The sequence below is a fragment of the Prionailurus bengalensis genome, chromosome D1 (genome assembly GCF_016509475.1).
Source record: "Prionailurus bengalensis isolate Pbe53 chromosome D1, Fcat_Pben_1.1_paternal_pri, whole genome shotgun sequence".
NCBI classification, from domain to species: Eukaryota; Metazoa; Chordata; class Mammalia; order Carnivora; family Felidae; genus Prionailurus; species Prionailurus bengalensis.
In genome coordinates, this window is record NC_057346.1 from 46,643,621 (window position 1) to 46,931,978 (window position 288,358).

The 288,358-nt window shown below is 38.1% G+C and overlaps 3 protein-coding genes and 3 long non-coding RNA genes across 48 annotated transcripts in view; 4 read left to right on the forward strand and 2 right to left on the reverse strand.

The window, feature by feature from the left end:
* Window positions 1-3,327: 3,327 nt before the first annotated feature.
* LOC122483252 lies at window positions 3,328-48,335 on the reverse strand. The gene is made up of 4 exons (XR_006297365.1): window positions 48,169-48,335; window positions 16,462-16,562; window positions 11,700-11,793; window positions 3,328-3,837 (listed from the first exon to the last, which is right to left on the reverse strand). It is a non-coding gene; the product is annotated as an uncharacterized LOC122483252 (long non-coding RNA).
* Window positions 48,336-48,385: 50 nt separating this feature from the next.
* PICALM (phosphatidylinositol binding clathrin assembly protein) lies at window positions 48,386-148,553 on the forward strand. 24 transcript variants are annotated; one of them, XM_043579999.1, is made up of 23 exons: window positions 48,431-48,888; window positions 81,575-81,717; window positions 85,259-85,334; window positions 88,404-88,506; window positions 95,059-95,152; window positions 98,307-98,418; window positions 99,686-99,792; window positions 101,755-101,796; window positions 104,428-104,513; window positions 106,573-106,696; window positions 106,961-107,097; window positions 109,465-109,568; window positions 115,090-115,239; window positions 118,707-118,787; window positions 123,097-123,204; window positions 125,538-125,669; window positions 125,764-125,794; window positions 125,968-126,067; window positions 129,619-129,642; window positions 131,053-131,112; window positions 132,623-132,727; window positions 145,817-145,919; window positions 147,185-147,231. In XM_043579999.1, exons 1-22 carry the CDS (start codon window positions 48,759-48,761, stop codon window positions 145,907-145,909), a joined length of 2,142 nt encoding a protein of 713 aa, XP_043435934.1. In that variant the 5' UTR covers window positions 48,431-48,758; the 3' UTR covers window positions 145,910-145,919; window positions 147,185-147,231. The 24 variants fall into 24 exon arrangements, with proteins under 24 accessions (XP_043435959.1, XP_043435956.1, XP_043435957.1 ...); XM_043580000.1 differs by having other exon boundaries at window positions 125,553-125,669; XM_043580001.1 differs by having other exon boundaries at window positions 115,111-115,239.
* On the forward strand, window positions 67,864-70,451 carry LOC122483253. Its single transcript, XR_006297366.1, has 2 exons — window positions 67,864-70,071; window positions 70,301-70,451. It is a non-coding gene; the product is annotated as an uncharacterized LOC122483253 (long non-coding RNA).
* A 23,228-nt stretch (window positions 148,554-171,781) lies between the features above and the next one.
* CCDC83 (coiled-coil domain containing 83) lies at window positions 171,782-239,690 on the reverse strand. Of its 13 annotated transcripts, none has more exons than XM_043580031.1 (13): window positions 239,660-239,690; window positions 226,178-226,265; window positions 218,206-218,272; window positions 212,437-212,559; window positions 205,992-206,076; window positions 200,729-200,891; window positions 196,602-196,769; window positions 188,808-188,899; window positions 185,639-185,707; window positions 180,083-180,204; window positions 175,761-175,837; window positions 175,035-175,237; window positions 171,782-172,004 (listed from the first exon to the last, which is right to left on the reverse strand). In XM_043580031.1, exons 4-13 carry the CDS (start codon window positions 212,529-212,531, stop codon window positions 171,843-171,845), a joined length of 1,236 nt encoding a protein of 411 aa, XP_043435966.1. In that variant the 5' UTR covers window positions 212,532-212,559; window positions 218,206-218,272; window positions 226,178-226,265; window positions 239,660-239,690; the 3' UTR covers window positions 171,782-171,842. The 13 variants fall into 13 exon arrangements, with proteins under 13 accessions (XP_043435966.1, XP_043435963.1, XP_043435970.1 ...); XM_043580028.1 differs by having other exon boundaries at window positions 218,197-218,272; XM_043580035.1 differs by lacking the exon at window positions 218,206-218,272.
* On the forward strand, window positions 218,738-239,102 carry LOC122483256. Of its 2 annotated transcripts, XR_006297368.1 has the most exons (7): window positions 218,738-218,916; window positions 221,201-221,261; window positions 224,134-224,268; window positions 232,466-232,561; window positions 233,858-233,917; window positions 236,795-236,851; window positions 238,068-239,102. It is a non-coding gene; the product is annotated as an uncharacterized LOC122483256 (long non-coding RNA). The 2 variants fall into 2 exon arrangements; XR_006297367.1 differs by lacking the exon at window positions 233,858-233,917.
* Window positions 239,691-255,757: 16,067 nt separating the features above from the next.
* SYTL2 (synaptotagmin like 2) overlaps window positions 255,758-288,358 on the forward strand; it is a 118,173-nt gene continuing 85,572 nt past the window's right edge. For 3 of the 7 annotated variants that reach the window (XM_043580041.1, XM_043580043.1, XM_043580044.1), the window contains exon 1: window positions 255,789-255,914. The gene's annotated coding sequence lies outside the window, so the exon portion shown is untranslated. Of the gene's footprint in view, window positions 255,915-288,358 lie in introns of all 7 variants that reach the window. The other 4 variants (XM_043580040.1, XM_043580045.1, XM_043580046.1 and 1 more) reach the window with 3 other exon arrangements.

Here is a 288,358-nt window from a genome sequence, read left to right on the forward strand (position 1 = left end):
AGGGTCATAGAGGTGGGTGCTAGTCACAAAGAACAGTAAAAGGATGACAAGAGTTCATCCCCATCCTGCCTCTGTTCCCAATTAAAGTCTGAATGCCTTCATAATCTTTTTTTTTTTTTCCCTTGCCATTTGCAACTACATGGATGGAACTGGAGGGTATTATGCTAAGTGAAATTAGTCAGAGAAAGACAAAAATCATATGAATGCCTTCATAATCTTGAGACAACTTTAATTCATTCACCTTTCACATTACAGAGACTCTTAGTTTTGGGTGGTTTAAAGATGTAGAAGAGCTGCAGAAGAGCTGGCCTTTTCTAGGGTTTCCACATAACCATGTTTAGAGGGCATCAAATGGCTATATGAAACTCAGTCCTTGCAGGGGTCAGGTGATGTTTCAACAGCATTAGGGTGCCCTGCATGTAGCCTTGTGGGAAGATTGACAACCTGCCCCTAACAGATGTAAGCACACAGGCAGCATCTTCTCAATCTTTGAATGCCTTGCCCTTCAGAGCAGAGTTTGGCATTTCAGAATTACTAGGTTTTGTCATGGCAGTTTCCCTGATGAAAAGGGAAAGTGCGCTTTCCCTTTTTGGGAGAATTTTCTGGGTCTCAGTTTCCTCGCCTGTAAAAAAAAAATCATAATAATATCACCTACATCAAAGGTTTTTATGAGATCACGTATGTGATAACACCCTGTAAACGGACTAACACTACATGAACCACCACTTGCTTCCATCCCTACCATCTCCATACTCAGTAAGTCCACTTTATTTTTGGGGGCCTCACTTTCTTTATCTTAAAAACCAGAAGGGTGAATTCAATGCTTCTGAGTTTCCTTCCAATTCTACCACTCTGGCCCTGTGCCTTATTAGGAAAGGAGTTTTTCATTATTAGGTGAGCAGTCCTACATTTATGATTGAGGGTAAAGGGCAGGAACAAAGAAGTCAGATATGGAAAAACAACAAAAAAGAGAAAATTAGAAGGGAGCCTTGGCCCCATACAGGGAGTAATACTAAGTGTCCTCCTCATTTGGTGGCCAGGATAGAATGTCTGTTTCCTTAAAAAGCAAAAGGTCATGTTCACTGGCATAGTCTTGCTTTGCTCTACATGTGGAATGCTGAGGTTGGGAATCTCATCAATCTTTCTTTTCCTTACTTATCAGAGTCAATCAATACTTGGAAATGTTAATGAGATTGTCTATCTAGCAATTTTTTAACAAGGGGCTCACTGCCCAATTAATTTAATGTGGAATATACACATTGCTATGTCATGCTTTTTTTTTTTTTCCCCCTGCTGGTAGTGATGTCTTCCACAAAGCAGACTATGTCCCATAACACCAGGGTCCTGCACAGATTTTTCCCTTCTTTGTCTCATTTTCCACTTTCACAAAGGAGTATGTAAGTCCATTGACCAGTAGATGAAAGGGTGTCTTTCCCTCTGAGGAAAGTGACCTTGTTTTTAATAAGCCAGTGTGGGATGGGAGTGGGCATAGGGCTGGGCTGGCAAATGAGGGGCAGGTGAGGCAAGTGGGGAGATTACAGAAACCTGTTTCTCTCCTTCCTCCACACTCCCGGCTTGAGGTGTTTAAGGAGGGGCAATGAAGATCCAAACCCATGACCTATCCTGTGGCTCTAAAGGTTGTCTTCTACATAGGCAGATGGATTTTGGTAGGGCTTTCTGCTCTACTAGACATCTGTGGTGTCCATGAAATGATTCTAGGCCTCTAACAACAGGCAAATTGGAAGCCCTATGAATTCTTTTGTGACCTATATATCATAGGCCCACAGAGATAAAATAACTTACAAAAGAATATATGGTAGATCAGAGTTTCCCACAACTATATAAGAACCTAAGAAACACTTTTCAAGATATTTGGATATTCAACACATGTTATCAAAAACCAGAAATATCCCAACTAAGTATCTTTTGCTAACCTTAATTATCTCTGAATTAACAATTTATCGTCCTATGCATATACCCCAAGATTCCCCATCCCTGTGCTTTTATTCAAACTATTTTCTCTACTTTAAAGATCATTCCCTTAGCAATAAGCACAACTGGTCCAAATCCTATGTGGTTCAAGTCCCATTTCAAGTACTGATTTCTTTATAAAGACTTCTCTTTTTCATTTGGTTCTTGTTATAGTTATTTTTTTATGACTTTATGTTTTGCCCCTCCCCCCATTAGGGTATCCATTCCTTAAGGCCTCAAAGGCCTTCATATTTCCTCATGTTAAAGATGATTCCTGGTTCAGGTCTGTTAACAAAGAAGTCATTAAAAGAAAAAAAATCTGTTGATCATTTGTTTAACCAGAACACAATATCCAATATCTACACATCTACAAATGGAATGCTTACACTATTTAGAAGTCTGACCACGATAAAATTGTTAACAAAGAATTCAATTCAAAATAAACAACAAACTTCTAGAAGATTTCCTGAGTTCAACACATTCCAACTAAGTTTTGCACCTTCTGCATATTTATTCAAACATCTGAATAATAAGCCTGAGGCATGGCAAGGTCTTCAGTCATCAAGAAAGATCCAATTATATTCAGAGTGTTCCAAAGGAGGAGCACAGACTAATATTTTGAAAAGGCTTTCAACAAGACTGATTGAACTAAAATGTTTTCCTGAATAAATATTACTTATAGAAAAAAATGCATGCCCCATCTCCATCCTGGTTTATGAACTCTTTGCCGTAATTCCTTATCTCCCCACATCATTAAGAAGGAGGGAGATGTGAAATGTGCTACAGACTGAATGTTTGTATCTTCCTCAAATTGATATACTGAAAACCTAATCCCCAACGTGATACTATTAGGAAGCAGGGCATAATTTGGGAAATGATTAGGTAATGAGGGCAGAGCCCTCATGAATGGGATTAGTGCCCTTATAAGAAAAGGCCAAGAACCAGTTAGCCCTTTTACTGCCATCTGAAAACCAGGAAGTTGGTTCTCACCACACACCAGATCTGCCAGAGCCTTGGTTTTGGACTTCTCAACCTCCAAAACTATGAGAAATGAATTTCTGTTAGCAGCCTGATTGGACTAAGAATGTTTTGTACCTGCTATGACCGTGATGCTTTATAGACACAATCTCAATCTAATCAGCAACCCTATAAGGCAGGTATTATACACAGTTTTCTTACAATGACAAAACGAGGCTGAGAAGGGGTTAAGTATCTCCTCCAAGGTCACAAGAGCTAAAAGTAGACCTACATCCAAACCTAGGTCCAATTGGTTTCAAAGCTTATGCTTATGCACTGTACAATGCTGCCTTCTGGTAGTATTTTCATAGCAATACAAATAAATAAGAAAAATTAGTTCACATAAAAAAATTTTTTTAATGGAAACTCAGTGTGGTGTCATAAAACAAAACATTGGGCCAGGTGATAGAACACTGTATGACTTCAGCCAAGACACTCCATCTCAAAATCATAAAAGCAGACTGTAAATGCCTCAAAACGCATCTTGAAAATCACTTACCGCTTCTCAGTCTTCTCCCTTTGCAGAAGAGGAATTTGAGGCCTAGTCACAAACTTGCCTACAGTCACACAAGAGTACAATTTAGGTTTATCAAAGCAATCTAGGAGTCCTTCCACACTGTGTTTTGTCTCTCCTCCCTAGGCCTTGGTTTCCTCATTTTTAAAGCAAACCTCCAAGACTGTGTTCTCTTAGTTTAGGGTGTTATAGACTGACTGGGTGGCTTAAACAACGAACATTTATTTCTCACTGTCCTGGAGACTAGAAGTCCAAGATCAAGGCCCGATCTACTGTCCGGTGAGGGAACTCTTCCTGTTTGCAAATGACTGTTTTCTTCTTGTATCCTCACACAGCTGAAAGAGAGAGAGAGAGAGATCATCTCTCTTTTTACTTTGCTTCTTGTTTTTTTTTTTTTTCTTTTTTTAATTTGAATATAGTTGACACATAATGTTACATTAGTTTCAGGTATACAACATAGTGATTTAACAAGTTTATACATTATGCTATGCTCACTGCAAGTGTAGCTACCATCTGTCACCATACAAAGGAATTATAATACCATTGACTACATTCCCTATGCTGTACCTTTTATTGCCATGAGTTGCTCATTCCATAACTGGAAGCCTGTATCTCCCACTCCTTTTCATCCATTTTGATCATTCCCCCACCCTGCTCCCCTATGATGACCATCAGTTTGTTCTTGTGTTTCTTCTTGTAAGGGTACTAATCTCATTCACAAGGGCTCCATGCTCAAGATTTAATTCACTCCCAGTTACTGCCCCACCTCACAAAGATCAAGGATTTCACATATGAATTTTACAGGGACACAAACATTCAGTCCATAACATGTGGGTCTACTTAGACTGTGCTATACAAATGTAGAGGATTTTATTATGATTTCATAGTGCATACCTATAAAGCAAGAAGTCTCAAAGGTACTATGAAAGACCAGACAGCCTCTGGCCTATGGGTGGGTGGGGCAGAGAAAGAAGAGAGAGAAGAGGAGGGAAAAAGGGGTCCTAGAGAGAAACCTGTCCTTAGGTCTGCCTTAGATCCCAATAATATGCATGAGTGAGTTTCTGTTGTTTATAACAAAAACAAACAAAAAAAACACAACTAACTAGAAAATAGAGAAAAATCTTTATCTAAATTAACTCTTTCCAGAGCATCAAAAGATACTCTGGTATAGTGTATACAGGTAGAAACACCCAAATGGTAGCATTCTGAAAAAAGTTACATAATTCACCAAAAAAAGAGCATTTAATCCTGGGCCTCTCCTCAGACCTTCAATCTCACTCTTCCACCAAAATAACTATTATTAATGTAACAAGGCAAAAATGGCCAGCATGTGAGGTTTGGCTCAGTAAAGCAATGATGCAACAGCCTTCCTTCCTCCTTACTGCATTTGGCTCATGTGTTTCCCGCAGGTACATTTTTTGGCCTAGATCATCAGGGGAGTGTTTTGCTTAGCAACTGATAGGCTTTCATTGAAATACCTCTCCACTTAGAGGGAAAAGACTTGCCTATGTCACCTTAGAAGTTAATATATTAGCAGCTAAAGGGTATGAACAATGTTTCCCAAAATATTTTCCTTGGGACCCTATCCCTGTGAGATGCCATGTGACAAAAGTTTCCAAGATCAAGTAGTTTGAGAAATGCTGACTTCTGTTATCACTTCTTAAAGAGTCATTAATGTACACGAACGTGTTAAAAGTCTTCTTTGCGGCTCTTCCTCTATACCAGATTTCTCAATTCAAAGTGCCTCAGGGCTTGGCTTTGGGTCTTAGAATCCCTACATTCTCCCTAGGTGATCTCTCCAGTTCCATGACTTTAAATACCATCTCTATGCCAGTGATTTCCCAATTTATATCACAAACCTTTCTCCTAAGCTCCAGACTCATAGATATGTAAGATATGTCTACTTGATAGTGCTTCTTATATGTGTAATTGGTATCTTGAACTTAATGTGGATAAAACGATCTCTTGATTTCCTTCACCCCTGTAAGCCTTTGCTTCCCTAGTCTCTCCCTGCTCTGTCAATAATACCACCATGTAGTTAACTGCCCAAGCCCCAAAACTAGAAGTCATCACTGTCTTCTCTCTGGTCTCCAATTTCCCACATTAACCCATCAGGAAGTGCTGTTGTCTCCACTCCTGAAAAACATGCTGAAGCCATCCACATCTATCTGCTCTGCCAACCCCATCATCGTCTCCCAGGTGAACTACTGTGAGAGGCTCCTAATTGGTCTCCACTTGTAATCTTGGCCTTTAAATTCCATTCGCTATGCAACAGCCAAGGAGATTTCTTTTTCAAATTGTATTATGACAGTGTGCTAAGGCTTAAGACCCTTCATCTTGCTTTCCATAGCACCAATGATCAAATCTTCCTTCTTACCATGGCCTGTAAGATCATACCTTCTCACATGCATACAGTTTCCCATACAGTTTCTCAGTTCCAGCCACAGAGGCTCTTTTTCTTCCTCCAATATGCCGAACTTTCTCTTGCCTTGAGTCTTGTGGACTCATTGTTCCCTCTGCCTGCTGGGTTTCCCCACTTCCAGCTCTTCCCTATAATATCACCCCCTAATGTCTTCAGAGTCCTTACCATTATTTGAAAATCTTATTTGCTTGCCTGTTCATTCACTTTTCTTGGTGAACCCTACCTAGAAGGTGAATTCTATGAAGGCAGGGCCAGGATTTTATACGTTCTGCTCATTCTTCATTAGTATTTTCTCAGTGCCTGGATCAGTGCCTGGCACATAATAGGTGCTCATGAAGAATTGGCTGACTGTGACATGTAGAAAAATGAACCTGGACCACTTTCTTACACCAAACACAAAAATAACCTCAAAATGGATGAAAGACCTCAATGTAAGACAGGAAGCCATCAAAATCCTTGAGGAGAAAGCAGGCAAAAACCTCTTTGACCTTGGCCGCAGCAACTTCTTACTCAACATGTCTCCAGAGGCAAGAGAAACAAAAACAAAAATGAATACTGGGACCTCATCAAAATAAAAAGCTTCTGCACAGAAAAAAAAAAAAAAAACCCAAAAAACAAAAACAAAAACGAAAACAAAAAACAATCCACAAAACTAAAAGGCAACCAACAGAATGGGAGAAGATATTTGCAAACGACATATCAGATAAAGGGTTAGTATCCAAAATCTATAAAGAAGTTATCAAACTCAACACCCAAAAAACAAATAAACTAGTGAAGAAATGGGCACAAGACATGAATAGACACTTCTCCAAACAAGATATCCACTCTGGATATCTGGATATCCAGCCACTCTGGAAAACAGTATGGAGGTTCCTCAAAAAATTAAAAATAGAACTACCCTATGGCCCAGCAATTGCACTACTAGGTATTTATCCAACGGATACAGGTATTCTATTTCGAAGGGGCACATGCACCCCCATGTTCATAGCAGCACTATCAACAATAGCCAAAGTATGGAAAGAGCCCAAATGTCCATTGATGGATGAATGGATAAAAAAGATGTGCTATATCTATACAATGGAGTATTACTCAGCAATAAAAAAGAATGAAATCTTGCCATTTGCAACTATGTGGATGGAACTGGAGGGTATTATGCTAAGTGAAATTAGTCAGTCAGAGAAAGACAAATATCATGTGACTTCACTTATATGAGGACTTTAAGATATAAAACAGATGAACATAAGGGAAGGGAAGCAAAAATAATATAAAAACAGGGAGGGGGGCAAAAACATAAAAGACTTAAATATGGAGAACAAACAGAGGATACTAGAGGAATTGTGGGAGGCAGGGTGGGCTAAATGGGTAAGGGGCATTAAGGAATCTACTCCTGAAATCATTGTTGCACTATATGCTAACTAACTTGAATGTAAATTTAAAAAATAAAAAAAGACACACACACACACACACACACACAAAGAATTGGCTGACTGCATGAAATGATTTGAGAAATTATGTATTGGAGAAAACTGAAACTTAGTTTAACCCAACATTCTTCAAATTTATTTGAGCTCAGAATGCTATCTGCTATTGTCAAGAATATTCATTATTCCAGGAACTATTTCCTAGAATGTACATTTCCTAGAATGTACTTTTTTTAAAATGCTTATTTAATATCAATATTGAGAAGAGTTAATGTTTGAGCCCCTGTGAATCTTCAACATTAAAACTTGAAAATCTCTTGTAAGCAGGCATTTTGGCAGGTCTTTGGGAGTCCAGGATATTTTATTAGGAGAATGATAGTTTAAAATTTTTTTTATACATTTATTTATTTTTGAGAGACAGAGAGAGATAGAGCACAAGTGGGGGAGGGGCAAAGAGAGAAGGAGACACAGAATCCGAAGCAGGCTCCAGGCTCTGAGCTGTCAGCACTGAGCCCGATGCGGGGCTCGAACCCACAAACTGTGAGATCATGACCTGAGCTGAAGTCGGATGCTCAACCGACTGAGCCACCCAGGCACCCCAGGAGAATCATAGTTTTAAAAGTAAGTTACTGGGTATTTTTTTCTTTGAGATACGGGTTAAGAAAACCAAGCAAGCAGCTCAAGATTATAGGGTTCAGGGATAGATGAAGTGTTGAAGGTAGGAGAGAAGGAGTCCAGACAGGATACAGCAAAATAAGGGATGTGGTTGACTAAGGGGTAAGTGAGATTGAGGCCCAGTAAAACTTTCCTACTTCTAATAGAATTTTTAGAAACAGAAACCTGCAGTTGGAAACTTGGCTATTTTTATATGGTGTATGTTTTATGTAATTATTTGTTTTCTGCTTCCCTCATGTTTAGTAAAGCTGTTCTTGAAAATACCAGCCTGTCTTAGTTATGCCAAGGGAAAACATTTTTGTCCACATTGAAAATTTTAAAGGGGAACCACACAGCTTTGGGTGAGGCATGACCAGGTGATGTGGTGACATAGAGAATCTGGAAAACAGAAACCCAAAGTAAAGATGAAAGTCAAGCACAGAGTCAGGGGAAGTAGTGTGGCCCTTTCTAACCTAGAAACACTCTTTGAAGAGTCTGATTTGGTTGAGCTCTCATTTGTTTAAACTTTGGAGGATATGTGCTGAGTCCTAATTAAACAAGGCTAATTTTTTTTACAAAGCCACACACATGCAATATTAAGCTATAGAAGAAATTGTATAGTTGCATAAAAAGCCTTAGATGGAATTAGATGAGGAGAACTTGAGAAGTCCTCAGTGATTTGGGATGTATGCAAAGAATATATGAGAAGTTCTGTGCATATAGCAGAGTGCTCTCAGTTTGGACTTCAGTATTTCTCAGTCTCACTAAGATTGAGAGCTGGAGTTTGTCTTTGGGGCAGGCTCTTGGAGAGCTCAATGGGGGAACATTTTTTAGTCATAAAGATGAATGAAACCCAGGGGAATAGCCTATATATAAAGGCTTAAGATTGGAGGAGTTGGGTACTGTGCTGAGTAAGATAAATGGCTGGTTCTATAGCAGAGAGATTGCAATCCTGAAGGGATACTTACAGTATTTGTGGTTGTTCTTTATTAGGTAGGACCTGGTCTTAGGGACTGTATTAGTTAGGGTTCTCCAGAGAAACAGAACAAATAATGTTCATGTTGGGGGGGGGGGTAGGGGGAGGAGGGATGTACATTCTGTAGAGCCAGTGTCCCAGTTTGAGTCTCACACTGGAAGCTGCTGTAGAACTAGGAAGAGCTGATGTCCCAGTTTGCAGGTTGTCAGGTAGGAGAATTCTTTCTTATTTGGTGAAGGGTTAGCCTTGTGTTCTAGTCAGGCTCTCAATGATTGGGTGAGGCCCACTCACATTATGGGGAGCAATACGCTTTATCTACTGATTTAAATGTTTATATCATCCAAAAATACCCCCACAGAAACACTCAGAATGTTTAATCAAATATATGAGTACCCTGTGGCCCAGTCAAGTTGACACATAAAATTAACCATCACAGGGAGTAAGAGTGCACAATCAGATTTCCATCCAGTATGGTGAACTGGCCACAGAAATATGGTAGCAGTTTGGACAGAAGGATAGAGAGAATCAGACTCTGTACCAGGCATAGTCAATAGCTTCTATGACAATGACACTTAAGATGTAGCTTAAGTTTTTATTTTCTACGCTGTATTTCCCATGTGTTATCTTTAAACCTTAGTGTTATGGGATGAATTGTGTCCTAAAACAGATATGTAGGAGTCCTAACGTCTAGTACCTCAGTGTGTCACCTTATTTGGAGATAGGATCTTTATAGAGGCAACCAAGTTACAATGGTAACATCGTTACATCGTTAGGGTGAGCCCAAATCCAACATGATTGGTGTCCTTATAAGAGAGGCAATTTGGACACAGAGACATGCATAAAAAGAAGACAATGCTAAGAGACACAGGAAGAACACAGCCATCTATAAGTCAAGGATCTGCAACAGATCCTCCTCTCACTGCTCTCAGAAGGAATGACCCTGTCAACACCTTGATTTCAGATTTTTAGTTTCCAGAACTTTGAGACAATAAACTCTTGGTGGTTAAGCCACTCAGGTTGTGGTCCTTTGTTATGCCAGCCCTAGGAAACCAACACACTTAAAAAAGTCTACTGCAGATAATATCTTGTGTTAACAATACTTGGAAGAATGGAGACAGGAGTTGATGTACATGTAAAGAATAAAGCTCCAGGGATGGGGCAGCAGCATGGAGAAGTTATGAGATGGCACAGGCAATTAGGGAAGAAGCCTGGAGTGGCGAGCAGTGAGCAGAGTCTCAAATGAGGTGTTTAGGATGATATACTTTGCATATGAAATAATATGGTAAGTAAGGGTAGCTATCGTTATAACTGTTCACAATAGCATCACCAAAAAAATCTACTGACTATCTACTGGAAAAACTACTAATATGACTAGTTCATACTGATCATTCCTGTGTTTGATCAGCTGAGAAGCTTTAATGGAGTTTATATTAACTTTAAAATGTTAAAAGTTAAAAGGTTTGAATTAGCATTGACAGTGTTGAAAAGTAAAGGGTATATATTAACTGTGACAACGTTAAAAATTAAAGGGATAATCTTTGATGACATCTGCAATGACTGAGGCACAGACATCTTGAGAGAGGACATATGGGAGCTGCAGTGATGACAGCATCATGCACTGCAAATGTGTCTCCTTGTCTGAACTACCAGACAACCATTCGGCACATTGTTTCCTGCAGTATACCTTCTACTGAAATGTTGCCTTGATATAGATCAGGAGCACCATAAGTCAAATTAGTGGAAAAAGGAAGGATGAATGAAGGAAGTTAGGGAAGGCAGGAAGGCAGGAAGGCAGGAAGGCAGGAAGGGAGGAAGGGAGGAAGGAAGAGAGGTGAGAAATATAGGACTTTTTCCTATCCCACAGCCTAGTTCCTACCCATTTGAAACAATCAGATTTGGTTTCAGATAATGCTAGGTATTTGTCTAAAGCATATCTTTGAGATATTTGACAAACGTTGTGATTAAGTTTTAATGTGGGATAAAAAATGTAATTTAATAGTAATCTGCAAAAACTAATGCTTCTTCAGTGTACTCATTTCATGGTTTACTTCTAAAATCTTTGAAGCAGCATCTAATTTCAGAAAATAATGAAGATTCTTTGTTGATCTAGAACTAGGTAGAAGGGAAAGAAATCCAATGACAGTATCTTGACATTTTTAATACAGAGTAATACTAATATTCTAACAGCTATTCCTTTATTCTAAGGATTTCCATTTTAAAGGTTTGCTGTTATTAATTTTCCTTGGCTAGATCCTTATTAATTACAATTTTTTAGGACCACATGCATTACTTGAATTCTATTAAATACCTTATGATTTCCCACATATCTTAGTTTGGAATCTGTCTCTTTTAATAGACAGAAATTACCTTCTCCCAGAAGAGTGATACAGTAACAATGTCCAAACAGTCTAAATGAATGTCATTGTCCTTCTTCCTTATTGATGAATAACTGCTAATGCTTTTAGTCCCAAGTATAGCTAAGAAAGAAATTGATAATGCATAACTGAGTATAGCTTTCCTGGGGCATGGAAGGAAGGGGCAGTGGTGTGGATTGAGTGTCCTTTTACTTTAAAGATTTGTTAATATATGTGCAGGAAAAACAGTTGATATATTTTCTTAAGGAAATGTTTGAAAGATTTTTCCTGGCCTCGGATGGCCCATACATACGATATACTGTCTTTTTGTCTCTAAATATTCTGCAAAAGCCTCCGATATCCACTTTACCTGTGAAGTCATGGAGCAGAAGGTCTAAACCAGTTCTGATATAATGTTTCTTCCAGGAAAATCCCAGGACTTTTGGAGGTGCTTGTTTCTGGTTCTATTTCAAAATATGAAGTATTGGGTAGACTTTATACAAGTGGACATGATTACGCAGCCCTGTTCCACATCATTAGAGAGAGTAAATGCCTCCGCCAAAATTCTGCCAACACTGTTTCTAGCCAGACATCCATTAGTAAACATTGTAGTCTTAAAATATTGGTCCACTTCTGTGGCTTGTCTGCATAATGGAAACTAGGTCCAGATTTTTGAAAGTATCAACATGAATAAGCATAGAAATGCTACTCTCCAAGAGTTGTAGTTAGAAATCTGAGGCATCCAGAGTAGAATTTTGGTAAAGACCTGTTTAATTTCTTATTTTTTAATTTAAAATATTTTCTTTTTTTATAAAATGTTTTAATGTTTATTTATTTTTGAGAGGGAGAGAGACAGGGGAGGGGCAGAAAGAGGGAGAACACAGAATCCAAAGCAGGCTCCAGGCTCTGAGCTGTCAGCACTGAGACCGGCATGGGGCTTGAACCCATGAACCACGACATCATGACCTGAGTAGAAGTAGGATGCTTAACTGACTGAGCCACCCTGGTGCCCCTATATTTAAAATATTCTTAATTGAAAATAGAAAATTATTTCTTGTTTTGTGATAATGCCAGTTAAGGAGGGAATTCCTTAGCTCTAACTTCGTCTTACTCAATATTGCCGCTTTACTCTCTTTATAGAGATCAGCATAATTTGAAATACCTTTCTTCATCCTAAGTAGTTGATCATTCCAAAGTAGGTATTCCTAACAAATTTAGAAGCCTTAGTTGAAACGTACATTATAAATATAGTATTTAACACATTCTTTACAAAAATTTTTTAAAGTTTTTTTTTTTGAGAGAATGCAAGTGGGGGAGGGGCAGAGAGAGGGAGACAGAGGATCTGAAGCAGGTTCTGCACTGACAGCAGCAAGCCTGATGTGGGGCTTGAACTCATGAACCATGAGATCATGACCTGAGCAAAGTTGGACACTCAACCAACTGAGCCACCCAGGTGCCCCTAACACATTCTTAAAAATGACCATCCTTTCAGTTAGCATACACATCACGGTTTTAAAAACATGTCACCCTATGTTCTCTCTTTTGATCCTTGGTGACCCTGTGAGGTGGAAAGGGAATGCAATGTCTGCCTTGTACAAGTGAGAAAACAAGCTCAGAGAAATAAAGAACTCAGCCAAGATGACACACAGTCCTCAGGCTGCTTTCAAGGTTAGCCTGAAGGTCTGTGATAGCATTTTCCTAGTATTCCTTGTTGAAGAAGGAAAAACTGCCAGTTAGGTGGAAGGGTTACAAATTACAAACTCTGTAACCTGCATGCAAGTCCTTTGGTTTCATCTGGTTCTAGGTTCCCCATGGTTGCTAGAACCCAGTAGTGATCACTTCCTTTATAACATGTGTATAATGAAAGGTGTTTAACCTTAAAAGATTTACTTACCACCTGCAAGTAGTAAGAAATCACAGTCTTATCAGAAAGCCAATGTGATAAGTTTTGAGGCTATTTCATAAATCTTAACATGGTTACAAAATAAACTACATTGATTTCTCAAATGAGGAACAATAAATACACAGGGATGGTAAATTGCAAAGGTCACCTTAGAAGCAATGACATACTTGGTAGGCATTTGTAAATAATTAAGATCTTGAACTTTCTGAGTCTCCTTCCCTGGAAGAAACCTGTGAACCTCCACATGTTCTTTTTTACAATCATTACAACACCCCCACTGAGAGCTGCCTAGACAGGAATTATCATTCCCTATTACCTATGGAAAAGCCAAGGGTACAGAGATCAGTGGACTGATTAGGTCACATAGTGAATCATCAGGAGAGAATAACCCCAGGGCTTATTTCTTGATGATTTAAATGACTGCTTGAGATAATCAAAGGGAAATATTTGGAGAATGAGGACATTTACGACATGCTTATCAAATATGCAGGTGACAAGGACTCAGTGTTATTCCTCACTCTGCTTCTAACTAGTTATGAAATTTGGACAAGTTACTTAACCAGACCAGGCCTCAGTATCATACTAGAGAAAGGAAAACAGTTGCACTAGATTAGGAGTTTTCAACTTCATTCTTCTTAAAGGAAAGTCTTAATGATTTAAACATTCATTCAAAGTACATTGTAATGTTATAAAATTAACTGATAAAAACTGAGGAGCATACAATCCTACTTCCTGCTTGGTTTTTCCCACTTCCTACAGGATTCCTTGGATACAGTCTAAAAACCACAGTATTAGGCAATCTGAAAGCTACTTTCTGTTCTAAAATTCAATGTGGGGCGCCTGGGTGGCTCAGTTGGTTAAGTGTCTGACTTCAACTCAGGTCATGATCTCGCATTTGTGGGTTTGAGACCCACGTCTGGCTCTGTGTTGACAGCTCTGAGCCTGGAGCCTGCTTTGGATTCTATGTCTCCCTTTCTCTCTGCCTGTCCCCTCACCTCAAAAATAAATAAACATTAAAAAAAAATTAAAAAGTAAATAAAATTCAATGTTTTTATGATTGGAAGCAAATGGCTTTCTAATTTGCTACCTGCTCCCATCCTTTACATCATCTTGTGATATAGAAAAACCCAGACTTGAAGTCAGAGGACCTGGGTGTGGATCCCTGCTCCACTCACCAATTATCTATGTCACTTGAATCAAGTTGCTTCACCTCTCTAAGCCTCTGTTTCCTCATCGACGAAGTAAAAATAGTAACCTTTTATAAGTAACAGTGTTTTGTAAATAGTAAAAGATTAAATAAATGTATAGTGCTGTTACTATTTTTTTTAGCTATTTTATTCTTTTTAATGTTTATTTATTTGCTTTTGAGTGACAGAGAGAGAGAGCGCGCGCGCGCGCACACACACACACACACACACACACACACACACACGCGAGCACAAATGGGGGAGGGGCAGAGAAAGAAGAAGACACAGAATCTGAAGCAGGCTCCAGGCTCTGAGCTGTCAGCACAGAGCCCAAGGCAGGGCTCAAAGCCACAAACTGCGGGATCATGACCTGAGCCTAGACTGGAACCTTACCAACTGAGCCACCCAGGCGCCCCTAGTGTTGTTACTATTATCATCTGTGCACAATATCCTTCCATGGGGACATGGTTTTATCTTTAGAATGATGCAGAGTACCAACATGGGTTGAGCTGCTCTTTAGCAAGCTTGCCTGAGAGCAGGGGTGGTGTCTATCATATTTGGGCTTCATCTTCTCTGTGAGCCGAAAGCCAAGTCAATAAAGAGGGTGTGAGACATCAACATAGCAAATGATTCAACCAAGGAGGCACCATCTTTAAGTCTAAAGGAAAGAACTGTCCCCATAATCTGACCTTGATTAACAGTGATCTTGGCTATATTCTCCCTCTGCACAAAGCCATAACCCGTTAATAATTGCTGTCATTCAGTGAGTGCTTACTACGTGCTAAACACTGTTTTCGACACAAATTATCTCCCTTAATCTTCACAAGAACCCTCTGTAAAGATGTTATCCCTATTTTATAGTGAGAGATAACCTACAAAATAGGAGATTCCTATAGGATTCCTATAGGAATAATATCCTATTTTGTAGCTTAGAAAGGCTAATTTACTCAGGTTCATATAAATGGCAAGTGGCAGAGCCTGAACTGTGAATTCAAAACTCTGAACTGCTCACCTCTGCATCTCCCAGTTGGAAGAAAAGTTTTTTCTCACTCTGCACAGGGCCAAAAGCCTCTATTCCTCTTTATCTTTGCAGTGCCTTAGTCAGTACCATCTCTTCATTTTTATTATTGTTTTCATTCCTCCATTCAAAAGTGCTCCATTCATCTTCATAAAACTCAAAGGTGAAAAGCACCGATTAGTCATTGATGTCTCCCCTTGTCTCCTGCTTGTCCTTTCTAGTATGTTTTCTGCCTGGGAGTTAGGGAATGGAGCCACATCCCTTTCCTTGGGGAGTTGATCCCATAACTAATTCATTTCTGTCAGGAAGATTTTCCTCTTAAGCTCATCCTCTTCAATTCTGCATTCTACCCAATTCTTTCTCTCTGTGGGTTGCACACTTCAGCTCTTCAGATCACATTGTCTAAGCCTGCCCAGGTTCTCAGCAGTGATTTTGCTGAACTGCCTCTTTCCATCACACTATGGTCAGAGTATCTTTCTTATTAGCACCTGGAAGATGCTTTCCCCAGTGGACGGTGGGAGAGGTGAGCTTCAAGGGATGTTGGGAAAGAAAGGGAGGAGGAAGAGGCGTGAGCATGAAACTTGAAACCTGCTTAGTCAGCAAACCTTGGATTCAGTTCAGCTTGGACATTTAGGTGCCCCCTCCGCTGGCAGCAGAGGCATTTACTGTCCAGTGAGGCATGATTCTGTTAGGATGCTGTGCCAGGCTCTAAACTTGGGCTAGGAATCACAGAAATAAATGGAGTGCATCATCAGAAGAAGACTGAGAGGTACAGTGGACAGCATGTTAACTTTGGGATTTGAAAAATCTAGTTTAAGTTATTGCTCTACTTTTTACATAGCTATGGGGAAATAATACCCACCTAAATTGTTTCTATAAAGACTATAGACAATGACCTGGTACACAGTAGGCATTCAATCAATGAGAACTCTTATTTTTCAAAGCCCTAATTCTAAACAACTTGTCATAGCCACATCCTCATAACTTTGTGTCTTGTTTGGAGTGTGTAGGCAATTATCCTTACCTCTTATTCTTCCATTTTTACTGTGCTGCAAATCAGTTTAGAGCATCCTCATATTCAGGTTTCAACTCCAGCATCAGCAATTCCACACAGTTCACCACTGCCTAAAAAGCAGAACTCAGGTATTAGCTGTCAGATTCAAAACAACATAAAGTTTGCTTTTCAATTTTCACATTGATGTGAACCTTACCATTGACATGTGAAATAGATTTGGATACTAATCTATTTGCCATCTTTGTTAGGAGCTTTGCATGTATTTTGACAATTTCTCACTTATATTAAGGAACCATTCCACGTGCATGGGTATTGGCAGTAGTATCTTTTTTTAAATGTTTATTTATTTTTGAGGGGGAGGAGGGGCAGAGAGAGAGGGGGGGAGGGTACAGAGGATCTGAAGCAGGTTCTGTGCTGACAGCAGAGATCCCAATGTGGGGCTCAAACTCACGAACCATGAGATCATGACCTGGACCCAAGTTGAACCCTTAACTGATTGAACTACCCAGGTGTCCCTTGGCAATAGTATCTTAATATGCAAACAGAATATTTCACTAAACACTCTTTTCAAATGAATGCACATGACCGTTCTCAGCCAAAGGAAACAACTTCTTAGGCAACTGAAATCTACTCATTTAACAAATATTTATTGAGAATCTGCAATGTATAAATGACCTTGTAGGTGCTGGGATACATTGGTTGACATGGCAGATGTGGGTCATTGAAATAATTCCTCTCTCATAGATCTTACATTCCAGTGAGAAACACACAATAAATAAGAAAACATAAATAAAGAAAATTAATGTGAGAAAATGATGACTGCAATGAAGAAAGCAAAACAAAGTGATATAATAGTGATTAAAGAGGCTATTTTGTTTATTTATACATTTTTACCTTAATTTACAAAGCAAAGTAATAGATGCACATAGTGAAAAAAAAAAAAACAAATTATCTCCCCCCAAATCTAATGAATAGGGAGAAGAAAGGTGGGAAGGCTTTTCTGAGGAGCTAATAACTGAGCTGAGACATGAATTAGGAGGAGACAGCTAATAAGAAGGCCTGTGAAGAGCATATCAGGAAAAGGAATCCAAGTGCAAAGGAGCTTTGTCCATGGAAAAGAGGAAATGACAATGTAGTTGGGGTAAATTGAACAAAGGGGTGAGAGATAGGAGATGAGATTGTAGATGTAGGCAGAGGCCAGACCATATAGGATTTTATGGGGTGTGGCAAGACCATTGATTATGTTCAAGTTACAGTGGGAGGCTATGGACAAAGTTGGATTAAGCCAGGAAGAGATATGGACTGATTTGTTTAAAAAAAAAAGTTTTTTTTAACATTTATTTATTTTTGAGAGAGGGAGAGAGAGACAGAGTGTGAGCGGATGAGGGGCAGAGAGGGAGACACAGAATCTGAAGCAGACGCTAGGCTCCAGGCTCTGAGCTGTCAGTACCGAGTCCAACGCGGGGCTCAAACTCACAAACCGGGAGATCATGATGTGAGACAAAGTTGGAAGCTTAACCGACTGAGCCACCCAGGCACCCCTGGACTGATTTGTTTTTCTAAAAGATGATTCCATCTTCTGGCTAGAGGACGGAGTATAGAGGGAACAGCAGTGAAAATGAGAGGCTTTTATAGTAGTTCAGATGAGTGATGACTGTGGCTTAGAGCAGGATAATAGTAGTAATGATGGGGAAATTCAAGATTTCCTTCAGAATAATTTGTTTAGAATTTCCAGAATTTGTTGATAAATTGGATTTGGGGAGTGAGGTAAAGCAGAAACTAGAATAAGTCCTAGGTTTGGACTTGAAATTTTGGGCATATGATGGTGCCATTTACTGAGATAGGAAAGATTGGAGGTTGAACGTGTTTTGGGGAATTGGTTTTGATTTGGGAAAGTTAAGTATGGTAGACTTATGAGATAGTCAAATGGAAATGTCTAAAAGGACAACTTCTTTGGCTATTACCAGATGCTTCCATTGTCCTCTCTCACAACACACAGCCATCTTGTTGGCTAGGTTAGAGATCTTTAAGAAAGAGGCCAGACACCCATACCAGTCCCAGATACCTCTGTCATCAACTTGCAATTTTCCCTAGGAGTTAATGCAGCGGCTTAGGGGACCATCAGGGGGTATTCCTTGGACACCTATACTACATTCTAATATGTGTCTGAATAGCTGTGGTTGGTAAAGGAAGTAGTTTCCCAGAACAGAGTTATATTTGGCCAAAAAAAACATTTCCAACTACATTTTCCACTTGGCATACAGATAGAATAGGGCATGGCATGAAAAAATAATACAATCTGGTTTGAAAATGTTTCTTATGCATTGACACACTAAAGAGAAAAGGGTTTACTTTTCTTCTCCCTCAGATTCTGGTTGGAATTTATAGTTTATAGTTCTTAAATTTATAGTTCTTAAAATTGGAAAGATCTCAAAGAACAATGGAGTTAGCTCCTGATCTCAGGCATGCAAGGTATCAAGGCAGTCAATTCCTAGAAGAATCACTACTACTTACTTTATTATTATCACTACTAAATTCAGTGGTGATTTACTAATCATTACTTTAAAAAAGTTTTTTTTAATGTTTGTTTATTTTTGAGACAGAGACAGACAGATCATGCACACAGGAGGGGCAGGAAGAGAGGGAGACACAGAATTTGAAGCAGGCTCCAGGCTCCTAGCTGTCAGCACAGAGCCCAACTCGGGGCTCAAACCCACAAACTGCAAGATCGTGACCTGAGCCAAAGTCAGACGCCCAACAGACTGAGCCACCCAGGCGCCCCTACTTTTTTTTTTAATTTAGGTTCCAGTTGGTTAAAATAGTGTAGTAATAATTTCAGGAATAGAATTTAGTGATTCGTCACTTACATAGAACACCCAGTGCTCATCCCAACAAGTGCCCTCCTTAGTGCCCATTTGCCCATTTATCCCATCCCCCCACCCAACACCCCACAAGCAACCATCAATTTGTTCTCTGTATTTAAGAGTCTCGTATGGTTTGTCTCCCTCTCTGTTTTTATCTTATTTATACTTCCCTTCCCCTATGTTCATCTGTTTTGTTTCTTAAATTCCACATATGAATGAAATCATATGATATTTGTCTTTCTCTGACATATTTCGCTTAACATAATACACTCTAGTTCCATCCACGTTGTTGCAAATGGTAAGATTTCATTCTTTTTGATAGTCAATCATTACTCTATTTTTGTAAGAGAGCTTACTGCCTTTGAGAAATAGGCCTTTTCTTCAACAACTTTATACATTTAGGTCTTCAAAACCTATTTTCAGCTAAGAAATTAAGTGTAAATAAAATAAATTCAATATGGACAAAACATAAAAATAATTCATAATCACTAGGATGCTTCCTTATATGCAAAATGTTCTTTGAAACTAAAAAACCATCCTTCCAGGCACCTCCCCACACTCCCACCCACCCTTCCTGGCTTTTGCCCTAGTGGCTAAACATCTCCACTGGGATATCATTTTGCTCTTCTAACACAAAGTTCTTAATTTCTGACTTGTCCCATCTATATAAGAAGGATAGGGCTTAATATGGTTTGATGTTGCTTTATAGCAGGCCCTCTGAGCTTATCAGATTCTTTTACAATGGCCATCTCATTATACAGACTCATTCCCATAAATGTCTTCTTACTGGTTGATGGGTCTGTTACTTTTTTGAAAGCTCCTCTGAGCTAAGTTCATTACTACACTGAGTTCTCCCTTAAACTATAGCTGCCCCCCTCCCAAGTCTATTTTCAAGGTCATCTCCCCTAACTTAAAGCAGAAATACTGTGACACATTGAGACAAAGAAACCAAGGAAGTAGAATTTTTGAAAGCCTAGGAAGTAGCCACATCTTATAACAAAACTGAAAGGTAATCACCATTGTCTACATTCAGACCACTACCACAAACCAAAAATGGGAGGGGCATTAATTTCAATAACAGTTTGCTGACAGAGTCTACCATTTCTTGTCATGCTATTTGTCCCATTTCTACATCAAAGGCCCAAAGGTTTTGTTTGCTGGGCCTTTCAAGGTAACATTAGAGCTGTATTCTGTACAAAAACTAGTTCACCTCAGCTTGTGTTCTCTGAAAAAGTTAGCTCAACTCAGGTCAACTATTTCTTGCACTTGTACAAGATAACCTGATTCTTAAGTAGGCTTGCTTATGGAGAGAGACTTTGGAGAATCTTCCTTCTCAGCAGCACTAATGTAAAATAAAGGTTGGAGGTATAGACTGTACATAACTTTTGCCTTAGGTCCTTCAGTCAGGATTAAGAGTTGCACCCACAAGAAAAGAATGGTCTCCTTATAGTTTAACTTGCCAACTTCAGAGAAATAATATACCAGATTCCCTTACATACCATGACCTATTTACTTCTTCCTCTACTTCCTCAACCAAAAGGAACTCTACACTTCCTAACAAAATAACATCTATCTTAACACTAATATAGAAATCAACTATATTTTTTAATTTATTTTATGACCATTTACTCCCTTTGGTCTTCCCCTGGGACATGATTCTTTTTAACAATTTTACATTTCAACTGGAGAATGTAATTTTATTTTTTTTAATTATTTTTATTTTTATGTTTGTTTATTTATTTATTTACTTTAGTTTGAGAGAGAGAGAGAGAGAGAGGACGGGGGGAGAGGGGCAGAGGGAGAGGAGAGAATCTTAAGCAGGCTCCATTGCTCAGTGTGGAGCCCGCTGCATGGCTCAATCCCATGACCCTAGGATCATGACCTGAGCCAAAACCAAGTTGGACGCTCAACAGACTGAGCCACCCAGACACCGAGAATATAATTTTTAATAATTGGAAACAATTTATAACAATTTTAAACAATTCCTAACAATTTTACGTTTCAACTAGAGAACTTAAGGTGGATTTAACTTTTTAACTTAGTGTGCATATTCAATAATCTCTTGAAAAGCTTAAGGACACTTACTGGAATTCTGTTTTCTTTTTCCCTCTCCTCCTTTTTTGTCTTTTCTAAGATGCAAGATTTGGCAATGTGCAGACAAAAATACATACTGATTTGGCATAGGTTTGGGAGCCAGATAGACCTGGCTTTGTGAATTTGGTCTAATTATTCAATTTTTCTTTTGATCTAGTTATTCAGCATTTCAAAATTTGATCAGAGAAATGGATATCTTATGGAATGCCATGAAGATCAAAAGAGATGTGGATCAGCCCAGTGCCTGATGGATTGATTATACAAGTAAGGTTTGATTGATTATAAAGTTTGTATGTTCCAAGTTCCTATGGGGTCTTGGAGTTGGATACTAGTTCACAGAAATGACTGTTTCTCAATTTTCCATGATAATAAGAATTTCTTATGGTATTGGTTAAAAATATAATTTCCCCGGTCTCATTCCAGACTCAATGAATCAGAAACTCCAAGTCTTGGGAGTCAAGGAATTGTATTTTTTACAAACATTCCTTGTGATTCATATTATCAGAAAAGTTATAGGAACACTGATACAGACTTTCAGTGTCATGTTCTATAATTACAAGCAAAATTTGACATAAAATAACATTATTTTAATAATTTGATTTTTTAATGTGTGGAGCTTATGTTCTTAGTTAAATTACACAGTTTAATATTTTAACTGAAATTTACATCAAATATTTAAATTTCTAGTCCATGTGTCTTTTTCTCTGTAGTTTCCACAAAACAGTCAAACTTCATTCTCATTAGTGAACAAAGATGATACTGCTTTTGGTTTTAACTAATTTTAAGCACTTTGGTAATGTACAGCAGTACATAAATATTTATAATACTATTAAGTGTTAATAATAATAATAATAATAATAATAATGGTCTACACCCACAAGACTTGACTTGTGAATTAGCCAACTAGCTGCATTTTAATATGCTTTTAGAAAATCTAAGCTTCATAGAGGCAAAGCTTGAAATATTATGCATAAAAACAGCATATTCTTTCTCGCTTGAACTCAGATTATTTTTATTCTTTCTTTCTTTTTTTAGATGGGCCTCTAGCTAAATGCACATTTTAGGTTATGTTTTGCAACGTATTTTTAAGTATTTGGCATCCAGATACACATTTAATATTTCATTCAAAGATGATATTGTGGATGGTGATTATTACCTCGCTGTGTTGTATGTGGCAGGGACCCAGAGGAGTGAGAAAATGAGGAGGAAAGGGTGGGAGAAAGGTTGGATAAATCAATGTAACAGCAGCAGTTCTTTCCAAATGAATGACTATTCAACAAGGAATATTTACTGAGCTCCTACTAGGAGCCAGCTACCATCCTAATTCCTGAACACAGCTACTAACTGCTCTGTTGGCTCCTTGTTCTCAGTTTTGCCTCTGAGCCCTGTGATCAGCTAGAGACATGGAAATTGTTGGTGACCAGTTGACACTTTCTTAACAAGAAAAGACTCAGGCTGTTCTTGGTTACCCTAGGCCACAGCTACCACACAGTGGTTGACACTCTATTTCAGAATTGCCTGTAAGTCTTCTATTTTAGGTCTATGCCTACCTAATATGAATACAAAACAAAAAAATGCTCATGGTTTGTCTTGCTCTCATCCACTGCTTAGTTTGAGATGACACTAACTAGAATCTAGATTATGCCATCATGTATTTGTTTATAAGTTGCTTTCACATGATTCTTTAGTTGTTTCCTATTAAATTTATCTTTTTTCTTTAGCTAGTGCCTTCCTACAATTGTTTTCCTATAACATAGTTCTTATGATAAAACTATATATGTGGAAGATCCTCAGATATTGTTCGCAATGAGTAAATACAGACAAACATTATTTCATTAGCTGTACTAGAGGAGCTTGCTGGTGACCATTTATCTTCATTTAATGTACAGTAAGTGATAATGATGAAAATTAATTTTTTTAATGTTTATTTTTGAGAGAGAGAGACAGAGTACAGGTGGGCAAGGGGCAGAGAAAGAGGGAGACACAGAATCTGAAGCAGGCTCCAGGCTCTGTGCTGTTAGCACTCTGTTAGCACAGAGCCTGACACAGGGCTCGAACCCACAAACCATGAGATCAGGACCTGAGTTGGAGTCAGACACTTAACCAACTGAGCCACTCAGGCACCCCAAAAATTTCTATAATTTAAGAAGATCTGACATGCAGTGTTTTTGGAAAGTCTGAAACGATTAGCCATATGAAAGTCTAAACATGGTCACTAACAATGATCAATTATACTCTCAATAATTTGGATTAGGACATTATTTTCCTCATTCCAGGAAAATTAGAAAATACAGAAAGTATACGTAAGAGCTTGAAGTAAACAATTTCAGTTACATTTATTTTTATTTTATATCTTTTATATCAAGTACATCTATGCTATATAACTGTCATGAACTTGTTTATATTGTCTTTGGAATTATTCTTTCTTTTCCATTGTTCACATTTTGATATGTAGTCTTCCAAACTTGCTTTTTATGCATCTATTTTTTCCATAAAAATATGTGTATACTTACTTTTATTGTAATAAGCATTATATACCTTTTTATAAAGATGCTCATTTTTGATTGGATGGCTGATGAGGGCAAGGGGTGGAAATGGGGGCAACATCCACAGATAGACAACACTTAATTAGAAACTTGGAATTATTCTCCAGTTTCATAAATAAGATGTCTTTGCTTTCTGCTCTGATTTAAATCTATTTCAGGGGATAGATCATATCATTTACATCAGTGTTGGTCAGACTTTAGAATACTTCATAATTATCTGAAAGCTTTTTTAAAAAATGTGTACCCTCTCCTCCCCCCCCCCCCCAGCCTCACCCTCAGAGATTCTGATTTAACATGTAACCAGGCATTTGTCAGTTTTAACCAGCATTTAATGCAACTTCTCATTTTCATCTTAATTTCCCTTTAGAGGAATCTCCCTTTGGAAGATTAGTCTGAAGAAGTGTCACCTGGGCTTGGTGACACTCCATCATTTGGTGACTCTACTTCAGAAATTTCAGTCTATAGCAGTAAAACAACACCAAAGTTAGAACTGGAAATCATTACAGTGTCAGCATGATGACTACATTGCTCCTGTGGTGTTATTTTTTTTGTGGTTCCTCTAAAGCTTCCTCGGTTCCAATCTCTGGTCAATTATGTGAATCCCTGATATCCTTTCAGTCAGTTCCTTCTTTGTCTAAGGTAGCAAGAATTTGTTTTTGTTGCTTGCAATGGGGAACTAAACCAATAAAGAAAATCTATACTACTGGGGTCTAGGAACTCACATTTTTAGCAAATTCTCCAGGTAATTCTGATGGAGGTAGGTCCTCAAACTACACTTTGAGAAACATTGTTCTATTTTTTTAGTATTCCACATAGCTCTTCATATCATGGTATTCATGTAGAACGTAGCCAATAAATGCATCCTAGATGAACAAATGGATAAATGGATGGATAGATGATGGATTCTTTGTAAAGATGCCTGTCCTCAGATCTACTAGTGCTAAACTTTGGACAAATAAATGTAGGTTGATTGGTGTTGTTCCCTGAAGTTTTCTTGTTAGGTATATGTGCTGATTTTACTTTGATGTAGTTGAAAACCACAAAGCAGTTTAGAGAAGACAATGAGCAGGAATGCAGAAAAAATTCAACCTAAAATCTTACTAGTAATGAAGAAATGAGATTTTATAAAGTATGCCCATAGTTTTTTTGTTTGTTTTTTTTCTTTCTGGATGGTGGCATAGATCTTTGAAATCTTGTGTATTTTTTCATTATTTTAAATACTAAATAAAAATAATAAGCACATGAAGACAGGAAGACAGCTAATTGAAATCTCTTTTTCTTGCTTAAATAGGTTGAAAAGTATGTCAGTAGGTAATGGAATTTTTCATGAATTTGACCTTGATGGCAACTTCCTCAAAGTTGGAGCAAAGGCCATGCTATGTATGCTTAGTTTGTAGGACTTTTCCATTCATGATTTCCTCAGTCTTCTAGGAAGTCCTTACTAGTATTAGTGAAAGATTTTTGTAAGCATTTTCTTTCATACAAGGATAGAACCCTCTTATTACTCTTAGGTCCTCAAGAAATGTGAATAAGTACTTGTGCACCCCAAAGACCTAGGCTTAGTTTACATTAATATATCTTTGGATCAATTTGGCTATAGTTCCTCACTACTAATTTCTCATGGGTTTTGTTTTGTTTTGTTTTGTTTTGTTTTGTTTTGAGAGACAGTGTAAGTTGGTGGTAAAAACACTGGCCTAAGAACTTGGACACAGAGTTTCGAATCCTGGTGCTGCAATAATCTGACTGCAATTATGGATTTATTTGTCTGACTTCTCCCACTACTTGGACAGAGATCATGTTTTATTTGTCTTCCTATCAATACCACCTGGCACATGGTTAGTGCTTAGCTAATGTTTACTTAATGAAGCTTGAATGAATTCCTAAACTTGGGCAGCTCACAGCCTTTTTGGATTTCAGACCCATCATTTATAAAATAGGTTGGTTGTTCTCTAACATGATTTCCAGATCAGACTTTCTGTGATTCTATGATCTGTGTACACTGAAGCCAACCTCCATACACAGTCTCACTTGTCTGGGGGCATTGAGAAATGGCATTGCATTACTTACTTTGTTATAAGTGGCTTCTTAATCTCTGAGTCACTCTTACTGAAAATGGTTTCAAAGAGACTGCAGTGTTGCTGTATATTTAGTGGAGAACAAACTGGAGAAGTGCCCATTCAATATTTACTTTTATAGTTTCGGCAGAGTGCTCTGATCCATGAAGACTGTTGAGATATTTCACACAGCGTCCATCTCAACTAGTTTGGTACTTACATGATTAGACTGACATGGCTACATTTCAACAAATTTGTTGGTCAGCTAACAAGAGTTCAAATGTCACATCTATCCATCCATAACATACTACAGCTTTTCTCTACTCCTTTACAGTAGAGTGAATTTTGCTTGAAGAATCATAGAAACATCAGGGCTGGAATCATAACATCAATATTATAGAAAGTCAGAGTAGGAGGATCTAAGGTTTGTTGTAAGGGACCTTAGGAGCTGGTTGAGTGGGGTATAGTGTGTATCTTTGTGGGGGAGGTCTAATTAGGCAGGACTCTGAATTCTCTTCATCCCAGCTTCAACCATCTCAACTAAGAGCAACCCTACTTTTGTTCATTATGCTGATCTTCCGAATAAAAATGTTCTGCTGCTAAATAAAATTCTGACCTGTCAGTCTAGTCCAACTCATCATTTTTAGATAAAGGGGCTCAGGTGGATAAAGGATTTGCTCTTGAGAGAGGCCACTAGAAGATGTAGACCGGCTCTTAATTTTCAAAACAGATTTCAGGAAAAGAAATATCATAAGTAGAAGGTACAGGTGGCAAAATCTGAAGGAAGAGAATGCTTAATTTTTGTAGTTTACAAAGCACTAATACATACATGTCATTTGATTTTCACAACACACTTGTGAGGCAAGTATTACAGGTATTATTAACCCTAATTTACAGATGAGGAAACTGACACTGGGGAAGGTCAAGTGGCATGCACAGGGCCATAAGTGTGAGAGCCTGGCCTAGAGCTCAAGTCTTCTGATCTTGAACTCAATACTTTTTGTATTACACCACACTGCAGACTGAAGAAAGACACATGACAAATAAATGTGTCAACATATCTTAGAGACAAGAATCAGTAGTGGGTAGAGGACTCACACATTCTGGTGCCTGAGGATATGATTTGGCAATTGTGTGCATTTCCCTAAAGTCATCCTATGCTGTCTTTGCTCATAGTCTGAATCATGCACATTGTTCCCATTGGCGGAACATTTGAGCATACTTTTCCATGTGCTATTTTAGCAACATCAATTTGCTAATTATGAAGACAAAATTATCTTATTAGATCATAAGGAAACCTGCCTTTTGGTTTTGTCAAGCTTTTGTTACTGCTGGCTAAAAATCTTTTGGTATTCCTTGTAAGAATTTACTTAGCCAAATGTTTAATGTGCACCCAGGTAAGTTTTCTTTTGTGTTAAAGCCCAATTTTATCTTCAATTTCTTTTTCTTCCCATCTTCTATTCTTTATCTCACAATAATTATTCACTATTGAGAATGCATACCTTTTCAAGGGTAAAAAGAAAACTTTAAAAGAAATGAATTTAAGCCTTATAATATAGGACTCGATATATAACCATACGTTGAAACATTTGAGAGATTAGATTATAAAAATGAAGGAAGATTTGAAAGAAAAACTAGTCTTTCTGGGAAAACAGCTGTGCAGTACTTTTCAATGTGACATATAAAGCAGGTTGAAGTTTGAGGTTAAAAGTCACATTTGGCTAGTTTACATTTCTTGGTACTCTAGGAAAAGGTTCTAGAGCCCTAAAGGTATATAATTAATGAACTGTGTAAAGTGCAGGAGAATCATTTAAATCAATTTCATAGAACAAAATCCAGTGTATTTAATTAGGCCAGCTTGGAAAATATAAGCATGTTATTTGAGAAATTGCTACTACATTCATATGCTAGGATAAATTAATAAGTTCCGTCTTCTTATAGAATTGTTTAGGTGTCTGGCTTCTATGGGCCAGATGGAAATGGGATAATATTTGGTATCAGGAGTAGAAAAAGATGATCATGGAGATAAAGTCACATCCTTCTTTTTACTTTGCCCATGATAAAACAACATATGAGGACTTTAATACAGCCTCTTTGTTGGGATTAGGTAGAGAGGTGAAAAAGACAGAAAGCTGCAAATAACAGTGGCTTAAATGAGATATAAATTCATTTCTCTCTTACATAAGTGAAGTCTGGAAGTAAACAGTCCAGGGTTGGTAGGGCATATTTATAATCATCAAGGACACAGACTCTCTTTTACCCTGTTGCTCTGCTACCCTCAGTATGTAGCTTGTACCTAGTGGCCCAAAATTATTGCTGGAGTTTCAGTCATCACATTTTTTTTTTCAGCCCAACTGAAGAAAATAGACATGAAGAAGGCTACATGATCTCCCTTTGAACTCCTCTTATCTCCCAATCTGGACTAAAGCATAAATAAATAGCTGATGCTTCTGGTCTAGTAGAAGAGAGACAAACTTGAAGGAATTCATTTTTTTCCCTTACAATTTGCTAGGCAATGTATTTTAAGATGTTACTCAGTACTAGATGTGGTTGCTCCTTGTGGAACACCAAAAGAACTGAAACTCAGGATAAAAATCCATAGCATCATCATTGTATCCCTAAATATACAAACCTAAGTTTAAATGTTATTGAAAATGGTGGGTGGGCCAAACAACCATATTCCAGACTGGTATGAACCCTGTGTGGCCCATGAGAATTTTCTGGAAAACAATAAAAAGCCCCATGCAGTTCAAATCTAAATAAGGAAAACATCTTCAAATATTCTGTAACTTATTTTCTAGCAAGGATCAGGGAAGTAATAGTGCCATCCAGATAAATCTGAATAAACTGAGTCCTCATTTCAAAAAGATTCATGGAAGAATCAAAGTCAAGCTCCATATGCCATGGTTAAAAATGTCAAAACAAGATCTAAGGGTACAGAGATGACTAAACTTTAAAAAAATATTAATCATGTAAAATTTTGTTATATGAAGTAGAGGGAGCACTGTAGTTGTCTCAATGAATCTATTTTACGCTGTCAATTAACAAAATATGATGTTAACTTCCTTAGCCTGTTTTTGGCCCCAGATTAATCATTACTGGTTTGACAAGCATTTATTGAGTGTCTACAGTGTTCCAGGCATTGTGCTAAGAGCTAAATAAAACAACCTGTGTCCTCAAAGAGCTCAAAGTTTGGTGGTGGCAAGTTATTTATAATTTCCATTCCTACCGATAACATTACCACTGTATGATCTTAGAATTTAGAATTTGCGATTAAGAGACATGGTTTGGTCCACTAAGAACAAACTGAAAAGAGCTTAGGTTTAGTACTCAGAAAACATCCATTTGAAGTTTAGCACCGTTGCTTATTATTTGTGTCCTTGAACAGATTACTGAACCTTTCTTAATTTCTTCCTTGAAAACTGAAAATAATGTTTATCTCTGAGGACTGTTCTGAGGATTAAATGATACAATGTAAATGTTGTGCTTGGCCACAAAAGGCATCCAAAAGCTGGTTGTTGTTGTTGTTGTTGTTTTTAAATTAATTATTGTACTTTTTCCAAGAGTGAATTGGTTCTACACAATGATTTGGAGGGTGCGCATAGTTGATATATGTCTTTGTCTAGCTTACATATGCTAGCCTACATATGCTAGCCTATGTAGCACACATTTAAGAGTAATATGAGTAATTTTATATTGCAAAATATCTTTTATATTTACTTTACATTTAAAAAAATTATTTATTTATTTTGTGAGAGCAAAAGAGAAAGAGCATGAGTTGGGGAGGGGGAGAGAGGGAGACAGAGAATCCAAAGCAGGCTCCATGCTGTCAAGCCCGATGCAGGGCTCTATCTCATGAACTGTGAGATCATGACCTGAGCTTAAATCAAGCTTAAATCAAGAGTTGGATGCTCAATCAACTGAGCTACCCAGGCGCCCCATTTTACATTTTTTGATGGAAAATATATTCACTACATTTTCTCTCACATATATTTACTCACTTTAGTCAGTGAGATGAGTATTTTTTAAACATTGCAACTCTCCTTCAAAGTAGTATCATTATTATCATCCCTATTTTACAGATGACGAAATTGAAGTATAGAAAGGTTAACTAACTTGTCCAAGGTTAGACAACTAAGTAGCAAAGTTGGGATGTGAACCCAATCACTATGTCTCCAGAGTCTGTGTTCTCACTATTATACCGTATCACTACAAATAGCTTAATTCTTTAACCCATGAACCCTACTGGGACTAGAAAGAACTTTCTGACCTTCAGTGATTGACTTTTGGCACAGTGATACAATCAACCCTGCCACCCAAGCAAGGTGGCCCCGCTTTAGGCTCTGTGTTTTAGAAGGCCCCACATATCACAAACACAAAAAATAAATCTGTTTAATGGGTACCTCTGGCACTTGTGATTTGGTGCTCAGCATTGGCACATGTGTCCTTAAACATCCACTTTCATGCTTAACAGCATTCAGCCCCCTGGGAAACGCTTCTTTACCTCTCTTGTCCTATTTCTTGAGTGAAAAGACAACTGTGTCTAAATGCTGTGAGGTCTTGTGGATTGTACTGCCACCAAATTTGGAGATGAACACCAGTGATGTGGGTGGGTTTGAATAAGAGGAGTACCTAGAGAGGAGAAAGGACTAACTTTTCATTTCCTTCCTCTCAGCATGAGTGCAAAAGATTTTTGCACAGTGCAGTATCATTTTCCATTTCACCCAGTATCTATTTTGAAAAAAAGTTTTTAAGTTTATTTATTTATTTTGAGAGAGAGAGAGCAGCAGCAGGGGAGTGAGAGAGAGAGAGAATCCCAAGCAGGCTCTGCAGTGCCAGTGCTGAGCCCAATGTGGGGCTCAAACCCACAAACCGTGAGATGATGACCTGAGCCAAAATCAAGAGTTGGATGCTTAACCACTACACCACCCAGGCGCCCCTCTTGCTTTTCTTTACATTTTGTATTTCCAGAAGTACCCATGAATTAGTATATTATTTGTAATAATTAAACATGACTGCTGAGGAACATTTGCAATATAAAACAATTCATATTACTCTTGAATGTGTGAATATGTAAGCTAGACATAACATGCATGAAGCATGATATCAATTCTTCCCACTGACTACCAGATGGTCAATGCAAGAATAAAGAATAGTTTTCTTTTTAATAATATATTTAAATAGATGCAGGTAAATTTTAAGTTTTCTCTATGATTTTGATTTAAAATTTTGATATTAAAAAATTATAATTTATTTTTTCCTTTTCAATTTTGAGATATAACTTTGAATTCTTTAGAGAAGTCATTTTTTAAACATGTAAAATAATTATAATTTTATTCCAGTTTGAGAAATAACTGACATAATATTGTGTAAGTTTAAGATATACAATGTAATGATTTGATGTATGTATATACAGTGAAATGATTATCACAATAAGTTTAACATCCATACCTCACACTGTTACAAATTTATTTTTCTTGTGGTGAGAACTTTTAAGATCTACTCTCTTAGCAACTTTCAAATATACAATACAGTACTATTAACTATAGTCACCATGCTCTACATTATATCCCCAGAACTTATATATCTTATAACTGGAAATCTGTACTTTAGACCATCTTCACCCAAAAATAATTGTAATTTTTCAGTCTTTATATTTACTTTTTTTGATGGAAAATATACTCACAATTTGAATACTTTGAATGTAATTACATTTGGTTTTTAATCTTTTAGAGCATTAAGAATGAGATCACGTTGAGGCCAAAATAGAAATGGAAAATATAAAAGTGAAATTCTGGAAAGAAAAAAAAAATCTATCAAAGTAGAAGGATAGGACATACTTCTCCAAAAGTTTAAGAGCTTGATATATAACTTTTAAATATGTAGGCACATGATACCGGGCTCTGTGTATGGTCTGGTTCTACCTCCACAATGTTAGCAGTGGGACTTTCAGGCAGAGTTTATACACAGTTACCCAAGCAAGGTCTTTTTGGCCTAACTGGTATTTTACCCTGTCTAAAATAACACAATTAGATCCGTAGCCTCACAAATAGACTCAAAATTAAGAAACTGGGAAAACAAATTAATACCAAGAATTGAACACATTTTAAAAATATAACTAACTTGCAGAAGACTGCATGATGGACTCAGATGTTTTAAATTTTTTTTAATGTTTATTTATTTGTTTTTGAGAGACAGACAGAGAGAGAGAGAGAGAAAGAGCATGAGCAGGGGAGGAGCAGAGAGAGAAGGAGACACAGAATCCAAAGCAGGGTCCAGGCTCTGAGCTGTCAGCACAGAGCCACAGAACCTGACGCAGGGCTCGAAACCATGAGCGGTGAGATCATGACCTGACCAAAGTTGGATGCTCAACCGACTGAGCCACCCAGGTGCCCCAATGGATTCAGATGTTTTAAGAACTACATGATTTCTGTGAAGAAAATAGTCCAAATGGAAAATGTACTATGTTCTAAAATAATGAATGATTTTTGAGAAAAAATGATTTTCAAGGAGGAAAAACGTGTTAAGTAGGTTTTTCTTGAAGAAGTGTGTCTATTAATTTGGTCAATCAATAAATGTGCAGTGATATGCACATAATGTGCTCCAACGTGGTTAGACAACATTGAAGGGAGGGTGTTTACAATCTAAATGATGTATACTGGAACAATTAGAGAACAGATTATAAAAACTGTGAACTGTGAGATACAGGCAACTATTATGGAGCATCAAAGTAGAGAAGGATTGATGTGATCTTGAATCATTTGGCAGGGAGAGCTTCTTCGAGTGGCACTGGAGTGAGGCCCATAATGTAATACCTGGAATGTGTCTGCCTCATGACCCTGAGAATGAGGATCTTCTTTTTTTGTTTGTTTGTTTATTTATTTATTATTTTAGAGAAGGGGCAGGGGCAGAGAGAGAGGGAGACAGAGGATTCGAAGTAGGCTCCACACTGACAGCAGACAGCTCCACGTGGGGCTTGAACTCACAAATCTTGAGATCATGACCTGAGCCAAAGTTGGATGCTTAACTGATGGACACACCCAGGCACCACGAGAGTGAGGGTCTTCTTAAATTTTGTGCCCCTGGTGCCTCCCTAGTCCTGGTGACCTTATACTAGTCCTGGTCCTGACAAAGAACATTCATTTCTTTTTCCTGAAGTCACTAGGGAGAATGAGTAAGGAAGCAAAGACAGGCCAGAGGTGCTACTCTAGTAGATGTCTCTGCACACAGAGGCTAAGGGAAGAGATCCTCCCCCCAGGAAAGATCATAGAAGTAAAGTCTCCTGCAAGACCATACAGCCAGTGGAGGCTGGATCCCAGGACTCCTGATTCCTGTTCATAAAAAAGATGATACGATGCAGCTTTGAGTAATCAAACCCGTCCACTAGAGCACTCAATTAACCAGGTCTTTTATTACCACTATTATCATCTTTTATTTTTTATTTATTTTTCATATTTATTTTTGAGAGAGAAAGAGAGAGAAAGAGGGAGAGAGAGAAGGGGGGCGGGGAACAGTGCCAGCAGGAGAGAGGCAGAGATAAGGAGACACAGAATCTGAAGCAAACTCCAGGTTCTGAGCTGTCAGTGTAGAGCCCGAGGTGGGGCTCCAACCCATGAACCAAGAGGTCTGATCTGAGCTGAAGTTGGATGCTTAACCAACTGAGCCACCTAGGTGCCCCATTATTATTACCATCTTATCATTAGTTTGCCTTCATGACTCTTTTAGGTAAGACTTAAGTAAATTATATATTCAAACTATATATAAACTCTTATAGTGTGTAGTAGGATGAATGGTGACCCCCGCCACCCCCCCCCCCCTCAAGGAGATATGTCCATATCCTGGAACCCGTGAATATGACCTTATTTGGAAAAAAGCTCTTTGCAGATGTATTTGTATTAAAGATCTGGACATGAGATCATCCTCAACTATCTGAGTAGGTTCTAAACCCAGGATAAGTGTCCTTGTTAGAGACACATAAAGGAGAGACACATGGAAAAGAGAAGGTCACCTGAAAATGGAGGCAGAGAATGGAGTTATGCAGTCACAAGCCAAGGAACACCTGGAGCCACCGGAAGCTGAAAGACATAGGGAGGATTCTCCCTTCAGAGCCTTTGGAGGGAGTACAGCCCTGCCAACACTTTGATTTCAGACTTCTGGCCTCCAGAACTGTGAGAGAATAAACTCTTGTTTTAAGCCACCAGATTTGTGCTAATCTGTTAGAGCAGCCCTAGGAAAACTAACACATAGGGCATATATATTTTTTAAAAGTCCAATATAGTTATGTATTATCCCAAATTTTAGAGGCTTTAAAACAACATCTCATGCAGTTTCTGTGGGTCAGGAATTTGGGAACAGATTAGCTGAGTAGTTCTGGCTCAGGGTCTCTCCTGAGGTTGCAGTCAAGATGTTGGTCAGGGCTTCTGAAGGTCTGGCTGTGGTGCCACAGGATCTGCGTCCAAGATGGCCCACTCACAAGGCTGGCAAGTTAATGCAGGCTGCTGGCAAAAGGCCTAAGTTCTTTGCCATGTGGACCTCTCCGTTGGACTGTTTGAGTGCTCTCATAACATGGTGTCTGACTTCTGCCAGTGTGAGAGAGCCAAGAGAGAGTAGCCTGAGAAGTCACACACCATCATTTCCCCAATATTGTACTGGTTACACAGGTCATTCCTATTCATTGTGAGAGGGGACTACACAATGGCACAAAAACCAGAAGATGAGGATGAGTGAAGTTCATCTGGGAGGCTAGCTAGCACAGGCAACAAATTTTTCAGGGTATACAGGGAGTCAAAATATTTGCTATACAGTCACCTGAACTACTGTATTGGAGCCATAACCCTAAGTATATAAAATGCTCTTTGCAGTTATGAACTTGAATTATTACAAGTTATTCAAATATTCAGTTCACCTTCATATTTTAGTTTGAAATACATGAATTTTGCTGTTTTTGTGGGTAAATATCCAACAGCAGCGATTTTATGTTTCCAATCTACTACTTATAAAGGTCGAACTATGAAGTAAAATACTTTAGATCAATTTTATTTTTAATTTTTTAAAATGTTTATTAGTCTTTGAGAGACAGAGCGTGAGCAGGGGAGGGGCAAAGAGGGAGGGAAACACAGAATCTGAAGAAGGCTTCAGGTCCTGAGCTGTCAGCACAGAGCCCAATGCGGGGCCTGAACCCACGAACCACGAGATCATGGCATGAGCTGAAGTTGGGTGCCCTACCGACTGAGTCACACAAGTGCCCCTACCTTAGATCAATTTTTAAGAAATTATAAATATAAAGGCACTTTTCTTTTACATCATTAGTTAATCATAAGTTCAATAAACAAGAATAAACTATTCTTCAGGCACTCTGATAAATTTGAAATGCTTCAATAGCTTTGACGTTCCCATAAAGTTTTTGAGAACCAAAGGATCTATGAGGGCAATGCATCAGTGTGATTTTATGGAAGTAATTTAACATCCTTGGGAACAATTTTCCTCATCCATACATGAAAGAATTTGATTAGATGATATCTAAGCAGACTTAATGTGCAAAAAATAATTTTTTAAGTGTTTGTTTATTTTTGAGAGAGAGAGAAACAGAGGGTGAATGGGGGAGGGGCAGAGAGAGAGGGAGACAAAGAATCCGAAGCAGGCTCCAGGCTCTGAGCTGTCAGCACAGAGCCCCACGCAGGGCTCAAACCCATGGACTGCAAGATCATGACGCGAGCTGAAGTCAGACGCTTAACACACTGAGCCACCCAGGCGCCCCTGTGCAAATATTTTTAACACGTCTTTATATGTTATCTGTGAGCTGTGAGCAGTTTCTTTCTGAAACTCACGGTAATAATTGCATATTTAATTGAGTTGTGGAAAAATATCTTTAACCAGATATATTTATTCACTGGCATATCATATTTATAGTTAAACTCAAGGTCCATAATGTTGTTGAATAGTCCAGAGAGTCTTTCTTCTCCTTTGTTCTCTAGAAAGCATAGACTGCCCTTCAGTAAATCAATTTTCTTAATTTGACTTCTATATTTGACAACATTTTTTGGGTTCACATTTTTCTTGTGCCAAGTACTGCATTTTTCATTTCCCACAGAATCAGGACAAACTGTACATCCCCTGCTGTGTCCAGGGCAGATCTGGCTAAATGTCAACTATGTTAATTGGTATAGAGAAAACAGCAGCCCTATTTTTATCTGATTAAAAATCCCCACAAACATTCTCCTCTAAAGTAAAGCTATGTCAGTACAAAGTGATTTAATTATAATATAAAGTTTGGCAGATGTGTCCCTCCTGCCTTCATTTTGCTGTAGCATGCAGAAATGCAACCGTTTCCTGGAATCTTTCAGTATCTAAAATTTTAATCCTACTTTTGGAGATTTAGAATTTGGTACTCAGAAACTTTCTCTGGACTGCCTACTGGAATAAAATATCTTTCCTTTAAAATGATATTTTTTAAACAGAAGAAGATTTATAGACCAATCTATAGAACCTTATTTAAAAGGTAGTTTGAAATATTTTAATTTTGAAAAGTCTCCATGTTAACAATTGTCCCAGGATGAGCAGATTATGTAATATAATTGCTTTAGTTAATTGGGGTGTGGGAGGTGTGGGTGGAAAAGAATAAAAGGTAATGAACTTTGATAAATTTATATGAGTAATAACAAGGTACCTGTGAAAATTTAGTTTTATCAGAGAGTGACTATATCTTCAGTGCTCCTTTAAAATTATATGCTGCCTCTTTGGGGCACGTGGGTGGCTCAGTCAGTTAAGCATCTGACTTCGGCTCAGGTCATGATCTCACAGTTCGTGAGTTCAAGCCCCACATTGGGCTCTGTGCTGACAGCTCAGAACCTGGAGCCTGCTTCAGATTCTGTGTCTCCCTCTCTCTCTCTATCCGCCCCCCCCCCCCAAGCTCTGTCTCTCTCTCTCTCTCTCTCTCTCTCTCTCTCTCTCTCAAAAATAAAGCAGAAACATTTAAAAAATAAAAAAATAAATAAAATTGTATGCTGCCTCTTTAATGTTGGAATTCCCCAGGATTCTGTTTCACTCCTGGGAGCTAACTCCCAATTTAACTTCATATACTCCAAGATTTGCCAACTACTTGTACACTCATATCATTTGGATCTGTATCTCTAGCTTACTGAAGCCATATTATATTCTTTGGTACACTAGACAGCTCCATTTTGGTGTCTCATGGGCACCCAAAATCAGTATGTCCAGTCTTCTGATTTCTTGTCCCTTATCACCACTCCAACATAAGAACAAGTAGAAAGCTATGCAAACTGAAAGTCAACTCTTCTTAGTTGTCAAAGAAGTGAGGTCACAGGGCAAATCACTGTTCTTCCCTATACTGGAGAAATAGGTGAACACTGAGAATCACAGCTTAAAATGGCAGAATGTACAAGCAGAAACCACCACCAGAACTGTCCCAGGGTGGGGAAACCTAAACTGTGATTGACAAATTGCTGGAGGCTCAGTGCAGACAAGGTATGGGGGATGTTCTCACACTTTTGTTAGCTCTACCTATGGGAACTCTACCAAGCCCTCTCAGTAAATACCAGAGAAAATTCCCCTAGTGTTTCCAGCAGGAGGAGGGGAAAGGAACCATTTCAATATATGCCAGAGTATTCTGTTCTTTTTTTTTCAACGTTTATTTATTTTTGGGACAGAGAGAGACAGAGCATGAACGGGGGAGGGGCAGAGAGAGAGGGAGACACAGAATCGGAAATAGGCTCCAGGCTCTGAGCCATCAGCCCTGAGCCTGACGCGGGGCTCGAACTCCCGGACCGCGAGATAGTGACCTGGCTGAAGTTGGACGCTTAACCGACTGCGCCACCCAGGCGCCCCCAGAGTATTCTGTTCTTAACATGGCCTACCCTCAATAGAAACTATTTTGCCTGAGTCTATTCTGCTGAAGTTTTATCAGAGGCTAAAGTATCTGGTGAGAGAAAAATAGACAACTCCAGACCCCTCTGTCTACCCTGTCCTGCCTAAGCAAGAAAAAAAACTAAGAAGCAACCTACTGAATGGGAAATGATATTTGTGAATGATAAATCTGAGAAGGGATTAAAATCTAATAGATAAAGAACTTATACAACTCAATTCGAAAAACAAAAAACCAAAAAGACAAACAAGCTGGTTAAAAGATGGGCAGAGGACCTGAGTACTGAGTAGACACTTTTCCAAAGAAGACCAACAGACACATGAAAAGATGCTTGGCATCACTAATCATCATGAAAATGCAAATCAAAACCACAAGATATCACCTTGCACCAGTTAGAATGGCTAGTATCAAAAAGACAAGAATAACACGTGTTAGTGAGGATGTAGAGAAAAAGGAATACTCATACACTGTTGGTGGGAATGTAAACTGGTGCAGCCACTGGGAAAAACAGTATGGAGGTTCCTCAAAAAATTAAAAATATAAATACCACATGATCCAGTAATTTCACTACTAGGTATTTACCCAAAGAAAATGAAAACATTAACTTGAAAACATAAATGCACTCCTTTGTTTATTGCAGCATCATTTACAATAGCCAAAATGTGGAAGCAACTCAAGTGTACATCAATAGATGAATAAAGAAGATGTGGTACACATATATATATATGTGTATATATACATATACATATATATACATATATACATACGTAAAAATAATACATACCTATGTATATATGCATATATACACATATATACGTATATATACATACATAAATATATACATATTTATATACATATTTATGTAAATATATATACATACATATGTGGTATGTATACATACCACATATACGTATATGTATATATACCACATATGTATGTATATATATGTATATATATATATTTACACATTTACACATCTATATCTATATACATATATATGTACACAATAGAATATTACTCAGGCATAAAAAAGAATGAGATTGTGCCATTTGTGATGACATAGATAGACCTAGAAGGTATATTGCCAAGTGAAATAAGTCAGAGAAAGACAAATGCTGTATGATTTGACTTATATGTGGAATCTAAAAAATAAAACAAATGAACAAATAAACAAAAGAAGAAAGAGACCCATATATACAGAGAATAAACTGGTGGTTGCCTGAGGGCAGGAGTGTGGGGGGATGTGCAAAATGGATGAAGGGGAATCAGAAGTATTGGATTTCCAATAATGGAATGTGTAAGTCATGGGGATAAAAGGTACTGCATAGGGAATACAGTGAATGGTGATGTAATAATACTATATGGTGACAAATAGTAGCTGTATTTGTGGTGAGCATAGCATGATATATAGAGTTGTAGCATCACTATGTTGTACACATAGTACATAGTAACTAATGTAAAATTATGTATCAACTACACTTCAATAAAAAACAAAAACAAAAACTGAGAAGCACTGGTAAAATTCACAGTCCACGGCCACAGGCTCACCCAAAGACTGAGACCTAAACATAGCACTATTGAAACCTTATAGATGATAAAAATCTGGATTTGTTAAAGTTGCTGGTAAGGGGAAGAATCACAGTAACCTAGTCTCAATAATGTCTCAAAAGGGAGTAGTTAGGGAAAGATACAGGAATTTGAGAGGGGACTGCTATTAATCATAGGGTGCCTTTATAGTAGATATTATTAGCTTCGGCAGGGACTGATTAGAATTTGTAAACTGAGTGAATTACTAGAACATTTGAGTCTGCTCAGAGTTACAGTTAAATCAGTTTGTGGTCTTGTAACATAGGAGTCTACACAAATTGGTGTTAAAACAGGAGCTAGAATTGTTTGTGTGGCATATCAATAACATAGTTGATTTAGTTTTTGCTTCATTTCTCAGTCCCCATTCTCTTAGTCATTCTTTAGCCTAAGTTAGAAGAAAGGCCCTTATTTTTCAGAGAACGTGATCAGATCTGCACTGCTATTTAATAATTTGTAGTTATGTATTGAGTTTTTCATGGTAGTCATATTAGCCTCTGTAAATATCACGCCTTCTTGTTCTTTTTGTTGGATGATCATTTGTAAATCATCAAATGTAGCAGTAGCTGTGCAGCAGCATTTAAGACTCTGAAGATCATACATCTGGTAACTGCAATGCAGACAGACACTAAGACAAAAATGATTAGAGTTTGCAAAGCATTTCAAAGCTATATTCCTAGATTTTAAAAATTGGACAAGTACAGAACTGTTATATCCCTATATTGTTACACCTGAAACTAATATAACACTGCACATTAACTATACTCAAAATAAATTTAAAAAAATTGGACATGTGACATAATCTTCCTTATACAATCAAGTTTCTTTTTTCCTTTAATTTGGGTAGGTTTTGTTCAACCTTACCAGTGAATGAAGAATTAATCCTGTATCTGGTAGTTTTCAAGGATACAGGTCTTGGGAATAATATGTATTTACTAAAAAAAAAAAAAAGGTATCCATAATAATTTAGGACCTTAATCCAAAAGAGGGGGAATAGCCAAGAGGATAAAGATGAAAAGCCAAGGGGATATGCATATGAAGAACATGGCAATCAGTGGGGTCTAGTTCCAGAGGTCTTGGTGGGAAACACCCTACTTCAGGCAGTCATCAGCTTGTTCCAAGGATCTAAGGCTAGCTGTCCATTTTCATGCGTTATCTACCTCTAGATATTATTTAAGAGTCCTCAATATGCCCCTCATGATCTGGTCATATCTCTGAGATAACCTCCTAATTCTCTTTTCCCTTCTTCACTCTTTCTTTGGCTACACTGGCTGTGTTGTTCTGCAAACAAGTTAATCTTGTTCTTCTCTGAGAGCCATTGTACTTATTGTTCCTTTTCTGCAAAATGATTCTCCCCAATATTTGCATTTCTGACTCCCACAATCCACTTAAGTCACATGCCACCTCCTTAGAAAGGCTTTCCCTTCATCTAATCTAAAGTTCTCTGTCATTCTTGATTCCTTTATCCTGCTTAATTTTTCTTCATATTTATCTGTTAGTTACATGCCCCTCTTGAATGTACGCACCATTCAAGAAGCCAAAGACTTTTCTCTTTGGTTCACTGATGTGTTTTCATGACTTAGCATGCTATCTGGTATATATAGGTGTTCAACAACTACCTGCTGATCTTATGAGTAAATAAAAAGCTCACACGTAATATGTTTCAGTCATATAAAACTATTTGCTGCTTCTTTTGCATATGCGGTTTTCCTCTGTCTACAATAACTTCTTCCTGATTCCCTCACAATTCATTTTTTAAAAGTTATTTAAAGTAACCTCTACACCCAACGTGGGGCTCGAACTCATGACCCTGAGAGCAAGAGTTGAATGCTCCTCCGACTAAGCCACTCAGGTGTCCCATGGTTCCCTCACAATTCCTAATTATCCTTCAAGACTCAGCATATGTGTCACTGCCCCTGAGAAACCTTGCTGATCCCTCCAGGAAGAACTAGGTGTCCTTTTTCTCTATTCTTATAGCACTCTATGCATATCTCTATCACATTACTTAATACATTCGTTAATATTTTGTCTGATTGATCTCTGTATCCTAGAAATCTAGCAGAATGCTTTGCCCATAGTGAATTCTGAATAAAGGTTTGTTGTATGATTTTATTTATTGAGTGACAACTGTGTGTCAAACATTGTATTAGTTTTTTATGTACATTATTTTAATCCTGGTAAGAAATCCACAACACGTGTACTATTATCCTTGTTTTATATATGAGGAAACTGAATAACTTGTTGAGTTTTGAACCTAAGTGTGTCTACTGCATTACTCCAGTACTTCCCCCATTGAGTCAAATGAATTAATTAAATCTCCTTCATGTTATTGATACATATCAGCCAAAATTCGATAGCCTAATTTTAACATTAACATTAGGGGCGCCTGGGTGGCTCAGTCAGCTAAGTGATCTTGATTTCGGCTCAAGTCATGATCTTGCAGTTTGTGAGTTTGAGCAACACGATGTGCTCCATGCTGACAGTGCGGAGCCTGCTTGGGATTCTCTCTCTCCTTCTCTCTGCCCTTCCCCCACTCTCTTTCTCTTTCTCTCTAAATAAGTATATAACATTAACATTAAAACTCTATTCTTATTTTAACTCAGTGTTGCATGTTCTAGTATATTTGTATTTGATTTAGCCTCTTTAGATTACAGAAAATGGGCCTCAGATATCTTAACAGCTCAGGTATCATATTTTTATTCTGTTTCATAATTAGTTATTGGTGATGATTCATGGTCAAGGGGTGGTAAATCTTCCTTTCAAAGGGAAGAATGGTACTTAAAAACTAATCTACATGTCATTTTTCAACAGGCATATAGGATCCAAATACACTGTAAGATATACTGAAATTATAAAATTAATATACTCAAAAGAAAAAAAAGTGTGGTAGGAATGAGTTAAAGAAAGTAAGAGGGGGACCTGGGTGGCTCAATTGGTTGTTTCCGACTCTGGCCTAGGTTATGATCTCGCCCTTCCTGAGTTCGAGCCCTGCATCAGGCTGTGCTGAGAGCTTAGAGCCTGGAGCTTGTTTCAGATTCTGTGTCTCCCTCTCTCTCTCTGCCCCTCCCCCATTATCTTTCTCTCTCTCTCGAAAATAAATAAACATTAAAAAAAAAGTAAGAGAGCCTTATATATATGAGAGAACCTGGAGGTCACCCTGATATTACTGTCATTTCAGCATGCAAGGTGAAGCAGTGTGTACTAAAGGCCATATGAAACTTATGAAATTTTTAGAAATACATGAAATAGTATAATGAGAAACTTAAGCAGTGACAGCTCAAACTCTAAAGTCAGACAGACCTGAGATCTACTCCTAGTTTCCCCATCTAATAGCTAAGCAAATTTAAGCAAGTTACTTAATTTTTCCATTGTCTCAATCTCTTCATCAGTGAAATGGAGAGAAAAGTATATTAGGCAGGGTAGCTAATTACTGTAAAACACAGCATCATAATTTCACAGCCATAATTTAATAAAACAAGTAAAATCCAACACAGGTGCTCCTCACCATACTGTTCTCCTGGAGGACATTTCTGCAAGGATTAATTTGGGGGCCCCAGGCTTTTCATGTTTTGTGGTTTTGGCATCCTCTGAAAAATTTTTTTAAGTTTATTTATTTATTTTTAAAGAGAGAGAGAGAGAGTACAAGCAAGGGATGGGCAGAGAGAGAGGAGAAAGAGACAATCCCAAACAGGCTCCATGCTGTCAGTGCAGAGCCCGACATGGGGCTTGATCTCACAAACTGTGAGATCATGACTTGAGGTGAAATCAAGAGCTGGACACTTAACCAACTGAAACATGCAGGTGCCCCTCCTGTAAATTCTTTGAAGTTTTCATTTCCTGATAAACACAGAAAGAAAGAGAACATGGAGCATGTGTAGGATGTGCTAGAGATTTTGTGGACCAAACCTTAAATGGCTTTCATCTTTTCTGTTCACATTCTACTGGACAGAAATCAGTCACATGACCCCAAGTAATTACAAAGGAGTCTGGGAAATACAATGTGTGTGCTCAGGAGAAAAGGAAACAGACTTTGGTGAAGACACCTGCCACTTAAGGTCATGAAGTTGTTTTAGGGTTCAACTGGATAATGTGCTTAGCACATGGTAAGTAACCAACAAAGTTACATTACCATTATTATCACAAGTATGTATTGTGAGAGCCTGAATAAGGGTCACACAGTTGGAAGTGGAGTACTTGCATGGAAGTTTTAGCAAGAGAACTCACATACACTCAAAGACAATTCCTTACCTTTTAAAGATTATGATCTTTAATTCATTTGGCAGCATCAGGAAGTATAAACATAGAAAGGTGAGGAAGAAAGGGGTTGCCAAGCTGTTCATATTGGCTTAATTTACAGAATATCAAAAGATTATAGTTTATATTATAAATCTAAATTATAGACTCTAATGTCCAAGAAGAGTGGGAATAGAGTAAAGTGGTAGACTCTTTGCCTTTGAGAATGAGCTTAAGTGAAGTAATAAGAGGTAAAAATTCTGGTTAATTAATCCTCTCTCTCTCGGGGCGCCTGGGTGGCTCAGTCAGTTAAGCGTCAGACTTCGGCTCAGGTCATGATCTCGCGGTCCGTGAGTTCGAGCCCCGCATCGGGCTCTGTGCTGACTGCTCAGAGCCTGGAGCCTGTTTCAAATTCTATGTCTCCCTCTCTCCCTGACCCTCCCCCATTCATGCTCTGTCTCTCTCTGTCTCAAAAATAAATAAACATTAAAAAAAAATTAATCCTCTCTTCCAAATTCTTTTTCATTCTTACTGTCTTAATTTGAAGTTTAGACATCCTTAAGATTCAAGTTTTCTTCACTTGCTTTATTTTCTCCTCTATTGCCACTGAAAATATGTAAGACTCTAGGAACAGAGACCATGTTGGTCTCATACATTATTATGTTTTAATACCTAGCAATACCTAACATAGAGTATGCAGGCAAGAAGAATTTGTTGAATAAATTTAATCTTTATGGGCAGTTGCTTCAAGTCTTGGTGAACAGGTCTAGATAAAGAAACTGAAAAATGAGGGGCGCCTGGGTGGCGCAGTCGGTTAAGCGTCCGACTTCAGCCAGGTCACGATCTCGCGGTCCGTGAGTTCGAGCCCCGCGTCCGGCTCTGGGCTGATGGCTCAGAGCCTGGAGCCTGCTTCCGATTCTGTGTCTCCCTCTCTCTCTCTGCCCCTCCCCCGTTCATGCTCTGTCTCTCTCTGTCCCAAAAATAAATAAACGTTGAAAAAAAAAGAAACTGAAAAATGAGTTTTTAAATCTTGCTTCTGCTACTTCATTATCTGAGGGATTCTGGAATTCTTAATTTTTTTTTTTTAAGCAATAGAGAAAAATTATATAAGCACTTAACTTCTAAAACTTGTTCCCCCCCTCCCGTTATTAAACAGTACAATCCTTTTTAGTGTTATAGTAATGAGAAATGAAAAATTTATAAGTGTTACAAACACATAGAAGGCATACTTCTTAACTTGAGAACCTAGGAAATATCATGTACTATTCAAATTTTTCCTTACTTCTGTTTTTGTTTTTGTTCATTTGTAATTAAAGCACATAGGCCTTCAAGTTGATGATCAAAGTTAAGAGCTTATTAGTTCCCAAAGGACTGATGAACTCACTGTTACAACAGTATTCAGCACCTAGAACAGTGCCTGACCCATAGTGGGTGTTCAATACGTTTATTTTCGTAAATGAATTAATAAGTTACTGAAATAAGGATGGTCCTCCAGGTGGATACTTATGGAATGGACATGCTGTAAGTGTGAAAAAGTAGGCAGGTTTTATCAAATGAGAAGTTTGGAGTGGTGTTTCCAAATGGGTGACTTCAAAGTGTTTTCATTCATTCGTTCATTCAACCAGCATTCTACTGTGTGTCTATTTTGCAACAGCCATAACATAAGCAAGAAGATATCTCTGTGCCTCATGCTAGCACAATAAAACAATTACAAAAATAATTAGTATGAGACTGTATAAGATAACTACACGAGTAACAGCAGGAAACCACTGACTACTTAAAAGGGTGCGAAGGAGCATGGCATACCCAGGTACAGCCAGTCATGTGATACTGGCTGGAGTGCATGTGAGAAATGGGGAAGGATGAGGTTCAACAAACTATAGTTAGGTAGGGGCTAGATCATGATGGGCTTTATATGCCAACTTGAGAATCCTAGATTTTATCCTCTAGAGTAGTGCTTGGGGGTGCTATTAAAGGGTTTTAATGCAAAGAAAAGATGAATACATTTTAGGTTTGGAAAGATCTGGATTGGAGAGTTGAGGTATGAGAGACAGAAATCAGCTAAGAAGTTATTAGAACAGTCTACATGGGGAAGTGGTAATAAATCATAAAGGCTAGAACTAAGGCAATAGAAGTGATGTTGGAGAACAAATGGGTTTGAAGGATACAACTAGATTAGGCTAGATAAGAGAAATAAGAGAAGCAGAGCTAAGAATGAGTCATAGTTTTCTGACCTGGATTTCTAGGCAGGTGGTAAGACCATTCCTGAAAATAAACAAAGAAGAAGATCCATATGGATTACGGATGTGGAATGGGCAAGGGCAAGAGAAGTCATTTTTGGCCATAGTAAGTTTGAAGCATCTGTGGTACTTCAAATAAAGATATTTCTTGACCAGACCAAGGAAAGTAGAACACACAGAAAACTTATAAGTTATAAGAAAACATATAAGACAGGGCAGGCAGGTCGGTAATTCCTAACCTCAGAATACTTTCCCATCATCTTCTAAATTTCTTTATATCTTTCAGTTCACCATTGTACATAAACTTCTATAATGATGACTATTTACTTACAAATTTGTAAAAATGTGTCCTTGAAAAAAAAATAACAGTGTTATTTCTAACAGAAGCTAGTTTATTAGTAAGGTGAACATGATCACAATTTGAATAAAGGTGGTTTGTAACAACCTCTTTGGTAAAAGTAACAGTGAAATATTATCCTATAATGTCATTCACAGTAGTGCAAAACATACAAATTTCCTGTTGTGTACTTAGGAATAATTTCTGAACTTTTCTTAAGGTTGAAATATTTAGCTATTGACACTTAAATGCCATGCCTCATGTTTACTTACTTCAGCAGGGGGTTCACTAGTACAGAGCCTCAGGTCAACTGGTAATTCACTGGGTGGAACCATAGAAGAGTAGCAAGGATGGCAGACATGTCTTGAGAATGGGGTAACTGTACTACACAATGGGCATGGGGCAACAAACTGGGCACCAAACCGCAGAAGGACTGCAGATGCACTGAAGGAAATTTGGGGCTGGCTTGACAAAGATGAAGCCTGCTGGTTTAAGACTATATGTTCTTGGCAAAGCATGGTGCTGCAGATTTTCACCAGCCATAGTGGAAAAAAAGGGGGGAAAGGGAATGGGACGAGACCACAAAACCTGTGATATGATACATAAAATGTTAACTATTTGCTTTGCATCTTCTGAGAGTCACCAGATTGAAGCACAAATTTTGGATTTGGCTGGCAGATGGTGTACACAGACTTTTGGAGTATGGTAGCATTTCATTTGAACTAGCAAGATTATGTAGGACTATCACAGTAACTTAACATTCACAGATTTAAAAATTTATCCCTAAACCTGAGTTAAATGTGGGGCTCTTTGTTTTGTTTTGTTGAGAGCGAGCGAGCACAGGAGCACAGGGAAGGGGCAGAGAAAGATGCGAGCGAATCTTAAGCAGACTCTACTACCAGCAGAGTGCCCACCAGGGGTCCATCTCACAACCCTGAGATCAAGACCCGAGCCAAAATCAAGAGTCAGAGACTTAACTAACTGAGCCATCCAGGTGCCCACCCCCCGCCAATTACATTTTTAAGGCTTTCTTAAAGATACAGATCTCAAAGAACAGATTCACAGGATACAGTAATTCCTCTAAAATGTTCACAGGTCAGTGTCCAGGTCTCCTTTCCCTGAAAATCTGATTTACCAAAGAGAAAAAAGGCCAAAGGGAAGAAAGACTAAACCAGGGGAAATGGCAGGTAATGATGTCTCAATTCCTTCAATGGGACTTCTCCATTTACCAGCCCTCTCACTTCCTTCTATGGTCTGGACCTTTAATCACCACAGGAGTCAGCCTTGTAGGGTCAAGCTAATCTCTGTTGACATCATCCTACTACTTCCCTTTTCAAATTCCAGTGAAGCTATGTGTTTCCTGTCCTATTTGACACCCTACGAAAAGAACACGGGCTGGTTAGTATCTAAATTTAGTCCGGCAGCAACGCGTCTGACTTTTAACAGGAGAGAGATAAACAAAAACAGGTGACATCTGCAAGCCTTTCAAGAAAATGAGAAAAAAATCCCAACCCTTCTAGGGTAAGCAAGAAGGGAGAGCTTCAACAGTTCCACAGTAGGGAGAGGCCTGCCTGCAGGCTCCGAAAATGGGCCAACTGAAGCGTTTTCCTTTTCCTTAAAACCAGGAGGACGGCTTTGGGGTAGTTCCTCAACTCAATTCTGACTCAGCTAGTTAAGTCCGGGCAGAGGGAGTCTTGACAGCCCCTTCCCCACGCAGAGCGGTGAAGGCAGCCGCACCTCCTCTTTGTCAAGATGTTGGTTTCAACCACAGGCACCAAGAGACCCTTGGGGTGGTAGAGGGGAGAGGCGGACGCCACTCCCTGGCGCGCCCCCGGAGCGCCAGACTTGCGATCCCTTTCCCGCCCTTCCCCCGCCCCACCTACCCTCTGTGACCCCCGCGTCCCGCCTCGGGCGACCTGTTGGCAAGAAGCGTCACGTGACGCGGCCGGCAGCGCACTGCCCCCAGGCGGGCCTCCTGTTGCGCCCGCCGGGCGGGTTCCATCACGTAACGCGCGGGCGCCGCCCCGCTCTTCCCTCGCGTAGCGAGGGAGGGCGGGCGTCGAATAGGAAAGGGAAGGGAAAAGGGGCGGGAGAAGAAGAAGGAGGGGCGGCGCCCAAGTCACGTGACCCGGGACAGCCCGGAAAGCTCCGAGGAGGAGCCTGGCGCCGCCATTTTCCTGCAGCTGCCTGTCCCTCTTGCCCAGCCCGGCTCCAGCTGACCAGGGAAGGGGTGGGCTGAGCTGAGGCGGGGGCAGGGGAGTGCCCGACCCTGTGCCTGACCCCGCGGGTGACACGAGCCGGTTCTTTCCGGGCTAGGTGGCAGCGCGCGGCCCTCAGCCCCGCCCCAGGCCGGCAGGCGGAGAAGGAGCCGGTGGGGGTAGGGGGTGCGGTGGGGGGTGGGGGTCCTCCGGCGCTTGGGGGTCCCAGTCCCCGCCGGCTGCCGAGCGGGAAGGGTGGCGGAGGAGCCGCAGAGATGTCCGGCCAGAGCTTGACGGACCGAATCACCGCCGCCCAGCACAGTGTCACCGGCTCCGCCGTATCCAAGACAGTATGCAAGGCCACGACCCACGAGATCATGGGGCCCAAGAAAAAGCACCTGGACTGTGAGTGAAGCCGACCGCGGCCCATGTCCCCGCGACCGGCGTTCTTCTCTTCTCTTTTCTTACCCCCTTCAGCCGTCTTTTCCTTCCTTTGCGTTTTGTCTGGCACGTCGGGTCCTGTGCTGGTCCGAGGTGTGTTTTCGCTTCCATCACACCTGCCTTCACGGCTTCCGTTCCCTGTCTAAAAATCCCTGATAAGCCACTCCCCCCCACCCCCATCCCGGGTTCCTAGGGGACCCTCGCTTCCAACCCGGTGCGCCACGATAGACCAACTTGCCTCTCCACCTAGCTTCTTACCTCCCTGCCGCCTGTGTCTGCTGCAGCCTCCTGCTCTTTCATCCCCCCGTCCCGTGCTGCCTAGTCGCCCTCTCCTGAGCGTCTCTCCGCTTGCTCCCGGTCTCACCGCCCCATTGTTTCCCCATTAGCCTTTGAGTTCCGTAAACGCCCGGTTCCGTGGACCTACATCCCTATTTCTCTGCAATCCTGAAGGCTACCTCCGTTGAAGTGATTTCCACTTCCTTTGCTCCACTAGGTTCTTCTGTCCCTTTCCTTCTCGGGTTTCTCTTCCAGCTTTCCTCTCCCGTTTTGATTACGTTTCTTTGCTTCTGTAGCTTCAGTTAGGTTCCTTCGTCTCATTTTATATTAGATATATCATACTCAATACCCGACTTTTATCCCAAATTACTTTCTTCGTGAGAGTGAAAATAAAGGGATTCCGTTTGGTGTAGGGAACGCTCTGTGGGAAGTTGGGGTTTTTAATTGGCTTTGGTGGAATTTAATCATTCTATTTTCATGCTTCTTGGATAAGTTGTGATTGTCAGGCCCCCATCCTCCGTGTTTCTCTAATGGGGATTTGGAAAAGAATTGGGTGATACTGGTATCATTTCCTGGAGCTGTTAACCCTGGCGATTTGTATTTAGAAGGTTGAGTGTAAAGTGTACGTTATTGGAGTAAAACATAGATTAATAACTAAAACTACAATTTACATACATGTCTTTAAAATGCTAAAAAGGTGATTGATAATACTTGAGTTTCAATTTACTTTTAATTTATTCTGGTTATTTGGGGAGACTAGCTTCTCTTATACGGCATAATATTACTCCATTCACTAACTTACAATTACCAGAGCTAACTCCTCCCAACTTTTTACAAACCTGGAAGTCACGTATAATACCTCATTTTTCTTTCCTTTACCTCGAGGTACAGATAGCTCAGTGGATTACTCAAGCTTTGACTCAATGGAGTGACCGAAAACTTTTCAGGAAAATACACGGAAATAGGCACAGTAATAAGTTCCTTTTTAAAATGGTAACTGGACACATTAGCTTGACTGGCTTTTATTCTACATGAAAGTTACTTTGCTTTACTGTTTGAAGCAAGAGTGAGCATGTCCTGAAAGGGAATTCACTGACAGGAGTCCTGTTTGGATTTCTCATTTGGACTTTGGCCCTAAGGTCTGCAATTTTTAAAAAGAAATGTACAAAATGTGAATTCTTCCAAGATACTTTGCTCATGAAGTGCTATTAGAACAAGTTATTTCTACAAACCCATTATTCATTGTGACTTGTTCCTTCACTGTGGAAAAGTAAAAGAAAAAAAAAATACTGCTTGGTTCTTTAATGTGCTGATTGAACAGGCTGCTTTTTAACAATCAGTCCTTGCCTGTTTAGAAAATGCAGAATATATTTAAATGGTGACACTTATAAATGGAAAGTTGTTTAAAATGTATAGTGGACCCTTACGCGATTTTTTTGATTATGCGATATTTGGAGTGGACAGTTTTGCTGTTTACTTCCCTTCAAGTGACTAATTGGCTTGCTGTCCCAGTCTTAATGGTTTGTCCTAACATTGTGTTAATTCTTGTTAATTGTTTTTTATTTTTCTTTTTGGTGATGGGTAGGTGAAGAAACTACTTGTTACTGTATGAACTATTTTTCTCTTTCCTCGCTTCAAAATGATAAATTATAACAAAAAGATGTATAGCTTTTAAAAGTCTTTATGAAGGTTTTTGCCTATTTCAAATGTAGGATTAGTTATTTTAACATGTTACCAAGAAGGGCAGAAAATAGGCTAAATGGGTTTAGGAGGGTGATACTTGTTTGTGGTTTTATTAGTGCTGTTCTTTTTCTCTTGTGATAGCTACTGCAGATGCTAACTGGGATTAGGTTTGGAGGATAAACTCTCATTTGTAGTTCTCTACTACTGCTGTGTTTATAATAAGCTCCCACTTTAGAACTTGAATATATGTGGTATTGTGTGATTTTTATTTTTTTTTTTAATCCACATAAATAAGGAGCCACTACTCTAGTTCTGTTCTGCGGGCTTTTGAAATACTATTTTCCCTATATTGTTTTAAATGCGCTTGTAACCAGTTTTCAGCAATGACATAGATTTATATTAAGTAAAGTTTGGCCAATGAATGGTTTTTCTAAACACCTTCCTTCTCCACACACTTTAACATTTTCCAGAATATTAAAAAGGCTTTCACAGACATTTCTGTGGCTTGACACCATGAACTTCAGGCTTTAATGTAGAGATAATTTTTCTTCTTCCAGGAATTTTTCTTTCTAGTGAGTGCTTAGTTCTGTTGCACCTTTTAATATCTTGAAGGACTATTGCCTACTTAGTCCAACTCAGTGAAAGCAATTTCATCTTTTAAATATTAGTATTTAACAAAAATATGCTTAGGACTGTTTTTTTCCTATAGGCCTTTAGACTGTGGAGGTGGTTTCTGTGTACTTCTCCAAGGTCTTTCCATATTAGGAAGTAATTATTATAATCTACGAATTACGGCTTAATTCATACTACATTATATACTTGTTTAAGAAAGATCTTTTGCTTTGCTTATAGGTGGCTGTAGATAATGGTATTAACTAGGGTCCTTAGTGTGAAGAGTTGTCCAGCTTGAAATAATATGTAAAAATAAACATGATTTGCATTTAGTTTCCGGTCTCTAATGGTCATAATCAAGGCACAAGAATAGCAAACCTTAAATTGGAAGGTGTTCCAATTTGCCAGGCACTTATTAACCATTATCTAATTTAATCCTCTTTCATGGCTATGGGAGAGGCAAGCCACATGCTTAGAAAGTAGTTTCTACCTCCATTAAAACATCCATAATGATTGAAGTGTAAATAAAACACAATATTTAAATTTATAAATTCTTAATTTAAAAAACATTCTTATCTAACTTCACAACCGTTGGCCTTTGTTTTTTGATGTGAATACTTAATTTTCTTTTTTCTATACTTGTTTAATTTATTGTCTTTGGGCATTTACATTGCAACATGTTGCATTGAAACATAATATTTATGTTAATGGCTATAATGGCTTCACTTTTTCATCCATATTTTTTCCCAGTTAAAATTTCCAGGGACACTTCATTCCAACCATCATCTGCCTTAGATTCTTTTTGTTTGTTTGTTTTATTTATTTTGAGAGAGAAGGGGAGGGGCAGAGAGAGAGAGAGAAGGAAAGAGAGAATCCCAAGCAGGCTCCATGCTGTCAGCACAGAGCCCGACATGGCGCTTGATCCCACAAACTGAACTGTGAGATCATAACCTGAGCCGAAACCAAGAGTCAGACACTTAACCCACCAAGCCACCCAGGCATCTCTGCCTTAGATTCTTGACAACAAATTGAGGTCTTGTTCTTAGTAAGCATCCATTATAAGTGTGTCTCTATAGTAGATATAGTGTGGGTATTTGTGTGTTGTGTGCTGGATCCATATCCTGCCTAAATTTAGTTGTGGAAACAACTTTAAGAGGAAGAATTTGTGAATGTATTGAATATGTAGAAGGTGGAATTTGTATTTGGATTAGTGGTTTGTATAACTATTGAAAATGTATGTAAAATATCAAAAAGTACCTGAAATAATTACCTTTTTAAGCAAATGTATTGATTTTCAGTGTCTTGATTAATGGCATGGATTGGGTGCTTAGTTTGCATATTGTTAAGACGGTATCTGGTAACTGGGATCTGATTTACAAGAAGATGCATGTGAGGAAGATACTAAGTGGGTAATCTGCCCCACTATGTATCTTGTTTAGAAATAAAGTAACTGAGGATGGATCTTGTTTTAAAGAGGTAGTTATTTTGTAGTTGACCTATGGGCTTACTATTCTTTCCCTTAAGAATTAATCATATGATTTATATTTTCACTTTTCATTATTTGACCTATTCTGTTCCTTACTATTTAGTCTTTAATACTTCTGAAAAAAGAAAATGGTAATGGAGTCAAATATGTCACATGGCCTGAGATTATGTAGAACTACACAGATGTAATTTTCCCTCCTTGTTACACGTAGTTATGTTTCTAAATTGTGTATGTTTTAAAAGGGAAACTCAGAAGAGAATTTGGTATATAACCATTTTGCTAGCTGCCTTATGCATAATTAGCAAATTTATTCTCAAATACCTTTGAAAAGTAATTAGGCAGCACTAGTGGACTTGTTATTTTTAAAAATACCTAATATTAGACTCTAGGCATGTATTTTTTTATCCTTATAACAAGGTTTTTTATGTTTACTGTGTTTTTTATCAATTTGAATAGTTTTTAAAGGTGTTTTTGAGTTTAATGTAGAGCGGCAGGTGAGAAGTAAAACTTGGTAAGAGGTGACTAGGCTTTCTTTTTCCTCATTTGATTTGTGAAGCATTTATATAAAATATTTAATTAGCTATTTTAAAAGTACATTAATAGTTAAAATAATCTATTTTAATTAATTACTAGAATTGCTTTAATTTAAATAAAATTATTTTGACCCTGTCATTTAGAATATTTAATGTAAAAGTTTACCATGATGCATAGACAAGTATTTTCTTTATATCCAAAATGCTTATGTTCGTGATTTCCCTTTTAAAAATCAAAGAAGTAAGAAAAATAAACTTAAAGGCTTCTTGGCAAGAGGCTAGAGTCTTACCAAGAAGAAATAGGGTTAGATTTTCAAAGTACATACAGCCTTAGTATTTGCTCTTCCTGTTCTTTTAGTGGCTGAAGTGGCATTTCCGTTACTTTGTGTTCTGTCTCAGTATGTTCCCCGTTAAACTGCTTTATACATTTCTCTAGAGAATTGCAATTTTTGGGTTTGACCTTTTAGAATTTTGTATGTTCATTGTGTGTATGGCTCTTTTAATGGAGAAACGTTTCCGGGTAGTCAGATTTTACTAACGATACTCCTTTATAAGGGAATGCTGATGAACCTAAACCTTTGTATTAAAATTTATGTTCAGACTTGTAATTTGCCAGGTTATCAGAAGTATAGTATTAAGAATTTTTCAAGTTATACTAGAATGTAGTGGCAGTACAGCAAATCATATTCTTTATGCGTTGATTCAATTTATATTTAATACTTATTTGTCTTTATTTTGTGCTGGGCACTCACTGCACTAAACACTTACGTTTATTAACTTTATTCCTTTTAACAACTTTGTGAGAGAGGTTTTATTATTATCCCCATTTTACTGAAGAAGAAACGAAGGCACCGAGAAGTTCAGTAATTTGCTCAAGGTCACAGCCAGGAAGAGGAAAACTGGGATTTGCACCCAGGTAGTCTAGCATCAGGTTTGTGTTTTCATGTCAGTGTGACTTTTTACATAATGCTTTACTGTTCCAGGGAATGAATAAACAATATTCATTTATTCATGGCAGTGGCTCTTAAAGTGTATTCCTGGCACTTCTGGGAGTTTCCAAGACCCTTTCAGCTTATTTGTGAGGTCAAAACTATGTTCATATATTAGGACATTATTTGTCTTTTTAATTTTTGTACTTTCATGAGTGTACAATAGAGTTTTCCAGGGTCTATGTGATGCATGATAGTGCAGCAGATTGAATGTAGTAGCAGATACGACAGTCCAACAACTTTCTATTAAACCAGATAGTAAAAAGTTTTGCAAAAAGGTAAAACAATACCAATGTTGTAAATTTTGGTTTGGGGAAATATAGCTATTTTTCTTGAAAACTGTTAGCATTGGATGAGATTTATTATTTTAAAAAGAATATTTTAAAAATTCTTAATTTTAATTCTTAATACAGTAAATATCAATTGAGAAAACCCACACAGACAAAATCTCATTGAGGTCTGTCCTCAGTTTCTAAGATTGTAAAGGTTCTGAGATTAGAAAATGTAACCCTAAAGAAGAAGGTATATTAGAGGGGAAAAAAGGCTACTTAGAAAGTAGATATATGAGGTCCTTTAAACTCTGAATAATTTGGTAGGTGACAGTGACCCATCATTTGGAGGACTTTGAGAAGAGACGTGGCATAATCCTTTAGGTCATACTGTTAAGTAGATTGGAAGGAAAGTGAAATGTGACTTGGAAAGGAGACTGCTGGGGGCAAAAAAGAATCTAACAGTAATAATACCTAATTATTTTCCTGAAAGGCCTTAATAAAGTTCATCATTGATTGGGACTCCTGGTCCATTTTTTCCTCATTGTTTTTTTACATCTAAGCTATCCCTTTCAGCCAAGCACTTTATTACTATTTTTTTTAATTTTTTTGATGTTTGTTTATTTTTGAGAGAGTGTGTGCAAGCAGGAGAGGGACAGAGAGAGAGCAGGAGCCACAGAATCCCAAGCAGGCTCCAGGCTCTGAGCTGTCAGCACAGAGCCCGACGACGGGCTTGAACCCACAGACCCTGAGATCATGACCTGAGCTGACGTTGGACACTTATCCGACTGAGGCGCCCCTCAGCCAAGCACGTTAGTCACCAATTATGCCAAAAGTTCTAACTCCCAAACTATTAGCAGTTATTCTTTGGACATACCATTCTTTGGACGTAAAACATCTTCTTTGTCAAAACAGATACCTTCTTCCTTTTAAATCTTCTCAAAACTAACTTGCTTTCCTTAACACAGTTAAAGTAGCCTCTTTACTAAAGACGTTATTGAATAATACCTTGTTAAACTGTGGTTAGTATCATGCTTTTATATATATTTTGGGTTCACATGTGTTTGTAGAACAGGAACTATACTTTTCTGTATTGTTTTATATCTCTTCTCAAAGTACCTAATCAGTGACCCTGTGGGTGCTCAGTAAATTTCAGGTGATTACACATAATCTGCCTTCCCAGCTCAGACTATTCCATGAACAACTTAGGGACACAGTCACTATAGAGATCTATTCCAGTAAACATTGAATAATTTTATGGTGATTTTCTTAGTTGCAATGAATGGTAATTACCCGGTTTCAAAATTAAATATTGAAGTCATTTGGTAGCATCAATAAAAAAACATAACAAAATTGCTCTCTGTTTCATGGAACCTATGAGACATTAAGAGGGTTAGTTTTGTTAAAATAGTAGGTGATGTTTTTAAAATATTTTCATAGCCAAAAAAATTGGGGTTTGCAGTTGCTCAGTTTGAAAACTATACTGAGGCATATTTTTGAGGATATGTTCTTGAAAGTAGAAATTAACTTTAAGAATTAAACAGGGGACCAGAAATAAATTTGAAATGTTTGTCAATAGAGTTGTTTCCTTACACAATTCCAGGAGGTGCTGATCACATTGTAGTCTCTGTGCAGGGGGTCTCCAGAGTACTACCTGTATGGCAAACTTATTTTAGATGTAAGGAAGGATAAAGTACACTTAATGTCGAAATGCAAAGGAAAACAAGTGACTGTTTTAGAATGAAGCTTTATGAGATATAAGGCAAGCATTGGAGAGTAGTAGTGATGGTCATGATAGTAGGACCACTGAATCTAGGCCATAAGTTGATTCTAGGGACTAATGGGGATTACTGAAAGTTTTCTCTGAACATTTAGAATTCCAGCAGTAATTTTCAAAATGGTACTGATATTTGTAGTCATAAACTTACTACCTGAAAGCATTCTAGGGGCTCTAATTTTACTTAAGGGACACTTCTTCCAAGTAGTGGTTGAAGCAGCATTGCTTTAGAAATGTTTTCTTTCACTAAAGATTGCAGGTATACTTTAGAAGTGATTTCATATTTTTACTTAGTGTACATGTGACCTCTTCATGTGACTATAAGCTCTTTATAAGAGGGGTGTGTGTGTGTGTGATATTAGAAATTTTATGTGCTGTGATATAGCCAGTTGTCTTGTGGATGCTTAATACGAATGTACCATATTTTAAATACATCTAATGTTTGAAAATCTTACTGTAATTCAAGTATATACCAAAAACTAAGTAGAAGGATGGTTTTCCCCCCATCACACCGTTAACACAGGATTGGCACACAGGATTGGCAGGATTTTTGATGTACTTGAAACACTTTGCAGAAATTTGATTCATGCAGGGTATGGAATAATTAGGAATATTATTTAATCCAAATCTAATGTGAAAAAGGAGATTATGAGGCAAGGTGAGTTCTTCAATTTTGAAATTGAGAGGTAATTCACACAACATAAAATTCACCATTTTAAAGTATACAATTCAGTGTGGTTTTTGTCTACTTACAATGTTGTGTGTAACCATCACCACTGTCTAATTCCAGAATGTTTTCTGTCACCCCCAAAAGAAGTCATATATCTGTTAGCATATCACTTCCAGTTTCCCCTCCTTCATTCTCTGGCAATCATTAAGCTACTTTCTGTCTATGGATTTTCCTATTCTGGACATTTCATGTAAATGGAATCACACATAACGTGGCCTTTTATGTCTGACATCTTTTACTTAGCTTAATGTTTTCATGGTTTATTTATGTTGTAGCATATAAGAGTGCTTCATTCTATCCATAACTTAATAATATTCCCTTGTGCCACAAAATGCGGTGTATCCATTGATGGACATTTGGGTCAGTTCCCTCTTGAAACCCATTAAGAAGAATACTGCTATGAACATACCTTGTACAGGAATGTTCATAGTAGTTCTCTTGGGTATATCCCTAGGAGAAGAATTGCTGGTCATGTGGTAGTTTTTTTAACTTTTTGAGACACGACCAGTCTTTTCCACGGCTGCTGCACCATTTTACATTCCCAGCAGCAATGTATGAATGGTATCTTGTGATTTTGGTTTACATTTCTCTAATGACTAATGATGTCGAGCATCTTTCATGTGCTTATTGACCTTTGTATGTCTTTGAAAAAAGTGTCCATTCAGATCCTTTGCCCATTTTTAAATTTGACCCTTAATATATTTCAGTACTAGACGAGTTCTTTACATTTTCCTGATGCTTGATCCTCATATGATTTGCAAATATTTTTTTCCCCATCCTATGGCTTGTCTTTCTGCTGTTCTTGATAGTGTCCTTTGATGTGATGCAGAAATATTTTTAATTTTGAAGTTGCAATTTTTTTCTTTGATTGTGCTTTTGATATAATAGCTAAGAAACCATTGGCTAATCCAGCGTTATTCAGATTTATGCCTAACCTACTACTAAAGAGCTTTATAGTTTTTAGCTCACTCTTTTAGGTTTGATCAGATTTTAATTTTTGTATGTAGTGTGAGGTGGCAAGGTGGTAGTAAGGAAAATTAAGGGTATTTTTTTCCCTTCTTCTGAAGTTGTCATGGGATATAACTCTACTGTGCTCCTGTATAATATAAATATAGAGATTTATGAGGGAGAAAAAAGATCTCCTTGATGGCAGTTTCTAGTACTGAGTTACATAGTTTGTTGACTGATAAATAGAAATATTTGAACCAAACATCCTTTCAACTGGATGGACTGCTTACTCTAATCCAATGCACATTTTTTTTTTTTTTTTTTAGGGTCCCAGTGTAGTCTTTTATTTTTTTTAAAGTTTATTTATTTTGAGGGGGTGGGCAGAGAGAAAAGGAGAGAGAGAATCCCAAGCAGGCTCTGCACTGTCAGTGCAAAGCCCCATGTGGGGCTGGAACTCATGAATTGTGAGATCACGAGCTGAGCAGAGATCAAGAATCTGACACTTAACTGACTGAGCTATCCAGGCACCCCCAATGTAGTCTTTTAAATGTGTGAAGAGATAATACTTAGTTGTCTGAGTATCGATAGGTGGTTACTTTTGTCCACACACAGTAGTGTGTATATTGCCATAGTATCTTGTACTTCTCCATAAACACTATGTAGTGGAGTATTTTAAAAGGAACACGAGATCTAATGGTGAAAATGTGTAAACAAATAATTGTAATACATTGAGATAATTGCACTATGTAGTAATTCTTTATAGCTTCTATAATTATAATTTCTTAAATGAAGAGCCCTTGTGTAGTCTTTATTGTGCTACAAATAGCATGTAACAAATATGCAGTAAAAAGATGCCGAGTGAATAAAGAAGGAATGAAATTGTCATTGAGGGTTTCTGATGTGTATTCAAACAGCATTTTTTTTTTTTTTTTAATAAAGAGGATAGTTGCTGTAGAAGTTGTCTTTGAGTAGTGGTTGTTGCAACTTCTTCCATTTCTGTGATCAAGTAAATTATTGGTTGAAAATGTGAGAAATTATGGAAGTTGGGAAATAAGTTCCCAGAATTAGATGTAAAATTAGAGCAGTTTAATAAAGTAAAGTATTATTCACTTCAGGACCTACCTATTATTGGTATATTTAACTTCAAACAGATGGGTTTAAACTTGTCATATCTTGGGTTTACTACTTCTCCTTTCCTTTTCTTCCTGTTATCATCATCATCATCATCATCATCATCATTATTTCCTTTTCTTTGGTTGTTAAAAGTAAATTCCAAGGCAGTCCTTTATTTTACATTCTGTGTTATCCATGATAATCCGCATCTTATTGCAGAATGTTGTAAGGCCTTGTTTGCGAAATAAGCATTGTGTGCTTTGTTATAAAACATTGGCAAAACATTTAAAGTGCAAATAGATACCCAGAAATGAAGCATATGACTTTAGTAGGCTGTATTGAATGAGTCAAGCATTGACCTTGATTGGTTTCTTCCTACTACCCACTTCCGTTATGCCCTTTCTCTTCTGGTTTTATGACTCTGGTGAATTGCCTGTGAAAATCCAAATTAATTTTCGTTTGAAAGTGACATGTAGGTAAATCTTAATTTATTTGTGAACTTAATGATTCAGAATTAATCATTTTTTTTTTAATTTTTTTTTTCAACGTTTATTTTTGGGACAGAGAGAGACAGAGCATGAACGGGGGAGGGGCAGAGAGAGAGGGAGACACAGAATCGGAAATAGGCTCCAGGCTCTGAGCCGTCAGCCCAGAGCCTGACGTGGGGCTCGAACTCCCGGACCGCGGGATCGTGACCTGGCTGAAGTCGGACGCTTAACCGACTGCGCCACCCAGGCGCCCCCAGAGTTAATCATTTTGTGTGACTTTTTTCTGGGAGAATATCTGAGAACAAAAAATTTTAAGAGCAAATATATATAATTTTTTAAAAATTTTGCATTATTGGATTAAAATTCCTTAGGGAACTATTAAAATCTTTTGCTTGCTGTAAGAGCAAGAATATGGGGCAAAAGTCCTGAGATGGAGTTCTGTTTAACATGTAGCAAGCAGTACCAACAGAAACACTAGTCTGAAGCAGTAAGTGGGGTACTGAGGGAAAGTGATCAAGATCTAGAAAAGAATGTAAAGATGAAACTTGATCATCCTTACTTTAAAAGGAACACGAAATCTAATGGTGAAAATGTGTAAACAAATAATTGTAATACATTGAGATAATTGCATAATACTTTTTACATAAAGCTTCAAAGTAGGGGCTGGAGTAATTAATTTTGAAGGTTAGTGACAGCTTCATAGAGGAGCCTAATGGGTTTTAAGGACGAATAGCGATTTGCCAGATGGACAAAGTTTTGTCTAAGTAATTTAGCATGTGCAGTGACAACAGAGGTGAGAAAGAGCATTATGATGTGTTTGGGGAAATTTTTGAGTAGTTCTTTGTGGTGGAATGCGAAGTTTTCATAAGAGTAAGAGGGAGATGAGGCTGGAGAGGGAACCATTAAAGGTCTTATTGGGGCAGGAGTTACTTTGATAGATCTGGTCTTCTGTAGCCCTTTTCTCCAAATCCTCCTTTTAGAGTTCCCCTTCTTCCTGCTTATTAGCTGCTCTCCTAGCTTTAGATGCCAGTGCTATGGAACTGGGGAAGTGTTCTTTCCTTTCCTAGGTAATTTGTGGTAGGGTTATTGAAAGGGATAGGGAAGGAAGGAATGTACAATCCTGTTGCCATTTGTGCAGGGGGTTAGATGACTTTGGCATATGAAATTGGACTTCTGAATATTGCTATACGTGGTGGTTTGGGTTGCTAGATAAAATCAGGTACACCAATCTTCATGGCTTTTGAATTTTTTTGAGTTCCAAATTATGAATGAAGTTAAACACAAACAATCATCATATGATGATGACCACTATGAATAGAAAAGGTTTGATAAACCAGTTAGTCACAAGATTCTTGGAGGCATGTTTGATTTATGTGGTTTAATTGCTGACATCTGTTTATCTGCAAATGATATATTAATTTTCAGTCATTCATAGGTTTTCTAAAGCTGGATCTGTACCAAACAAGACTTTATTAGCTAGTTTTGTAGAAATTAATATGGTCATTAGCATTTGCATCGTGAGTGTCTACTGTGTATCTGAGTTACTGTGTTTGAGATTATTGAGAAATCCAAAAGTGAAATTGCTGATCACATCCTCAGTCTAGTAGGGAAGGTGATATATACAGATAGCTGTATTAACAGGTAATGTGAGATAAAATTCATGTCAATGTTGTTGAAAATCATAGGAGAGAAAGATACTGCTTTTGATAAGGGAGAGAACTGGACCCTAAATGAGAAGTAGTCAGGAACAGTAGGTATTTGAGATGGGGAAAACAACATGAGCAAACATTTGAAGGTAGAAAGGCTGGAAGTGTGTTTGGGGAACAAAGGAGTCTGTTTAATTGTAGAGGGTGAATGGGGTGCTGTGGAGCCAGAAAGAGATTGGTTTGGGAGTAAGGAGAAATACAGTTGGAGCATTTGAGGAGTATGGTTTTTATCATAAAAAAAAAAAATTGTGAGTATGTGGAGTATGGTTTTTAATCATAAAACCTTTAGATATATCTCATCTCCAGGTAGCTTCTGGTTACTATAGAGCTGATTTTCAAAATTGTATTATATCTTTATTTTCTGTCACTAGTGCTAAAATACAGAAGACAAGGAGTTTGGCTGATCTTGAAGTTGGAAATGGGATTTTGCTGCTTTATGCTTTTTATGTTACTTTAATTATTACAGACTGCATTAATAGTGGCAGTATCTAAGGTTTCTGGATTTCTGAGTCCATAGATTGCTCAAGAATTAATGAAAAAGTCTTCCAAACAGAAATGATACATACCTAATTTTGATCTGGACATAGAGATTTTATAAAAGTTTAAGGTGACTTTTCAGTCTTTGGTGTTTCACAAAATCTGATCAAATCAATTTAATTAGGACATAACTTGCATTATAGGCATAATAGCTAATAAGATTTAAAGAATCCTTTCTGTCTTGCACCATAACACAATCCTTACATAAATTGAGACTCTACTAGGAAAAGGAAATAGAGAATAAATTTTACCATTAAAATTCAGTGAACAACCTTGAAGGGAAGTCAGGCGATTTGAAGAACTTCTTAGCTCACAGAGGACTTTTAGGGAATGGGATATTGTTAGGAGAAAATCTTTCTTTGAGAAATATAATTTCATAAATACGTAAGATTACATTTGGAAACAGCACTTCCTTTGCTTCTTAAATTATTAATGTGCTTCAAGAGGAATAATCCCTGAACTGAAATATGGGAGGAGGTGGGGGGTCTGCCCCAGCTCCATTTGACCTTAGGAAAATCCCTTACTTACTTTTCTTATTTTCTAAATTGTCTCCCTGCTCAGCTGTTCTGTGATGTTATATATTTGTGTCCCTCTAGCTTTTGGGTTCTTGGCTTAGTGCTTTGAAAACTAAGACTATGGACAGTTTCTATATGAGCTTTTGCTTCAATCTCCATTGGAGTGCCCCGCCTACCATCATATCATCATTATTTGAAAAACAGTTTGAACTCGTATATCTTACTGTCATTGGGATGAAGGGGCAGCACTGTTTTTTGTGACTTCGTTTTAGGAGGAAATTGCCAACAAAAATGAGAATTTTCTTCTAGCGTTCTTTAAAATGGGAATAATATAAAGGATACTTGATAATAAGAGACTGCCTACTAGCCTTTCAATCTGTGTCTCGTGCTTGCTTTTCCACATTTTTTCACTTCAGTCAGTCAGGTTGACTATAGGATGTTTATCTTTTTTTCAGATTTGCCCCTTTGGGCAAGCATGCTTGGGTTGGATGTCCTGGTTTGGTGAAGGATGACTGGACACTTCTATTTCCCACTACACCCTGCCAAATGAGGCATACTTGGGTAGCATTTGTAATCAAATTGTTCCCCTGTCCTTCTGTAGAGGCCCGTTTTTTCGTTTTCTTTCTTAACTCTCTGTGCATGTTTATCTCCTGAAAACAGGGACTCAGCTTTATTTATCCTGGTATCCCTAGTACCCAGAATGTAATGCCTGGTGTAATTGTGTAATAGTACCTTAGTAAATATTAAATAAATCTTTCATGGAGATAATGGACTTAGTGTCCTGAGCTAATGTACTATTAACAGTTTTTTGTTTTTTAAATGTGAAATACTTCTTGGATAGAATTCATCTTTATATTGAAAATATCCAGATATGTATGGTCTTGGTCTTGAGCTAGTTGGATCATTTGATCAGGTCATAGTGTTTGTTCCAGGATTATGAATTGATACCTAAAAAAGGTTAGGGTGGTGATGCCTTAACTATTGCCCTAGACTGAATGATCTACACTGGGTAATTATCTTCATTTGGTGGCTGTTGATCATAATAGATCAGTTATGGGTATATAATGGAGCATCACTAATCCATCACCATGTGCTCTTACATATAGTAACACCATCTTAAAATTATTTGGTTACATGATGAGTTTGTGAATTATTTTTCAAACTGTATTTTTATTCCTTAACTTTAGAACCATTGGATTCTTCTAAGCATTATTGTTTCAAAGATTCTTAATTTATTTGCTTGTTGAAAGGACTTTGTTTCTGATGTATGTGTATACTGTATACATATTGTGGATGAGGGTTGGCTATGTCTACTTATTAATACAAAAATTCTAGAATAGGCCAACGTTGCATTGGTTTTTCTGACTAGCTGCTTCCTCATTTTTGGTCTCAACCTTTTCACTTCCATTACTTGTATATGTAGTTAGTTTTGAGTTGACTTTCAAATACAGTGTGGTGCTTTCTCTTTGGCCATTTTTTTTTTTTTAACTTTTTGTGACTTGAAATTAAATAAGCAATTTACTGGTGTAGTTTAGAATACTCTTTAGTTGTATTCAATTCATAATTATATCTAGGAAACTTGTTTTAATAGTTGCTGATACCTTTTCTAACTGCCAAGTTTGTCTGCAGATAGCATCTTTGGAAAGAGGGGCAGGATTTTGGAAAATTGTAGCATTTATATTAGGTGAGTAGCAAACAAAACCGATTTCACTAATTTCAGTTATTAGCTTTATTTCAGGGGAGCTGTCATGGGGGAATTGGTCTGGTTTCAATTTTATAAGGCCAGTGTGAAGATTTGTTGGTAAATACAAAATTAAGTATGTTGCTCTGCAATTTTTTTTTAACTGCATATTCATGAGGGTTATAAGATAGCTGCATTTAATCTTTTGGTATGAAACTGGAGGAAAGATCTGGTGTGTTCTTTATATGATCACTTTGTCTTGTATTTTCAGATGTGGAAGATGTAACCACATCATCCTTAGGCCAATTTATACTTTGAGAAGTAAAACCAGCTGTTAAATGATGGGAAATTATGGTTTAGCGTGCAGTATTCCCCCCTTTTTCTTTTCTCAACATTAGCTTTTGTAACCTTATTTCACAACTACTTACTTGTGTATTAGTTACCAGGTTTGGAATTTGTGTTAGGTATCCAGTACAAACTTTCAGACTTGGTACATTATGAACACTTACCTATTTTTGTTCATATTCTTGGAAAATATTGTTTTGAATTGGTGACCTAGAGTGGACCAAGGCATTATTTTTAGGTAATTTCTCTAGCACATCCCAGAATCATCCCACAACACACCTGAGTGGCAATAAAGATCAATCATAAAAAAATTAGTTACAGAGTTGTAACTGACAGCTAAGTTAGAAAGCTATTTAGGGAGCAGCTCAGGAGGCTGAGACATTCCTTGATAAACTGCTGGAAGGTGCTGTGCAGGGTGAAAAGCATTTCTTCTTAACAGGAGATGGAAACCTTTTAAGCTGCTTCCTATTTTGGGGCTTGTAGACTTAACCCAGAATTGCTTTTTTCTTTGAGCTTCTCCATCAGAGTTATGTTTCTTAACTTAGTGACTAACCTGTAGCTTTTTTTTTTTTTTTAAATATAGTTTTTCTCTTTTGCTATTTCTTAGAGTTGGTAATGATTACATCTCCGGGCCAGAGGACTTGGAAAACTGCGTTATGTGTTCTTCATGTTAAATCATGTTAGTCCTCCTCACCTGAAATCTGGTGAATTGACTTTGTTTTATAACATTCTCAGCTTTTTAAAGGTTGTTTGTAAATTAAAGCTTACAGTTTCTGAGGCACTTGGAGATGGAGATGTCCCAAACTCTTGAAACCTGTTCCTTGTGAACTTGGTTTGAATGATATGATGCCTTCCTTATATCTTGTCATCTTCAGTTGAAAAGAATGAAGCCAGAATGAAGATGATGACAATGAGCAGAAAATACTGTACCAAACAAGAAGTGGTTACTGTCTGTACTGTGAATTAGATTTATGAGAGATAAAAAGAGAGATGTATGAATTTTAGAAGAGAAGGTGATGACAAGACTACTTGGATTGAAGAGAGAGAATTGAGAGAAAATATGTGTGTATCTTTATCCCTCTAGTGGAAAGATTACTGTTTTAAAGAATCTAGTTCCAACACAGCCACTGTATTGTGTTACTTAGATAGGCAAGTATTTAAATCTTTACCATGGAGATAACAGCATCCCTTGCATCATCACAAGGCTATTGTAATAGAAAACTAAGGATATGAAGAAACTTTGTAAAGCATAGAAAGATCTGCATGTGTAAAGATTTTGCCATGTATGCATGTAACTATGGTTACATTTTCCAGTTGAGGAAGTTTAGTTTTATAAACCTTCTAAAGAAGGTTGTGCAGAAGTCATTGATTTGGAAGTAGTTTCACAATACTGTATTGGAAAAATGATGAGGGAAAACTCATCAGTAAAATAGGATACTAAGTAAAACTAACAATATTTGTAATATTTAAAGCTTATTAAATACTCTAAATATGTTCCTATACTTTTGTGAAGGGCAATTTTATTCCTATTAATACAGAGAAATTGAAAGTGAGTGGCTAATTAACTTGCCTGAAGTCATAATGATAATGATCTGGAATTTGATTCTACATCCTTTGCTCATTCTGATGGCACTTCATCCTGTTACAGTATAGTTCTAGCACATGGAAATGGATGGCACCATGTAAAGAAATGGGAGAGCCTAGAACAGAGCTTTAGAGATAGTGAGATGAGCACCTTCATCATCACTGTTTGAAGCAGAGATTGGAAATGAGTAGTACTTAGGATAGATTATCAAATGAATGTAAGTCAGAAAAGAGCTCTAATAGGAAGAAACAAACTTTAAAAGAATAGAAAGAACTAAAAATAGACACCCCTTTTTTCCATCTGTCAATCTGATTCATTCTGGAAGGTATCTAATATAGCAGTGAAACAAAGAGGTAGTTAATGTTCTCCAATATTTGTCAAGTTTAGAAAGAGATCATACTTAAAAAGCATTAGTATTCAAAGTGGTAGCCTTTTAGTTGGGTAGAAGAAGGCTTATTTGAGGGGCTTTTGTCATCATAGCAAAAGGGAAATTGGTGAAAGGTTGATATTATAGGAAAGGGAGAAAGGTGGTTAAATTTTTCTTTGCTACTTTAGACCATTTAAGATTTATATTGCCTTTTCATAACCAAGAGAAAGAGAAATTATCTCAGAAATTTAAGGGACTATTTAGATGTCTGTCTACAGATGGAATATAGATTTTGAAAATATATGTGATATTGTCTATCTACCTAAATATAGATAGCTACTTGTATGAAAGAATCAACTGAGACTATTCTTAGCCTTTTATTATTAGTATTGTTATCATTGGTACATAGGAGCAGAAGAACTAAATAAAAAACCACTGTGTTATGTACAATATATGTTGTGTTAAATTTTTTGTTTCTAAATTTTCTAGCAGCAGAAGTCTGTTTATGGGAATGTGTTGTATTGAGAAATACTTAAAGCCTATATTTAGGGGAAATAAATCCATAATTAACTGTGCAGTGTGCAGAATAAGTTGTGATCTTGTCAACTTATTTTTTAATGTTTATTTTTGAGAGAGAGCATGCGCACACGCACACACACACTTGCGAGCGTGTGGGGGAGGGGCAGAGAGAGAGAGAGAGAGAGGGAGGGAGGGAGAGAATCCCAAGCAGGCTCCATGCTGTCAGTGGAGGCATTCTCTCTCTCTGTCTCTCTCTCTGCCCCTCCCCCACTCTCACTGGTGCGCTTTCTCTGTGTCTCTAAATGAACAAAGTTAAAAAAAAAATTCTTTTTAGATCACCAAACACTTTATGGCTGAACGTGGACTTTTACATTTATTTATTTTTGAGAGAGACAGAGACAGAGTGTGAGCGGGGGAGGGGCAGAGAGTGAGAGAGAGGGAGACACATGCATCCGAAGCAGGCTCCAGGCTCTGAGCTGTCAGCACAGAGCCCAACACAGGGCTCAAGACCACAAACCGTGAGATCATGACCTGAGCCAAAGTCAGATGCTCAACTGACTGAGCCACCCAGGTGCCCCTGAACTTGAACTTTTAGATTCAAACTGGTGGGAGTTTTTTTCCTTTAATCAGCATTATTGAGGCATAATTTATATGGAATTTTTATGTTAAAAAAAGTAACATCTTCAATTTTGATTTTGCTAGCTTATAAAACAAATTTTTATCTCAAAAGGTATGACTTTTAAGAAGGGGATTTGTCAGAGGATGAATTGTCTTGAAGGGGATTTGTCAGAGGATGAATTGTCTTTTATGCTGAGAAATAGGCAAACATGGGCCATAATGGAATTTTAGAAGAACAGTTGTATAGTTACGAAACATGTGAGGGTGGAGATATTTTTTGTTGAAACACTCCTAGTGATTATTCCTTTTTGTAGAAACTTAAAGGCTTAAGTTTAAGGCTTATTAGGAAAAATACTTCTACTTCATTTTATGGAGATTTATAATATTAGTAACTCATATTTTTCACTTACAGAGCATTATTTTGAAACTTAAAGCTGTGTAGATAGCTTATTATTTGGTGCTTAACTATTTTCTGGCTGTATATGTCATTACTGTTTACAGCGGCTTGAAAAAAGATTTTTTAGAAAAGGCCTTCATTTGTTAATGGTTTAGAAGGGTCTTTTGATACCTGCTTGCCACAAATGCGGAATTTAATGAACTGTAGTAAAAGGCTGGTGTAATTTTGACACAAGGTCACTTTGATTTAATGGTGAAGTGTGTGAATAAATAAACGAGATTCCCAGTCCCTACTTAATCTACATGAAACTGGAGGCTTTGTAGAATCAACAAGAGAAGGTTTCTGTTCAATGAGACTTTGGTTTGGCAAGGGTGGTTTGGCAAGGGTGGAGCAGACATGTGTGATACAGAATGAATAGGATACCTTCATACTTCCCCACTCTCTGGGAGATGTAATTGATCATGGTAGTCAGTTCCATAGAGGCAACTGGTGACACATGAGCATTGTTACTGTGATTTTCAAATCTGTTTATCCAAAGACTCCTGATTATCATGTATAATTAGCAACCTACCCAAACACGTATCCTATACTCCTTAAGTGCTAAGAAATCCTTAGCCATGTATTACCATCTGACATATATTTGTTCATTTGTTTATTGATTGTGTCTCCCCACTAGTGTATAAGCTTCCTGAGGGCAGCAACTTTGTCGACTATTGCAAATTTCTAGCTCCTAAGACTATTTGGCATATGATGAATATTGTAGAATATATGGAATTTCTACTTGCTCATACTAAGGTTTGCAAAGCTGTGGGAAGATGGAATATATTGTTCCATCTATTGTTCTAATTGCATCCAGGACATGAACATGTTGTGTTTTCTGGATGAGGTGCACAGTCCCAGAGAGTCTAACTGCAATTTATTATTCACTATGACTAGGCATAATTTAAATTGTTTAGAAAAGCCATGAAAATCTTTGGGCTTCCTACCTAACTTACTTACTTTTAAGACATAGGCTGGGCTGTTATAGTATAATCTAGGTATGACTTTTTGCCTGTTATTTTCCACCCCTCCCCCCCGCAACCAGTATTATGAATGGAGAAATAGACTTTTGTTTCACCTATAAATCTATAAATATTTATACCATCATGTCACACATTGTGGAAGACACTGGAAAACAAAATATTCCTGCATTTATTTTAACAGAGTAAAGGATGAATATTGATTGCTTAAAACAAAAAAGGGACACTCAGGTTATAGTTGAGATGATACTTTTTTTATGCATCAAATATTTTCAGATATAGAGGTGAAATTTTCTAGTATCTCCAATTCCCCAGACAACCTTAGACTGGTTTTCAGAGAAGAAATTTGAGAATGCTTTGCATAGAGGTTTTTGCTCAAGTTAGGAGATAATTTTCTCAGGGTGAAACAAATAGAACCAGAGATTGAAGTTAGGAAAATGCCCATGGGTTGAGGGTGAGAGGACAAAACAAATAGAATCGAAGCTTGTTTGTGTTTTAAGAAGGCTGGAGAAGGACAATATAGCACTTCAGAAAGAAAATACAAATACCCTAGGAGTACATGGTGGTAGTGTATTAATTCCTTAGCTACATGTAGACTTTTATTAGGTCACTTATAACTAGGGTGACATATAATTTATATTCCAAACTGGGTCACTTTTGAGAGTGAAAGGATGTGCTATTTGAATGGGACACTGAGACAATAGGTGTAAAACAGAACTGTTTCAGGAAAACCAGGACACTTGATCACCTCCTACTAATAACATACTTTTCTCCATACTTAGTCCCAGTTCCTTGGACCACAGATAATTTTTTTTCCTACATAGTACTCTGATCTGCATTTGAGGAACTTGTCAAGCTTTGATTCCTTTTTCTTGGTCTTGTTGGAATGAAGGAATTCTGTTCATTTTTTCCTGCTCCCCTGGACTGTTCTTCTGGTTTACAGCCTTGATGGAGGTAAGTGCAGTACTCGCAATGAGTTGTTACTTGACCTTTTATTTTGCTTAGGAAATCATTTTTTGTGTTTCTGATCCAGTATTAGATTATTTTTAAGAATCCTGGTTATGTCTTCTTAAGTGGGCTGATGAAGTGTTAAGTTCTTAAAATGTAATGCAAAAAGACAGAATTTGTAATTTTTGTATTTACTCTTAAATTACTTGATACTTACATGTTTCCTTTCCTGCAGGTAGGATGATGATTCTGAAACTTCAGATCTTCAAAGAAGGGAAGGAAAACACCTTTGTTTATATTGTGGAAGTGGTGTTTTTATATGTTGGATCACTGTAATGCTTTCATTTTGTTTTCCTATAAATAAATATTTTTTATTCTTATATCAAGCCACGTGTTTTATTCTGTTAGGTAACTTTATCATCTTACATTTTTCTGGTAAATTAAAAATTAACAGAAGTAATAGTTGCCTTTGGAGGTAGTACTTACTCACATATGATTTTCCTCACCCCTAAGATCCTTATTTGGAATCTGGGATGGGACTAGGTTGTCAAGGTTTGGAAATCACCACTTTGGAGTACTAGAATGGAATCCTAAACAGTCTCAAAATTGAGATAAACCTGAACCCACCTGTGTTCTTCCTAGAGTGTTACTGTTTCTCTGTACAGTCTGCCATCTAGTGGTAGGAATGCAGAATACACCAGAACACCCAGGAGAAGCTGTAGGTTTTCAGATTTTTTTTTAATATTAAGAATGCTTATATAGGAGCTAAAACATTTTGATAATGGGGGAAAAAAGAATGACCTTTTTCGCTGGAAAATATAAATCATTGGTAGTGAATTCTGAGAGTATTCAAAGAGTATGTGTTTTTCTATAGAGCATTTTTATGACTTAAACTTTCTTCAGCTCTCATAAGATTTATGTATTTATAAAAGATTTGTGGGTGAAGAGGCAAATGCATAAATAAAGATAGATGATTTTAAGAGACATAGGTTGGACTGATTTGAAAAAGACACTTGTATATTGATTACAATTTTAGAGCTGTTACGTAATGATTCCATTATCTAAAACACTTTATTTTGCACTTTTAAAATTAAAGTATAGACAGTTCAGCAAACTTGGCTTGTTTTCACTGTCACTTAAGAGGCTAAGTTTCAGCCAGATACTAATGTAGAGTATCTTAGGGTTGACTTTGTTTACCTAGCTTCATCTGAATTCTTAGGTATTCCCTTCTTAGTTGTATTTCTTTCCTCTCCTACAGATATAGAGGAGGTCAGTCTTTTGTTTTTTGTTGTTTTTTAAAGTGTTCTGAAAACACAACACTTGACATGTGATATATCCCACATATGCTGCAGACTTAGAAATACTTTCTAAATATGTCAAATTTTTTATTCCTCTATTTACAAAAATTGGATTTTTTTGGGTGGCTTCCATAAGCACCTGAAATTAGCACTGATAGAGGTCTTTTAGAGTTAATGCGTCTTTAAAAAAACTTTGTTTAAAATAAATAGGGATAGCCAGATAATGAATTTGTAATGGCATGGTTGTAGTAATTTTTCTGTTGAATAGTTTTAAGGGAAGAAAACCTCGTTTTACATGGTGATTAAAAAAATCAGTTAAAAGGAAAGAAACACTTACCATGGAATAAACAGGTTAAATGTAACATGTACTATCACCAAATTGTAGAGTTATCTTTATTTTTCTTAGTTTTCATATTTGTGAATCTTTTGTTAATTTTGCAGAGAACACAATGACAGAAATAGCATATCTAGTTGTGCTCACAGATTAGTTTTTCCTGCAGCTGCTGTATGTTTTTGTTTTGTTTTGGTTTTTAGTAAAGTGGGCCTTTGCCTTCCTTACTTGGTGGGTTTTGGAGATAACTTAAGGGCCTTCTACCATGGTCAGAGCTTGAACTTTTGTTCCATATTGGCCTACTTAATGGAACAGTGGCTACCAGATTTCAGCTGTCTTGCCATGCAACTCTTGTGCGTGTATCACCTCTTCCTCACATGCTTGAGGAAGTAAATGAACACGTGTGGCTGTCCTTTCTGCCATTGATCATGGTATGTCCCAGAGGGTCTGGAATGTCCTTGTGCATTGATTTAGCTCCTTTAGCTTCATAGTACTTGTTATCAAAGCCATTTGGATATCTTTATTTACTTTTAATACTCTGAAACTCACCCTTCCCTCCTCTTTTCAAATTAACTCAGTCCTTGTTACTTGTACTAAACATTCTGTAGTACGTGAGTCTTTCCCCAGTTTTCACCTTCACATCCAATTAATAAGTTGGTACAGGATTGGTATTTGATGTGTGACATGAGAGGTGCTTATTGAGATTTGTAAAATTAAATAATAGTGATATAGTTCTTTACATATTGATTTTGATTACTGTTCATATATAACTTAGTTGCTGAATAAGTTTGAAAGTGTTCAGTTGTTTTTGCATCAACCTATTTAGGCATATCAGTATATATCAGAAAATATTATATACTTACAATTTTAAAAATGAAATCTTACTGTGTATTGTTCTTTAACATGGCTTTGATTTAATGAACTATCAGCATTTTTCCCTTGTCAGCTTTTTTTGCCCTGTGTTTGTTGGCCTCATAGTATTTCATTGTCAGACCACTGTCATGTAATGAACTATTGCCTCCATTATTGAACATGTCCTCTTACATTGTAACTTAGTTCCTTTAACTTCATAGCACTTTTATCAAAGCCATTCGGATATCTTTATTCCTTATTAATACTTTGAAATGCACCCTTCTCTCCTCTTTTCAAATTAACTCAATCTTTGCTACTTGTACTGAATTCTATAGTATGTAAGTCTTTCCCCAGTTTTTTATCTTCACATCAAATTAATAAGTTGGTTAGATTTTTTTTTTCTTAAGGCATAAGTTAATCTATGAAGACCCTATTTCTGAATTAGTTCTAATGGGAATTATGCAAAAGTGTAGCATTGTGTTTCACACAGAGTACCCGCAAACTATAAAGATAAAATGGTAAGTTACATCTTAATTTGTTATCCCTTACACAAAAAATTGAGTGGAATAAGGTATAAAACCATGCATTCCAATTCTCAGACATTTGACATTTATGACAAGGGCAGATGTGCCTCTGTATAATTCTTTGGGCTTAAGTCTGATTTCAACTAGCATGTTTTAGAAATACTTTCAACTTCTTGCTAAATGAGAATAATGTTGCTGGTATTTTTAAAAAGCACAGGTTCAGAAATTTGTCTGCTACTGTTTCTTGGCTATTTTTGTTACTGTTTCTTGGTGAATATTTGTTCCTACCTATTTGTACTCCTACCCAGGAAAGATGTCGAAGATCTGATCAATGAAGCAACATTTGATGATTTACTGAATTTGCCTTCCAGATTCAGTGTATCTCCAATTTTCCAGATGACTGAAGAAATTGGTCATGTTATTGAAATTGATTCTGAAGGCAGTTGCAAAAAGTATCATAAGCCCACAGCGAACATCCTATCCAACAGTAAAAAGCTCAAAGTCTTTCCTCTAAAATCAAGAAAGAACAAGACAAGAATGTCCACTCTTTGCCACTTCTATTCAACATAGTACTGGAAATCCTACCCAGAGCAACTAGGCAGGAAAAAGAAATTAAAGGCAATCCACTTTGGAAAGGAAAAAGTTAAACTGTCACTGTTTGCAGATAACATGATATTATATAGAAAACCCTCAAGACTTCATCAAAAAAACTGTTAGAACTAATAAACAAATTCAGTAAAGTGTTAGGATAAAAAATACACAAAATTTTGTTGCATTTCTGTGTACTAATAATGAACTAGGGAAATAAAACAATCCCATTTACAATTGAATCAAAAAAGAAGAAAAATACCTAGGAATAAACTTAAAGGAAGTGAAAGGCCTGTATTGAAAACTACAGGGCTTAATGAAAGGAATTGAGGAAAACACATATGTGAAGATACTCTGCGTTCATGGATTGGAAGAATTAATATTGTTAAAATATCCCTAGTACCCAAAGCAATCTACAGATTCAGTGCAATTCCTATCAAAATTCCAATGCCATTTTTTCAAAGAAATAGAATAATTCTTAAATTTGTATGAAACTACACAAAAACAACCACCACACACAAATAGTCAAAGCAGTCTTGAGAAAGAAGAACAAAGCTGCAGGCATCACACACCCTCCCTGATTTTAAACTATATTACAAAGCTATAGTAGTTAAAGCAGTATGGTATTGGGGTGCATGGGTGGCTCTATCAGTTAAGGGTCTAACTCTTGATTTCGGCTCAGGTCATGATCTCACAGTTTGTGGGATCGAGCCCTGCGTTGGGCTCTATGCTAACAGTGCAGAGCCTGCTTGGGATTCTCTCTCTCCCTCTCTCTGCCCCTTCCCCACTCTCTTTCTCTCAAAATAAATAAACATTTAAAAAATAAAAATGTTTGAAACAGTTAAAACAGTATGGTATTGTCATAAAAGTAGGCATATAGATCGATGGAACAGAATAGAGAGCCTACAAACAAATGCATGCATATATGATCAATTAACTTATGACAAAGGAGCCAAGAATATACATTAGGGAAAGAATAGTTTCTTCATCAAATGGTGCTGGGAAACCTGGACTGCTACATGCAAAAGAAAGAAACTTGACCACTGTCTTAACCATACACAAATTAAATAAAAAGTGGATTAAAGACCTGAATGTAAGACCTGGAATCACAAAACTCCTAGAAGAAAAGAGGTGGTAAACTCCCTGACATAGGTTTTGGGGATGACTTTTTGAATCTGACACACAAAGCAGAAGCGACAAAAGCAAAAATAGGTGGGACTGCGTAATACTAAAAAGCTTTTGCACTACAAAGGAAACAGTCAACAAAACCAAAAGGCAATGTACTGAATGGGAGAAGATATTTGCAAGTCATATCTGATAAGGGGCTAATAGGTAAATAACACATACAAGTCAAAACCAAAAACCAAACAATTCAATTAAAAAGTGACTGAAGATCTGAATAGACATTTTTTTCAAAGAAAACATACAGATAGCCAACAGGAATGTAAAGAGATGCTAAACATCATTAATCATCAGGGAAATAGAAATCAAAACCACAGTGAGTTATTACCTCACTCCTGGGAAAGTGGCCTTTATCAAAAAGATAAATACCAAGTGTTGGCAAGGATGTAGAGAAGAGGGAGTTCTTGTGCACAGTTAGTGGGACTGTAAATTGGTGTACCTACTGTGGAAAACATGGAGGTTCATCAAATTGAAAATAGAACTATATGATCCAGCATTTCCACTTTGGTGTATTTATCTGAAGAAAATGGAAACACTAACTTGAAAAGATACATGTACCCTCATGTTCATTGCAGTATTATGTATGATAGCCAAGATATGGAAACATCCTAAGTGTCCATTGATGGATGAATGTATAAGGAAATTGTGGTATATGCACAGTGGAATATTATTCAGCCATGAAAAGAATGATATCTTGCCATTTGTAGCATCATGGATGGACCTCCAAGGCATTATGCTAAGTGAAATAAATCAGACAGAAAGACACATACTATGTTCTCTCTCTTATTTGAGGAATCTAATAAAAGTTCATAGATACAGGAAACAGATTGGTGGTTGCAAGAGGTGGGGAATGAGGGTGGGAGAAATGGGTGAAGGGGGGTTAACAGGAAAATGTAATTGATATAAAACACATAGAAATTTTGGATTGTTTAAACTACAGATGTTTATTAATGTATGTGACATAGGTATATTATATGTTATATAGTAGTACTTAATTACCAGTATTTGTTGAGCATTTCCTTTGTAGTTCCAGTAGCATTAACTAATCCTCAGAATTTACGAGGTAGATACACATACACACCAAAAAAACCAGTAGGTTTCAGAGTGATCATTTTGAAAGAGATAGTAGCATTTGGCTGAGTGATTATGATACATTGTAGGTTTTTTTGTTTGTTTTTTACTATTATTTTTGGCCAAGTTTTTTTATTAAAAAATCTACTTGGGTATCAGCATAGTTTTGATATAGCTTAGTGAATGCCTGTACAGTTGGGAACTTGAGACTCTATACATTCTGCTGATGGTGTTTTCCTGAGTTGTGAAAGTGAACCCTAAGTGGCTTAAGTTTCTAAAGTTAGTGAACTTTGCCTTGGGAGATGTGTATAGGCTAGTGGCCTGCACTAGGAATATGGCTGTAACATTAATGAAGCCATTTGGTAATTGGTTACTACTAAGTTTTTGATATTTTGCTGAACATTTTCCCCTGAATACAAAAATACTGTTCTGCATTTCACTACTTTTTTACTATTTTTGTTTTAAATTGATTAGAAGTTTAGTACTTGCACTAGATTGGCTATTTGGATATTCACTTGGTATATATGTTTCTAAACACCTTATCTTTTACAAAATTTAATTTTGATCCTAAATTTGTTACTGCTTTGTAGTGAGCTCGTGTGACCTAACCTTTGGGCAAGTCTTGCCTGTGTTGATACAATTAATGTCTACCTGCCACAGACATTGGAAGGGCATATTAAATAGTAAAAGGGAGAGTATTTTGTTTGTATAGTAGGAATTGGTTTTTTCCACTGTCTCTGGAAAAATGCTCTTCATTTCCTTAGTAGGCCTATTTTCTTCTTGACCTTAAATACTAGAAATCCTCTTGAAAATTCTCTTTTGTACCTAAAGCATAGATCCTGTATCCCATGTAGTAATTTTTTTGAGTGTGAGGTTTACGAATTATTTATAATGTAAAATTCAAGAAGGTATTTAGTTTTTATATTCTTAAGGGAAAAAACTAAAAGAAAATATAAGATGTGTTTCTATTTTGGAACCCTTTCGATTGGTAAGGGAAATTTAATACCAAGTTTGTGGTTTTTAAGAACTGAAGTCTTCTGAATTGAGAATAGGGAAAGCAGTAGCTGTGGGAAAACATTTTTTTCCTGAGTTGTTAGAGCTCAGACTTGGAAGCATTTTCAGGTTATTGTTGTAGTAGAAACATTGTGCGGAGGAAAAATTACTGCCTGGAGAACTGCTTAAAATACTATGGGGGAAGTATAGTCTGTAGAGTTGGTGTAATGATTCAGTATTTTTTCTCAGCAGTATTTATATAACTTTAGTTTTGCATTTGCTCTACTCTGGGTTCCTAATCTCTACATGAATGCTTATTTCTTTTTCCCATTTAATGCGAAGTGCTATATTTTAGTTTCTGGAGTTATCCTTCAGTTTTTATGTGGTCATTTCTAAAGTGTAGAAATTTCTAAAGTATTGTTTTCATAAGCAAATAATAACCTTTATTTGTTAGATACTCTTAAATTTGAAATTTGAAAATTTCCACATGTAATGGGCTCAGGTTCTTTATTCTTTTGGGAATAGCAGATTGTGCAGATAGTCTGAAATTGTTGGTTTTAGTCTATGTAAAAAATACCATTTTGGATGCCTTTAAAAAAAAGTCATGCTAAGGCTGTGTATGCTTGTAATAATACGCTTATTAAAATGAATCAAAAAGTATGAGTGACCACTATACATGAGGCACTATTCTGGACCTTAGGGGATACAGCAGAGAACAAAACAGAGCCCTGCCCACATGGAACTTAGATTTTTTTTTTTAAGAGCTCTAAGATTTTATTTATTTATTTTAATGTTTATATTTTTTTGAGAAAGAGAGAGAGAATGGAGGAGAGGCAGAGAGAGGAAGAGAGGCAGAGAGAGGAAGAGAGAGAATCCCAAGCTGACAGCGCAGAGCCCAATGTGGGGCTTGTGAACTCACGAACTGTGAGATCATGACCTGGGCTGAGATCAAGAGTCAGACGCTTAGCTGACTGAGCCACCCAGGCGCCCCTGGAACTTAGATTTTGATTGAGAGAGAAAAACATTAAATACAGTAAGATGAATTAGGTGGTAAGTGTTCTGGAGACAAAACAAGAGTTAAGGGGGTGGATAGTGATGGTTTGGAGGTAGAAGAGTGCCCTGAGGCTTTGTAATTTTGTATAGTTATTCAGAAGAGTTATCTGATAAGGTGACATTTGAGCAAAGATCTATAGGAATAAAATGTGGGAGCAAGAAGTATAGATATCTGGGAGAAGCATATTCTAGGTAGAAAGAACAGCAGGTCCTGAGCACCTGTGGTAAGAGTATTTGGCCTTTGGGACGCACTGCAAAGGAGACGTCAGTGTAACTGAAGCAAAGTGATACAGAGGAGAGAGCTGGTCACAGAGGGATTACATAGCACTGGTAAAATGTATAAATTCTAATATATGTAAAATCCTCTAGTTGTTGAAACTAAAATCTACTTTTTGCTTCATTTAAGATCAGACTCTAAAAAAAAAAAAAAAAGTTTATTTTGAGGGAGGGAGAGGGGCAGAGAGAGAGAGAGAATCCCAAGCAGGCTTTGCAGTGTCATTGTGGTACCCAATATGGGGCTCAAATTCATGAATTGTGAGATCACGACCTGAGCTAAAGTCGGACACTCAACTGAATAAGTCACCCAGGTGCCCCAGATCAGGCTCTTTCTGACTAATGTAGCATTTTACTTACCTCTGTGATGAAGAGTATGGAAATTGCTAACAAAAATGTTTGGAGCCTCCTTTTAAGGTCTTTCAAACTAGTTAGAAGAAAATCATTTGTAAGTAGATAATTATAGTATGGAATAATTCTGTAGTGTAGGATTATGTGTCAGCTTTAGTGACTGGCGAATACTTTAGAATGTGAAAGGGAACACTTGACTCATTTCGAAGAATGAGTAAGAATGAAAAGATTCAGGTGTGAAACAGCAAGGTACATCAGAGAAAACTGGAGAGTGGTTCTGTTTTGGAAGCCAAAAGTCAAGAAGGGAGGATATTGACAAGGACAGAATGTGTGCCGTCCTGTATGTAGTAGGGACCTCACTGAGGTTAGGCAGTGACAGTGTTGTGTTGTAGATCATTCTTTGGTCAGTTTAGAGACTGTTTAGGGGTGTGAGGTGAGTGAGACCCCAAATCAGAAGTGAAGCAGCCAGTCAGTCCAACATTTCTCAGTGGGGACAATTTTGGGTGGAGCAGTTTTATTTATTTAAAAAAAATTTCTTTTTAAGTAGGCTCTGTGCCCAACTTGGGGCCTGGGCTCATGACACTGAGATCAAGAGTCATGTGCTCTATCTATTGAGCCAGCCAGGTACCCCGATGGGTAGAGTAGTTTTAAATTATGAAGTGCTGATTGTGCATTGCAGGATGGTTAGTTTCAGTTTCCCACATCATTGGTATTAAATGCCAGTAAAAACTCTGTGTGTTAATCCCCCTCCCCAATTTCTGAATACTTTCAGGAGAGGTGGTACCTCCTGGTTAGGAAATAAATAGGACTTGAATTCTGGCTTTGACAATGACATGTAATGGAGAGGAACAAGTACAATGGCTGGAGATTTAGGAGACTTAGTTATTGATGGGCTGTACGGAGTGTATATAAACACACAGGAGCACTTTTGGGGTAGTATTGTGACAAATTTCAAAACAAGTTCAGTTTTGAAAGCTAAAAAAGATTCTGAGGTGTATAAAATGATACCATCATGGGGAAGTAAACATGTTTAAGAATTGAATAGCTTATCAAGATAGTTTCTGGAAGGATATAGAAAAATATAGATATATCTGGGGTGCCTGGGTGGTTCAGTTGGTTAAGTGGCCAACTTTAGTTCAGATCATGATCTTACTGTTCGTGGGTTTGAGCCCCACATCGGGCTCTGTGCTGACAGCTCAGAGCCTGGAGCCTGCTTCAGATTCTGTGTCTCCCTCTCTCTGCCCCTCCCACTCATGTTCTGTCTCTCTCTCTCTCAAAAATAAAACATTAAAAAAGAAAAAATACAGATATATCAAGATAAATGGAGGAAAAAAATTAAGATAACTCCTTATAATTGGGTTCAGACCTTGATCAATGAGCTTCAAGTTCTAAAGGATTCAAAAGGACCAAGACAGATATATATGCCTTGCCCTCATTATTTTTTGACAGGCAGAGAAAGCTTAACTTTGGGAATAAGGTGTACGTGATATATTTAGTGCTGTAGGACAGGTATGAAGTACTGTTCAAGAACATTCAGAGAAGGCAGAGATCAAATTGTGTTTTTTTACTATCAGAAACTGAACCATACACACCAAATTGTGAAAGTACTATTTAATTTTTGTTGCAAGTATGAATTGTGAAAGCCTTGTGTCATTCTTCTGTTCCATGGGCGCTCTGTTTGACTGTTTTGTGCTTTGTTCTTTAAGCTTTGTTGGCTAGGGTGACTGCTTATCTAAAATTCATTTGTTATCAAATGTTACTTTGTATAATAATTGGACCTATAAGAAGAAATGTTTTTCAAAGATTGTAAGCAGATAGAATGGTCATAGTTACATTACTGTTTCTTGCTAGTGATCAAGGCCAAGTTAGGTCACTTGAATTTTTATTTAATCATTATGGGCTGAAGATTAAAAATGGACAAACTACTTATGAGTCATGAATAACTTTAGTTTCTTTCCCTTTACCACAGTTATAGCTGAGATATTTATACATTTTTTATATGTTACTTTACAAGTGAAACAACTCATTTCTTCCTTTCTGTTCTCTAAATTGGATCGTATTTTATATTTTCTTCACTGAATTTGCCAATAATATCCCTTAAGTTGATTGGAGGTAAAACTCTGAGGTTATTAAGAGCTGCCTTCCCCCACCACCCCCCCCCCCGCCCCCAGTTTCAGGGCTGAAACAATTGTATATTAAACCATTTTATAGTTATGCTCTCCCACTTGAAATATAAAATTGGAACTTAGATTGTTTTAGCTGTTTTCAGAGTAATAGCAAATAGAATTCTTGGATCATTTCTTCTTGGACATGTATGCAACAAGAAACTTCACTTCATTTCCAGTTTTGTTAGAGTTAGCTAGTTGATATCAGCTGATAACTGAGCTAATGGTAAAACTGAAGGGTGAGAAGAATGAAAATTTTATATAAACCGAGATCCTACCCACTCACAGACCACATATCTGCTCTATCTTCCTTATAGTACAAAGACAGCATTCTAGGGAGAATATTAATAAAGGTCATTTGACCTTCAGTTTGTTCATGCTTCTGTATGTCTGTTTGTTTGTTTGTGTTTTTTGAATGGTAGGGATGAATAATACTAACATTGTAGTTCTGAGGTTTTATGAGTAATAAGAGAACTGAAAGTTCTACAGGGCCTTAAAATAGTTCTTTTTGAGATCAATAAAATAGTTGAGGGTGAATTACTCTGAGGAAATTTGATTTACTTAATGGTATTGATCCTTTATATGATCCTAATCAATATCCTTCTAATCAATATTTTTCTTCCTAATCCTTTGTAATTAATATTATCCTTCCTAATTCTTCTCAGGTGGATTATAGTGGTCTCAATTATTCTCCTAAGAGATTTTTAATATCTTCTCCAAACTATCTATTGTTGCTCCACTGTTAGATTTTTCCCGTTAGTGTGCACATCCGACATTAATAATAAATTAAAGCTGCAGAGTAAGTCTTTTTTTTTTTTTTAATTGCAGACTTAATTCAGTGCACAAATGAGATGAATGTGAACATCCCACAGTTGGCAGACAGTTTATTTGAAAGAACTACTAATAGTAGTTGGGTCGTGGTCTTCAAATCTCTCATTACAACTCATCATTTGATGGTGTATGGAAATGAGGTAAGCCAAATTTTTGATTAACAAGCATACTGGTGTGATGACTGATTATTCAGCTTGCTTCTCTCATGGAAACTTCAGGAATGGCTTTAGCAACCAATTGTAGCTTCTACAATTTGAGGAAGAATAATGGGTCAAAGCCCAGAGCATTTTGAATAATGGGATCAAGAAATAGGGATTAATGTCTAGAGGTAGATTCCGTAAGCAGCACTAGGTTTTGCAGGCCTTGTGCATAGACTGTATGTTTGTCTATATCTATTTGCTTTATTATGGCCAGATTTCTCCCTGATTTTATATAGTTGTCTTTGGAACCACTTTGTCTAGTTCAAAGCTGTTACATTGAGCACTAAGATGGCATTTGCTGAGAGGGACTGATTAAAGAGTGCCCTTTTTTATTTATAAATATAATTTATTGTCAGATTGGCTTCCATTCAACCCCCAGTGCTCATCCCAAGTGCCCTCCTTAGGTGCCCATCACCCATTTTCCCCTCTCCCCCATCCACCCTCAGTTTGTTCCTCTGTGTTTAAGAGTCTAAAGAGTGCCTTCTTAAGCAGAGAGGTGTCTGAAGCCTTCACTGAGGTCTTCATTGCACTAAAGGGTAACAAAAAGATGCATAAGCTTTTGTATTTTAATGTTTGGAGAGAATCATCTTGTTTTCCATGATAGGCTAGTGGCTTATTATTTTATTGTGTTACAAGAATACTTGAATGCAACTAGATAAATCTATGCTTAGTGTGCACCTTAGAAAAATGCAGCGCACCAATTGTTGAGAGATGGGGAGAGACTTCAGGTGTTGGTATTAGACTTTTGAGCATAATGACTTTCTGACATCCATCACGTTACTCATTTGGGGCTTTCAGTGCTAAGGCTTTTCTGTCATCTTGGGAAGATATCAATAGAGAATCATTAAATTAGTTTAGAATTAAAGCCAGAGTTTACCTTCAACTTCATCATTGCAACAGATCTTACTATATGCACATTTTGGTGTTCTCTTCTGGTCCTTGTTTTTAATAGCTATAACCATAATTTAGATAAACTATTATATTTAGCTTTTTTATATCATGTCATACCATAAGCATTTCCATGTTCTGTGGGGTTTTTTTGTATTTATTATCTTTAGTGACAATTTAATGGATCATATATTCCATAATTTTCTTAACTTTCCCTTTCCTAGAAATTTAGCTTTCTGATTATTCACTGTTACAGCAGCATCACATTGGATGACTTTATTTTTAGTGTTTAAGTTTTAAAAGTTATTCCCAGAAGTTACCTGAAATATGATGTCTCAGTCAACAGACATGACTCAGTTTTCTGATTTATTGTAACCAGTGTATGGAGTCAATAGGAATGTTTATATATACTAACTTTAGCGTAACTTGAAGCATTTTTTATCTTAACTACAATAACAGTTTTCTGCTTTTATTGGGATTGTGTTTACTTAAGATCATGATTATTTACTGTGAAGAATTTCAGGCTTATATAGCATTTTTCACCTTTTTTAAAGAAAATGTAGTTTATCCTTTAAAAAGAAAAAGCCACGAGTATAACCAATTAGAATGCCAGATAAAGAGGAAGACTATTAGTCGTGGCTTTCCGGGACTATGAATAAGGTGATAATACTAGACACAAAACTTTGATAAAAGTAAGGAAACAGAAAGTTGACAGCCATTCCTTACAGTTGACTGATAAGAGGAGAAAAATAGTATTTCATTGTGGTTTTTAGATAAACTCATGTTTATTTCCCTTAAGCAGCTAAGACAAATTCGATACTCTTCTTATTGGCAGGTTTAGTAGTCTGTGAGAGAATATGCATAGGATTTTACTCTGTTGTGGTGATGAGAATACCATAGGGCAAGGAGGAGAGTGATCTGTCCTGCCCCTGCTAGGGAACATTTGTTGCAAATGATGGGGTTGCTATTGGCATCTGTAGGTAGAGAGGCCAGGAATGCTTTTAAACATTACAATGCACAGGATGGGTTTCCCACAACAATGAATTATCACAGCTTATGGAAATCATGGGGTCTAATACTGTCTTAGGATATTTTAACACCTTTTTGAAACCAGTTGTTTTAGGATAAGTGATGAAACATCAGTATTTGATTTATAAATTGTTTTTCAAAATCCTGGCTTGGTAGTTTGGGGTGAACGCAGATGAAACAAGATTGAGTTAGAGGAGTGCTGGTGTATATCCTAATTGATAGTAACCCTCTGCATGTATTAAAAAAAAAAATGAAATCTTAAGGGGAAGTGAAATTGAAAGGAATTAGCTCTATTTTAGAGGTTGTATGTAAAGGGAAGTTAAGGTTGTGTTCTGTGGTAAGAACTTTGGAGAGAATTTTGACAGTATTTTGAGAAGATGAACTTTTGCATACATGCTGACCCAAAAATTCAAGCCTAAGTTTATATCATGAGAAACTTTTGTATGTTTGCACATGGAGACCAAGTACAAAGATGTCCATGAAACATGGTTAATAATAGTGAAATTGGAAAGAACTGGATAAGAAATGGATACATAATGATATACTGGCCTTTTTTTTTTTTTTTTTTAATTTTTTTTTTCAACGTTTATTTATTTTTGGGACAGAGAGAGACAGAGCATGAACAGGGGAGGGGCAGAGAGAGAGGGAGACACAGAATCGGAAACAGGCTCCAGGCTCTGAGCCATCAGCCCAGAGCCCGACGCGGGGCTCGAACTCACGGACCGCGAGATCGTGACCTGGCTGAAGTCGGACGCTTAACCGACTGCGCCACCCAGGCGCCCTTATACTGGCCTTTGAAATGCTAGAACGTCATTTAAAATGAATTAACTGGTTCTACGTATATTAATTAAATACTTTTTCTTGGGAAAAAGTTGTTAAAAAGCACTTTGGAAAAGAATACAGTATGATTTTTCTGTAAATTTAAAATAGAAAAAATTATGTACAGTTTATAGGATATATATATAGAAAAATTATAAAAATGTGTGTGGGAATGATACAAACCTACTTTAGAATATTATTGCCTTTGAAGAGGGAAGGAAATGAGATTGAAGGTGTGTGTCTTCAATAGAGTTTTTAATGTTTTGTTTCTTTAAGAAAATCTGAAGTAAATATGGCAGTGTGTTTAATCTGGACAGTGGGTAAGGGAGGATATCTGTAATACTGTTTTCTTGTATGATTATAATTTTGTTTTTAAAAAGGTCATAAAAATTTGGGGCACTAGGTAGCTGTATAAAGTAAAGATTCCACTTGAGTGTGACTAGCTGTAGCCCTAATATGCTGCAGTAAAGCCAAAATTACTGGTTCTAGGTTAAAAGTTCCTACTTCCTTTTAGACGCTGATACTGAAGCCATGGGTATTAGGCTTTAATCAATTCCTGTATGCTAGTGAAAAATATGGATTATGTTTCTAGGTTTAGTAACTAGTTAACCGGACTGAGGATGAGAAATTTAAGCTAGATAAGCTTAATGGAATGTATTAAACACAACCACCGCCCACATTCTCAAATTAGACTTTGTTAGATGGCATTATCTTAATTTGACATAATTGTTTGTTTGTTTTCCAGCGTTTTATTCAGTATTTGGCTTCAAGAAACACATTGTTTAACTTAAGCAATTTTTTGGATAAAAGTGGATTGCAAGGTAAAGACAACTTACTCATTATAGAAAATCAACCCTGTATGATGATTACTGTAGAGTTGAACTCTGTCTTTTAGAACATGTGTTGTGGAGGAACTTCATATTTTAGTAAAAGGTGTAGGGAAGAAAAAACTGTGTTTTAATGTGAAGATTAAGATTGATTTCAGTGTTTGACACTTAGAACTCTAGGAAATAAAATAGGGTAGAGCTTTCAGAGCATGGACTCTGGAATTAAACTGCCTTGTTTCAGTACCATCTCTACCACTTACCAGCTGCATGAACTTGAGCAAGTTACTTCACCTCTCTGCATCTGTAAAGTCAGGAATAATGATAGCACCTACCCTGTAGGGTTGTCATGAGGCTTAACCTAGTTAATAATTATAAAGTGCTTACAGTAGTGTCTGGCACACAGGAATCACCATCCATGTAAGTATGAGCTTTCATTGTTACTGTTACCATTTTATGCTTTATTCCAAGAAATTTAGTTGCGAATATCATACATTTTAGTAGCAAAAGTAAGTATGGTGTATTGTTCAGATGAATTGCTCATTGATACTCAGACCTGTTATTTATTTTGCTTTTAATTCAGTAACTTAAGATTGCTACATTGGTACTCCATGCACATTCTGTCTTACTGGGATCTGTCATACTTAGTTCCTGAACTAGGCCTTTAACATTGTACAATGCCAGCTCTAGGAATTACATCACAAAGAACATACTAACTGATTTGGGAATATTCAATAGTAGGGCTTAATCTGGGAAATGTTTTTGGCGAAGGGAGATTTTTCTGCTGGGCTTTGAAAGCTAGATGAGAACATGGGTTGGCTTAAGCAAAAGTACACATGAAAGAGCATGGGATATTTAAGATTTATAGAGCAAATCAATATGAATAGAATGTATGGATGATATATTGGAGAAAAGGTAGTGGCAGATAGCCCTCTAGAGCTGTTTGGGGCCAAAATCAGACACAGAAAATTTTGATAGAGTTGGGATTTTATAATGCAGTGAGAAACCATCATGTTTTTGAGTAGAGGGAGAAGGGGAGAAGGACTGTGTGAAAGTGCCATACCTAAGTACAAGTTTGATTACAGTGATAAAGTCTTGAAGACATTGAGACTGTTCTCGTCATTTTTTTGGTCATCTAGTAGAACGTTTTCGTCATCTAGTAGAAAGTTAATGACCTGAATTGTGGCTTTTGTGGAGGTAACATCAGTGGAATTTAGTGGCTAACATTGTTTGGGTTGGGAGCTGTCCGCGTCAATACTTCTTCACTTTTGGAAGATGAAAGTATTAATTAGAATGAATCAAATACCCTATCTTCCAGAGATTTGGGAAGGCCAGTAATCTGTATATAGAACTGTTATAAGATTGATTTTATTTTGACAAAGATGTAGTGCTCCAAGTAGTTAAAAAAAAATTAATTAAGCAGTGGAATCACTTTTTCAAATAAAACCTTAAATAGCAACCAGAAATATATAACAGATAAAACTGGAGCTGATCTGTTTTCCGGGATGTGGAAGAAACGCTACTTGCTTATCTTTTTATTTCTGTTTATTTCAACTTTAAGAGTCTGTGGAAAATAATTTGCAAACCACTACTCTAAAACAGAGTATATGCATATATGCAAATAGAGTTTTTGGTGTCTTATTAGCTACTGATTTTCCACTTAAGATGGAAATTAAGCATTTCTGGTAATATTTTAGGATTTTTATTCCTTTTATATAGAGAACATTTTTTAGGACTTTTGCTTGAAGCTCATTCTGAAGAGGTTATAAAGATAAAACTGAAACAGTAATTAAAAGTATGTAATTCAGTGGTTTTGACAGTTTTGGTTCCTCATATAATTTGCTGGGTGGAGTCTGGTATATTTCATTATATTTTATAATATAGATACTGGGTATATATATAAATACAAATAAGCTTCTAGTCTAGTGCATTAGACATTATGTACATCAAATAGCTAGGAACTGTACATGAAGTAAGAATAATGTGGAAACACAGAGTTCAGGGAAAGTGTCAGAGACTGAAGGATGGTAGGTATTTCTCCCAGCAGGAGGATGGAATAAAGTTGATGAGAGGGAACAATATAAACTAAAGAGCTGAGGAATGTGAGTATGTAACACCTTATAAAATACAGTAGTACTTATGAGCATACATGAGGGTGATAATGTTTTTTTCTATTTTGTTCATTTTTCTCCAGTAGCACTTAGTAGGGCTCAAGAAATATGTGCTGAATAAATGAATTGGTAATGATGTTAAACTCAGTTATTTGACATTTTTGTTGTTATTGTTTTGGTATTGTCTTTTTAAAGTAGTAGAGATCATCAAATAAAGTGAAATTTGTTGGTGAAGATGAGCTAAAATAAGATGGACCTGGTTCGTAATTAGCAGCAAAAATTTGTAGACTTACCTAAGCCAGGCAGTAACTAAAATAAAAGTTGTTATTTTAATAGCATTGATTAGGTTTTATGTTGCTGAAGTTTTCAAATCTCATGATTATGATGAAAGAAAATCTTCAAGTTTTACTGAAAACATCATATAGTTCTTTCTTATTATGCCTTAAACTTAGGTATTGCCATTTCTCTCATCATACTATATAGTAATTTTTGTACTTTTTATAAGGTTGGCACACATAAGTTTGGGTTTTCCAAATAATATATAACTGAAGATTTCTTAAGTATGAAAATTATAAAATTGCTTACTGATTTGAAGAGAGGGGCTTATGGTTCCATAGGATGTTCAGTTTGAGTTATGAAGTTATCAAGAAGTATTTAAGAGAACATGGTTTTCCAATTCCTATAGGAATGTTGATCAGAAGTATAATAAAAATATTATTTTAGTGAAATTTTAAAGGGGAAGGTTTTTCAAAGCCACCTATGACATACCTGACTTAAAACATGTGAAGTGTTAGAGTTTTTAATGTGATGCTATTCATTATTAGTCACTTAATTTACATCACTAGATTGAGTTGGGATAGCAAGATATTATGGCCTTTGGATGAAATGAGTTGGTTTCTAAGCAAAGTGGGATTTTAATAATTTGTGAAAATATTTTCTATTTTTTTTCTTACAGGATATGACATGTCTACATTTATTAGGCGGTATAGTAGATATCTTAATGAAAAAGCAGTTTCATACAGACAAGTTGCATTTGATTTCACAAAAGTGAAAAGAGGGTGAGTTAAGCTTTCCCTTTTTTTGATACCTAATGGATTCAAGTATTTTAAAATGTGAACCATAGATATTAATAGATTATGAATTATGATTTCAGGCCAGTTTAAAATAAGAATTTTATTTTTTATTTGAAGCATATCATATGCTTTGTGCTAGGATTTTTAAAAGCTCTTTCAAATTTTGTAATAGCTTTATTGAGATACAATTCACAAAACATAGAATTCACCCTTTTAAAGTGTATAATTAAGTGGGTTTTCATATATTTACAAAGTTGTGTGCTGCATAAGTATCCCAGAATATTTTATCATTCCTATGAGAAACCTCATACCCATTAGCAATCACTTCCCATTTCCCCCTTTCTCCAGACCCTGACGACTACAAATCTACTTTCTGATTCTATGGATTTGCTTATTCTGGATATTTTAGATAAATGAAGTCATATGTTATATGGCCTTTTGAGTTTGGCTTTTCTCACCTAGCAAAATATATTCAAGTTGTACCATCCTTGTTCTAATGTGGATCACTACCTGTTATAGCCTGGTATACAGATTTTTCTTAGGATATATGAGAAGACCTTGGATAAAGCCACTAAAGACATTCTTGAGGGGCACTGGTAACCCTTGTAGGTCTGAAAGACTGCTCTAAGGGGAATCTGGCTTCTGCAGAAATATTTTTGTGAATGCCTTTCTGAATTTCCCTGCTTCCATCTAAACAATTAATGTTTTCTTTAAATTGTTCTTTTAAGGGGCCACCTGGGTGGCTCAGTTGGTTGAGTATGCAACTCCTGATTTCACTGGAGGTCATGATCCCAGGGGGGGGGCCATTGGATTGAGCCCCATATCAGGCTCCATGCCAAGCACCTGTCCCCCACTTGCACATGCTCTCTCTCTCTAAAAGAATGAATGAATGAATGAATGAATGAATGAGTAGGTCTCTTGAAATGTTAAATTACTAGACTGCAATGGAAAATTTAATACAAAAATAGAAGTAACCCCTTAGTTAATTTAACATTTTAAAAATTGAACCTAAATGTTCTGTGTCACTATTACAAATTAATCAGGAGGTGATTAGTTTGGAACTTACCAAAACTAAATTCCACAGATTTTGTTTCATATATTTAAATACTCTGTCATTTGTGAGATGATAATAGAGGAGTTCATCTTAGAAGTCTGGTTCTTAATTCCAGTATTCTGTCCAGTGAACCATTTTCCAGTTGGGCTTATATTAACACTTCAGTGTAAAGTGTGTTCAGTAAAGCTAATCTTTGAAGGACTAGTTTTGTGATTGAGGGGAGTTGTTGCATTTCCTTCTTTCTTTTTTTTTTTTAAGTTTATTTTGAAAGAGAGAGCAGGGGAGGAGCAGAGAGAGAGGGAGAGAGAAAATCCCAAGCAGGCTCTGTGCTGTCAGCATGGAGCCCAGCATGGGGCTTGAACCCTTGAACTTTGAGATCACAACCTGAGCCAAATCAAGAGTGGGACACTTAGCCAACTGAGCCACTAGGTGCCCCTGCATTTCTGTATTTAACAGAGCTGAGAACACCCCTTGATAATGCACAATATATTTAATATTGACTTAGAGGAGATTACTCTTAGAGCATAGGGAAAGTGAATCAAGGAGCCATAACTGAGTGAACCAAGAAGCACAAAATTGATATACATACACAGATACGTGTATGTGTGTATATGTGTGTGTGTGTGTGTGTGTGTGTGTGTGTGTATACACACATATATATCATTGTATTAAAGAAACAATATAGGACATAGGATGTAAGTTGAGAATGTGGCAGCACTTAAAATTTATTATATCATGGCTAGAACCTCAGTGAACTGTTTCAGTTTTGGAGAGGAGTTTTGTAGTAAATAGTAAAGTTGTATTTATTAGGGTAATAATTTTTTATGTTTACAAAACTAATACACTTTAAAAACTGAGGCAGCGTAGCAACCTATGTTGTAACTTGTAGGAAATTTGTAAGAAATGTTAACATTTTAGTATATGTAACCTGCTTTCTGTGTGTAAATAGAAATAAATATATGTAGGAAGACCCATAGAAAATCACATGACAATTGAATTACATTATTTGAAGACTGCTTTCCTTCTCTCTTGTGTATTTTAGATATTTTCAGTCTGTACTCAGATCTCATTCTTTTGGATGGCTATGGGATTCTCTTCTAGATGTACATTTGATTTACTCTCAGTTTTTATCTTATAAAAGCAGTACATCTTTCTGACCATCCTTTTATATATTTGTATATATATTTTTTAAATTTATTTTGAGAGAAAGAATGCATGCATATGGTGGAGAGGCAGAGAGAGTGTGGGAGAGAGAGAATCCCAAGCAGGCTTCACACTGTCAGCATGGACCCCAGTGCGGGGCTTAAATGCACGAACTTTGAGATCATGACCTGAGCCAAAATCAAGAGTTGGATGCTGAACTGACTGAGCCACCCAGGCTCCCCAGAGGAAACCTTATTTCTGCTGTTAGATTTTACATAGCACTGTCACTTCCACAAGGTCAACATAGCATTACTCACATTTGTATCTTCAGGACTTTGCACAGTCTAAACTACTATATTAGGTGATTAACAGTTTTTGAAAAAAGAACTAATTCAGTTTGTAAATAGTTTATTAAATGGCTTTATGAAAAATGAATCCAATAAGTTGCCTATGGATTTATCTTTCCAGTTGATTGTTAAACATCAGTCCCTATATTTTCTTTTTGTTTAACATTCCATTTTTTCATAGTATTAAGTTGAATTATCTTGAAATCTAAATTGGTTTGGTTCAAAGTATCAAGATATTGTTATGTAACAAGCAAAACATGGAATAATCCAGTTATTTTCTGTAAATAAGGACATGGATAGTCAGCCTTTAATCTATTGCTTTTATATTTGAGAAGCAAGTGTCTGAATTGAATTAAAATGTATGTAAGAAGTCATAAAACTCGTGTTCTTCATGGAATATGAATTGTAATGTATTTGGTGCAAATCATGTTGAAGCATTTGGGTTTGTGAATTGAGTTTTGAAGTCTGATAAAAGTATTTGGTAACTGTTAAGATTTATCTTAATTGAGAAATTTGAAGTTCTTTGGAAAGAAATGTTGTGGAGGCTAGTGACAGAGGGGAATCAAAATTGTCCCCATGGCTTCTGGTGTAAGTCACTGGGGCACCTTTCACTGGGAAGATTTTGGATTGGGGTAGGGTTGGGCATAATGGCAAAAAATTAAAGATTTAGTTTTGGAATTACCAGTTTTGTCATGCCTGTGATTTATACAAGGTGAGATATCAAGTAGACAATTGGACATACTAACTTGGAACTTAAAAGTTTTGGTTTAGGAGTATAAGTACATTATTGGCATCTTGGTGGTTTCTGTCTTGAAAATAACAGATCACCTTGGGGGTAAGTACAGAATGAGAAGAGAGAGCCCAGGAATACTTGAGATATATATACAATATTTATTTTAGAGGATGAACAGAGGATGAGGAGCCAAGAAAAGAAACTGAAAAAGTGATAGTGAAGAAAATACTGTGAGAAGTCTAGTCAGATAAGGTTAGACAAGTACCCATTGGAGAAGCAACATAGAATTTCTACATGACCTAAACTAGAGCTGTTTAACTGGAGTGGTAGGAGAGGGGCTGATATTGAGATGAACTGAATAATGAATGAAAAGTGAGCATGGAACTCTTTTTGAGAAGTGTATTTGACTTTGTGAGATAAACGGTAGGTGAATGGGCATATGGGTTTAGTGGAGTGTGTATGTTTAAAGAATGGTGATAATAGAGACTTTGCCGGCATGTTCATGGGAATGGTCTAGTTTAAAAGAAGAGGTTAATGAGCTGCACTGTCCAATATGGTAGCTATTTGCCAATGTGGCTAGTTAAATTTAAATTGATTAAAGTGAAATAAAATACAAAATTCGTTTCTTCAATTGGATCAGCCATATTTTGGATACTCAATAGCTGCATGTGGGCTAGTGGCTACCGTATTGAATGGTGCATATATTGAATATTTACACCATTGCAGATAGTTGGACAGTGCTGTGTTAGAGAAAAAGAAGACAGCCAAAGGACTGTGACAGAGTGGGATCCAGAGGACCTCTGTGAATGGTATTTATATTTCATAGAAAGAGAGATTTCCTCCATTGAATTGGACCAGACCAGATAGATGTAGTTTTGTTGGCAAGTTGACTAGACAACCTCTTTTTGTCATCTTCTGTTTTTGAATGAAATATTTGGGAGTTATGAGCTGAGAGTTTGTGTGTGGGTGTGGGGAGGCAGGGAAGAAAGGGTGGGAGAATCAGATTTCAAAGTACTTGGAGGAATTTACTAAGAAGGCTAAGAGGATTGCTGGCAGTGCCGAGTGCCCATTTGAGGTTGATGATAATGAAATTTAGAGTTTTACCAGTTTGCTCTGTTGTTTGGTTTTCTTTACCAGCACTTAGCTGCTGGTATTATGGATTTACCAAGTGACTGCAAGGGAAGAAGAGAGGTATAAGAGAGTTGAGTGTGTTTGGAAGGTAATTATCACAATAATGATCTGTGGAATTCTAAGCTAGATGAAGGAAGTAAAAATGTGAAGGATAGTGGTAGAAGTTGAAACATTCAAGTTTATGATGAAGTCAAATAGTTTTGCCTTGGTGGTACTTGACCAAGGCAGCTGGGAGGTTATTGTCATAGGATAAGATGTATAAATTTTATCTTTTTTCATATTGGTGGTGGGGTAGGGGTAATGTGGTTTCTGGGGACAGTGAGGTCATGATCTGACCATAGGAATAGGATCTTTAGTCAAGGAACTTTGAGATTAAAATTTTGCATTGGTTGTCCATGTAGATGTTGAAATCAACCAAGAAAAATTGAGCCAGTATTCAGGTCTTCTGTGGTAAAGAGGAAATGACCAGCAGGTCAAAAATAACTTCAGCAAGGAGAGGAGGGAGACTAAAAGGAGACTGATCAAATTAGAGTGAGGTGTATGAGAACGAAAAAATGGTTGTGAAGAGGAAGTGGTGTCCTTATGCCAAACTGCGCTAGCTGGTACCAACCAGTGGAGTATAGTACTTGGAGGGGAAACAGGCATCCATGGGTTAACACTTCTTATTGGAGAGAATTGTTGGACTAAGGCTGATAATGGTTGCCTACCTAAGGCAGTCCAGTGTTTGTTCTTTAAACGTGACTTTGTCTTGGCAAAGCACTATTGTTGATTTTCATAGCTTAATTGTTTTTCTGGTATCTGGGGTTATGATTGAAGGGGTAGTGGCTCAGAGTAGAGTGGCTATTTATAAGTAAGTAGGTCATTTGTAAATTAGGGAAAGCCTACACACTTTTAAGAAGTGATGGTTACTCTCACAAAGGGTTATTAACAGCACTCTTTTAGAGTCTATTACATCTGGATTTACATAATGACCCTGCCACCCAGTAGTTCTCTGACTTTAGACAGTCATATAATCTCACTGATCATAGAACTTGATCATCTACAAAATGGGAGAAGTCTATCTATATGATTTTTGTAAGGATTTGAAAAACATACATCAAGCCCTTAGTATGGAGCCTGATGGTCACTGTGTACTTTAGCCCCAGGTACCTCTTATCTAGTGTTTTTGGTACCACTGTTGTAAAATTCTTTATATTGGTACTGTTAGTATTTCTTGTATCTATTTTTAGAAATACCTAAAGCAAAATTTATTTATTATTATTTTTTAAATTTTAAAAAATGTTTTATTTTATTTTTGAGAGAGAGAGAGAGAGAGAAAGAGAGAGTGGGCAGGGGAGGGGCAGAAAGAGAGGGAGACACAGAATCTGAAGCAGGTTCCATGCTCTGAGCTGTTAGCACAGAGCCGGAGACAGGGGCTAGAACCCACGAGCCGTGAGATCATGACCTGAGTCGAAGTCAGGTGATCAACCGACTGAGCTACACAGGCGCCCCAAAGCAATAATATTTAAAGAAATCTATATTGGGACTTTTAACAGAATACTTTATTAAAAAACATTCCTCTTAAGTATCACATATTTTAATGGCTGGATTAAAAATGATTTGGTAAAATTGGACTTTATTTTGTAATAAAACAATTTTAGTTATAATATTCTGACTTACAAGTCTTGCTGTTTGAGTCATGAATAAAATACCTTAAATAAAGCAGTGCTTACCAAGACTTGAGTTTAGTTGCTGGCTCATCATGTCCTGTTTAGTGATTTGAGGCAAATGATTTCTTTTTTTCCAATTAAAAAAATTGTAGAACTGCCCTTTACATATGAGTAGTGTGAGGATCAGATGGTTTCCTCATGTGAAAAATATGCAATAAACCTGACTCTAATGTATGCTTTTATGTCTCATATTTTTACACCTTTTTTTTTTTTTTTTAAGCTTCTCGATGTTGGACATAACAGTGTTTCCTGTTTTTGTTTTTCCTGTATGTCTTTTGCTGGAGGTTTCAGGTTCAATAATGACTTAAAAACATGTGTTGCTTCATAGCAACTTGTTCTTTCTTTAAATAGGGAACCAGATGAGAGCTTAAAATATAGATTTAATAACAAATTCAGTTTGTTCTTTTTTTTCTAAAATAGGGCTGATGGTGTGATGAGAACAATGAACACAGAAAAACTGCTTAAAACTGTACCAATTATTCAAAATCAGATGGATGCCCTTCTTGATTTTAATGTAAGTTGAATACACAAATGATTTTATAAAAATTTAAGATTTAAAAATATGTATTATTAAATTGGTCAGAGTGTTTATTCTCAAGTTTCCATCGACTCTAGTTTTTTCATACTAATATCCTGTTTGGCTAAGGATTTTCTATAAATGTGGTCCCAAATCAGATTACTTGGTATTTATATGATTTTTAAAGATTTACTCTAATTTCTTTGGTAGTGTTTCTCTAGCTCTAGAATTATAGGGTATACCAAGCTAAAGAAAGTGAGGGAGAGATGAAGTGATTGATCTGAAAATGTATTTTGATAAAGGTTTTTAGATTTTAAAAATGTGTAAAGATTTTCTTTATGAATAAACCACTTAATATTTCACTTTTGTCTACATCGTAGAAATCAGAGTATGACAGTTAACAAATACAGTGAAGTTCAAATACACTTACAACAGCTTGTTATATATATAGTTGTTGTCAAAAGAGCAATGTGTTCCTTGGAATTTTTGTTTCAATGATCATTTTTTAAACTAGGTTGCCAGCTTTGTCGTTTGTTAATATGTTATTGTTAATATGTTAACATGTAACTTGTTAACATATTATTAATATGTTAAGTGTTAGCATTTTCAAGTTTGTTCTTTTTGGAGGCATCTATCTTTAGATATTTTATTTTAGAGCTTATAAGTGCAAGTTAGTGAATGAAACTGACAATTTCATGATGAAATAGATTTTTTTCTTTTATTTCTGCTATTAATTGGTAGTCTTTAACTTCCTGAGGGCAGGGACCAGGTCTGCTTTTTCTCTACTGTGTCTCCATTGTCAAGGCATATGTGGCACATAGAGTGTATGTTCAGGAAACATTCAATGAATGAATTCTGTAGATGCTTCTATCTAGGACAGATTGTATCAAACTATGGCCTGCTGCCTGATTTTGTATGGCTTGTGAGCTAAGAATGATTTATATATATTTTTTTATGGTTGGAACAATAAAAAAATATTTTTGACAGGTGAAAATTACTTGGAATTTCAATTCAGTTTCTACAACAGTATTGTTAGACTACAGCAGGGCTCACTGGTATTGTCTATGGATGCTTTTTTGATGTAATAACCAGATTTGAGTTGTTGTGATGGAGACTATCAGGCCTGCAGAGTCTAAAGTACTCAGATTCAGGCCCTTTACAAAAAACAGTTGTGGATCCCTAGTGTGGAGGACGTAGGGGATTAATGTAACTATTATGCTTCATTTTGGTTTTTATTAGAGGATTCAACCATGAAAGTTTTTTCACTTAGTATTTTGTGAATGCTTTATAAAATTATGTGTTTTCATGGTCTGTGTTGTCCTTCACTGTATGTAACAATCTTCCTATTGACAGAGATTTAGAGTTTTTCTGATTTTTTTCAATACAGAAAATGAATGGGAAAAAAACATGAGGGATACACTAAATACTGTGTGTGTTAATGTGTGTATCTACATACTTATAAACCTGATTCCGTAAGTTTAATGCCTAGAAAAAGAATTTGGTGGATCAAAGGACATAAACTTAAAATGTTTTTTTTTTTTTTTTAATTTACATCCAAATTAGTTAGCAGATAGTGCAACAATGATTTCAGGAGTAGATTCCTTAATGCCCCTTACCATTTAGACCATCCCCCCTCCCACAACCCCTTCAGTAACCCTCAGTTTGTTCTCCATATTTATGAGTCTCTTCTGTTTTGTCCCCCTCCCTGTTTTTACATTATTTTTGTTTCCCTTCCCTTATGTTCATCTTTTTTTGTCTTCAAGTCCTCATATGAGTGAAGTCAGATGATTTTTATCTTTCTCTGACTAATTTCACTTAGAATAATACCTTCCAGTTCCATCCAGGTAGTTGCAAATGGCAAGATTTCATTCTTTTTGATTGCCAGTAATACTCCATTGTATATATATACCACATCTTCTTTATCCATTCATCCATCGATGGACATTTGGGCTCTTTCCATACTTTGGCTATTGTCGATAGTGCTGCTGTAAACATAGGGGTGCATGTGTCCCTTTGAAACAGCACACCTGTATCCCGTGGATAAATGCCTAGTAGTGCAATTGCTGGGTCATAGGGGAGTTCTACTTTTAGTTTTTTGAGGAACCTCCATGCTGTTTTCCAGAGTGGTTGCACCAGCTTGTATTCCCATAAACATTAAAATTTTTAATAAATATTGCTAACTTACATTACAGAAGGCTTAAACCTAGTCACTTGTCAACAGGTACCTCTTTTTCTTCATCCTTGTTAGCACTGAATAATAGCTTGGTTTTGATTATTTTGGTATCTACCAATCTGGTGCTCAAGAAAGGATAGTTTAGTGATTTAATTGATTATTATATTTTAATTTACTTGATGATTGAAGGTCTTCTCACATGTTACTAACTGTATATTGTGAATTGTCTGTCATTTGCTTTATTATTAGGATTCTCTACAGTGGAAGTCAGCCTTATTAGATATTTTGCATGTATTGACCAGTGTGTTGTTTACCATTTAACTTTGTGCTTATGTTTTTCTATACCTAAAAATGAATTTTCATGTAGTAGTTATTTGTGTAATCTAAAAAAGAACTTAAAGTTCATTGGTTTATCTTCTTGATTTCATTTCTTGGGATAAAACTAAAGGTTTTCCTGTATTCTTGATAGATAAATAGGTGCTGGCTTTTTGTTACAGCATATTTAGTAATAATACTATTGATTCTTTATGTGTAAGGTACTGTGCTAAGCTCCTTACGATCAGTGTATCATTTAATTCTCCCAGTTAACCATATGAAATAGAAATATCATAACCATTTTGAAGGTAAGTTTGTTTATAATAGTGGAAAAGGGTATATTTAAAAAAAAAATACATTTCTTGTACCTAGCTTAGCTTTGTGCCTTGGTGATTGCCTAGGAATTTTGAAAGAGGGGATTTTTTTCTTTATGACTTACTTCTGAATTACATTGAATGTTACAGAATTCTTGTTTGTGGCTTTTACATAAATCTGAGCTCTTAGACACATTTATGCACTATTTGGATATAACTCTGAAAGAAATAAATGTATTTTTCTCTAATACACCTAAATATTTGAATTTACTGTATTTTAATTTGAAGGAAGTCACTGTCATTTAAAAGATTAAGATTAGTTCATCTTTTTTTTCTAATTTTTCCCTAGGTTAATAGCAATGAACTTACAAATGGGGTAATAAATGCTGCCTTCATGCTCCTGTTCAAAGATGCCATTAGACTGTTTGCAGCATACAATGAAGGAATTATTAATCTGTTGGGTAAATATTGTTGTAGCTTAATACATTTTATTTTTTTTATCTTGTGTCATATGGATAAATATTGTTGTCTGAGTTGTTACTTAGAGCTGCCTAACCACTCCTTGGGCTATTCATTGATTGTAACAATTTATTTGGAGAAAAGATTTTTATTTCTAGTTACGCGTGCTAAGAGATTAAATACTTATTTTTACAACTAGAATGTTCAGCTGGATGAACTTGTTTTGTAGATATATCTTTATGTTTTTTTTATGTCAGTTTTATTATTTTTAGAGATATATAGATCCCTTTAAAATTAAGTTAAAGTTATTTTCTCTCCTAGAAGAATCTTACTTCCTCACAATTTACTTGTTCACAATTTTGTAATTATAAAATTGATAGATTTTTTCTAGGCCTAATTTTAAAATTGATAATTATTTTAAATGGATTAAAAATTTATTTTTTAGGATGCCTTTTACTTTTGAGGCATTTTAGGAATGTGTGTATTCCTAGTTATTTAATTTTGCCTAGAAATGATCTTTTTTTCCTGTGGGATTTGGATGGAGTAGATGAGTAATAGTCTGTAAAGAATGCCTAAGTATCGGTCTCAGATGTCCAGTGTGTTCACTCCAATGTGCTTGTTTTCCCTCCCCTCCTCACTTAAAAAAATTATTTAAATTTGCTGTTTATAGGCTTATTCACAAACTTATTTAGGGATGCTTTACTCTGTGAAGATAGGGAAATTGGGATTATTTTTTTTCACAAAAAAAATGGAAGGTTTCTACATAATTTTGGGAGTCAGTCACCCTACAATTACTTATAAATTAAGCTCTTTATTGCTGTTCATATAATAAGTTTAAATAAGCTTTCCAGGTGTCATTTGGACATGGTAAAGTTGCCATCTTTATTAATATGTTAATATATTATTAGTAAGAATATTTGGAAGAAGAATATTTGGAAGTAGTATATGTTAATACATTATTAGTAAGAATATTTGAAAGTATGAATATGTGGAATGGAAAAAAGTATAATGTGTTAATAAAAATTATAGAAATATTATAGAACAAACTAGTAATATGAGTGAAGTCAAATGATTTTTCTGTTTTCAATATAGCATCTCTGTATTAATTCAATTTAAATATCTCAGCTAATTTAACACTGACATTTTTCCTGTAGGGTGAGTTTGTTCTCTGAGACACCTATATGATCTCTTTGGAGCTATTACTTGTTTTCACTTTTGAATTTTCTCTTTTGATGTGAATAAAAGTATTTTTACATTTACCTTTGGCAGAAAAATATTTTGATATGAAAAAGAACCAATGCAAAGAAGGTCTGGACATCTATAAGAAGTTCCTGACTAGGATGACAAGAATCTCAGAGTTTCTCAAAGTTGCAGAGGTAAACTGTCCTTAAGTTAACTAGGTCTCTTAACTTGCTTTTTTTGTCTTTAAGTATAGGTTTTAGAGAAATAAGTCATTATCCAAATGAAAGTCACATCTTAAATATAATAAATAAAGTGTATATTCAGTCATATCCATATACTATATTGAATTCTTTGTTATGAATGTGACATGGTATTGACTAAGATATATCTTACATACTTAATTCAATATTGAATATTGAAACGTAATCCATTTTTAAATTGTTTATTTCTCGCTAAAATAAGGAAGGTGGCACACAGTGGTGCAATAGAATTTTGTGTTTGGCATTAGCCATATATTTTAGCATATTTATCTTATTATATGGTAGAGAATTTTCAGTGTGAGTACAAGTCTTTTTCTTCCACTGAGATTTGCAGCTAGAATCACATGGTCCACAATGTTTCATTACCCCACAGAAGTGAATTTAGTGTATTTATTGTTTGTCATTGATTATGAACACCATGAATGTAGGTTGTAGAACAGTCTAATTTTATAAATCTGTTTAAATAATTTTCTGAAATGGTCATAGAAGGCACTATCTTGCTTGCACAGAGGCAACTCTCAAAGTGTTTTTGTTTTCCCTTCCTGTACCTTAGGATAATTCTGGAAGATGACTATCATTTATCAATTATATCAAAGTAGTTAATCTGGAACTTGCAAGTTGGTGATTTTAGCTCTATTACCATAGTGATATTTCATTCTCTAGCAGATGAAATAAAACAGCATCATAAGACCTTTTGAAAAAAAGAGCTTTATGTTAGCTATCTTATGAAATCTACTGAAGTTTATATTGGATTTAAAGTATCCCTCAAGAGATCAATGTATTTTTTCCATTTCTTTAGGGTTAGTCATATACTAAAACAAGAAAAAGGTAGTGTTTACACTGTGTTTTCAGTAAATTCTTTAAATGTTTTAGTTTGCTGACTTTTCCCTTTGGCCTCTTATGTTCTTTGCATTTGATAGTTATAGTTACTGACTTAAGTTTTAAGCCTTTATTTACCTTCAGTTATTCTGGTCTGAGATGAAATAGACCATTTACTCTGTGTGATCTGAGGAATAAAATATTCTTTCATGAAGCTGTCTTTGTCTTTGGGTTGCAATTCATTATGAGACCTTAGTCCTTTGAGTAAAGGTACAAGTAACCTTTTCAAATGTGTTTGGAGGGGACTCATGTATCAGTTAGTGATAAGCTATTAAGATCTTAGTATGGATTATTGTGTCAAATTTTCTGATACCATTCTGGGAGTTGCCCTCGAACTGTGGAAAGGAAGAGAGGATGATTAGAAAATGAAACATAACCACAGGAAGGGAAAAAAAGTTTTTTAATTTGGTCACAAGAAAAGTATGAATGGTTTTTATCATTTTTGCTGGAAATTGCCTAATGCCCGAACATTAAGAAAGTGTATTAGAATTGGTTTGTGTAGATAGTTATATCCTGGTTGGAAGATCACTTGGCATTTGCATGAACATGGGTTTTAAAAACTGTTATCTGTGGTGATTGCCAGGAAAAGCATACTTTATGTAGAAAGACAAAGTCCTTATCCTCAAATTTGTTCCTTAACTTCTTTTTTATGCCCCAGGAAACTTGTTCATGGTCAGCTTTTCTCTTTCTTGCTGTAGTCTTTTTGTCATATGACACATAAAAGTGATGGAATTTTTTAGATTGTGACAAGGTAGCTTAAGTATTAGGTGCTCAGAAGATGTGGATACTCTTATTGGATTTCCAACTCAGGTTCTTCTCCTTTCACAACTTTTAGAACCATGTAAATAACATCTAAGCCCATGGAAATAGTGAATGATCCCTCTGGAGATTAAATAGTCTTCTGATTTTAAAGAAGTCAATCTAGAATATTGTTCGTGGTACTAGCCATAATGTCATTTTCTAAATTTTTATTTTTTATTATAATTTTCTTAAGTACAATGCTGCTTCTTTTTACAGCAAGTTGGAATTGACAGAGGTGATATACCAGACCTTTCACAGGTAAGTGTATGGTTATAATATCATTTCACTGTCTGCTATATGTATTGCTAGGTGTGAATGGTACAAAGATGAATAATATGCAGTTACTACTGTCAAGGGATTGGTGTGATTTTTCTTGGCAGATTCGAACATATATTGCTGACTTCTAACATTATGATCTCCTCATTTCTTATGTTGGTGGAGCTAGCCATTACTATACCATTCCTTTAGTTTATTTCCTTTAATGTGTACAGTTCAAATGCCTTTTTTTTTTTTTTTTTAACTTTTAAAAAATGTTTATTTTTGAGAGAGAGACAGAGCGGGAGAGGGGCAAAGAGAGGGGGAGACACAGAATCTGAAGCAGGCTCCAGGCTACAAGCTGTCAGCACAGAGCCAGACGCGGGGCTTGAACCACAAGCCATAACATCATGACCTGAGCCAAAGTCGGATGCTTAACTGACTGAGCCACCCAGGCACCCAATCAAATGGCCAGTTTTAATTAAGGATTCTTTAGCATAGTACTTAATATCTAGACTTTGAGGGGCGCCTGGGTGGCGCAGTCGGTTAAGCGTCCGACTTCAGCCAGGTCACGATCTCGCGGTCCGTGAGTTCGAGCCCCGCGTCAGGCTCTGGGCTGATGGCTCGGAACCTGGAGCCTGTTTCCGATTCTGTGTCTCCCTCTCTCTCTGCCCCTCCCCGTTCATGCTCTGTCTCTCTCTGTCCCAAAAATAAATAAACGTTGAGAAAAAAAAATTAAAAAAAAAAAAATATCTAGACTTTCAAGTCATATATACCAAAGACCCTTTGTTGGCTCCTGCTGTGAATCATACAAGTGATCTTGGGCCAGTTATTTAATTTTCACTGTCTCAGGTTGTTTATTTGTAAAATGAAGATAATACTAGTGTCTTTGGGAGTCTTAGCAGACATTTTGTTGGGATTGGGAAGTGGTATACATGTGTTCTCAGTTCAACATAGAAGTTAATATTATAATCTAATATTTTTGGCTTTAATTGGTTTTCTACTGTATCTTTCTTATACTAACGTTTTGCATGTAGAGGGAAAACACTGAATGAAGGAAATTGTTGAAGTCATAATTGGTAGAGAGATTTAGATGCCTACAATGCAGTAACTCTTTATCTCAAATCCTAAAGAATATTTGGGGCAAGTAAATGCTCCTGATGCATTTGTTTCACTTAAAGATAGGGAACAATTCCTTTTCAACTGACTGAAAAGGTTTCCTTTTGAAAGTAACTAGCTTTTCATATTAAGTTGAGATTTGATATATAGTCTTTAAAGGCCAGTCTTTCTTTTTAAAACAAAATTGAGTGAAGTATCCATTTTGTGAAGCTTGATAACTAAACATTTGTGTTACCAGCATACCATTCAGTATTTAAATCATTTCTATCACTGCAATTCTCGTGACCCCTTCTGGTCCTTCCCTAGTCCCCAACACAAATTACTGATGTGATTTCTAATAGCATAATTTTATTAGATCTTAAATGTGATATAAATGGAATCACACAATTATTTATTCTTATATCTGGCTTCTTTTGCTCATCATAGTGTTTTGAGCTTTGTCCTTATTATTGAATGTATTACTCATATTCATTCTTCTTTATTGCTGAATAGTATTCCGTTGTGTGACTTTTACCACAGTTTTGTTTGTCCATTTTCCAAATGATGGACTTCTGGATTATTTGTAATTTTTTACTGTTGTAAATTAAGCTACTTAAAACATTCTTCAACAAATCTTTTCTTGTAGAGATAGGTTTTTATGTCCCTTGGATAAATAATTAGGAATGGAATTGGGTAGTTAAGCTAGATGTATACTTAACTTCATAAAAAAAAAAAATCAGATCATTTTTTAAGATGGATGAACTTTGACCAGCATCATATGAGAGTTCCAGTTGTTTCATATCTTCACCAACATATGATGTTGCTAATCTTTTTAATGTTAGCCATTCTAGTGGTTAAGAAATTTTATCTCATCGTGATTTTAATTTGCATTTTATTGATGCTGGTCTGTAGTTTAATTTATCAATAACTATTCAAAAATAATCTTTGCACACTTTGATTTACTCAAGTACTTACTAAAATACCAGAAACATTCCCAACGATATGTCTAGCTTTTAAGAGTATGTTTTTATTTAAAATTCAAATAAGTTAATATATTTAATGAAAGTACTTGCAAGAACTCTTTAATGTTTCGTGTTTACATAGTCTCAATTTTTTTTTTTCAACGTTTATTTATTTTTGGGACAGAGAGAGACAGAGCATGAACGGGGGAGGGGCAGAGAGAGAGGGAGACACAGAGTCGGAAACAGGCTCCAGGCTCTGAGCCATCAGCCCAGAGCCCGACGCGGGGCTCGAACTCACAGACCGCGAGATCGTGACCTGGCTGAAGTCGGACGCTTAACCGACTGTGCCACCCAGGCGCCCCAGTCTCAATTTTTTTTTGATTAGGTTTATTAATACCCCTTACTAGGTCATGCTTATGTAATAAAAATAAGAGCATAATAAAAACAAAACTCCACTGTTAATTCATGAGGAATATACCTGTTTATTTTTTTTCCTCTCATGTTAGGTGATACTTAATTTATTTTGACCAATGGTCTCTTTATCCTGAAAATCTTAATATTTGTACAATTTTAGGCCCCCAGCAGTCTACTTGATGCTTTGGAACAACATTTAGCTTCGTTGGAAGGAAAGAAAATCAAAGATTCTACAGCTGCAAGCAGGTATATTACTGTTCCTAGGGCAAAGAGCAGGTTTTTATGTTTCTGAGAGAGTTGATGAATCTACCTTTTAAATGTCAAGGCATTTAACTTTGCCTTATCTTGATTTTATCATATATTAGAATGAACTTAATGATATCTACCTGGTAGGGCTGCTACCAAGGATTAGATGGGTTAATACATGTAAATTCTTGGAATAGTTCCTGATCTTCAATAGAAGTCAGCATCTCTCTGTCTCTCTCTCTCTTTTTAAATGTTTATTTATTTATTTTGAGAGAGAGAGAGCAAGAGAGCATGCAAGGGAGGTGCAGAGAGAGGGAGACAGAATCCCAAGCAGACTTCACGTTGTCAGCGCAGACACAGGGCTCAATCTCAAAAGTCATGAGATCATGACCTGAGCTGAAACCAAGAGTCAGATTCTTAACTAATTGAGCTACCCAGTTGCCCCTTGATGTCAGCATCTCTTAAGATGATAACACAGAGTACTTGGTTTATAGCTGTATTCACAGTGTCAGTATTTCTCTTAAAAGTGATAATTCATTTATTCATGTGGTGTCTTGTACTTATAAGATGCCTGTCTACAAATTTGATTAACCTTCACTGTGGCCCAGTGAAGTGTGCGGTAGTAATTCTGGGACTCAAACCTAGGATATCTGATAGCAAATATCATTATCTTTCTCTGATGCCAATTCATGGGGTTGATATTTGACATATTTTAATCAGTCTGTTGGGCTTTGAGTGGATTTCCAAGACTAAAACCAGTTAACCTAGCAAACTGAAAATAGCACGGTTCATCTCATATTGACTTTGTAACATGAGTTTTATGTTGGGTAGTGTGACTTGAGTAATTCTCATGTTTCTTTATGAAGATTTCCTTTTAATGACATGAAAAAAATTCTGTAAAATGTAATGAGAACCTTTTCTTTAGATTTTTTTGTTTCAGAACTTTATTTGTGGTAGCAGAATTTAAGTAATTTTTAAAGGAAAATGTTACTGGATTTTAGTACTTTTTCACTCCAAATTTGTTCTTTCAATTTTCTAGTAGGTTTTTAGAAGCATAAGCCAAATTACGTGGCACTTATATAAGAAATGAATAAAAAATATGGCCAAGTAGTTGAGGTACATTGATTTAACTTCATACTTTTGTTATCATAAAATTTGCTGGGTTTCTTGCATTTCTATCACAACTATATTACTCTTCCCTTGTCTTCTGAGTTGTATTTTATAAAAATTGATTTTACATAAGTTATTAGTAGTTCTGCCACTTGTATGCTTGGAATATAAATTAATGATGATTGGTGTGTGATAAAAGGAAAATGAGTGAAGGTCATGAGTAGTAGTTCTTCAGGTTAGAACTCTTCCTAGATGTGTTCATATTGCCTAGAATTGACATTCGGAAATATATGTTGTTGGGGTTTATGGTATGCTATAAGGGGAAGGAGGTGGCTTGCTATGGTGATGCATTGTGCGTGTGTACTATGTTTGGAAAGGAACTTCTAGCTTGGCAAGAGGGTAGCAGATAGAAAGGAGGTGCCAGATGGACTGACGAAATTGATCTGTCTTTGAAGGAACCTGTGGTCCTCCGGGAATGACATCTTTGGGTGGTATTATAATGGAAACCTCTCTAGACACACATTATTTATTACTGGTACTAATGTTTTAGTGTTCCTGTAGTTGTACTGCCAAAACCTACGCTGTAAATTAGTGGAGTAATTTCCTGCGAGAAATTCAATATATTTTACCCATCAGGGTTTTCCTGGGAGTATGTGAACTTTTTTCTAATTGCATTAGTTCCCTTCCTTGGGGCTTGGAAGAAGCAGTGTCCCATACCTTTATTGTGAACTCTTTCCAAAGTCTAACAATTTAAAAAGCAGGGAATATTTGTATAAATTAGCTAATTGCTAATAATCCTGTGGGTCACTAGGTAGAATATTTTATCTGAAGTACTGATTTTTACTCCAAAAGGTAAATTCATAATTGTAATACCAATCCATGGCAGTGTTGCCAGACCATTTTATAACCAGGTTGCAGAAAGCCAAATTACCTTTGTCCAATTTCCTAGGGCAACAACACTTTCCAACGCAGTCTCTTCCCTGGCAAGCACTGGCCTGTCTCTAACCAAAGTGGATGAAAGGGAAAAGCAGGCAGCATTAGAGGAAGAACAGGCTCGTTTAAAAGCTTTAAAGGTAGGTGTTTGCATTCTCTTTATTTGGAAAAACAGGTACAGGTGTTCATAAAGGAATTGGAACCTCTAAATAGACTAACTTAATGATAGTTATCCAAATGGGGTGAAACTCAATAATCTGATTTTTCATCCTGCCATTGACTGACTGATGAAACCAAGAACACCTTTTTGCTATCAGAACACAATTAGATAATGCTTTTTTTCCCAGTGGCCATAAAACAAATCCGGGTTTTGGATTCCTTATGCTAGTTCCCTTTCTTAACAGGAACAGCGCCTAAAAGAACTTGCAAAGAAACCTCATACCTCTTTAACAACTGCAGCCTCTCCTGTGTCCACCTCTGCAGGGGGTATAATGACTGCACCAGCCATTGACATATTTTCTACCCCTAGTTCTTCTAACAGGTAGGTGGAGAAGGTAAAGATTACCTTTGAATACTTAGATCTAAAGGCTTCTAATAGAAAGAGCTTTTCACATTTAGTTTAATTTATGATTTTATATTCAGAAGTTCACACAGTGGTGTTAATAAGTGGTGATAATGGTATAATTAAATATAAAATGTTAAGAGTATATACCTTGCATATTTAGGAAATGGAAAATGGCTAAGTTACAAATTTATACTAATTGGAATGTAGTGGGTAATCTATGGGGCAGATGTTTCATTTTTATATATGGATATGTACATAATAGGGGTATGGTAATATATTTCACAGTATCCTTTCATTGGATATTAAATGTCTTTCATGTCTATTTATTGCCTTATGTTAAACTCCGTACTCTGGAACACTGTAAGAGTTTAGTTGTCAGATTTCTGTGGTATTGAGGCCTACCAGGCCAACATCAATAATCTTGTTGCAGTGTCAATAATTGAAGCTATTTAATAATGGAAATAATAATATTTCCAGGAAAATTCAAATAATTGGTTTATTTTAAATTTGTCCTATCTTTTACCTCAGAGTGGTTTAAAGTAGAAGTTTGGAAGTCAGATTCTGGTTTGAATCCTGGCTGTTATTTCTTAATCTTTTTTTTTTTTTTTTTTTTTTTTTTTTTTTTTTAAAACCTGTTTCCACGTAAGGTATTGTATGGTATAGGTCAGTGGTTCTCATTCTTTAGTAAGCAGCAGAATCACCTGGAGAGATTCTAAAGCCACAGCTTTCTGAACCTCACCCCCAGAGTTTCTGATACAGTAGATATAAAGTGAGGCCCAAGATTTTCTGTTTCCAACAGATTGCCATGTGGCTAGCATAAGATTTAGCACAGTCTTATACTAAAGCACACAATCTTAAACAATATCTTTGATTTTGTTGTTGTTGCTGTTTATTTTATTATTAACTCATCCTTAGAAGGTCTTCCCTCCCACCTGAGACCTGTCATCATTCAATGTAACTTACTTAGTTGCTGCCTGTTCCCTAAAGTCTTAATAGATGTTTGTTGAATTTAGTGTTTTTCTTTCACCTTTATAATTATTGTTTTCTCATTTGTTTTGTTTGTTGTTTGGCATACTGCCTTTTTAAATCCCCATTAAAATAACTTTGAACCCATGAAGCGTCCCCACTTGAGGACCTTAGAAAGAACTCTGTCTTAGGGGAAATAAATGGAAAAGAAGCTGAATGTTTAAGAATGAAAAAAATTATTAGGTAAAGAACTAATTTGGCTATTTTTTACTTCACTTAATACACTCTTAGTTTTTACCTTTTTAATTCTAATTGAAGGCAGATCTTAACAGCCTATAACAGAATGCATATTGCCTTATTCTGTTTTTCTCCCCCAAAGCACTAAATGCATTTATATTTTTATTATCTGTAAAACTGTTTTTTACATCGAAGAGACATTTTGTTTTTGAGTAAGTATAAGTTAAAAATGATGTATGTTGTTTTGTCCACAATGCTTCAATTCATGGAAACTCTGTGATCTTTTTTTTAATGTTTATTTTTGAGAGAGCACAAGTTGGGGAGGGGCAGAGAGCGAGGGAGACAGAGAATCCCAAGCAGGCTCTGTGCCATCAGTGCAGAGCCTGACCTGGGCTCGAACCCATAAACCATGAGATTGTGACCTGAGCCAAATTCAGGAGTTGGCTTCTTAACTGACTGAGCCACCCAGGCACTCCTCTGGTATCTTTTTTTAGTTGTTATTCCTTAATCACATAAAAGTCATACATATCATGTAAATAATGCCCCCTGTAGTTGTGTAATGGGGTGGCTCTGTTATAAGTTTATATCATATATGCATGTATAATTTTTTCCTGTATTATTGATATGTTTGGATATTGAAGCAGGGCAAGTGAGATTAACAGGTAATTTGCTTTGTTAGAGGGGTTAGTATTACAAATGTAATGGAAGTTCTTTGAAGATTAAAAGTAAGAAAACAAATTTCCTTAAAAAAATTAAAATTGCCATAATGTTTCATATTTCAGAATCATGTTGTTTAGGTACATTTCCGTAAGGAAATCAGTATTTTCCCAGGAGAGTCACTGATACATTCCAAAAGGGGTATAGTATAATTATTTGAATCCTATATAAATTTAAGATATGGTACTTGAATATTTTTTCCAGACTTCCGTAGAAATATGCTACTATAAATATAGATATGCTGTTGTATATATTAAAGGTATGCAACTCTTACCTTGCTGAAACTGTTCCTCTTCTTGAGGTTTACATTACTGGGGCCTTTTCTTACTTTTAATGTTTTTATTTACTGGGACAGGAGAAGGGAGTGGCCGATACAGCAAGGTTTACCTAATAAATAAATAATCTTTTCAAAATATTTTCTAGCACATCAAAGCTACCAAATGATCTGCTTGATTTACAACAGCCAACTTTTCACCCATCTGTACTTCCTATGCCATCTACTTCTCAGGTAGCAAGTACATGGGGAGGTAAGCATTAATGAATTCTACTTTATTTGTTATGTAAGCCTTTCCCATCTGCATTCTGTAGTGTTTCACTCATTTGTGTACTTTCTGGTTACATTTGATACGTGTGAACTTTAAAAATATTTAAAATGGCAGTGAGGTAATTTTGTTCCTTGAAGACATTCATGTATTTGTAAATGTAATTTTAGAATCTCTGTTCAATTAAATTATGAAATGAGGTTTTAATGAAGGTGAAAAGGAAGGACCCAATGTATATTGAAGTATGAAATCATTCTTTCAATGTTGAATATCTATTCCATAATCAGAAAATGCATAAGGGTTATTGTGCTTTTGGTATAGAAAATAAAATGACTAATGGGGGAAGAAAACTCATGCTATGTAAATATATGATAGATTCTAATAAAACGGGTACAGTGTTACTACTCAATAAACTGTGTTCTGACTGGGAATGTTATGACAAACTTTATGCTACTTGTATTTACAGCTTTTAATTTAGATCATTAAGATTTTGGTATTCAAAGAATTTTCCCATAATAGCAATAGGAATGTTTGCTGCCCTGGAGTAGTTCTTTGATCTTAAGGTGACTGTATCATGATCATTGACCTGGCATCTTTGAAGGATTGAGCCTAGTCCCTGTCAGTTTTTAAGCAGGTTTGCTTAGACATATAATATGTTTTCAAGTGATTCCATTTGCTTGGTTTTGGTGCTTTTGTTTGCATATATGTATTATTTTACAGACACTCAAAAATTATTTGGGACAGAAAGGGGAGATATTCTGAGAGGATGCTGTCTGCAGAACTATAGAGAATGGCAAGCTACCTTAAAATTTTCATTGCTCATGTAAAATCTGAATTGATCAGTTTACCTCTTATAGCAAGATAAATTAATTGTTGTGAGTTTTTATGTTAACATGAACTAGACTTTTCATCTATATTTTGATGATTGGAGTCTTAAAAACTTTTTTGTTTCATTATTTTTTATAGTTAATTCTTAAGGCTCTATTTAGTTTAATAGAACATAATCTCTGTGAAGGCAGGGCTTTTTAAATATTTTGTTCAGTGCTGTATTATCAATGCCTAGATGCTTTGATTTTTAATGTTTTTTGAATGAGTGGATGTTTTCTTTCTTTTCTGGACAGCTTATTTCTGGTTCCGGATATGGCAGGAAACAGGAATAGTGAAACACTAGAACACTAGATTTCTACACTAATTTTGTGAGCCATGACTTGATTAAAAAACTAACTTAGAAGATTAGTTTAATTTAGCTAAATCTTATGATTAAGAAGTAATTTCTAAAAATGGTAAGCTAGTTTAAAGTCAATAAATACTTTAGAACTATTTATCTGAAAGTAATTCCTTAATATCCCAATGATAAGTCCTAATTTTAGGATTTTTAATCGGTAAAATTACACACATATTTTCTGCTTACTGTGAATTGTTTTAGAAAAGTTTAATAGAATTGACATGGCCATTTAAACAATTTTAACTTGCTTCACCCTCCCCCGCTTTTATAAAAAACAATGTAGTTGTTTTTTCCGAAGTTAAGGCTGAACGTTGTTTTTCAAAATAGGTGAGAAATTTTACAGTAGGCTTATTGAGAACTGATAGGACATTTCAAAGAAACTGAACTGTGAAGTTGTTTTGTTTGGATAGTTAATTCTAATAATGAAAAGTTAAAGTTTCTGCTTGGGATTATTGAACTCTTATATGAAGGTGGGTAGACGATTATTGTGGGAGAATAATTTCAAGTAATTTCAGCCTCTAAGAATTGTTTTATGTCCTGCCAGAAGAAATTATTTCATAGCAGTTTTGAAAACAGTATGTTGGAATACATGTAGTCAAGTTTTAGTTTTCTGTTTTAGGTTATTTTACTCTTTGTATTATTTCCATAAAAATTTCCTTCATATTTTAACATTAGGCTTTCTGTGTACAAATGAGACTGTTAAAAGTATTAAAAATACAAATCAAGTACAGTGGGAACAGAGGCTGTAGCAATTGACTGTTATTTTTCCAAATATTACATGTGAGGAAAGGACAGTGATTTTTACTATGAGCCTCTCAATTTAAGAATTATATCTTGTCTTGACTTTCATATAAAGATACTTGGTTTCTGAGCTGGTGATAATTTTAGAGTTTTGATTTCTGCATAATTGGATAGCTGAAGAGTGTTTTAAGTGAAGACTTTCAATACTTTTTAATTCAGTGTATTTTTTATATCGAGGACATTCGGATTAAGATTTTTTACTGTATTTTTAAAATTAAAGTTAGACTAAGATAAATAAATCTTAAACTGTATATAAAATGTTTTGATCATAACAGTAGAGTGTTAAAGATTTTTTTTTTTGAAATTAACCATTTACCTAAACATTTGAAATAATGTGACATTTTACATCATGCTGCTTTTATACCATGTGGCAAAACAAAGATAGGATCTTATTCTATGTTTCTCTTGCTTTCATTTGCTAAAAATGGTTTTAAACAACAAATTTGGTATTTTTAAAACAGAATTGGTATTAACTTAGTTCTTATCCCAAGCACCACAGATAAGTTAGGAATGTAGAGTTACAGGGAAGTTCGGTTTGCATGTTTATATAAAAGGCATTTAAGATTCCACCTAAAAATGAACATGAGAGAACACAAGCTCTTCTGTTCCCCTCATTGCATTTATTAATGAGCCTTTGATTTTTCAAGAAATGGTTTGGAGTCTCAAAAAGCACTTGGTGTTGAATACTAATAGGTGAGAATATTTAAGTTTATATCACCTTTAAAATTTAGTGTCACAACATATCTAAAAATATACAATATTGTCAGTTCAATGCACTGATGTATATTTTAAGCAAGATTTCAAAGTTTAATTCAGGCAAAAAAGAATTATCCTTTCTGAAGTTTAATTTGCTTTACTCACAGCTGGCACAAAACACACACTATATGAAAAACTCATTTGTCTTTGTGTAAGTGTAGGTATCCAGTATTTAGGACCTCAACACTATTTTGATCCTCAACTTTTTGGATTAGTTTTGAATGTTGTAACAAAATTAAACCATCAAATGAATAATGATAAAAACTATTCTTAAAAGTTTAGGGGATTTATAGTAGTTGCCAGTCTGGTAAATAAAGTTTAAGTTGGGATAGCTGAAACATTATTATTTTTTTTATCTTAATGAACTTGTTTTTATTATTAAAAAAAATTTTTTTTGATGTTTATTTATTCTTGAGACAGACAGAGCATGAACAGGGGAGGGGCAGAGAGAGAGGGAGACACAGAATCTGACACAGGCTCCAGCCTTTCAGCTGTCAGCATAGAGCCCAACGTGAGGCTTGAACCCAAGAACTGTGAGATCATGACCTGAGCTGAAGTCGGATGCTTAACCGACTGAGCCACCCAGGCGCCCTGTTTTTATTATTGATAGTATAGTGTTCACTAACAGATTAACATCATCTAGATTACCTCGTGTTTTGTCAAGTAGATTAAGAACTGTTTTTTTCTTATTGTCTGATTGACGTAAATACGGCATTCTTACATGGTTCTGTATATTCTTCTCTAGGATGTTTCATATAGTAGAAGATGATTGATAATAAGTACTTAGGTAAAACTTAAGCATTCATTAGAGTAGCAGATAAGTAACAACTTTTCCCAAACATGTCTTTTCTCATAAACCAATAGATTGGTAATAGAAAAATGTGTTTTTTTGAAAGACTTCTCTCATAGCCAAAGGCATGGAAAACTAGAGAGATGTTTTGAGTCTAACAATGTATGATATACTTCAAAAACTCCATACCACTATTCAGTATTTTAAAATAGTACTTTCAGCAAATTGATCAACTGTAAACATAATGCATCTCCTTTCTTACTCAGGAAGGAGTTAGATTGGTTATCATTACATTTTTATTTTGGTATAGAAAACCCATTTCTTGTATCTGTTTTCTACTTCTTAATTCTCAGTTACTTTTTTGGATTCTTCTATCCATTGTTCCATTTATTCAGGAGTGGAGGGGTGGGAAAGATGTTAAATATGATCATATGAGTTTGAACACTACATCAATGAATTTTGATACATTTGTAGGACTTTATTTTGGGGTGTGAATTGATGTTCTGTAAAAATAATTAATTCCTAGAAAATAATTATACAAAAAATACAAAAAAATAATACAAAAATTAAAGTTTCATAAAAAGATTCTGTATAAGCCACTGATCTCAATATTTTCTTGGTATTCTTTTTTAACCAGTTGTAGGATTTGAATTTATTGACTTTAGGGAAAGTATGCTTATAGTGAATGAGCTGGTCCTTAAGCCCTTTGCTGTCTTACTCTGTCAGTCTTAGGGTAAAATATAGTGCTTACTACATTGTTAAGTGAGGATCACAAACTAGACAAGGATAGGCAAGAACAGGCTGCTGGTTAAAAGTACAGGAAGTACAGGTTAAAAGTATTTCTGCTGCTTTTTATTTTTTCTCTCCTCGTTTACTTAAGGTAGGATGAGTAGCTTTCAATCATGAATGATTATCTTGAATGAGGTATAGGTAAAGTAATCATCTGATTCTAAAAATAACTTTACGGTAGGATTTGGTAATAATATATATTTTGTACTATTCTAATGGAACAATACTTTTGTTATTTTTTAGCAAATCATTTATTTATTTATTTTTTAAGTTTATTTATTTTGAGAGAGAGTGCAGATGGGGGAGGTGTGGAGAGAGGGAGACAGTGAATCCCAAGGAGACTCTGCACTGTCAGTGCAGAGCTCCACGCAGGCCTCCATCCTAGAAACCGTGAGATCATGACCTGAGCCAAAATCAAGAGTCAGACGTTTAACAACCGACTGAGCCACCCAGGCGTCCCTTCAGCAAATTGTTTAAAGGTTTAATGATTTGGCTTTAGAATCCTTAACTGGACCTTCAGAGCAGTTCCCAGTTTACTAAATGGCCACCACTCATGCCTCTGTTCTTCATTTTTCTAAAATTCCTTTCCTTTTTCTAAATCATTAGACCTTTTCATCTGTATTTTTTAATTTCTTACCTCTGAACCTATACACGAGTTACCTTCACCTGTTAGAAATACCCCTTGACCCCTGATTCTCTTTGTTTTTGAAATTTTACTCAATACCACACACATATTGATTGTTTATGTCTGTTATTTGAGTAAACATAGCTGTGCCATGAAAACCAATGCATTCCCACCTAGGGCAGGGAACATGGTCCAGGGTGGGTGGCTCTTTTATAGATGCATTTTGTTTCTTTCTCTTTTTTTAACTACCTGACTATTTGCTTCCTGATGTTGGAAAGCAGATCTATCCTTAGTATGCTACCAATGTTAATTGGATACATAAATGTTTTCTTCTGAGGATTCATTTTAAAATAATTAAATGTAATTCTTCCATCTTGATGTTGATGATTAGGTATTTTGCACTGAGATTAATAAACAATAATATAGCTACTACTTTTCACTTTGCATCTTTTGACTAATTGCAATACTAATTAATTTACTTCCTTTCTTCATTTTGCTGTAATGCACTTGGACTGCACAGATCCTTTCTCTGCTACTGTAGATGCTGTTGATGATGCCATTCCAAGCTTAAATCCTTTCCTCACAAAAAGTAGTGGTGATGTTCACCTTCCCATTTCTTCAGATGTATCCACTTTTACTACTAGGACACCTACTCATGAAATGTTTGTTGGTAAAGTACAATTTAACCTTTCTTTCCAATTAATGTTTATACTGCCTAAGTATTTTTTACGTATTCATCAATTATTTTTAAGGCACTGCAATAATTTTGGATTTTAATATCAAATTTTAAAATAAAATAAATAGCATTAATGTAGTGAGATTTTTAAATTAACACTAGTATCCCTAATTTTATTTAATCCAAGTTTTTAGGAAAGAAAATTTCCTTTGAAGTTGTGCTTTTTTTAGTGTTTTGTTATCTATCATATTAGTGTGATGCTCAAGCTGTCTAACATCATTTGCCACATTTTATTAATTCGAAGAGTTGGTTATAGGGTAACATCTCTTAAAAGTTACCAACATGTTTATGCATGCTTCTGTTTTTCCCCTTCTGTGTTTGAGAGAGAGGGTAGTTAATCACTCTTAGTAGCTATCTCTTTTTTTTTTTCTTAATACTGTGAATAGTACTATTTTAGATTGTCTCAAATAAATACATACTGTATGTCTCATTCTTTTGTGTTTTTTTAAGTTTATTTATTTAGAGAGAGAGCACATGGGTGCACATGAGCAGGAGAGGGGCAGAGAGAGAGAGAGAGAGAGAGAATCACAAGACAGCTCCGCACTGTCATCGCCATACAGGGCCCCAGCTCACAAACCCTGATATCATGACCTGAGCTGAAATCTAGAGTCAGTTTAATCGAGTCAGCCACCCAGGCGCCCTGTCCCATTCTTAAGGGTTTCACTTCATTGTTAGCTTGGAAATAAGTGACAAGTAGAAAATAAAAAACAACTTGACTAAATTGCATTTAATTGTGGTATAAAAATCCATAAAATGGTAGAATTTCATTCTAGAGTTAATACAGGAAAATGTAAGTTTTTGAATATACACTAACCTGAAATTAATGTTTTTGAACCTCCAAAAAGATGATAAACGCTCCTTAAAAGTTGGTGAAATTGCTTTTATTCAATTCAGAGAAACAGCTTAAAGTGATGTAAATTTAAATCTTTGTTTAAATCAGCATGCAGAAAGTTATCTGTGTACCCTAAAGAGATCATGTGGCCATATTCTGAACATTCTGTTCTATATAGCTAATGGGGCAGAAGGGAGGTGACGAGAAAACAATAGTTGGAGATTTGAGAGAGTTCCAAGGCAGGTGCCCTAGTTATATATAACTAGTCTTATAGCTCCAAATTATAATAATTAATTACAGTAATTCCTGTATGTCATTGTAATTCATTACAAATTAAATAAAAAGTGGTTGAAACGCAATTTCACATTCTGTTACTCTTCACAAAATTTGTGAAATATAGTACCTTATTTGCCTGGTAATAAAGGGTTACTAGAGTTATCCTTTGAATCAGGTTTTCTAGTAAGTTTGTATTTTCTTTATGCTTACTGAATGTGAACTAGTATATATTTAGTAAATACGGTTTCTTGTGTCTTTTTAAGTCAGTTGCTTTAATTTGGGGTATGAAAGGTATCTTTGCTTTGGGGCTATCATTTCCATCGTTTAAGTCAGAGCAGTGCATATGTTTCAGGCTGTCAATCTTCTATTCACCAAAGAGGGGTAGAATGGAGGTCAGTAAACTTAAGTGCTAAAGGCCATTGCTATTTCACATTGAAATAGAAGAGTAAAAATATATAAAAGCTATCCAAGGAAAGTCTGTAACAAAAGGAATATACTAGAAATGTCATTTTCCAAATGTTTCTTAAGTTGGAGCCCATGGGTTTGGGCAAGAGGAAGACCAGAAAACACAGAAAGTAAAGTTTGATGGCCATGTGCGCCAAGGTGAGTTGGTGCATTTGAAGATAAAATGATAGAATTGGTGGTAAACCACCACTTCTTACAAAGACCTCGAGAGAATGTTTGGTCAAGTTTCAACTCTCATATTGGTAAGATAATTACTGTCATTTTCTGGATGGATCGCCTGAGTCTCCAGAAAAGTTAATACACTAAGACAACCCAGCTAGTAGGAGCAAAAGCTCGAAGCAGGAGACCTTTAGCTTTGCTCTACATTGCCCTTTCCCTTATGGATGTGCGGACTAAAGTATCAAGTATACTTTAAAAAACAAACAAACAAATCTGCCAAGATTTTTTCATAAGCAAAAAATAAGTACTTACCTTTTTGTAAAAATGACTACAGAATGGCAAAATAAAAACCACACATGTGGTTTAGACTGTTAGGCATTAGTATAGAACAAGGATCAGCACACTTTTTCTTAAAGGGTCAGATTGTAAATATTTTCGGCTCATGAACCACATAGTCTCTGTTGTAGCTACCAGCTTTGGCTTTATAGCATGAAAGTAGCCATAGACAGTACGTAAACATGTTGTTTGGTTGTGTTCCAATAAATTTTTATTTACAAAGACCTGCACCTATAGTTTGCTGATTAATGCCTATCCTAAGAAGAGGCTTTTTAATAAGAAGGCTTTTAATCCATATTAAAAGTTCCTGAGAAGTACATTTGTATAATAAAAATTCTAAGTTTTCTTAGAGTATTAAGAGCATGAAAGGACCACCCAAAATATGTCATTCCCAGAGATATATTGTCTAATTAGCCACTAGCTACATGTCATTTAAGCTCTAATTAATTGAAAATAAATGTTAAAGTTAAAATTTTACTTCCTTAGCTGTATTAGCCACATTTCTGTTGTTCAGTGGCACATGTGACTGGTGGCTCCCATATTGGACAGAGCAGATTTATAAAACATTTCTGTTATTAGAAAGTTCTGTAGGATAGTACTGCTCTAGAACAGTGGTCAGTAAACTTTTTGTGTAAAGGGGCAGATAGTAAATAATTTCAGGCTTTACAAGATACATAAAATCACTGTTGTATATTCTTCTTTTGTTTTCTTTCATTTTTAAAAACAACCCTTTAAAAATGTAAAAACCATTTTTAGCTCACACAGCCATATAAAAATAGGCCACTGGCTGTAATTTGCCAGCTTCTGCTTTATAGGATTAAGAATGACCCAGAAAAATCACAGAATAGCTACCTAGACACCCTCTAACCCTTCCAGAGGAGGATATTAATCTGGTGATGTGATGCTCACTGTACTATCTAGTCCTTATTAAAGCAATTATAAGTCCAGAAGAGTGGATTGTCCATGTCTGTGACCTTGTTCAGGCCTACTTACTCATCATTAAAAGAAGACAGCAGAAGACATGTTAATATTGACAAAAGCCAACTGCTTCTTATTTCTCTAAGGAAATGCAGTGTTGGTTATTTCAAAATTTTGTTGTGGATATATTTTAAATATAACACTCAATGGAGACAGGCGCTTTTTTTTTTTTTTTAAAGTAGGTTGTAATTTAAAGAACACTAAGAGCTTGGACTCTCCTGTTTTTGTTTTTGTTTTGTTTTGTTTGTTTTTAATTACTCCATTCTACTCTTAACTGTTCCTCCTCATTTCTCTGTCTGTCTCTTTTTTTTTTTTTTTTTTCCTGTTCTTTTTTCCCCCATGTATGCCTTGTCAGATTCTTTTTGTGGCACTCAGGCTTATCCTGATTCTACCCTTATGTGCCACGAGTCTTCTGCTGTAGCTGGTTTATTTGGAGGTAGGTAATGGTATCTCTTAAGATCATCTGTTTATGCAGGAGGGAGTTTCTTTTGTTATTTGCCTTAAAATGAGGTTTGTTTTTTTAATTTTGTAAGAAAAAAATACTTTTGAATAACAGCTTTTTTGCCTAATTTTGTTTTCCTTGATTAAACACAGGATTGTTTTGTGAATGGATACTTTGTCATCTTCCTACTTTAGCCCATACTCAAAAGGTTCACATTTTCAGAGGAATTTATAACATTTTAATATTACAAGCTTATGGAATTTAAAGCCCTTTGTATAGATGTTAGTGATAGAACAAACACTAAGTAATTTCGACTCGATCAGTTGTGGCACAGGTGTAGGGAGGTTCTGTTGGAAACAAGTGTGCTTTTCTAGCACTATGCAAGACAGTAGAAATGGGAAACAGTTTCCAGAGAGGCATGGCCAACTTGATACTCATTTCTGTCTTTGCAGACATATTCTAGGCCAGTGCAGTAGTGATGAAACCTCAAAATCCAGCTGATTTTTTTTTTTTTTTGGCATTGATTACCTTAGGTCAGTTGGTATTAAAAAGTATGTTTAACACAACTAAACAACTGGCAGAGTTGGACATGATTAAAGGATTTAAAAATGGAATTTATGAGGCGCCTGGGTGGCTCAGTCGGTTTAGCATCTAACTCTTGATCTCGGCTCAGGTCTTGATCTAAGGGTCCTGAGTTTGAACCCTGCGTTTGGCTCCATGCTGGGTGTAGAGCCTACCTAAAAAAATTAAATAAATAAAAATGAAATTTATGAGGACATTTGATGGAAAGTATGTGTTTAGAATCCAGTGAATTTACGTTTGAGTTCCTTTTTGAATTCCAGTTTACTTCCTTACCTGTATGATTTGAAACAAGTATTTAACATTTCTAAGCCAATGAAAAATAGGATAATAATGGGTGATAGGATTGTCATGAAGTTTACATATATGACAATATAACATCTGGCACTATGCCTGGTACATAGAGTTATCATTGAAACTATTAAAACCATCTTGTGTATGCAGCTCCCTTAATATTTGTAATGGACTTTTTACCCAAATTATTATTTAATTATCAGATACAGTCTTAACACTTCTTTCATTGCTTTCAGGTTTTAAAATTACCATGGGTTCTTCACTTTTTAAGCCCAGCATTTGCTATGAAAAGCTCAAGAAGGTCATACAATTTTAATAGTCCTGATGAATAAATATTATAGCTGTAATAATAAAATTTTCTAACTAGTTTATATAATATGAAATATTTGGGATAAACTGAAAACACCTAAAAGATTTTGGAATCAGACAATTTGGGGTTTAAGTCTTGGTTTTGCCACTTATTAAATCATTGATCTTGAGTAAATTGTTTAATCTCCTTGTTTCCTCATCCGTAAAAATGAGAATAATAATAACTATTTATGGGGTTGTTGTGAGATTTAAATAATAATACTGTTTATAAAGCTTTTGGATAGTGTTTAATAGGGTTTAATAAATAGAAGTTACTTTCACAAAAAGTATGAGGTCTAACTTATTTTGGAACTACCACCAAAATCTGTTAACAAAACAGTAAATTTTTCTGGAAGGTGTTTGGAATGCCTTTTTGTCCCCAAAGCTTGTTCATCCTGTACTTTCAGTTAATTTATTATTGTTCTTCTGAGATTTGCCATGTAGGGCAGTGGTTTCTAAATGTTAAACTATGAATTAGTGCCGGTCAGTGGCAGAGTTTTTCACTGGGCCTTGGTGAAATGAAAGAGTAGGCAGTTCAATATCATGATTGTTTCATACAGTTAACCTTAACTCAGAGAGCCTGTTTATCTTTTTTTTGTCCCTAAATTTTCCTTTTGAAATGGTGATCCTAGTTTTTTTTATCTTTAAGTAACTTTTAAAAATTACATCCTAACAGTCTCCCCAAAAGTGACTTGGGATAAAAGGCCATTAAGTTGATAATGTTCATTGAAATGATAATGCAGAACTCTTACCTTCAACATGTTTTATATACATTCCTTACTTAAAAGATTATTACTGTGAAATATGTTGCTGTCTTCCCTGGTAGCCTGTCAGCTATTACAATTTATTAAAAATAGTCATTTTACTTTTCGCTTATGTATACCTAGAGACTTTAAATTTGAAGTACTAGCTCTGGATTACTTAATATCCTTTCAAACCTTTTCTACTTTTAGGTAATAATAGTATTGTAATTACACAGATTGATGCCCTTAGGGACCTCAGGAAATGGTTCCTCTCTTTACACATAGTAATGAATGGATTAATATAAAGGATAGGCTTATCTCTGATAATCACAAATCTACAAAGCTAAGACAAAATAACAGGAAAAAATAGGAATTTGATATGCTATCCTAGTTATAAATTATTATTCCATGTATTTTCTAAAGTTTGGAAATAAAGCCAAGATACTGTTTCCACAGTGATTTAAAGAACAATATGTATACTTCTCACAGATGGGCACATAAGTAAATATGGTAAATTTTTGTCTTTCTTGAGTAGATAAAATCAGTTCTTAGTTGTAAGGAGTTATGAGAAGAAGCAGTGAGCCCATGGTAAAGTTCTTAAACAGCTTGTACGCTTTAAAATGCTGTTAAATTGGTAAGTCTAGAAATCTGGGAACCTTTTGATTAATGGCCAGATTTATATACTAAATTATTTTGTATTTTGATTGTATTTGTGTTCTCATTATATGACCAGTGTCTTTAAGAGTAGTTTAAATGTTAAGTAATTATGGAATAAGTACATTTTTAAAAATTTGTGCCCTATGGAATACTTATGCTAGCAATAAAATGCTACTTTTAAAGTAGTAGTATTGATGTGTATCAGCTCTGTGAGTCATTGATAAGTCATTGTTCTAGCTTATTTGTCTTTGAGGACTTTCTTGGACTTTTTACCAAGTCTTATCCTACTTTTTACAGTTTTCTTAAAAATCAGTCTTTTTAGTACAATATCATTGTACTTTATATCCTGATGTTATACATTTTAAGAATTCAAAGTGAGATTCTGACAGACGGAAAGTCCTTTAGCAGAAAGTTGAGGGAGGGAAGAGAGGCCGTGTTGAGGACTAAATAGGTTAACCTTTCCCTAATGATATATTTGATAATATTCTAATACTAATTTATATATATATATATACACACACATATATATGTGTGTGTATATATATGTACCTATATGTGTGTGGTGGTGTATATATATATACACCCCCCACACACACATTTTGACTTTATAGAATTTAGAATTGAAGAGAACTTAGGAGCCATTTATGATAGCCTTCCACAAAGTAAAAGAATTCCTTCTTTGTAATCCTTGCTAGATGCTAGACTGTTTTCTGCTTGGAATATACTCCCCAAATCATGTGGCAGCCCAACTATTTTTAGATGATTTTAATTCTTCTTTTCAAACCCTAGAAATTCAGAACCTCACCTCACAAAAATACAACCTTTCACAATTTTTTGAAAATCTTCATTTGTTACCTGAGGATAGCTGGTTTCAGAGATATGAGCTGGGTGTTATCTTAGTACCACCAGCATCAGTGTAACAGACAGGAAAGAAGGTTTCCTTTTTATGTTCTGGTATTTCAGATTTGCATTAGGTAAATTAGCATGTTTAATTGTATAGTTGGCCACTTCACTCTTGAAGTAGCAACTTGAAGTTAGAAGGTGGTCAGGAGTTGAACATGGTCTCTTTTATTGTTTTTGATACTCAGAAAGCACCTGGACACAAGAGGGATGTAAGGATTAGTGAGTTGTAACTTTCAGAATCTTTTTACCTCTCAAATGAACTTAAACTGTATTACATTTGATTAACCATTGAAGGAAGGAAGGTGAGTAGGTAGAGGGAGGGGAAGACTCCTGGGTATACTAAGTAGATTCATATATTTTTTAAGCACCATAGAAGGCTTAGCTCATTACCAAATGATCACTTAACGTTGTGGGGTTTTTTTTGTTTTTTTTGCTTCATGCAAAATCCTGGAATTTTAGATGTGTTTAGTTTTTTAAAGATCATCAGCATACAAAATTAAGGTAAAAAGATAAGCAAAGGTTTTTTTGTAATGAAACAAAATAGTGGTTCAACTTCAGTTGTTCTTTTGTTAGTTTTCTTTGTCAGTAGGATGATTTTGTTACGGAAAATGTCATCACCACAAAAAAATGTAATGTTAAGAAACATTTTGCTTGAAGGGTTGGCCTTGTTTTTCGTTGATGGAATTTATTGCTTTTTCCATTCAATTGTCATCATTATTAAGAACTATAAATGTAGATTTAGTGAAGAATTGAACTTTTTCCATTTTGGTTTTTCTTAGGATTCACTCCATCTCCAGTTGCACAGCCACATCCTTCAGCTGGCCTTAATGTTGACTTTGAATCTGTGTTTGGAAATAAATCTACCAACGTTATTGTAGATTCTGGGGGTAAGAAACATTTGTTTTTTAAGTAATTTATTTACTTAGAGAGTGCGCGTGTCAGTGGGAGAGGGGCAAAGAGAGAGGGAGAGAATCCCAAGCAGGCTCCTCATTGTCAGCATGGATCCTGATGCAAGGCTTGAACTCATGAACCATGAGATCATGACGGGAACTGAAATCAGGAGTCTGATGCTTATCTGACTGAGCCACGCAGACACCCCAGAAAAAATTGTTTTACTAACATAACTATAATGTTCTCATATAGACTCTGTGTAAGGACAGATAATAATACTGCTCTGAACAGGTGTAAATAGATTAAATTGGGGTAGCCAATGAAGTTGTTTCTCTTTTTCAACCACTAGTTGAGAACTTCAAGAGATTTTTAACTGTTACCCTTTTCTTAGTGGCAGTTTGACATTGGGAAGATTTTCTCTCCCAGACCTAAATGAATCTTGCTCAGATTAGACTGTTAAGTTGCTAGTGACTATATGTAGAGTGTTGTGCTTTGTAATCATTACAATTTTTACCTTTACTGAAATGAAATTGGCTTTTTTGATAACAAGGAAAAGAAAACCTGTGGTACCTTGACGGGTTGAGATAGTCCATGTATAAACAGCTAGAATGGATCAGATCTGTGGGGGCTTTTTGTTATTTTAAGGATGATTCTTTTTATAGTATGCTTGTTCATTTGTCTTAAAAGAACTTCTGTAAATTTGTAGAGCCAGGTTTCCATTTGTTTTCATATATTATCTTGTTAATTTGAAGTTTGTAAAGATTAATAAGAGTTTCCATAAAAATGACTATTCTTACTACACGATGACCTTTGATTTTGGTTAGTAATTAAGTTCATACCATTTAAAGAAACATTGAGGTGTTTTTAATTTTATATATAATTAGTTGTATGTATAAATAGGAAGCAGGCTTATAAAGAATATGTATGAACTAAGATTTTTTTCTACGTACTAGTAGTTTTATAATTATATTTTTTGATGCATTTTGATGCATTTTCCTTTTGAGTTTGTCTTTCTGAGATGAAGGATAAAGGAAGTAGAGATCAACTGTTCATAGTTTGTAAACCACCATTTTTGGTGACTTTCTTTTTCAAATTCTCTGTTATTTCTAGGTCATGCTGTGTGTGTGTGTGTGTGTGTGTGTGTGTGTGTGTGTGTGTTTGCTTTATTTTGAGAGAGAGAGAGAACGAGAACCAGCAAGCATGGGAGGGGCAGAGAGAGAGGGAGAGAGAATCCGAAGCAGGCTCTGTGCTGATAGAGCAGAGAATCTCACTACAGGGCTTGAACTCCTGAATTATGAAATCATAACCTGAGCTGAAATCAAGTCTGATGCTTAATGGACTGAGCCACCCGGGCGCCCCCTAGATCCTGCTATTATTGTGTTCTTTAGTGGGTTTGTTTGGATTTGCTTTACCTTCCCTTCTCGCTTTGGTAGAGAACCTTAAGGAATTTTATTTTATTTACATTTCTAAGCAATGTTCTTGTTCACTAGATGTTTTCATCCAATTGGGGCATTAGCGGTTTCTTCAGTATAATTTAGGTTAGCTGGTTTTAGATAGAAGAAAGGTGATGATCAAGCAGTTCATTTTCACTTGCTTGTAACATACTGGTTTACAGATACCTTACATTCTCCACGCTGAAGAATGTAAAGAGGTCTAGGAGATATTTCTTAGAAGAAAAACTTTTCAAAGTTACAGGGATGTATTTTTATCTATATTTCTTCAGGTGTATGTGAGTCTTCAGAAAATTTTCCCAGCGAGGGGGAGAATTACATTCTATTCCCTCCTCTTTCACAACTTTGGAATAAAAATTGTTTACCTGAATCCTTCTTTCTTCATCTCTCTTTTTTTATTATTATTTATTATGTTTATTATTTGCATTTGAGAGAGAGAGAGAGAACAAGCAGAGGAGGAGCAGAGAGAGAGAGACACACACACAGAACCCGAAGCAGACTTCAGGCTCTGAGCTGTCAGCACAGAGCCTGATGTGGAGCTTGAACCCACGAACTGTGAGATCATGACCTGAGCTGAATTCGGATACTTAACTGACTGAGCCACCCAGGCGCCTCTTTCTTCATCCTTATAACCTTAATACAATTTTGTCATGAAGTAAGACATGATTTCTATCAAAGCAAATTTGCCTTTTCAGTCAGTTCATGAATCAGAAATGATGCATTTCTCCCTTTTTCATTTAAGGACATTTATTAATGTCCAGTGTTCTGGTGGACTTTTCCAACAAACAAACGAGTAGAAAAGGCAAAGATCTCCTTTAGAAAGCTGTAGCACCATAAAGTCCCTTACATATCCTATTTCGTCTGTTTGTAACTTTAAGGCTTTGATGAACTAGGTGGACTTCTCAAACCAACAGTGGCTTCTCAGAACCAGAGTCTTCCTGTTGCCAAACTTCCACCTAACAAATTAGTATCTGATGACTTGGATTCATCCTTAGCAAACCTTGTGGGCAGTAAGTATTCTTTGGATTCTTTTAATCTACTTTAAAATAAGCTGTATTAAAAATGAGTCTGGTTTTTAAATGCTTTCTTTTTCTCCTGTCATAGATCTTGGCATTGGAAATGGAACCACTAAGAAGTGAGTGTTTATTTGTGTTATTTTCTCATGTACCATTTAAAAGTTGATTTGGCTTTCATCTCCAAAGTATGTGTAGAGATGCCAAACCTACATCTTTTTGTTCAATCTCAATGTATAGGAAAGAACGTTTATAATTACAGACATTTAATGTTCTCACTTATGTTTATTTAAAGTGATGTAAATTGGAGTCAGCCAGGTGAAAAGAAGCTAACTGGAGGATCTAATTGGCAACCAAAGGTTGCACCAACAACTGCTTGGAATGCTGCAACAATGGTGAGTTGAAAAAGCTCACAGTAACGAGAATAATTTTGGTGAATGTGTGACATGAAAATGTTTTTAAAGTGATAACTATAAGTGGAAAGATTGTTTATTCAGTTTTAGAAATATAAGAAACTTGTTTTTGTTTTGTTTTTAAAGGAATCTGTTTGACTATCTTTTCCAAGTACATTTTAGTAGCTAACATATATTTAAAGGTTCCTCTGTTGCAGGCATCATTCAATAAATAATATGTGGCTTTGTTTTGTATAATCCTCAAATTAACCTTACGTGGTAGTAACTATTACTGTCCCCAGTGTTCAGATGAGGAAATGGAGACACGGTGTTGTTACATAATATGCCTAGGCTCCTAGAGTTCTTAAGTGATTGGGTGAATTTTTAGAACCCAGGCAGTCTAACCTCAGAGCAGTTAATGATTAATGCTTTTAAACATTACCCTCTACTGCTGGTCTCAAATCTATTATTTATTTATCTAGAATATAAAATCTTTAGTATTTTTTTGATCTCACCATTGGTAAAGAAGCTATACATTGCTTGGTTTTTTTTAATATTGTCAAATAGTTCACACAGTTGGTTTTCCTTATTTGCTGTAATTATATTCTTAAAATCCCCTGAACACTGACCATTGCTAGGTTCACACGCACATACATACCTATTTCCTCTAGTAATGGTTTAGCAATCATTGATTTTGTGTTGTGTTACTTTAACAACATGAGTGCAGAAAATAAGGAGAATCAACACATACACAACCCTTAAAAATATTATAATTTTAAATCCTAATCAAACTCATTCTAGTAGATGCTATTTTTTTTTAATTTATTTTACAAAAAAGAAAATGCAGTTCATAAGTGTTAAGTGACTTACTTACTTGAGGCTGCTGCACTGACAAGTGCCAGACTTGAGACTCGAGCCGTAGCCAGAGCCAGAGCTGCTTGCAGTACCCTGCCCTGTTCCCCACCCTCGGAGGCAGAACCTTACCTTGGTCACTTTAGGTGGGAACAAAGGCGTTGGGCAACAGATTTTTCACTACTCTATGCATGTCTGTCAGTGACCTCAAAAACACCACAAATGTTGCTTTGGGGATCACAAATAAATGTTAGCAAGTAGGCAGGTTTGTAAATACAGAATCCGTGAAAAATGAGGATTAATTGTATATGCTAAGTAGTTACCATCTAGTACTGAAGAAGTCCTACTAATTTTTTTGAGAGAGAAAGGAGGGCACAAGTGAGCAAGAGGCGGGGGGAAGGAGCAGGGCTCACCCAAGGCAGGGGCTCATGTGTTTTTTGGTTTTTGGTTGTTTTTTATCCCGAAGCAGTGGCTCAAATTCACCCAAGGCCGGGCTTGAGGTCATGAACTGTGAGATCATGACCTGAGCCGAATACAGATGATTAACGACTGAACCACCCAGGCACCCCACATATTTTTAATCACTATAAAGTATGGTTGTACCAGAGTTAGCTTTGTGGCTGGCCCCCCATCCTTGGTCAGCTGCTGTTTTCATCAGTGCGATAAGTTTTCCTGCATCAGAGAAAACCAATTTTTTCTCATAGAAAATTTTTCTCATAGAAAAATTTAAAACATGCTTTCTTATAACTGTGAATAGAAGCATTTTGATTACACATTGTAGCCTTCCTGATGTTGTTAGTGACCACCATTACCCCTGTTACAGCCACTTGTTACTAAATCCCTTCTAGAGCACTGCCCTGTTTCTCCTGGGGTTGATCATATGTTAAAATTACTAGGGCTGAGCTAAAAATAGTGTGCTGATAAAATTTGTGACATTATCCAAAAAGTTTTGTTAGCTCTAGTCTTTTTTTTTTTTTATAATTTTTTTTAACATTTATTCATTTTTAAAAGGCAGACAGAGCACAAATGGGGGAGGGGCAGAGAGAGAGAGGGAGACACAGAAACAGAAGCAGGCTCCAGGCTCTGAGCTATCAGCACAGAGCCTGATGCGGGGCTCGAACTCATGGACCGCGAGATCATGACCTGAGCCGAAGTCGGCCACTTAACCAACTGAGCCACCCAGGCGCCCCAGCTCTAGTCTTCTTAATTGGAAAATTAATTGGAAAATAACAATGAAATTTAGCTACCTTTTTTAAGGCAACAATTTTTCAGTTTTTTATTGAGAGGGTTCACTGCCATTACTACTAATAAATCTTTGCATTTAAGTAGCTTGTTAAGTTTTTACACATACATATACACTCACTATCTTCAATCTGTTAATAGTACATTCTTGGGGAAGTTTGCCCAATGGAATTGATACCATTCCAATTATAAGAATAAAGTTGTTCAATTTTTTTTTAAGTACAAAGTACTTTAAGTACAAAGCTTTTGTAAAGCAGATTTTAGCTGAAATCCATTCCATCCAATCCATCTTCTTAATTGGAAAATAACGAGGAAATTTAACTACCTTTTTAAGGCAACAGTTTTTCATTGATAAGGTTCACTGCCATTACTACTAATATATCCTTGCAGTTAAGTAGCTTGTTAGGTTTTTACACATACGTATACACTCACTATCTTGAATCTGTTAACAGTACATTCTTGGGAAGTTTGAATAGGTATCATCCCAATTATAGGAATAAAGTTATGCAGTTTTTTTTGTTTTTTTTTATTAAGTACAAAGCCTCTAGAAAGCAGATTTTAGTTTAAAGCCATTCCTTCTGACTCTGAATCCAGTGTTTATCCACACTATGACATACCTCACTGACCAGGGGATGACAAGAGGTTAGTTTAGTGGATTTTGTAGCCTCAGGTGTGAATTGCACATTGATAATACATGAGACCTGATATAAATCCAAATGCTGATAGGAAAATACAATGAATATTTTGTTATAAAATTAGTATTAGACTATATGAAATATTAGAAGTTTGTAGACAGCACTTGACTTAAGATTGACTACCAGAATGGAATAGGCATTTAGCCATTTGGAATTTGTATGTAAGTTGATGGTATTTATGGTATTGTGTCAATGTGTGTCATCTCTTAAGAATTTTGTTAAAATGTTAAAATTTGTATGTATGTATTTCATAGAGTTTCCTTTTAATGACTAACATATAGGGCTGGTGATGTGATTCACAACTTAGATAAACTGCTGCTTATGACATGTCTTTACATTTCTAACCTTTTTATTAATCCATAAACACTGTCAAGGTTTTTGAACATTTTTTAATTTAAAAATTCATTAGTATTTTATTAATAGATATGGGTTTAATTACTTTTAACTACTGCTTGCTTTTTTTCTATGGTAGACATGCAACCCTGTTCATGGGATGCAATGAATTTTGCATTTATGTTTTATGATACTTGTAATAGTAAACTATTAGGTATGTAAGGGGATTATGCTGGAGACTAAATTTTCCTAGTAACCTTGATAGTGTTTTAGTTTAGGTGTTCTTCCATTAGATTTTGGAAATACAAGAGATTTTAGGTAGTTAGTGAATGTACATGTGAACTAAAATGCTCTGTGTATTTTCTGTTGTGTAAGTACTTGTTCTAATCCAGTGTTATTGCATTATGTAATTGTTCTTCCTGGGAAAAACAGAATGGCATGCATTTTCCACAATACGTAAGTGACCAAAAACTAGCCTTTTTGCAATAAATTGGCATGCTATTAACCACTGCTGTAGCCGAATCTCATAACCTTCTAGCTATTACTTGTTTTCACATTCAGATTTTCAATGTGCCAAAAATTCTTTCTAGCATCTACTGATTTCATGGATGTGTTGCAGAATTGATTCTGATGGTGGCATGGGAAATACAGATTTTTTTTTCTTGCTTAATATTCTGCCATTTGCTGCCAGATGGCTGGGTGTCTGTGTGTGTATCTGTGCTGCCACTATGCACTTGATGATTTCTGAATGAAGGGAAATGTTGATTGTGGTAATGTTGACAATAACAATTGCATGAAATCTTACAGGCTTCTGCTGTACTTGGCAGTTTGTCTACTGCTCTTGCAGCTCTCGGTTTTTAAGTAGGGAGAGACCAATAAGTCCTACATGCTTACTCAAATACTCAACTTTTAACTGTTCACTTTAGTTATGCTTCATTTAACTTCTCCATGCATATGTTCAAATTGCCATAAAATTTCAGTTATTTTTTATGTTTCAGCAGTGTTATTGGTCTTTCTCCTGTATTCAGTTTCAGTTTTCATTATAAGATACACACAGGGAATGTTGTTAAGACAGCAAATATATCTAAAATGATTTCTGTGCTCAGATTGTATATTTACAGAGCATGAGTTAAAGTAGGAGGAGAAAGGGAACTTAAACATCCTAGGGCTAGGTGGCTTTTTTAAGCATTAAAGCGTAAACAGATTTAAAAATGTATTGCTCCTCCAAATTGGTGCTTTGCAGAAGATAGTTTAAGTAATTTATAGAGTAGATTAGAAGGAATGCTAATGTACGTACTCCATGTTAAGAACTGTGTGCGTCATAGAAATAGTCCTATTCAGTAGTGTTTTGAAATCTTGGGGCTCTTTGAAAAGAGTAAATGAGGTCTTTAGAAACTAATTTTTTGGAAGATCAGGTTATTATTTGATTGGGGATCTTTAAAAATTATTTTTTCTTGCTCAAAAAATGAAGTACCTAAGAAAACATTCAGTAATACAACTTTTTCTAGGTAAACATTTTTTATGCTACTGATAGTGATGGACTTTAACTTTTAGAATTTTGAATATTTTTTAAAATCTGAAGATTTTTAAAGCTGTAAAAAGCTCATAGAAATTTTAGATCACTGTTGTATCTACGTTTACATGGTATTTTTTTCTTTCTAATAATTCTGCTTTTCTGCTAATTTCAAGATACTCTTTTTCATTGAGCATTAATTGACACAAGTTATTAATGATCACAAGTGTCACATTTAATCACAGCTGTCTTAGCAATTCTTTTTAGTGGAACCACAAGCTATTAATTCCATGTACTCAGTTGACACACATAAGTTATATACATCCTTGTTTATTTTTTCTCCACCATGTCAGGCACCCCCTGTAATGGCCTATCCTGCTACTACACCAACAGGCATGATAGGATATGGAATCGTAAGTATCTTTCTAGACACATTTTGAAAATAGATTAATTCATGTTTAACATGCCTTTATACAAACTTAACTAAAAAAAGCACTTAGTGCCACACATACTCTTAGTGCTTAACACAGAATCTTACAGCATTGGTTTCATAAATATTTCTAGAATAGTCATTATACAGCTGATATTGTTTATGCATTTTCCCAGTATTACTTAGCTTATTTTTTCCCTCATAACTTTGCTAAGCATTTTCTACTTCATTACAAACTCATGTAAACATTAATTTTAACTCCAACCGTTTATGTGACCTTACATTGATACCATTGAAGTCTTATAAAAACCTTAATACTGTAGGGGAAGGGCAGGAATTACATTTGTTGAATTGTATCGGGGCAAATTCAGTCCAGTAAAGGCCAGAGAAACTTTCCTTTGACAGTGATTGCTACCATACAGAAATAGTCCTTTAAACCTTTAAGCTGCCTGCAATCCACATTGTACAGTGCCTTTACTCTCCTAGCTTTCTTAATATATACACTCACTTAGATAAGAAATGGAGGTAGTGGCTTCAACCCCACCCCCACCCCACCCCCGTACATGTTTGAGGTACTGTTACCAGTAGGAGACAGCACCACCTTCCTTGATATTGTTACTGCGGCCTCTGTGCTACTTCTTTATTTACATCTTCTGGAAGTAGCTTGTTTCCCACATATGAAGAAGTTTCACAGCTCTTGGATGGGTGGTTACTATAGAAGAAAGGAGTGTGCACAAAATCTCGCAGGTTAAAGTGAAGCTCTTGCTATAAATAGGAATTTAGTTCAAAGGTTAAATAGAACTTATGGAAAGATAAGACTTCAGAGTATGGCATTTTAACCAAAATAACATAGTGGTCTGTGTATGTTCTGTTTGGTCACTTACTTATGCTGATTTTATACCATGGAGTGGTAATTTTTAAAGAAAGAGATGGTTGGTTGTGATTCTGTTTTCAGTTATAGAATGAACTAAACTCTTCATGTGTTATTTAAACCTCTTCTTGGTTTAAACCTCTTCTTGGTTCTCCCTAACAGTAGCAGAAATAAAGTTAAAGAGCCATAAAGAGTATACCTCTTCAAAGAAACAACTATATTCACTTGTGATTACTTGCATAATGATGTAAGAACTTGATCTAATATACAAAGGCAGTTTACTTTGAAATAGCTTCACTATTTTACAGTTTTTTAAGTTTTCCTGTGTCTAAAACTGACAAATTTGGAAATTTTGGATTGGTTTGAATTGCTTTGTCATACTGTAGTAAGATTTATGTTTTTCTTAAATTTAAGCTTTTTTTTTTAAAAACAAACTTTAGAAGTGAGTGCATTAAAGGCTTAAAAAAAAGCTCTTAAGAATTTGTAGCTGTATTTACAAGAATTTTTCCTTTGAGTTAAAGCAAAAGTACTAGTATTTTTCATTATTGACATCCTTCTTGTGTACTACTTAAGGAAGATGTCCGTCGACATCATTTAACTTAATATTTTTCTATTTTTTTAGCCTCCTCAAATGGGAAGTGTACCTGTAATGACACAACCAACCTTAATATATAGCCAGCCTGTCATGAGACCACCAAACCCCTTTGGTCCTGTATCAGGAGCACAGGTATTAATGTGCCATATGTAACTTTTAATGTGCTTGATGTAGAAAGAATATAATACTAAGAATTCCTCTTATACAACTTGAGAAACAAGCTATTAGTGTTTTTTCCCCATTGATGGTGGATGTTGTCTTGTTTGCCTCTTTATCATCTAAGAGCTTTTAAGAATATTATTTGGAAGGAAAGCACAAGCAGATTACAAACATTAAGGATGAAAAATTCTTGATAACTTGTAGTTGGTCAATCCAGAGGGTGGTTTTTCTGAGATTAAGGAACCTACTTTCTGTTCATGATTCTGGCTTGCTCTCCTTTGTGATCCCTAGAAACTGAGCTCTAGTGCCTTGGTTTGAATGGTGCTACACGAAAGATGTTGCCCTTGAGATGTTTGTACCACAAGACAAGTCTACAAAAAAATGTGAATGTTATTTTTTTTATTAGATAACTTCCTGCCACTGAGGATTGTATTTAAACACAAACTGGTGGGGGTGGGGGGTGGGGTGGGGAGGAAGGCAAACAAAGAAACAAACAAACAAAAACTTGAAATGCCATGCTGACCTAATTTCTTTGAAGGAGAGACTTTTCAGATGTTTCATAGACCCTCTCCCAGGTCCTGAAATTTCACCCCAAATACTCTGTTTTTCATCCCATTTTTGTTAGCATTAGAGGAATCTGGATTTTTTGTTTTGTTTTGTTTTTTGAAAGTTTCTCCTCATTATGGGTAGGAGAGATATGAAATTTGTTAGTCCCTTCTTTCTGGCATACCAGTGGATGAGACACTCAGGAAGTGATAGAATTTTTTTTCTATCACAAGGGGATCGATCCTTTTGTTTTTCAGCCCTTTTGAAGAATTTAACTCATTTCATAAATTAGCATCTTAGGGAGCACCAGTAACTTCGGATGGGTAGTGAATTTCGTTCTGATTAAAAGGTAAAATCCATGTTCTTTGCAATTCATATATTTACCCTCTTGCCTCTTTTTTCCATGTTAAAGTGATCTTCCTGTTTGTTTATCAGAGTATTTACCATGAAGGTTGCTGGGAGTAAGGGTACTTGATGCATCCATAACTTTTTTATAAGTCACTTATTTCGTATGTATTTGTTTTTATAAGATGGATTATGGATATGTATACCTTTCTTTCCCGTCTTTTACCAGTAGTAGGCCTAAGTACTGACTTAACTTGCTAAAGAAAGAAATATATTAGATTTTGATAATCTTTTAAAATGTTGATGATTTCCCTAACTATTGGTGTAGATGCTTTCTTGAGATTATGTCTTCCTCATGTCATTTTGTTTTTCTGTTTTTTCTTTTTCAGTTTTTTTCTTTGTTATCTATACTTTTAACTTCAGATATGTATCATTTATTTAATTAAAAAAAAATTTTAATGTTTATTTACTTTTGAGAGAGCGAGCACGCAGGGAGGAAGGACAGAGAGAGAGGGGCAGACATAGAATCTGAAGCAGGTTCCGAGCTGTCAGCACAGAGCCCGACGCAGGGCTTGAACTCATGAACTGTGAGATCATGACCCGAGCCGAAGTTGTTGGATGCTTAACCAACTGAGCTGCCCAGGGGCCCCAGTATCATTTATTTTTAAAAATTACTTTTATTTTTTTGCTGATTGGACTAAGTGATTAGCACCTGAAATGTACTTAAGAGAAAAAGCTATAGTCCAGAGCTATACATTTACCAGGAACTACTGACTACAGTAATTTTTTCCCTGATGTGTGACTAAACCCTGTATCCCCAGTCTGGGTCTTATCTTGCAGGCTCCTGTCTCGGAAACATAATACATCATAACCTTAAGCTTGGATAACGCCAGACTGTTTGCAGGCACTTACTGTTTCACCCTCTTCTCAACATAATACCTAAGGTGGATGGGCCGACCATCCTATTTTTCCGATAGAGAAAGCTGAGACTTGGAAATGTTCTTCAGCCAAGTAAATGGTGAAATGCAACTATCCCCAGGAATCCCTCATTTCTGGTGCAGTGCTCATTTGTATCAGTCTGCCTCTGTACTAATGGGACTGAGTCCATGTGGTTACTGTACTAGCATGTAGCACTGAACCACTCTGCCAATCTTTTGAGTTTCCTGCTGGATTATAAACTACATTTACACATTTCAGGATATAACTACTATAAATGTCAAGAACATCTATAGTTGTAGGGAATGCTTTCAACCTTACTGAAACATTTTGTATGAATTTTGCTTTTTTAAAAAAATATATGGTTAAAAAAATCATAGTAAAAATCTACCTTTATAAAAAGTGCTGACTCCCTAGCATCTGCTCTTAATCCAGGTTTTGTATACTGTTGCCTTCTAAAATCCACATAACACCAAAATATGCAAACATGAAACATCAAAAAACATGCTAGAATTTTCATGTCATGAAGAGAGACAGTGGCAGAACTACCTTTTCCTAATCAAATTATGTCGAAAGAGAAAAGAAATGAGAACATTAGAGCAATAATGCTCTATTATTGCTGATAATAATTAAATGATTTCTTCCAGTTAAGAAATCAAATTTGATGTGAGTACTTAACTTTGAATATTATAGATTAAAGAAAGCACATAAAGGAAGCAAATGGATAACCAGGAAAAAAAATCAGGTGGCAATGAAGTGACTCAAAAAAGCTTCAGTCAGTTTGAATCAGTTGAACCGCAGAATCCTAAATCTTTTAATGTTACTTTTAATCCCTTTTCTCCCTTTGTTCTCCAGGTGTCTCATCACAAAGCCCTACTAATTGTTCCTCTGCTGTCATTAGATCCACCCTTCTTGTCTTCTGCAGGGACCCTTAATCTCAGGTTTCTTTTGCAGTAGTTTCCCTGTGTATCTTGCCTTGTAATTTAATCTATTTTATAAATACTCCAGTAATCTGATATGGCAGTATTTTTAGCGTCTTATCTCCATATTTAAAAATATGGAAGTGAATCTAAATATAACAACATGTGAACATCCCTTAGCTTTCCTTCTGGCTTAACAGCTGCCTCACAAAAGTCTCCATATTTGTAACAGTAATAGTCAGTAAACAGAATATTCAGGTTCTTCAATTCCCATGCCTTTATAGTTCTCCGTAAGTATCCAGTTTTCTGCTGCTACTTATTATCTTTGCCACAAGGCCTTTGTCTGTCATAAAGTAGATTTATTCTTTATTTATTCTTTAAGTTTTTATTTTAATTCTAGTTAGTTAACACATAGTGTTGTATTAGTTTCAGGTATATAGTGTAGTGACTCAACAATTCCATACATGTCCCAGTGTTCATTCTTCACTAATTCTGTAGTCATCTCTCATGCCCTTTCAGTACTCCTGAGATCTAAAGTTCTTTTCCTTATCCTGTATTATTTTTCTTTATAGAACTTACCACTATCTAACATCTGTTCATCTGTCCCATCTGTCTGTCCATCATCCATCCGTCCGTCCGTCCATCCATCCATCCATCCATCCAGTGTAACAAGAGACTCCTGTAGTAGATTGTAAGCCTCCTAGAGGCAGGCTTCTATGTGGCTTGTTTACTTCTGTGTCCCTGGTTCTTAGAATAGTACCTGACTCGTAATAGTTTTGAACATTGTCAAACAAGTGAATCTGGTTGAAAAACTTTCCTTTTCTATTGTGTAACTTACTTGTTCCTCATTGACCTCTCTTTTTACTTACTTATGACCACTGTAATAATTTAGAGCAATGTTTAAGATTGGTTTAATTTGTTAGCTAATGGTTATTGTAACCTAAAATATTTGACAACTGTCACCTAAGGAATGAAGATACTTTTAATTTCGTGATTGATTTTTTTTAAGTTTATTTATTTATTATTTCTGAGAGAGTGAGCGAGAGCACGCTCAAGCAAGCACACAAGTAGGGAAGGGGCAGAGAGAGAGGGAGACAATCTGAAACAGGCTCCAGACTCTGCACTGTCAGCATAGAGCCCGACACAGTGCTCAAACTCATGAGCCACGAGCCGCTGTGGCTCCCCTATGATTGACTATTTTTAATAATTAAAACAATTAAACTATTTATGTCTGAAGTAGGTGAGTTTTTTTCATGTTTTAGTTTTTAATTGTTCTTAGGTAGTCCCTTGAATTAATTTTGTCCATTCAAATGCTAGCTGTAACCAGATAGTTACATTTTTAAATTTTTTTAACGTTTATTCATTTTCGAGAGATGGAGCACGAGTGGGGGAGGGGCAAAGAGAGAGAGAGAGAGAGAGAGAGAGAGAGAGAGAGAGAGAGAGAGAGAATCTGAAGCAGGCTCCAGACTCTGAGCTGTCAGCACAGAGCCTGACGTGGGGCTCGAACTCAAACAGATTGTGATGTGAGCCGAAGTTGGACCCTTAAATGACTGTGCCATCCAGGTGCCCCCCCAGAATAATTTTTCTTAATGAATTACCTTTCAGTTCTCTCATTATTTCCTCTGCCCCTTTTTCCAGTTGGATTCCTACTTACTTGAAGACCAACACCATCTTTGTACGTGGTAAATGAAATGGTAATTTAAATGTAAAATGAAATCCCATTAAAATAGAACCTTTTAATCAAATCCCAGTACTACACCTAGTGCCAAAAATCTTTCCCTGCTCCTTGAAGTGCCTTTTTGAGTCCTGTTACTCACCCAGTACGTTACTTGTATCTTCTGGTCTTGTGATTATTCTAAATAAAGTTAATATTTTTGAGAGTATCTCAGCCCTCCTAGATATGTTCATCTTATTACATTTAGTGAGCCATTCCAAACAATGTGTTCTGTGTCCTACATTATATCTAGGTTATAAGTACTGCATTAGTGCCTGTTAGCTAATACTTTCCGGATGGCTGTTAGCTCAGACTAGACTATTCTGTTCTTTAGTATATTGTCTTTAATAGACTACACTGTAGTATTCACTATAGTAGTGAAATTATGACTTTCTATACACTTACCCTGTTCTCATCTCATTTTTTTGTGCAGGCTTATTCTGTATTTTTTAGATAGTTTTCTGTAACTGTTAGTTGTTTAAAAAGATGGGGATTATGTTCTGTTTCACGCCCAACACTGTAGCTTAAAAAAATACATATGTGTTCTACATTAGTGCATCTTCCTAGATGTTTGACTACATGGAAAATACCAGCTCCCTGTGGTTAGTGATTTTTTTTTTTTCTCTTCTGTGCTTCCTCTCAGTTTTATTCACTATTTAATGGCTTGTTACAAGTGTGCCTTTTTGTTAACTAGAGTAGAATGGGACTCTTACACCTTCTCTTAATGGTGTTTTATGTAAATCTTACTGATACTTACTGGTGTATACATGGAAATGTCCATTGCTGACCAGTAGTTTGTTAAACTTATCCTGCATTGCAATATGCAGCTATTCTATTAGAAGCATGGAGACAGTTAATGTAGTTAGTTTCAGTTTTCTTTTGAAAGTCATTATGATGTGAAATAACACTCTTTTATTGAATATCAGGCAGTTTAGATGTTGTTGAAGATCCTAAGGGCGGGGGGTGGGGGGGGGAGGTGGGCGTGAATGTTGTGTTAGTTATGTTCTTATCACTTCCTTGTATGAGAAACTCACTCTGATTCCATACCAATCTATTTTCCCAAAAGCAATATGAAAAACAGAATGTTACACTTGGGTATTTAATTTTTAAAATAGCTTTTAAGAGTTTTATTGGTTTTGATTGGTATTGTTATATTTTTGTTTGTTTTTTAAATGGAGGCTTGCCAGTTTTGTTTATGGAGGATATGGCTAAAGATGCAAAATGGATGCTGTGTTTTGTTTGTAATGGCCAGTTTGGCCAATTTTAAATAAGTCTGACATCAGTTAAGTGTCTGAAAGGAAACAAAGGCTTGTTGTGAGTGCCTTTTAGCCTTCTAAATAGGAACACTGTTAGATATAGGAATAATTCAAGTTTTACAAAAAGTTGCCTTTTTAATGACTTTCTTGTGTGTCAGAATTAGTGACTCTTTTTGTTATTGGGGCTTAGTTTCTTTCTCTTTTTTTCTTTCTTTTTTTTTTTTTTTTTAAACTTTCCTGGTGCATTAATTGTGGGTGTTGGCAGTGCCTCTTCTGTCAACTGATCTGTCCAGCTGGATTTCTGTGAAAAAGGCCTTTTGCCTTGTCAGCAGTGTGTTATGCTCATTTATTCTTGCCTGGTAGACTGTAAGGAAATTTATTTTGGGAATTGGGATTTAGCACCATAGGTGAGAGTGGTTCTGTAGTCCCCAGGGTACACGTGAATCAGTCAAAAATTTGAGGAGTCCCATCTGCTGACAATTGAAGATATTAAGACAACCTGTAGAGTAAGACCTTCTTACTGGGTTTTTGCTGAGGACTTTCTTTGTAAAAAGGAGAGCTCTAATTTCTTGTCTTGAAACCAGAACATATTCTTAAAATCTTGAATGACTGTAAAGTTCTACAAAATCTTCATGATGAACATCAGTGACCATATACAGCACTGTATAGATGAAAACACAACAGTTTATTGACTGTTTAATATTTACTAGAGAAGTCCCTTTTAAAAAATTATTTCTCTACTCTCACTATAATTTTTTCCTGTATGTTAAATATAGCCATAAGTTCTAGCTAAGTTGAAATTAATTGGGATAGCAGATTTTAGAGAGGAAACGAAGCACCTGCCTTGGTGTCAGCAGATCTGCATTTGAGTCTACTGTTAAGTGTCCTTAGACTGCCTGTAACAAGGTGGACCACAGACTTGATGGCTTAAAACAGAAGTGTATTCTCACAGTTCAGGAGGCTAGAAATCTGAAAACAGGGTGTCAGCAGGGCCATGCTCCTTCCAAATCCTCCAGAGTAAGATCCTTCCTTTCTTCTTTTCAGAGGGAAAGATGTAGCCCCAGTCACTTTTTGGTTGGCACTTCAGTCTCTGCCTCTGTCACATGGCGTCCTCCTGTGTCTGTCTGCATGTGGCATTTCCCTCTTACAAAGACACCAGTCATTGTATTAGGGCCCATTTTAACGACTTCATCTTAACTTGATGACATCTGCAGAGACGCTGTTTCCCTAAGGTCACATTCAGAGACAGGTCCTGGGGTTTAGGTCTTCATGTTTTTGTGGGAGGACACAATTCAATAGTGTCACCTTCTCACTAACAGTATTTCAGGGCAAGTTGCCTAAGTAACTTGCATGGACCTCAGTTTCCTTATCTGTAAAATGGTAATTTTACCTTGTGTACTTTATGTTTGCCACAAGAATCAAATAAAAATATTTGAAATTGACTTAGGGATGTGGAGGTTTGTTGTTTTTCTTTGTTGATTATTATAAGGAACTTTTTTGTTTTTAGAAGGAAATTTTATAAGGTTGCTTCATATTCAGTGCTTGTCTCTGTTTCCATATTCTAATTCTAATACAGTTTATATTTCTTTCCATGCATTACAAGTAATCTTGATTATAAATAATTCATATTTCATTACTTTGAAACCTTAATTACGACTCACTATTGTCTGACAACATCAGATGTAAATACGCAGGCATAGGCCACGGTGGTGAGATGGGGAAGTCGGGCTGAGCACAGCGTGCTTTAGGGCATTGATCGTCCACATGTGCAGTGTACTGTGGACATCGTTAAGAACCAAGATACATCATTCTTCAGGACTGTATCAGAAGCACCTTAATTGGCTCACCATTTATGGAAGATAGTGTTACCCAGAAGTATAAAACTTTAGTTTATAATAATTGAAATATTTGTTTGGACCAAATAAAAAAACTACTGTGTTTTGGGGGAGGGGTAAACTTTTTTGTGGAAATTCAATATATATTGAATTCAATATATATTCAATATATAAATTTTTAGTGGAAACTCAGTATATAAATCAGGCAAAAGCAAGCTCATATATGGAAGACAGTTTGGAAAAACTTTTTTAGCCAAGCTGAAGTGCTGCATTTCCAATAAATGGCAAATAAGTAGTACATTATAGGCACATTTCATTATTTTGTCTTCTGGCACCAGTTGACATAAACCTTAGCTTTTCATTCTCTTTGGTTTTTGAGGAGTAAGAAGTTGAAATCTAGTAGGAATCGGCAGTGAGCACTTATTTCAACTAAGTTGAGCCAGTGTTCTGTGATGCCCACCCATTAAGTAGGATTTTAAAAGGACTTCTCTTACTCTAGGAAGCACTTATGATATACAGAATATGTTTATTTTTAGGTCAGTTAATATTTTCTCCCAGAGTTTAGGAAATCTTGTAATCTATTTCCCTTTCTCCAGTTTGGTTTTCTTTAACTATTGGTCAATGTAGGTTGCCCTAATTCTAATGAGATGACGTTAGATGCCATTTTGGAATAACGTATTGCTTCCGTATTAACAGTTGTAAATTATTATAGACTCTAGCAGTAGTCTGATGCCCTCAAGATGAGTAGTGCTTTGAGGGTGACAGGAGTAATGGTGGCATAACTTTGTGATATTACTGATGGGCAGAAACCCAAGGTGGGGTTATGTTGAGCACAAACCCAAGAAGCAGTTATCAGAGGTACTAGAGTAAACCTACAGGGCAGGCCCTCTACCTTCCACAGTAAAGAAATCCTTTTAGCCACACTTCACAGGGACAAAGGAGGAATAGCTTTATCTTTAATATAAAATACCGGAATGCAACACTGTATACTTATGTTCCTATGCAACTGGATTCAATTGCACCACTAGTGTCCTGGCCATGCTCTGTTCATATTCATATGTTCACATTATCCAAAAACAACTTCCTGTCCTGATGTTCTGTAACTCTGTGTTCAGTTTTATAACTGGTATTTCTGCCTCTGAGTGTTTTGATTGTACAGCATTATCGGGAAAATATTTTTTTTAAGCATGTAACCCTTAGTGTATGTATATTTATAAATTATATATTCCTACAGCAATATACAAAAATAGAAGTGTTAAATAGGTAAAAATTAAGAGAGAAGTTCTAGGTTTTATTTCTAATGTCCTACTTTATAGATCATTTTTATTTTTATACACAGCATGTTTTATCACCAAAAAGCATTTTAATTTAACATGTTATAGAATGCTTACTATGTGTAAATGGTTGCTAGTTTCTGAACAAGAATCAGGTAAAGTATATTTTCTCCATCTAAGGTGAGTATAATATGGACAAACAAGTGACTGGTTGATGGCACAATAAGAACGATTAGAGGAGAAACACAGAGTGTTGAGAACACAGTGGAAGAATATGAGCAACATAGATTCAGAGTTGGGCTCTTATTTAAGAATAGAAGAGCATTTGATTGTAGGTGTAATTAGCATTTGAGCTACTAATATATGCCAGGCAACATACTGGTTGCTTTATGTATGTTTTAATTCTCAAGATGGTCTTAAAGGGAGACACGCATATCAGGTCTAGATAGTCTAAACATTTCATTAAAAAGCCAGGATTAGATTCAATGCCATCTTTCTTCGAAACTCTGTCATCCCGGACAAAGGAAGTAATACCCATTTTTCTCTTAAGATGTTGACTTCACTTCTCCACCAAAGACAAAGTGAATCTCTACAGCATTGCTATTTGCTACCCAGGCTTTGGGGTGACTGCAGAATTCATATGGAAAGAAAAGATGTGGCAAAGTTGCTTCTTCTCTAAGAATTTTAAGCAGAGCCAATGATATGTTAGAAGTTTATCCTTCAATATCAATTCTTCACTCTCTCCAAAGCTTTCACTTGGACTAGTCTCTCTCTGAGACTGCTGTTATTTTCTTGTTCTAACCTGAAATTTTCTTTCTTTGCTGTTGGACAGGAGTCTAATGAAGGAGTAACCATTTTTGTTTTATGACATTTGGTGTAGCAGTAGAATTCTTAGTTTAAAAAAAACCTTTTAAGTGTGTTTGCCATTTATTAAAGATAACTTATGTTTTCTGTACTCTGTCTTTATTATACGAAACATACCTACAACCAAAAAAATCTTTGCTCTATAGATAAAAGCAAAAGTTTTTGATAACATTAGAATTTTTGTTTTCATGTCAACATTATTTTTTAAAGGTTGACTAGGGTGGAGGGAAGGGGTAGAAGAATTTCAGCTAAGAGTTACCATCATCAGTTACTTGTAAATCTTAGTGCTTCTGTTTATGTACTGCCCTTTGACTGCTTCTCAATATTTTATTTTCCTATAAAATGAGAAAGGAAGAGTAAGTAATATGTCTGTATTAGACTCACGGTAAATGACTACTTTCTTTAAAGGGCATATTCCTTTGTGGTATAGGTCAGTTTAATTTGAACAAACTGTGATAGGTATGCTAATTTTTTTATAGGTCTGTGGGAATTGGTATAGAGAATATTACTTGAAATAAATGGGTAATTGGCTATGTTTTGTCTTTTTGTGATGGCATATTTGTAATAGGACTTAATTGGAATGGTCACCTACAGTTTGTTTTTTGCTGACTTTTAAAAGTTGGTGATTTTACAGTTAATGAAGATAGTTGGATTTTTTTCTTTTTCTTAAATTAGTTGTATTTTAGTACTGGAGCCCTACATAGGCTCTGATTTACTCACTTAAGTAAAGGAGGGTCAGCTCTTTTACTTGCAGGTGCTCCCACCAGATCCTGTTGCCCTGTCTGGCTCTTTTGTTCTTCCTCCTTTCCTTGAGCAGTAATTGGGCTATTACAGTATATTTCCTTTACTTTTTTATCCTTATTTACTACTCAGAACTGGCTACTTCTCACCAGTGCATCGTGTGTCTGTGCTTTGGTACAGGTGCCAGGAAGAGGTGGGTACAGGTGGTCCAGGGCTGCTTCGTGGCCCCTCCCTTAGCACTCTCCAGTCAGCCAAACCAATTTGGGCCATCATTTCATATGCTTGGGATGAGCATTGATGATTTGAAACTTACTACAGGGGTATTAGATCTTGTTTTCTCACGTTTTAATTTAGCTACATATTTATAAATGTAAGATAAACGTGTGTAGATTTTACCAATTTAGGAGACTAGTAGTAGTATTAGAAACTGGCACTTTCCCCCTCCAAAGATATTGATCTTCTTTAACATTATTTGTAAGCCTGTGGGACTTGAGAAGAATAGAAGGGGCATTTTCCTCTGGGACTGGCAGATTTTCAGACTGCCTGCTGTCCTCATAAAACATGTGATTTAAGAAGACATTTTACTGTGGGCTCTCATAGGAGACTTCAGATTTTGGATGCAATCTATCCACAATAAGCAGGGATTTTTGTTGTTTTTGTTTCTAACTTCAAGTGAAAGAATCTGTTTTGGAGAGAAACCCAGTTAATCTTAGACTCTATCCAGCTCAGTGACTGATGATCACTTTGCATACAATCATTCTTGTTTCTGAATGGTCATCCGTGCTTGCTCTGAAGTGGGGAGTAGGAGGGGCGCCTGGGTGGCGCAGTCGCTCATCTCAGGCTCGTGAGTTCGAGCCCCACGTTGGGCTCTGTTAACAACTCAGAGCTTGGAGCCTGCTTCAGATTCTGTCTCCCTCTCTCTCTCTCTCTGCCCCTCCCCAGCTCATGCTCTGTCTCTGTCTCTCTCAAAAATAAACATTAAAAATAATAACAAAATTGAAGTGGGGAGAAGGAGACATCTTTTCAATTAAGCTGCACCTTAATCTGTCTCTACCTGGATGTTATTTGAATCCCCAAACCCAGAGAGCTGCTCCATCCTCCCGTCTGTAGCTGCTTGTGTAATTCCATCATCTTTCCATTGTCTCTTTCCATTGTCTTAGAACATTTATTTCTGAGAACAAAGTATGGATCAGGAAAATGACTCAACCACTAAAATAACTGAGGATGATTTCTCAACTTTTAAATTGACTTTGGCATCTACAATAACAAATTGCATGTACTTGTAATGTAATATTTGCTGTAAGTCATTGGCTATCCATTTTCTATAGTGCTTTTCTTAAAAAAAAAAAATTAAAGGTAGAAATGAGATCACCTTCAACTAGCAAAGACAGATTATGAGGCTTGAAATCTGTTACAGAATTTGAATGTTGGAAGTATGAATTGAAACCATTCCCACTTGATCATCTTTGATTTAGTACTCAGTTGAACATCCCTAAAAGGATGACTCATTTCATAATAGCCCCGTGCTTGCATGCCTTTGCATTCTTTTGCAGGGGGAGAGAAAAAAAAAAAAATTAAAGTTTACTCCAAACTAGAGGCACCTAGGTGGTTTAGTCGGTTTAATGTCAACTTTGGCTCAGATCATGATCTCACGGTTCTTGGGTTCCAGCCCCATGATAGCTCAGAGCCTGGAGTCTGCTTCAGATTCTATGTCTCCCTCTCTCTCTGCCCCTCAACCGCTCATGCTCTCTCTCTGTCTCAAAAATAAATAAACATTAAAACAAACAAACATAAAAAAGTTTACTCCAAACTAAAATGGCTCGGGTTTGGTTTGAAATACTCAAAGTAGGTTTGGTGACATAGGAAAATGAACATCTTTGTTCTTCAGGAACTGTCTTTCTTTGAAGGAATACTAAAGATATGTTATTGAGTTTAATAAACGATTTGCCTCAAATTAAATGATAGCAGCTAATTCCAAGAATCAAACAAATGTAATAAAGTAGAAAACAGAATCAAAGATCTGAAGTATTCCCTATATTCAAGGTATTATGTGGGCAGTTAGACTAGGTGACCTCAAAGATCACTTTCACCTCTTAGTATATGCATCAGCTACAGCATATCCAGAGAAACAGGCAGGAGACAACTCCATGTGAAAAAAGTGTGACCTTCCACCTCTTAGGAGGAAGGAAGGAAAGACTATTGCAGCTAGATGCGTTTGGTTTGGACTGAGGTTGGACTTTGCACAGCTTTTGACAGCCTGGATACACGAAGCCATCTTCCCTCAATTAAAAAGGAAAAAATCACAAGCACTTCTTCTCTCCCCTGCACCCCCAATAGAAGTCTTAACTCTGGGTCAGCTTTTATCGACCTTTTTGAATAAGATACTTTATTCCTCTGGAATTTCAGAAACAATTTGTTTTCTGAAAAACACATGCCATTTGGATACCCTTTAAGTTGACATGTGATTGAAACTTTTGTTTTAATAATTCCATTTTCTCTAAAGGCTGCCTTTATATTTATTAAAGATGACAAAACAAAAACCACTTCTTCTTTCATTACATTTTCTGCTTTCATGTTCTGTCATTCAGAGATCTTTTTTTCTTTCCCTCTCTCTGTCTTCTTTTCCCCCAGCTGTCGGCAGCATCCAGCCCCTCCAGTCACAGTCCTCACAGAGCTTCAGGAAAGGACCCTTTTGCAGAGCTCTCTTTGGAGGATTTCTTATAAATCACTTTAGGTATTATTGCTGCTTGTTGGGGGAGATGGGGACTTATATACTTTAAAAATTTATCAAGTGTTAAACACAATTCACTCTTCTCCTTTGTTTCTTTAAAGGACTCTAGGTTCTCTCTTTTCCTCCTCCTTCTCTGTTCTTTAGGTGAAAAATAAAAATAGATCAAAATAGGACATAAGGACAAACAACTTTTGGAAAATACCTTTAACATAATTAGAAGGTGTGAAATCAAAGAACCATCTTTCATGTTTACATGTGAGCATCCACTGCCCACAGCAGATGGATGAGATCAAATACCACCCTTAAAAACTGGGTATTTTCATCAGTCTTAAAAGATTTGCGTAGAAAACATAATTTTACACACTGGATTAGAGCTTGATTAGGAGCATCTCTAGTTTTAATATAATGTCCTTGAATGTTAGTTGTGAAGAATTCATTTTAACAGTTTCTTAAAGTGTTATGTTTATGTGTGCCTTTTCATTTAAAAATAGTAACATTTCCCCAAAACAGACTTTTGTTTTATTTTTAAATTAAGGGCAAGGGAACACTTCTGTCTTTTTGATAGAAGGATTCTGTGTTTGATTCACACTGCCTCTTTTTGTTGGAAGACAGTGTAATTTGTTCTTCTTGATGCTCTAACCCCCAGTGTGTAGGTATATAGCTTCTAGATCTTTGAGAGTTTGTATTCTTCTGATTTGACAAGTTTATTAGCACATCTACTTCAGTAATGTCTTTGGAGGAACAGTTTAAGGGAATTCATGAGTGAAGTATCTGAGCAAATAGTGATGCCCTATTGAAATCTTTTCCTGTATAGATCTTTGAGATTTTGATTTATGTTAGTAAAGAAATGATTTAGTAAGCATATTACAGTTCCCTCAATTATCTCTAATTTTATGACATCATTTGTAAATAATAATTCACACTTTGCTTTTCTAAATGAGATTTTTCACATAGAATATTTGTGTTTATGGAGAGATGTTCTGAACTTGTTATTGAAAAGTTGCTCGTTCATATTCTTTCTTCCCCATCTCTTGGTTTTTAATAATTAGAAAGATCTATTTGAAGTCCCTATAGTTAGTCTTTACATATTGAGTTTTGACACATGATAAGCTGATAATACTGACTTAGTTTGGTGATCAGTGTTGTGATAAACATGCTATAAACATTTCTGGGCCAGTTGAATGGTAAAAGCCACAAAGCATTTTTATTTGTGAGAAGACTTCCTAGAATGCAGTGAATCAACTTACACTCTTTTTTTTTTTTTCCAGATACAGTTTATGTAACTAGATGGAAGAGAATGGAATTATTCCAAAAAGACAAGTGCTCAAGCAGCAAATACTTCGAGCAAAATCCAAACTGCTGTCTCTTAAACTCTCTTCTTCCATTAGAATGCTACAGTAACCCAGTGAAGGCCCATGAAGGAAATTGGGACTAGTATATAGGAGAACGTATCAATACAGTTTATAAAGCCAAGAATTGCCATGATTTCAGACTAAGATCTTTTTGGTGACTAACCCTTCAGTTCTTTCAACTCTTATTAATACCCATAATCAGTAACCTACCAAGAAAAAAGCCCTTATTTGGAAAGTGTGAAATTTGTATTTGGAAAAGCTGCCTGGAGAGAAGAGCTGTGTCCTTTCCTGTAATGCAACAGGACTCTTTTTGGGGGGATCAAAATCATAATTCTTAATTATGCAGTATCTTTCTTTTCTCCAGTCCTCACAGACACAGAAACAGTAACTAAAATTAACTTTTCTTTTAAAAAATTATATATTCAGTTTGCAGTAGACATTCCTTAAGTATTTGTATTTATTTATGATTATCAATTTACGTAACATTAATATTGTATCAGACCTCCTTATGAAAATGAGTATGGATGTAAACAGTATGTTTGATTTTTATCCATAAGAATGAATCTGATTCTGAATGCTTTTCAGCTGACATACAGAGCACTAAATATTTTAAGGCAAGTCCATAGGTCTGAATCGCTTCAGAATTCTCAGTCTCTATGGGATTTAGGGAAGCATTATAAATGCATTAATCCTTATAGTCAATTCTGTGCCTAGGATTTTGCAAGGGAACAGTTCACTGACTAGGAAAAGCACTACATTTTAAATTCAGCATTAGTGCATTGGGAAGGAACTTTACTGCTTTGTGCTTGGCATGTCATTATTTTCCATTTGACATTAGGGCCTTTCCAAAATGAATGTGAGGAATTGCTTTCACTTCAAGACTTTCCTTCTTTTCAGTAAAACTCTAGGAGGTGTTATGGGGGGAGGGAAGGGGACAAAATCCTTGAAACCTTTTATTTGGCTCATGCCATGTTATGATCATGTACCTTTTAAATAAGGGGAAATAGTATCTTTAAAGTTAATGTCTAGCCAAGAGTTTAGTTAACGAAGAATTAAACTGCACTGTTGATCGGTGCTTTGTGTAAATACATCTTAACGTTTCGGTTGAGAGGGGCCTTAAGAAGGACAGTTCGTTGTAGGAAAGCAATTCTGTACATGAGTTTAAGCATACTTGTTGCATTGTCTCTGCAGATTCTATTTTTGTTTACAATATTAAAATGTATGTTAGCAAAAATGGGTGGATTTTCAAATAAAATGCAGCTTCCACAAAATTTTTGTTATGGTATTCTGGTCTGAGGTGCATTTTTTTCCTTTTTCCTTTTTCCTTATCATCAGTATCATTTTTTGCTAATAAAAATATACCCAGGTGATTATATTTGCTGATTTAATAAAATGTAAATTTTATTTGTTTTAACTTAATATCCTTAAGGATTTTTCTTTGTACTTTTTTGTCACTTTTTAGACTCATTGATAATCTAAACTACTTACTAAAATTGTTTATGTCTTTTGATCAGATGCCTTCAGTCAGGTAAGTTTAAGGGAGAAAATGCTTGATGTTTGGCATATTAATGCATGTGTTTATTGTGCCAAGGAAACCTCTGACTGTATCGTGTTTCATATTGAAGAGTAAGTAGGATTCAGAGTACATGAGAAAGGGATTAAAGGCTTTGTGTTGATAATTATCTGCATAGTATTTGCCATGGTTGGAAAAAATTCATCTGTAGCCAATATACTTTGTTAACTTTACTAGTTTTTAAGTTTCACTATCATTAAACCATTTTCATATAAACTGGGAAATTGTACTTTTGTAGTTAACTTCCTTAACATTCTCACAGATTTTGATTTGTCTTATGTTGAGTGGATGTTCATATTTCAGGCCTATGGCTTGTCCTTTTATAATTACAGCAGCAGTAGTGTTTTGTATGTTTATGAAGGTGCTTTGTAAATATTTTCATCCTATTGCTGAAAAAACTTCTGGGCTTGTTGGGTAGGTATTATCCATATTTTACTCATTTTACAAATTGAAATCAGGAATTAGAAAAGGAACTTGATCAGGTTGATAAGCTAATAGAGGAGTCTGGTCTTTAGTTTCATGGTCAATTGTCCTTTTTATGACCTGCTGTTGTTAATTCAGGTGTATAAACTAAACAAAGATTTGTATCCCTGTGCAGTGTAGACCGATGACTACTCTTCATTTCCACACGGACTTCCTCTCTGAAGCACATTTCCTGCTTCCTGCTCTGATGCCCAGACATTATTGACTAGGAAATATACAAAATATATGATCATATTAGCTTTAATCACAGTGTAACAAGTGAGGTAACTTAGCTGTTGAACGCATAACTATATTATTAGGTTATAAGCCTGTACATGCCCAAACCATCTTAGTTCCCAAATACCAAGTTGGTGGAGGCTGCAGAGAGAAGTTAGATTATTAGCTATGGAGGGCAGCTATACTCGTCCCAAATCACTTTCAAAATTAGTCTTTTGCTTTTGGCTTAACATCTCGTTATTATCATTCAGCATTTCTTAATTTAATTTTTTTTTTTTTTTTTTTTTTTTTTTACTTTTTAATTTATTTAGGGGTGCCTGCTGCATGACTTAGTTGGTTAAGCATCCAACTCTTGGTTTCGACTCAGGTCATGATCTCATGGTTTTGTGAGTTCGAGCTCCACATTGGGCTCCGTGCTGACAGTGCAGAACCTGCTTGGGATGCTCTGTTTCCCTCTGTCTCTGCCCTTCCCCAACTCCTGCTGTTTCTGTCTCTCTCAAAATGGATAAATAAACTTTAAAAAAATCTTAAAAATAAAGTTTATTAGTTTGAGAGAGAGCAAGAGTATGAACAGGGGAGGGGCAGAGAGAGAAGGGAGAGAGAGAATCCCAAGCAGGCTCCACACTGTCAGTGCAGAGCCCAATGTAGGGCTAGATCTGACGACCCACAAGATCATGACCTGAACCGAGATCAGGTGGCTTAACTGAGCCATTTTTTTAAAGCTGTCTTTTTCTTAACCAGTGACTGTGAGAGTCCATATTTAGGAAAAGACCTATGTTACACTAGGAATTTTTTACTTCTCCACAAACCAACAAAACATGACCCCTGAAAAATAGGCTTTTATGGGATAAGTTTCTCCTTCAACTGAATAATTTATTCATCATCACCAAACATGTTTCCAAAGTCTGAGGTTCAGAGTACTGATGTACTTAGTACTCAGGATGAGTGTGGCTCCATGTGTTCAGCAGTGGCTGGGTCACAGACTGCATGGAGAGGTCACAGCACACAGCCAGATGAACTTACTCTTGGAGAAAAGATGGCTTCACAGCTTCCATCAGTGGCCTCCCCAAGTAGCTTAGTTCTTTGTTCAGCCATACTTGTTACCTTCCATGGGTCTGACTAGCTTGGAATTTTGCTGTCTGGGCTCTGAATGGAGAGCTGCAGTATCGTCATCTATTTTGGTGTGCCACCAATTAGAAATGTTTTCTAAGTCTTTAGCTAGTATTTCTAGTCTAATTTTCATGTAAGCATTTAGTGAATGCCCCATTTGTTATTGAAGCATACAAGTTGAGTTCTTAAGCCATATATGACATTACATTGTCAAAAGTTGTGTAAAGTTCTTTCTGTGGTATGGGGGAGGGAGCAGGTACAACTCTCTTGAGGCAGGATAGTAGGTTACACTGATGGTAGGCAGACAGGAGAAAAAAGGGAAGGGAAAGTTTTATAGAAGCTTTGTTTTCCAATAGGTTCTTATTTAAAATAGCTCTTCCAGGGGCGCCTGGGTGGCACAGTCGGTTAAGCGTCCGACTTCAGCCAGGTCACGATCTCGCGGTCCGTGAGTTCGAGCCCCGCGTCAAGCTCTGGGCTGATGGCTCAGAGCCTGGAGCCTGTTTCTGATTCTGTGTCTCCCTCTCTCTCGCCCCTCCCCCGTTCATGCTCTGTCTCTCTCTGTCCCAAAAATAAAAATAAACGTTGAAAAAATTAAAAATAAAAAAAAATAAAATAGCTCTTCCAGGGGCGCCTGGGTGGCTTCTCGTTTAAGTGTCCGACTTCGGCTCAGGTCATGATATCACTGTTCACAAGTTCAAGCTCTGCATCAGGCTCTGTGCTGACAGCTCCGAGCCTGGAGCCTGCTTCACATTCTGTGTCTCCCTCTCTCTCTGTCCCTCCTCTGCTCACACTTTGTCTCTCAAAAATAATAAAAACATTAAAAAATTTTTTTGAATAGCTCTTCCATGGGGCACCTGGCTGGCCCAGTGGTAAACCAAGTGACTCTTAATCTCAGGGTCATGAGTTCAAGCCCCACATTGGACTTGGAGCCTACTTAAAAACACACAAAAACCATAGAATAGTTATCTGCTACAAAACGTAATTTTTTTGTGTGCACGTGCATGCACGAGTGGGGCAGGGGCAGAAGGGGAGATGGAGGTTTTTTTTTTTTTTCAGCTACAAATATATATTTTACAATCCTTTTATTTTTATGGAAGTATAGTTAGCATACAGTGTTATAGTAGTTTCAGGTGCACAACATAATGATTCAACAAACGAATACATTACTCAGTGCTCATCACATTTAGTGTATTTTTTTCCAAATTTTTAAAATTTACATCCAAGTTAGCATATAGTGCAACAATAATTTCAGGAGTAGATTCCTTAATGCCCCTTACCCATTTAGCCCATCACCCTTCCAGCAACCCTCTGTCTTCTATATTTAAGAGTCTCTTAGGTTTTGTCCCCCTTCCTGTTTTTATATTCTTTTTGCTTCCCTTCCCTTATGTTCATCTGTTTTCTGTCTTAAATTCCTCATGAGTGAAGTCATGATATTTGTCTTTCTCTAATTTCACTTAGCATAATACTTTCTAGTTCCATCCATGTAGCTGCCAATGGCAAGATTTCATTCTTTCACTGCCGAGTAATACTCCATTGTATATATATATATACCACATTTTTTTTTATGAAATTTATTGACAAATCGGTTTCCATACAACACCCAGTGCTCATCCCAAAAGGTGCCCTCCTCAATACCCATCACCCACCCTCTCCTCCCTCCCACCCCCCATCAACCCTCACTTTGTTCTCAGTTTTTAACAGTCTCTTATGCTTTGGCTCTCTCCCATTCTAACCTCTTTTTTTTTTTTTTCCTTCCCCTCCCCCATGGGTTCCTGTTAAGTTTCTCGGGATCCACATAAGAGTGAAACCATATGGTATCTGTCTTTCTCTGTATGGCTTATTTCACTTAGCATCACACTCTCCAGTTCCATCCACGTTGCTACAAAAGGCCATATTTCATTTTTTCTCAATATACCACATCTTATTTATCCATTCATCCGTCGATGGACATTTGGGCTCTTTCCATACTTTGGCTATTGTTGATAGTGCTGCTATAAACATTAGGGTGCATGTGCCCCTTCGAAACAGCACACCTGTATCCCTTGGATAAATACCTAGTAGTGCCATTGCTAGGTTGTAGGATAGTTCTATTTTTAATTTTTTTGAGGAACCTCCATAATGTTTTCCAGAGTGGCTGCACTGTCATAGACTCTGGGTCTAAAGTTCTCTCTTGTCTGGCAAGAGAGTAGGACTCAGGATGAAAAGCGGGAGATGGCTAAATGTCCAGGAAAAGACAAGAGCCCCGAATAAGGGTCCTTGCCTGTTTTTACTAGGATCAGAAGGCTTACAAACATGGCGGTGGATGTGCACAAAGAGACAATAAATCTGTGAACATTAACTTGTGGACGTGAGGGAAAGGGGGTCTTCAAGATATTTGGGGTTAGGGGTTTGGGTTAATAGCAAAATCCTGACGCCGGGCAGTCTGGCGGAAGGTTGTTTGCAGCGGGACGGACGTGAGGCAGCACCTTTGTTTATCTTAGCTAGCCTAAGGGATGAGACTGGGGAAATCACCTCAGGGTGGACAAGGCACCTTTTCTTTTGTTAACCATCTCTCCTCTGGGCTGCTTCACCTGCAGCACAGAGGTCTATAGACCTATTTACCTGTTTACCTAACTTAGTCCTTTCTTCCTGTGAAAGCAGCTTTCTGCTATAGTACTAAATTGGGGGTGCTTCCACTCTGAATATCTAATCTTGTTTATTTCCTATACCTATGTTCTATATTGGTGCCTGGGCACCTCCCTATTTTGGGGCCTTTGCCTCTCCCTCTCTATTCTGGGGGCTTAAGCCCCCTTTCTCTATCCTTACTCACCTAATCTTGTTTACCCAAACTCACCTGTGAGCAACCTATGACTTTGTACTTCTTTATGCCTTGTTAATCCATTGGTGTAAGCCCGGGGGATTCCTAAGCTTATCCTCCACAGCTCCTCCACAGTTGGCATTCCCACCAGCAGTGCATAAGAGATCTTCCTGGGAGAGAGATTCTTAAGCAGCCTCCACATTCAGCATGGAGCCCGAGGCAGGGCTCAATCCCATGACCCTGGGGATCATGACCTGAGCCGAAATCAGGAATCCAATGCTCAACCAACAGACTAAGCCACCCAGGCTTCCCCCAAAAATGATTTTAAGGTTGGTTTTGAAATAAAAATAGCTGTGTGAGAATCGCCTGGGGAGCTAACCTTAGCTCAGTCTGAGCCTTCCACACTCAGGCACCCTGCCTGTCTCCCTTGAGACTGGGTACTTGTCAGCTGTCTTATACCCCCATTTAAACAAGCACAGGGTTATCACGCCCTTGCCCCTCGACTGGGACTGGAGGGAAGAAAGTATCAACAAAGTAGATCATCCCCACTCCCCACCTGCACCTGGACTCCATGCTGTCTGCACTAATGCAGAACTTCCAGTTGATTTCCTTGGCCTTTCTGGAACACTTTACATGGAAGCATCAGGCACACCACACGGTACTGCCAGCTAACTTAGGGGTCATGTTAAAAGGCACAAAATGAAATCTATTTCTCTGTTCACTTTTGTCCTGAAGTAGGGTAGGAACTGAAAAGCTTTTCGCTTCCATGTAATTGCTTGAAGGAGGCTCCAAGGGCCTGGAAAAGGCAGGCAGAGGCACTGTGGTAGAAGGGGGGGAAAAACAGAGATGACACGAAGCCCAATAAAGATGGCTGTGCCCATTGTTTGGTGTTCATAACACCTGTTGCTCGGAGCTGATCTTTTACAACCATTACACTCATATGTGGACCTTAATAATTTGTGATAGAATTTATGTCACATCGTGGCTCCGAAGTAGAAATGAAAGAATGACGGTTCACTTAATCTTACAAAGGTTAAGCTGGTGTCATTCTGGCCTAAAAGCAACAATACAATAGGATAATAGGAAATTATAGAAAATATAAGTCTCTTCCCTACTCCTGGCACAGAGTTCCTAAAACTCTTACAATTTAAGTGTTAGTCCTAGGAGCATCTCTTGTTTTAATTGGCCTTCCTGGTTCCTGACACAAAATTACTAAATCTCTTGGAATTTCCTGGGTGCCAGGGGTGTCTTGCTCTAATGAGGCAACTCTTGGCTCCTGGATGCCTTCAGAGAATGAAGGCTGGTCACTAGAAAAACCAAGCCAGTCATTAGAAGCCTCCATAAAAATCCCAGTATTAAGGGATCTGGAATAAAGAGAAGGTGGACTTTTAACAAGCTGTTTTTATCAGCACCATATATCTGGGGAAGGGGGATTTGAGATTATCAAAGAAACAACTGTGTAAGTGTGGAATAAGGGCAAGTTCAGGGATAAATCCCAGAGATTATCTCCATTATTAAGGGATATATAGTAAAGGATTAATGGAGGCCAGGAAAAGAACAGAGCTGAAGATTAACTATTTTCAAAAAGACAGGAAATCATAACATGCTGGTGAAGATGTGGAGGAGGGAACTCTGTGTGCTGTTGGTGGGAATGTAAACTAGTACAGCCACAACGGAAAACAGGATGGGGTTTCTTCAAGAAATTAAAAATAGAACTAGGATCCAGCAATCCCACTTCTGGGTATATATCTGCAGGGAACAAAATCATGATCTTGAAGTGATACCTTACTCTCATGTTCACTGAAGTATTATTCACTATAGCCAAGGTATGGAGATAATCTAAGTGTCCATCAGCAGATGAATTGATTTAAAAAATTGTAAGATATATATACATATACATACACACACACACTGGAATATTGACTACTTATTCTTTTTTTTTTTTTCTGAAATTTATTGACAAATTGGTTTCCATACAACACCCAGTGCTCATCCCAAAAGGTGCCCTCCTCAATACCCATCACCCACCCTCTCCTCCCTCCCACCCCCCATCAACCCTCACTTTGTTCTCAGTTTTTAACAGTCTCTTATGCTTTGGCTCTCTCCCACTCTAACCTCTTTTTTTTTTTTTTTCCTTCCCCTCCCCCATGGGTTCCTGTTAAGTTTCTCAGGATCCACATAAGAGTGAAACCATATGGTATCTGTCTTTCTCTGTATGGCTTATTTCACTTAGCATCACACTCTCCAGTTCCATCCACGTTGCTACAAAAGGCCATATTTCATTTTTTCTCATTGCCACGTAATATTCCATTGTGTATATAAACCACAATTTCTTTATCCATTCATCAGTTGATGGACATTTAGGCTCTTTCCATAATTTGGCTATTGTTGAGAGTGCTGCTATGAACATTGGGGTACAAGTGGCCCTATGCATCAGTGCTCCTGTATCCCTTGGATAAATTCCTAGCAGTGCTATTGCTGGGTCATAGGGTAGGTCTATTTTTAATTTTCTGAGGAACCTCCACACTGCTTTCCAGAGCGGCTGCACCAATTTGCATTCCCACCAACAGTGCAAGAGGGTTCCCGTTTCTCCACATCCTCTCCAGCATCTATAGTCTCCTGATTTGTTCATTTTGGCCACTCTGACTGGCGTGAGGTGATACCTGAGTGTGGTTTTGATTTGTATTTCCCTGATAAGGAGCGACGCTGAACATCTTTTCATGTGCCTGTTGGCCATCCGGATGTCTTCTTTAGAGAAGTGTCTATTCATGTTTTCTGCCCATTTCTTCACTGGGTTATTTGTTTTTTGGGTGTGGAGTTTGGTGAGCTCTTTATAGATTTTGGATACTAGCCCTTTGTCCGATATGTCATTTGCGAATATCTTTTCCCATTCCGTTGGTTGCCTTTTAGTTTTGTTGGTTGTTTCCTTTGCTGTGCAGAAGCTTTTTATCTTCATAAGGTCCCAGTAATTCACTTTTGCTTGTAATTCCCTTGCCTTTGGGGATGTGTCGAGTAAGAGATTGCTACGGCTGAGGTCAGAGAGGTCTTTTCCTGCTTTCTCCTCTAAGGTTTTGATGGTTTCCTGTCTCACATTTAGGTCCTTTATCCATTTTGAGTTTATTTTTGTGAATGGTGTGAGAAAGTGGTCTAGTTTCAACCTTCTGCATGTTGCTGTCCAGTTCTCCCAGCACCATTTGTTAAAGAGGCTGTCTTTTTTCCATTGGATGTTCTTTCCTGCTTTGTCAAAGATGAGTTGGCCATACGTTTGTGGGTCTAGTTCTGGGGTTTCTATTCTATTCCATTGGTCTATGTGTCTGTTTTGGTGCCAATACCATGCTGTCTTGATGATGACAGCTTTGTAGTAGAGGCTAAAGTCTGGGATTGTGATGCCTCCTGCTTTGGTCTTCTTCAAAATTCCTTTGGCTATTCGGGGCCTTTTGTGGTTCCATATGAATTTTAGGATTGCTTGTTCTAGTTTCGAGAAGAATGCTGGTGCAATTTTGATTGGGATTGCATTGAATGTGTAGATAGCTTTGGGTAGTATTGACATTTTGACAATATTTATTTTTCCAATCCATGAGCAGGGAATGTCTTTCCATTTCTTTAAATCTTCTTCAATTTCCTTCATAAGCTTTCTATAGTTTTCAGCATACAGATCCTTTACATCTTTGGTTAGATTTATTCCTAGGTATTTTATGCTTCTTGGTGCAATTGTGAATGGGATCAGTTTCTTTATTTGTCTTTCTGTTGCTTCATTGTTAGTGTATAAGAATGCAACTGATTTCTGTACATTGATTTTGTATCCTGCAACTTTGCTGAATTCCTGTATCAGTTCTAGCAGACTTTTGGTGGAGTCTATCGGATTTTCCATGTATAATATCATGTCATCTGCAAAAAGCGAAAGCTTGACTTCATCTTTGCCAATTTTGATGCCTTTGATTTCCTTTTGTTGTCTGATTGCTGATGCTAGAACTTCCAGCACTATGTTAAACAGCAGCGGTGAGAGTGGGCATCCTTGTCGTGTTCCTGATCTCAGGGAAAAAGCTTTCAGTTTTTCCCCGTTGAGGATGATGTTAGCTGTGGGCTTTTCATAAATGGCTTTTATGATCTTTAAGTATGTTCCTTCTATCCCAACTTTCTCAAGGGTTTTTATTAAGAAAGGGTGCTGGATTTTGTCGAAGGCCTTTTCTGCATCGATTGACAGGATCATATGGTTCTTCTCTCTTTTTTTGTTAATGTGATGTATCACGTTGATTGATTTGCGAATGTTGAACCAGCCCTGCATCCCAGGAATGAATCCCACTTGATCATGGTGAATAATTCTTTTTATATGCCGTTGAATTCGATTTGCTAGTATCTTATTGAGAATTTTTGCATCCATATTCATCAGGGATATTGGCCTGTAGTTCTCTTTTTTTACTGGGTCTCTGTCTGGTTTAGGAATCAAAGTAATACTGGCTTCATAGAATGAGTCTGGAAGTTTTCCTTCCCTTTCTATTTCTTGGAATAGCTTGAGAAGGATAGGTATTATCTCTGCTTTAAACGTCTGGTAGAACTCCCCTGGGAAGCCATCTGGTCCTGGACTCTTATTTGTTGGGAGATTTTTGATAACCGATTCAATTTCTTCGCTGGTTATGGGTCTGTTCAAGCTTTCTATTTCCTCCTGATTGAGTTTTGGAAGAGTGTGGGTGTTCAGGAATTTGTCCATTTCTTCCAGGTTGTCCAATTTGTTGGCATATAAGTTTTCATAGTATTCCCTGATAATTGTTTGTATCTCTGAGGGATTGGTTGTAATAATTCCATTTTCATTCATGATTTTATCTATTTGGGTCATCTCCCTTTTCTTTTTGAGAAGCCTGGCTAGAGGTTTGTCAATTTTGTTTATTTTTTCAAAAAACCAACTCTTGGTTTCGTTGATCTGCTCTACAGTTTTTTTAGTTTCTATATTGTTTATTTCTGCTCTGATCTTTATTATTTCTCTTCTTCTGCTGGGCTTAGGCTGCCTTTGCTGTTCTGCTTCTAGTTCCTTTAGGTGTGCTGTTAGATTTTGTATTTGGGATTTTTCTTGTTTCTTGAGATAGGCCTGGATTGCAATGTATTTTCCTCTCAGGACTGCCTTTGCTGCGTCCCAAAGCGTTTGGATTGTTGTATTTTCATTTTCGTTTTTTTCCATATATTTTTTAATTTCTTCTCTAATTGCCTGGTTGACCCACTCATTCGTTAGTAGGGTGTTCTTTAACCTCCATGCTTTTGGAGGTTTTCCAGACTTTTTCTGTGGTTGATTTCAAGCTTCATAGCATTGTGGTCTGAAAGTAAGCATGGTATAATTTCAATTCTTGTAAACTTATGAAGGGCTGTTTTGTGACCCAGTATATGATCTATCTTGGAGAATGTTCCATGTGCACTCGAGAAGAAAGTATATTCTGTTGCTTTGGGATGCAGAGTTCTAAATATATCTGTCAAGTCCATCTGATCCAATGTCTCATTCAGGGCCCTTGTTTCTTTATTGACCGTGTGTCTAGATGATCTATCCATTTCTGTAAGTGGTGTATTAAAGTCCCCTGCAATTACCACATTCTTATCAATAAGGTTGCTTATGTTTATGAGTAATTGTTTTATATATTTGGGGGCTCCGGTATTCGGTGCATAGACATTTATAATTGTTAGCTCTTCCTGATGGATAGACCCTGTAACTATTATATAATGTCCTTCTTCATCTCTTGTTACAGCCTTTAATTTAAAGTCTAGTTTGTCTGATATAAGTATGGCTACTCCAGCTTTCTTTTGGCTTCCAGTCGCATGATAAATAGTTCTCCATCCCCTCACTCTCAATCTAAAGGTGTCCTCAGGTCTAAAATGAGTCTCTTGTAGACAGCAAATAGATGGGTCTTGTTTTTTTATCCATTCTGATACCCTATGTCTTTTGGTTGGCGCATTTAATCCATTTACATTCAGTGTTATTATAGAAAGATACGGGTTTAGAGTCATTGTGATGTCTGTATGTTTTATGCTTATAGTGATGTCTCTGGGACTTTGTCTCACAGGGTCCCCCTTAGGATCTCTTGTAGGGCTGGTTTAGTGGTGACAAATTCCTTCAGTTTTTGTTTGTTTGGGAAGACCTTTATCTCTCCTTCTATTCTAAATGACAGACTTGCTGGATAAAGGATTCTTGGCTGCATATTTTTTCTGTCTAGCACCCTGAAAATCTCGTGCCAATTCTTTCTGGCCTGCCAAGTTTCAAAAGAGAGATCAGTCACGAGTCTTATAGGTCTCCCTTTATATGTGAGGGCACGTTTACCCCTTGCTGCTTTCAGAATTTTCTCTTTATCCTTGTATTTTGCCAGTTTCACTATGATATGTCGTGCAGAAGATCGATTCAAGTTACGTCTGAAGGGAGTTCTCTGTGCCTCTTGGATTTCAATGCCTTTTTCCTTCTCCAGTTCAGGGAAGTTCTCAGCTATGATTTCTTCAAGTACCCCTTCAGCACCTTTCCCTCTCTCTTCCTCCTCTGGGATACCAATTATGCGTATATTATTTCTTTTTAGTGTATCACTTAATTCTCTAATTTTCCCCTCATACTCCTGGATTTTTTTATCTCTCTTTTTCTCAGCTTCCTCTTTTTCCATAACTTTATCTTCTAGTTCACCTATTCTCTCCTCTGCCTCTTCAAGCCGAGCTGTGGTGGTTTCCATTTTGTTATGCATTTCGTTTAAAGCGTTTTTCAGCTCCTCGTGACTGTTCCTTAGTCCCTTGATCTCTGTAGCAAGAGATTCTCTGCTGTCCTGTATACTGTTTTCAAGCCCAGCGATTAATTTTATGACTATTATTCTAAATTCACTTTCTGTTATATTATTTAAATCCTTTTTGATCAGCTCATTAGCTGTTGTTATTTCCTGGAGATTCTTCTGAGGGGAGTTCTTCCGCTTGGTCATTTTGGATAGTCCCTGGCGTGGTGAGGACCTGCAGGGCACTTCCCCTGTGCTGTGGTGTATAACTGGAGTTGGTGGGCGGGGCCGCAGTCCGACCTGATGTCTGCCCCCAGCCCACCGCTGGGGCCACAGTCAGACTGGTGTGTGCCTTCTCTTCCCCTCTCCTAGGGGTGGGATTCACTGTGGGGTGGTGTGGCTCGTCTGGGCTACTTGCACCCTGCCAGGCTTGTGATGCTGGGGATCTGGCGTATTAGCTGGGGTGGGTAGGCAAGGTGCTCGGGGGCAGGAGGGGCAGGCTTAGATCGCTTCTCCTTAGGTGATCCACTTCAGGAGGGGCCCTGTGGCAGCGGGAGGGAGTCAGATCCGCTGCCGGAGGTTTGGCTCCGCCGAAGCGCAGAGTTGGGTGTTTGCGCGGAGCGAGCAAGTTCCCTGGCAGGAACCGGTTCCCTTTGGGATTTCGGCTGGGGGATGGGCGGGGGAAATGGCGCTGGCGAGCGCCTTTGTTCCCCACCAAACTGAGCTCTGTTGTCAGGGGGCTCAGCAGCTCTCCCTCCCTTTGTCCTCTAGCCTTCCCGCTTTCCGAGCAGAGATGTTAATTTATGACCTCCCAGACGCTAAGTCGCGCTTGTTGTGGGAACACAGTCCGTCAGGCCCCTCCGCTTTTGCAAGCCAGACTCGGGGGCTCTGCTTGGCCGGCGAGCCGCCCCTCCGCCCCGGCTCCCTCCCGCCAGTCCGTGGAGCGCGCACCGCCTCGCCGCCCTTCCTACCCTCTTCCGTGGGCCTCTCGTCTGCGTTTGGCTCCGGCGACTCTGTTCTGCTAATCCTCTTGGGGTTTTCTGGGTTATTTAGGCAGGTGTAGATGGAATCTAAGTGATCAGCAGGACGTGCGGTGAGCCCAGCGTCCTCCTAAGCCGCCATCTTGCCGCTCACCTCCTTGACTACTTATTCTTAAAAATGAGGGAAATTATTGTCATTTATGACAACCTGGATGAACCTGGAGGGATTATGCCAAGTGAAATAAGCCAGACAAAAACTAACACTGCCTGGTCTCACTTATATGTGGATTCTGAAAAAAATTAAAAAAAAAAAGTCAAAATAATAGAAACAGAAAATTGGAGGGTGGGGGAAATAGGGAGAGAGGTTGGTAAAAAGGTGCAAAGTTTAAATTATAAAAAGAATAAGGTGTGAGGATCTAATGTATAACATGGTGATATAGTTGATAACACTGTGTCATATAATAGAGATTTGCTGAGAGAATGAACTTAAATGCTCACCCCCACCACCCCCCAAAAAGGTAAGTATGTGAGGTGTTGGATGTGTATATAACTCTATGGGAGGAATCCCTTCACAAAGAATATATATATTAAATCATCACATCATGTACTTTAAATATTTTTAAATGTTGTCCATTATATCTCAAAGATGAAAACAATGTAGCATTATGAGATAGGTTGCAAAATCAATGGGAGGAAGGGAAATGCTGAGTGGTTATCAGACTGGAGATGAGATGGGGTAAGTGATGAAAGAAAAGCAAATGGATAGCCTGGAATATGAACATATACAGAAGACAATTTGCATAATATTAGTCTTTGAAGAGCATTCTTCCCTTCAGAGAGTATTTCTGTCATTGAGTGAAGCACCTGCTGCTTGATGAGACAGTTGCTCCATAGATGGTAAGTGTGGACTCTGCAGCCATGCTGGGGGTTAAACTCCTAGTTTGAGCAATTTATATAACTGCCCATGCCTCGATTTCTCCATCTGTAAAATGGCATAATAATGCCTACCCCATATGACTGCTGTTTGTAATTAATGAATTAAAAATGGAGGCATTTAGGACATCTTTGCATGTAATAAAGTTTCAGTACACTTCTTGAAATACAGAATAGCTTGTGGTCAAGAGCCTAGATCCTGGAGGCAAAACATCTGTGTTCAGATCCTGACTCTGTCCCTTACTAGCTGGGGGACTTTGGGAAATTTATTAAATTTCCCTCTGCCTATTTCTTCATCTGTAAAGTGAGAATAATTCTGGACCCACTACATAAGATTATAAGAAGGATCAATTAGGTTAATATATAATATACATAACATATGTAAAGTGCATATAATATATATATATGTGCATATATATGTAAATATATGTAATATATGTAAAGTGCAATAATAAGAGCATTTAGGTGTTTGCCATTGTTAGTTATTACTAAAGAGCCTTTTTATTTTATTTTATTTTATTTTATTTTATTTTATTTAAAAAAATTTTTTTTTCAACGTTTATTTATTTTTGGGACAGAGAGAGACAGAGCATGAACAGGGGTGGGGCAGAGAGAGAGGGAGACACAGAATCGGAAACAGGCTCCAGGCTCTGAGCCATCAGCCCAGAGCCTGACGCGGGGCTCGAACTCACGGACCGCGAGATCGTGACCTGGCTGAAGTCAGATGCTTAACCGACTGCGCCACCCAGGCGCCCCTAAAGAGCCTTTTTAAATGTCACTCTTTGGACTTGTTCACCCTGCCCTGTTTGCATTGTGCTGATGTTAGCCCAGTGCTCTGCTGGAGGTCTCATGACGTGATTCCAAAGAAAAACCCTGAACCTCTAACTCCACACGTCCTCACATAAGCAGGAGTCCTTGATTCTGAAGCAGTGGCAGTAATTCCTGAGTCTGGTGTGACAGAACACATTTTTGAAAATAGCCCCCACACATCTAAGTATACTTAGGTCAGCAGCTTTAGATGCCTCAGATAAAGCAGAATACTTTCTAAAGTCATTTGAGCTCCCCTCCTTTTTTTTCTTTTTAACAGAGAATAAATACTTACCCAAGTCTTATTTAGTGGAAGAGACTATGTTTTACTATTGGAAACATTGACTTCTTGTTTGGTAAATATTCATGCTAGTCTCTGTATTAGTATTAGATTTGGCTTGTGTGTAACAAAATTCATACGATGATTCAAAGAAGACAAGTTTATTTTCTCCCATAAAAGTCTGAGCTGGCATGGCAGCTTTGCTCATCAGATTGATAGGTGCCTACTTGCTGTTCCATAGTCCTTAAGGAGCTCCTTCCATCTCATAATTTTCTGTGGCTGAGCAGCATAACACCACCCCAAGCAGCAGGATAGAGAAAGTAGGGAGAAAGAGAGAAGAATTGTGCACAATTTCTCACATTCCATTGGCCAGAACTTTGTCATGTGGCTGCAAGGGAGGCTGGGAAATAATCTTTAATTTAGGTGACCATGTATTCAGCCAACATAGCTAAATCAATGCATTATTATAGCGTAAGGGGGACAAAGGAGTACTAGAAGCTACTATCACAATCGTTTCATTTTCATTAAAAGAATTGCTAATTTCTTTTTTTTTTTTTTAATTTGTTTTTCAACGTTTATTTATTTTTGGGACAGAGAGAGACAGAGCATGAACGGGGGAGGGGCAGAGAGAGAGGGAGACACAGAATCGGAAACAGGTTCCAGGCTCTGAGCCATCAGCCCAGAGCCTGACGCGGGGCTCGAACTCACGGACCGCGAGATCGTGACCTGGCTGAATTCGGACGCTTAACCGACTGCGCCACCCAGGCGCCCCAAGAATTGCTAATTTCTTGAGCCTTTTTCTGATCAGTGACTTTAAATCCCTCCCATGTCACATATTGTAAGTTTAGATCTGAGATATACTAATATATATATATATATATATGTATGTATATAGTTTTACAATTGAGTTATTTCAAAGAAATTAAATAGAAAAAGTGTCAAATGCTTAAAAATTAAAAAGAAGTGAATCCAAACTGCTCATGCTCAGTGTGTGTTACAAGACATGTTGAAAATGTGTGCCTTCACACCAAATTTCAGGCACAGCAGGATTCCATATTGACAGTTTTACATAAATAGCACCAAAGTCACAGAAGTCACTTTTTGAAGTGGCTAGAAGAAACTGATGCAAAAGTGAAACATAACAAAGAACAAAGAACATCAAAGATCCAAAGTGCCAGAACCTCAAATGAGGCCAGAGCACTTGGATTTGGAGTGAGGGCTTTAAGGTAAAATGCTTCGTTGGCCTCAGTTAGTCATACAGAAGGGAATCCAGCATAGTTAATTTTCATTCCTCTTAGGAGGGAAATGTTGCAAGGCCTAGCATATTTTTATAGCTGAGACTATACAAAAAGATGGCCCTAACCCAAGAAGGCAGGAGGTCAGTGAGTTGAGCACCCAGCTTAAGGAAGGAAATGCTGACAAAACATTTTACTAAGAATCTGTGAGGATATCTGAATCTGCGGTCCCTTTCAAACTCATTCACTCTGCTGGAAATCTGAAAACATTTCTTTATGCTTCTTTAAAAGCATCTTGAAGGTTTTTAACACTCAGATCCTAAGAACAGAATGACTTAAAACATAACCAACCAAGTCACAGTCCAAAAAAGCAGCCTTTCAGGGAACTTGAGCCTCATAAAGTGTCAGGAATAGGAAATGGAAATACTTAACCGAGTTAAAGTCACTAATATTTAGAAAGCCTCTGTTGCTTTGAAAGCACATTTCCTTGCAGCTAGTGCAAAAGCCAGTTTTACTCCAAGAAAAATACAGAGAAACTGTTGTGTTGAGCTCTAGTAAAACAAGGAAGGATCAAGCGGGCCTTTAACAAACAGCCCTTTATTGCCCCAAAAATCCCCTGGCCTCCTTGTTCCCTGAATGGCTCTAGTGTCTGGCTAGAAGATTCAAAAAGAAACAAAAATGTTAACCGCTGGCCCACAGTGCCATGCCCTGCCTCCCCCACACTCATGAAAATTTTGGAAATGGGTTTACTACTGGTCCCTACTGCCAGGTGTTGATTGGCAGAGGCTGGGTGTGGCCTCTTGGAGCCCTCACACCAGGTGGCAGCTGAGCCCCTGTCCCCAGCCACCCAGGACAGAATGAACCCCTTCATACAGCTACCATCAGAGACAGGTCAGCGCTTCACAGCATCCGGTGGATGGGACCCAGGCACTCTCTATGCCTTTGTAGTGAATGCTCTGCAAAGACTTCTTGGGCCTTAGTGCCAGTGATTACCGTTAAGTGCCAGTCATTATTTCAACTGCCATATCCTGTATGTCTAGTATGTGCAGGTTACATGTACTCTTTCTAATCCTTAAAATAATCCTGCCATAGGAGAATTAGGTCCATGTAATGAAGTTGCAGAAACCAGGCTTAAAATAAGTTAAGTGACTGCCCAAGATTCAAGGTAGCTGGCCTGACTCCACAAAATGTTTTCTCCCACACTCTACCTCATCTCTACACCTCCTTAATTTCTCCAGATTTATCTAATCCCTAGCTCCAAAAAAGCAATTTCCCAGCCTGAAGTTAAAGCTGCTGACCACCAGTCTCTATCCTTCTGCCCCTCAAATCTTGAATAGCAACATATAAAACTCACATGCTTGGTTATTCTGAAAACTGAAACCACATAAAAAGCATAAGATCCTCCTAAACTCATCTTAAATTTCTTTTCCAAAGTTATTATTAATGGTGCTAAAAATAGAATATTATAAGTTAAATACAACCACCCACCACATCTAGAGTATCTTGTCCTGTCTTCTCTCACCTCTCTTGCTTGAGCGAAAGCAGTTCTCAGCACCCATTAGCATCTTGAAGAAAGGGGCAATTTCATTTTGCCTCCCGAATGCCTTACACACAGTGCGTGGCTGGAGGGCCTTGTTTGATAAACACTTCATTGAATGAGGGACACTTGTAGGAAGTTCGCTGTAGTAGGCAACGTTTTTGAGATTTGCTCTGGAATGTCGTCATCTAAGAAAGTTATCACACCTATACTGTTTTACAGTTTGAGTTGTTAAAAAAAAAAAACCTGCAGATTTTTTTTTTTTTAGAGATAGTGCTATTTTGCAAATTCTAAACACAAGAAATGATACTAACAGAAGGAAAGAACATTCTTCCCTTTCCTTTTCCAAAGGATGCCTTTTCTACTCTGACATCTTCTTGGCAGCAAACAAGACTTTTAGCCATTTGATATTTTCTTATGATTCAAATTCACATTGTAAAGTAAAAATTGCCACAACTAATAAATTAATGCTGGAGTCCTACCATGTTATGCCTGGCTTGTTTTCATAATCTCATGGTCTGAACTTTCCAAGAGTGATAGAAAAACAATGTCAATTTCTGCTGACCTACTGAAACCAACGAGCTGTCACATAGCCTTTCTTTGTCAGTTTACTGGAAGCTCTTTGATTTGTCCCAGGAGAAAGGCAGTAAGTTTTCCTCCTCTATCAGAGAAAAGTAAAGATAAGTCTTATCTATAAAAAATTTACCCTTCTTTCTTAAAAAGAAAATTGGCAAATCCACTCCATATTGTTACTAACTTTTCCAAGGGCATTTCTGTTTCTGTTGACCTTTGAAAGACCATCCTAACAAAGTATTCTGCCTTCCAGTCAGGAAACACTTGCTTCCGTTCACACTGCAAGACATAAGCATGGCCTTTCCATTCTGTTACTTTATGGAACTGATTGGAAGATGGGTATTTTAGGGATATTTGGGGAGGGAGGGGTAACTTTTAAAAAAAAATATTGTCAAGTTAGCTAACATAGAGTGTATACAGTGTGCTGTGCTCTTGGTTTTAGGGGTAGATTCCCATGATTCATCGCTTACATATAACACCCAGTGCTCATCCCAAGTGCCCTCCTCAATTCCCATCAGAGAGATAACTTTAAAGTATTATATCAGTCAAGTACACAAATCTTAAGTGTCCTGCTTAATGTTTGTAAAGTGAACCATCCATGTTAGCTGCCACTCGCTCAGATCAGGATTACCAGAAAACTCCTTCCTATACCATCCTAGGCATTCCCTATCACAAAAGTAGCCACAATCCTGACTTCTGTCATTAAGGTTAGTGTGCTTGTCCTGTTTTGCATAAATGGAATCATAACATATGTTCTGTTTTGTGTCTGCCTTCTTTTACTCAATTTTATGTGTATAGGATTGATCTATGTGGCTACATTTGGTAGTTGTTTATTCCTTTTCATTGCTGTATACTATTCCACCTTGTGCCTGTATATAGGTTGATATATATTGATACACATGTATCAGTCACTATTTACACATTCTGCTGATAGTCATTAGGGTTGTTTCTAATTTTTGGTTACTATCAGTAAAGCTTCTGGTAATATTCTTATCCATGTCTTCTGGTAAACAGAAGCACTCATTTCTTTTTTTTTTTTTTTTAATTTCTTAAAAATGTTTTTGTTTCAGAGAGAGAGAGAGAGAGCGAGAGAGCGCGCGCACTTGAGCAGAGGAGAGGGGCAGAGGGAGAGAGAGAGAAAGAATCTTAAGCAAGCCTCCATGCTCAGCGTGGAAACTGACACTGGCTCCTTCCCATGACCTTGGTCATAACCTGAGCTGAAGTCAGATTATCAACAGACTAAGTCACCCAGGTGCCCCATAAGCACTCATTTCTATTCCATATTAAGCCAAGAGTGGAAGTGGTGGATCATGACATATATATATGTTCGGCTTTAATAAAATACTGCCAAACATATTCCAAAGTGCTTGTGCCAATTTATGATCCCATCAACAATTATATGATAGTTCAAGTGCTCTGTATCCTTGTCAATGTTTGCTATTTTTAACTTTTAATTTTTGCCATTCTAGTGGGTGTATAGTTGTATCTAACCGTTTTGATTTGCTTTTTCCTGATGACTAATAATACCAATCTTCTTTTTATGTTCATTAGTCATTAGGCTATATTCTTTTGTTAAATACCAATTTAAATCTTTTGCCCATTTTTTCCTAAAATGTTGTCTTTTTTCCAACTGATTTGTAAAAGTTCTTTATATATTTTAGACATTTCTTTGTTAGATATATGTATAGAAAATATATTTTCCCAGTATGTGGCTTGCCTTTTGACTCTTCATGGTATCTTTTCATGAAAACAGATCTTAATTTTCATGAAATTCAATTTGTCAATATATGATTGGTGATTTTTATGTCCCTTTTTCCTCCGAAAGAGGTAGGTAACATAGGAAGCAGTAGGCTTGGGGAAGGGGACTTTTGGAACACTGCCAAATCCACATTTACCCACCTACCAGGTATAGATTTTAATTCAAGCATAGGCTTAATTATTGGATCTGTTGGGTGTATAAAGGGGAACATGAAGATACTCTATTTCCTACTTGAATTGTTTTACCTTCCATATTTAGGTCTCTTATTCACTTTGAATTGATTTTTGGGTATGGTATGATGTAGGTGTCAAGGTTCATTTTTTTCCCCATATAGATATACAGTTGCCTGAGCATTTTTTTATTGAAAAGAACTCCTTTCTGCCCAAATTATAATGGCATGTTTGTCAGAATGTAAGTGATTTTGTGGGTTGGTTTCTGGACTCTTTATTCTGTTCCATTGTACTTTTTCTTTATCCTTGGCCCAATACCACACTGTCTTAATTAGTGAAATGTTAAAAGTCTTACAATTTGGGGCACCTGGGTGGCTCAGTCCATTGAGCATCTGACTCTTGATTTCAGCTCAGGTCATGCATGATCTCATGGTTCGTGAGTTTGAGCCCTGTGTCAGCCTTGGTGCTGCCAGCAGGGAGCCTGCTTGGGATTTTCTTCCTCTCTCCCTGCCCCTCCCCTGCCTGCACTTTCTCTTTCTCACTCTCTCTCTCAAAATAAATAAATAAACTTAAAAAAAAAAAACTCTTGCAATTTGATAATAAGTTCTCCAATTTTGTTGTTTTTCTTAAAGATTGTTTTGGCTATCTTAGGTCTATTGCCTATGCTACAGATTTCCATAATAATGTTAGAAACTAGTAATTTCTAAGAAAAAAAATCAGCTGGAATTTTTATTGAGATTTCACTGAGACTACAGGTATAGGAAGAACTCACATCTTAACTCTGTTAAGAATCTTCCAATTGAATCTTTTGAATCTCCCAATGCATTATGATTATATATGTCTCTATACCCCATTTATGTAAGTCTTGAATTTCTCTCAACAATGTTGCACAGTTTCAGCATAGAATTTTGCTCATGTTTCATTAGACATATTTATTTTGATGTTTTTGATGTCATTATAAATGATTTGACTTTTTCCCAATTGTTTGCTGCTGGTTTAAAGAAATATAATGGATCTTTATTGACCTTGTACCCTGTGACTTTGCTAAATTCACTTATAAATTCTACTAATTTGTAGATTACTTTGGATTATCTACTTACAGAAACCTGATATCTATAAGTAAGATATTTTTCTTCTTCCTTTCTAATCTCTATGCTTTTAATTTCTTTTTCTTGCCTTTATTGAACTGGTTCCAACCTCCACTTGTGTTAAACACTGCTGAATAGAAGGGTGAGAGTGAACATCTGTGTCTTGTTCCTGACCTCAGTGGGAAAATATGTAATATTTCACTATTAAAATTAGCTATAGTGTTTTTTAGATATTCCTGGTTTGCTGAGAATTTTATCATACTATTATTTTTTTCACAGTACTGAATTTTATCAAATGCTGCACCTATTGAGATGATCATGTGAATTACCTCCTATGCTCCATTCATTATATCCTTGATTTTTATTTTATTTTTTTGTTCTTTATACCCTTGATTTAAAAATTTTAAGACATAAATTCACAAATTCACAACTGTACAAAATGATATGGGGTGCTGGGTGGCTCAGTTAGTTGAGCGTCTGACACTTGATTTTGGCTCAGGTCATGATCTCATGGTTTGTGGGGTTGGGCCCCACATCAGGCTCTGCACTAACAGCACAGAGCCTTCTTGGGATTCTCTCTCTCTTCCTCTCTCTCTGCCTCTTCCCTGCTCACTCTCTCTCTAAATAAATTAATAAATAAATAATTAAAACTTAAAAAAAATAATATGAATAGATCATGTGTACTCTTTACCCAGTTTCCTTCAATAGCATTTTTCAAAAGTATAGTACAATATCAGAAGCAGGATATTGACATTGATATAATCCACTGGTTCTATTTGTGTTTACACTCTAATTTCTGAATGTTAAACCAACCTTGCATTCTTTAATCATGAAATATGTATTACTAGATGCAATAAGCTGATATTTTGTCAGGGATTTCACATCTATATTCATGAGAGAGATTGGTCTGTAATTCTCTTTTCTTGTAATGTCTTGCCAGATTTTGGTGTTAGAATTATATTGGCCTCATAGAATGATTTGGATGTGTTTCTTTTTTCTCTGTTCTCTGAAAGAGTTTGTGTATGTTTGCTATTAAATAGTTTTGAAATATTTGGAAAAATTCACCAGTAAAGCAAGCCATCTAGGTTTGCAATTTTCCTCTTGGGAAAATTTTAAGTACAGATTAGATATTTTTTTTATAGATCGAGGGCTATTCAGAATTTTTATTTCTTCCTGTTTTTCAGAAATGTTTTTTAAGAAACCATTTCCATTTCATTGAAGTTGTCAATTTTATTGGGAAAAGTTTTTTTCCCTTAATTTCCTCTCATGATATTTTTCATAGTGTCAGTAACATTGTAGCAATGTTTCCTTTTTCATTTGTTTCTTGTTTTCTTTTCTGATTAGTCTTACTAGGGGTTTTCAATTTCAATGAGCCCTTCAAAAAACCAGCGTTTGGCTTTGCTGATTTTCTCTTTCTCTATCTTTGGCCTTATATTTAAAACATGTTCCTTGTAAAAGCCTTATAAGTAAAGGTAGCTTTAAAATGGAGTGTTGATGTCAACTTCAGCCGTGGTCACAGTCCTTGGCTTGCAGCACCCGTAAGAGGGAAGTGGTAATGGTCTTGAACAGGGACTCAAAAGTTTAGACTGAGTTTAGAGCTGAGAGGAGAGGGATCTCACTGTTGGTGGAATTTTTTTTTAAAGTTTATTTATTTTGAATAAATAAGTATGCATGAGTGGGGGACAGGCAGAGAGAGAGAGAGGGAAAGAGAGAATCCCAAGCAGGCTCCTTAAGATCATGACCTCAGCTGAGATCAAGAGTTAGACACTTAACCAGCTGAGCCACCCAGGTGCTCCGTGGTGGAATATTTTTATACAATAATTATCACCCTCAAGTTTGTTTCCGAAGTGTTTTGTATTGATTATAAATAGTGTTAGATGAAAGAAGAATAGTCTTGAATTGTGGACTGGCACCCTCAGAAAGAAAGATTTGTAGTCAGTGCTATGCAAACCTCTAAATTTGTCTTAGAAAATTTCTAATTGAAATATTTCATATTGGAATGATAGATTAATCAGCAGATTTTTAAGTGGTAAGGAAACTTGGGAACCATCTAGGGCCCATTATCATGCTTCTGAATACTTGGATATGGAAATATAAAGTGTACTTTCATTTTTGTCACTCATGCCATGCAGATAAATGAACAACTGAATACTTAGAACTTGGATTTTAAATATCATTATGACCTTTAAAAATAACAACTGGTTTAATAATGGACCAAAGTGTAAATAAAATGGGCAAGTGATATACTTCAGTTCCCAATGAAAATTTATAAGGAAAAGTTGTTATTTTTACTTTGTAGCTTTTAGTCTTAGAGAAAAGACTTCATCATTTTGTATGTGATATAGCTTTCTGGGCTCTTGACATCTTCATAGAATTTGACTGGAATTTCCGTCTCTTGAAAATGAATGGGCATCTTCTTGCTCTCCACACTCATGAGCTTCACTTGGAGGGGACCCAAGTTGACATAATCCTATGATAAACAGATATAGAAGAGAATATGAGAGGTTATTCAACAAGTTACCAGTCGTTTGTTTGTTTGTTTGTTTGTTTTGAGAGAGAGAGAGAGAAAGCAAGGTGGGGAGGGGTAGAGGGAGAGGGAGAGCGAAATCCCAAGCATGCTCCATGCTTGCAGGACAGATTGATACGGGGCTCAAAGTCAGGAACTGTGAGGTCATGACTTGAGCCGAAACCAAGAGGCAGGCACTTTACCGACTGAATCACCCAAGTGCCCCAACAAATTACCAGTCTTAATAGTTTGGTTTCCTTGGGGCATCTGGGTGGCCCAGTAGTTGAGTGTCTGACTTCAGTTTAGGTCACGATCTCGTGGTTTGTGAGTTTGAGCCCTGCATTGGGCTTTGCGCTGATAGCTCAGAGTCTGCTTGGGATTCTCTCGCTCTCTCTCTGTCCCTCCCCCACTTGCTTTCTCTCTCAAAAATAAATAAACGTTAAAAAAAATAGGTTTCCTTTATTATAGTTGGCCTTTATCTGACATTTCATTGTCCTTTTAACTGACTGAATAACAAGTGAAATATGAGAACCACTGTAAACAAAAAACCACTAAATACACTTATATACCCAGTGAGGAATGTAAGGCAAGACCTCCCAAAGGGCAGGCAGCAAGGCTGACAGGCTTGTTTTTCAGGGAGTTGGATGAGGGGCACCAATTAGAATGGGGAGATATATTCTCTCAAGGTCTTTAATTGGTAAAAGAAAATGTTAGCTGTATATATGTAGCCCTCTGCTGGCCAGGATATAAACACAGCAGAGTTTTCTATATTATTCAAGAACAATGGGAAGGATTGGCAAAGGTTACTTCGACTATAAAAATTCTAATATTGAGAAAATTCTCCATGAATTTTCACTTTTCACAGGACCAATGTCCACTGTATAAGAAAGCTTACCATATTCTGCCAAACTAACTGTAATTTAAGATACCAACAAACAGAAATCTAATTTACTGATGGCTCAGTCTATTGAGCATCTGACTCTTGATTTCTATTCAGGTCATGATCTCACAGTTTGTGGGTTTGAGCCCCATACTGGGTTCCGTGCTGACAGCGTGGAGCCTGCTTAGGATTCGCTGTCTCTTTCTCTCTCTGTCCCTCCCCTGCTTGCACATGCTCTCCCTCTCTCAAAATAAATAAATAAACATTAAAAAAAATGTCACTTGTTGTTAGCAGGACTGAGTTGTAGTTAGCTAAAATGGTTTTTGTTTGATTTTTTTTTCAGTATCTTCTGCTTTCATACATCATTTTATCCTACCAGATTTTAAGTTCTAGGAGAACTCTTATTTTGATCTTTTTAAGTTTATTTATTTATTTGGAGGAAGAAAGAGACAGAGAGAGAGACAGAGATCAGGGATCATGACCTGAGCTGAAATCAAGAATTACATGCTTAACCAATTGAGCCACCCAAGTGCCCCCTAAGTTCTAGGATGACTTTTAAAGTTATTAGTAGTACCAAGAAGGAAGATAGCAAGGGATAGATGTGGGAGTAATTGGAATATACCAAAAAGGTTTTAAAATTAAAAAGCTTTGATACTCCAGGTTTCACCTAATATGGTATATATGGTGGTTTGTACTTTCCAGTGATGGCCACAGTAATAGGTATCCTGTCCCACATGATTTCTTTCTTTTTTTTTTTTTATGGTCTATTTTCTCTATCCATTTGCTTTCAGTTTATACAGGTCTTTATATTTAAGTGTATTTTTGTGGACAACATAGAGTTGCGTTGTGTTTTTTGATCCACTATGACAATCTCTGTCTTTTATTTATTTATTTATTTATTTTTTCAATATATGAAGTTTATTGTCAAATTGGTTTCCATACAACACCCAGTGCTCATCCCAAAAGGTGCCCTCCTCAATACCCATCTGTAGAAACATGGATGGAACTGGAGAGTGTTATGCTAAGTGAAATAAGCCATACAGAGAAAGACAGATACCATGTTTTCACTCTTAGGTGGATCCTGAGAAACTTAACAGAAACCCATGGGGGAGGGGAAGGAAAAAAAAAGAGGTTACAGTGGAAGAGAGCCACATGATTTCTTTATATATATATATATATATATATATATATATATATATAAAGGAGAGAGAGGGAGAGAAGGAGGGTCAGAGAGAGGAAGACAGAATCCAAAACAGGCTCTGCATGGTCAGCGCAAAACCTGATGTGGGGCTTGGTCCCATGAATTGTGAGATCATGACCTGAGCCAAAGTTAGACGCTCAACCAACTGAGCCACCCAGGCACCCCCCACATGCTTTTCTTAGAATATGATGCTCCTTCCTCTTTTCAGATGCAGGAGCTACATTCCCTCCCCTTGGGTGGAGCTTTGTAACTACATCAACCAATAGAATATGATGGAAGTGATGGTGTGTGATTTCCAAGGCTAAGTCATACAAAATATTGCGGCTCTTACCTTGGTCTCTGGTATTGCTTGTCCTGGGAGAAGCCTGACACCATAACCAAGAGACAATAAAGGCACCCCACGAGAGGCCCGTGTGATGAAGAACTGAGGGTCCCAGCTTGGCCAGCATCAACTTGCCAGCCATGTGAGTGAGCCACCTTGGAAGTGGATCTCCTCCTACTCTAGCCAAGCCTTCAGGTGACTGTAGCCCCAGCTGACATATGACTGCAACTCCTCAGGGCCCAAGTGAGAAGTGTCCAGTGGAGCCCTTCTCAAATTCCTAACCAACAGAAGTTATGAAAGAAGTTATAAGCCACAGAAGTTACAAGCCACTAAGTTTGGAGATGATTTGTTATATGGCATTAGATAACTTACATTGTATACTAGGAATGGAACTCTATTAGTGAATATACGCAGCAAATTGCACATGGGTAGGAGTGAACATTGTGTCTAATGAGAGATGTGAATGGTGGGCCAATTTTACTAATAATTGCAAACAGAAATTTTCAATATCCGTATTATAGGTTAATTTTCTCCATTAATTAAAAAAAAGCATTCTCTTAGTAGTCAGAATTTTTTTTGCATGAATCTTACCTTGAAATCCTGATCATCCTCATACAGTAAGTATTTCATATCGGAGGCCCCAAACCCTGTGCATGAGTCGCTTTCCTCATCTGTCTTCAGGTCCTTGCTGTACCTGGTCCCATCCTCATGAGTGACACATAAAGCACAGCTCTCAGCTGAGGAGCTCATCATGTTTCCACTTTTTACTTCTACAGATTGCAATTTTGACTCTTCTGGGATAAATACAAAGAGATTGGTTATTTTGGGACAGATAAAAATGAAAATGCAATATACACTTTGTCACATTTTTAATTTGAAAGATCTTTGAGGAATGTAGAGTTTATATATTAATGTGAGAGTGAGCCCCATTTTTAGAACCTCCAAGTTTATTCCATTCTCTTAGCTGACAGGTTTTGGTAATCATATGGTAACTCGTGTGTGTTGTTATTTTGGTTGGTTGGCTAAATTAGAACCCAGAAATACACCAGTATAGACAGCACTCCATCCCTCTCCACCAGTATTTATGTAATACTGAATTACATACACCACGTGAAACGTGATGACTTGAATTTGAAAACAGGACTAGAGAAAGGAGGTGGGTTAGGACAAGTGCTGCAAGGAGAAGAGAAATATGGAGAAACTGGCACATACCTATTCCCTGAATAGCTCTTGGGTACAAGGTACCTGTCATAGATGCTCAATAAGTAGTTGTTATTTAAAAAAAAAAAACCTGTCACCATTACGATAAAATAATACCTTTAAATGTTTCTGGCAACTCCAAAGCCACTTCAGGTGTCACTGTCTGTCCAGCAGCTTGAGTAAGATACAGTCGCCTAAAAAGAACAAATGAGAAAAGCAGTCTGTCAACAAACATTGTACCATCTGGTCACTGGTGTCTGTGTCTCTGCTAGGTTCTGGAGACACACAGATGAAAATTGAGACAGTTTCTCCCCTGGAGAAGCATGAGGCCCAAGGGGGTGGCAGATGGACTGGGTGACATTCTGTACCCTGATGGGTGATGGGGGTAGTGTGAGAAGTGCTATGGCATAGAGAGAAGGTGCACCTGGTTGAGCTTTTAGGAGGTAAGGGAAGGTTTCCAGGAGGAGATGGGACCTGAGTGGAGTCTTGAAGAACCAGGGGCTATTTGCCAGGGAAGAGTTTGGGGTGAGGAAGGGCACTGTGTGATAAGGGAGTGACACACTTAATGTTCTGGAAATGAAAGTGAGCTTGGCACCAGTTAGGGTGCTGTTGTAGTAGTCCAGGTGAGCAACAGCCGTGGCCTGAATGAGTGGTTTTAAGATGGAGAGGGAAAGAGAAGGACAACAAGCAGCAAGAATCCCAGATGTCATCGAGGTGCTGTCTGTCGCCAAGTGCCATGTTGCAGCTCCAAGCCTGGGGAGCTGTACGTCTGCTATTGAAGCTCTCTGGGCATGTGTTTAATCCTGTTCTCTGCTTTGCAGTGCCCACTGAACTTGCAACCAGAAAATACGATGTCTGGAAAGCTCCATGTAACTTTTCCATGAAGTTTTCCCGAAGACAGCATGAATTGTACTCTTGTCGATAGTCAAACCACCCCTCATGCTTAGCAGCTCAGCAGTCAGGGTGAAGCCCCCGGATTATAGGTTGTCAATTATTTAAAGAACATGAGTAAAGCGTTCTTCAAAATGCTTAAGTTTCAAGCAAATAATGTAACTACATACAATATTTATGTTTATAAAACTTCTTTTTTTTAAAAAAGTTTACTTATTTTTAATGTTTATTTTTGAGAGATAGAGACAGAGCACAAGTTGGGGAGGGGCAGAGAGAGAAAGAGGGAGAAAGAATCTGAAACATACTCCAGCTTGTCAGCACAGAGTACTATGCAGGGCTCAAACTCGGGAATGGCGAGATCATGACCTAGGCTGAAGTCTGACGTTCAACCGACTGAGCCACCCAGGTGCCCCTAAAAAATTTTTTTACTTATTTTTTAGAGAGAGCACACACGTGAGAGTGTGTGAATGGGGGACGGGAAGGGGGGGATGCGGATAGCCTGATGCAGGGCCCGAACTCACTAACCGTGAGATCATGACCTGAGCAGAAGTCAGTCGCTTAACCGACAGAGCCACCCAGGTGCCCAAGTGGTTTTACCCTTTTGAATAATTATGATCTTACTAAATGTCATAAACTTCATAAATCTGGATTCTGTCTCAATCATTAATTTATTGTCATTTTTATACCATCATAGGGCAACACTTGATGATATAGAAAATATTTAAAGAATGCTATTATATAGGTATTGGTCCACTTAGTCTAGTTCTGTGGCACTGGAGTCCCTGGGAAGTCACCTCTGGTGGACATTTACCTCCTCTCATGTGTTAAACAAATACTGTGATGTTCTTTGTGAGTTGTGAAAGGAAAATGTCTGGGGAGCATTGGATGGGAAAGGTAGTAACTCTATTAGCTAGAATACCCCATTTTTCAGCCAAATAGGAAAACAACTTTTTCTATTTCCTCTGGGCACAGTTTGTGTCTACTTCTCACCCCCTTCTAGTATTATATAGGACTGAGTTCTCAACAAATAGGTGAAAATGGAAGTTGCCATAAAATATGCAATATGTGTTATATTTCTTTGACTTGAAAATGGGTTACAGTAAAAGCTGCTGAATATGCTTGGAGTTACCCTTCTGGAAAAGTAGTGTAACAGAAATGAAGGGTTTACACATTTCTGTTCCTTTATGCAGATCTTTCTAAAATGTCCTAAACACTTGCCTCAGACAATTTACAATCTAGCAAGGAAGCAGACATTAAATAAGTAATCGTGAGTGTGATAAATGCTGGTTATGAAGGAAAACCATCCTTGGAAGCATATACCAGGGTACCTAACCCAGTTCTTATAAATGTCGCCCATGCTGTTTCTTTTTGCTTGGTCAGATTTTGAATTCATCTCTCCCAACTCTAAGGCAAGACAAAACACTCATATCTCTCACTGAAGAAAATCAACCCACAAGGCACTGATGAACGTTGCCAGTTCTACTGAAGATTTTTGTGGGGTTAGGGGTTAAACTGGATAGGGTTAAGTTGCATAGGACACAGCAAACAACTTAATGAGAATCTCCATTAAAAGTTTCTCCTCTCCCTGCCTGTCACTGCCAAGTTCTCTCTGGCCAGTGAAGGAATTCCTCTTTTTTTTTTTTTTTCAACGTTTATTTATTTTTGTGACAGAGAGAGACAGAGCATGAACGGGGGAGGGGCAGAGAGAGAGGGAGACACAGAATCGGAAACAGGCTCCAGGCTCTGAGCCATCAGCCCAGAGCCTGACGCGGGGCTCGAACTCCCGGACCGCGAGATCATGACCTGGCTGAAGTCGGACGCTTAACCGACTGCGCCACCCAGGCGCCCCAGGAATTCCTCTTTGTTGTAACTAGTAATTCACATCCATGGCAGCACCAAATCAGATATGCCAGACTGAGCTGATCAAAGCAGCAAGTGGAGTCATCTGTTTGGAGGGTAGCTCCTTCCTAAGGGAAAGACGACAGTGGATGGCAGGTACAGCAGTGCTTGTTAAGCCACAGAGCCAGCACTGGCTGCGGAGACTAGACCTGACTGCTAAGAAGGCAGCAGCAGCAGGCGGGACAGGAGAGTGGAGCTGGAGACCTGATCAGACAGAAGACAGCTGGCAAGTGGGTGTGCCTATTATGGGGCACAGTGAGGCCCCTCCCCAGAGGACCCCTCAAGAGCATCAGCTCAAGAGACTGGGAATTCAAGCGTCCAGGAAACAGCCAATTCATTCGGCCTGACTGTCTGCCTCATCTGCATTGGTGTCTACCTCTGCAGGGCATCACACGGACATTGTGGAAGGGAGCAGAGGGCCCCTTTTTCTACCCTGCCCCGCCCAGCTTTCAGCCTGCAGCACAACTGCCCTATCTCCCAGTTTCTCCAATCTTGTATCCTGATGCCCATCACTTAGCCCAGCAAACAAAACCCTCCACAACTTACCTGTATCCACACATCAGGAAGTTTGCAAACAAAAAATACCTGATTATGTCACAAATGGTATTTTTCCATGCCACACAAGCCACAGGAACCATTTGGGTAGAAATTTTTTCATGGTCCTTCCACCACGTTGAATTTCTCTGCTTTAATGCCTAGACCTAGATATTTGTTTCCCATCGAACACATATACACCCTACATTTGTGTGTTCTTTCCCTTCTCATGCTACTATTTAGATTATTTCTTGTTTCTGACTACCTGCCCAAATTATAATCACCACTTTGAGTTTTAATCCATATTCCAGGGCCCTAGTTTTCCTCAAGGCTGGTGTATTAAGAATTCTTTTGTCAGGCAAGAAAAAGAACCTAAAATACGCATTTGGTTTCTCTTGTGCAGGAATATTTTCTCTGCCTACAAGATAGTTTGACTCTTCCACTAACTACTAAAGGAAACAATTGTACAGTCCACAAGGTAACTACAAGCCCAGAAGACCTCCAGGAAGTTACCACAAAGTTGATCACTTCCTCGTTGTGCTAACTCCACACCTCATACTTCTACTTCACAGGTATGCTTTGATTTTTATGCCTCTCTTCCCTGCTGACGTGGAGGCTTTTGAAGGTCAGCAGTTGTGATATTCATGTTAAGTGTTTGCTATTATGACTACAGTGCATTGCTAGAAAAAGCAAGCCACAGTTTCTGTACCAATGGTCGATTATAATATTACACCTTCATCATGGCTGTTTTGTGAGTTCTTTTCTTTTCAACAATTGTCATCTTGCTGGAGTATCAAATATTAAATCATCTTTTAAAAATAATAACTTTTGGGGGTGCCTGGGTGGTTCAGTTGGTTAAATGTATGGCTTTGGCTCAGCTCATGATCTCATGGTTCATGGGTTCAAGACCCACAGCAGGCTCTATGCTGACAGCTCAGAGCCTGGAGCCTGCTTCAGGTTCTGTGTCTCCCTCTCTCTCTCTCTGCCCCTCCCCTGCTTGCACTGTGTCTCTCTCTCAAAAATAAAATAAACATTAAAAAATAAATAAAAATAACAACTTTTTTACAGATACAAACATTGACAAACTACTTTCTAGATATGCTAATGACTTTCACCTGGGTATTTTGAGATCCACAAGTCTACAGTTGAATAGTTGATCAATAAGCACCAAGTTTTCTTCTTCCAGTTTATGAATAGTATTTTCTAATTCTTCAATTTCCCTCCGGTGATTTGCAATCTGTTTTCAGAAGAAGAGAATGAATGTTGGTACTTGTTGACTTACTTCTATCTAGTCTTCTATAAGAAATTCAACTCTTAAAAATCCATTTGCCTAAGGGGAAGATCTATCCTGTATTATTGATTACTGGGTTTGTTTTGTCCTTCCTCTCTAAGAAGGAATAGGTGGGTCTCTTTTCTAGATTATGTGCAGTACTTTTTTGGCAAGGCAGTTATTAGTGAATGGTAGGAGTTGTCCTTTCCTACCCTTCAAAAACATCACTGGACTTATCTATGAGCTGGAGGTATAGATAAACAAAAATAAGACTAACTTATCCATGTAAGTGGGGGAAGATGGTGATAAAAACAGAAAGCAGTGTGATCAAACCATAACGGAAGCTGTCCAGGTACAGGGGGAGGTTCACCCTATGTCTAGTGTAGGGGATAAAGGGGAATTAATAGAGGAGATGACATCTAATCTGGATCTTGAAGGCCAAGTAGGGATTCTCTAGGCAACAAAAGAGGGTACATTCTAGGCAGAAGGAACCACATGTTAGGCACAATCATTTTGGTGTAGATAGCTACAAAGTGGAAGTGGGGAGAAGTAGGAGAGAAATTGGACAATTAGGGAAGAGCCAAATAATGCTAACAGGTCTAGTTTTTCTTTTTTTTTTAAATATAATTTATTGTCAAGTTGGCTAACATACAGTGTATACAGTGTACTCTTGATTTGGGGAGTAGATTCCTGTGATTCATTGCTTACATACAATACCCAGTGCTCATCCCAACAAGTGCCCTCCTCAATCCCTATCACCCATTTCCCCTCTCCCCTGCACCCCCTGCATCAACCCTCAGTTTGTTCTCTGTATTTAAGAGTCTCTTATGGTTTGCCTTCCTCCCTCTCTGTTTGTAACTATTTTTTCCCCTTCCCTTCCCCCATGGTCTTCTGTTAAGTTTCTCAAGTTCCACATATGAGTGAAAACATATGATATCTGTCTTTCTCTGACTGACTTATTTCACTTAGCATAATAAAGCACTAGTTTTTATTTTGCAGGTGATGGAAGGTCATTGACAGACATAGCAGGTTTGACGTTTAGTAAAGAAATGTGGCTAACTTAAATATGAACATGCTGCTTCTATTGACAGAATCCCCATCAGTCTGTAAGAAGTGTATTTTGATAACTTTTGTCTAAACAAAGCTTGATAGTGGGAAAAATACACAGAATGTTACTAGACAGAACTCCCAACTCACCTTTTTCCCTGCCTCATATAGTATGAGCTATACAGGTACTGCCCTGAGAGATGCTCACAGAAAGAGGTCAGGACGATAGCAAAATTAGAAGCAACAGTACAAAAGAGAAAGCAATAGACTGGTAAGAATAATAGAAAATAAACTGGAAAAAGTATTTCGGAAGAATATGATGAAACAAAAAAGGTTCAGGGGTTTAGATTCAGTATTTCTTGTTAGGAGTTGCCAAGAATACTTAGATAGCTAACATTTTTGATTTGTAATTAAATATATTTATTGTATTTTTGATTTGGGAAGCATTCCGTATATTACCACATTCCTATCTCTATCACATAAGTCATGTATTACATGCTTGAATTCCTACTATGGGCAAGATTCTGTGCGAGACAGAGGGACACAAAAGTGAATAAGGCATAGCTCCTTCCTTCAAAGAAGTTTACAATGCAGTGAACAAATACACAAATATTTGTAACATAAAACAACACTGGTACCATAGAAAAGGCTCAAATAGGGGCGCCTGGCTGGCTCAGTTGGTAAGGCTTGCAACTCTTGATCTCGTGAGTTCGAGCCCCACGTTGGGTGTGGAGATTACTTAAAGATAAAATCTTAAAAAAAAAAAAAGCTCAAATATTGCTGGTGGCTTGGAGTTCAAAAGAAAAGCATATATTTTTTACCTGCCTTAAACAATTTAGCAAAACCGTTTGAGTCCATAATACTAAATTAGAAAGCAAGGGGCTGGTGCTTTAGGATCTCATGTGTTGGGAGATAAACAGTTCAATTACAGGCTTGAATGCCTTAAAGAAAAGTTAATAATTTTCAAATGTCAAAGGATGAGAAAGAAATTATATTTAGAGGTTGTAAACAGAAGGAATTGATAGAACATTTGGAAATGTTTGACCCAAGGACTTGGCATGCTTGGGAGGCAGCACACACAGTTTTTGGTCTTCTTCCAAAGCTTGGAATGAGGGCCCCTTGGGGTCCGACCTCTCAAGCTAAGGATGTCTTGTGGCATCACGTACCCCTTTGGACTACTAACTAAGGTTCTCAGCAATTAATGTCTCCTTTCCAGCCTTTCGAAATGTTAGGGAGATGAAAAGTACCTTTAGATTTCTAGGGTATGAAACTGAAAATGAAGAAGTAGAAGACTGCTTTTCCTTCCTCATCTTCCCCATCCTCAAATATCCAAGAAATTGAGAAAGAATTTAGTTAAAACTATTATAAGTCAGAGACCTAGGATCCTGAATTAAATGCCTGTTCTTGAAATTTTCCCCTGCAAGGTCCCAGTTAGCTTTATGCCTCCTCACCCTTGAAACTCTGATTACTAACCTCTTTGAATCCCTTTCTTTGCCTAGTTTTATTTGCTTTCTATTTGTTGAGTTAGTCTAAGTCATTTGTAAATTTCAGTTTTTCTTCATTTCCTTAATATGCATACTAAATAAAACCAGATAATGGAAGTCATGCAGGGGACATTTCATATCCTTCCCACAGATCTAACTGTTTGGTTATTGTTGAAAGATGGTTAAATGGAGAAATATTTTCAGGAGTTCCATTATTAAATATCCCTTGTTACTCATTCTAAAGCTTCCTCAAAGAAATTAATTGACATACATTATTCCATTTCCAGGCAATTTTCAATTCTTATGATAATACTTATAACCAGAGATGGTTTTAATTAATTTTGGGAGTAAATTTAATAATGCTAAAATAAATATTTATTGAAATAAGGAGAAATTAAATCTACTAAATTTCCTTAAAATGATTTGTCCTTTATTACTAAGCTCTTTTGTTCATGATTTAATTAGATTTGACATTTTTTATGTCTTTTATTTCTACTGAATTCTGAGAAGAAAACAAAACAAAATGTAATTTGTGGCTTTAGTAGGAAGGCTCAAAACACCAAAACAGCCTTTCTTATCAGTCAAATATAAATGTTTGCCATCATTTTCTCTGAACCTAATATCTATGACATCTTATAGGATTTAAGGTTTGAATTGTGAAATTATTATAATTAGGATTATACTATTGTATTCAATAAAAGTATCAAAACTAAACTCTTCCTTAATACTCTTTAACTGTTAAGCTCACCTTGAGTTTTTAAATTTTTTAATTTAACTTATTTTGTTATTATATTATTATTATTGTTATTATTATTGTTTTTTTTTAAGTAGGCTTCACACCCAGCATGGACCCCAAAGCAGGGCTTGATCTCATGACCCTGAGATCAAGACCTGAGCTGAGGTCAAGAGTCCGACCCTGAGCTGATTAAGCCCTTCACCGTGAGTTTTTTAAAATCAATATTCATTTTTCAAAACTGGGGATTCCTCTTGATTCATTTTGGAAGTAGTATGGACTCCTATTGACCATGACTTTATGAAGGCAACTTAAAGATAATTGTCAATATTATAGAAAGCACATTAATTTTTAAATTCCTTGTTTCCTAGACTCACCAATACTGTTCAGCCAAATAGGAGGCAGGGAAAAAAGAAAAGAAGGTGACAGTGACAGTTTTACTTCAAGTATCTGAGCAGATGGTGAAAAAGGAAATGCAAGAAGTGAAAATTTAAGGAGAAATTTAATGGGTTCTGCTTTAGGTGTGTTGAGTACCTTTGGGACATCCATGTGGAAATATTTGGTAGGCAAATAAAAATATAGGTATAGAGCTAAGGTATAATGCTGAAGAAATCACATGTTAGTGATTTGAGAATGACATACATATAACTTGCCAACAAGAGCTGTGTGTAGTTGAAGTGAATTCTTTCAAAAGATACTGAGTTTTCTTTCATAGATAGTATCTAAGCACAGTTTGGGTGACTCCTTGTTTGAATGTAAAGGCAATTTCAAAGTAGTGAGTTTTGCACATTTTCTGTAGCACCCTTGTAACATCTAGACCAAAGATTATCTACCTGTTATATCCAATAACATGCTCTCACATCTTCACCCAAGATCTAAGCCATGTACTTGATTCATTGCCCCAATGAGTATATCTATACTCATAGACATTCTTTCATTCAATAACTATTTAGTGAACATAGATTATGTATTAGTTTTCATGGACATGTAGTTGAAAAGGCATAGCCTGCTCTGTGCAATGAGGAGATAGATGCATAAACAGACAATTTCAACATATTTTAGCAAGAGTTACAATGAAACAAGAGAGCACTGAGGAAAAAGTACTCAAGACTTTCTGGGGGAAATACAAAATTATTCAGAAAGAAATTAGTCATCAAGGTCTGTGTCTAAAGAAAGAGTCGGAGTTTTCCAGGCAGAGGAGGGTGAGAAGGTAAGGAGATAAGGCAGAGGGACTAGTATGTACAATGTAAGGAAAACAGGACAGTGCCTCATAACAAAGAAGGTCTATAAGTCCTCACATGATCACATTCAGCAAGAGCAATATTGTAGCACTGGTATAGGGAGACAAGTAGATAGTTGAGTCTAAGGCAGCATGCTGGGTCCACTGGTTTCTGCATGCTTTCCAGAAGACAGTCTAAGGACCAAGCTAGGATAGGATATAGAGACTGCAGTGGGCAGGGGCATCTTGATCATTGGCAAATGGCTGTAATTGTGGGTTTGGTGTTGGCTGCAAAACAATGTCCAAAAGGCTAGAGCAGTCCATTCAGAAGTCACTAGTGCAGGGAGGAGACAGATGCATGTCCTCTACAGATGAAAGGCAGAGGGAGCAAAGGTCCAAAGGAAATCCCATAGATCTGAACCCTCTTTAATAATACGCCCCACAAGAGGGCATGTAACCCCACCTTCTTATACAACAGGGTCCATCTTCAAGAAGTGCAGGGGGAAGTAAGGAAATTCAAACAACTGAACCTTTATGCAAAGGAGACCACGTCATCCCAAAGGGGCAATTAAAAACAGCAGAGAATGAGGTTAGAATGATCCTTTAGCCTTCCTCCCACCACCCAGAAGGAAGTAGCATCTTGAGAGAGACCAGATCAATTTAGGGCATGAGAAACTTCAAACATTTGAGTATATTGCATTAATTATGATGTCAAAAAATGACTTCTGATTATTAATGAAATTGTTGATGGTACTCATTGAGTAACAGCTTATAATAAGATTAGGATTCCACTTGAATTTTATTTTACCTCAGCTAGCCACAAATCTGTGTTTTTCCCATGCCTTTAGCTCATAAATGAAAGTCATTTTCAGTTCAAAAAAACGAGAAAGAAGAAATTGCTTTTAAAATTCCACTCACCTCTCTTTTTAGCCAGTCATTCTCCCGGATCTCTCGGTAGCTGCCTTTGTCAATGAACCTTATGGCATTCTAAAAGAAAGTTTCTGTATTAAGGAAGAATTGTAACATGGTGGTTCAACATCAACTTAGCTGATCATTCATTTTAACTTATGTTTTGCAATTACTTTGGAAACATACCTAAGAACTTTTGCTTCAGTTGTTCTTTATTCTCCTATTGTATTATTTTTGCTGATTTGCACTGCCTAATACAGGTGATTTAGAGAACTTGATAGCAGTTATCCATTCAATTTGGCTTCTATTGTGAATGAACCTGATTGCCATGGTGAAATCAATCATTAAGTAATCTGCTCCTATGGGACGCCTAGGTGGCTCAGTCAGCTGGGCATCCGGCTTTGGCTCAGGTCATGATCTTGAGGTTTGTGAGTTCAAGCCCTGCATCCGGCTCTGTGCTGACAGCTCAGAGCCTGGAACCTGCTTCGGATTCCGTGTCTCCCTCTCTCTCTGCCCCTCCTCCATTCGCACTGTCTCTCTCTCTCTCTCTCTCTCTCAAAAATAAATGTTAAAAAAAAAGAAGTGATCTGCTCCATAATTAAGGTGGCTGAACTGCAGTGATCAACTATTCTTCAAGTTTATGGTCACAGTCATAATCCAACATATAGCAAAAAGCATGAATAGATTCTATTACTCCCTTTTTAATTTGAGATATTTCTGTATGTCAGTAATAACAATATACATATTTACAAACTTAATAGCAAATAGTTTCAGGGTAGCAGGCTGTAGCTAGACAGTGTCCTGGAGAAAGTTATTTTAGATGAAGAAAACAGAAAAAGTATTACTTTGTCAGTGGGTTCACAAAATGTAAATTCATTTTCAATTACTTGTATATTTATAGTTTCGCTCGAACTTTATAGTGGATGAAAGATTGTATTTATCTGTGAGGTACTTTTATATGGATACCATGTTATAAATTCCATATTCAGTGACTGAAGGGCACAACCTAAAGAAGAGAAATTAGGAAAACTCCTATAGATCATAAGCATTCACAGGAATAATTTAAAACTATGTTAAGAATAAATTTATCTAAGTCTTTAGTGTTGGAAGATTTGCAATAATTTTTTTATTTAAATCACACTAATTAAACTAAGAGTGGACCTGTATTCCCCAGGAACTAGGAACTTTTATACTCCAGCTACAACTGATAATTCTAAGGTTTCCTGGAACACAGAATTTCATTTGAACAAAAGCAGGACATAGCTCATAACTGAAGTTAGATGGTTAATGGCTTCATTTACCAAAAATGGAGCAGAGGTTTTCAACTTTGGCCATATGATAGAATCTCCTGGACAGTTTGAAAAATCCAGAAGCCAATGCAACATTGTAGGTCAATTACATGAGCATCTCTGTGCACAGGACCCAGGCACTGACTGAGTTAACCAATTTCTCAGGTGACTCCAACATTGCAGCTGAGGTTGTACAACAGTGGATTATCAGAAGTTAAATGTATGCTAAAACAGCCAGATAAAAATGGGGAAATTTCATTCAGGTGTGTGAATTATGTAGAGAAAAGAAAATGTATAGTGTAACGATTAAGAGCAGTGATCTGAAGAAGACACCTTAAATTGAATCTCTCGATTCTGCCACTTGCTCTGGGAAAGTCACAAAATTTCTCTGTGCTTCAGCCTTCTCATTAGCAAGTCCCTGCCTTATAGGATTATTGAGAGACATAAATATAAAAGGCTCAGAACAGTATCTGGAACAGTCTTCATTATATATTGAATATGTATATTTGAAAGATATTTGATTTAAAGATGCATTTTTAATCATCTTAACTATGTTCAGATCATTTTAATGTTGATTTCACCATTTAGTCATATTCTGTCACAAAGGGGCTGAATTTTATGGGCAGTAAACTATTGGCAAGTTCTCCATAGTCGCGCATAAATCTGTAAAAATCATGCAATGGGATGGTAACTGAAAGAACAACTAAACTAACACGTAAACAACAAACCAAAGCAACTGAAATTCAATGAGGAACTTTAGAGGAGACCAGTGCTTATGATTCTGAAGAAGAGATATTCTTGATGAAGAGACAATTCCAGTGGGGACCTCACTAACTGAGAAGGTAGTCTGGGGACAGGGGAAGAACAGTGAAAAGAAAAGATTCAGATATTTTGTGAAAAACAAAAGGATTAGAAAACATATAATATTGGAAATCATATCTCAAACATTTTTTTATGACCCAAATCTTTAAACCTCTAGCAATGTGGAGTACTTTCTTAGGTTTGGATATATATGAAAGTACTTTTTAGACAAATCATATTTCATTCTATAACACATCCAAAACTTTTATTTGATAATTTGTTGTAGTCATTATTATTACTTAAAAATAACTGAGTAACAATTTACTGAGCTCTTTTTTATTTTTTTATTTTTTATGAGTCACTATGCTACTTAAATCATCTCATTTAGGGTCACCCGGCTGGCTCAATCTGGGTGGCTCAGTTAGTTGAGCATCTGACTTGATTTTGGCTCAGGTCAATGATCCCAGGATAGAATCGAGTGCTGTGCCAGGCTCCATGCCTGGCTCTACACTAAGCATGGAGCCTGCTTTAGATTCTCTCTCTTTCTCTCTCCCTCCCTCTCTCTCTCTCTCTCTCTCTCTCTCAGTGCCTGGGTGGCTCAGTCAGTTAAGCATCCAACTTTGGCTCAGATCATGATCCACATGGGGCTCCCAGCTATCAGTGCAGAGTCCACTTCAGATTCTCTGTCCCCTCCCCAACCCCTCCCTCACTCACTCACTCACGTGCATGGGCATGCTTTCTCTCAAAAAATGAACAAATATATACAAAAAAAGATTCCTCCCCCCGCTGCCTTCCCCCGACTCTAAAATTAAAAAAAAAAAAATCTCATTTAATCCTCATACTATTCTTTAAAGGTAAATATCATTGCCAATCTTTATATATATATATATATATATATATATATATATATAAATTAGGAAACTGAAGCCCAGAAAAGTCAAGTAACAAATTTAGTTTACATTCCCAGTAAGTGGTACAGCTGTGATTTAAACTAAACTAACTTTAGTACTCAAGATCTTAATCATTGTTATATACCATGGGAAAAAAATAGGGGAAGAACTTTTGTTTTTAAGAAAATTGAAATATACCTGCGTGGCCCATTCCTTCTTTTGATCCAGTTGCAACAAAGTTTCTCTGATTATTCTCTTTCTAGCATCTTCCAGAGTGACTTTATAGTGTTCTTTAAAAAGAAAATTAGAAGTCTCAACAAGATTAATCCTAGGAAAGGGGTGCTTGGGTGGCTCTGTTGGTTAAGTGTCCAACTTTGGCTCAGGTCATGACCTTGCTGTCCGTGAGTTAGAGCCCCATGTCAGGCTCTGTGCTGACAGCTCAGAGCCTGTGGCCTGCTTCAGATTCTGCGTCTCCCTTTCTGTCTGACCCTCCCCCACTGCGCTCTGTCTATCTCATTCTCTCTCAAAAAATGAATAAATAGTTAAAAAATTAAAAAAAGACTAATCCTAGGTAAAACTATGGTGTTCATAAATGTTATCTTCCATGATCTTCCCCCCTCCTTTCTACATATTTTTCCCCCCTGAATTTTCAGGGTACATTTTTACTGAAGCATCTAGTACCTTCAATTAGAAGAAATGCTCCAATAATTTACTAACACCTTAATGTGAATTGGTTTAAGATGATATCTCTTCCAAGAATATTTGTATTTTCAAAGAATTGTCTCTCCAAAGGGAGAATTCCCAATACTTTAGTATGTGTGCAGCCATCTACCTTTCATATCACACACTTCTGACTGCACAATGGAAACATAAAGAAGCTCTGATTATCTGCACAAGAAACATCCTGTACTTCTGACTTCATCTAACTAAATTTCCAGTATTCTAGGCATGTGTCTCCATGGGCAGGAAAGACAGAGCCAGAAGAGGAGAGAGGTGTGGAGGGGCTGTGGAAGTCAGCCCCTGGTTCTGAGTTGGGCTCAGAGCAAGAAAGGAGAAGAGATATGAAGAAATGCAGGATTCTTTATTCTTTCCAAAGGTTCTTGTGTCATAGTCAGAAAGGAGAGAGCAAAGGATCATAAAATCTTAGGCTTTGAAAGATGCTTAGCGATCATATCAACACTTCTGTTTAAGGAAAGTGAAGTAGTGACATTAAGGTCTCTGTAGAGAGTGGAGAGGAAGAAAGGTGCATAATGAGTCCAGTTTGTTAATCTTCTATTCAACAAACCAGCAGCAATGTGTTCTGATGTGCAGGACACTACTTAAGGCGCTGGGAACACTGCTGAATAAGAAACAAATCACCTGCCCTTATGACAGGTACATTCCAGTACGGAAGCCTGACCGTAAGTAACCAACCAAATAAATAATATTTTGGGTGGTGATATGTGTGATGAAGCAGAACTAAAATTCTCCATTTCAGAGAAAGTTTTGAGGAGGTAAAGACTGAATGAGGTGAGGTAGTCAGCAATGTGCAACAGGAGGGAACCACACTACACAAATCTGAGAATAATCAAAGTTAGTTGTACCTGATGATAGCATCTATGTTATAAGTTGCTATTAGTTGTATTTTATTTATAACATCTGAAGGATAAGTATTTGCTAGATTTCTGTACTGGTCCACAGAAACCCATTTAACTTATTCTGTAACTAAACAATACTTTCATAGGAGTGGTGCTGTGGAACCTAACTGCCATTTAGGACACTGTGTCAAAGGGAACATTTTCTCCCCAGAGCAAGTCCGTCAAAGCAGAACTCTCAGGGGTCTTAGGCTACAGGGAAGGAGATCTGCAGATCTGGTCTTTTAGTAGGTTGGAGCTGAGGTTCTGGAAAGGGGACCAGAGTAAAAATTCCTCTTCCATACCTTTCTTCTCCTGCAGTCTCTGGGACACAACAGATAATGAAGAATATGTTGAAGAAAATTAAATGTGCAAGTCTTTGGCGGGCAGTGATCTGAGGCTTCACCACCAGGTAGGGCAGCAGCAAATGATGGCCTTCAGTTGTGACTGTGGTGGGAAGGGGAGGGTGAGAAGGGGGAGCTCTCCCAGGTTGCCCAGTGGCCAGAAAGGGGGCAGGTCAGTTTCTGCCTCTAACAGAATTGGAACAGGAGTGTCTGACTGAGGCAGCAGTTAACAAACACAAGAGTTGCGTTTTGGGGACTAGTCTAACTTGACATCTGGAGAATAAGAAAATGAAACTCTTTGTTATTCCAACGCACATGTACTCATCTATATAGCCTGTATTTTTCTTACTCATCCGGGGTAATCACTTGAGTATTTTAATCATTCCAATCTCATCTCTGATAGAAATTGTTTTCAATTCAGTACCTAGTCCACTAGACTAAGGCTGGATATTTATTTGAAATTTCTACCCAACAAAACACAACAAGCAATCTAAAAGTTGCTATGGATCAGGAGTTTAGTTATAGTGGATTTTTCATTCTTAGCATCTGAAAGAAACCGTAAAACTGGGAGCTTGATAACATTAAATATTAATTCTTTGCTATAAATCATAAAAAACAGATGATCAGATATGCTCTGACTGAAGTTATACCTCTTTCTATTGCCATATTAACACTAAAACAGCAACAAAAATATCCAGCTCTGTTCCAAGTTCCATATAGAATTCAGTGGACTTTTTATCTTCTTAAAAGCAGAGTAACAAGCACAAGGGAGCATGTAAAAGTCTCATTGCTCTCTTTTGTGATTCACAAGATGTTTTGAGAAATAGCTATTAACCACACATTTGCGAATACAGCCAAAGAAGCTATGAGTATATAAATGTCCCCTCATAAAAGTTTGAGCATGGGCGACTATGGCTTTGTGTCTTTAAACTCTGGACTGCTCAGATTCCTGTCTCTGTGGCCACTTCTCAGAAGCCGATCTCAAAGCCCCCCCTGGCTGAAGCTGGCTTTGCATTGTTCTACCTTCCCTGTTGTATCTGCTCTGAGTTGGTTTGTTCCTCCACAGCTCTCTGGGGGTCTGTTGTCCACTTTTCACATGTGTCGGTGTCACACAACTTCACCCTACTGACCACCCCCCCTCCTGTGGTGGTGGCCTCTCTTGTACGCTCTCTTGAAGATCACCAGGGGACTCCCATTTTACAGATGAAGAAATTAATGTTCAAAGAAGTAATGCTACTTTTTTGTAAATGTATTTGAACCCAAATCTTTTAACTCACTATTAGCGTACAAAGAAATTTTAGAGATTCCTGTCCTGTATGTCTGGTGAAGGCCAAAGGTAAAAATGCTCTGTGGCTCTGATATCTAATGACTCTTAATAACCCCACACTTTCTGTATTGCTGGGCTTCATCCTTTTATTGAGAGTCAGAGCCTTGTCCTGGATACATTAGTGACCATGTTTCCTATACCCACTATCCCAACATTTCCAAGCTAAAGTTCAGGGAAGAAGCTCTAGGTGCTTCCTCCCGCTTCCTTCTAGAGCTCAGGGACATACTGAATAAGGCAGTGTTGGATAGCTGACCACAGAATGGTTTGTGCTGGGGCTGACTCATTACCCACGAGGAGGCATGGACAAAGGTCTTTGCTCATCTCTGATTAGGTAGGTGATCACTCCAGCTCTTCAGAATCTCAGGGGTCTTAGGCTATAGGGAAGGAGATGGAGAAAACTGCAAGAACTGGTCTTTGGGAAGCAAGAAGAGAATGGGGACAGGACAGAGCAAAGCAAAGCAGAGGAACATCTGAAGGAGACAGTCCGTGAGAGATAAATGTAGAGAGGAGCCATCCCTATAGCCACCACTTATCTGATAGGCTTCTGTTTCCATCTTCAAACTTTGTATTCCTCATTATAAGTGTTATATTCAACAAACATGACCATGGGACATCAAGCAACCTCAGTTTTTTCTCTTCCCTTTAAAATTCATACTGTGAAGCTAGTAATTCTCTCAACAAGATATGTGGCAAATTTCTGATTTTTCTGCTTCCTTTGTGATGATAAGAGGTTCTCAATTGGTAATTAATATATCCAGTCTTTTGTAATAAACAAAACTTTAAATTTTATTCAAAACTCTGGCTATTTCCTTCCAGCTTAGATGCACAACTATATCCTCTGATTTGAGCTTCCTCTTCCCTTAGGGATGAAGGGAAGCATGGAAAGGGACAAGAAAGCTCTCACTTGACAGACACTGTCTCAAGTTAATGTTGCACTTTCTGGTCCTAGCTGATGCTTAAGGTTGATGTCTTTTTCATGGAGGTGTTCTTATAGGTTCTTCAGAGGACCACCTTCCCCATTGCTAGTTATTTCACCTGAGTTCCCTTGATGCGTGGGATGTACTGTCCTTAATGGCTGGCTAACAACTTTTCCTTTGGCCTCTGGCTCTCAATATATTCCTCCCTCCCTTACGTTGCTGGCCTCTAATTCCTCTGTTGGAACATCATCACCAAGATCTAACTGGACAGCATACTAGCCCTCCCTCATAGCATATTCACAAGAAAAACTCTTTCATGCTTTGCCATAACAAATTCTTGAAAGTGTAGCCTCTTGCAGACTGAATATTTGTGTACCTCAAAATTCATATGTTGAAACCTAACCCTCAGTGTGATGGCATTTGGAGATGGGGTCTTTGGGAAGTCATTAGGTCAAGAGGGTGGAACCCTCGTGAGTGGGATTAGTGCCCTTACAAAAGAGACTCCAGAGAGCTCTCTTGCCCCTTCCACCAAAGATGGCTGCCTATGGACCAGGCAGTGGATTTTCTCCAGACACCAAATTTGCTGGCACCTTGGTCTTGAACTTTCCAGCCTCCAGGACTGTGAGAAACACATTTCTGTTGTTTATAAGACACACATTCAATGCACTTTGTTACAGCAGCCTGAATGGACTAAGACACAGCCCTAGCTCAGGACAGCAGCCTCCTCATATTTGCTCTGCTGTCAGAATGATTAGTTAGTCCCTTATTCCTTAGATTTCTCAGGGGTGGGTCATAAACTAGACCTCCATGTCTCCCAAACTTCAGGAGACACATACTGAATAATCAGAGGAATTCCCTTGAAGACCCTCCATCTTGATTTGAGATGAAGGAGGAATTACCTTTCACCTGCCCCTTTGGGGGCAATGTAGGACGTAAAGCACACCAAGATCTCTTTCTAAACACTGTCCCCTAATTTCCAACAATCTTTGTTTGACCTATCCAACTCCTTTTATAGACTGGAATTCAGTGGTTGAAGGTATGAAACCAGTTTTCTGCCTTATTTGCATGGTGGTATCTCAGTTTACTCTGATGTGGTGTCTGTTATATTGCCACTCCAGTTTAACTGAGACTAAAGAATTTTATTTTAATATCCTCCTTCAGTAACTCCCCCCGCCCCATCCCTAAAATACCTGTTCCTTGCTAGTAAACCCAGTCTAACTAACGCAAAGTCCATGATCATGGTTGTGGGAGAAAAATTCCAGAAAAATCGTGGAAGAAGAGAGGCAGTGGGGGAGAAAAAGGGCACTATAATAGTGAGGCTCCGGAAAAATAGATGCAAGTGTTCTGCTCATATTCATTGTCCAGTTAATGGCCCCAATATTTTAATAGCCCCCAGGCAGAGTTGCTGCTGCTAACTGCGTGGTTGGGAGAAATGCCTAAATTCAATGACAAGTAAAACAAGCCCACAACAACTACTTCCCATGACACCTAAAGTTGGCTACAGACCAAGGTTCAACCAGGAAGTTATTCAATGTATAAATGTCATTACCATCATCCCAAAGTTGGATTCAACAGCATGACAATTTTCAACCGAAAGAAATCATCCAAATTTCTGATGAACATAATAAGTTTATCTGAGAAGATGACTCTTCCTAATTTAAAAATATAAAATAAAGAAATGTTGGGGAAAAAACTTAAAAAATTTTAAACATGTCAGAACAATAACTATTTTAAAAGTATGATACTGGTACACAAATACATAGATCAATGGAACAGAATAGAAACATAAAGAGAGACCCAAATACACATGGGAAATTAAAGTATGATAAAATCAGCATTTCAAATCAGTAAGGTTAAAATGAGTTATCTGAGAAGTGATGTTAGGACAACTGGAAAAACATCTGGCAAAACATAAAGTTGGTTTCCCACCTCATAGACACACACAAAAAACCCAAAGATTTAAATATTAAAATGAAGCCATAAATATGGCTAATAGAAGAAATATTAGACTATTTATAATCACAGATATCTTAAAAGAAAAACCGAACTTGGGCACTCCAAAACTACAAAATGTCTTCATAATATACCCCACAAACAGAAAACTAGTGACAAATAAGGAAGATATTTGTACTTTATATCACAGTTAAAGAGCTAATTTCCTTAAAAGGTAAAGAGCTCCATCACACAGTAGAAAAATGGGCAAGGGATACAAACAGATGATTCACAGAAAAGGAAATTCAATACATATCCTGACCTTATGAAAGATACTCACTATCACTTATAATAAGAGAAGTGGAAATTAAAACCACAAGAAGATACCATTTTCTACTTTTAAGACTGACAAAGAACAAAAAAAGCTAACATCCCTGCTGTTGAAGATGCGGGAACATAGGCATCTTCATCCATATGGGGGAAATAAACTTGGTACAAGATCTACAGAGAGCCATCCCTATCAAAATAAAAAATAAATCAATAAACGGGCTCTTTGGGCCAGCCATTCCTCCCTAGAGATACCCAAAAATGAAATTATATAAATGTAAGAATATTCTTTGCAGCATTATTTGTAATAGTAAAATATAGGAAATAGCCTAAATGCTTGTGAGTAGGGGACTGGTAAAAAAAAAATTGTAACAGAACAAAACAAAGTAGCCACTGGAAGAATGAAGACATCCTAATATGTACTGATCTATAAGAATGTTCATATATTGTATTTGTAGCATGCTTTGTATATTTTGATATAAAATATTTCTGATGGAGGCTATATGAGAAATTGGTAATTGTGGTTTTATCTACAGAGAGTATCTGAGTGACTGGGGGATGTACAGGGGTAGGAAGGTGTCCCTTTTATGCTCTACTTTTCTTCTGAGGAGGAGAACCTTTTGAAAGATTAGAACTCCAAGTACAGTCTGATTTGGGCCAAATTTACACTACCATTGTGGTGCAGAAGCCCTGAGCTGAGAACTTTACAGAAAAATTGGTCTAGATGTGGAACATCCCAAGAGGGCCCCAGACGTGGGGATGAAATTATGCCACAGGAACACCTCCCCAACATAGGGCACCATCACCAGCTGGGTTCAGAATTGTCATCCGGCCACAGTGGTCTTTTGGGTCATCAGATTACTCCATTTATTCTATCCCATGACTTTTCTGTCTCTGGGCCTCTGATTTTTTGTTTTTGTTTTTTTAAGCCACTATGCTAGCCACAGGGACAGACATGTAGCCTCATGGTTCCCAGATTTAGTCCTGGTAAGTTTCATCTCGCCTGATGCCATCCTTCTCCATACCTTCTCATTTTTGTTCTTCCCATTTCCCATCTCATGTTTGTTCTTCAGTTCTTTCTGACCATAACCTAGCATTTACTTGGGCATTTCTCTACAATGATTCTGGTTTTATAGCTTGGTTAAGCTGTTTTAAGCTTGTCTCGGGTAAATTTCTTTTCTAATGTAACCCTGTCCCAGGACCCCCCTGCCTCCACCCCGATAGAATTGCCCCAGACCTACGTGTGGGAGCATACAGACACCATCCACTGAACGAAGCTTCTTTCTCTAAGACATCTGGTCTCAGGGATTCTCCACTGCCCCGGCACCCACCCCTCCATCCTTCTCAGTTTCACTGGTAGTCCTGGGAGAGTTTCTCCTTCTCTTTCCACCTTCAGCCTTAGATTCATAGCTACTTGTGCTGATAGCAGAGATTAAAGAATGATTCAGGGAGTGTGCATTTTTTTCCTTCTACCACAGGGCTGCTCTCCGAAGATTTTCTACTGAATTTAAACTAGCTTTGTCTCAACTGACCTGACATTTTCTCTGTATTCTCTTTAACTGTATTGATGTCATTTTGTAAGGAGATAATGAGTTTAGCATGTTGTTCACTCCCTGCATTCTTGTACTCTTCCCAGTATTCCTTCTCACTGAGTTTCTCAAGAAATAGTTTCTCAGCATTATTTATTTGCATGTGCATATCTGTTGAAAGAAAATAAAGATATCGTGTCATTTCTTTTGTTCTTGCAACCATTATATGTTGCAATCAGATTTTATGAAGTTAAGGTCTGATACTACAATGCTGTTAATTCATAAATACAAGCTTTTAACTCCAATTAAAGGAAATCTAAACTATTCGAACTGTTGCTTATCCCTCATAATTCATAATCTAAGTAAAATTAAACTTCCAATTATAAAGTAGATGTGTGGTTTTAGGCCGAGACTGACAGCTATAATAGACAACCTATATGCCTAGGAACCCATAAGCTTAAATTATTCCCATGATACCTTGATAAGAGTCCTTTTTTGTACAAGATTATGTTGCATATGCTTTTTATTAATAAATTGTGATTTTTCTGACCATTATGCCTCTGGGCAAAGTGACCTCAACTTGTATCCTTGTGCTGTCCTTGGCAACCATTTTTGTAAGTAAGTTGGCTGATTCCATTATCTAAAGTTCATTGTTTGGGCTTCCCTTGTGTGAAATGATACCATATCATACCAAATGATACCATGTCTTCTCCTGCCCCCACTTACTAAGGCCTTCAGAGTGAAAGATAAATTCACTAGGACAGTATGTGCAATTGAGCTATCTCAACTGTATAAACTTCTAGTTCACCCTGATGCACTTGCTAAACGTGATATGTTACTCAATCTTTAGGCGGGGTCTCATGCTTCTAAATATTTTGGAAATGGAAGCATGAAAAGAAAAAGGTACGGTGAAGTGAATGGCTATTTGTCTCAGTGCCACACACCATCTGGTTTGAGAGCTCCCTGAAGGCAAGACCACATCTTATTCATGTGTGTAAATCCAGCACTTGACACAGAGTCTGGCAATTAGTTGGTGCTCAATACATGTTTATGGAATGACTGACACACTCCATTCAGGCCAGAGGGATGTTCTTCAGTACAGAGGGCCAGAAGTACTCCAGACATGTCTTTTTCCAAATATGTAAATAAGATATTTTTAAATCCCTTAATAAATGGCACTTGTTGCCATTAAACAATTAATACTGTTATAACCTATCCAATGATCTGTCCTCTTATTTGGTTAGATTGCTGCTATCTCCAGCACTCTCAACAATAGCCAAATTATGGAAAGAGCCTAAATGTCCATCAACTGATGAATGGATAAAGAAATTGTGGTTTATATACACAATGGAGTACTACGTGGCAATGAGAAAGAATGAAATATGGCCTTTTGTAGCAACATGGATGGAACTGGAGAGTGTTATGCTAAGTGAAATAAGCCATACAGAGAAAGACAGATACCATATGTGTTCACTCTTATGTGGATCCTGAGAAACTTAACAGAAACCCATGGGGGAGGGGAAGGAAGAAAAAAAAAAAAGAGGTTAGAGTGGGAGAGAGCCAAAGCATAAGAGACTCTTAAAAACTGTGAACAAACTGAGGGTTGATGGGGGGTGGGAGGGAGGGGAGAGTGGGTGATGGGTATTGAGGAGGGCACCTTTTGGGATGAGCACTGGGTGTTGTATGGAAACCAATTTGACAATAAACTTCATATATTGAAAAAAAAAAAAGATTGCTGCTATCTCAGCCCTGGGCCACATTCAGCCTTTGAGGGGAAGGCTGGTTAATGTCACTGAAGATTCTGGAAAAGAGGTGGATGTAGCGGCTATTGTTATACATTCCCAGAACCTATCTCCCTTCCCTTCTCCTACTCCTTGTCAAATCAGTAGGCCAATTACAGTGGTCCCTTCTCTTGGACATTTCTCTTGGACAAATGTCTCTTGGTCCCTTCTCTTGGACAAATCTCTTGGATTTGTCCAGGGGTGAGCATGTGTCTCAAGCAAGGCACATGCTCAGAGTCCTTCTACTGAAACTGGTGGAAAACATGTCTCTTTTGTCTCCATTTTGAGGTTAAAAGGATGTAAGGTGAGGAGTGTCTATTGTCAGAGTTCCAGCCTCCTGGGGACAATAGCCTCAGTTAAAGGAGCCATCTTTCAGGGGGAAGACAGCGAGAGGAGAAGGATAAGAGGTAGAGGAGGAGGACAATGGGGGAAGAAAGAGGGAGAAGCAGAGGAGATAGATTAAAAAAACAAACAAACTGAACTCTAACAGCATGTGAGGCTCTGGTGGGTCCAGGTCAGTAGCAATCTGCCTTTTCTGTTTGATTTTATGAAAAAATTAACATCCTCCTTAAGCTTAGGCTATAGTTTGGGTTAAATTTTTATCCTTGAGACTAAAGAGTCCTAAGTTGGAAAAAAAAGGGGGTTACCTCAGTCCTTCTCAAACCTTCCTATGCATAGGGATCCTCTAGGGTCTGTCACAATGCAGATTCTAACTCTGTAGGTCTGGCTGGGTCTGAGATTCTGCCACCCCAAACTGGCTTGCCTGTAAGCGACTACCTGGTACCTGACAGAACTGCATCAGAAAGCCTTTTCAGAGCCACCTGCCCTCTCACTTTCCTCTCTCTCCTTTGGCACCTGTGGGCTCTTTTCTTTCTTGGATCACCTCCCATGCCCAGCACTCCTCCTCTGTGCCTGGTCACCCAGCTCGGCGCCAGTCTCGTATGACACACACGTTCCATCACTCAGCCCAAACCATAAACAGGCACACCTCTGCTAGCTGGGCTCATTTCCCTGAGAAGGCAGTTTCATGAGTGCATTTGAGTATCCTTTGTGGTCTCACTCCCACCTCAAGGGACTTATTAAAGTACTCCTTCCAAGCATAAGCAGAACTCTCCTGGAAAGGAGCCCTGAGAAATACAGTATCTACCACCTCATGACATCATCATTGCCCATAAGAAGATGGGTCAGAACAGGCTTATGGGAACAGTTGTGGAAACCCCTAAAAATGAAGTTTTCTGATTGCCGTTTTTTTGTGTTGTTAACTATTTCATTCAAAACCAAAAATAATTACAGATGGTGTGCTTGCTCTTTGTCAAGTGCTTGGGTAAGTGGGCTCTCTGAAATACTTGGGACACATTCAGGGAAGCAAGTCCTTGTTTTGCCTCCCAGCTTCTAGTACTGCTTCCTGAGAACACTCAATGTCTTTTCCCAAGTTTTCCAGCTTCCTAGCTAAGATGATACTTATAGAGGTCCTGGCAAAAGTGGTTCTGGAAATCTTAGAAGCAAGTTGAGGATAAAGGAATGAAAAACATTTTTTTTTTTTTGAGAGAGTGTGAGTGCACAAGTTGGGGAGGAGCAGAGGAGAGAATTCTAAGCAGGTGCCATGCTTGGTGTGGAGCCTGACTCAGGGTTCAGTCTCATGACTGTGAGATCACAACCTGAGCTGAAATCGAGTCAATTGCTCCACCCACTGAGCCACGCAGATGCCCTGAAAATCTCTTTTTAATGCATGTGTCAAAGCTATGTACGACTTCCCCACAGGGCCACGGTATTTCCTAAGCCCATGACAAGAGGGTCCTGGGCCTCCTGGGAAATCCTGGGTCTTTCATCTTCTACACCTAGCATCATTTCTATCCATGTCCGCCAACCTTCCCCCTGGTCAACTCTAATCCCTCTCTTCACCTAAATGGGAGTGTTTGCTCCTTTAGCAACACTGGTGTGGGGGGAAGCTTTATGGTAATATTCACCTTGTTCCCAAGTCTGAACTGAAGTTGAAGTCAAAGAAACTGCCAAACAAGAGAATTTCCCCAAGAAAGAACAAATCCCCACTGTGAGGACTTCAGGGTGGTAGCTAACAGGATGTTATCTAGTGTCAAGACCCAGGTGGTTTTCTTCTGTCTTTGTTTTTGATCAGTGCCCTTCCTCCTCCTCCTCACTTGGCTTCAGTAGCTCTGCCCACTTGTTATTTCCCTCGCCTGTCCATTTACCCACACATGTGTGTGCTTGTGGTGTTAATGATCTCATCTGAAACATGTTTGTGGCATTTTGAACATATTAGGAGACAAAAGCATTAACACATTCAAGAAATAATTTGATGCAGCTTTATAATTTTCCAAGTTCCTAAGTCACCTTTTAAGTTTTCTTCCTGGTCTCTTTCAAACTTCCATTTTTCCTTCATTGCTTCTTCAACATCTTCTCTTGTTACAACTGGTAATTCCTCCAACTTCTCTTCACTCAGCTCCTTCAGTAGGTTCCGTATGTGCCAAGTCTGTTCATCCTTCAAGCGTCTGTTCTGTCATGACAATCAACAGTAGGTAACAGCATCTGCTCAAGTATTTACATTGATTTGCCTCAAAACAGTCACACTGAGGCTTGCAAAATGAGAAAAAAAACATTTAATGAAGTAAGTTTATACAATATCTCTAAAAGCTTATGGAATATGGAAGACTCAAAATTAAACCCATCAACATAGTAACTATTGGATAGAAAGTTACATTTAAAAAAATTGTGTTATTAATTTCCTAGTCTATCACTCTATTATAGGATCAGTGAACATTAAAGTTAGACCTTGGAGGCCAATTTCTTCAATGTCCCACTAATACCATTCTTCTCCAGCGATTGTCATTCATTTAGTCAGTATTTATGGAGCATCTACCATGTGCCAGGAGGTCTTCTAGACACTAGGAGTACATCAGTGAACACTATACACAAAATACAGTGGCACCTTCTCCTGGCCACTGGATTTGTCCAGGTTGAGCATGTTGTCTCAAGCAAGCATATGCTCAGAGTCCTTCCCTGGAAATACTTTCACTGAAACTGATGGAAACATGTTTTTTGGTCTCCATTTTGAGGTTAAAAGATGTAAGGCGAGGTGTCCATGGTCAGAGTTCCGGCTTCATGGGGACAACAGACTCAGAAAAAGGACGCTTTGGTTGCAAAGGTAATAATTTAACTGCAACTAGCCTAAGCATAAAGAGGATTTTAATTTTTTCTTATGACCAAACAGCCAAGGCAGGATGCCACATCTGGACCAGAGCCTTACATGCTGTCAGATCTCAGTTTTAAAAACTTTTTATAAATCTGCTCTCCCTCTCCTCTCTCAAACTCTCTCCTTCTCTGCTCTCCTATTCCCCCCCTTATCCCTCTTTTCTCTCTTCCTCTTGAAAGTTGACTCCTTTGTAAAATGGTACAGCTACTCTGCTAAAAAGGATGCCAATTTCTTATAAAACTAAACATTTGCCTATCATACAACTCAGCAACTAGGCTCTTAGGCATTTATCTCAGAGAAATGAAAGCTTATATTCACATTAATACAATGCTTACAAAACTGTATTTATCATAGCCAAATACTGGAAACAACTCACATGTCTTTCAAAAGGTAAATGGTTGAATAAATTGTGATATATTTATATCATGAAATAAAAATGAATAAAAGGAACCAACTAATTATACATGCAGCAAACTGAATCTCCAGAGAATTCTGCTGAAAGAAAAGAGCCAATCTCCAAAGATTACTTACTATATGATTCCATTTATATAACATTCTTAAAATAACAAAATTATAAATATGGAGAACAGGTTAATGGTTGCCAGGAGCTAATGAAGGGGCAGAATTGGGAATGAGTGAGTAGCTATATTAGGATAATATGAGAGACACCTGTGTTAGTGGAAATGTCCTATGCCTTGACTGTATCAATGTCAATATTGTTAATGTTAATATCCTACTTGTGATATTGTACTATAGTTCTGTAATATGTTATAGGAAACCAGGTATGGGTATACAGGATCTCTCTGTATTATTTTTTTATAACTGCATGCTAATCTGTAATTATTTCAAAAAAGTTTAATTTAAAAAATGAAGATCAATCAATATTAGCAACTGACAAACAATTTATTGCTCTTTAATCAGTTCTCAAATAACTCCATTTTCTTAAATGAAATTGATTCATGTTTTGCTTTTCTTATAAATAAATTGAATTACTTTGGCTCGACATGAGTTATCTGAAAATGAAATATTTGTAGAAACTTGAATAATAGCAATGGAAATATCCCTTGCCAAACTATTGCACTCCTAATACTTTTTCTAAATATGGACTTTTCCACTTATTTTTGTAGAAATGGAAAATTCCTTTATCAAGTATAGTCCGAATACTAAATAAATCTTTATCTGATTTTATTTATGTTAGGTAATTATAGTAAGGCAATAATTGCCTCAAAATCAATTCCAGCTGAAAAATAGGCAAAAAATACCCAAAGACAGTGATCATTTAAAAACCACTACATATAATTCATAAAAGAATAGTGTGTAATGAATCAACAAATTTTCCTTTTACTTTCCATACTTAGCACAATACTTGCCAAAGTGAATCCAGTCCTCTTAGATCAAAGTTTTAACACAATGACTATCCTTTTAAAACATATGATATTTTCATTTATAAATTAAAATAGTATCATATGTCCTAAAGCTGTATTCAAAAATTACATAAACATGACTAAATCATATTTGGCATTATATATACATTTAATAGCATCTGTATTAAACTTACCAAATCCCATAGTGAATTACAAGTGGATGGGACATGTGTCTGATAACATGTTACAAAATTCACTATATCTGAAAAATTATTTTGAGTGATATATGAAATACAATTTAGTTAGCTATATTCACCAATGTGTTTAAAAAAAGACATTTATCCTACAAAGCAAACCATTATCACACCATAAAAATAGAATAAAGGAGATTAAATAAATAAACTACAAAGAAAGAACTGATTTTGTTTTGTTATAAGGCCATCTCATGGGCTCTGACTTTTTAACTTTTTAAGATTTGCAGGAACAAGAAGTTGCCAGAATAGTACACAGAGCTTTGCCTTACTACACCCTGCTTTCCCCAATGATGACATCTTATATAACCACAGCACCTGAAAATGGAGAAGTTGACATTTGCACAATGGTATTAAGTAAATTAGAGAATTTAATTTGGATTTCACCAGTTTTTACATATGCTCATTTTAGTTGTTTTTAGTGGATAAGTATTAAGAAAATTTGCCACATATACATATGAGAATTATCACCAGACAGATGGCATTTGAAGCCATAGTGTTAAGTAAGGCCTTTAGATTTAAAGAGAAGACTGGAGATCAGAACCCTGGAAAATACCTAATTAAGGGATGGCTCCGGGAAAAGAGCAATGAATGAAAAACAAGAAATGGTTGAAGAATATGGGGGAATATTAAAGGATGTGCTGGCAGCCAAAGGAAGAGAGAGTTTCAAGATGACAGGGCTGATGATGAAGGCACGAGAAATAAAGACTAAAAAGAGGCCATTGGACCCGACTAATTGGTCATTAATAACTTCTGTCCTAGCAGGTTTGGTGGAATAGCACGAGTGAAAGGATGAAATGGAGGTAAGGAAGTGGACACAGTGAACTATGAAATGTCTAATGACATGAGTGGAGCATACAAACAGAGAGAAAGAAAGATAATCAATGAAATGACAGTCCAAACAAAATTCACACAAAGGAGGACATGATGGGGAGGAAGGATTTCTGAGTTTGACCTAATGGAAGAGAAAAAGTAGGTCTTGTTAATGAGTCATATTTAATTTAGCAAGTAAATATCTGTGACCTCAAAAATGTTTCCTTCACTGGTGTTAGTGTGAATCAACTCAACAAATATTTATCGAACACCGACTCATGCTGGGCCCTTCCGGAGAAACAAAGGTAAGTAAGATTTGATTGCTGCTCCCTAAAGAGCTTTCAATTTAATAATGGAGATACATTTGTATGGAGCATTCCAGCTGAGTTTAGGGGAACAGAAAAGAGCTGGCCGAGAAGAGCATTCTGGAGGATGAAACAGCCTGAAGAAAGGTACAATAACGAGCAAGACTGGGTTTTCCAAGATTTCAAAGAAGCAGTGGTGAGCAAAGGGTGGAACAACTGGAGACAAGGTTGGAGAGGTGAGCAGAGGTCAGATCTTGTAGGGCCTCAAAGACTTTAGTAAGGAGCATGGATTTAATTTTCTGTACCATAGAAAGCCACTGTAGGGTTTTAAGCATTGAAAGGTTTACGGTATTCAAAGGGTTGCACTGTGGAAAATGTACTGAATAGAAGAAGGATGGGTAAGAGTTGGTGGCAGCCTCAACTGTGGCAGTAGCGGCATAAATGGAAAGAAATAGATACATAGCTGGAACTAGTCTGCCTCTCCATGTTCGTCGCTGCTGGGTCCACATGACCCCAGAAGAAGACATAGGCCTATCCCATAGTCATGAAAATAAGAATTTTGTTTCTGGCTTCAAATGAGGGGCTATGGGAAAGTGATCCCTCAGTCCTGATCTGTTGTCATTTCCACAACCAAATGGAAGTCAGTGCTGACCACTGGGTGGTGTGCATTGGTCTTTGACGGCAGTTCACTCATCTAATGTGCTGTGGAGCTCATCATGTGGAACCTGCATCCAAGCACCTAGACCAAACGTCCCCTTTCCATTTTCACCCACAGACCTGAGTTTCTGATCAACAGACTTTAGTAACTGATCGTTGAGAATCACGACAATGTCAGGGCCACAGTTATATCACCACCATGTCTAGTCCCCAAAATATTGCTGAATGAATGACCAAATTAGCCCTATTTGGAAGACAGGAATCCCATGTTATAGGAGGGAAACTGGGGTTCACATCAGTTTTGGCCAAAATGCGACCAGCCTTAAGTTGTACAGTCAGGATGCAATCTCAGGTCTCTGACCCCAGACTCCATTAAAACTTGTAGATATAGTCATTTTAGACAAAAGCCAAATAAAACAGTTAACTGTGGAAGCTTTAGAGTCCATATAAATGTTTTAGTAGAGAATAGTCTCAGCATTTCCTTATCCCCTTAAGGGAAAAAAATTGTGTTAATTATCAGTTAGTCATATACAGCATGACTTTGATATTCATTTCAATCTGATTTTATAAATACAACATATCATCTTAAACATCAGTCATTTTAACAACTGAGATTATACTTTTCAAATAATATTTACATATGCACACTCTGAAAATCTAAGAGCAAAAAGATATAGAAATTAAAAACAGAGACCCAATGTTTTATCATTTGGCTAAATAAGAAATTAAATGATAAATGTGGTTTCAGAGCCTTAAAATTTTTAACACAAGACTCAATGTCATCATGTCTAAATAACACAGCTCAAGCTGACTTCCTTCGACACTGTAATTAATATAATAGGAACAGCAGTACCCTTTTGCCTTACATGTACAAAAAACTTAGATTGTAAATTAATCAATTCCAAGCACTAAAGAAGATACTTTCCTAGAGTACATGTCATCATAATTCACAATTTTTAAAGCATTTGTGTAAATGTTTAATAACTATATATAAGCTTTAAATGTTATACTTACTCTTTCATGACACTTTTGGTTCTTTTCTCTAAGTCTCTTTATTTGAGCCATAAACCGTTCTACTGCATTTTCCTTTATTTGACAGCTGATAATAAACAAAGATAAGATGTTTTACAATTATTTATCTTGGAAAATTAATGGGGCAAATTTAAAATTTTAAACTAAATTATTTAATTGAAATAAAGTATTAGATACATTATAAAAACCCATTTAGGGATCAGAAAACTTTTTAAGTGATTTGTGTGTGTGTGTGTGTGTGTGTGTTTCTGAGTATAGTTTCCTCACTAAAATATATATTCGAGAGATAACTTCAAGTTTTTTTTTCTTAAATCAATCCCCATTTGTACTTCATAATTTTTATACTGTCTAACTATCTATAAATAATTCAGCTTAAAGGGAACCTAAAGAAGGGCATACAGAAAACATGCTTTCTAGAAATCTAAATATTTCAAACAAAAATGACAAAACAAAGGCTTTATAAGTGCAGGCACATCTTCTTGAAAGAGAAAGATATACTAGGCATATCTTTGGTTCAAGTTCCTTAGCACGCCATCTCTTCTATAAATAATAAAAACTTTCCTGACACAAACACATTTCTTTAAGACTCAACAAGTATTTGTTGAGCATCTGTCAGATACAAAGGAGAGACAGAAAGGTGCAGGAAGACTTTGATGTGGGCTATGTGATAAATATTTGAAGTGCTGAGTATATCTCTACTACCCAGTACATCTTGTAACTTTAAATCTGAGACCAAAGTAACACAATGGAAACAACTTCATGTAAATACCTTGCCTCAATTAAAACAAAACAAAACAAAACAAAACAAATATATAGCACCTCTGTGGTGTAGTGAACAGAGACGCTGTTAAAGATTGAACAACTCTTGTTTTCAATCTTGTCCCTGTCCCTTCTTACCTACATGATCTCAGGCAAGTCACTTCTCTGAGCATCAATTTCCAAGCTATCAGTGGTGACAACAATACCTAGCCCTAATCCTATGAGGATTAAAATAAGAAATTGTATGTGAATGTTTCTAGCATAGAGTAAGTGCTTAGTAAATTTCGTTGAAGTGAATCTTATATCCTCAGCCCTTCCTCCAAAATACCATTTATATTTGTGATATTGCATATTTGGTAGAGAGAAAAATAAGGCTCCTTCTTTCCCAATAATAAGAAAATGCAACATAAAAACAAAACAAGCAATCCATTTTAGTGGCAAAAGTACTCTGTTTGGATACTATGAAACTTGGATTTCAGGCCTGCTTCTCCACTAACTGCCCAAGGACTCTTCACCTAGTTAGGCCTTGCCTTACTCTTCTGTAGGTAAAAGAATTGAAGGGGATGAGCTCTCTAGTTTTTCGGTTCAAAAATTATACAATTTAAATTGACCATTGTTCCCTTTCATGCATTCACAAATAACAAGATTTAATGAGCTGCTGCTTTGTGCCCAGTATTGTTTATGGCATTATGGAGATAGTGTTGAACAAGACCTCTGTGATTCTTGCCCTCAAGGAGCTTACATTTTATTAGACAATAAAGAAGTAAACACACAATCGTATTATTTACCCATTGTTATGGGGGAAATAACAGGCTAAATGGAAGGGTGGTTTCCACACAATAATAATAAATAAGTCTATAGGTAGGTATAAACCATCTTTTTACTTCCCACCTAAAGCTTAGGTATGCAAAAATTTTGAAGGAGTGCCTTCTCTACCTCCCATTTTAAGGAGAAAAATAAAAAATATTATGAGAATTATTTGAAAAAAGGCTATGCAAATGTTCACACATTAGGCAATTTCTGCAATTACAAATATGGCAACCTAACTCTCAGTGTGGGTGAAGCAGGCAAATGAATCTCAAATATGTAGTCTCCATTGGTTGAGAGAGTCTTTGGATGGTCTAGTTAATAGACTTACTAATGGCTTCAGCTGAGAGCCTTCCCTGCTGATGACTGAGTATACAAAGATGGGTCCAGAGACTACATCCTGCCCCAACCCCAGCTGCTGCATGGCACAAACTTACATTTAAAAAAATGATTTCATATTCATTTTAAATTCAAATTTAATTGCGCATCCGGTAATTTTATTTGCTATATCTGGCAACCTTACACTTCAGCCAACCACCCCTCTGCTCAGAGCAGTTAGGGGCAAATGACCTAGGGCTCTGTCTTTTGTTCCTTCTGCAGTGAGCTGTTCAGAAAGATCTAAATGGCACCGGCAGGCCTGGGGGAGATTCTGAGATGCCCAAAAGATTTTGGTGGCTTCATTGGCTCAATTGTGGCTCACATGGTAGTCATAGGTCTAAGCTGAGTCTTTCCTTGGAATTTACTTCAACCTCCTTAGGTCTCATGAAGATGAAACTGAACTTCAGAACTCAACACTCTTAGCCACTGTGGGAATTCAAGCTTCACTCTTCTCTATATACTTTTTCCTTTTTATAACTTTCTCAGATGCCATAGTAGCCCACATGTCACACTAAATGCTGAAGCAAGTTGGACGATAAACTAATGAGATAATAGATATTAAAGCCGTTTGGAAAGGATACACATTATTCTGAAGCACAGTGATATGAAATGGTTAGTAATACAAGGTGTCACCTTCCCCCTTACCTCGCTGTATTATTAAAGTGTTATTAATGTGCCAACTTTCTCCCTCCATGCAATTTCATTGAAAATTCTCAGAAGGAAAATAGATAAATCTGGATTTAAAAATTTTATACTTTTATCTATTTTTTAACCTATAATAATATCTGTACCTATTTCTAGATCTATTCACACATTGTAGAAAACTGGGGGAAAAACAAGTACAAAGGAAAAAATAAAAACCATTACCTAGAAATGGCATTGACAGTTTCAGCTCTTCACAATCATAGAGGTTCATGACCTTATTTTCTTGGGATAGATTTAAAAAAATGTTCAGTTGTTCGGAAGTCATTGATTACCTACTATGTGCTCCCAGCTCTTTGTTCTAAAATGAGATTGTGTAAGAGAGAAGGAACATACTTCCAGGGGACCCTTGGACAATCCTTTCTCAGATGGTGAGGTGGGTGTTTTGGCCAATTTGTCATGTGACAAAAGTTCTGTCACCTGGGAACACCTGGAATGAGTCAAGTGTCACTAGCAGAGTATGGTACAGTCAGGCCTCGACTGTTTCAGTCCATGAGATTGTTTATTTAGTCTTAACAAAGCAGAGAACAAAAGCATGAGATGTTCAGTTTATATCTTGTGCTAGATCATGAGAATTTTTAAATGTTTGTCTTTTTGTAAACCTCTGTTAAAGACTGGCCTCTGATTGACCTACAAGAGAAACGGTTGTATTTGGATGTCATCATTGTAAACCATGGCAGCAAATTAGAGAGCAGGTTGTATTCCTAGAGCCTTTTTGTGCACCTCTCCGAAGATGAGGTGAGGGAAGTTTTCAGTTATGTTGACAAATGAGTGTGGGTAGTTTCTGTTTATAACTTAATGTTATCTCAAGTAAAAAATAAAAGGGAACTTTGTCACAAGTCCCTTCTTGGGTATCTCAGTGTTCTGACCCTTTCAGTCAACTGCCCTCTAAAAAGAACAGGCAGATAGATTTGGAGTTTCTTAAGAAGGAGGTAGATTTTATCTGAATGTTGTTAAAAACAAATCTCTTGAAGCCCAGTGTTACAGGCTAGTCACCAGCATTCCAGGCTCCCCACTTTCAGTCTTGTTCCTCTCCAACAAATAGTTTCTCATACTGACTCCCAAATATTCCACTGGACTCAGTTTATCTGACCCTTGCATACATCATCAGTTCAGTCTTACCCTTTCTCCCTCACTCTGCCTTCTCTCAGTTCCTGGGCTGTGAAACCTCTCCCTCACTCCAGCATTTTTTTCCATAAGCTTTTCTCTCTTTTACTTTATCTCTCCATAATACCTATTCCTCTTCCAGAGATCAGCTCCAACGTCACTTCCTCAACAAGCTTTTCCTGACACCTCTGACCATAGTTTAAACCTTTAGTTAAACTGTTACACAGGACCCTACACTTTTCTTTCATAGTGTCTTAATTGCAGCTATGCAATTTTGTAAAAAAAGCTTGAATTAGTTGTCTAATGTCTGTCTCCCATGTCTCATCAGGGCAGGAACCAGGTTGTCTCTTTGTTGTTGTCCTTTAGCACTTGCCTTGGACTTGGTAAATATTCAAGTACTTGTTCAGTAAATGCATGAATGAAGTACATGCTTTTTTAAAAATTTTAATTCCAGGGGCGCCTGGGTGGCTCAGTCGGTTAAGCGTCCGACTTCAGCTCAGGTCACGATCTCACGGTCCGTGAGTTCGAGCCCCGCGTCGGGCTCTGGGCTGATGATGGCCCAGAGCCTGGAGCCTGCTTCCGATTCTGTGTCTCCCTCTCTCTCTGACCCTCCCCGTTCATGCTCTGCCTCTCTCTGTCTCAAAAATAAATAAACGTTAAAAAAATTTTTTTTTAATTCCAGTATAGTTAACATACAATGTTATATTAGTTTCACATGTACAATATATCAATTCAACAATTCTGTACATTACTCAGTGCTCATCATGTTAAGTGTACTCTTAATCCCCATCACCTATTTCACCCATACCCCTACCAACCCCCTCTGGTAACCATCAATTTGTTCTCTATAGTTAAGAGTGTGTTTTTGGCTTGTCTCTCTCTTTTTTTTCTTTTTGTTCATTTGTTTTGTTTCTTAAATTCCACATATAAGTGAAATCATATGTTATTTGTCTTTCTTTAACATTTCACTTAGCATTGTACTCTGTAGATCCATCCAAGTTGTTGCAAATGGCAAGATTTTATTCTTTTTTATGGCTGAATAATATTCCATTGTATATGTTGAATAATAATGCTGAATATTCCATTGTATATATATTGTGTGTGTATATATATATATATATACACACACACACACACATACACACACACGTATACTCTGTGTATATATATATATATGTGTATATATATATACACACACACATACACACACACACACATATACTCTTGATCTATGTATCTATTTTTGTGCCAGTACCATACTATTTTGATTACTACAGCTTTGTAGTATATCTTGAAATCTGGGATTGTGATACCTCCAGTTTTGTTCTTCCTTTTCAAGATTTCTTTGGCTATTCAGGGTTGTTTGTGGTTCCATGCAAATTTAAGGATTATCTGTTCTAGTTCTGTGAAAAATGCTGTTGGTATTTTGATAGGGATTGCATTAAATGTGTGGATTGCTTCAGGTATATGGACATTTTAACAATATCTGTTCTTCTGATCCATGAGCACGGAATATCTTTCCATTTGTTAGTGTCATCTTTAATTTCTTTCATCAGTGTTTTATAGTTTTCAGAGTATAGGTCTTTTACCTCCTTCAGTTTATTCCTAGCTATTTTATTCTTTTTGGTGCAGTTGTAATGGGATTTTTTTGCTAAGTTTTTCTTCTGCAACTTCATTATTAGTGTATAGAAATGCAATCAACTTCTGTATACTTATTTTGTAACTTGTGACCTTACTGAATAAATCAATCAGTTCTAGTAGTTTTTTGGTGGGGTCTTTAGGGTTTTCTATGTATAGTATCATCTGCAAATAGAGTTTTACTTCTTCCTTCATTACCATTGTGGATACCTTTTATTTGTTTTTCTTAGCTGACTGCTGTGGCTAGGACTATGTTGAATAAAAGTGGGAAGAGCGTACATCCTTGTCTTGTTCCTGACTTTGTTCCTGACCTTCCTGAAAAAGCTCTCAGTTTTTTGCCACTGACTATGATGTTAGCTGTGTGGCTTTCATATATGGCCTTTATTATGTTGAGGTATGTTCCTTCTAAACCTACCTTGTTGAGGGTTATGAAGTACATTCTTGTGTGTAAAAGAATGAAATGAATTCATTCACTCCTTAAGAATTACACATTAAAACACCTACCCTGTGTCAAAAGCTGAGGTTCAAAATCTCTCCAGGAGTTTACTATCTATGAAAACATAAATATAGAATAGGTATTACCTTTAGTTTTATCTTCAGCTCCTGGGAGTGAGACATTAAGAAATATTGTTATTAAAAATAATTCTATCTTTTGGATTTGATCTGTAGCCACTGGAGATGACACTAACTATTCTCTGTTGTATTTTAAGAGGTAAGCCAGCCAGCTGTTATATACAAAGTGTACACAGTATGTGGGAGAGTGACCAATAATACAATGGAGGGAGAGAGAGATCCAAAACCACATTAATGAATGCAGTTTCACAGCTACTACTTGGAATATATTATAGTCAAAGTTTCAAAACTTAAAAAAAAAGTCTGCACATAGCACAAGAGTTCAATTATGCTTCCAATCTACCTCTAGTTTGGCTCTCTTGACAACTTTTGAGTGCATTACTGTCCATTTGGAGTTATATGAATGTTAACAATGATTTCCATTTACATGTGGGGATGTTTGGATTTCATAATCTAAGCTTACTGATAGTCTAGAAGTGCTTCACTGGTAGGCAATTGGACTTCTTTGGGTGGCTCATTTTGAATATCCTTTTTATTTGCTTTCGCTGTGTTGTCCATTGTGTTGCTTCGTTAGTAAGAGGTATGCCTGTTTAGAAAAGAAGTAGGAAAAGCAAATAAATTCTTTCTTTGCCCCTCTACTTGTGTTTACTCAAGATAAGGACCGGCCAGCACTTAATTTAAAACTGTTTTTCCATTCAGGCTAGGAAACCTATCAGACCTATCATCCACCACAGTGCGAGGACATCAGTGAATCAATGGATTCTTGAGTCTAGTAAGTTCCGTGTTTGGACCAGGTACAGCATTTCCCCATTCCAAAACATTTTCTTTTCTTTTTTTAAAGTTTATTTTGCCAGAGATTTGAGCGCACAGGCTCACATGTGCAGTGGGGGAGGGGGAGGGGGAGAGGGAAGGGGAAGGGGAGGAGTAAAAAGAATCCCAAGCAGGCTCCCTGGTGTCAGTGTGGAGCCTGCAGTGGGGCTTCATCCCAGGAACTGAACTGTGAGATCGTGATGTGAATCGAAATCAAGAGTCAGCTGCTCAACCAACGGAGCCACCCAGGTGCCCTTTCCTACCCAAACTTTCTAAGACACTCACCCCCTTATGTTATCCATCTACATCTCTTGTCCCTATCAAGCTTTTCTAAGAACAAGGACTATACTTTTCCAGTCATTTTATTTCTCCACAGTGTTACTGCATATAATAACAGCTCAAGAAATGTCTGTTAATTTTTTTTAATTAAGACAAAACAAAAAAGCACAATTTTCTGTGAGCTAGAATCCAAAGAAACTAGAATCCAAAAGAATTAGGTATGGCTAGGGTTGTTAGAGCAAATAAAAGCACATATTCAAATGTTTTTTTTAAATGGCTAAAAGGTTTACAAATGCAAAGTAATAATAATAATGTAATATTTAGCAGTCACTGCTCATCAGCTATCGATTGCTTTTTATCTAATAATAAAAAATTATCAAAAATAATAGATTTTAAGAGTGAAAAATCAGGTCCACTGTTCACAGATTTTTATAGTGAACAGGAATACTTGATGGATTTTGTATAGGTACTAAAGTACTTCTTTTCAGATTATAATCTTAACAGATTTTTATCTTCTAATTTCCATTAATTAAAAAAAATAAGTGCCTAAGCTTCAATCAAAGTAGTAGTAGTTGGGTATGGTAGAAAGAATTTAACCTTTGTAATTATTTATTTAGATGGCTGGGAAGTCCATGAGAGTGGGCATGATGTAATTCTTGTGCATTACTGTATTCCCCACCTAGCACAAGTAGATGCACAGTAAGTCCTTGTCAAAGGAAAAACTGGATGGATAAATCAGGCAGACATGTTTTAATCCTATATCCACCACCTATTATCTATGTGACCTTAGGTAGGTGACTTAATCTTTCTGAGCTTCAGTTTCATCATCTATAAGAGCAAAAATCATACTCTAAAAGCTGTTGTAAGGATTAAATAAGCCATTATTTAAAGCACCTAGCATAGTGGGTGACATACAGAAAGAGCTTAGTTAAGTATTATGCCCTTTTAGTTAAAGCTCCAGATCAGGCTTTTTCAAACTCCGGGTGACTAAAGCAGAGGATATCTACCCAATGCCAAGTATAATGATGTGTGGAAAAACTAATCCATGCGGTTTGCTATTGTCAATCTTCATCATTGACTTGGGTCACTGACTCGGCAATCTATATAGATCACTGAGATCCACAGTGGAAAATGTCTCTGAAATGAAACACTTCTTCCTAGACATGCTGTTTTCACACGTAGACCTCCAGTGAGGCTCAGTCTTTGTGTCTGAGACTTTTCTTTTCCAGCCGGGGTGCTCATCTCTACATTCTAACAGATTCGAGTATATGTGAATGCAAACATACTATATAATACTTTCCAACTGAAAAGCACACAGCTGTCAACAAAAAGATTTAACACATTAACACAGAGTAATATATTAAGTGGTATCTTCTCAGATATGAAAGTATTGAGAATAATTTCATAAACTACACAATAAAATGTGTCATTCTCCCGTCACAGTTCACAGAAACTTGTAAGTTGAGTAAAAATTGCTTTTGTTTTGTTTTAGATGCAGAGTTGAATTTTTATATTATTTTCTATTTTAGAATTAGAAATTTTAACTTGACTATTGCACAAACAGATAACATGCTGACAAGTGTATCATTTTGCAACAATAACTTACTACTTAACAGTGATTGTTTTACTATAAATATTTTATTTAAAAGTTAAAACGAATGTTAACATTGATCTCTAATTTTCCTTCTGAGTCATATGGAGGAGATCAAGTGTTAGAGTTTCCATCTATAATACCCATCTGGTGCTGGAGGAAAAATGACCTCATCTTGCTCATTACCTCAGTTACCTGGCTCTTAAGTTTTCAGCTCTCTGACTAAAGTATTATTAGTTACCTAACTGCAACTCATAGCAAAGCACTTTAACAAACTATGAGTGAAAATGTGGATCCATTAGCACAAATTATTTATCCATAAACTATTTTAAGATTCATTGTTTTACATACTTTCCAGAAAATCAGTAAGCAGAGGATTGGCCTCTTAATAGATGCATTTTTGCAATGAGCTAATGACATTACTTCAGAATGTCCTTCTACATTTGATAATGTCCTACAAACAATGGGGATTTTCATATACATTTACAAGGATTTACGGTTCCTGTCCACCTAGAGGACTTCTATCTCAGCAAAGGGTGAGGACCCTAGAAAAATATTCACACAGTAATGTAGGTTATCTTCCAGGAGGTTTTATGAAGAATAATTCTTGACAGATGGACACCTAATCTGTGTGTCAGTAACTGCAAACATCTATCTGGTGCCTGCTCTGTGCATGGCACGTTACCTGGTCCTTAATTATAACATATGGAAGAGGCAAGATCTCTACTCAGATGGATAGGAAGAAAGAAGCATACTCTAGTAGGACTTTAAGAAAAATAATGAACAACTTTAAAAGGCTAGCAAGATTGTGCAGGCAATGAAGGCTCTGGAGATCTTTGCTCACAGTATGACCTTTTGTACTATCTGTTTGTCCTTTCCCAATGCTCTTTGGGCATTCCATAACATATGCCATGGAGCGATGGCAGGCGAGGAGGCTAGGTTTGAAAGACTCAGGTCTCCAGCCTTTTCAGAGCCCACTCCATAATCACTTTCTGTCAGAAAATTTTTCAAAACATATTCCCCAAATGCTTCTCAGTGGAAAGGAAGAAGTCTGTTTAGAAAAAATGGACATAGAATAGCCATCTTATTCAAATGTACTGTTATCCCATAATGCTTTACTTGACTCTGCAAAATTACCCCCCCGCCAAAAAACCAAAGAGTGCATTCTCAGGATCCTGGCTCAATACTGAGAAAGCTCCTAATGACTTTTTTCATGACTTTGTGGAGCCATGAATATCCAGAAGCCTCCTAATGACTCTTTCCAAATTTTGTGGAGGCTGAGAGGGATGGCAGCTCTGCCCTAATAGCTTTTTTGACATTTGAAATGGATTCTGATGTTTGTTATGTAGATTAAAATGGAAGATATTTACTTAACAGCATTAGTAACAGTAAAAGTTCTGAATAAGATTTCATCAGAGATTGAGGGCATGATTTAGTGAAAAGATCTCTATATAGGTGTGGGAAGTCTCGAAGTCTATCTAGTACTGGCTCTGCCATTAACTAGCTGTAAATGTGTATGTCTAATAAATAATAATAATGTAGTAGTATCCCATTATAGTGTTAATTGCAATATATATTTGAAAGTATTCATGGTGTTATATGCTCATTTTCAACAAAATATAATTCCTTTAATACTGAATAACAACTAACCGCTTCAACAAACCATCTTTGGGTTTTCAAAAATATATGTTGGAACATATATTTGGAATATATATTCTCAAAATATATTTTCAAAATATATGTTGGAACATACCTTGTTGGACACAAAGTAGATGCTCAATAAATGTCTAATTTGAATGACCTGCAAATAATGTATACTCACTTTCTTTATCCATGGCCCTATTTATTTTCTCGTAATGTTGTATATACCCTGAATTTAGAAAGTAAATCACTTTTAAATTCAAATTCTCACTTATGCTAGAACATATTGTTAATACAATATTTAAATGTTTTAGAAATGCTTTTCAGTGTAGGGGTGCCTGGCTGGCTAAGCCGGTTGAGCATTTGACTCTGGATTTCAGTTTGGGTCATGATCTCATAGTTTGTGGGATTGAGCCCCACATCGCTTGGGATTCTCTTTCCTTCTCTCTCTGCCTCTCTCCCACTTGTGCTCTCTGTCTCTCTCAAAATAAATCAATAAATAAACATTTAAAAAAAGAAATGCTCTTCAGTGTATGTTAAAAAGCACTGAATTCATTTAAAGCCTTTTAGTAGTGAGAATATCACCTAAAAGTTAGCTTAAAACAAATTCAGTCCTTTTTTTGTATAGATTATGTATATACAGCCCAAAACAGCTTTAAAATGTAAAACACAGCCAGTTTGGAGATATGTTAAACAACCAAATATTCAAATCAAGATATTTAAAAATATCTGGATAAATAACACTTTCAACTTTCACATGCCTAATTGGTGATGTACATTACATTACCATGTATTTTTTTTCACCAATACAAATCCTTTGGTCAGTGGGACATTTCTGAACTGCAGTTCCCAAATTACACTTAGCTTCTGAATTGGTCTATCTTCTGATCCAGATTTGCTAATAACAAATAGTTTGAGAAGCATTATATTATACTAATTTCTCTAGCAACCAGAACTACTACATTTTTTCCCCAACTCCTGCTGTCCTTCAAGCTTAGAAATGTCAAAATAAAAGAGACATAATTATGAAAAGAATGTTGTGAGGATGATGGAAATACATGTAGTTATTTTCAAACTCTGATGGTGGAGGAGAACCAAAGGGCTTCCATTTTCAGAGAGCAGTGGTGAATACAAAGAGATCTACTTGGGCCAGGTCTTGGGGTGGCAGTAAGGAAATCCATAAGCAATTATCACACACACAGTGATAAACACCCAGGTTTATTGTTTTCCTTCTCTGCCTTAACAGAAATATATATATATATACATATATATATATATATATATTTTTTTTTTTTTTCCTTCAATGGGACATCTCCCACTACCCAACCATCTCCTCAACTCTCTCTTGCCCAGCAGAGAATTAATCATGGAGTAAGAAGGGGAGTGAAGAACAAAGTACTGTACAAATCTAACATTAATAAAAGAAAGAAACCTAATGTCCTGTTCAGAAGGATGTTGCAGCATCCACGGCAAGGAGCTAAAGCCAATCTATGGACTGTGGAGGAGAGTGGGGGCGGGGGGAAGGCCATCAGCAACACTTAGAGCACTCAGGTAGTACCCTCGTGGGAGGGCTCCATGCAGGCTCTGAGAAGGTTGCAGGGAGGTGTGAGTCCTCACTCAAAACGCATTCACAAGACCAGGAATTCGGTGAGAAGAGCACTAAGCAAAGCAAGACTTGAGTCTAGTTCTGGCTCCTCCACTAGTGAGTTTTGTAACCTTGAGTGTCTAATCCCCTCTGACCCTGAGTTCTCTTCCATCTTTCCTACCTCCTGTCCGGGTTATCAATGAGGCTCAAATGCTTTGGGAATACTGTCAAGCGATAAAGCTCCACACAAAGGGAAGGATTAGTTTACTGAACACCTATGTGCTAGAGGCTGTGAGGGCACCATTAAGGTCACAAACCTGAATCACATTCAGATCCTGCCCTCAGGAACAGATCTCGAAGGGCGGGCAAATCAGCAAGTCACCGGGGGTTCTACTGCAAGGCGAAGAGAGGTTAATATTTGGATCAGTTCAAAAAATCTCCCTCACTGTCTCCGTCCTGAAGAGGGGCGGGCCTATGAGAACCCCTCCTGGCGGTTTCCCACGGTCCAGGAGCAGGGTTTGGTGGAGGACGCCAGGAGGGAGCGACCCCAGGCCCGCTTGGGCGTAGAGCAAGCCCCAGGCCTGGTGGGGGTGGGACGGAGATGTAAAGTCTTAAGTGCCAAACTGGAAGGAGTCAGGGGTCGAGCGAGGAGTCCAGCCAGTCTCCCTACCTTCCCTCGACCGCTTCCAGGCGCGGATGCACTGCAGTGGGCCCGCAGGTAGCACTCGCGTCCTGCCCGCGGACCAGGCCCACCCACTCCTCTGCTGTAGCCTAGCCCTCCGTTTCCTAGGCGATGGGCTCGCGAGGGCTTCCCCCCCCCCCCCCCACTCCGCCACGCGCCGCCGCGACCCGCGGGCCGGGCGCGCCACCTGGTGGCCGCACGGGGAGGAGTCCAGGCGAAGGGCACGCACGGACGCCTTCGCAGCCGAGATCGCGTCCTCCCGCCTTCTCCCCGCGTGATTTTGACCGCCACGACTCCCCCTGTTGATTCCATGAAACACACAACTCCCTCCTTGCCTCCCTGGAGTGGCAAACCGGTAAGTGGTGAGTTGTGTGGAGACGTGACAGCCGGCTCTGCTCTGTGACCGTGAGCGGGTCACTTGGGTCTGTGTGTCTGTTTCTTCCGCTGTAAACTGAGTCACAGACCGCTCTGGGTTTCCTAGCAGCTCACGGGTTGGGGAAAGGAGTGTATGCGCGTGGAGGGCTTCTGCCGCACTCTGCCCTTCAGCGACCAAGGCTTGTCTTCTCTCTGCTCTTGTTTTGGGTAAAAGTTCCTTCGGGTTTGGCTCCAGACAGAATTGCAACCCCCTGGATTAAGTGCTTATATGATAATGTCCAGCTCTGAAAGATCCTGAAAGATCTGAAAGATCCTGCCTCTTTTGCTTGTCGCTTTACTTTTTTTGCTCCTAAACCTCGAGAAACCAACGCAGGTTCGTCTTTGCCCCTCCTGATATTTTTGCAGCTCTGTCCTCATTTGAGAAAAGAATATCACCACACACCTACATCCTTTAAGGTTCCCCTTTCCTCTTCTGCATTTTTCCTCATCCTCTGCCTCAAGACAACAATTTCTTACGCCCTGGCACCACCTACTTAGGCCACTAACCTCTGACTCAGTTATTTATCCCTCTGTCCTGGGGAGACGGAAGTGAGGCGCTCCCTGGAACCTCCACTCTTAATTAGTCAGCCTGTTTGGCATTCTTGAATTCGATTTTTAAAAACTAGTTTATCATATGTTTTCTAACTAGTGCTGTGTTATATTAATAACAAATTCAGAACTTCTTAAAAGAAGGGAATTGAAGCAGTTAATACGCATACTAGCTTTTGGCTGAGAGAGTTTTTCTCATCAGTAAAAAGTCATCCAAAAAATAACCAGTTTGAGACAATTTATGTGTTTTACCTCATTTGGACCTTCCTTTATTTCCATCAGTGTTGTGTATTTGTTAAATGCCAGCAGGTTGCTGGGATCTACAAATCTGACAAAGGTTTTTAAGTACTTGATCTTAACTAGAATACCAACAGGTGGGATTATCGGGTAAAAATATTAAATAGAGTGCTGTTGCAGGAGAAAAAGCTACCACCAAAATTTTTGAAGCGTGGGGATTATTTTTGTTAAATGGAAAAACAATTTTGTGATTATTCAGTACGTTGAACTCATTCCCAAATCATTTGCTATAAATCTTAGACCTGCCTCTTCCATGAGAGCCTGGATCCAGGGTCAGAAATGTACTCTTATCCGCTCATTTATCTCCTGGGCAGTTTTTGTTATGGTATTTGCCAGTTAGTGGTCAAACAGTGAAACCAGATAATCATTTGCCAAGTTTCCTCATTTGACTTTGGTTTTCTGTTAGCTCTGCCATGTTGAGTGATGTAGAAATACAGGTAGGAGAGTTTCTGTGATAGAAAGAGCCAGATATGTTGTCTGATTTGGCAAAATGCCAGAGAACCTGTTTGGTGTGCACAGTTGCTAAACATTTTATACTTTTTCAAAAATTTCACCCACTTTTACTGAGGATCGCTACCTCTGCAAACAGACTCTACAGCAATCAACTAAATGCATTCATATTAAATCCCACAATAATTTTTAGACGCCTGAGCTAGTGATTAACATATTGACTTTGTAAACCAGTTAAAACTTTTAGTAAATCAGAAAGTTTACTGAAAATAAGGTTACTTTTCAGAAACAGAAAAACCCTGATAACTTCTTATTCAAAAACTTTGTTCCTGACAAATATGAGATAAATAGGTGTTTTGCCAAAAAAAAAAAAAAAGTCGGGGTGCCTGGGTGGCTCAGTCGGTTAAGCCTCTGACTCTTGGTTTCTGTTCAGGTCATGATGTCACGGTTTCGTGAGTTCGAGCCTCACGTTAGGTTCGGTGCTGAGAGTGTGCAGCCTGTTTGGGGTTCTCTCTTTCTCTCAGTCTCTCTCTGCCCCTCCCCCACTCACGCTGTCTCTGTCTCAATAATAAATAAATAAACTTAAAAAAAAGTCATGAAGTAAAATATTCTCTTGAGAGGAAAGGCTTACATTACCTTTATGCAGACACTGTAACAAACCCATAGAGGGGATTGTGTTGTGATGCAACATCCATTGGCATGTTTCAATATTGTAAAATGGGATTGTTTCCCATCTAATTTATATGGGTCCTAACTTTTTCTTTTAGGCCAGAGACATAGCTCTGCAATCTCTCCTCATCTCTTCATTTCTTCACACCGAGTTTAAGTTGAATGACCAGAACTCTGGCAAAAAGAGGTCACATCTCTTTTTTTCCCCACATACCTCCTCCTCCTTACTAATTTTTTATGATCTCTTCGTTCTCTCTGAGGGAGAGGAGCCCAGAATAGTAAGCAGGAGCCAGCATGCCATCTCCCAGGAGCCTGAGCCAGGTAATATGGACCATGCCTAAGGGCTTTGGTGTCTGATGTCATGAGACCAGTTCAGCTACAGTGAGTTGCTATGCTTTTGGCAGTTTTAAAATATGACTACATAGGTAAATGTACAGATCAATAGAATGTGACAAAAATATCCAGAAATAGATACACAAAAATATATATACATATATTTACATATATTTGACTATATATTTTATTTTATCTATATACATACACACACATATAGGTAGTTGCTTCAGACAGAAGTGGCAAGCTAAATAAACGAGGCAAGGATAGTATTTTCAACAAAGGCTACTGTAACTATTGCATATGTTTGGGAAAAAAATGAGTCTTGACCTGACTATGCACCTTGAAAAAATTAACGCAAAGTGAATCATAGATCTGAACATAAAAGCTAAAACTATAAAACTTCTTGAGTAAAACATAGGAGAAAAATCTTTGTGATCTTGAGTAGGCAAAGATTTCTTTTATAGGACACCAAGAGCATGAATTAAAAAAAAAGAAAATAATAATTTGGACTTCATCAAAATTAAAAACTTCTGCTCTTTAGTCAGTTTGAAGAAGATGAAAAGGCAAGCCACAGTCTGGAGGAAAATATTTCTTTACAAAAATGTTTTAATGTTTACTTTTGAGAGAGAGAGAGAGAGAGAGAGAGAGAGAGACAGAGTGCGAGGGGGGGAGGGGCAGAGAGAGAGGGAGACACAGAATCTGAAGCAGGCTCCAGGCCCTGAGCTGTTAGCACAGAACCCAACGCAGAACTTGAACTCAAGAACCATGAGATCATGACCTGAGCCGAAGTCGGACGCCCAGCTGACTGAGCCACCCAGGTGCCCTGAGGAGGAGAGTAGTTTAATACATAGACCTGACAAAAGGCTGGTATCCGTAATTTATAAACAACTTCTAAAGCTCAATAGTGAGAAAATAACCAGTTACAAATGCCAAAGGATTTGAATAGACACTCCACAAAAGAAGATATATCAGTGATCAATTAGTACATGAAAATATGTTCAACATCATTAGTCATCAGGGAAATGCAAATTAAAACCCCAATGAGATACTGCTACACACCCATTAGAATCGCTAAACTTAAAAAGACTGACAATCCCATGTGTTAGCAAGGGTGGGGAGCAACTAGAACTTTCATATATTCTTGCTGGGAAAATAAGATGGCACAACCATTTTGGAAAGCAATTGAGTGGTCTTTTATAAAGTTAAAACATCTATCTCCAGTATGACCCAGCAACCCCACTCCTAGATATTTATTCAAGAGAAATGAAAATGAATGTTCATAACAGCTTTGTCATAATAATCTAAATCTGGAAACAACCCAGATGTCCATCCACAGGTAACTGCTAAAACAAAACATTTATAGACATACAACAGAAACTACTTAGCAATAAAAAATAAATGAACTATTGATTCATGCAACAAACAACATGATGGATCTCAAAAGAATTTAGCTAAGTGAAAAAGCCAACTGTAAAAAACCATATATGGTGTCACACAAAATTCTAGAAGAGGCTGAAAGCAGATTAGTGGTTGCCTGGCACTAGGAGGGAAGGGTGAAGGGATTGACTGCAAGGAGGCAGAAGGGAACTTTGGGATGAAGGAAATGTTCTGTAGCTTGATGGTGATGGTAGTTACAGGGTAATACATAGTCATGTGTTAAAACTTGCCAAATTGCATATTTAAATTGGTGCATTTTATTGCATATAAATTATACCTTAATAATTAATTTATTTTTAAAAGAATAGCTGTAAATTCTTTGATATTCCTCCCATCAAGAGGTGGAGTCACTTCTTGAATCTAAGTGGTCTTATGACTGCTTCAACCAAGAGAATATAGTAGAAATGACTGTATGTTATTTCCAGGGCTAGGTCATAAAAAGTACAGCTTCTTCTGGGTTCTTTCGGGATACTTGTTCTGAGGGAAGCCAACTGCCATGTAAAGTTCATCTACTTGGAGACAGCCATTCTGGAGAGGCCAAGCGTAGGCTCTGTGGTAATCTATTCCAACGGAGACTACTTTCTAGCCCAAAAAGTGCCCAAGATGTGAGTGAAGCTGTCTTGGATCCTCCCAATCGGCCCATCCACCAGCTGAGTAATGCTGAGTTGTGCCACAGTTGATGCCACAAGGAGCAAGAGGTCGCCAGTTGCTATCCTGCAGAATCTGGGATACGATTGTTTAAAGCTTCTAAGTTTTGATAGTGTATTAGTTATCCATTACCATATAACAAATTACTCCAAAATTTAATGGTTCAGGACAACAGCAATCACTTATTATCTCACAGTGCCTATGGATCAGGAGTTTGGGAGCAAGTTGATTGGGAAGTTCTAAGTTAGGGTATCTCATGAGGTCAGATGTTGGGCAGATTCTGTCCCTGCCTGAAGAAGCTTTCAGTCTAGGGGGAGTGAGGAGTAGACAAGTTAATAGGCAATCACAACACATTCGGCTGATCTGTGGAATAGGGGTAAAAGCCCCTGCAAAGGGAAAACCTAACCCGGTCTTGAGGGTCAGGAAAATATTCCCAATGAGGTCTAAACAGAGACTTGGCAATGAGCAGGCATTAGTCAGTTTGGAGGGTTGGATGTGAAGGGGGCTGGAACAGAGGGATGGCCATGGGCAAAGGCCTAGAGGTAAAGATGAAAATGAGGTGTTTTTTGGAGCTGAGAGAAATTTACAAATGCTTAGAGAAAAGGTTCCCAGAGAAAGGAGAGGAGCTAGCCAGTAGTCACAGGTCCTCTGAACCATCTTTCATGGTGACAAAAGTTCACTCTGGCTACAGTGTGGAGGGGTTGGGAGAGGTCAAGAAGGGGACATGGTCCAGGATGAACTCCACTGATCATACTTCTTTCTTCTGCCTAAGGGCCTCTCACTTAGGTCTAGTTTCTTGTCCAAGACACCGCCTCTGCCTTTTGCAACATTGCAATGATTGGCAAAAAGAATGACCTCATCTCTCTGGCTCAATCTTGCCCAATCTCTGGAACCTTCTATGACTCAGGTGAGATGCTCACCCCCACACCAGGAAGTAGTCTATGAAACTTTGCCTCCAACAAACATATTAAAAGAATTAGAACATAGGGAGCGACACTACCTCACATCTGGAGAATGAGGCAGTATGGATTCTGACTTCCATCTTTTAAGAACTGTGTTTGTATAATTGTTTTTAGTTGATTTTTTTTTTTACTGTGGTAAGAAACACAACATAAGATCTACTCTCTCACAAAATTTTAAGTGTATATTGTTGTTAACCATAGGTGCTGTATTTAGTTGCAGATCTCTCCAATTTATGCATCTGACATAACTGAAACTTTATACCTTTTGAACCGCAATTACCCATTTTCCCTCTCCAAAGCCCTTGGCAACCACCAATCTACTCTCTGCTTCTATGAGTTTGACTATTTTAGATCCCTCATGTAAGTGTATTCATGCAGTATTTATCCTTCTGTGTCTGACTTATTTCACTTAGCATAATGTCCTGCAGGCTATTGTTGCAAGTGGCAGGATTTTTTTCTTTTTCTAAAGCTAAATAATATTCCATTGTATGAATATACCATGTTTTCTTTTTTTTAATTTAATTTAATTTTTTTAATATTTATTTATTATCATTAAAAAAAAATTTTTTTAATGTTTATTTATTTTTGAGACAGAGAGAGACAGAGCATGAATGGGGGAGGGTCAGAGAGAGGGAGACACAGAATGTGAAACAGGCTCCAGGCTCTGAGCTGTCAGCACAGAGCCCGACGCGGGGCTCGAACTCACGGACCGCGAGATCATGACCTGAGCCGAAGTCGGGCGCTTAACTGACTGAGCCACCCAGGCACCCGTATACCATGTTTTCTTTCTCTATTCATCCATTAAGGGACATTTAGGTTGTTTCAATATTTTGGTTATTATGGATGATGCTGCAGTGAACATGGGAATGTAGATAACCTCTTTGACATCCTGATTTCAATTCTTTTGGGTAAATATTCCAAAATGGGATTGCTAGATCATGTGGTAGTTCTATTTTTAATCTTTTGAAGAACCTCCATACTGTTTTCCAAAATTTGAACATGCAATTCAATAGCTTCTCTGTCTGTTAGAAACAATGATTTAGAATAGACTGTGGGGGCACCTGGGTGGCTCAGTCAGTTAAGTGTCTCACTTTTTATTTTGGCTCATATCATGATCACATCAGGCTCTGCACTGACATCATGGAGCCTGCTTGGGATCCTCTCTCTCTCTCGCTCTTGCTCTCACTCTCTTTCTCTCTTTCTCTCTCTGCCCCTATCTCTGTGCCTCTCTCACACTCTCTCAAAATACATAAACAAACATTAAAAAAAAAAGAGAGAGAGAATAGACTGTGGGAAAATGTGCCATATAAAAATATCACCAGAAAAAGAGTTTGATACAGATAGTATGTGTTAAAAACCTAAATAATAGTTTTCTTAAAGTTCTCAAAACTTTTGACTTAACAGACTGGATCATACCAGGAATAGAAAATATATAACATTGGATAATATCAGTATTAATCTTTCCAAATAAATGTATAAGTTTAATGCAGATCTATAAAAAAAATGTTTGCACTACTGTGTATCAGTATTAGCAAATCCAAGATGGTGTGCTATATTTTTAAATAAAAAGGGGCACCTGGGTGGCTCAGTTGGTTGAGCATCTGACTTTGGCTCAGATCATGATCTTGCAGTTCATGAGTTCGAGCCCCATGTTGGGCTCTGTGCTGACAGCTCAGAGCCTGGAGCCTGCTTCAGATTCTGTGTCCCCCTCTCTCTCTGCCCCACCCCTGCTTGTGGTCTGTCTTTCTCTGTCTTTCAAAAATGAATGAACATTAAAAAAATTTAAAAAAATAATGAGGTTTTGGGTTACTCTCTATGTTACATATGGTGTTGAGGAAATACTAAATATTTTACCTTTTATTCAGCACACTGGCTGAGAACATCATTGCAAAAGACCACATTATATGCTTCCATTTAAATGATATGTCCAGAGAAAGCAAATCTGCAGAGACAGAAATTGAGAGACTTCAGTTGGGGCTTTACCACAGTAGGGTCACCAGCAGGGGGACCACTTGGAAAGAGAGTTGTTCAAATGAGGGATGAGGAGCTGAACAGAGGGCTGCAGAGAGAATAACCTTTGGTCCCTGGAATCGAAAGACTCTACTACTGAATGCACCTGACTTTGGGAATTGCACATTGTGAAGTCTGGTGAGACTAAGAGTCATAGGATACAGAACCATGTTTTGTTGATTCTTATTTTAAACATGAAATTTGGACTAGGACAGTCTAGAGTTTTTCTGAAGCTGCTGACCAGCTGTGAACTTGGATAATGACCTCCTTTCTGTACTTTAATTTCCTCGTCTGTAAATGGAGATAATATTTCATACCTCTCAGGGCTGTTCTGAAGATTAAACACCTAGTGCAATTCTTGGCCTATAGTAGGTTCTCAATGGATATTAGTTCTCCCTCATACTCCTTCTGAAATGTTATTTTAGAGAGAATTCCAGAAAACAGGAAAACGTGGAGCTCTTCTGGGTCACATTTCCCATGTGGTTGGAGAGGGCTTGCTCCACGCAATTTGCAGCTATATCTGGTGGGACCCAAATATGCATCTCTAACCCAGCTCCAAACCTGTGTACCCAGCTGCCTACTCAGCATCAATTAGATGTCTCACAGGCACATCATGCCCCAAACACATTATCTCTTACCCCTCCAACTTGCTGATCCTCAAAGCTATGATCCATATTGAGTAAATAGCGTCAGCATTCACCTAGCTGTTCAAGCCTGAAGACTTGACTCTTTCCTTTTCCTCAAATCCCAAATGAAACGAGTGTTCAAGTTCTGACAGTCTATCTAGTGATTTGGTACATTGAACCTATTCATTAATTTTCATCCAAAAATATTTGTTGAGCAGTTACTATGGACTAGGCATCATGTCAGGCTCTGTCTTCACTGCTTCCTCCCTAGTACTGATCACAGTCTTCTTCTGACTTGACTGAAGAAATAGCTTCCCTGTTAGTTGCCCTGAATCAGCTTCTTACCTCTTTGAATCTTTTCTCCACATGCTACCAGAGATTCGTTCCTTTGGCTTAAGACTTTAAATGGCTTCCCACCTGGCACAGCCGGTAAGACTTTCTAAGATCCAGGCCCACTAGGCATAAGTCTAGTTCTCTGATATATGCTCCAGTCATTGGTGGGGTTCCCCCCAAAACAAATCCCGAGACTAGGATTTGAGTGCAAGTGGTTTATGTGGGGGGTAATCTCAGGAAGCTGTGGTAGGAAGATAGAGGAATGAGGAAGGAAGAAAAAGAAGGCTATTCAGAGTGCCTTAATGAATGGATTCATGGGAGGTGGGTGACTGGGGCTCAGTCTCACTGGGAAACTCTGGGAGACAGTATACACCATAGCCTGAATTGTGTTCCCCCAAATCCATATGTGGAAGCCTTCATCCTCAATATGCCTATATTTGGAGATAGGGACAATAAGGAGATAATTAAAAATTAAGGAGGGCCTATAATGAGATCATAAGGGTGGGGCCTTGATGCAGTAGCATTAGCATATTTCTAAGAAGTAACACTAGGGAGCTCCCCTGAGGTCTTTCTTTCTCTTGGTGAGAGAGCACACAAAGAAGAGGTCACGTGAACACACAGTGATAAAGTGGTCATCCACAAGCCAGGAAGAGAGGTTTCACCAGAAACCACCCATGCTGGCACCCTGATCTCAGCCATCCAGCCTCCAGAACTGTGAGAAAATACATTTCCGTTGTTAAAGCCACGCAGTCTATGGCATTTTGTTATGGCAGCCCAGGCTTAGATAGTATAGAACACCCAGAGGGTGAGGGAGCTGTGTAGTTAACTCTCAAGTCTTATTCACCATGGGTTGAGGACTGCTCCTGAGGGCACTGATTCCTTGCAACTGACGGCCTGCACCATACTAGGGCCGAGCATGCTCCTGCCTGCTGTGGGCCAGAGAAGCCTTACTCAGCTTGAGAGTCTCTTGCAGGAAGAAGCCTTTGGCTTGCCTGGTGAGTGCTGAGGGGATGTGAGCAGGGCAGTAGTGGCCTCCACAGCCCCCAGTTTACTTTCCATCCGTAGCTCTGCTTATCCTTATAATGACTCATTCAGCCAATGTGTTAGCTCTGTAAGGCTATAGACAGTATCTCTCTGCTTCACAAATGTATTGCCAATGCCTAGCACAGAGCCTGACAAGTAATAGTTGCTCAAGAGATATTTAATGAATGTTTGGATAAATAAATAAATGATGATCCTTTTCAGAAAGTAACCCAGGGGGCACCTGGGTGGCTCAGTCAGTTAAGTGTCCGGCTCTTGGTTTTGGCTCAGGTCATGATCTCATGGTTCGTGAGTTCAAGCCCCGTGTCGGGCTCTGCACTGGCAGTGTGGAGCCTGCTTGGGATTCTTTCTCCTTCTCTTTCTTCCCCTCCCCTGCTCTCTGTCTCTCTCAAAAGAAAATAAACTTAAAAAAAATCTTAAAAAAAACCAAACCAGAAAGTAAGTAAGTCATGTCATGCTCTGTATCTGACAAATAAATTACACACGGAGCATAAAACCTCTAAGTTATTGTGACACCTAAATCTCTATATTCACATAAATTACTGAACTCTCTTTACAGTAGCTGATTAAAAGCTTTACTATGCTTTTTAAATAAAGCTTAAGGTGTAAATTTTTATCCTTTTGCAACAAATCCTAACACCTTTTTTCTAGACCCAGGCCATTCCACATGTTGTGCTGGGTTTGGAAAGGATAAAACACACACAGCCCACCCTGCACAACAACAACCGGGCTCAGCCACATGACTCTCTGGAAATGGCTCCCAGCTGCCCACAGTTTGAACATAAATAAGGTGGAGCACACGAAGTTGAAGGCAGCATTACGGAACTCAGACCTACTCCTGTGAGCACTGGGAAGTGTGGAAGGTGCCCTGCCATAAAAGCAAGACTTCAGAAAGATTAATGAACAGTGATGCCTACGTGGGAGTGGAATGGGGAGAGACTGGAGGCTGGGACACAAGATAGGAACAAAGAGCACTGAGACAACATGGCTGAACAGAAACTTGTGAGCTGTGTGACACTTTCTTATGGGGCCAGTAGCCTGGTTGGAGACAGAGGAATCACAGCAGTGAATGAATCAAAGTATATACAGTATGCAAATACAGTTTAGGTTTTAATCGAACTCCCTTACAAGGCCTCTTCTGTTAATCTTTGAAGTTATTTCCTAAGACACCAAAGGGGTATTTGTTAAAAAAAAAAAGTTATAAGTCATCACAAAGGTTCCCTGTAAATAATCAAGAATGCAAGTTTTCACAACTGTGTAACTTGAAAAGGGAGGTGAAATGGCACTGATTTTTGTGTGTCCATGGAATGATGCCTGAATGTTATGTGCATACAGCACATGACTTTCTCTGAAACTAAGAAATTGTTTCCCTTAAAACTTTGCTTAAGTTTAAGCAAATATTTAAATATTCCTTTTCGGGGCACCTGGGTGGCGCAGTCGGTTAGGCGTCCGACTTCAGCCAGGTCACGATCTCACGGTCCTTGAGTTCGAGCCCCGCGTCAGGCTCTGGGCTGATGGCTCGGAGCCTGGAGCCTGTTTCCAATTCTGTGTCTCCCTCTCTCTCTGCCCCTCCCCCGTTCATGCTCTGTCTCTCTCTGTCCCCAAAATAAATAAAAACCGTTGAAAAAAAATATATAAATGTCTGCCCAAGAGAATTAAAAAAAAAAAAATATTCCTTTTCACATGTTCTGCATCTTGACTGTAGTGGTGATTACATGATGATATTCATGTATCAAAACTTCTCAAGCTCTATATTTAAAATTGATGACTTTGGGGACACCTGGGTGGGTCAGTCAGTTAAGTGTCTGACTTCAGCTCAGGTGATGATCTCGCAGTTTGTGGGTTCAAGCCTCATGTAGGGCTCTGTGCTGACAGCTCAGAGCCTGGAGCTTGCTTCAGATTCTGAGTTCCCTCTCTCTCTGCCCCTCCCCTGCTCTCTCTCTCTCTCTCTCTCTCAAAAATAAGCATTAAATAAATTAAAAGTAAATAAAGTTAGTGACTTTGTATGTAAATTATGCCTCAATAAAGCTGGTTTTTAAGAATTGAATAAAGGTCAAATCTATCCAGAGATGAATCCAGACAAATAAGAATACATATGTATGATTGTACTTACATAAAACTCTCGAAAATGCAAATGAATCTATTGTGATGGAAAGCAGATCAGTGATTGTTTCATTGAGGATGGGGTTTTATATACCTCATAGTGCTATCTATACATACATATATGGCGCTATGAGGTTGAGAGACTTCCAGTTAAACATAGTTGAGTTTGTCTCTTCCTACTGAAACATGACTAAATAGGAAGAGGTGGGGCGGGGTAGAGTTGGAGGGAGTGTAAATCCACAAAGACTGATAAAATTAGAAAGGAGATGTGAGCAAATTTTGAAAGGTGGAAAATGAGTGGAGGAGCAAAATGTAACTGAGAGCAGAGGAGGCTACTATTGAGAGCCCACAGAGGATGCAGAACTTGAGGTGGTACCAGGTACACCAAAGGTGAGTGAGGTGCAGGGATTGGTTTAAGTTTTTATGCAGATATTAAAGCCAAAGCGTCTTCCCTATCCCTTGAAGTCAGGGAAACTGCCCTCCACAGGTGATAGGAAGTATGTTCTCTGGAGACAATGAGCCAGAGAGACCCAGACAGACTCAGGGACACAAGACATATAGGGGTGTGGTGGGGTTGGGTTAATGGCAGGAGACTGAAACATGCTGATTCTGGGAAAATTCAAGTAATAAACAGAGGTACCCTCAGCCTTCTTTCTCAGATCTACTCCCACAAAGACCCTTCTTCCAAAGAGCCATCAGGCATATGTCCCCCCAGGCAGGAAACTGGAGGCTGTTTCTCTAAAGAGAAAACACCTCCACATACTGACATTTGAAGGATCCAGCGTAGGAAAGCACTAAAGGAAATTCTAGCTGACAGCTGTGCTGTAGGCCTAGAAAGCAATTAGCCCAGATGGAGTAGGAAAACTTGAGAGTTTGAGGGGGATATTGCCAGGGGGGAAAAAAAAGTGGAACAAAAAGATTATTTGATATATTTTAGTGTCTGGAAATTAATAACAATAGGTGTTTGACAGGTCCAATCAAGCATTTGAATAGATTCATAGGAAACTGTGCAACTCAAAATAACCAGGTGATTGTTAACTCCTGGAAAAAAAAAGTTGTCCAAGAAAGGAAACATAATTGTGGTAATTACCTTCTTCATCAGTGTATAATATTTGCATGCTTTTTTGTTATATAAGTAGTCAACTGATGATTTATCCCAAAATTTGGACGATGGGGGAGGGAGTAAGTGAGGTCAGAAGTTTTAAGAGAACTAAATTCTTATTGACTAGAACAAGAAATTAGTTTATGTTAAAAGTGTTATTTCAAATTAGTTAGAAAGAAAGTTCTATTTAATAAACAGTGCTGGAATTTCCAAATGCAGTCTATTAAAAACAACATTTGACTCTTGTGTTAATATAAAATACAGATTAAAGTGAATTAATAAACATTAAAAAATAAAGATTCTTCAAATAACCTTGAAGCACAAAAAGCCCTTCTAAGCAAGAGACAAACTGCAAAAGCCTTAAAGGCAAAAGATACACAGATTTGACCTCCAAAGAATAAAAAATTCTGGAATGAGTGACAAGTATCACCACAAATTCAGTTAAAACAGAAACAACAAACCTGGAGGAAAATACATGCAACATATTTAAGAGATAAAGGGTTAATGCTATCTATCTACACATAAAATTTTAAGTTGTTCTGTGTTGTTCTTTTTCAAATATATTTGATCAGTTTTAAAATATCTTGCTTCTTAATTGTACTTTTGATATTCTTATTTCTTTAAATGTATCAAACAAACTTATTTTATATTCTCAATCTGATAATTCTAATAATATCTGCAGTCTTTGCAGTTCTAATTCTGGTATACTTTATTGTTTATGCTAACACTTGCTCATGGCAGCTTGTTTCATGGTGTTTTGATTGTGAGTTCATGTCCATGGAAACCTTACTATGTGTGAACTTTCTGAAAGTTGGTTTTTGTCCCTGGAAGTTTGCTTTTACTAACCTAAATGCCTGAGAGCATTAACTAACCAAGAACCACTCTGAACAATATTTAGGTGTGATGAGGTTTTCTTGTGTTACATAGGCATGTAGATTCTGGTTCCAACCCCGCCCGAGGGTTGAGCTTGCAGTTTGCAATTCTCAAGGAAGACATTTTTCCTCCTGTACTGCCTGCTATCAGGTAAGTGGCTTTCCCTTAAATAGTCTTGCAAATCTGATTATGTCACCTCGCCTACTTAAAAAATTATAGATCCACTTATTTGTTGGGTCTTAGCTTAAGGACTACTTCCTTATGAATGCCTCCTCTGACTGCCTGCCCCCAAACTAGATCAGGTCCCCTTTCATGCTCTTACAGCACCTTGTACTTCTCCCATAGGCATTAATAGCAATTGTAATCAATTATTTGTGCAACTGTATTTCATTGAAATAGTAAATTTCTTCATCACTGAAGAAATTTCGTATCAATCACTTTCACTGCTATATCTTCAACATTAACTTAGGGTCCAGGGCATATTTGTTCAATAAATAAGAAATAAGGGACACCCGAGTGGCTCAGTCAGTTAAACATCTGAGTCTAAATTTCAGCTTAGGTCATTATCTCACAGTCATGGAATTGAGTCCTGCATCAGGCTCCATGCTGTCAGGGTGGAGTCTGCTTGGGATTCTCTCTCTCCCTCTCTCTGCTACTCCCCTGCTCATGCTTGTGCTCTCACTCTCAAAATAAATAAACTTTATAAAAAGCAAATTAACATTTTTGGGAATATTATATAATGGAGGGAATCTAGTTCCAAGCTCTGTCATGTCGTACCCCTTAAATGTCTCTAAGTCTCAGTTGCTCACTTGTAAAATAGCATTAGTAACATTTACCTCATGGAATTGTTGTGAGGGTTACAAATGATATATTTAAAGAGCTACAAAATAGCCCCTGGCAATGACAGATCCTTAATGAGTGGTAGCTTTTATTATTATTTGCCAGCTATGTCTAAGTTCTTGGGAATTGGGCCAACCAGTTTTTTGAGCATACTCATATATAGCCATTTGAAATAGGGAGTAATTTAAAGAGCTTTTAGCCCACAAGGAATCACTGCATCAATATGATAATTAATGCATTATTCCAGAAATTGGATTTTAAAATAATATAGACTTAAACTTGAGAATATTGCTTTAAAAAACAAGTGCACATGGTGGTTTCCTGGGTGCATATATATGTCAAAATTTATTAAGTTGTACACTTTAAATATGTACAGTTCATTATATGTCAGTTATCCCACAATAAGACTATTTTTTCAAAAAAGAAAAAAATTAAGCCATCAATAACAAGTGGAATGAAATACATGTAATAGCTCTATTATTTAGGATGAAGTTTGATTCATTTAATTGTTTTTTTAACCAAAGGATCTGTATCTATTCTTTGGCTTCAATTTGAGGACAATTTAATTGCTTCTCACATAGTTCTTTTTTTTCTTTTTTCATTGAGATTTGCACTACAGTTTGACAAACGTCAATGCCTTCACTGCTGAAACTCCACTCCTCAAATGTAAATATTAGCTGAAAGTTAATCTTGCTTTAACAGTACAAAAGGAAACTTCTCTCCATTTCAGAATTGATAGTTTTAAAAATATTTATATTTATAGTGATGCCCTGAAAAATATGCATAATGTTTATTTATTTTTGAGAGACAGAGTGTGAGTCGGGGAGGGGCAGAGAGACAGAGGGAGACACAGAATCTGAAGCAGGCTTCAGGCTCTGAGCTGTCAGTACAGAGCCTGACGTGGGGCTCGAACTTGGGAATAGCGAAATCATGACCTAGGTCAAAGTCAGACACTTAACCAACTGAACCACTCAGGTGCCCCAATGCCAATTTTTTTTTCAAGCTGGCATCCTTCACAAATATGACTGATGAACTTGGGCCTCTTTTTGAAGAGTGACTACTTAAGTGTACAGTCAGTGAATCATATTCACACATTCAACAGTCTCTATTTCTGCTGCTGTTAGGGCAGCAACAATTGTTGTTTCACTTATTTAACACCCATCTTGTGCACCCTAAGTTGGTGTTAATGGTGTTATTGGAAGACCTGTGGATAAAACCCCAAGGCAGAGATATGAAAGGTGAGCAAGAACAGGTGTGAGTCAGCTGGGAGGTGATGCTTCTGTGAATTTGGTGAACAACTTATGAGATAGAGTGTCTTGGTTTGTTTTTTCCCAAAAGCAGACCCTGAAACAAGAACGTGGAATGCAGGTAGTTTATTTAGGAAGTGATCTCAGGAAGCACAAGTGAGGGAGTGGGGAAGGTGGATAGAAAGAGAGAAATGCCAACAAAGGGTGATGAATAAGTGAGTTACTGCTGTGTGAAACTGGGGCACAATCTTACTGGGGACCCTCTGAGGAGTCATTTGAACAAGCTTCAAAATTATTCCATCGAGGGGCACCTGGGTGGCTCAGACAGTTAAGCGTCAGATTCTTGATTTCAGCTCAGGTCATGATCTCATGGTTCATGAGAGTGAGCCCCATGTCAGGCTCTGCACTGATGGTGGGAGCTTGCTTGGGTTTCTCTCTCTCCCTCTTTCTGCCTACACCCCTCCCCCGCCTCTCAAAATAAATAAACTTAAAAAAATGATCCCACCAAGTGATAGGGAACCTGGAGTGTTTATCTGCAGATTCATGTCTTCATTGTTTGAAGGGTGCCCTGGAAAATGGGGACATTAATTACACACACACACACACACACACACACACACACACACGGAGTAAGCAAGCTCTTGTTGGCTAAAGAAAGTCCTCAGAGACACCAACGATATGCCATCCATATAGAGATAGAAAGCTGGCTGTGTGCATGGAAACTGCCCACTGTAGATGTCAGTGAACTCAGAGGTTGGATGAGGGAGTATGAGCTGGGACTTCAATGTTATCTGCTACATGGAGGGTTTGGGATCTTGATGTGATAGCATATCAACACTAGGTGTTGAGGATGTATACCGACATGGTTAAAGCCATGGGTTTATAAATTCTGAAGGAGAAATTTTCCTTTACTGCTTTTCCAGAGTGAAATAAAATTGAGGAAATGCACAATTTGCTGGTCAATTCAATAGACTTTTCAGTTGTTTTGTACTCTGTAGACTGGTGGTCCAGCAGCATTAGTGTCATCTGGAATCTGTTGAGAATGCAAATTCCCCAGGCTCCACCCCAACCCTATTAAATCAGAACCTCTGGACACGGGACCCAGAAATCTGTGACAAGCCCTGTAGGCGATCCTGATACACACTCAGGTTGGGGAACTTCAGATGGAGACAAAACACTGTACTGAGAGACTTAACTCTTATCCCAATTATGGGGTCATCGACTGGGTGTGGTTTCCAATCTAAGTTGGGTGTGAAAATGGACAAATTATGTGATCTTTATGGGTCTTTTCCAATATGTAAAATGACAAGTTTGGACTATTATACTGGAGTTTCAATTTTTTTTTTTTTTTTGCAGTGGAATACTTTCTTCCAAAGAAATTTTACTTGAAACATCAGTATATGAGACATGAAAACAGAGATCCTTGATTGGGATATTAGCTCAGTATCCGGTCTTCTCATGTTCCCTATGGTGGTTTCCTAAGCATCACTAGGGACCTTTGGGGTTCTAAGAGGTATAGTTTGAGAACCACAGCAACTTGAAGACCCTTCCCGGGCCCTCTATAATATGATCTAAGACATCAGGCCGACTTAACCACAGTTTACCTGATGATGATAGCTCTGAGATAGAGCTGTGATCACAGACCTTGTATTCAAAACCTGGCTGATTGCCTACCATCAGGGTGACCATGAGCAAGTCACGTAGCACCCATGGCATCCTCATTTATGATATGAAGTTAACTCTAATTCTTGTTATATGTGCCATTCAGGGCCGTTGACAGGATCAAATGAAATCACGTATATGAATATACTTTATAAGTTGCTAAGTCCTGTCTAATTGGAAGGGATTTTTGTGGGAGAAATTATCCTTCCAGGTAGTTTTCCTTTGTAACTGGTGCCAAAGATAAGTAGAAACAGAGAGTGTAGATAGTGAAATAGTCTGTAGTTTCTCCTTTATCTTCCAGGGATGCAAATGTAATTTTCCTTTTTAATTAAAACCTGTTTACCAGGAAGTGTCACTTTAAATAAAATGAAGCTTAAGCAGAGACTTGACTTAACCTGTTGACTTACTCTACGAAGCTTGTAAAAATAATGTTTGGGGTAATACTATCTAAAAAGATAATTAGTTTTTTTTTAACAATTTACTGCCCACATACTAATGGGGTGAGCCAATTTTGGAATATGTTGACTTAGTATTTGTAGCTCCTTGCATGTTTAGAACAATTTTAGTGCAACATTACTTCAGATTTATTTGTTTGTTTGTTTATTTATTTATTTATTTATTTATTTATTGTCAGATGGGTGTTTCAGGAGAGATTCATGCATCCACCACAGAAATGCCTGAGATATACCAGGTAGCATGTTTTGTGTCTATATTCTGTCATTGGTGAAGTCTTCAATAATTTCTTGTGGAATTTTTGCAAGATTATCTACTAGTAATGTCAAATATAGTTACTGGGGTTAGAAGGTAGTCATATTTAAGACCTCTTGTGTTCTAAACTCTCAGGGTAGCAGGTCAGGATGATCTCTGAAAACTGTCATTATAAGAAACAGATATCTGCCAATAACTCTGTATGACCACTTTGAAGGCCGCTGTCACATGGACTTACCAACATCTTCTAAGTGTGTCTCACTTTGCATTTCCTTCACATTTTCCCCATTACTTGGATCTTCACCTCACATTGTTGTACACCAGTCAGAACTCCCTTAGAAGGAATCAACGTGGACTGGACAAGGATTTTTTCACAATCACCCCATATTTGGGTGGAGGGGCAGTCAGCAATCTCACACCTTTGAGCTGGCAACTGTGCCTCAGTTGCAAATAGGCCTTTGAACAGAGCAAATAGGCCTTTGTTGAGATCCAGAGGTTACTGAGGAGTCCAGCAGGCAGGAGTGGGGTGGGAGGACACGGAGGCATGGAGAGGAGCAGAGTGTTTCAAGCAGAGAGAGTAGCATGTAGAAAGGCCCAGAAGAGGAGAGCATGGCATGTTCTGAGGACTGAAGAAAGTCCACAATGGCCAAACTGTAGGGAGTCACTTGGGTAGTGAGATGAGCCTGTGCCAGGTCAAGGAAGATCTTGTCTGCATGGGCCTCATCTTCCTCATTCATCAGTAGGACTGGTATAGAGAAATGCTTCTCAAACTGCCTTTGGGAAACAAGGGGGTTCTACCTAGGAGCCTCAGAGGGCCTTGGAGTGTAGGGGGTGGAAGGGAATGGCTCTGGTCCTCAGTTTCTCTTCAGTAAGAGTAGATTCACTAATATCCAGTTCAAGTGTTGAGTGTCCAACAGTGTTAGGAAATAGAGTTCCATGATTTAAAAATGATTGAAAACTACCAAGTCCCCTCCAGCTCTGGCACCTGTGCTGTGCCCCCTGAGAGAATGCTATCTGGGTTCCTAGGAGTGTGGACATATTGCCTCTAGAGGAGTGGCCCATTCTTTACTGAAAATATAGGATTATGGTGTGGGCAAAAGTTCTGGGACTTCCTGTTCATTTTTTTTTACAGAACTTTCAAAAACAGTCCCTGAAATTTCCACTTTCCCAGCTTGACTGATGTCTCTTTATGTCAGCAGGACAGAGGAACCTTCCAGCAAGCCTTTTATCTGGCTTCACAAGGAGCAAGTGCGTTGTAATGCTGAGTCCCCCTCAGACTACACCCACACAGCTATAAAGACACATCTACCTACACGGGAAAGAATGTGAGCCTGAGAATGAGGACCAACCTCTCCTAAAATGAGACTCACTCCCTGTCTTACTCATAAGTGGCACCGTAAGTACTGGTTGAATCGTCTGCTTTCTTTTTCTTCCAAACTCTTATTCTCTAGACTTTGGTGCTCCAGAGCAGCATAACTCATTTTAGCTTGTCATTCACCCTCACCTGAGTCCCCTGGACTTGGCTTCTTGCCTCCTTGACCTGTAGATATTGCCTTTGAGTCCAGGCTGAGGCTCTGAAACTCATCTTTTGCTCACACATCTATGGAATCAGTATGCTATCCCTGCCTGGCCAGATTGGGGTCCCAGCTCCTCTGATGCAGAGCAGCCTGGCCATCTGCTCATACCCTGAGAGACCATGGTCACAATTTAAGGAATCAGTTTGGATATTCCCTGAGAGCTCCTGCCATTCCTGTCCCATCCCAGATAGAGCCACCAGAAGCCGTCCACCAGGAGACTCAGGCCTCCTCATTCAGTCAATCGTGACTGAGCAGTGCTTCTCGAAGTTTAACATGCAGACAGATCACCTGGGGATCAGGTTATATTCTGATATTTGGGTCTGGGGTGGGGTGGGATCCTGCATCTCTTAAGAAGTTCCCAAATCATGTTAATGGTTCATGAACTTCACTTTGAGTAGTAACATGAGACTGTGTAGACTACCAACTTCAACTTCACCTGGAGATAGGGTCTGTAATGCAGTTTTTTCCCCATTTATTAGCAAACATGTATTAAACGCTTTCTCTGTCTTCATGGTCATTGCTGCACTGATAAGATCCCTTCTTTGCTTTCAAGGAACTGACAAACTAATAGTTTAGAAGCCTATATGTTTGAGGGGCACTTGGGTGACTCAGTCAGTTGAGCGTCTGACTTTGGCTCAGGTCCTCACAGTTTGTGGGTTTGAGCCCCGTGTTGGGCCCTGTGCTGACAGCTCAGAGCCTGGAGCCTTCTTTGGATTTTGTGTCTCGCTCTCTCTCTGCTCTTCCCCCGCTCATGCTCTGTCTCTCTCTTCTTCAAAAATAAATAAAACATTAAAAAAATTTTTTTAAGCCTATATATTTGGGACCTATATACTTTATAAAGCTTAATTCTCACAACATCCCTATTGGATTAGTATTATTTCTGTATTCTACATGAGGAAACTGAGCCTTAAAGAAGTTAAGAAGCTTGTCAAAGTTGTGCTGATGGGAAATGACAGCCCGGATTCCAGCTCACATCTATGGCTCTGAGCCTTCATACTTTCTGGGATATCTCAAGCATCTCTTCCTTAATGCTCTTATGTTGCCAGAATCCATACAGTTGGGCCTCTGCTTCAGTTTCCTTGCCTAACACTTTAGTTTCTGGCATTCTGGCTTACTTAAGCTGAGCCCTGCTCCAGCCCCTTCCCGCCCCTCCCTCCTTCCCCCTCCAGCTTGGCTAGTGATCCTGTATCCAGCTCTTTCCAGTCCCTCCTTACCTGTCCATCTCCTAGTTGGGATTCTGCTACAGATAGTCCAGTTGCCTGGAAACAAAACATCATTCCATGTTGCAAAATAGCTTCTAGGAACTAGAATGTTTCCTTTCCTCTATAACTCACCCCTCATGATTCTTTGAAGTTTCACACCAGGCATCAGGCACTTCCTAAAGTAAATAAGCTACATAATAGGCACAGTGGAGAAAGAAGGAAGTGGCACTAATTTATGCAAACTTCATTCTCCACCTCTTAAGCCCAGGGCGATATTCCTAATGGGCCAGGCATCCTTTCCCTAGGGATGGATGTGGCAGCTAGTAGAGCTCATGATTTGACTCATCCCAAACACAGTCTCTGCTCTGCCAGGCTCTGCTGAGGCTCTGGGGACAGCATAAAGAGTGGGGTAGAGTCTGGGGAGTTGTCTGCATAGGATGGATGTTACATAGATCACAGAAGTCCTGGCCTGTGGTCATAGCTTTGATTTCTCCTAGGGTCCCCCACTCCCTCCCCACCTGCCCTTCTTAGGGCCAACTTTAAGCAAGGAGCTTACTTCTTATTGGCTCATTTACTCCCATGTAATTACCCAGGGCAGGGGGAAGGGAAGTATTTGCTATTGCTTCAACTGTTTCATCTTACTTAGAGTGGCAGAATTTAGCAAGAATTAGGAATTGAAATGTGTCATTGACAGTTTTCACTGACCAAAGCAACATTTTCACTGTTACTCAATGTAATCCATTCTACCCCAAGACACTATGACTTTAGGTGAAAAATCTCTACCAGAATTTTGTAAACCATTCCATGCTCAGACTGACACTTTTGATGATCATAAACCAGACTTTAGGCAATCTTCTGTAGGCACTATATCATTTTAAGTGACATCTGTTACTTGTTCAAGTATTCCTTCCCTCCACCCGCATACCCAGCAGATGGCAATTCCTGCCCGACCCAAGCTCAAGTTTGTCATGGACCTTCTGACCCTCTGACTGCGTGTAGCTGGGTCCTCTTCCCAACACTGTGAGACAACTCTAACCACACCTCAGGCACCATCTCTGTAAGTCATCCAAACTCCATCTGCCCTTGCCCCCAGTCATACAAAATGTAAACATGTTCACGGTCAACAGTGTGGTGGCTTGCGGTTTCCTTTAATTCAAAGTTCAAATCCCCCTCAGGGTTTACCATGGTTTCTGTGCAAGTCCCAGAGTCCTTTTTTGTTTACTCTGAGTATTCAGATGGCAGACAGAGAGCTTCAGCCTAACTAACCACAGCATCCTGTAGTCAGCATGAAGAGTTTACATGCATCTTGAAAACTTTTGAGTGTTATTTGATCTAGTGCCCTAAGAAGTAATCCAAAGTAAAATCTCAAACCTTTGCATCAATATTTTCCTTTGGGGACTCCAAAAGAAATTTTGTGATCAAATGCCATCATTTTTTACCTATGATGTTGACTGTGTAATTATTGGCAATGTTCAGGCATTCTTTGTTGCAAATTCTTTTGAAACCACTGGCAAATGCTTAGTAGCATTGATAATATTGACCAACGATTAGTTTGGAAATTTAATAAAAAGAAAAAATAAAATTTTAATGTTCTAAAACCTGACTTAAGTGTATTTTTACCTTCTCTAAAATCTGCATGCCATTTCTTGTCAGAAAATTTTAAATGATCTTAGATTAGGATATGTCTGATTAAAAAATATACATGCTGACAGCTTATAGCCTATTTTCTTATTGGTGAATACCAGCAGACAACATGTGCTTGGAATTCTACTTAAGGTTACTGCCACAATTTGGAGTATACTCTAGGACACTAAATATTTTCTGATCATTTAGCAGTTATTCAGTCATTCGACTAACATATATCTAGTGCTTACTATGTGCCAAAAATTGTTCTGGATTTTAGGCCTTCAAATGTTGAAGAGGAGGGGTGCCTGGGTGGCTCAGTCAGTTAGGTATCTGCCTCTTGATTTTGGCTCAAGTCGTGATCTCACAGTCGTGAGACTGAGCTCTGAATAGGCTCCTCACTGGGCTTTGAGCCTGCTAGGGATTCTTTCTCTCTTTCTCTGCCCCTCCCCTACTTGTGCTCAGGCATGTGTGTGTGCACAAGCACATGCACACTCTCTCTCTTTCTCTCTCTCTCAAACTAAATAAACTTTAAAAAGTGATGAAGAAGATAGACAACATTTCCACCTGCATGGAGCTTAAATGTTTGTTAATTGAATAAGTAAAGGAATGAATGTGGGTGGAGCGAGGGAGGATGCTGGGGTTAGACTGGATGGCGAGCAGAGCACCCAGCCAGCAATCCCTGATAGTTCTCGAGGGCTTAGAGCCAGAAGGAAGTCAGTTGCAGGTCTGGACCAGCTTAGTGACCCTGCCCAATCTCGCTGTACTTATAGATCCTGTAAGAAGACCTGCCCTACATTCAAGTGCTTGGGAAGTTAGCGCCTCTTTCACCTCTGTCCTCCCTTCTCCACCCACTTGCTCCTTAATGTTGGCTCTGGTTATAGCCTTCTTCCCTTTTGGCTGGTTGCCCCTCTCTGCCTGGTTCCTTTGGATTGATGCTTTGGGGCCTGGGTGTTGGTTCTGCTCCTTGCCATCCTTCCTACTTTCTCTCCCTAGATTCCTTCTTACCTCTACATCCCAAGCTATGGGCCAGCTCTACCTCAATCTGAGCCTAGCTCTAGTTTCTAGGTTGGAGCCTTAGACACCCACTGACCAACTGACAAGTTGGATCTCAGGGATTGGGGCATAGCAGCAGCAATTTTCACATAGGGGTATTGCTCAGAACCAGGCAGGCCAACGAGGTTGGGGGTGCAGAATTTATCTAGTTTGGATCAGGACCACAATTGGGAAGAAGAGACTGGCAGGAGAAGGTGAAGAAGTCAGGGATTCAGGGTGGGCTCTCTGTGTGGCAGAGTAACTAAAGTGCAAAGCAAAGAGTTTAGGTAAGTTCCAGTCTTACAGAAAGGCAAGCATGTCCCTAATAAAGGGTTAAGGACAAGCCTAATTTGGTGGACACATGGGTGCACACCAAACCCGGGCTATCTTAGTGCTAATTCCAGACTCTGTAACTGGGGGGGAGGGATGTGGGGGGGGGGCTCAAAAGGAAACCATTGATCTGGCAGTCTGATTAGGGCTGAGACTCATAGAGAATACAAGTTCAAAGAGCAGACTTTGAGAGGAGACAGAAGAGGGTGTGAATCTCAACTCTGCTATTTACTAACCATGACATTGGGCACATCGCTTCACCTCCAGTCCCTGGTTTCCTTACTTGTAAAATGAGAATGGTAACACCTACCTCACATGGATGTGGTGAGGATTAAATGATGAATTTGGGGTGACAGTGAGACTTGTTCAAAAAGAAGACGAGTCTTTGAACAGTGGGCTCTCTCCATGAGGCCCAAGTGGGGAGGGGGCAATGGTCAGCAGCCCAGTGCCAGCATGCCTGGCTCTGGTGCCTATTGTGATCTAGCACAGTCATTTGGGTCTGGCAACTGGAAAGCAGTAACACTCAGTGGGTGTGCTCTCCCACCAGGTCTGGTGGAGTGGGTGGGCGTTGGTTCATTCGTCTCTGCCACGTGCTCATGTGTATATAGTACTATTGTATTTGCCATGGCTGTTCCAGGAGCTCATAGCCTCTGAGTACTAAGTCAGTATGTCTCCTTCCTTCTCAAACAGTGGTGACCAAAAATTGGAAATAAATAAATAAATAAATAAATAAATGTATGATATATATATATATATAATTATATCTATATCTATATCTATATATCTATATCTATATCTTTATCTATATCTATATCTAAAATCCCCTGATGCTGAGTCCATTCCAAATATCAGTTTGGACTTAACCTTTCATTCTTCTGCTCAGAGATATTTCATTGCTCCTTATTTTTTAACTGCATCATTTGCTAAATTTTCTAAGGTTTTTATAATCTGATTTCAAGTTATTAGTCACTCAGCTCCCTTGGTTCCTAACACCTCCTGCTCTGTCCCACCCAGGCCTGTGCCTCTCAGTCAGTTTCTCCTTCCCTTTGGGTGTTTCACCTCTAGATGCTCCTGTTCTTCTTCCCCTCTTAAAAATCCTACTTTTTCTTCAACCTGGCTCAGGTATCACCTTACCCTTGAAGGCCTTTTGACTCTTGGAATGCTTATAGATCTCCATATCCCTGAACTCCTGTGATACTCAATAGTTTAGAATTTATCAAATTTCACAAAATCTATGAAGCCATCAACTGAAGATGCACCATTATTTTATGTACCGTTAGAAAAACCTTCTAATAAAACTGGCATCCACAGAATGTAAGACACATCCTTATTTCAGGAAGATTAAACTGTAAAAAAGTTTGTCTTAGGATCAATGAAATACGGTAATTATTTGGTGCTACATATTATTCATAATTACGATGGACATTACCACTGTCTTATTTTTCTGATTCTTCCACTAGAATGTATACTTCATGAGGACAGATTTCATGCCTGGCTCATTTCACTGTTATATCCATAACCATCTAGCACACTATCTGGTCGTCAAGAAATGATTGAATAAATAGACTCCTAAAATGAATGGAAAGTTCCTCAAAGGTGGGGATTATGTATTACACACTTCTGTGTAGCTATTTTTAAAATTGACATGTAATATACATAAAGTGTACTAATCTTAAATGTAGAGACTAAAGTTTTTAAAATATATCTGTATATCTACACTATAATCCCTGAAATGAATATACAAAGCATTTTCCTATAGTCCTTTCCCCAGTGCTGAGGAAGTAGGAGATATATGTCAATATTTATCTATACTCATTGATTCATTAAATGGTCTCCAGCTATCCTTGTATATGGTTCAGTGTCAGTTCACTCCTGTTTTCCCTGGTTCAATGGTTCTCAAATTCTAGCCTTCATCAGAATTACCTACAAGGCTTGTAGAAACAGATTACTGGGCTCCACCCCCAGATTTTCTGATTTAGAAGGTCTATGGTAGAGTTTGAGAATATGCTTTTTGAACAAGGTAATGTTGATATGGCTCTAGCGGTGAGGAAGAGGGGGTCTTCCTAAGGGTATGAAATATCTCCCATTGTCTGACTATTAAATGTTTGGTTAGGGGTTCTTCACCTTTTCTTTGTAACAGGTGGCCTGGGCAGCATGGTGAAGACCCTGTACTCCTCAGAAAATATTTCTTTTTTTTTTTTTTTACAGTTTTGATATTTTATATTTTAAACCCGTTTTGAACTCATGTAAATATGACATTTGAGTCTCTATGTCAGAGACATTGGAGAGCCTAATATGTAATATAAAATACTTTTCCTACATTTTTTTCTTTTTTTTTTTAATATATGAAATTTATTGTCAAATTGGTTTCCATACAACACCCAGTGCTCATCCCAAAAGGTGCCCTCCTCAATACCCATCACCCACCCTCCCCTCCCTCCCACCCCCCGTCAACCCTTAGTTTGTTCTCAGTTTTTAACAGTCTCTTATGCTTTGGCTCTCTCCCACTCTAACCTCTTTTTTTTTTTTTTCCTTCCCTTCCCCCATGGGTTTGTTAAGTTTCTTAGGATCCACATAAGAGTGAAACCATATGGTATCTGTCTTTCTCTGTATGGCTTATTTCACTTAGCATCACACTCTCCAGTTCCATCCACGTTGCTACAAAAGGCCATATTTCATTCTTTCTCATTGCCATGTAGTATTCCATTGTGTATATAAACCACAATTTCTTTTTTTTTTTTCTTTTTTTTTTCTTTTTTTTTTTTTTCAACGTTTATTTATTTTTGGGACAGAGAGAGACAGAGCATGAATGGGGGAGGGGCAGAGAGAGAGGGAGACACAGAACCGGAAACAGGCTCCAGGCTCTGAGCCATCAGCCCAGAGCCTGACGCGGGGCTCGAACTCACGGACCGCGAGATCGTGACCTGGCTGAAGTCGGACGCTTAACCGACTGCGCCACCCAGGCGCCCCAAAACCACAATTTCTTTATCCATTCATCAGTTGATGGACATTTAGGCTCTTTCCATAATTTGGCTATTGTTGAGAGTGCTACTATAAACATTGGGGTACAAGTGCCCCTATGCATCAGTACTCCTGTATCCCTTGGATAAATTCCTAGCAGTGCTATTGCTGGGTCATAGGGTAGGTCTATTTTTAATCTCAGAAAATATTTCTAAATTGAATAAAATAAAATACCTAGGACTCCAAAGAAAACTAATTATATTAAAATGGATTGTTCAAATTATTTTAAAAAATATTGTAAAAATTGTAATATTTACAGTATTTACAAGTCATCTGTATTGTTATATGAAACATTTGGGGTTTCCATTGGTGGTAAACTCACTCACCTACCGATAACACTACTGTGGTTGTTGCTTATATTTATAATTGAAAGAGATGATAAATTGCAGATAGAAGTTAGTGAAAATAAGGAGCCTAGGTTAAGAATCCTTGCCCTGGTGTAGTCTGAAATGAGATGCTCTACCTTTGGCACTGGGTGAAGTTTCAAAGATTTTAGGTCTGTGTCATTCAAGTCTGTTACTGATTAAATGCCTCCTATGTGGAGCTGTGATAGATGCTCAACATTCAGAAAGGGCTAAGATGCTTTCTCTTCCCTTATTCACAAGTATTCGATTTCGGTGACGGAAAATTGAAATATAAACTGGTAATTAAAGTGGAGTATGATAGGGGAATCTGGGTGGCTCACTCAGTTAAGTGTCTGGCTCTTGATTTTGGTCATGATGTCATGGTTCATGAGTTCCAGCCCAGCATGGCACTCCATGCTGACAGTGCAGAGCCTGCTTTGGATTCGTTCTCTTTCCTTCTTTCTCTGCCCCTCCCCTGTTTGCGCACTGTCTCTCTCAAAGTAAATAAATAAACTTAAAAAAAAGTGGAGCGTGACATATTCAGAAAGGGAAGTATGCACAAAGCACATAAGTAAAGAATGGAATGATATATGCATGCATACGAGAAACAGGAGTAAGATCTCTGTTAGTTAGAACTCAGTTGGATGGAAGTGGTGGTGGTAGACTATCACACTGGTGGTCCTCAATGAAACATGCTTCCAGGATCCTCAGGCTCCCCATGTTGACTCTGGACTTAGCCACAAAACTTGCTTTGGGCAAAGGATGGTTAGCCAGCTTGATGCAAATATTTACACATTGGGGCTTGCCTCTTGTAATGCTTGGGCTTCAGCTGCCATGTAATAAGTTTGGGCTTAGATTACTGAATGAGGAGAGGCCATGTGGAGGGCAGCCCTGGAGAATGAGCTGCCACCTTCGATGTTCCAGCCTCAGCTGAGCACTCAGCTGAATGCAGCAGCATAAGAAACTGTCATCAGTGAGTGAGTAGCAGCAGAACCACCCAACCCAGAGAATCATGAAACATAAGAAATTGTTGTTTTAACCCCTGTTTTAGAGTGGTTTGCTACATACCAATAGATAACGGAAATTGTTGTTTTTATTTCTTGACAATTTTTTCTCTTCTGTTTGGTTTTTAAAGATGCAGAGGGCAGGGGCACCTGGGTGGCTCAGTTGGTTAAGCATCCAACTTTGGCTCAGGTCGTGATCTCACTGTCCGTGAGTTGGAGCCCTATGTCGGGCTCTGTGCTGACAGCTCGGAGCCTGGAGCCTGATTCAGATTCTGTCTCCCTCTCTCTCTGCTCCTCCCCTACTCATGTTCTTTCTCTGTCTCTCAAAACTAAATAAATATTAAAAAAATAATAATAAAAAAGATTCAGATGGTAAAATGCCCTGTAAAATAGGTTAATGCAGAGATTCTTCTGCAAGTAAATAAGCACAATTTCCAGAGAAGCTTCTGTTTCATACATTCAGGTCTTTTAAGATCTATGGCTAGAAAACTGATATAATTATGACTCTAGTAAATTGAAATGCTGATCTGCAGGGAATGATTACTTTAAAAATCATAAACTCCTAAAACCTGAAATTTTGGGTTGGAAGAGATCTTGCAATATATGCAGTCTAATCTCATAACTTTATTTTTTAAGATTATTTACCATTTTTTAGTAATCTCTACACCCAATGTGGGACTTGAACTCATGACCCTGAGATCAAGAGTCACATGCTTTTCTGACTGAGCCAGAGGTGCCCCTTACCTCTTAATTTTAGAGGTAAGGACACCAAGTCCTGAGAGGTTAAAGCCACAGAGCATTTTGTTAGTTGGGTCCAGAAGGGAAGCCAAATATTCTGACTTCTACTACTATGTCTTTTAATAAATAATAAATAGCAATTTGTAGATTATCATTTCTATAATTTTATTTTTGCAATTGGCAAAGTGGATAGTTTTATCCTTTTTAATTTTGTGGATGAGTTAGATCTAAAAAGACCTGCTCATTTCACATAACTCATAAAAGCAGGACTAGATCTTGGGTTTTATGTCCCCTGGGCCAGGGCTTTTTCATTATATCATGCTGCCTGAGATGTTCACTATTAAAAACCAGGAAATAAACTAATATCTTTTTGAAAGAGCATCAACAGCAGACATTATGTGGTTCATCTCTGAATTTCTCATAGCCGTATATCATGTACATAATGTGTCATTCAATAAATATTTGTAATATGAAATGAATACATGAATGAATAACTGAATAAACAAGGGATAGAACAAGATTGTGTTTTATTTTTACCAGACATTCCATTCTTTTTTTTTTTAATTGTTTTTTTAATGTTTATTTATTTTTGAGACAGAGACAGACAGAGCATGAACAGGGGAGGGTCAGAGAGAGAGGGAGACACAGAATCTGAAACAGACCCCAGGCTCTGAGCAGTCAGCACAGAGCCCGACGCGGGGCTTGAACTCACGGACCGTGAGATCATGACCTGAGCTGAAGCCGGACGCTCAACCGACTGAGCCATCCAGGCGCCCCCAGACATTCCATTCTTGAAGTGTATGATTAATCAAGATTCCTTTGTACTTGAAAAGGAATAGGGAATAAAAATGCCAGGCAGTAGTAATGACAACATTTTGTAATTATTGTGCTTTGAAAGCAAAGTAATGAACAGAAAGGCAAGCTCTATCAATATGTGTCTCCTATTCTGTATGTAATAACTCAAAAGTAATATGCCCCTTCTTTCAAGGGTGAAAGTGAGGTAGAGAAAGTGACCCAGGCAACCTTGAACAGACTTATCCAGTAGAATAATGAGAGCTACATATTTAATTTAAAATTTTCTAGTAGCTGCACTGAAAAAAGTAAAAAGAAACAGATGAAACTAATTAAAACATTTTTAAAATTAAAAAAAATTTTTTAATGTTTATTTATTTTTGAGAAAGAGAGAGAGAGACAGAGCATGAGCAGAGGAGGGGCAGAGAGAGAGAGAGAGAGAGAGAATCAGAATCCAAAGCAGGCTCCAGGCTCTGAGCTGTCAGTACAGAGCCCGACGCAGGGCTCAAACTCACAGACTGTGAGATCATGACCTGAGCTGAAGTCGGTCACTCAACTGACTGAACCACCCAGGCTCCCCTAATTAAAACATTTTTAAAAAATGTTTATTTATTTTTGAGACAAAGAGAGTGTAAGCTGTGGAGGGGCCAAGAGGGAGGGAGACAGAGAATCTGAAGCAGGCTCTGAGCTGTCAGCACAAAGCCCAACGTAAGGTTTGAACCCTGGAAGGAGATCATGACCTGAGCCAAAGTTGGATAGTCAACCACCCAGGTACCCCTAGATAAAACTAATTTTGATAATATACTGTACTTAATTCAGTATGTCCAAAATATTATCTTTCAACATGTAATCAATACAAAAATTGTTGATGAGGTATTTTACTTTTTTTTTAAAGTGGGTGTTTTACACTCAGAGTACATCTCAATCCAGACTAGCCACATTTCTCTTAAGCATTTTTTTCAATACTTTTTTTTTTTTTTTTTTTTGAGAAAACGAGACAGCGTGCATGCATGTGCCGGGGAAGGGCATAGGGAGAGGGAGAGAGAGAGAATCTTAAGCAGGCTCCATGCCTAGTGCAGAGCCCGATATGGGGCTCAATCTCATGATGGTGAGATTGTGACCTGGGCCCAAACCAAGAGTCAGATGCTTTACTGACTGAGCTACCTGGGCAGGCACCCCTAGACTAGCCACATTTCTAGTATTCAATAGCCACATATGGCTAGTGGCTACCATTTTGGACAGCACAGGTCTAGTCACATAGGACACAATAATTCTGTAGAGAGAAGGCAACAGTAATTACAGCACAGAGGAAGTAGAATTTGAAGGAATACTTGAGGAAATTTTCCTGCTTTAGTCCAACTGCATAACCCAGATCACTGCAACTTGAAGGGAGATTCTACTACCTCCTGGGAAGTCAGCTCCAGAGTTTTGTCAGCCCTTTGGGAAGATGTTTGGTTGTATGGCCCTGGGCAAGTAACCTAACCTTCATATAACTCAGTTTCTCATCTGTTACCCATAGCTGCTCTCACAGTTACATGAAATAATAGGAAAAAGCATGTAGTCAATACTGGCAGGTAGGAGGCACTTGGTTAATAGGAGCTCTAGTACTCTACTAGGATTTACCTTATCACCCCCTATCTCAACCCCATTTTGGATTTTTTAAAAAACTTTTTAAATGTTTGTTTATTTTTGAGAAAGAGACAGAGTGTGAGCAGGGAATGGGCAGAGGTAGAGCAAGACACAGAATCTGAAGCAGGCTCCAGGCTCTGGGCTGTCAGCACAGAGCCCGACGTGGGGCCCGAACCCACAAACCGTGAGATCATGACCTGAGCAGAAGTCAAACACTTAACCGACTGAGCCACCCAGGCGCCCCAACCCATTTTGGATTTTTTTACAAAAGGTTGGTATGACTCCCTACAGATCAGTATCTTTTCTGCCACAGCAAAGGTGTGAAGGTGAAGTAAATTTCAAAAAGACAAAACAAAAAAGGTCGTGAATTACATTATAAGTAGCCTTCTACTACAGGGAATCTCATATTAATAAAACTAGGTGGTCTACTCTTTTAAAAAAATTTTTTAGGGGCGCCTGGGTGGCGCAGTCGGTTAAGCGTCCGACTTCAGCCAGGTCACGATCTCGCAGTCCGTGAGTTCGAGCCCCGCGTCGGGCTCTGGGCTGATGGCTCAGAGCCTGGAGCCTGTTTCCGATTCTGTGTCTCCCTCTCTCTCTGCCCCTCCCCCGTTCATGCTCTGTCTCTCTCTGTCCCAAAAATAAATAAACCTTGAAAAAAAAATTAAAAAAAAAAATTTTTTTAACATTTATTTATTTTTGAGAGACAGAGACAGAGCATGGGTGGGGGAGGGGCAGAGAGAGAGGGAGACACTGAATCTGAAGCAGGCTCCAGGCTCTGAGCTATCAGCACAGAGCCCAGTGCGGGCCCGAACTCACGACCTGTGAGATCATGACCCAAGCTGAAGTCGGACGCTTAGCCGTCTGAGCCACCCAGGTGCCCCTCTTCTATGTTTTATTGTTATAAAATATTCATAACATAAAATTTGCTTAATTTTTAAAATAAATATTTATTCATTTCTAAATATGCAGTTCTGTGTCATTAAGTAGCTGTTCTGCAGCCATCACCATCATCCATCTCCAGGACTTTTTCAACATCCCACAGTGAAACTCTGTACCCAGTAACTACCCATTAACTCCAGCACCCCCTCCCCCAGTTCCTGCTAAACACTCTTCTGTCTCTTTGTATTGGACCATTCTAGGAATCTCATATAAACAGAGGTCTTATGTTTTTTTGAAGTAACATTTGTTCTTTTTTTAAGCATTAAAATAAGAAAATTTGTCCTAAAATACTGACTGAGTAAACCTAGAGGTTTTTTTTAAAAGAATATTAGTGTTGAGGGGCGCCTGGGTGGCTCAGTCGGTTGAGTATCCGACTTTGGCTCAGGTCATGATCTTACGGTTCGGGTTTGAACCCCGCGTCAGACTCTGGGCTGACAGCTCAGAGCCTGGAGCCTGCTTCGGATTCTGTGTCTCCATCTCTCTCTGCCCTTCCTCCACTCATGCTCTGTCTCTCTCTGCCTTTCAAAAATAAAGAAACCTAATAAAAAAAATTAAAAAAAAAGAATATTAGTGTTGGAATGCATGTTGATAAACACAGATGAAAGCCACTGAAGAAATAAATTATAATTATTACATATCTGAGGGAGATGGTCACTACCAAGGTTCTTCTTTACTTTATAAAAGGAAGTCTGTGCGAGAGTATATACACATGAATATAAATTAAGACATGTCTGTGTGAGATTACTGCCCATAAAGGTCATAAATAATGATGCCCAATTTTCATGAATATCAGAACTCTCACTGGTATAGTAGATCCTTGACTTTGTCACTAGTTTGCCATTTGGCCTGGGTTTAGGGCCTGGTCCTCTCAAGCCCTTCCTATCTTCATCTGTAAAATGCAGATACTAATAATAGTTGCCCTTCCTACATCATAGGGTTGATGTGAAGATCAAACAAGATAATTAAAGTGGAAGAGCTTTGAAAAATACAAAGCCCAGTAGAAAGGCAAGGCATTATTAAAGACTGTGGAGAGATTGCTAATACGATTTGATTCAAGGCCAGAGTTTTGTACTTCCAAAAGATAAAAAGATATTCAGTTTTTGCAAATTATTTAGAAAACCAAATTCCTACTTTGGTGACCCAGCACCATGACTCAATTGTGTTCTAAATGCTGTACATTTGATACCTACTGCTATACATCATCTAACCACATTACCATACTAGATGTAATTGTACAGCATTTCAGCAATATCTTCAATTTTTGGTGGGTAAGAAGTTATAAATCCACATAGCTTAAAGGCAAAGTCATGTCTGCACAGGAAGTTTTGTTTTTGTTTTTTTTTTTAACTTTTCCATGGTGGCAACAGTGCTGCTCTCTGTAATGTATCTACTCTGCGAGACCTGCCTGCAATGCAATTTAATAAGCATTTATTGAGTACCTGTAGTGTGCAAGGCATTTGAAGTAGAGATGGTGTGAGGGAATGATGGAGGTAGTGAGAAAAAACGCAAAGAGAAAAGGGGTGTCCCTTGATTGGGTAGGCTTTAAAACAGGTGTGGAGTTGCAAGTCCTGTGACAACTAACTATGAAGACAGTGAAATCAATGCCAAGAAAAGGCTTGAGGAATATGCCATGGGCGTTCCAGAGGTCTAAAGGATTAATTCATTCAACCTAAGAAGGAAGAATCTCGGGACATTTGTCCCAGGCCCTAATGCATGAGAAGGATTCCTTGGTTCTGAGATAGTTGGGACATATTTCAAGCATAAAGGATTCACACCTACTATCCCACAAATAAATATTCACCTACTAACTAGCTGGTAAAACTAAACAACTTGGCCATGTGTCTGTGACCCTACAAAGTCATGGCTGGGTGGTATTAGAGGCTAAATCCCAGATTCTCATTTGAAAGCACCAGCCTTATGGCATTCCACCATTCCGGGAGGACAGCTCAGAGACCATACACACCCTGGCAAACAACACTCCATTTCATTGCAGCTCCATAGAGTTGCAAAAATTGACCAGAAGGGGGTTCCAGATTTCAACAACCCATTCCCAACTAGAAAACTCTTCCAGGCCAGGGTTCCACCTGTAGGTTTCTAAGCTGACGTCTACTCCTGTTCCAGTTTTCACAGATCCAGAATCAACTTTTCCACTTAGATTTTTTTTCCTGGGATTACATTTTCCCCTTCCAATGCATTACTGTTAGATGACATTTCCCTTTCCCAAATGTATAAGACCTTTCTTCTTACCACAGTTTTTGAAATCTTACCTTGGGCCATGCAGTGTGCTATGTATTTTGCAGCATCTCCCTTACATGGGACAGGTAATATGACCACAGTTGACCCTTGAACAACTCAGGGATTAGAGGTACCTATCCTCACCACCCCTCCTTCACACAGTCAAAAATCTATAACTTTTGATTCCCCTCAAACTGAACTAATAGCCTACTCAGAGCCTTACCAATAACATAAATGGTCAATTAACACACATTTTGTATATGTAGTATATACTGTATTCATACAGTAAAGTAAGCAAAAAAAAAAAAAAGAAAATATTGAGAAAATTGTAAGGAAGAGAAAATACATTTACAGTACTGTATTGTATTTATATTTAAAAAATTCACATATAAGTGAACCCATGCAGTTCAAACCCATATTATGAAAGGGTCAATTGTATTTCTCTTGTAGAAGAGGAACAGAGATCTAAAGAAGTTAAGTGACTTGTCCAAAGTCAACTGGATAGTTCAACAGTCAGTTGTAGAGTCCAGTGGTAGAGCTGGGACACACACCAGTCTGTACTCCAACCCTGCATTATCCCTATACCCTTGTTTTTCCCCTTAATATCAACAGAGAATATTTGTGAAATTTGTCACTTACATGAAAACTATTTTGAAGAATGGCAAAATCTTATAGGTTATGAGGAACAAGCCTCTGCTGACTTGATATAATCATGTTAACTAAGATTTATTCAATACTTCCTCTGTGCAAGCCACTATGCTTATACACACACATTTTCTCATTGTAAGCTTCAAGTAGTCTTAGTGAGGAGCATTATTATCATCTCTTTTACAAATGAGCAAAGTGAGGCACAGAATGGTTATGTAACTGGCTGAAGGTCCTGTTAGAAAGTGGTGGGGCCAGTATTTGAACTTTGGCCACTTAACATCAGGGCTCTAGCTTTTAACCTCAGAGAATCCTTAGACCTTTCCTAGCAGGTGTTGCTATTTTTTTCCTCTGGGAGGAGTGACACCGGGAATAGTGAGCATTGAGTTTCTTCAAAGCTTTGTACCAAGCATGCAGGCCACTCACAGGTGAGGAAGATCCAGTGCCTACCTTCCAGGTTGAAGAGGGACAGGAAGGGGATTATGAAGGCACACACAAACACTGGAAGCAAGACACCAGACAAATGAGATCAGACCACTCCGCTGCTTAAAATCATTCACCAGCAGCCCTCACCAACAGGACACAGTCTGCTTCCCTCAGCAAGGCAGGCCTGGCTGCTCTTCCCGCCTCTACCTCTTTAGTTTCATCTCTGTCTCACTGTCAATATACCCTGTGCAACATATGACAGGCATCTGCATGTCTGCCTGCTTCTCTGCAGCCACTGTTCTCTTCCCCTTCTGTCTGACCTAAGTTATAGCCCTCCTTCAAGACTTGGTCACATCTGTATTTAAACTTGTATTGCCCTCTTCTCCCAGTGTTCGTGACTCTGTAACACTTTGCACATCTATTCTAGCTGTTATGACACTAAACTGAAATTATTTGCATGTTTGTCTCTTCAAGGGCAAGAGGAGTGGTTTTTCCTCTTTTGCATCCCCTAGTGCCCACCCACCGTAGGGACACATGGGACTCAAAGCTTGGGTGAAAGCCAGAATATACAAATTAACACAGCACAAGGATTCCTGGGCCAGGTTAGCAGCCCAGCACCCAGCACTGAATGAGGTCCGTGGGGATCAGCATTTGCAAGTTGGAGAGAAGGTTTTTGAAAGAACCAAAGGCAGACCTGGGCCACCCTCAGTTGGATGAACAGCACAAATGGGGGAGATGAGGAGAATGGAGAAGGCCTTAAGGTCTACCTCTTTCAGAAGTTTGCCTGGGCTCTCCCTATCATTGGTAACCTTTTTTTAATTGGCCGTGATACCCTGCCTTCCAGCACCATCCAGGGCGCTGGAGGCGAGGGGAGCTCAGTCTGTACACATCACGCTCACAACTTATCCAGGTATTATTGGATACTTTTCAAGCATCACTTCACTTAATCCTCTCAACTGCCTGTGAGGTATTTTTATATAATTTACACGTTAGAAAACTGACGTCCGGAGCGGTTAAAGCATCTTGATCCCGTCCGCTCTCCCGGCGCGGTGGCTAACTCCTCTTTCTTGAGTGGACTGGTTCCTTGAGCGCCACGTTCTCCGGCTCCAGGGACACCTAACGCACAGTGGTCACAAAATAATTGCACTCCTTATTTGCACAGTGAAGAAGCTGCTTCGGGGCAAGGTGCATTGGAGGAGGTCTGGGCGGGAGGGCCAAGGGGAAGAGAAAAACAGGGAGGGGCGGAGGGACGTGGGAGAAGGGCAGGGGAGCAGGCGGGTGAGGCGTGCCGGGGGCGGGGCGGGGAGCGGGCAGAACGCCATTGGTCGGCGCTCCCGGGAGCCGCCCCTGCGCGCCCGCCTGCAGCCCGCAGGGGGGAGCTTGCACCGGCCTCCGTGCGCTGACAGCCGCGGGGCGACACCTGGACTGCCCCGCCAGGGTGCGGGGGTAGAGCTGCAGGCGCGCCTTCGCGGGAGAGGAGGCTCCGAGCGCCGGGTCCCGAGGAAGGTAACGCGCAGCACCCGGGGATTCAGGGATTGCACGTCTGTGGACTCTAGGACGCGGGAGGCGGCGAGACGCTCTCCCTGCCCCGCGGCGACCAGAGCAGCGGGTTTTTTTTCTCTGCCCACTCGGGGTGTTATTTCGGGCAACTTTCGTTCCTTCTCTGGGTCTCTCTTTCCTCCTCTTAAATGAGGGAGTTGTTGGTGTTGACTGATGCTTTGTAGTCTTTGGAGTTCTAAAGCGTGAGCCGCGTTTTGGCGAGCGGCAAGCTCCCTTCAAATCCGCACCTACTTAAGAGCCAGCTCCGCTGCCCAGGGGAACGAGTCTTCAGGGAGCCGACGTGCCGGGTAGGCGGGGGTTCTGCTGGGCTGTCGCGTTTCCTGGGGCTTTTGAGGACCGACCCTGGGCTTCGTTCGGGCTGGCTGTTAGCGGGATCTGGTTGCAGAGTTAACTGCCTCCAGATTGCTCAGGTGAAGTAAGGGCGATAGGACCTATCTACAGGTGGGGTGTTGGGAAGGAGGGTTTGGGAGCCGATGAGGTTTACTTGCAAAACAAGCAGTTTGTTTTGGAATTATCTCCCTACGCCCAGACCTTGCCCCGTCTTGAGTTACAAATCACAGGAATGGGATTTATCATCTTTCAGAGAGAAAACCCACTGCTTCAGCGGCTAGGACATAGGGCTCCATCAGCTTGTACGAAGTGGGCCTCTCTCTCTGCACCCATCCTGCCTCCTCTTCCCTTTCCTCCTTCCTGCTTTTATAAATCCCCTTTGACTTTTCATTTAGCGCTGGTTTGTGTCCAGCAGCCTTCAGAGCTTTGGGCGCTGGGTAGGAATGGAAGCCTGGATAAGGACAGACTATGGATCCGCTGGCAGCCTCCTGACCCTTAGAGCCTGGTAGGGACGTGCAGAGGAAGCCCAGTGGGCTTCAGACAGACAGGCAGACGGACAGACACTGGAAGGTGGGATGGATTCAAACTGCTGTCCAGCTTCCTGGCCTCTTCTTGGCAGCCATTCCCAGTGAGGGAATAGGGGCCCTAGTTGGTTGGGCAGCCAGTTGGTTACGGCAGCCAAACAGAGGGATGGTTGAAAGGAGTTGAGGATTTTGATGTGTTTCTGTGGAAAGTCTCCAGGTACTCTCTCCCCTCCCTATAGTTCTTTTGTTCCTTAGTGTGGTGCCTGGGTGAAATCAGATGCCAGGACCTGTCAAGAATGGTGAGGAAGGAAGGAGGCATGGCAGTGGCCTTATTGACTGTCTTTATTCGGCACTTAGGGGCCACTCTTCTTTGTGTATAATGTGTCTTTGGTTCTCACAAAGCCACATGAGGGATCCTGTACTGTCAGTTAACCCATTTTACCAATGAGACACTGAGGGTTAGAAAGATCACTTCCTTTAGTCGCATAGCTAGTAAGCAAAATAATTGGAATGCAAATCTAGTTTCTCTGATTCTAAAACCTGTGATCTTTCTACCTTTTTTGGTGAGTAAGGGCAAGTTGGCCTAGTAACAGCAAAAATGGTATTACTGAGTTCTCACATGTGCCAGACACTGTTCAAAGCATTTTAGAAGAGTTATAGGGGTGCCTGGGTGGCTCAGTCAGTTAAGCAGCTGACTTCAGCTCAGGTCATTATCTCACAGGTTTGTGGATTCCAGGTTGTGGGCTCTCCGCTGACAGCTCAGAGTTGGAGCCTGCTTCAGATTCTGTGTCTCCCTGTCTCTTTGCCCCTCCCCCGCTCATACTCTGTGTCTCAAAAAATGAATAAATGTTAAAAAAAAAAAGAGTTATGCCACTTATGGTGCAGTTTTGGTCATTCTGCTGGGAATAAGTGACTGTCTTAGCCTTTCTCAAAGCAGCAGTGCTGTTCCAGGATGCCTGCCTGATCCCACCCAGCTGCTAGTGAGTGAATGGGGCAGGGACCCTGCTTGCTTTATCCTAGAGGTGGTTTGAGGTCTAATGAAAGATTGATTGTCCACGTCTGATCCGTTAGACCTGACCGTTGGCTTGTGAATGATCCCACTGTCCCCTAAGAGGCCTTTCTCAGGTTTTGCTCAATAAACATTTGTGGAATGAATGAATTAGTACCTTGTGCAGAGTGGTCTGCTGTCCTGCAGAAGTGGGGCAGCCTAGGGCTCACCATGCTCAGAACCCAGGATGCCAGGCCAGGCAGTTCTCTCCTCTGGGCTGTGCCCCTGTGGGCTTCTAGATTTGCCTGGTAATATGTTTTCTGCCACCTGCTTTATTTGAAATTTTAAAGGTTATAGATGAGGAAAAATTTGATGTTTTTTTTAACTAACAGGAGAAATCACTTAGTCTCTCTTAAAAAGGGAGGGAAATAAGATGGTGCTATTTGCCATAGGGCTTCCCAAACTTCTTCATAGAAGAATCTCCAATAACGAAACTGGCAAGTGCTCCTAGGGGTTGGGGTATGGTTCAGATTGACCCCAACAAGCTTGAAAATTGTTTTATGAAATTATGCGATTTTTAAATTTGATTTCATATGTTGAATTTGGTTTCAATATATAAAACAAATTTTTTCCTCAAAATATTTGTGTAAAATTGGTGTCTTGGTACATTATTTTATATTCTTGGGTGCTGAGAGTACCCAAATGGAGAAGTACCCAAATGGCAAGCATTCTGGTGTGGCAGCATAGGGTACCATTTCCATTTTTCATGCACTTGGTTTACAGTAATAGAGCTTCCCAACTCCTTGTGGAGATAGCCCCTTTCCTATTTATCAGAATGAAGAACATGTTTTAAAAATAAAAACAATCTTTATTGTTTGACCCCCCCCACCAGCTTTATTAAGATATAATTGACATATAACATTGTATAAGTCCATGATGATTTCATATGTGTATACATTGCTACTACATTTTTGTAGTGAGAACATTTGAGATTTATTCTCTTAGCAACTTTCAAGTATATAATACTATAGTCACCATATTGTATATTAGATCTTCGTCTTAGAATTGGAAGTTTGTACCCTTTGACCAAACTCTCCCCATTTCTCCCTCTCCCAAGTCTCTGACAACCACCGTTCTATTCCCTGTTCTGTGAGTTCAGCTCTTTATCGATTATATGTAGAAGGAAGATCCTTATTGTTTGTTTTCCTATTACCAAAGGTAATATATATATATGTATATATATTCATTGTAGAAAAAGAAAAACTACAGATTAGCATTAATAATAATAATACCTTTATACTCAGAAATAACTAATGCAAAACTTGGATTTTATAGCCTTCCAAATCTTCTTCTCTGTGTCTATATGAGCACATTAAAAATAAAAATAAAAAAAAGAACAAATGAAGGGGTGCCTGGCTGGCTCAGTTGGAAGAGCATGTGACTCTTGATCTTAGGATCATGAGTTCGAGCCCCATGTTGGGTGTAGAGATTACTACCAAAAATAAACCTAAAAAGAGAGGATAAAAAAAGCATAGTAAGCTGAAAACAAAAAATGAACAAATGTATTAATATAACCCTTACTTTTCACTCAATCATCCTTAGAGCTAGGAGTCATCTCAGATTGTTTTTGAAAGGATACAGAGAATTAATTTTGAATAATTAAAATCATCATAAAGTTTAATTCTGTTTGTGAAGTTCACCTTCCCATAATTCCCTGGTGTCAGTTCCCAGCAGAGGGAAGTGCCTACCTTTGGGGCTGCTGCTGCAGTCACAGGGTCCAGCTGTGCTTCTTATGAGATGACTCACGTGTCTTAAATGTAACAGAAAAGGTAGCTCCTCAGTGTTGTTGAAGTGAAAATGTGAGCAGAGAATTCTAAAGCTAAACTGCACACAGAGGAGCCTCAGATAAGATCATTGCTCCAGAATTGCATTTTTAAAATATTATTTATTTTTGAGAGAGAGAGAGAGAGACAGACAGACAGAGAGAGAGAGAGAGAGAGAGAGAGAGAGAGAGAGGGAGGGAGAGAGAGAGAGCGCGCCCAGGGGAGGAGCAGAGAGAGAGAGAGACTGAGAATCCCAAGTAGGCTTCTCACTGTCACTGCAGAGCCCAATGTGGGGCTCAAACTGTGAAGAGTCAGACACTGAAATGATGGAGCCACCCAGGTGCCCCTCCAGCATTGAATTTTATTAGCTGTGTGACTTTGGGCAAGACAGGTAGCTTCTCTAAACTGGTTTTCCCTTCCTTAGATTGGGGATAATGACACCTGCTGTACCTTTGCCTACCAGAGTCACTAATGAGGACCAGGTGTCAGGTATTGTTACTTAAATTTGCATGCAGGTGTTTATGCTATTTTTAAAAGGAGGTTTAAATGTAGAAAGATCAAAAGAATTGTCAGTCTTTATAAAAAGCTGGAATCTGACTCTTGGGCTTAACATTAGCAGGGCTTAATTACAAAGCAAATGCTCTATTGGATCCCCACTCTAAGTTTTCTTCAAAGAATAGAAGATTCCTTGATGGCTAACATCTCATTACTTTTCATCACAATTCTGAACTGAAGGAAAGGGCAGAAAATAGTCCCATTTCACAGAATAAAAGTGGGCTTGCCATTCAAGAGAGCTGTTCATTGGCAGAGAGAGTCAGAGAGTTCCAGGGCCATCTGTAGCTGCCTTAAGAGGGCAGAGGTGTACAAGGGAGAAGCAGAGAGAGTAACTGGAAAGGCAGTGTGTGGGGGGGGAGGGGGGGCGGTGCATGGCTGAATGCTAGAAGCCACTGCCTCAAGGGCTGCTCACAGGCATGCACTCAACTCAGTTCTGAAGAGAGGAATGGGCCCTGCATTGGGATTGGGAGGCAGGTGTCTTGGCTTCTATTCCTGCCCCAAAGACAAGCTGTGTAATCTTAGTCATATCCTCTTCTTGAGCTTTTTTTTTTTTTTTTTTAATAAAGTGAGGGAATAGGACCAGATGAGGTACCTTCAATTCTTAAAAATCTATGATTCTGTCTGTTTTTTCGTCTATGTCTGCCCAAATGGAACTTTGGTAGAGAATTACCACACAGATAAATCAGGTGTGGGAGAATGTTCCAGCTTTCGGTGCCCCTCATGATTCCTATGGGGCTTCCCAGCTGGATACCTTTATGCACAACACATGATCCGTACATCATTGAAAGAAGAATTATTTTTGCTTGTCTATGTGTTACTCTTAACTAGAACCTTTTTAGATTGTTGGGAGGGAGAACTACTTTTGGTAACTTTTGGGAAGGTTGGTTGATAGAAGTATAGTGAAAGTAGGTTACTTATGGTAATAGGGCTGTGTGTGTCACTATGTACTGACTTTCGAAATTACTAAATACAGTATTTTTCCTTAGTGCCCATTGGGAACTTTGCCTGTGCTATGGCTTTTGCAGAATGTGGGAGAAGCACTCTTGAGTGGCTCGAACTCTAGAAGAGGGAGAGGCAGGGAGGAAGGGAAGGGGAGAAGGAAGGTGGGAGAGATAAGGAGGGAGAGGGAAGGGACAGGAGAGAGCAGAGAGTACCAGTTGTGGTTAGAATACAATGGAGATTAAAAGACCAATTTGGGAAAAGATGAAGTCCCCAAGGACTTGGACTTTTGGTTTAATTTTGCATCTACATTGCCCAACCCCCGACGGGAACTCAGTGAAGTATTTTTAATGAATTAATAAATGAAAAAATGAAGAATGAATGATTCTGTTGAAAGGAAATTTTTGCTGAAATGTAGTACAGTGACCTTCAGGTGGTTGCAGTGACGTGTTTATATATGTGAAATGTGTACTTACAACCTATGGAAACACTTTCCTGTGCATTATCCTGCATAATGATGATAGACATTTTTTTAAAAAGGCCAAAATGAAAACATTGCCTAATGCCATACTTTCTAGACTCTTCATAGGTACTGATAAAAAAAGGATTTGGTTGATTATTTCTAGATAAGTCTTTCTGTAAAAGCACCAAGAAATATTTTAGGAGTGGGGGTATAAGACCTGTAAATAGTCCACAAATTTGCATTCCAAGTCAGAGGGAGAAAGACAGGCATTTTGTAACTTCTGGGTGAATAAACATTTTTTTCCCCCTTTCAGAAGCACTGTTTCACCATAAGTCTTGACGGAACTGGTGCCATCAGCTTCTGATTAGACAGATGTGTTTTGTGCCACCATTACTCATGGCCACAGGCGCCTGGGCTCTCCTGCCACTTGCTGAGTCAGCTGATTAAAACATTGGTCTGTGAGGCTGAAGGCAAGGGCTGGATCCCAGGCCAAGCCAAGTGCCTCAACCACTCCCGCCCCTTCTGCCAGCAATCTACATTGGGAGGAAGACTGAATTATGGCATGTTAGATTCATTAGGGAATATTCTTTACCATTGCTTGTTTTAGATTAGTCATTGAGTTTTAGAAGTAAGGGGTCTGGGTTTTCAGTTTAATTCTTTCACTCTTTTTAAAGTGGATTCTAGTGTTGTTTCAGGTTTACCATCTTGGGTCATGTTCATGGTATGCATTCTGAGACTTTTGGTACCCCAAGTCAACTATCAGCATGGCATATCATATCTTCAGTGTGTCTAAAATGGGGATGATCATACCTGCCTCACAAGTTGCTCAGAGGATTAAATTAGGTCACATATCTAATAAAAAACAGCAAAAACAGATTGAGATGCTGTTGCTGGCTGGTTAGCCAAAGACTCATCAGCCAAGGACTCACCACCTCATACCTATCTGGTGCCATTTTTCATTTAACTACAGTTTCTATGTGACATGTATTTAAGATGCCTTATGAATTGTTGAAGCCATATGAATTCAGGCTGCAAATGCTATGGATCTCCTGCATTGATAATGCCTGGGGAAAGCAATTGGTTAGGTGGGCTTCATCTTCGTTAGTTATTTCAAAAGTATTTTATCTGATCTGGTATGTTCTTTGTTGCTAATATAACATATTTGATTATATCTGGTTGCTTTTTTAAAACCCTATGAGGCAAGTGAATGGTGATGATATCTGACCTTTATTGAGCAGTTACCATGTACCAGGCACTGTTCTAAACACTGTACCTACGCCCATTTATTTAATCCTCACAGTAGTCTATTTTGAGTACTATTATTTTTCCCATTTGATGATGATGAAATTAAGACACACAAGTTAAATAAGTTACCCAGATGACATAGCTGATGAAAGAAGGGACAGGGATTTGAACCCAGGCAGTCTGACTCTAGAGCCCATGCTTTTGGATCATCAGAGGATAGTCTTTCCAATCAAAACTAACCATTTTATTTGTCTATAAAGTACGAGAAAGTCACAGTCACACACTAAGCATATTCCACTCTATTATTCATGGAAGCAAGAAGCTAGAAACAGTTCTAGATACAGAATGAGGATGCATAGCTTGGCAATTTTTTTCTTCTTTTTTTTGAGAGACAGAGCCCAAGTGGTGGAGAGGGGCAGAGAGAGAGAGAGAATATCAGAATCTCAAGCAGGTTCCACACTCAGCAGGGAGACCTATGCAGAGCTTGATACCACAACCCTGGGATCATGACCTGATCCGAAATCAAGAGTCAGAAGCTCAATTGACTGAGCCACCCAAGTGCCCCGCTTGGCAAACCTTCTGACCATACAAGATAATACTTGAAAATGAACTTGTTGCATGATATTCAGGAAATTTTATTGCCTAGAAATAGCAATAATTAAATTTAAGTATTACAGGAAATATCTGGGGGTGAGACTTAAAAAATGAGGAGTCAGCAACTTAATGCCTCATTTCAGTATCAATACAGTACTGTAATATAGTAACTGAAGTGTTGTGTCTTAGGAAGTAAAGTTGTAGCTCTGGTTACATTAGGTAAGTCACATCATTTATCATCTTTTGCTTAGAATGCCAAATTCTATCTTTCTTTTCCATTCCTTTTAGGGATGTTATGAATAATAACAAGAATATGGTGATAAAAAAGAATGCCTACTATCTATTGAGTACATATTATGTGTCAGTCCCTTGCTAGGTCATTGCTCCTCTAATTGGAAGGACAACTCTGAACTAGATGATAATTACCCATTTTACTGATGAGGAAATGGAAGCACAAAGAAGTTAAGTACATTGCCCAACGTCAACAACAGTGAATGGCAAAACAAACATTCGAACTCAGGTTGCTTACCTTGACTTAAAAGCCTGTGCTCTGTCCCCTAGCCAGTACTGCGTCTTTCTGGGGTTTCTCTAGAAGAAGCATAGTATATCCACATTTACTGAATCCTTTGTTGAAACATATTGCTTGGCTTGAGGCTCATAACAGATTATTATATTTGAAACTGGGATTGTTCTAGAAAACCTGGAACATTTATGTTACCATAGAAATAGTAATGATGGCATGTGGATCTTGAGAAACTTAACAGAATACCATGGGGGATGGGAAGGGGAAAAAAAAGTTACAGACAGGGAGGGAGGCAAACCATAAGAGACCCTTAAATACAGAGAACAAACTGAGGGTTGATGGGAGGTGAGGGAGAGGGGAAAATGGGTGATGGGTATTGAGGAGGGCACTTGTTGGGATGAGCACTGGGTGTTGTATGGAAGCTAATTTGACAATAAATTATACTAAAAAAAAAGAAATAGTAATGATGGACTTGATATAAGCCTTACAGGAGAAAAATCTGGTTCTCCCAGCACACCACAGCCTAAGGAGTCAGGTACTTACTTGGTATCTAAGAAGCAGGATGGCCTGGAACCAGAGTAGCTGAAATATGATCTATAGAGCTGGCAAGTAATTGTTTCTTTATGCTTAATTTCTGGAAGACCCCAATAATTTTTATTTTGGGGTGTCACTTGAGAAATTAGAAAGAATATATGAAGAATTTGAGTAAAACAAAGTTGGTCTTCATATTGTACATGTTGTAGAGGTTTATTAAAGAATTCTTTGTACCAGTTACCCTACTCACACCACTTAAATATGACATGTTTTTACTCTGATGGCATGCACACTCAAGTGTTTTTGAAATAACATCATACCACCTTTATGCAAATATAGTCACTGTGTTCTTGCTAGAATCCTGGGGATACTTTGCTATCTGATGGTTAGTAACAGATGGTTGTGAGGTGCAGTCATAGGTGGAAAGTCACAAGTCAGAATTTTGTGAAGCCCAGCGGCTGGCAAGGTGATAAGGGGGGGCTATAGTAAGGAAGGTGTTTCTGGATTGTGTCCATGGGCAGGTGTGGGTCTGGAAGCCCATGTTCCCTGTAGAGGAATAAACTTGGCTTTGGAGTCTGACAATATTGAGTTTATACCTTGGATCCATTTATTAATTGTGTAATTGAACAAGTAACCTCTGAATCTCAACTTTCTTTTCTGGGAAAAAATTGCATTCATCTTCCATCTCTCACAAAGTGGCTCCAAGGAATAAATAACATAATGAATAGATTAAAGTGCCTAACATTGTGTCTTGCAGAGTCACTGTTCAGTATCCGTTTCCTTGCCCCTCTCTTCTCTTCCTCCTTTCCTCTTGGATTCCTCTGTTGGTTCTTGAGAGTTCCCATTGTACAAGATTTGCCATTACTCAGCTCTACTCTTATCAAATCACTTAATTTCACTGATGCTTCAGTTTCCACCTATAGAAAACAGGAGTTGATCTCTGCCCCACTATTTTATGGGGTTTTAATCTAATCATTAAGTTGATAATTGGATTCTAAGGATTAAAAAAAGGACAAGAAAATGCCCATAATAGGGGCAACCATGGTAAAGAGTACTTACAATCCACTGTAAATGTTCTGGTGGAAATACATACAGCTTATTGTGAGACTGCGGAGCGCGCTGCCTGGGAAATTTGAAAGGTGAAAAATGAGGTGGAACCATAGCCCAGTAGGAGTTTGCTAGATTGAGGAGGGAATGGGATAGAGAGAACAGGTTCAAGGATTTTCATGTTCAGTGGCATAGAGGCAGGAAGGGCATGGGATACCAAAGGAGAGATCATGGTGTTGTCATATAGGGTAGATAAGTTGTGGCTAGAGGTGCTAATGTGGTGGGCTGAAGCCCAATGTTGAAACCAGGCTAAAAAGTTGCCCTTTACTGGGGTGACTGGGTGGCTCAGTCAGTTGAGCATCTGACTTTGGCTCAGGTCATGATCTCACAGCTTGCGGTTTCAAGCCCCACACCAAAACTTGCCATTTACCTTGGAGGCTGCAAGGAACTAATGGAAGTTTCTCAATATTGTGAGCGAAATAGCTGGGTTTCTCTTTAGGACAAACAGCCTAAATTATGGAAGTTGTTAACGCTGCTCAAGTTATGGAAGATGGATTTGTTTGAAGACATACTTCTTAGGACTTACGGGTAACATAAAATAGTATATTTTGAAACTTTTTTGTAAAAAGTACTTGGAGAGATGGTGCTGCTATCAAATTCAAGACTTCTACATGAAGGTACATGTGTATAGGAAAATGGAGACTTCATATACTAATTTGTGGACTGGACCACGTGGAGCCATATTGTTCCAAAAGGATGAATATACCCTGCTTTGGAGCTAAGCATATTTACCATTTTTCAGTAAAGGACCAGGTATGCTTTTGGCAAATCATTGAGGCTTAGATCCAGAAAGATGTTAAGATGTTATACATATATATCTCCAGCACTGAGTTTAAGATCCTGGGAGTAGTTGACACTCAATGTGTGCAGAATTTGGGTGGTGATTTCTTGAATTTCTTGTGCTCAGCATGTGCTGCTGTGGTTAGCAGTCCCTGAATTTCCTCAGAGGAGGATCAGGGAGGCCTGGGCCACAAAACTATCATTTATGGGCAAATTGCAAGAAACTGGGTGACGTTTTTCCTTAAGTAGTCAGAGTCAAACACAAGTACACTCACATGTGTTTGTGTGTTTCTAGGTCTGTGTTTATGTTTTCCTGAGTGCTGTCTGCTTTATCCAGACCAGGGGGAAAACTAGATACATATCCAGAGTTCCTCAGGGAAAGCCTCCAGAGAGATTTGCCTTGGTTACTAGAGGTACCTAGATGTAAAGAAGACACTTGCTTTCTCATGTGAACTGGGTGGTGGCTGGGAACTGAAGGTGTGAGGAGATGTGGTTCCACTTACGAGATTCTTCTGGGGACAACTGAGCACCAGTGTTTGCTTGGCGTGTGAGGAAGTGAAGGTAGGATGGATGCTTTCTCCTTCTCTGATAGCCTTTCCCCAGGATCACTCTCTGAGTATTCGGGAACTGAAATCAAGTCTTGGGCTGACATGTGGTGTGCAGGGAGGATTATGTACACCTCAAACTCCTAAAGGCTTCTCATCTTTGAGGTTTAGAGTATGAGATCTTTGAACCTGTCTTTCTCTATGTGCCGAGCTCCAGTTCCTTTTCACTGGGTTAATCAAACCTGGGCTGAGTCCTTTGATAGATCTAGCTTTGGTCTCTTGAGACCAAAGGCAGAAGGGCTGATGAACTGTGGGTGGGAGTGGTCGGGTCTCTGAAGGGTGTATGTGTGTGTTTCACTATTTCGAGTTACAGTGACCAAATGTTTTAAGTTTAGTTTAATATTTAAATACACTCTGATTGGTTGATTTTTATTTTTCCTTTTTTTAAAACTGTTATTAAATAGTGAACATATGTTGATAAAAGGGGAAGCATGCTCTAGTGGGAAGAATATCAGATTTGGAGACAAGAGTTCATTCAATAAACACTTACCGAGTGTTTATTATGTGCCAGAAATTGTTTTAGGCTCAGAATTCAGTGGAGAAGGGGTGTCTGGTTGGCTTAGTTGGTTAAGCAGCTGAATCTTGATTTCTGGCTCAGGTCATGATTCCAGACTTGTGGGATCAAGCCCCATGTTGGGCTTGATGCATGGAGCCTGCTTAAGATTCTCTCTCCCTCTGCCCCTCCCTTGCTCTCTTTCTCTCTCTCTGTCTCTCTCTCAAATTAAAAAAAAGAATTCAGTGGGAAAAGCAGACCTCTGTGATCACTGTGCAGTATGATGTTAATAGTAAGATGTGAGCACAGGGGAAGGAAGTCGGGTGGTGAGGGGAAGGGGGATCAAGTGCCAAGGGCTTTCTGGAAGAGGGAGCTCTTGAGAAGAGACTGAGGGATGAATAAGGAAAGTTAAGAAAGTTAAGAAAGTTAAGAGCTCTTGAGAAGAGACTGAGGGATGAATAGGGAAATTGCTCATCACACAATTTCATGTTCAAAGCAGGACTGGCAGGATCTGGGGCCAGAGAGAGGCAGGCAGTGGGCCAATCATGGAGAACTCTGTGTATCCTAGACTGGACTTTTTAAAGATCCTGCCTTGTGTCCTGTTCTGTGTGATAATTGGCCAAGTATTTCCTCTCTGGGCCTCAGTTTCCTTATTAGTAATAATGGAGATGATAATGATTACCTGGCTTTACCTCTTGGAATAATACTGAGACTCAAATAAGAGAATAGTGAAAAATTATTGAACACTTACACAGATTAGCTCACTTAACCCTTACTACAACCTTATTAGGTAGGTACTATTATTTTTTTTAAGCCTAAACTTGAAATGGTTTATTATTTTTAAAAATATAATTTATTGTCAAATTGGCTAACATATGGTGTAAAGTGTGCTCTTGGTTTTTGGGTTAGATTCCCATGGTTCATTGCTTGCATACAACACTCAGTGCTCATCCTGACAAATGCCCTCCTCAATCCCCATCATCCATTTTCCCCTCTCCCCCACCTCCCCATCCAACCTCAGTTTGTTGTTTGTTCTCTGTATTTAAGAGTCTCTTATGGTTTGCCTCTCTCCCTCTCTGTTTGTAACTATTTTTTTCCCCTTCCCTCCCCCCATGGTTTTTTGTTAAGTTTACGTTTATCAAGTTCCACATATGAGTGAAAACATATGATGTCTGTCCTCTGAATAACTTATTTCACTCAGCAAAATACCTTCCAGTTCCATCCACATTGCTGCAGATGGCATGATTTCATTCTTTCTCATTGCCAAGTAGTATTCCACTGCGTATATAAGCCACATCTTCTTTATCCATTCTATTATTAAGGCCATTTCACAGATGAGAAAACACAGAGATTAAGTGATGTCTCAGATCGTAAAGCTAATAAGTGGTGGAGTTAGGATTTGAACTGAAGTAGTCTGTCTAAAGATAACTTCTCCGTGTGTGTGTATGTATGTGTTTATAGTGCTAACTCTGTGCCAAGCTCAAGAGGCAAGTTCTGTAGGCTGAAGGCAAAGGAATGCATAGCTGTGCACTTGCCATGTATAGTATTTGGCTTTTCCAAAATGCCTGTTACAGTGGGTCTGTGTGTCTGGGGAAAAAATATTGTGCTTGTTGGTGGACACCTGGCTGGTAAGCTTCTAAGAGTGGGAGGATCACTTTCCCTCAAGTGTCCTGCAAATAGTTAATTCTGGAGTGAATCGAACCATTTGCCTCTGACAGGTTCTTCTGTTCACACATCTGTTACCGAAAATGGGGACTCCACCATTTTCAAACCAGTGTTCCATTGGAAGGACCTTCGTTTCCTCCTTCCTTCTGACATTATCCACCATGGCTGGCTGAGGAAGCCAGCTGTTTTGCACAATCATCACTATCCTTTTGGATTGTGAAGAACACCTTTGATTGTCCCTGAGCTTCTCCCCATTTCTGTCGCCTGAAAGAGAAGGAGCAGGCCGCCATTCCTAGCACCTCAGTCAGTGTCATTGTTGTCCAGACGCCATGTTTCTACAACCATCTCTCCTTTTGGGAGACCCATTAAAGGATGGGTCCCCTCTTAATACTACTTTATCTTTTATACTACTCTCCCTAGCCTCTAGAACTTCATCTCACCTTTTTTTCCCCATAGTGACAAGAGGTCTTGGCTCACACAGTTTCCTGTGGATGGTTTTCTGTCCCACCCTGTCTTTGATTGGCAAAGGTCATAAGTGACATATCAATTACCAAGCCTATTCCCCTTTTCTCTGCACCACTCTGCCTCAACTTGCAGTAGCTGACTAGGTTGACAGCTCCCTCTTTCCTAAAATTCTTTCCCTAGCTTTGTGACACCCTACTGTTTTGTTTCTCCAACCTGACTGGTCTTTCTCTTTTCACTTGACAAGTACAATGTCATCTGCTTTTTTCTCTCTGCTTTTTCACTGCATTCTTTCCCTTGCTGAGTTCAGCAATCAGTTGAGTCTCTAAGCTGGTAACTGCCATGTTTATAGTTCCAACCATGGCCTCTCTCCTGAGCACTTGTTCCTCATCTCCATCAGAGTTCTAGACATGTCTACTGAATTTTCTGCCATGCTATCAGTTTTTACCTTTAACCTGCCTGCCTTCCTAGGCATTCTTGGTTTGGTGCATGAATCCCCCAATTAACTCTGTTTAAGAACTTTGAGTCTTGTTAGATTCATGCATTTCCTGAGTAACATTGTTACTCCTTCCTTTCCAATGTTCTTCCCAAATGATACTTATATTTCACCTCCTCTGTTACTGCCAGCCTTCTTTGGCTCTTGTGAAGTTGACTGAGAAAGTCCTGGCCATTTGGCTTATGGTCACTCCTCTCCTTCATTCATGCTAAAGTAGCATGCTTTAAAAAGTAAACACACACACACACACACACACACACACACACACACACACACACACATGCTTCCCATCACCCACTGCATAAAGGACAGTCTCAGTCTGACATTTGAGACTTTCACTGATGTGATACTAGCCTCTGTTTTTAATTCTTCTATTACCTCCTTCTCTGAACTCTGTCTTCTATTCAAATCATATTCTCCTTTCCCTGTATCAGGCTCTGTGCTTTGTTCATGTAGCTTCCTGTGCCTGGAGTGATAGTTTTATTCCCCTCCTTGAGCTCTTCTTGGCCGGTCACTTACTCTCAAATCCTACCTGTCCTTAAAACTGCAGCTCTATGGCAATTCTCACAAGAATCTTCCTGGTTCATCAGAGCAGGAAGTTTCCTCCCCTTTCTCTACCTGGGCCAATTTATACCTATTTTATGGCCAGCATTGCATACCAACTTGTGTTATCTCTCTTTATGTACTCTTCTTATCTTCTGTATTGGTCTGAAAGTTCTTAAAGGGCAGGGACTAAGGGTCTTGTTATTTCCTTAATGCCACAGCACAGCAGGCTGACACAGTACAAATGTGCTGAATGAATATATTTTGAAGCACTGAATTATATTCACTGTGTTTTTTAAGAAATTATTTTTAATGTTTGTTTATTTTTGAGAGAGAGAGAGAGAGAGAGACAGTGAGTGGAGGAGGGGCAGAGAGAGAAAGAGAATCCAAAGCAGGCTTCATGCCATCAGAGCAAAGCCTGACATGGGGCTCAAACCCATTAACTGTGAGATCATGACCTGAGCCGAAGTTGGATGCTCAACTGACTGAGCCACCCAGGTGCCCCGACTAAGGTTTGTTTGTTTGTTTTCTTTTTTTTAGAATTTTAACACATTAATTGGCTCTGAAAATTTAGTGGTCAGTGGGCAGGTATTAATTAGATTTTTGGATATTTGTTCTGTTGTGTAAAGGAAAGAATTCATAAAGCAAGGCTGACTGCTTATCCCTAGAAAGGCCTGCTTGCAAGGCTGGTTCTTTACTGGTGTCTGGGAACTTGCATTTCAGAAGGATTGGCAGCACTCTAAATTGAGAGCAGCTCACGGTACCTAAATAGTTTGTGCAAATAGCACTGTGTATGCTGAGCACCTGCTTTCCTTCCAGGAGTCTGGAACTTGGTTCCATGCTAGGCAGGGAGTGTCTACACGACCAGTCTCCAGTAAAAATCCTGGGCATCGAATCTCTAATGAACTTCCCTGGTTGGTAACATTTCACACATGTTGTCAGAACTTGTGTGTCTTGGGTAACTCTTCGGGAGAGGACTCTTTGAAGCTTATGCTTGGTTTTTCCCAGACTTCATTCCACCTACCTTTTTTCTTTGCTGGTTATGCCTTGTATCCTTTCAGAGTAATAAATCATAGCTGTGAGTATGACCACAGCCTTATGAGTCCTCCTAGTAAAATATCAAAACCTAGGGCTGGTCTTAGGGATCCCCCAACTCTATGAAATGCCACAAATGCAGAGCCAGTCCTCTTTTTTTTTAAACCAAGACTTCAGAGACATGAAAGACTCAGAGAGATTATTGGCTTTTACATAAGAGGAGGAGCCCAATTCTTAACACTATATGTACAGGGCCTTGTGAATGTATATGGTGCTCTGCAGAATAAAGCTGAAGTCTTCTTGATTGCCCACTATAAAATTTGGGTGAGAAAGAGCTATTGGGGAAGATTTGGTTGGATTTTTTTTTATAACATCTCATGTACTGTCAAGAGTTCTAAAAATATCGGTTATCAGGGCTAGGCTCTTAGAAAAATTAAGGACAATATTTGCCTGGGATCCATTGTCATTATTCTCCCATATCAAGAGTTGAGTTCCTTGGGCCATTTTTCCTGCCTGAAAATAAAAAGCGGACAGAGCATCCATCATGCTGAGTTTCCATTGTGTCAGACATCAGCTAGGTGTGTGGTATGAATCATTTCCTTTAATCCTCACAAAGACCCTCAAAGGCAGGAATTTTAAGCCATATAATATAGATAAGGAAATGAAACAGAGAAGTTAATATTTTCCCAGAGTCACAGAGCTGAGAAGTGGTAACCCTGGAGTTTAAGCCCAGGTCTTACTCCCAAAGCAGTGCTTTTTGTTTTGTTTACCTCTGTCCTGCCTGAACACATATCAGCTCTTTCACAAGTGACTAAATCTTATCTGGACCTCCGTAAATGTTAAGTTTTGAGAAGTGTTAGTTAGCTTCTCGACTGGAAGTTTTAGAGAAGATTTCTTTGGTGAGGGTAGCTTTCATGTGCATGCTCTGTATGTCAGTGCACCTTTCCCAGTCCTGGTGGGTCTCCATGCATGGCAGTTAGTGGCCTTTCTGATTCTTTTCACGTGCCTGCCCTGGGAAGGAGGGGATGGTCTGCTCTGTTGTTTTGCCAATTTCAAAGCAAGTTTGCCTGACGTTTCCCTTCTTAACAGATTTTGGGCCAAAACTTATCTGAGAACAGTTTGCTTTATTAAATCTGAAATAAGTGGAGGGTTGTTTTTCTTCTTCTTCTTCTTCTTCTTCTTCTTCTTCTTCTTCTTCTTCTTCTTCTTCTTCTTTTTATTTAATAAAACTATAGGGAGGAAAATAGAAATGGACAGTTGGGGTACTCTGTTGTATTCTTGTTAATTTCATCCTGGGAAATGCTTTCATATAACATTTCTTTCAGATGACCAGCACACTTCAGTAAGGAAACAAGGACTTGGGTTCCAGAGACTGCCATGGAAAGTGCTGACCATGAGCAAATAAATTCAGCACGTGGTACAATGCTCTGCATACACTAGGTACATGGTTGGTTAACATTTGCTGGATGAAAGCAATTGGACATAAGTATCTTAACTCTTTTGTTGCCCAAAGAACACAGTAACTTGGACCCTAGTTCCCATTAGTGTGTTCTGGATGAGGAAGAGAATATTCAATTACTTTTAGATCAGGTGCTGAACCTGGGGCCAAGCCATCCATCATCTTTCAGAGAATGAAATGCAAATTGTTTCTTCTTGGATGGGTAAAATTTTATTTGGATTATGGAGAATAGATTGAGTGGTGGTGATAGTAATAACAACTAATACATAGGGTTTACTGTGCTAGACTAAGTGCTTTACACATGGAAAATCATCTAATCCTCACATCACATTTTTAAGTAGATGTTTTACCAATGAAGAAGCTGAAATACAGAGAGGCTAAGTCATTTGCCCAAGATCACATAGTAAGTGGTAATTCTGGAACTTAAATGTGGGTAAGAAACAGGCCACTTAACCTGTCCTTAGGGGTAATATAAGGAAATAGGAACCCAGGCATTTCCCGCATTTTTTAAATTTTGGTAAAATACACATAAAATTGATCATTGTAACCTTTCGTAAGTGTACAGTGGCATCACATTCACAGGGTTGTGCCACCATCACCATCATCCATTTCCAGACACCAGCTGTCCCCAGGTCACCAGCTAGACCCCAAGACCTGACCTTTACTGCCCACTTGTTTGTACTCACTAACCTTTGTCTTACATCCTCCCCCACCCCCTTGCCCCCAACCCCAAGCTCTTCTTTCCAGCTTACCTTTATCTCAGGCGAGTGGTCCTGGACACCACCCCTCAGGTGATGGCGACTGTCCTGACAAGACCTCTGCCCAGACCACACAGACCTTTTGAGTTTAACCCCTGACTCCTGAGGCGTGACCCCTAGAATGACAGGCAAATACCTGTACCTCATTATAATACTAAAATCTCTGCCCACAAAGGAGCCTCAGTCTCATTTATATAACATACAATATGTGTATAGGCAGGTTTTCCTTAAGGCACATGTACCATCATTTGCCTGCCTCTACATACAATGACAAGGCTTCCCTATCTAAATATTCATCCTAACCCATTCTTTCTCTCTCATTCTCTCTCTCTCTCTGAGTCACAGTTAGCTGCAAACCAAGTTTTTTTCTTTGTGTTAATACCTGACCTGGTGTGGTTTCTGTGACTTACCAAGGAGTGAACCCACCTTTGTTCAGTTACATTTTCACTGAAACTCTATATCCAGTAAATAATAATTTCCTATTCTCTCCTATCCCTAGCTCCTGGCAACCACTATTCTGCTTTCTAGCTCTATGATTTGACTAAGTATGTCATGTAAATGGAATCATAAAGTATTTCTCTTCTTGTGACTGACTTCTTTCACTTAGCATAATATCCTCAAGTTCATCTATGTTGTAGCATAGACCAACATTTTCTTCCTTTTTAAGGTTCAACAGTATTCAGTTGTATGGATATACCACATTCTGCTTGTTCATTCATCCATCAGTGGACACTTGGGTAGGTTTCATGTGTTAGGTATCGTGAATAATGTTATGAATGTGGGTACAAATATATCTTTGACACCCTCCTTTCAGTTCTTTTGGATATATACTTAGAAATGGGACTACTGGATCATGGGGTAATTCAGTTTTTAATTTTCTGAGGAATGGTTGTACTGTGCTTCTCAGCAGCTCTACCTTTTTAGTTTCCCACCAATGGTAAACAAGGATTTCAGTTTCTCTACATCCTTACCAACCAATACTTTGTTATTTCTTGGTGGTTTTTTTTTTTTTTTTGATAGTAGCCAGTTAAATGGATGTAAGGTGGTGTCTTGTAGTTTTAATTTAAACTTTCTCAAGTGATTAATGATGTTGCGTATCTTTTCATGTGCTTATTGGCCATTTGTATGTCTTGTTTGGAGAAATGTCTTCTCAAGTTCTTTGCCCACTTTGAACTGGAGTTTGTTGTTTTTGAATTCTAGGAGTTATCTACATATCCTGGATATTGATTCCTTCTCAGATATATGGTTTTCAATATTTTCTCCCATTCTGTGGGTTGTCTTTTTACTCTGTTGATAGTGTCTTTTGATGTACAAAATTTTTATTTTTATGAAGTCCAATGTGTCTATTTTTTTCTTTTTTCTTTTGTTGCCTGTTCTTTCGTGTCATGGCCAAGAGATCATTGCCAAATCCAATGTTATGAAGCTTTTTTCTCTGAATTTTCTTCTAAGAGTTTTTTAGTTTTAGATCTTACATTTAGACCTTTGATTCATTTTGAGTTAATTTTTTATATGGTGTTAGGTAAGGGCCCAACTTCATTCTTTTGCATGTGGATATGTTGTTTTCCTAGGGCCAATTTTTGAAAAGACTGTCCTTTCCCCATGGAATGGTCTTGGCACTCTTGTCAAAAATCATTAGAGGGAAACTAGGCCTTTTTAAAGGCATTTTATCTCTTGGTATCTCTTGGTTTTATTTACTGAAAGGAAAGTACAGGTGAAGGGCTCCATTTTCCATGAGTTCCTGGAGCAGTTTCTGGAAATTCTGCTTTTCTTTTACCTCTATGTAAATCTTAAAAAATTGTTTACATTTTTATCAGAAAGAAATGAGAATTCATGTTTGAGTCTTGTACCCCCTGCCATAATATAATGATTTTTTTCTTTCCTCTAATATCAGGCAAATAGTAGAAATCAAGTCCATGTAATCAGAGAAGACTTCTTAAACTCAAGGTCCCTCAATAGGGAACCAGTTCAAGGAGATACATGATGCCTAGTTGGGAATTTGGATTCTTGTGAGTTTTGGGCTATGACAGTCTATTCTGTGACCTTGAGGAAGTAGGAGGTTTTACTGCTTGTTCTATTGCCCTTTAGAGTTTAAATCTGTACTTTTGAGTCATTGGACCATGGGGATTGAGGAATTGTGAGCCCTTTTCACTAATGAATTATATAGCATCGTCAATTAAAGATGGCAGAGCATTAAGTTCTCATTTTGACATGCTTCCAGTTGTGCTGGACTTGTTTTTTAGACGCCATAGTTATTTTTAATTAAATATTTTGCAGGGTTTATATTTGCATTGAGGGAGCATACTGACTAAAACAATGTGAAAATACAATTGTTGGCTTCCAGCGACAGATTCTCCAGCCTTTTTTTGGTACTAGGATTTTTCATTTGTGCAGAACTAAGTAATGTGACAGCTGTGAGGCCTTAACCATGGAAATGCCTATTTATTTGCCTGTTGGAACAATTTCCATGACAGAAAGTGTTGAGAACATTCCCTTTTTAAGGACAAGTTTATAAAACACTAGTTAGGGATAAATCAGTTTACATTTCAGGGATGTTACCAAAATTTGAGGTGGCTGAAACTTTTTTCCATGTCTATCGGAGATTTTTAATTCAGTCTCAAAAGAAAATGGCTCATCTCTAAAACATAGACATTGATTAATAACAATTCTCACATTACCTCCTTCAAGTATTTATATTTTATAATGAAGAGGAGAGGTAATAAAACTCTGAAACTAAGAATCTGAGTGGTGGTGGGGTTGCAGTTTAGCAACAAACAATTGCTTTTATGATAACTTTTCTTGTGAAATCATTTTGACTCTTTGGTTTATTGTTTCTAAAAAATATTTAAAGAGGAAAAAAAATTCCTCTGGAGACTTTAAGTTACTTAAAGTGATACATTTCAAAGTAGCCCCATTTAAAGATGGTCTGCACTAAATGGACTAGAAAGTTAAGCAGCAGGTTAAGAGAAATGAACAGCCCTGACTTGGAATAGAATACAGAAAGGCAAAGGTCAGCTGGCTGTCAGCTGCCTGCACCGCTCTGTGAGACAGTTGATTCTGAACTATTCCAGAAGAGTGGGTTTGAGGGCTATATTGGTAGTGCCCAGGGTCACCCCTAATTTGAAAACCACTCCCCACTAAAGGCTGGGTTGGTATCATGGTTTCCCTGGTAAGTTATATCTTTTTCAGTGATTCGAAGAGTTTAATCTACAGAACAATAGGCTTTCCCTGAAGCAGACTGTACCCCTCATCTGACCTTGTTCATCTGGCTTCCTTTTTGTCTTACTGGGTATACACCTAAATATATCACATAATAGTAATCTGTCCTATAGACAGTTCACCGTTACATACTGTGTGAACAGTCGATCTTAGCTAGACTGTCAGCATGCCAATGTTATTAATCCCCTTCTTTTGCAGCTTTTGTATTCCTATAACAGGTGGTAGAACTCCCAGGGAATGAGGTTGAGAGTTATGGGTCTTTTTCAGTTGCAAGAAGTTGAGAAAGCAAACAGCTATTAGCTGCATGTATTCTCTTCCTTATGAGCTTTAAGTTCCGGCACATGACCCAACATGAGTTAGGTTCAGTATCTTGCTAGCCCCACTTCATTCAGAACTTTGATTTAGGCCAGAGGAGAGGAAGTGAAGTGGGCACTCATGAGAGTATTCAAGTATGTATTTGAAGACCTATTGTAGGCGTGGTGGAAAACAGCTGTTTTCTATGTCCACAGTGGACAGTTCAAAAGGAACAGATGGCAGATTAGATGGTAAAAACATAGATAAAGGGCTGGTCAACCTTTAGAATAGGAAAGATGTGTCAAGGTCATTTATCCTAGTCTTTATTCTACAGATGAGGAAACTGAGGCAGAGGAGCACAGCCAGGTATTGAATCAGTCCTCAGGCTTGCAGTGGGTGTTTCCTGTAACCCTTCACTCCCAATCCTCAGTCATTGCAAAGGTTGGGACTAGGTGCTTATTAAGTGCCCTATGCAGCAAAGCTGGATAGCCCTACCAACAGAACTCCTTCAAACCCACTCTTCTGGAATAGTTCAGAATCAGCTAGCTCACAGAGCCGTGGAGGCAGTTGACAGCCTTTCTGGAGTTTTTTGTTTGTTTGTTTGTTTTTGTCTTAATCAAAAGTGTGTGTTTCTGACTTCTTGAAGAGGGGCGAGTGAAGTCCAGAAAGGAGTGGAATATTTTTCTGGAAATCACTGTGGGCCAGAATATTTACTGAGAGTTCTTTGCCTTGGAAGATACACATTTGTTCCCATGTTCCATTTCTTCTTCCACACTATACCTCATCTCTTTATCCTAGTGATTTTTGGGTCCCTTGATTTTCTCTTCCATGGTGGAATTGTGTTGGGGCAGGAGCTACCAACACCATAGGGCACACCTCAGTTCGCCTAAGTAGACTAGCGAGGATCTTCAAGCTGTTCTTTCTCTCTAACATGTGGGACCCAGGGATCAGAGGAAGTTGCTGGGAGGCTGTCCTGGCAATGCAAGTGAATTTAGAAAGAAAGAGAAATCACACTATTAGACAGATAATAGTCACTTAATGAAGAATTGTCGGACGAATGAATTACTGTGCTTCTCCCCCTTCTTCCCTTGTAATTATAGAGCTGAAAGAAACTAAAGACACATTCAGTTCAACCTCTTCATTTTATGTGGTCAAGCAAGTGAAGACTACAAATGTTAAATGATTTGTCCAAAGTCCTGTTAGGGGCTGTGCTGGGGATAGGCATATGTCATTCTGTGTCTTCATATTACATTGGGTTGAACCGAGTGAAATTGCTATTTCCATGGTTCAAAACATTTGCTTATGGATAGTTTGTGAGGTGCAACCTAAATATGTTTGAAGGAGCAATCCTGTATACTTTTTAGTTCAATAATAGCAATAATAACCTTGGCCTTCTCTCTAAAACAAGCAAGCATATAATAGGTATCTTATTGTGGTGATCAAGAATAGTGGTTCTGAATCAGATGATTCTGGTTTGATATCCTTGGTCTTTGTAAGCTCAAGTTTCCTCATCTACAAAATAGGAAAAATGTCAGGTATATCATTTTTTATTCTAAAGGTTAAATGAGATGATTCTTTGAAGGGCTTAGTATCGTGTCTGGTACATAATAATTATGTAGGAAGGGTATTATTCATTGTATACATAAATAAAATAATAAAACTTACAAAGCTTTAAAACCTTATAACCCCTCTGAATGGCACAGTCATCTTTTCTGAAATCTGTGGGATATGCCATACTTCATTGTTTAAGATGGACATACTTTTATATACATATTTGTATATTCTTTGTATATTATGTTTCTGTTAGTTACAGAGAATATGCTTGGAATGATGTTCTGTTTTTAAGATTTTTGTGTTGATAAAATGTGCTATTGTCTCACACAAATCATTATGGTATAAGTAAAGCAAACATGGGTGAGTATGCAGAATTAGATATGAGTTCCATAAAGGAAAATCACCTTTTCTGTCACAGTCATGCATGATTCTACTCAGCTTCTACCAGAGACCAGGTGTGTATAGTCAAGACTCAAAATGCTGTTGACTGACAAACTGAGTTAGTAAATTCTTTTAAAACCTGGACCCTGGAACCATATCCAGTGTTTGTCCATCTCTGCCTCATGTATCAGCAAATATCTCTACTGCCTGGTCATGGAGACACCCATGTGTGAAGTATTTCTCAGAGAACTCCTCATGACCCAGTGACACATCCATAGCAAATATGTTTTCAGACAGCTGCATACTTAGGGGAAAAGTTATCACCCTCAGTGTAAGAATGGACTAAGGCACTCCCAGCCCTGAGAAGGAAGCATTAGACTTACCCTAAAAACAAATACTTCTGTAGCAGAGAAGATAAACATAGGTCCTCCCATAGGGTCCTGCTTCCCTTCAGGATGACCAGCCTACCATTCTTGGGGTCAGTAGAAATTGTGGGTGTCTTTCCCTAGTGCCTATGCTGCCTTTGGGCAGGACCACTGCAAGGAACTATGGGGGAGGGGAGCCAGCCCAAAACAAGCCTTCTGTCGTGATTTACCAGAAAAGGTACTTGGAATACACTATCCTAACAGCTACCCATATATACCCTGATCATCTTCCGCTCAAACTGGCCTCTTCCCATTTACTCCATCCTCTATCTCCATTTACTTTGTCCATATTACTTTTGCCATTGTGAATGGAAGCAAAGTCTGATCTTTAGAGGAAAGGTGCTACATGAAGGAAACACTGCTTATTTGTTTAAAAAGGCATAAATTTACTAAGAATTGGCCACCATTTTGAACTATGAAATTAACACCAGTGTCTGGAAGTATCTGTGGAAGGATATAAACATTTCTTGAGCTTCTACATAGGTGGCATTGAGCTAAGGTATTTATGTACACCATGTCTCATTTACAAAGCTGCATGCAAAAATATGTATTATTCTTCATTTTGCTAATGGGAAAACTGAGGTTCAGAGAAATTAACTACCACAAGATCATACAGCAAATGATCAGTGCAGCTGTCTGACTGAATCTCTGTATGTGCTTGCTGCTACTGTAGGCTCAGTTGCAGATGACCTTTAATTTTGCAGTAGGCCTGTAAGGCAGTGGGCACAGCTGTTGCTGACCTCTGAAGTTCAGAAAATTGGAGCAAAAGCATTGTGAATTTCTGGTTTATCCAGCCCTACTGTGGGTGGTAGAAAATGCATACATTCTTTTATTCACTTATTTATTTACTTTTTAAATTTTTCTTAATGTTTATTTATTTTTGAGAGACTGAGAGAGACAGAGCATGAGGAGGGGAGGGAGACACAGAATCCGAAGCAGGGTCCAGGCTCCCAGCCGTCAGCACAGAGCCCAACTCAGGGCTTGAACTAACAAACTGCGAGATCAGGCCCGAGCTGAAGTTGGACACCCAACCGACTGAGCCACCCAGGTGCCCTGATTCACTTATTTGTTTATTAAGACCACTTTTATTCAGGGGTGCCTAGGCAGCTGAGTAGGTTAAGCATCCAACTTTTGATCTCAGCTCAGGTCTTGATCTCAGGATTGTGAGTTCAAGCTCTGTGTTGGGCTCCATGCTGAGCATGGAGCCTACTTTAAAGTAAATAAGTAAATAAATTAATTAATTGAAAACACTTTATTCAGTCTCTACTCTAGGCTCAGCACCGTGCTAGGCACTGAGAGAGTATTAAAAAAGTTTAAGAAATGGGCTCTATCTCAGGTGCTTTTACCCTAGGTGAAGAGAGAAGAGTCCTAAAATAGTTGTCCTTAATGTAAGAACAGGAATTTGATTGTATGATTAAATCAATTGGTGAATTGTGACTTCATTTTCTTTTTTAAGTTTATTTATTTTGAGAGAGAGGGAGGGAGGGAGGGAGCACAAGTTGGGGAGGGACAAAGAGAGAGGGACAGAGAGAATCCTAAGCAGGCTCCATACTGTTAGTGCAGAGACAGATGTAGGTTTTGAACTCAAACTGTGAGATAATTACCTGAGCTGAAATCAAGACTTGATGTTTAACTGACTGAGCCACCCAGGTGCCCTGGTACATTGTGAGTTTAGAAGTGGGAGAGATCTATGTAGGTGGTTAGGAAAGGTTTAATGTGTTAACTACACACACACACACACACACACACACACACAGTCTCAAATTAGTGGTGCTGATGGTGGCAGAGGAGAGATTGATTCAAGGTAATTTTTTAAAATTAAACTTTTTAGGGGTGCCTGGGTGGCTTGGTCTGTTAAGCGTCCGACTTCGGCTCAGGTCATGATCTCATGGTCCGTGAATTTGAGCCCTGCATTGGGCTCTGTGTTGACCGCTCAGAACCTGCAGCCTGTTTCAGATTCTGTGTCTCCCTCTCTTTCTGCCCCTCCCCTGTTCATGCTCTGTCTCTCTCTGTCTCAAAAATAAATAAACGTTAAAAAAGAAAAAAAATTAAAAAAAATTAAACTTTTTAGTTTGAGATAATCATAGAATCTCATGCCATTATAAGAGATAATATAGAGAGGTCTGTGTACCCTTAACCCAGTTGCCCTCAATGGTAGCAACATCATGCATAACTATAGTACAGTAATCACCATCACGATATTGACGTCAATATCATGTGTGTTCGTGTGCCCATATGTAATTAAATTCTATGCAATTTTATCACAGGTAGCCAACACTATCACCAAGAGACTTCTCAGTTCCATCCCCATAGGGATTGCTCCCATTTTTCCTTTATAACCATATAACCTCCCCTATCCTCATGCCTAACCCCTGGCCACCACTAATCTGTTCGCCATTTCTAATATTTTTAACAATATTTTTTATGTTTTTTTATTTATTTTGAGAGAGCATGCAAGAAGGGCAGAGAGAGGAAAAGAGAGACAGAATCCCAAGCAGGCTTCACAGTGCCAAGGTGGAGTCCAATGCGGGGCTTGAACTCGCAAATCGTGAGATGGTGACCTAAGCTGAAAACAAGAGTTGGGTGCTTAACCAACTGAGCTGTCCAGGTGCTCCTATTCTCCATTTCTATAATTTTGCCATTTCAAGAATAGATGGAACAATACAGTGTATAATCTTTGGGGATTGGCTTAATTTCCTTGAGATTCACCCAAGTTGTTGTATGTAGCTGTAATTTGTTCCTTTTAACCACTTAGTGGTATCCCATAATATGGATATACCACAGTTTAACTATTCACCTGTTTAAGGGCATCAGGGTTATTTCTGATTTCTGGCTATTACAAACAAAGCTGATATGAACAGGATTTTTTTCTTGCTATTTATGTAGTATAGTTGGGTCCAATGGTAGGCCTTACTTGGGCCTGTTTTATTTCTTCATTTAGCACTTATTCAATAGCTATTTCTGAGCTAGGCATTGTACTACTTATATTCTACTAAGAAATAGATAAATGAAAATTACCTTTGGCTTTTGGACTTCAGTGGCCTACAGCTCTTAGTATATAATCTCTTTGGAGAAAAACTAGAAGTCTGGACCTCATTTAAGCCTCTGATAGACCTCACAAATTAAAATTTAAACATCATACTCTCTTTAATTCTCCTCAACCAATTCAGACTTTTTGTAACTTTTCATAATGATTAAAAATCTCATTTAAAATCTTAAAAATCATTCTTTTGTATTGTTTTGGAAACAGAAGAATAAAAGAAGTTTTTGCAAAAATAGTTTAAAGATCTGCTTTTCCTTTTATAAAAAGACAAGGGAGTCACCTGGGTGGTTCAGTCAGTTAAGCGTCCAACACTATTTTAAACCATTTTTTAAAAGTTTATTTATTTATTGTGTGTGTGTGTGTGTGTGTGTGTGTGAGAGAGAGAGAGAGAGAGAGAGAGAGAGAGAGAGAGAGAGAGAGCGCGCGAGCGTGAGCACACAGGGGAGGAGCAGAAAGAGAGAATCCCAAGCAGGCTCCATGCTGACAGTGCAGAGCCCTACTCGGGGCTTGAACTCACAAATTGTGAGATCATGATCTGAACCAAAATCAAGAGTCAGATGCTAAACAGACACCCCCAGCCAAGCACCCCCAGCTTCCAACTCTTGATTTGGGCTCAGGTCATGCCCAGGGTCACGGGATCAAGTCCTGTGTCACGCTCTGTGCTGAGCATGGAGCCTGCTGGAGATTCTCTCTCTCCCTCTGTCACTCTCCCCTGCTCACACACATTTTTACTCCTAGGAAGATATTCAACATTTGCCAGATAATGCCTAGGGAAGAAATGAAATCCCACTTTTCCTTCTGTTTTCCATCCTCAAAGAGGGTTTTTATTTCTAGTTGCTCTCAAATAGGCTGTGTTATTTGTTTGAGCTCATAGTGAAACTCTATTCTGTCGACTCTTACATTTAGTAAATGTATTTTGTTTTCTTTCATTTTGTTTAGAATTACAAAAACCTCTATCCTCAGGTGAAACTGAGTCCCACAGAGTAGACCTGTTTTATGTTTTGTCTTCCAGCTTTCAGGGGCACTTGTGCTTTCCACTGTGTCAGGGGACTAGACAGTGACTTTAGTGTGGCATGGGTGTGGGATTTCTCTTGGCCTAAATGGCCCTTTTCTCACCACCCGCTTCTTCCCAACGTACCTTGACTTCTGACTGATTGGTTCAAATAAGTAGTAACAAGCAAATAAGAAGGTACTACGTTAAATACATGCAAATGTTGCATGTTGCAGCTGGCAGGAGGCTGTGGTGGGAATAACTTGTCATTCCCAGGGCTGATGGAAACTAGTTTATAAATCTAGGGATGGAAACATTGTCTTCCTTACTAGCTCTGTGGGATTGTAAAAAGAAATTAAAACTAAGAGTTAAGATGATGGGTTTTTTTTTTTTGGTATAATTCTTTTCTTTTTAAATGAATGTTGAAGTCTGATAATTTTGTAGGCTTCTGATATGCATAAACTTAATAAAATTAACATGTAATAGAGTTAAGTCCCATGATGATATCATTTGTTTCACTTGTAGATAACAATGGCATTTGAACGCCATTATTTTGGAAGAATAATGTAATTATGGGCCCAGAATTAGAAGTGAAAATCATCGCAGGCTGATTAGTTTTTCTTCCACTTTTTTCCCTCTTCTCTTGTATGTAAGATGAAAAAAGCATTAGCAAGGCAGAGACTATCATATTTTTAGAGAAGATTCTTTCTTCACATTTCTTCATAAGTTGATTTACTTATTCCTTTTTTCAATACTTTCGTGAGGTTCACCACACTCTTTTTCCTCTTAGTGGCTTTGGCCTTCCTAATGGAAGAATAAGGCATAAGGAATCTCAAGTTCAGTGGTTAAGCAGCTCATAAAAGCCCAAGCTCTATTTTCAGACCATTGTGTTGCACCATCTATGCCATTAAACTTTTACAAAAGCTTAAACTCAATTTATCTGAGTCCACCAAATGCTTTTCTTGGGGAAATGTTTCTTTTCTCCTCTGGCTGGGTCAGAGTTCTCCCTGGGCTTAAGAAAGATGAATTTCAGTTAGTCTGTGAGGGTTGGTTGTAGGACATTGTCTCAGGCCATACTAGGAAGTTTGCCCAGGGACACATGTCTCTTTTGGCTGAATAGCACCCATCAGGAGGCTGGAAGCCCCTGGGGCCTCATCAACTTGGGCTGTTTGTTCTGAAGAAATCTGTGGGCTGAATCTGCCAGATATTAGAAAATGGGCCAAGCCAGAGAGTCCGGGAGGGTCAGAGAAAAAGAAGTAGGAAGAGCCAGAGACTTAAAAAGCTAACATTGAGGCCATCTGGAGAATGACTCTGTTCTTTGTGACACCATTGTCCAAGAGAGGCAAGGTGGTGTGGAGGTCCAGAGTGTGGACCCTCAAGTTGAATGTCTTTGTAGAGTTCTGCACTGCCACTTATTAATTACTTCATTTCTCCTAAGCCTATTTCCTTAGCTATAAAATGCTTGTCATGTTGTTTTGAGAAATCACTGAGTTAATGATATAAAGCGCTTAGAACAGTGCTTAGCATGTATAATAAGTGCTACGTAAAACTTTGATATTGCTGTGATTATTAATAAATAATTACTCCAAGTTTGCTGTTTACTGTCAGGAATGAGGGATACTTAATTTGGTTGTAAAATATCACACGATTTAGAGGAGCGTGAGCACTACTGAAGGAGGGGCTATGTTAACTTGGTCCAGCAAGGTTGGGATGGAATTATCCAGGCTTTGAGGTGAAATGAAAGTAGCACTCATGAATTACAGGGCCATTCCCTGTAGCCAAATGGACATGGTCCACTGTAACCAAATTTTGCTGTGGCCTGAATTTTTCTCTTTCACCAATATGAATATAAGTGTTTTATTGCTGGCAGGGGTCCTTAAGGAGAACAAAGCTCTTGAAGGTCAAGTGATTTGCCCAACATCACATAGCTAGGGAGAAACTGAACTGGGAGTAAAATTGACCTTGCCTGAGTCCCAGGATGTGTTTTTTTTTTTTTTTTTTCCCAACACAGGTTTTCCATGATCACAGCCCCTCTCTGCAGTGTGATGCGCCGCCTGGTGAATCTCTCTCACATGGCATGTTTTAGGGGGTTTTTACTGGTCAACCTTTGTTGATTAAAAATTCATGAGTGTTTATCTTCTTCTGAAATCAAAGTTATGGATAAAGTGTTTTACCTAAATATTTTCAGTTTTCTATTATAGCTTGACTATTTAAGATTTACCTCTGCTAGGACAAAAAAAAAGGAAAGAATAATGAGATTGCACAAATATTACCTGACCCATCTGTTTTTAATTTTTGAAATGAAAACTTCAAATTCTGTTATCTCAGTTTGTAATTGATATCTTTAGTATACACATATACACAAATATGACATAGTATTTAAGAAGACAGACAGGGTAAAGTTACTCCACTTCTCTGAGCCCAGTTCATCTTCTGTACAGTAGGAGTGATAATGGCACCTTCCTTACAGTGTGGGACTGAGGGTTTGGTGTGATGGTTCTGGAAGCCTTCCAGCATGATGAATCTGAATAGAAACAACAGCAATAGCAGTGACTTTGCATCTAATCCTGCTACCTCCTTCCAATAAACAACTGTATCTGAACCAAAACCAGCCTTATTAGGACATCTTTGAGGGGGGAGGGTGCCTGATTTTGCCCATTACTTGGGCACCAGAATTCTGGTTTTGTAGTCAGTTAGCAACCACCCTGCTTAGATTTCTCTATGTAACAGTAGAGTGAAAAGTTCTCAGGATTTCATAAATTGGTTGCAAATGACTGAGAACTAAGAATTTACATATATTACATATATCCCTGCATGTATATGTGTATACATCTATCTTCTGTACTTTAGACAGATAGAGTGCATGAGTGTCTATCTTGTTCCGCTTCACTTAGTCATTGTTAGGCACTTCCTTAAGGACAAGTCTTCAAATCTCCATCAGTGGATGTCTGTGGAAGGCTTTGTTGCCTTCTGATGAGCCCCTCAAGATGCCAGAAAAGCTGGAAAGATGCTGGAAAAGGTTCTGCTCTCTAACTTGGTAGCTCACTTTGGCCATTGTATTTATTCTGCAAATAGTACTGGGTTCTGATGTGATGGATGAGAAGATTTAAATTCCCTGTGGTGGAAAAAGTCACCTCCAGCTTTGAGTCTAGCTTCCAAACCCACTTCCTGGGTACTGTCATCAGATAGTCCCTGCTTTCACCTCATCCCTAATGCTTGTCAGTTACTTGGGGCTGGGGGTGAGACAAGATTGATAAATCTCATTATACCCTGTACCCTGTGAATTTCATCTCAGAACTCTTGATGAAATTGGTATTGTTTGAAATGTAACCTGATTAGGAAAAAAAAAATGGAACCAGAATTCTGGAGGCTGACTGAAGTCTCACTAGCAAGACCTGGAATTCTGCTAGAAGTAAACCTTAGGACTCCTGTCACCTGAATTCCCCACCTGCAGGTCTGTAGTTTAACTTGAATCTCACCCTTCATTGTGCCAAAGGCCTCCTCCTCTCTCTCAAGCACCTTCAGCCTGATTCCAAAGTCTCCCCAGTTCTGCTTTTTTGGCTTACATCTCCTTCTGCATGATGTATAGAGCCTGGGCCTGCTTTATTAAGCGCTTCTGTAATTTTGAGACTCTATCATCACCTTGAAATCTTTCCCAGACATTTTCTTTCTTCCCTTCCCACATAGGAATGGGTCCAGGTTGCTCATTAATTACATTCTTGAGCCTTGGGAGCAATGAATGCAGGGAAGGCAGGCTTGCTGTACAACCATGTGATTAGTCACACCCACAGAGAAGAATACTTGACTGAGAAGGCCAGTTAGCTCAGGTAGCTACAGTAAGGATCAAGAGTGCCAAGGTCAGGAATTTTCACCCTAGCTCAGTGGGTACAGATCACATATCCCTAACACCATGTGACCCTCTCCCTGATACCCACTGTGAGTGCCAAAGGAAAAGGCTCAGAGCCACACATTTCTGCTGCTGGGGAAAATACTCAGAGCACACACATGCTGATTACTGATGACAGCTAAAGAATGACCACTTCTTAAATGAAAGACAGTGTGCTTCTGTGTGTGTTTAAGTATAGGCATCCTTAGGTTTTTCTGCACTCCACCCTCTAAAGTAGTACTGTGCTGTCTTCTGCATTGAATTCAGTGTGTGTAGGGTGTGAATTGTCTAAATCTTACTTCATGTTCAAAGGTCATCTCAAGTCTCACTTCTTCCCAGTCCTTGTTCTGATCTCTTCACCTCCCCACTTCTCACATAATTGATGCTGAAGTATGCCCCCTTTGTCTGTAGTCATTTTCACCTTTTGCAAATGTATTATCTTCCAAGCTCTGTCACTTAGCAGCTATGTGACATTGGACAAACCACTTGACCTTGCTGAACCTCAGTTTTCACATCAATAAAAGGAGGATTATGATGATGCTTACTCCCACCTGTCCTCCCTCACTGCCAAGGTTGTTGTGAAGAGTATGTGTGCCAGAGTATAGTGTAAACTCCCAATATGGTACAAATGGGAGCTATTGTTATTGCTGTGAGCCAAAATCTTCTTGACAGCACAAAC

Coding starts and splice junctions, on each gene's coding strand:
- CCDC83 (XM_043580035.1), bottom strand. CDS start 212,531: ATGGACAACACAGCGAAAGCAAATAAAAAGGATATTCAAAATGAGCCA. Junction 196,770..200,728: donor CCAGGAAGAAAACTTAAAAG/GTGACTTAGGAA, acceptor TTCTTTCAACAG/ATATGCACATGCAAATAAAT. Junction 175,838..180,082: donor GTGGATCTCAAAATACCCAG/GTGAAAGTCATT, acceptor TGTTCTTTTTAG/GCGACTGTATCTTACTCAAG.
- PICALM (XM_043579999.1), top strand. CDS start 48,759: ATGTCCGGCCAGAGCTTGACGGACCGAATCACCGCCGCCCAGCACAGT. Junction 99,793..101,754: donor AGTTTCTCAAAGTTGCAGAG/GTAAACTGTCCT, acceptor TTCTTTTTACAG/CAAGTTGGAATTGACAGAGG. Junction 115,240..118,706: donor TACTCATGAAATGTTTGTTG/GTAAAGTACAAT, acceptor ATGCCTTGTCAG/ATTCTTTTTGTGGCACTCAG.